Source organism: Podarcis tiliguerta, assembly GCF_965153285.1.
Source record: "Podarcis tiliguerta genome assembly, chromosome: 1".
Lineage (NCBI taxonomy): Eukaryota > Metazoa > Chordata > Lepidosauria > Squamata > Lacertidae > Podarcis > Podarcis tiliguerta.
Window position 1 is genome coordinate 106214212 of NC_139534.1, and position 245954 is coordinate 106460165.

At 44.1% G+C, this 245954-nt stretch overlaps 4 protein-coding genes and 3 long non-coding RNA genes across 13 annotated transcripts; 3 read left to right on the plus strand and 4 right to left on the minus strand.

The window, feature by feature from the left end:
• Nucleotides 1-3290: 3290 nt before the first annotated feature.
• ALKBH1 (alkB homolog 1, histone H2A dioxygenase) lies at nt 3291-26693 on the minus strand (the record flags this gene model as incomplete). Of its 4 annotated transcripts, none has more annotated exons than XM_083448723.1 (7): nt 3291-3868; nt 10234-11710; nt 13451-13644; nt 14409-14499; nt 18528-18690; nt 18950-19058; nt 26562-26693. In XM_083448723.1, the coding sequence occupies 6 exons, from the start codon at nt 26691-26693 to the stop codon at nt 11287-11289; spliced, it is 1113 nt and encodes a 370-aa protein (XP_083304849.1). In that variant the 3' UTR covers nt 3291-3868; nt 10234-11286. The 4 variants fall into 4 exon arrangements, with proteins under 4 accessions (XP_083304849.1, XP_083304848.1, XP_083304851.1 ...); XM_083448722.1 differs by having other exon boundaries at nt 9814-11710; XM_083448725.1 differs by having other exon boundaries at nt 26279-26568.
• Nucleotides 22686-26272, minus strand: LOC310681435. The gene is made up of 2 exons (XR_014513276.1): nt 25013-26272; nt 22686-22812 (listed from the first exon to the last, which is right to left on the minus strand). It is a non-coding gene; the product is annotated as an uncharacterized lncRNA (long non-coding RNA).
• Nucleotides 26694-26706: 13 nt separating the features above from the next.
• On the plus strand, nt 26707-33491 carry SLIRP (SRA stem-loop interacting RNA binding protein; the record flags this gene model as incomplete). The annotated part of the gene is made up of 4 exons (XM_083448939.1): nt 26707-26872; nt 27354-27412; nt 31366-31473; nt 33359-33491. 4 exons carry the CDS (start codon nt 26707-26709, stop codon nt 33422-33424), a joined length of 399 nt encoding a protein of 132 aa, XP_083305065.1. The 3' UTR covers nt 33425-33491.
• SNW1 (SNW domain containing 1) lies at nt 33421-51638 on the minus strand. The gene is made up of 14 exons (XM_083448324.1): nt 51492-51638; nt 48249-48402; nt 47603-47764; nt 43788-43883; nt 43600-43706; nt 42888-42992; nt 42727-42796; nt 40922-40987; nt 39296-39412; nt 38856-38997; nt 38253-38349; nt 35942-36059; nt 34201-34367; nt 33421-34122 (listed from the first exon to the last, which is right to left on the minus strand). Exons 1-14 carry the CDS (start codon nt 51503-51505, stop codon nt 33924-33926), a joined length of 1614 nt encoding a protein of 537 aa, XP_083304450.1. The 5' UTR covers nt 51506-51638; the 3' UTR covers nt 33421-33923.
• Nucleotides 51639-60695: 9057 nt separating this feature from the next.
• Nucleotides 60696-168744, plus strand: ADCK1 (aarF domain containing kinase 1). 4 transcript variants are annotated; one of them, XM_083448394.1, is made up of 11 exons: nt 60705-61173; nt 65299-65444; nt 67350-67433; nt 105436-105639; nt 140797-140955; nt 142208-142366; nt 149320-149436; nt 163787-163936; nt 164667-164864; nt 165960-166153; nt 167718-168744. In XM_083448394.1, exons 2-11 carry the CDS (start codon nt 65310-65312, stop codon nt 167884-167886), a joined length of 1569 nt encoding a protein of 522 aa, XP_083304520.1. In that variant the 5' UTR covers nt 60705-61173; nt 65299-65309; the 3' UTR covers nt 167887-168744. The 4 variants fall into 4 exon arrangements, with proteins under 4 accessions (XP_083304522.1, XP_083304520.1, XP_083304521.1 ...); XM_083448395.1 differs by lacking the exon at nt 60705-61173 and adding an exon at nt 61951-62036; XM_083448396.1 differs by lacking the exon at nt 149320-149436 and having other exon boundaries at nt 60696-61173.
• Nucleotides 102413-115022, minus strand: LOC310681457. Its single transcript, XR_014513311.1, has 2 exons — nt 114122-115022; nt 102413-102846 (listed from the first exon to the last, which is right to left on the minus strand). It is a non-coding gene; the product is annotated as an uncharacterized lncRNA (long non-coding RNA).
• Nucleotides 168745-240746: 72002 nt separating the features above from the next.
• On the plus strand, nt 240747-243165 carry LOC310678323. Its single transcript, XR_014511731.1, has 3 exons — nt 240747-240966; nt 241250-241310; nt 242143-243165. It is a non-coding gene; the product is annotated as an uncharacterized lncRNA (long non-coding RNA).
• Nucleotides 243166-245954: the final 2789 nt, after the last annotated feature.

Consider the following 245954-nt stretch of genomic DNA (forward strand, 5'->3'; position numbering starts at 1 on the left):
TGATCAAGAATCATATCAAAATAGTTTAAACCCAGTCAATGCAATGCTTTCATTGCTGACACAGATGGCTTACTCTATATTTGTTATAATTCCTCATAGCAATCCCACCTGATCACTACACCGAGGAACCACTGTATTCTGAATGCTCCCCACAGTGACTAAAGGTAAAGGTAAAGGTACCCCTGCCCGTACGGGCCAGTCTTGACAGACTCTAGGGTTGTGCGCCCATCTCACTCAAGAGGCCGGGGGCCAGTGCTGTCCGAAGACACTTCCGGGTCACATGGCCAGCGTGACATCGCTGCTCTGGTGAGCCAGAGCCGCACACGGAAACACCGTTTACCTTCCCGCTAGTAAGCGCTCCCTATTTATCTACTTGCACCCGAGAGTGCTTTCGAGCTGCTAGGTTGGCAGGCGCTGGGACCGAACAACGGGAGCGCACCCCGCCGCGGGGATTCGAACCGCCGACCTTTCGATCGGCAAGCCCTAGGCGCTGAGGCTTTTACCCACAGTGCCACCCGCGTCCCCCCCACAGTGACTACCTGAGTGAAATTTACAGGCAGTCCCTTTGTGACTCTCTGAGATTTACGTATCAGGTGCAGATCCTCCTTGCTGGCTGGTTCTTCCTTAGGAGAACATTTGGGAGAACCATGACCAACAGTAAACAGTGGCTCTGGCAATTCCAGTTCAGCCTCAGACGATGGCCTGGACATTGCTTGTGTACCTCTCTCAATAACTGTGTCATCTGTACTAGAACTGTCAGTGGTGCTTTCAGTGTCACTCTCAATGTCAGAATCTACATCTGTGTTGGCATTGATGGGGAAACTGTGGAGAACCTCTCTCTCCTGTCATGCAGCGCATTCTATATTCCTAGTAAGAATCAGGCAATAAAACTCTGTGTTGACCTTTCTCATAACCCGTGAAAATGCTCTGTGCACCTTTTGCACCTTGCCAGTGTGCTGTAGTGGTTAAGAGCGGTAGACTCGTAATCAGGGGAACCGGGTTCGCGTCTCTGCTCCTCCACATGCAGCTGCTGGGTGACCTTCGGCTAGTCACACTTCTTTGAAGTCTCTCAGCCCCACTCACCTCACAGAGCGTTTGTTGTGGGGGAGGAAGGGAAAGGAGAATGTTAGCCGCTTTGAGACTCCTTCGGGTAGTGATAAAGTGGGATATCAAATCCAAACTCTTCTTCTTGCGGTTTCTACCCACATGTGAGACCCGAAAAGCTTTAAGTGCTTGACAGAAGGTTTTCTCTGGAACAGTTTCTCAAAAGGAGAACTTTCCATACCAGCTGAAACCTTTCTTACCCACGTGTAAGAAAAAGCGTTCAGCAATTCAGCCCAAAACTCCTGGGGCAAACCTGCACTTAGCAGTTGTGCTTTCATGCCTTGTTCCAACTCTGTGTTCACCTTGACACATACTCTCTTCTTCTATGAAGCTTCTGAGACAGCTCAATCTCCTGTTCAAATCTGAAGGCTGCAAGAGTCAACACTGTTTCCTCAGACCAAAGTCGCTTATCACCGGTCTCTCTGGACTGATGGAGATTTATAGCCAGGGAGGACCATCGGAGATACGCCCCAAAGACTTGGGAAGTTGACGGCCTTGGGAAACAAGATTTCCAGGTGGGAGTTGATCATGGTGAGGGTTTGCCAAGCATGCCTTCCTCTTAGCACGTTTCTCCCTTTCGTCCTGAGTTGGAGCGTTTTCAAAACCCATGACACCTTTGGTAAAGGCTATTCTCCAATTGGAGCGCTCACAGGCCAGTGTTTCCCAGTTGTTGGTGTTTATACTACATTTTAAAAAAAGATTTGCCTTGAGAGAGTATTTGAATCTCTTTTGTTGACCACTAGAATGAGACCACCAATATATCAACTAATATTGGAATTCTAAGGAAGAAAATAAGTTGAAACATTTTGGTCCCCCATCTTGTTTCAAAATGCTATCCAAACGTACAATCTCAGGAACTGTCACACCAAATTGGGTGACAGTACTTTGAGAGGTGTCCAAACTGGTGCAGTTTGGAATGGTGTGATTTGTCATCTTAAAGGTACCATGCGCCATATATTTAATTAAGAATGCATACCGGTACTTGGCAACAATATGGTCGCACAACTACTATCTTAATGAGGCAGATAGCTAACATTGTGGCCGCAGGCATGGATGTACTTTCTCCCTGTGTCTAATGGAGAAAGACTGCTGACCATTGGTTAGAGTGGTGGATGTGGGAGACCTCTGTAAAGACCTTGTGTAGCCATGGCACCATATACTCAAATAAATAATATTGTCTGATAGGTGATTTTCTATTGCAAACCACCTTGTGTATTTTTAATTAGATCATTCAATCAGCACAAGCTTTTCAGCATGCCAGTCAGAATGATTCCCTATCCCCCCTTGCACTGTTCTGGGGTTTCTCCTAACTCCCCCCCTCCAAGCCCATTTTAGAGTGTGTGAGGGGGAGGAGAGGGAGAAAAGCCCCACTGCGAACGTCCTTGCTCAGGCTTCCGCTAGCAGCACTAGTTAGTTGGATCCCCACCCCACCCCGGATGTTTAAAGCCTTGCTAATCCTTTTTATAGCAGCTAAGCAAATAATAGATCAGCTATTGGAGAATAGCTGCCAATCTATCACAGGAGGCATAACTAGAAAGAGTCTGGAACATTGCCCTCATGGAAAAAATGACAAAGCAACTTAAAGCTCTAAAACACAAACAAACAAAATGACCCAAATATTACTCTGAAGGAACTTGGTATGTTTAATACATCAGACAAGGCAGTATCCACCAGCAACACAGAGATGAACACCACCACCAACACATAACCTGTTATTTTATCTTATCTTATCCTCAATGACTGCAATTACTTACAAAACAACACGTGGAGTAGATCATCACTTACCTCACTGATCTTCAACTGCTGGGTCACGGCCTGACTCAAGCTGGGCCATAACAGGAGCACTACCACCATGCCAATATATGGTAAAAGATTGAAAACTGGGTCCCCAAATGCATGTTTGGGTTAAAATTGGATCCTAGGTTGAAGATACCTGACTTGTTTTTTATGGGTTCAGCATGTGCTGTTGTGAGGGGTGGGGGAAGCAACTGGGGATTTATCTTAGATGTTTTTGTTCTTTTGTAACTATGACGAAAATTCAAAAATAAAGGCGTGTTGTTGATTTTTAAGTGCAGCCTTCGGCCCCTGAAACAAAAACCACCCCCAACTTAGCAGTATGCTGCTAGTATGATGAAACATTGACATCACTCCTTAGATGTAGTGTGTATGTACATAAGATTTCTATATGCTTAACAAACCTGTTGAACTTTATTGGTTACACATGAAAACAGGAGCTTTAAACAGTCCCCAATGTAAGGCTCTTACTAACAGCTGTGTGATGAGAGAAAACACATTATCGTCGAGCTTATTTAAATGCTGCTTTTCCAATCTGTGCTCAAAGTGGCTCACTAGAACAATCAACAAATTAATATTGAGATACAACAGAAATACGTTCTTGAATAGATCAAACACATTTCGTAAAAGACCGTATTATCTCCACGGTGGCAAGCTAGCAAAAAAACATTCCCCCAAACGTGTCAGGGAGGAGCCTTAGTAGCTGACGTCAGCCAGGGCACTGCCCTCCCAGGCCAGGTGGAAATGTGTCAGGCAGAGGACCAGTTATTGGGGGAGGACTCATAGCTAGATGGTCTTTCTGCGCCTTGATCTGCAGGATGCAGGATAAGATGCAAGAGCAGCATCTGCTACTGGAGTCAGCTAGAGCCTCACCTTCCCAGACCAGCAGCTTTATCTTTCTCCATCACTGCATCTCCAGGCTGATAGAAGCCCGCATGCCAGGCTGCTGCTAAATAAAGGCACATAAACCCTGCAAGAAAAAAAGGCAGAAACTCCCAAATCGCTCATGATTCTGCCAGAGGATAATTCTCTCTCTCTCTCTTTTTTACTCCCTTTGTTATGCAGTGCGCCAAGTGCTGTGTGAGTCAAGGCACCGGTGGTGGATCGTGCTTCTGAGCACTCGGTCTGGTTCTCAACAGAAATGGCATTGTGTTCGAAGGCTTCTAGCAGCTGTAATCTGCGTGGTGTTTAGCTGTTACGCCAGGAGCAGCCACAAGGGGGAAGGAGCAGATCAGAAATGGCAAAAGGGATCATCCAGAAGGGAGGCTTTTCATAGCACGAGATGGGCCACCTTATGTAGGAATGATCTTTTCCAAACCGGGTTTCATGGCTGCCATATTGGGCCAGGAGATGTGATATGGGCCTATTTCCACCTTGTATCCTATAACAAACATGACTGATACATGCCTCCTCTTTGTTTATCTTGAATGATAGTGACTGACATGCCCAAATAGAACAATATCCTCCTTGCATGATGGCGTTCAAGAAAGGCTACAGGCTTGAGTGGTTCCTGGGCAAAATGCCCCTTTAGGCTTTCCTGGCACTTGTAACATCAGCAACAATTCAAAGGTGGCCAGGTGTGGCCATTTTAATTTCCCATAATGCCCAGAGCACCTGACATGGCACCCCTCCAAGGGAATTATGGGAAAGTTAAATGCAGGCTTAAGACACAATTGTCATAGAGGGGCTGGAACTGGACCCTGGAGTCTAACAGCTGTCCTAGGATGCCAGATGTTGACAGCAGGCTGTGTGTGTGTTTTTTTTAATAGCTGGTTCTCTTGCGTTTCTTCTTTGGAGACCCTGAAACACACAACAGCCCATGTGCTTTTATTCTACTATCTCTGCTGGGGGACCCACCATGCTCCTTCTGGAGTAGTTTGTCTGTCATTGGCCCCCACCATGCACTCAGCTCTCACCTGCGGCTCCTAGTCAACATGCAGCAGTGGCCGCACCCCGGAACTGGCTTTGACTGATCAGTTAAACAAGGTGAGAGTAGCCAATAGGTCTTTAAACCCCTGGTGAGTTAGGGACTTCCCCTGCCCATGAAGACAGGCTCCAGCGGATTGAGCAGGGGACACCAATAGTGGGTGCAATGGTCAAAGAAGCGGTTTCTGCACGTGCTGTTGAGGGAAATGAGGGGCAGATGGGACTCTTCAACTTGGGAAGGTAGCTCATCCAGGAGAAGGAAAACTCTGATCCTAAAACTCCGCTACCTCGCGGGACATCTTTGAGAGAAGAAAAGGCTAAGGAGGAAACCCTACTCAAATCTGGAGTTCCTAAAATGATTGGATTGCACCTTGTATGTCTCCTTCCTGCAACCCCTGCAGCCAAGCTGGTGCTAAATGTATTGCTCTACTTTCCTTTGAAAGGGGCCGAAAAGGGGGGGGGGTCCTTGTCATCTGGGCAGTGCAGAATCTTCCAACACACTGCCCAGGCCTGGACCCCAGGGAGGTCACTTTTGCCACCAGCTTCTTGGGTCTGCTGTGTCTGCAACAAGTGCCCCCACCAGCTGTGTCATCTTTGTTTTGTTTTCATTACTCTGGTAGATGTTCACTCTCATTCCTTGGCTTAAGAGGCCCAATGTGAGGAAGTTTGACTTTTGCCATATTCATAACATACATTTAAAGCACCACAATACGATTTTAAACAGTCACGGCTTTCGCTAAAGAATTCTAGTTTTCGCTTGTTAAAGGGGCTGGGAGTTGTTAGGAGACCCCATTCCCCTCTCAGACCTGTAATTCCTAGAGTCCCCTGGGAAGAGGAATTGACATTAAACCTCACCTATTATCTATTGTGACCTCACTCCCTGCACTACTGCATTTAGAAAGCTGCAGTCAGATGTGACTCAAGTTGGGCAGAGTCAATAGGTAGAGCTTGTTTCCTTTAAGGCTATTTTTCGAGAACTGTGGGGAAAGGATTGGAAATGATAATAGTAGTAATAATAAATACTAATTAGTTGCTTTCCTCACAAAAGTGGCCCAAAGTGACTTAAACACTGAAACAATTACAACAAGCGCAACTGATCAAAACCTAAAAAACACATCTGCATAAATAAAAGAAACGCCCTGCCCCACTAAAAGAGATTGTAAGTTCCTGAAATCCTTCAAACTGAGGACCAAAAGCCTGGCACTTAAAATAGATTATGTTGGTGTCAGGCATGCCTCCCTGGGGACAGAATTCTACAAGTGAGGGACCACCACTGAAAAGGCCCTCTGACCCTTCCTATAGGGAACAGTAGTCCTTGAGGTATTGGGATCTAGAATCTTTATGTTAAAACCAGCGCTTTGAACTGAGTCCAGAAACTAAACTGGCTCTGGGCAGAACCTGTTAAATAGTTTGAGGGGAAAACAACCCAAAGAGGTCAAAAAGACTGGCAAACAGACTTTAATAGAATCTAAGGGCTCATCCAGACTTCTTTTTTGCACCATGCTTTCCAGTCACAGGTCTCCACTTTAATGCCGCATGTCCAAGTTGTGTTTTTACTTTATTTTAGCTCTGGCACTTTCCCTGAAAAAAAACACCAAACCATTTTACCGCTGCATTGGAGCAAACGGCAACCCACAGAAAACCCAATTTGCTTCGTTTGCTCCAATTCAAACAACTTGGATGAAGGAATTGAGGGGATGCTCATCAGATTTGCAGATGGCAACAAACTGGGAGGGGTAGCTTCACCTTCAAAGGTGCACTCCTCCATTGTCTCCCAAGACGGACGGATGCCAAGAACATACTGTACTCCCCTCTCTTTGTACTGTGCTGACTATATGTAACCAAGAAACATGGCATGAAGAATGAGTCTGGCTCCTAGATTCACTTCTGTGTGCTGAATCTTCCATCATTTAAAAATCAATAACCATCTCCAATACTCATCAGCTGGCTCTTCTGAGCCTCATTATGGCTGTAATGTGCCACAGCAAACTATAGTTTGTTTTTCCCTCTTCTGTAATCAACAGGACCTTTCTGTTAATGAGAAAAAAGTTCCTTATCTCTTCCTCAAGCACCTAACAAAGAAAGGAATGGATGCTTAGCAGACTCCCTTGGGAAACCAGACTCCCAGGAGCCCTGCTACAGGACACTACTTCTCTCAATCTCCTTCGGAAAATGCAAAGCAAGAAGGATACTTTTCCCAGGTAATTCAAGGTGCTTAATAAGACAGCACTGAATAGTGGTGTTGAGTAGTTCCACATTTTCTCTGTCACCCAATAGCATTTCTCCGTGTTCCCCATGCAGAGGACCTACCACTTGCTTGTTCTTCTTACATCGGACATAACCAAAGAAACCTTTTATTATTTCTAACCTGTCTTGCAAGCCTGAGCTCATTCTGAGCTTTAGCCAGCCTAACTTTCCCCCTGCAGCTGTTGGCTACTCATGTATACTCCTCCTTTGTGATTTCCTCTTTCTTCCATTTCTTATACATGCCCTTCTAAACTCTCAACTCAACTGTAAGCTCCTTAGGCAGCCACACCGGTTTCCTTACATGCCTCCCACTTTTCTTTCTTGTTGGTATTGTATGCATTTGGGCCTTCAATATTTATCTTTTTTAGAAATTCCCATCCTTTGTGGATTCCCTTCTCATTGAGTATTTCTGACCACGGGATCACACCCAGTAGTTCCTTCAGCTTTTCAAAATTGGCCTTCTTAAAGGCCAGTGTGTGTGTCCGACTACACTCAGTTTTCCCTTGCCCCTGTATCCTGAAACCCAGGATAATATGATCACTTCCTCCCAAGTTTCCAGGCACTTCCACCTCATTAATCAGTTCCTCCCTATTGGTGAGGACCAGGTCAAAGATAGATGATCCCCTTGTTGGTTCTTCCACCTTCTGGGAAATGAAATTGGAGGAATTCGTCAGACCTTACACTCTTGGCAGAGTTTGAGTCCCAACAGCAATCAGGGAAGTTGAAGTTCCCCATGATTACTATTTATCTCCTTTTCAAATGTTTGATAATCTGCTCTAATAAGGCATCATCCAAGGCTTCAGTCTGGCTTGGCAGTCTATAGCAGACACCCATAGTAAGGGCACTGTCGTTTCTCTCTCCTACAATATTTACCCATATTCTCTCAATCTGCTTTTCATGCTCCAATCATGGATTCCTTCACAAGTATACACATCCTTTATATACAGTGCTACTCCTCCTCCCTTCCTGTTTGGTCTATTCCCTTTGAACAGGCTATACCCCACAATTCCTACATTCCAGTCATGAGTCTCATCCCACCAGGTTTCAGTCATGCTTATAAGGTTGTATTTGCCATCCTGTATTAAAAGCTCCAATTCATCTTGTTTCTTTCCCATACTCTGTGCATTTGTGTAGAGACAACTGAAACCATGAGTTGTTCTCTGCAACTACTTCCTTCCTGCAGTTTCTTGCCCTTTAGCAGGTTTCTGGCGCACCACCTCAGTTTCCTGTGTATCAATGAAGCTATTATCCCCAGTGCCAGGTGCTTTTTGTTATTCGTATAGTTTTCTACCTCCCCCTCAAGATCTAGTTTAAAGCTCTTCTGATCAGATTCTCAAGACTCTTGGCAAACACATTCTTGCCAACTGCTGAGGTGCAGCCCATCTCTCGCCAGAGGTGCTACCTCAAGGAAGCAGAGGTATCTCCAGATGCAATACTACCAACAAATAGGTGACTGTACTATTAAAATGTTGGTTTTAAATAACCATGTATTTAATCAAGGAGTAGTAACAAAGCTTAGAACAAATGGCTGGCACATCTTAACTGCTATCAATTAGGATATGCTTATTAATGTATCCAAGGGAAAGTCCCCCCAACCCCAACACAATGGGATAATTATATTGACCTACAACAATTTTTTCTGGGCTAGTGGTACAAAAGATTAATTGGGGATGGAGAAAAACATTTTTGTAAACCACTTAGAGGTTTTCTTACAATTCAGTGGTATATAGGTAAAGGGACCCCTGAACGTTAGGTCCAGTCGCGAATGACTCTGGGTTTGCGGCGCTCATCTCGCTTTACTGGCCGAGGGAGCCGGCGTACAGCTTCCGGGTCATGTGGCCAGCATGACTTAGCCGCTTCTGGCAAACCAGAGCAGCACATGGAAATGCCATTTACCTTCCCACCGGAGTGGTACCTATTTATCTACTTGTACTTTGACGTGCTTTCAAACTGCTAGGTTGGCAGAAGCAGGGACCGAACAACAGGAGCTCACCCCGTTGCGGGGATTCGAACTGCCAAGCTTCTGATCGGCAAGCCCTAGGCTCTGTGGTTTAGACCACAGTGCCACTCACGCTGTGTGTGTGTTTACACACACACACACACACACACACACTGTTTGTTAAATAAAATGATAGGCAGCCACATTGAGCACAATTTAAAATGTCCTGGGATTAGCTGACCTGCACTAATTGACATCAGGCAGCCAGCCTCTCTTAAGGTAAACCTAAACCCCCCTTCTTTCCACAACAAGCAGAAGCAGAAGTGGCCATCTCAGGTACATACTTTATATGGGAGATCTGTGAGCTACTGTACACATTATAGTTTTATAAGTATATACCCCAAACATTTGAACAGTGTAACCCTATGCATGCTTACTCAGAAGAAAGCTTAAGTATTCCCCTGGAAATGCTAAGAGTGAACACAACAAGCATGTCAGAGAGTCATGACTGGATGCAGCTCCCAGCTGCATTTGCTGGCAAATGTGGGCTGTTTCTGAATCTCATTGTGAAAGAGAATTCAGTTCTTCCCTTGTGTACCCTCACATGTTATCTCAGGAAAACTAATTTATTAATATCATTCCATATTGAATGCCTGCACAGAAAATACTTTTCTCTTTGAACCATTAATGAAATGCAAGCCTAACTTCTGAAAACAGGTGCCAGTTGTTTTCTTTTGGAAATCCTGATGCACCACAGGAATGAATAGCCCAGAGAGATATATGGAGGACTATACCAAACCCACACCATGGTCGAGCATTGCAAAGAAATGTCCAACTTCCTCAGAGTTTAGCCATGTAGAGGTGAACAGATACTCCTTGTTCTGCTGGGGGATATCAGGAACAGCAGAGCTAGACACAGCCTGAAGGAAAAGGTGAGAGTTGCTCAAGGCAGCATGAACAATACTGCAGCATGAACAAAATAACTAAGCAAAAAGGAGGCGGGGAGGAGGAAAGAGAGAGAAACAGCCCTCCAAGACAGATAGGGATCTTTAATTTAAAACAGAGTAAGCTTATTCATGGGAAAAGTGCGACAAAACACCCCTGGGACAGAGCGCTGCACTCTGGCAATTAAAATTGCATTAAAAACCAGATAGGGAAGTCGGAATCCTAAAACAGATGGGCACTGAAGACTGTGTTGTCCTTATTTGTTTCAATATATTTACCTTTTGGGCAATAGAGATAGTCGCTGATTAATTTTCTTTCTGGGTGCTTCATCTACAACTTCATTGTTCCTGTTTGTAAAGTCATTCTCTTCTGCTTGCTCCTGAAGGAGGCAGACTGCAAAGATTGCATTATGCAGGCAGCCAAACAGCCTGACGCTGATGGAACAGGGCAGTTTTAGTATTCAGAGACAAGGGGAAGAAAAGGACATATTGAATAGAAAAATCACTACACAGTCCCTAATTATTTTCCTCCGAGAAAGGGAGGTTGTTTTAAATAAAAGCCTCATCCCACCCTCAAAATGAACCCTTGGTATCAGTCAGTAGGTAATAAGCACATTGCAAGGCATACAGCAGGTCTCTCTAGACAACTCAGCGGGACTTCAGGCTAGTAGTATGAAGGGATGTACACTGTGCTGCAAGCAAAATGTCTTTGAATGGCCATTTCAGTCTGAACCAAAGTTAAAATTTGGTTTATTATTTATCTGTAACATTCGCTCCTCTGGGTTCCCCTTATGGCCTCCCACCTAGGCAGGAAACAGACCCATACCTGCTTATTTTAGGCATGACCTAGGGTTGCAAAAATCTGAAACTTAACAGCTGCTCCTTTGGCTGGTGCCTCCCTCCAGTCCTAATACCTCACAGTAATAATAATAATAATAATAATAATTTGTTTATACATACATACATACATACATACATACCCCGCCCATCTGGCTGGGTTTCCCCAGCCACTCTGGGCAGCTTCCAACAAGAAAATAAAAATACAATAAAACATCAGATATTAAAAACTTCCCTAAACAGGGCTGTCTTCAGATGTCTTCTAAAAGATGTCACTTGTAACAGTGAGTAACAAGACAGCTATAAGTCAGGGAATGTATATTATATTCAGATGGTGTTAACCAAAGCACTGGAGTGCCATTCTTTAGTTGTGTGACCTTGGGAGAAAACACAACACAAGTAGTCTTTTGCTCTGAGCCATGTACTTTGCCCACAAAGTTCAAAACGTTTTGTTACACATCCACTTCGTATGTTGCTGCTCCATATGGCCAGGTTTCAGCTGCCCGAATCAGACTTGTGCTTTTTTATTTCACTGTGCTCCTCATGATAAGAGCCTACGGAGGAAGCATCCAGGTCTCTCCCTGTCCTGGCTTCAGTTGGGAAGCTCTGACCTTCAGCAAGCACTTGCCTGACAGTCATGTTGACACGGGATGCTTGCAGATACTTGGCACAGACTTGCCAGTCCTCCTGAGAGCAGGGCTCCATAACAGAGTCTTCGGGAAGGTCAGCAGGGAGAGGCAGCTCCAGGCAAGAAGGCAAAGGCTTCCCCTCCAGGTTGGGCAGAATCCTGGGGACTGCGTGGTACAGCAGGCGGCTGAAGCCGGACATGATCATCATGTCCCCGCTGTGCATGAACATGGCCACAGGGGCTTCATCTCGTTTCAGCCCCCCTAACAAAAATATGGATGACTGTCCAAAACTAAACAGAGGAAAAAGAGGGAAGGCAGTTAGTAAAACTGTAGCTATGGGAAGATTTTACCAGCTCTTCTCTTCTCAATAGCAAGGTGGAAGTTCCGCTGCAACTTGGCACACATAAAGACCACCGGTGTTGTGCTATATTCATTCTTTTTATGTTATAATTTACATAATACATATGCACTTTGTTATCTCATTCAACTCTAAAGCAAACAAACAGCTCCCCACACCCTTCCTCTTATGGTACTTTTAACACGTTTATTAGGGAAAGAGCTGTAGCTCAGTGGCAGAACATCTGCTTTACATTCAGAAGGTCCCAGGTTTGATCGCTGGCATTTCCAGGTTGGTCTGGGAGACACCCCTGCCTGAAATCCTGGATAGCCGCTGCCAGTCAGCACACAATTCTGACCTAGATGGACCTGACTTAATAAATAATAATGTCGCTAATTATACCCCACCCACCTGGCTTTATTTCCCCAGCCGCTCTGGGCGGCTTACAGCATACAGTGGTACCTCAGGTTACATACGCTTCAGGTTACATACGCTTCAGGTTACAGACTCCGCTAACCCAGAAATAGTGCTTCAGGATAAGAACTTTGCTTCAGGATGAGAACAGAAATCACGCGGCGGCAGCGGGAGGCCCCATTAGTAAAGTGGTGCTTCAGGTTAAGAACAGTTTCAGGTTAAGTACGGACCTCCGGAACGAATTAAGTACTTAACCTGAGGTACCGCTGTATATTGAAACATAATAAAACATCAAACATTAAAGGCTTCCCAATACAGGGCAGCCTTCAGATGTCTTCTAAAAGTTATATAGGTCTTTATCTCCTTGACATCTGAAGGGAGGGTGTTTCACAGGTATGGGGCAACTTCCAAAACATATTAGCACCTGAAGCAAATTGCAAAATGGTGTCCCACTCCCTATCATTGAAGAAGGGTTAGTGAAGATCTACATCAGAAACAAGGGTGAGGGGGAGACTAAATATCTACATTGGGATCTGCTGCCGCTGTGGATCCTGCCACCCGAGGCGGTGGCCTCACTTTGTCTCATGGGTGAGCCTGCCCTGTTCTTATGTAATGGTCAAAGTTATTCGTGGGGCCAAACCACACAGGACACCTGACAGCACGTAGCTTGTCCCAGGTGCTATTATTTTCTTTTACAAAACGCAGCCATGAAGGCTTGGTGGGGTGTTTCTCAACTATCTCCCAACTGGTGATTTTTCTGCTAAAACTCCCTCTCTGTTCTAACCCCAATAATAGAAATTATATATTGGCACTTTCCCCAATGTAAACAATAAGGAAAAAGAAGCATTAAGAAGTACTCCTTCCCTGCTTCTTCCACAGAATAGGTCTTCTATTTTGGGTTGTAGCCTTCACAGGCAGTCTGACCTCAAGTTTACAGAGAAGAAACTCAGGAACAGTGCAGAAAGTTGGGATGGACAAAGGTCAATTGACAGGCTAGCCTTCAGGGCTGTTATGGGGGGTGGGGTGGGATACAGAATCAATGTTTATAAATGAAATAAACAATGGCTCCCATAGACTTCAGCAATCCTACTATTCTGGATCAGTAGTCGGTTGCTGCCCATGATCTTGATCTGCCCTATTTCCCTACACTTCATACTTCCAGAGGCAGGAAGTTTGTGGTTGCCACATGAAACCTGTCATTTGTACACTTTAATCAAGATGCATTAGCTAGAAGATGAAAGGTGTACGCTGCCTTTTACAAAATGTTTGGGTAGCCTACCAGAAAGATAGAAGCGGTTGAGAATAGTCCAATTCGGACTCATCCACGTGAATTCCCAGAGATGAATCAAAGTGATAGTAGTTGAGGATTCCTGCTTCCGCTTGGAAACGTGGAAAACCACAAGCTTTAGCCACTTGCTCTGAGAGGAAAGCCAAGTCAGATGGAAAAGGCGTGTAGTGGTTGGCTGAATATTTCTGGTGAAGGAGCAAAAGAACAACAACAAATACGCAAACAGAAGAATTCCAGAGGAACAAAGCCATCCTATGAACACATCCAGTCGTGACTTAAAGTGAGTTTTAGGTCAATGCCTGGCTGTGTTGGAGCCCACTATCTCCTTTTCAAAGCTGAAGTGGGGAGCAGATTAGGCAGCTTCCCCTACAGGAGTTCCAAGTGTAACATCCATTCAAAATGGGCTTTAGAGCCTGAACTGTCACTTCCTCTGCTATTGCCAACAAGAAGCTCAGTTAGTGCTAGCGATTTTGTAGTTCAGACCCAGGAACAAAAATCAAGACACTCAGTATATCAGACATGATGATTAATATTTTTCACACAGGGGTGACATAGTCCAGAATCTTTCCCACAAATTCCTAAATACAAACTTCCCTGAACTAGAAACCTCAATATGGTTTGCTAAATGTTTCTGATGAGAAGACTGGAAATAGGTGGATTTCTTATTAAGGCCAGACAATAAGCAGATAAGGCTGCAGGCTCGTTTGGTTAAGCATGTCTGCAGCATGCTGATAGACAATTCTTTCTCACTCTACCTCAAGTTTTCAATCTGATTAGAATGTTTTGGCTTCAAATATCTTTAAGAAGCCATGGTGTCTTTAGCAGAAAGCTTGCACAGTGACTTTATGCTTACATTTTCTAACCACTGCAAAAATAAAATCAACAAATATTTGCTATCATATTATCTTCCTGTTATACATTGCCAAGAGGCTCTGTTGTCCTTGAATACCTTTGTATTCCAGTTATAATGGTAACCCAAAGTCACCCAGCGAAGCTTTTCCAGTAAAGTTTTTGAGGCCCGTTTGCTGGAACTTTTGTTTCTGGAAAGATACAAAAGAAAATTACAAAAAAAAAAAAAAAAAAATCAATTTCAATTATGAATCTCTGCAAGAGTTTTATACGGAAAGCCAAGTTTTTGATGCAGCTTAATACAATTCTTAACTTTAAAAAAGCCTGCCCATAAAGCTTGATTCTCATTATTACTTGTACAAATGTGAGTCACTTTTGATCTGTGCTACATTTTCAACAATAGGTTCAATGATAAAAATATAAAGCGAAAAAAAATGGACTGTGAGCTGAAGGGTCGATTAAGGCAATTCACAGAAAATATTTTGGAAAAGTGAAATGAAACTATGGAAGGGTGAAGAAAAGCTGGATGAGTATTTCCAAGACTGGGAAAGATGTCAATTTGTGTAAGAGGCTTAATGGAAAGCTGAGCTGGTCTGACTGGAGGAATTAAAGTTCCATCTTGAAATATCTTTGATGACTGAAATCCATTCCATTTTTCTCTTGCAACAATATAGCAGATTGCCTATCAGAATTCATGTAGGATTGCATGTGATAATGATAAAAAGATCATGTTTCCCAATCCACAGATAATTGCATGTTCCTGTAACGTCATTTCAAATCAATGAAATACTAAGACACGCAACTTGGGGCCCTCTTTTCAGAGCATTTTGATAAATGATAGTGCCAAGTGGCTCAAATTCTTTATTATTATTTATCACTTGTGAAGAACCTAAAATTTTCTAAGCAGTGTACAGATATATTTTTAAAGGGTAGTAGCTGCTGGCAGGCTTAATATCCAATAGATACAATACAAAAGGAAAACAAGACGGGTAGGGTAGAAAAAAGCACACAAATTCAGGCTACCAATTCTTGAAGTTACATAATCTCAATAGCAGTATCTGATCTGGAAAGCTGGGCCTCCCTATCTTTAAGTGCACAGGAAGAAATCCAACTTGCACCCACTACTACTATCCTTTTTTAACAGAATAAATTATCCTATTTTCTTCCTTTATCTCACCAAAAAGAAATCCAGTTACTTTTGTGCAATAACTTTTAGCACTGCCTGTGACACTGAGATCCACAAGCAGCCCCAAGCTTCCAAGACACAGACAAATTGCACTGAATTTGGCACTTGCAAATTAATTTTCTAAGTGCCTAGAGAAACTATGTTGTAGTTGACCGAGAGACACAAAGTTCATGACATATTTTTAGTAAGCTCCTCGGGTCTTCATATTTTCATGTAGCTTCACAAGCAATTGCTGTCGTGCCTAATATGATATTCCACGCTGCTGAGAACAAAGCAGCAGGGAGAACTGCAGGTCAGGATTAAAGAGCACTGGAAGAGCTGGGTGAGTGGGAGGAGAAACAGCAAGTGAGTTTGGAGATCTGGTTGAAGAACAGTGACACATCTTGGCAGGGTGCTCCTAATTAAGATGGCAGACAGTGCTGCACAGCAGAACTGAGATGCATCTGCAAAACTTTGAAAACTACAGAAGCTCCAGAGTAGCAAAGAAATGGCTGTAGGTCACAGATCTATGCGTGGAAAGGTGCAGGGAAGCCTCCAGGTCTCCCGAGTCCACCTACATTGAGTATTGTGTTGTTGTTTTTGTGTGTGTATGCAATTCAATTTGGTATAATCAAGTTTATAATGCTTTCTTTCTTTTTTTCTTTCCCTCTGTATTTTTTTGGAAAGCTGTCCCGCATGGCTGGGGCAGCCTAGTCGGTTGGGCAGGGTTTAAGAAATATATTATTGTTGTTATTACTAATTATTATTATTATTATTATTATTATTATTATTATTATTATTATTATGGCATCACTGTCTTCGGTCACTATGAAATTAGCTCTAAAACGAAAGAGAAAGGATATTAAAAGTTTGTCAGTGGGATCTGCTTGCAACAACCAGGTCAAGGAAGACACCCAACATCTCTGACCATGGAAAGAGGTCTACACCACATTACCCTAAAAGCAGAAATACACTACAGTGGTACCTCTGGTTGTGAACGGGATCTGTTCCGAAGCTCCGTTCGCAACCTGAAAGGAACGCAACCCACGTCTGCGCAAGCGCAGGTCGCCGCTTCTGCGCATGGCACCATTTTGTGCGTCTGCGCATGCGGCGAAACCCGGAAGTAACCCTTTCCGGTACTTCCAGGTCGCCACGGGATGCAACCTGAAAAGACATAACCTGAGCCGAACGTAACAAGAGGTATGACTGTAGCTTCCAAATATTTATTTATTGGGGTATTTCTAAACCATCAACTTGTTATAAGTCAGTTCAGACATCAAAATCAGAGAACACACCCAAAAGCCCATATCTGGGCAATAAAAAGCACAAATCACCTGACTTTACCATTTAAGACAATTACAGGGCAATTACAGAGTCGCTATTGAAATCCTTTATCCTGGTGCTGGAGGAAAGTTTTATAGAGGTAAAACTTCAGCATTTAAATTTCATTGCCGGGTCAAATAGAACCGGCAGCCTTTACAAATAACTGGCTCCATGTGCAGATAATGACAAGTTTTAATTACATTACTCTGCAAGTGCATTTCAGCCTCATTTAATCCTTTGGCCCCTTTGCTTGACTGGATGCCCAACTGTAATGTCAAAAACTCAGGTCAAACAACTACAAATAAGGTTAATTCACTGCCATGCTGCAAAAATTGTATCTCCAAAACTGCTTGAGCAGCGCAGCTTCCTCTACTGCTCACAGAAAAATCAAAGACAAAAAAATCCTCAGAGATAGAAGTTGAGGTAGAAGAAATGCTCAAGGGAAAAAGCCTTTCACTTTCTTGGCTAAGTCCAAGCTTTCAACTGCTTACATGATTTTTCTTACCACTCTCCCCATCGCTAGAAGTAGCTAAAGGTAAAAGGTAAAGGACCCCTGGATTGTTAAGTTCAGTCAAAGGTGACTATGGGGTGTGGCGCTCATCTTGCTTTTCAGGCCGAGGGAGCTGGCATTTGTCCCCTGCTCTGACTTACAGCAGGAATTGTTCTAAAGTTGTCTGGTAATAGGGAAGCATATTATTATTATTATTATTATTATTATTATTATTATTACTACTATTACTATTATTACTATTATTATTATATCCTTATACAACCCTAATTTTGACACAGTCACATGTAATAGGGTGAATGAACAGCACAGAGCAGCACAGAGGGCCTCTAAGTTCATGAATCCAGCACTGAGAATAGTTAGCAACCAAGACAAAGCTGTCTCTTGAAATTAGTACACTATGGATAAACATCAATGGGTTATTTTCCGTGTATTTTTTTTTAAAAAAATAGTAAATACCTAGCTTGTTTCAAAGAACAAGTTGGTTACTGTTAAATAATCTGAATAGAAATACGTTAGCTCCTTGGTTATTCTTAAATAGAACCAAAGACAATACCAGACACTTAAAACACAGTTAAGAGACTTTATTACTTATAAACATATTTATATATAACTATTCATTAAAAAATCAGAGCAGTTAAAACAATACAAAATACAATAAAAAAATAAAAAAGTTGAAATCAGAAATTATTGTGGATATGCTCTCAACTGTCTGAATAACCCTGACAGAATAGAAGCTTTCAGCAGGCATTTGAAATCTGGAACAGCAGGTGCCTGCAGTATCTACTGGCAGAGTATTCCACAATACTGGGCTGATGACACTAAAGGCTTGAATTCATGATGTTGTTGAATGAGCCAACTCTGGGAGTGACCAATGGCACTCATACAGATGGGGTCAGTGATTACTGAACTGGGATATAAAGGAGATACAGTGGTACCTTGGGTTAAGTACTTAATTCATTCTGGAGGTCCGTACTTAACCTGAAACTGTTCTTAACCTGAAGCACTTTAGCTAATGGGGCCTCCTGCTGCTGCTGCGCCGCTGGAGCATGATTTCTGTTCTTATTCTGAAGCAAAGTTCTTAACCTGAAGCACTATTTCTGGGTTAGCGGAGTCTGTAACCTGAAGCGTATGTAACCTGAAGCATATGTAACCCGAGGTACCACTGTATGTAAATGACCTTTTATCAAATGGCCTTGGGATTATTTGGAACCAGGACATACCGCAACTGATGCTGACTCTTCCCCCACAGATCAGTGGTTTCCGAAGAAGACATGTGCATATCCAAATTGCACACATTAGGCTTCTGGGTATATGTCTTCAGGCACTGCTTCACCCAGTGACGCTGGCAGCCAGGAAGGAAGGGATCTGGGATAAATATAAACCCTAGACAAAAACGAAGGTGGATGGGGAAGAGATTGTTAGGGCCTCTATACATGTGAGCACTGAAAAGAACATTGAGAAACAGCAGGAACACAGAGCGTACAAGTTTACAACCTATGTCCTTCAGAAACAATACAGGTTGCTACAAACTGTTCTCCCAACTAAATTTGGATCATATAACATTTATATCATAAATAATGAGAGATGCAAACACATCAAAAAAGTCCCCCCCGCCCCTCGCCTGTCATATAAACACACTCACCTGGATAGTTTTTGAGGCCATAGGCTTTCCATTGATTAACTGGACGCAGTCCTGCTCTGTAAGCATCGTGATCACTTACTGAGGAAAAACTCAGGGGAGAGCTGATAATCTGGTGGCGGAAAATTGAATATGAGACACCTGAAACGTGACCCACAAAACCTGGCTGAATTTTATTCGCCAGTAGGAGTTCTGCCCATCACCAACCCTACTCTGCCCCTTGAAAGGAACTGAGTCTTAAATGTGATGTCAATACGTTTCAGAGAGGCTAAGTTCATCTACAAAAATAAGCCCCAAACTTCCTCCTTAGCTCAGAGTTGAGGGTGCCTTGTCCCTTACTAAGCTGCCTGACGGATCTCTACAGGGCCTTTTCCCAACAAGAGCAGAGAAACCAGCTAGATCTTGTGCTGAGTTTGGACATGCTCAGAAAACACCTTGATATTTCTCAAAGTCAGCCTTCAAAAAGAGCAGCTGAGGGGAGGAAGAACCTTGGCAGTTTAACTATTCTGTGGAGAAGGCAAGTTTATACTAAAAGTTCATTAAAATATTTTAATTACCAGCAGAGTTCATTGGATAGTGTTACCTTTAAATTCAATGGGTTATCGAGGTAAGTCAATGAAGCAAAATTTATAGTGTTTTTCTGAAATAAGTGGGCCTGATGTTAGTTGTACTGGGGCTGATTGCTGGACTGTGCCTATCTTTTAGAGTCAGTTACTATGGCTTTAAAATGGAAATAATAGTAAACCCAGGAAATTGAACTTACACTCAAATTTTCCCATTGATGCATACCTATCGCACTGATTCGCGATGCTCCCTGAAATCTACCAGGTTGTAAAATACCTGAGTCAGAGGCATGTGCTATATTTAGAATTTCAGCTCTTCAAAGCAATATAGTATTTGTTTTCATTACAGGGGAACTGTCAAATAGACAATAAAGCAGCAGTTGCTTCTCTGGACCTGTGATGGTTTTTGTGGCACATTTTATTTCTTGATTCAGTAGGTTGTGAAACCTGAAGTCACGGCGTTCTGACAAACAGCTCACTTTTCTGTCTGCACCATAACATTATGTACTATTATGGCTATTAACACAGGGACTGCTAGTGCTAGAAAGCCACAACATTTTATAGCCTGTGGCAGAGTAGAATCCCAATTTCAATTGGGATAATGCATTAGTTTCCAACTCTGGTGGATATGTGATTTTAATTGAAATTACAAACGATGCTGAAGAAATAAGAGGGTAATCATAATTATGCAATCTTGAGGTCTGAAGAGGTTCTTTCTGTGACAGAAATTCTCCTTGGGAGGGCTGTAATTATACAGCACTCATTACAGTATTAACTGAGGACCAGTAAACCTGTCTAAGCACTGGTGCTAGTCGGAAATTGTTAATACCTAGTAGTCACTTTTAATATGTTATTCTTAATGAAATAAAAAGGGATCTTTTGTTACTGAAGACAGTGTTAATCCTCTGTCACCCTGAAAATGTCACCTTTATTGTTAATTTTCTCTTCAGTAGTTAATTTCCTGCAACAGTCAGAAGATAATGGGATGAGGTGGGTAAGAAGCAATAGGCAAGACAGAATCTTCCTTTCTGAAACATGTCTGATAATAATGCAAAGAGGCTTTTAAAAAAAGACAGGGAAGAGACAGAACACACAGTGGAGAACTAACTAGTAAAATGCATAACACAGTGAGCACTCCTATGCAGTTTCCTTACAAGGTTACACTGAACTTTTGTGACTTGTCACCAGTGTTTAAAGCCCATTGAAGCACAGAGAAGAACAAATGTAATTCGTATACTTGCCACAGACAAGGATGATGATAATCAGAGGCACTATGGATGTACCAAACAAGTGAGTGGGCCATGATACAGGTCTCTCCTTTCAGCTTTAAAGAGCAATCAAAGGGATACGAAATCTACCAGGTCCCAGGGCACAGAGAAGTTAGGCTGGCCTCAACTAGAGCCAGGGCTTTTTTGGCCGTGGCTCCGATCTGGTGGAACACTCTGTCACAAGAGACCAGGGCCCTGCGGGACTTGACATCTTTCCGCAGGGCCTGCAAGACAGAACTGTTCCACCAGGCCTTTGGCCAGGGCACAGCCTGACTCCCTCCCTCGGCAATCTTCGCAGAGCTCTGGCCCAATGGTTGCCAGTGGCTTGAATTAATTAATTTTATAATGAATGATTTTAGAGTGTTGTTTGTGCTGTACTTTTGTACTGTTTTATTGTTGTTAGCTGCCCTGAGCCCGGCTTCGGCTGGGGAGGGCGGGATATAAATAAAATTTATTATTATTATTATTATTATTATTATTATTATTATTACATTAAAAACGTTCAACAGCAATATTCCAAAATTAGGACAATTGTCTATGCATTCTTACACAGTCTATTAGGGTGACCTCCAAATATTTGCAAAAGCAAATTCAACAACAGGAGACATTAACAGAGAACAACGATCACAACATCTAGGCTTCTGGCAACTGAGTCTGCTCTAGAACACCAAAGAGGATGATGGGGGCAATGAGTTCCAAAGAAATTTTTGTCTATATCAGAGGTTGTCAACCTGGTCCCTGTCGAGTGGGCGTTTCAGGATTCTAGGTGGGTGGTAGGGGGTTCTCCGGCACAAGCCGAATCCTCCTTCCATCGAGCACTGGTGGGCGGTCAGAAAATTTTACCATCAAGCAAGATGCATTAGTGGGTGGTAGGTATAAAAAGGTTGACTACCCCTGGTCTATATAAAGAGTTTTTAATATGTTTCATGTTGTTTTCAATAAGCACTGTATAAATCTAGCATTAAAAAAGAGTTAATCATTTCAGATTCCTCTTTTTATGCAGTTTCATACAATTTATATCACATTCCCCTTAACCACTTTTATCAAACTTTAACTCCATTGCCCTGATCCAATGAGGAAAGTCCTTGTGAAAAAGCAAGCTTCCATTCATAAACCAGCTGATATGGATGCAGAAATGTTTTTGGATGTGCACTCTATTTGCAGGGTAATGCTCATCAGGGCACCACTAAATTTGGCTGAATCTTTTAGTATGCACAGAAATTTGCATATTCATCTAGATTTCCAACTCCTACAGCCAACTAGTTGCCCATAATTATCACCGGGTCATCTTTTTAAACTACTTCTCCATTGTCATGTGTATAGACTGCCAATTATTTTTCAAGACAATGGCTAAGGCACCATGACCAGTAAAAAGATTACCCTATTATTTATTTCATAAAATATATATGCCACTTGACTGTTAAAAAAATATGAAGCGGCCCCTTAAGTACCAAGTAGGTGATTGTAACTTTAGTTTTCAGAGGCAAGAACCTAAGCTCAGATAAGATGCATATTAAAATTGCCTTGAGGCTCATACAAAAGACAAATCACATATTTAAACAAATAAAGAGTCTTTAAAGGATTTAGACTTAAGAACCCAAAGCAGAATTAGCTAAAGGGAGAGATATTCAGAGAAAAACCAGAATGCCCTCCCCACCCCACTAGTTTTCTACCTAATTGCAGCAAGTCATATAAAAAAAATCTCGACATCGTACTGTATGTAACATATAGTTTTGACCCAGATGATTAACAAGTAGAAAAATGTTCAAACATGGATATGATTTCATTTATTATGTGGTGCCATAGTGGTAGAACATTTGTTACACATCTTCAGGCTGCTTCTCAAATGAGGCGTTCACAAAGTAAAGGAAGGATTGAACTCTGATTAATAAGAATACACACAGAGGCTTGAACCAGCAAGACTCTGGGAAGGGTGCGTATAATAATCTCTCTCTGTCTGCCTCCAGCCCCTAGCCCAGGTCGTTTTATTCACAAAAGAACTTTTACAGAGTGTTTGTAAGAACCAATCAGATTTCTTCTGAGCATTTCAACAAACCCACATGGGGACAAAGTTAAACTACTAAAACTAATTAAGCATGGGGTAAACAAAGAACAGAACTACAAAGGAGAGCATTTGGCAACCCCAGGAGGTGATAAACAAGCAATATACATGATAAGGAGGATGGTCAGGAGGACAGCGATCCCTTTCCTTTTAGTATTACTGTCCATGGGATCTCACCCAGCACTTCCCTAAATTTTATGAAGTCAGCTTTCTTAAAGTCAAGAAATTGAGTCCTAGTATGCTTGGCTGCTCCTTTCCGCTGTATAGTAAACTTCAGAAGAGCATGATCACTCGCGCCTAATGATCCTTCCACTTCTACCCCACTAACCAGGTCATCAACATTGGTTAGGACCAGATCTAAAATGGCTGTTCCTCTTGTTGCTTCTCCCAACATGCTTCTTCTGAGCTTTTCAACAAACCCTCGTGGGAACAAGTTAAACCACCAAAACTAATTAACAGAACTACAAAGGAGTCCATTTGGCAACCCCGGAGGTGATAAACAAGCAATACACATGATAAGGAGGATGGCCAGGAGGACAGCAATCATTATCCCCTTCATGTGAGATCTGTTTCCTGGCCCTAATATTAATATCCTAAGATTAACATACAGTGGTGCCCCGCAAGATGAAATTAATTCGTTCTGCGAGTTTTTTCGTTCTACGAGTTTTTTCGTCTTGTGAAGCACCAATGCATATTGACGGTTTCCCATAGGAATGCATTGGCGGTTTAAAAAAAAAAGGCGCAAGACGTTTCGTCTTGCAAAGCAAGCCCATAGGGAAATCCGTCTTGCGAAGCACCTCAGAAAACGGAAAACTCTTTCGTCTTGCGAGTTTTTCGTCTTCCGAGGCATTCGTCTTGCGGGGCACTACTGTATCAGAAAGCTACATCAAAGAAACTTGCCCACTATCTTTGATGACCCAGGATGCCTGCCTGGTGAAGCAACTGGCAGTGTACGTGACTTGTCAGGCAAGAGAGATGGACAGTAGAGGAAATGGCCAGAGATGCAGAGGGTTGTGGGATTTGGTCAGAAATTATTGTCAATGTATCAAACCCAGTCAACACAATGCATTCATCGTGGACACAATGGCTTGATGCATATTTTATAATTCCTCATAGTAATCCCACCTGCCCTCACACTCTGGATATTTGCACTCCTACATCTCACCGTTTTTTATTTATTTACATTTTATTTTTTAATTTTTTTATTTGTTTTGGTTTTTTTGTAAGAAAAGTTTAAGATAGTAGAGGTTAAGGTAGGAGGAGTACAGTGTTATCTTCATGTTCATGTAAAAAGGTAAAGGTACCCCTGCCCGTACGGGCCAGTCTTGCCAGACTCTAGGGTTGTGCGCCCATCTCACTCAAGAGGCCGGGGGCCAGCGCTGTCCGGAGACACTTCTGGGTCACATGGCCAGCGTGACAAGCTGCATCTGGCGAGCCAGAGCTGCACACGGAAACGCCGTTTACCTTCCCGCTAGTAAGCGGTCCCTATTTATCTACTTGCCCCCGGGGGTGCTTTCGAACTGCTAGGTTGGCAGGCGCTGGGACCGAGCAACGGGAGCGCACCCCGCCGCGGGGATTCGAACCGCCGACCTTTCGATCAGCAAGCCCTAGGAGCTGAGGCTTTTACCCACAGCGCCACCCGCATCCCTTCATGTTCATGTATGTGTTTTTATATCACAGAAAGATGTCTAGCACATTCCTAAAGGAGAGCTCAACAACCTTTGCCTATTCTTTTCTAAAACTGAGCAACTAGGCAGGACCCGTGTCAGTCTGTTGAGGCAGCATTGAGCATCAGATAAATTTGCAGGAATGTAATTATAACTTCTTTGATTACACATGAAAAACCAGCTATCTGGTAAGCGCACATGAGCATAATTAAAAGTAATCTGCTGAACACGTGAACAATTCCAAGTTGGCCTTCCTGTGTCCAGACAGCGAGTTGCTTCCTTACTGCAATTCACAATCTGAGCACAAGAGGTGTCTGGCGGTGCTGCAACTCTAGGTGTGTATAATGATATTGTATCCAGAGTTAATTTTCTCAAAGAGCTTTATGAAATTAACAGGCTGAAAGTCTAACCCCATTTACCTGGGAGTAAGCCTCACTGAACTCAATGGGACATACTGTGGTACCTCGGATTAAGAACTTAATTCATTACGGAGGTCTGTTCTTAACCTGAAACTGTTCTTAACCTGAGTCACCACTTTAGCTCATGGGGCCTCCCACTGCTGCCGCGACGCCACCGCACAATTTCTGTTCTCATCCTGAAGCAAAGTTCTTAACCCGAGGTACTATTTCTGGATTAGCAGAGTCTGTAACCTGAAGTGTCTGTAACCTGAGGTACCACTGTACTTCTGACTGTAACCATTTCCCTTCAGTGGAAAAGATTAGAATGCTGGTGACAGATCAGTAAACTGTAGCAGCTGTAAGATGCTAATCTTTTGAAAATGCCATGAAGATCAATAAATGTATCCTTGGTTGTGCAGCAAAAAAAAGATATCCTAAAGACAACTAGCCTACACTTAGGCCCAGGTTATCCAAAGAACCATTTTCTCTCAAATGAACCTGGCTGGGCTCCAAGATTTTCATGAGATGCCCTTCTTTCAATTCTGCCACCCTCACAGGCATATATGGTGGGGACATGGGGGAGGCCTTCTTGGTGACTGTTCCCAGGCCGGAACTCCCTTACAAGAGAGGCTAGACTGGCTCCCTCATTATCCTTCTGCCAAGAAGTGAAGACTGTAATCTTCTGATGGGTTTGGGGGAGCTAACTGTTCTTAAGGAAAGGGCTTTTAGTAGTGCTGCACTGTTTTTTTCTTTACTAGATTAGTTTTCATATGATTCTAATTCTCTTATAGTTAAAGCAAACATGGATAAAAAACAGAAAGCTAAAAGCATATGAAAGATAATAGTTGAAAAGTAATTGAACTATTAACTTTTATATGCTTTTATCCACGTTTGCTTCAATTTTTATGACCTACTTTTCTGGGAGAAAAGTTGGGATATAAACGAACAAACAAATCATCAGTATTTGTAAACTATTACAATAAAAGACATTCATTTCTCTAGCTGCCCACAACCGTTCATGAGGATTCAGTTTACTACTCTCCTTCACCCCTTTCACCAACAATCCCAAAAGCACACACCAATCAGAAACGAAGGGTCATTTTGTGGAAAAGCCACACTTTGGTAATACTGCGCACTGCCTTGAAGACTAAACGTTCCAGATTTAACCGCTGGCATCTCTCTTATGGCTGGTTAAAAGGCTAACAGTTTAGATTTTTCATATGCGCCTTATACAAAAAAAAAGCAGAATCCTGTATTGCTTCAGACTGCACGTGTGTGAATTATATTTTTGAAAGCTTGTGGCTGCTTGCATGCAGCGATATGATGTACTAGTCTCTTTTTAAAATTAAAATTAAAAATCGACACTCTCCCTACCTGAGGAATTCCACACCTGAGTGCACATGTTGTGGGTGGCTGGCCTAAACCCGCCCCCCCAATAACTTCAGTTCTGACAGAAGAGGAGCCTTCCCACCTCCATCCACCCGGCATTCCTGCTCAGCTGCAAATACAGAGGCAAAATCTGTTCGGGGGATGGAGGAGAGAAGGTTCCCCCCCGGGGGGGGCTGCGGCACGTGCAAGAACCCGGAAGCGGCAGATGTCACCATGGAGACAAGAGCGTGCGTTGGCGCTGCGGTTAGGGCACTACCGTCCGGTTTACCTGCCGCGCCGCTGGCTTCGAGAAATCAATGGCCCCAGAAGGGTCCGAGCCCTCCCACCGCCGGTAGAAGCGAAAGAGCCGGCGGAAGGCGTCCTCGCCTCCCTCCCGCGCCGAGACGGCGCCCGCCGCCATCTTAGCGCCGGGAATGACCTTGCTCGCGCTCAGCGGAAAGGGCAACAGCGCGCCTCCCCATTGGCTGGCCGGCGAGAGCCCGCCTTACTTCCTCCTGGCTTTCAAGATGGCGGCGGCAGGTCCTTCCCGGCGGCTCTTCGAGGTCTTCGTTGCCCGCGTGCCTTGGACGGCGGGGCCAAGTGAGTGGGGTGCGGGGTTAGGGGAGGGAAGGGGTATCAGAGAGTCCTAAGGGGTGCTGTAAGTCGGCCCCTTTGGCGTTTTAAAAGAAGGCTAGCCGGGGTTATAGCGTGGGTCCCTGGCGCTTCCCGCTCCTGAGGTTTTAAGCCCTTTTCTCCATCCCTGCATCAGATGCTTGGGAAGCCCGAGGCATGAGTCGAACCCACCTTCTTTCTTGTGCTGAGGGCTTTGTACCCCGGCTAAAGGGCTACAGAGGAAGGGATTTCGGCTGATGCCATGCAAGCAGCACCTACAGAAACCCCCTCTCCTCTGCAACGGTGCAGCGCTCTGAATTCTTTTGCATCGGTCCATCTTCCATGTTTGCAGCCCTAAGAGGATCTCCACTATTCTCGCCCTAATTTAAAAATCACGTCGTCGTCATGCACAGAAACGCCCCAAGACAACCTGGTTTGATAAATGACTCTCTCTCTTTCTCTTTTGCAGATGAAGTAAAACAATATTTTGCTCAGTTTGGCTCTGTGAGAAAATGCTTGGTGCCATTTGTGAGTATCATTGCTGTTAACTGAACCTAAACTCAACAAAATATTTCTTCTCCACCGCGTTTTAGTTTTATACAATTGCAATTTACATATAACAGTAAAATTCAGGTCTGGCACAAAGCCACCTAACAAATATTAATATCCAGTTGGTATCATCACCTGCATTTGGATTTTAAAATGCATCTGAAAATTATAAAAGAAAAATTCAAATGCAGACAATGCAAAAGACAATGCAGTATTCCTTGCTGGCACCTTTAGAACTGTATTTGAACACACTTAGCAGAGGCCACCAATGGTTCTTTTTCTTCCCATGCATTTTACAAACTTTATTTTCAGATGGACTTTCAGCTAGTTTCTGCCCTCTGTGATATCTGCATCTAAGGGCTGCTTGTGCTCAGATGCTGATATCTCAGGGTTAAAGAAAAGCATGCACTATCCACTTAATATGAAGGGCATACAGTTCCCACTTTACGATAGATTGCTTCCTATCTTTGCTGTTCACTGCTTGTGTATTTAAATCAGGGATACAGGGACACACACACACACAGCTTTTGCTGTGCTAACACAACGACAGGACATCAAAAGATGAGCACTTTGCTTTTTACAGAGTGTTCATAAGAGCTTTTTACAGAGTGTTTGTAAGGACCAATCAGATTTCATAGAATCATAGAATCCTAGAATCATCGAGTTGGAAGAGACCACAAGGGCCATCGAGTCCAACCCCCTGCCAAGCAGGAAACACCATCTGAGCACTCCTGACATATGGTTGTCAAGCAGGAAACACCATCAGAGCACTCCTGACATATGGTTGTCAAGCAGGAAACACCATCAGAGCACTCCTGACATATGGTTGTCAAGCCTCTGCTTAAAGACCTCCAAAGAAGGAGACTCCACCACACTCCTTGGCAGCAAATTGCACTGACGAACAGCTCTTACTGTCAGGAAGTTCTTCCTAATGTTTAGGTGGAATCTTCTTTCTTGTAGTTTGGATCCATTGCTCCGTGTCCGCTTCTCTGGAGCAGCAGAAAACAACCTTTCTCCCTCCTCTATGTGACATCCTTTTATATATTTGAACATGGCTATCATATCACCCCTTAACCTCCTCTTCTCCAGGCTAAACATGCCTAGCTCCCTTAGCCGTTCCTCATAAGGCATCGTTTCCAGGCCTTTGACCATTTTAGTTGCCCTCCTCTGGACACGTTCCAGTTTGTCAGTGTCCTTCTTGAACTGTGGTGCCCAGAACTGGACATAGTACTCCAGGTGAGGTCTGACCAGAGCAGAATACAATGCCACTATTACTTCCCTTGATCTAGATGCTATACTCCTATTGATGCAGCCCAGAATTGCATTGGCTTTTTTAGCTGCCGCGTCACACTGTTGGCTCATGTCAAGTTTGTGGTCAACCAAGACTCCTAGATCCTTTTCACATGTACTGCTCTCAAGCCAGGTGTCACCCATCTTGTATTTGTGCCTCTCTCTTTTTTTTTTGCCCAAGTGCAATACTTTACATTTCTCCCTGTTAAAATTCTTCTTGTTTGTTTTGGCCCAGTTCTCTAATCTGTCAAGGTCGTTTTGAAGTGTGATCCTGTCCTCTGGGGTGTTAGCCACCCCTCCCAGTTTGGTGTCATCTGCAAATTTGATCAGGATGCCCTTGAGTCCATCATCGAAGTCGTTGATAAAGATGTTGAATAAGACCGGGCCCAAGACAGAACCCTGTGGCACCCCACTAGTCACTCTTCTCCAGGATGAAGAGGAACCATTGATGAGCACCCTTTGGGTTCGGTCAGTCAGCCAGTTACAAATCCACTGAGTGGTAGCATAGTCAAGACCGCATTTTACCAGCTTCTTTACAAGAATATCATGGGGCACCTTGTCAAATGCCTTGCTGAAATCAAGGTAGGCTACATCCACTGCGTTCCCTTATCTACCAGGCTTGTAATTCTGTCAAAAAACGAGATCAGGTTAGTCTGACATGACTTATTTTTCAGAAATCCATGCTGACTATTGGTGATCACAGCATTCCTTTCTAGGTGCTCACAGACTGTTTGCTTAATGATCTGCTCCAGAACCTTCCCTGGTATTGAAGTCAGACTGACTGGGCGGTAATTATTTGGGTCCTCTCTTTTCTCCTTTTTGAAAATAGGGATGACAATTGCCCTCCTCCAGTCTGCCGGGACTTCGCCTGTTCTCCAGGAATTCTCAAAAATGACTACCAGTGGTTCTGAGATCACATCTGCCAGTTCTTTTAATACTCTTGGATGCAGTTCATCTGGCCCTGGAGACTTGAATACATCTAAACTAGCCAAGTATTCTTGTACTATCTCCTTAGTTATTCTGGGCTATGTTTCCTCTGCTGAATCATTTGCTCCAAATTCTCCAGGTCGGGCACTGTTTTCTTTATCGGAGAAGACTGAGGCAAAGAAGGCATTGAGGAGTTCAGCCCTTTCTGTGTCCCCTGTTTGCATTTCACCATCTTCTCCTCTGAATGACCCCACTGTTTCTTTGTTCTTCCTTTTGCTACAAACATACCCATAAAAGCCTTTTTTGTTGCTTTTAACCTCTCTAGCAAGCCTGAGTTCATTCTGTGCTTTTGCTTTTCTGACTTTGTGTCTACACGTGCTGGCTATTTGTTTGAATTCCTCTTTGGTGGTTTCCCCCCTTTTCCATTTTTTGTACACATCCTTTTTTAATCTTAACTCAGTTAAAAGTTCTTTAGATAGCCACCCTGGCTTCTTTGGGCACCTTCCATGTTTCTGTCTCATTGGTATTGCCTGAAGTTGTGCTTTTACTATCTCCCTCTTAACAAACTCCCAGCCATCATGAACTCCCTTTCCTTTTAGTATTACTGTCCATGGGATCTCACCCAGCACTTCCCTAAGTTTTATGAAGTCGGCTTTCTTAAAGTCAAGAAATTGAGTCCTAGTATGCTTGGCTGCTCCTTTCCGCTGTATAGTAAACTTCAGAAGAGCATGATCACTCGCGCCTAATGATCCTTCCACTTCTACCCCACTAACCAGGTCATCAACATTGGTTAGGACCAGATCTAAAATGGCTGTTCCTCTTGTTGCTTCTCCCAACACGCTTCTTCTGAGCATTTCAACAAACCCTCATGGGAACAAGTTAAACCACCAAAACTAATTAACAGAACTACAAAGGAGTCCATTTGGCAACCCCGGAGGTGATAAACAAGCAATACACATGATGAGGAGGATGGCCAGGAGGACAGCAATCATTATCCCCTTCATGTGAAATCTGTTTCCTGGCCCTAAGATTAACACCCTAAGATTACCATTCCAGAAAGCTACATCAAAGAAGCTTGCCCACTACCTTTATGGCCCAAGAGCCTGTCTGACAAAGCAACTGGGCTGTGTACTGTGTACGTGACTTTTGAAGCAAGAGAGATGGAACAGGGATGCAGAGGTGTGGATTGATCAAGAATCCTATCAAAATAGTTTAAACCCAGTCAACGCAATGCTTTCATTGCTGACACAGATGGCTTACTCTATATTTGTTATAATTCCTCATAGCAATCCCACCTGATCACCACCCCAGTAACCCCACTAACTATGGAGGAACCATTCAAGGGTCGCCTTTGTGCATGATGCCTGGTGTTGATGGAAGTTTGAATCAAACAACATGTGGAGGGTACCACATTGGCTACTCCTGAGGCAACTGGTTAGCTTCCAGCAAATTCATTCTTGTCATCCCACATAAACCAGTGAAATAAGTGGCTAGGAAACTTCCTAGTCTGCTGGGAAGAGAATATAATTTGCCAGTTGTTTAACATTTATGATTGGTAATGACTTTCTGCATGACGCTGTTGTTCACCAGGTTTCTGTTGAAGGTGAAAAGGGCACATGTAGTCCATACTGAAGTAGCATTTAAGCAGTGGTTGATTAAGTACATAGGATCCATCAAATCTAAATCAATTCAATGTACTTGTTTTGGATGATTAGGATAAAGAAACGGGATTCCACAAAGGTTTTGGCTGGGTTGGATTTTCTACAGAAGAAGGTCTTAAAAATACTTTGCAGAAAGACACTCATATTCTAGAAGGAGCTAAGGTAAGAGGCTATGGTACTTGCATACTGAATTTCTTATCCTAGAAGAGAATTGCTATTTTATATTTAAAGGTGAACACTGAGAATGGCCTGGTTAGCTTGTTTGTTGCACATTTCAGACCTTTCACAAGTTCATACCTAATAAGTGACTTGAGACTTGCATAAATACAACAGATTTATAAGCAGGGAAGTGAATAGTTTTCAGTCCAAGGGGCATAAACCCTCGTGGACAACCTTCTAGGCCTACACCCCAGTGGTGGATGGGGTCCAGAAAGTGGGCAGAGCAATGGATGTGACTTATAGTAGGCTACCTAAGAGCCATGCAAAACCAGAGGCTTTATCCATCCACCTGTCCATATAGAAAAGCAAGAGGCGGCACCACAGTTAAAGAACATGTTCCAGATTGGTAAAAGAGAAAGATGTGGGCTGGGGAGTCTTGAGAGCCAGCATTTGGTGGCATGTCTTTGTTTTACCCACTCCTGATCTACAGGGTGGAATATATCATCATGGTCTGAGCAAGGAGAGGGTAAGTTGGCGCTCTCCTAACATGGTCTCATTGCTTGACTGCGTGGAGGAGGAAGAGAATTGTTTCCTACTGTGTTATAGTAATTTCCCCCTCCTACAGGCAGCACTGAGTAGGGGGCAATGCTAGTGTTAAGCCTCAACCCACCACTTTCCCAAGCTGAGCTGACCACAGAGAACAGGGCAAGGAGAAAACAACTGACACAGCCGATTTGTACATACAGTGGTACCTCCGGTTACATACTTAATTTGTTCCGGAGGTCCGTTCTTAACCTGAAACAGTTCTTAACCTGAAGCACCACTTTAGCTCATGGGCTCTCCTGCTGCTGCGCCGCCGCCACACAATTTCTATTCTCATCCTGAAGGAAAGTTCTTAACCCGAGGTACTATTTCTGGGTTAGCAGAGTCTGTAACCTGAAGCATATGTAACCCGAGGTACTACTGTACTCTGTTGTGGTACTTGAGAGGCACCTTAGTTAGCATTGTCATCCACAAACATTTATTCACAACGGATAGCTACATTTTATCTCTACTGCTTCCAGTTGCAGCAGAGGTGGTGAGCTGGAGTTGAAATACTCAGGGGCATGTTCTTAAGCATGCTTCTTGGGTCTTTGCAGCTCAGCTTCAATGCAAGCCAGGCTGTAAAGCCATGCCTTGCAAACCTAACTTTCAGCAGGGATCAGTTGTACTAGGGAAATTCCATAAAAAGCTCCTGAGTGCAACCAGTTCCAGTGGGTTTTGCATTTGGTGCCAATTAAAAGGAGCCTAATGCAAAGTCTGCTTGCCAAGGAACATTTCAGAGACCTTATACCACTTATTTTTTTCTCAGCTAACCCTCCTCATAGGATTGTTACAAGGATGAAACAGAGGAAAATTATGCACCCCACTTTCAGGTCCTTACAGGAAAGAAGAGAAATAAATAAAATGGCTCTCATGTTCTATCCTTCATCGTTCAATTCATACCTGAAACAAGTTCAGTCTAATAGTTCTAAATGTGAAAAGGCATATATTGAATAAAGGAAAGTTGGTTGATCATTAGTCAGTGCATTTACAGTTGAAAGTTGGCATAATTAAATGTTGAAAGCCATTTATGAAACTGTATCTGAAACACACACTGTAGTAATCCTAGGTAATTTTAATTAAGAAGCTGATCTGGTAGTTCTTTCAGCCAAAAACATATTTCATTAGGGGTTCATAACAGACCTTGATTCGTTGAAACTTACACAAATGTTTTATGAAAAGTGGTTTCAACTTATGTGGAACATCACCTCAAAAATGAATATATTAAGTATATCAACATTGATATGGATATTAAGATTGTTTCTTGTGCTGCCTTACTAGCAATTGTGTTTGTTCAATCTTTCAGCTTGATGTGAAACGTCAGAAAAGCAAAGGCCACTTTTCAAACAGAAGAACTGCTGACATCAGTTAAAGGAAGGAGACTTTATTTCACTGCTGTATAAAGAAACTAAAATAAACTTGGATATGTATTCATCTCAGTTAAATGAATCCAGCTGTTTCTCATAAGCTTAAGATGAATGAACTATACAATCACAGCAGAGCAAATGAACCACAATACACTTTCTTCCCCCTCTCACATACGTTACAGCAGAAGCAGGGCAAACTATGTACAAGGGGGAGTATTATCAGATGGAATAAGCAGCTTTAACTAAGAACTCCATATACACCAGGCAGCTTATTCGGACCTTAAGAGAACAGAGCTCCACCTGTGTAAAAACAAAGGGGCAGCACAAAGCCAGAGCCCCAAACACAAAACCTATAATTCAGTGGTCCAGTTTTTCCTTACTTCCTCTGTTCTTTGGGCAAAAGTGTCCCTTTAGCTGGGTGCCTATATCCACTATACAGGAACTGTCAGGTGGTTTAGTAGACAATCCCCTGCAGTCTTGTTTAAAATGCTTGAAACCAATTCCTTACTCTTTCCTTCTCTTCTTGCCTTCATGCTCATGTTCTTTAGGACGGCTACTATCAGAAGGCCTTTTTGAGCCCCCATGCTGTTTGGCTTCCTCCAAGAATTTGTCTAGACCGAAAGGATCCTCCTCAAACTGAACTGGTCCTTCTCGACCTCTTTGCCTGCGGTCTGAGCCAGAAAATTCCTTATCGGGAACAAACCTGCGAGACCAAAAGAGAGTAGTAAATCAAGTGTTCTAGTAGTAAAAATACAATTGGAAATACTTGAAATTTCCATACCTGTTAGTAGTTTTTATTCGTGCCTCCAAATCATCACCATACACATCCTTATCCACATTTTTACTAGGTCTGTAGATGTTCTGGGCCATGTCTTTACCACTTCTCCAGGGCTGGTCATAGACATTGTAAATTTCATCTTCTCCTCCAGCAAAGCCACTGTCCATACCCTAGCAGAACACCAAAACCATCTATATTAGTTGGATACTAACAAGCACAATGTCCAAAAACAGGTTCCCTTAGAAGTCATCAATACTACTCCAAAAACCTACCTAACCGAATTAGGTAGATTGCTATTCAGAGTCAGAATACAGCATTCTCTGGGAGAACAGAAATTACTCACAAAACCAACAAGTCCCAACTCTGTTGCATACTAGCGTAAGAGAAAAGGATAGAAATATTCAGATGAAAGGAGAAACTTGGTTCTCAATGGCTTGGGATACCAGGTTCAGGTTTAGCCTCCAACCACAGTGGTGTCAGAGGGCACTCTTCTCCGCTAAACAGAAGTGCTGCATGCTTTGAAACACTATTATAGTGAATGCTAAATTTACCCACAATGAAGGCAATATTGCAGGATAGTGCAATGCATTTTACTTTTAACCTACCCATAGTTTTCTAACCACTGCTCATTGAGGGGCTTTGATAATATATTAAGTTATATTTAGAGGTGGCTTATTTTGTATTAAATTATACTGGAGTGGGCACCCATTTTTCCAGTTGAGGGCCACATTACCTCCTTTCGGGGTAATTTGGTAGGAGGCACATGATGAAGGGTCAGAGCCAAAGGGGGGACTCTTCATCTTTTTCTGCTGCCTCCTCCTCAGCCTAGCAGGTTGTGGGGGTGGGCAGATTATTGTTTGCCAGAGGTTTGAACTGATCACTTGCAGATGGTTTTTAAAATCAGTACTGCATAAAATTTTCCTGAGGGCCAAAGGTTACCTACCCCTAATTTACATGTTGAATTCTTAACAACTGAAAGGCATGGGTTGGTGTTAGAATCTAGTGCTGTAGAGGAAATGAAGCTGTTTAATTGTATCATCCAGAGGAAGTGCTGAGTTTGCTTTCCTTCACTCAATGTGTTCTAGGATAGGGCTATCCCCATTCTGGGATGTGGCACTTGCTTTAATAGGCCCTTTCCTGTGGCCTCCCTAGGTCTGGAACGCAACAGTATAGAGTGCTTGGTAGCTGACCCTTCATTACAAAAATAATCTTGAGGACATGTGTCTTCAGAGTTCAATTCCTTTCCTACCCACTCCCCACCAGCCTAATATTTTCCACAACAAATGTATAACCTGCAACGCACACTAGTTACAGGTTCCTAGTTGTTGTCATCTGAGTACTTTTAAATTGGAATTGCTAAAAATTATGAACATAGGCTCAAATAACTGTTTTCAGATCTGCTACACAGTGAGCTATTTGGAAAACGAGCAGATAAAATATGGCTTGTTCAATCTATTGGCTGACATGTCATAGCTTAGGGCAGGCACGCCCAACCTTTGGCCCTCCAGATGTTTTAGACTACAATTCCCATCATCCCTGACCACTGGTCCTGTTAGCTAGAGATCATGGGAGTTGTAGGCCAAAACATGTGGAGGGCCGCAGGTTGGGGATGCCTGGCGGCTTAGGGTATTTTTATTTTATGATGTATATATCTTTTTAATGCTGTACATCTGGCCATACACATGACAATTGTCTCCTTCAAACGTAGTGATAACTTTCCAGAGCAATGGATGGCATTACTTACCTTACTCTGGTTGAAGAGCCTTTGGTCATACTGGATCTCACTGGATGTCCGAGGGTTAGGAACACCCAAGGCAATGACTTCACTAATATCTCTGTTCTCATTCCTTTGCAACTTCGACCTGAGTTAACAACATTGTATACTGGTTATGTTGAAAGAATATCAACAATTAAAACTTCTGCCTATTCAGAATAAAGATGCTGGAAGTCAGACTAAGAGTTTTGCAGTTGGGGAGGGGGGGCGGGGGCTAGACATACTTTGAGGAAGCAGTGCTGATTTGCTTGAACACAGGAATAACTTAGTCATGAATGACATTTGAACTACCCAGTGGTTCCTTTGCATTTTTCCATCTTCAGAAAGCTGACTTCATACCATGACAAACTGTTTTTGAAACTCTCAACTTCAAAAAATAGCCTGCCATACAAGCCTGGACAACAGCAAGGAGAGTGCTCTTTGAGAACAAACAAACCTAAAGTCCTTAGGTCGTTAGGAACAAGTTTTAAGCGTCTTTGGATTCTGGTATTCAACTTCAAGGAAGTTGAATCTTGCTTGTAATACAGAATACAGAAAGATAATACGGGTAATACAGAAAGGGCCAAACAGAAACAGACTGTAAAATTAAACTGTTCCCCTTGTCTCCAAAGCAGGTATAATTCTGTTGCGCAAAAGAACTGGGCTGCATAGAAGTTGTGGAATATATTGTATAAGGTTCTTATTAATTGCTACTTAACACAATTAATTGTGTGTTAATTATTCTAGCAGCTAGTTCGAATGTATACTTGCTCAGGAAGTGCATAAATTAAAACAAGGGAAATGATTTGAAACAATTTAAATCTTCAGATGCAAATTTAATCCATTAATGTTTTTTCTGGGTGATTTAAAAATCAATCCACCCTACAAAGAAATGGTTCTCAAAATACAATAGACAGCTAGTCCGGCTGGCACAAAGTGTGCAGCCTAAGAGTAAACTAGGTGGGGGGAAATCTACATGATGGGCACAGGAGAACCTGGCACATTCAAGCCTTTATCCAAGCATCATTCCTGCTTAAGGGTAAATACTGCATTCTACAGTGTCACTCTCCTGTCTGACCATCAAAAACAAGATCATGGTGGTATTATTATTTATTAAATTTATATACCTCTCTTCCTCCAAGGATTACTGTGTGATTTACAGTATAAAAACAACAATAAATATCTTAATAATAAACAAAACCATAACCCCTCCCCACATTTTAAAAGGCCATAGATTATCTAACTGTTTAATGTTCTCCATGCTAATCTTCAAAGTTAACTTGTTCCCATCAAAATATTTTAAAAAATAAAAAAAATTGTTCAATAGCACCTTAGAGACCAACTAAGTTTGTTCTTGGTCTCTATGGTGCCACTGGACAATTTTTAAATTTTTAAAAATATATTTCAACTGCATCAGACCAACACAGCTACCTACCTGAATCTTGTTCCCATCAGATGCAGATCCCATCATAATACATGCTTGGTCCCTCCTTTGGGACTGATAGAGAAACTAAGGAACTACAGTGGTGCCTCGCAAGACGAAAAGAATCCGTTCCGCGAGTCTCTTCGTCTTGCGGTTTTTTTCGTCTTGCGAAGCAAGCCCATTAGCGGATTAGCGCTATTAGCGGCTATTAAAGGCTTAAGGGATTAGCGGATTAGCTGCTAAAAGGCTATTAGCGGCTATTAAAGGCTTAAGGGACTAGCGGATTAGCTGCGAAAAGGCTATTAGCGGCTTAGATCAGCTGTTAAGCGGCTTAGATCAGCTGTTCAGCGGCTTAGCGAACAGCTGTTAAGCGGCTTAGGGGCTTGGGAAAAAGGCTGGGAGGGGAAAAAAACCCCCAGGAATCGCAAGACATTTTCGTCTTGCGAAGCAAGCCCATAGCAAATTCGTTTTGCGAAGCACCTCCAAAACGGAAAACCCTTTCGTCTAGCGGGTTTTCCGTCTTGCGAGGCATTTGTCTTGCGGGGCACCACTGTAGTGCTATACAGAGCCTCAACTAATGCTATGCAGAAGAACACACAAGCACTAAATACACAGAAGCACAAAAATCGACACACACTTCTTTAAACATAATAGTGTGCCATAGCACACCAGAAATCACTGCACTACAGGTATGTACATTTCCAAATCTTGTAAATTGCTTTGAAGTTTTCTCCAATGAAGTATATAAATTTTATATAAACAGTAACTTAATACAAGAGAACCAAAGGAATGCTAATTTGTTAGGTTAGAATCAAACGTTTTACATTTACCTTGATCAAGTAGTATACTGCCCAGTTATTATTAGCTGAACAACTTTACCTTTTGTCAGGGGCTGCTCTGGAAAGATTCCGGTCATGCTGTCTCTCTTTTCGTCTGTCATGTCTGATTTCATCACGTTCTCTAGCTTCTCCATCCTCTGCACAGATACATTTGAAATTCAAAATTACATGCAGCCATCTCTTATGTGAGTTAACAGCAACATAGTGGAAGCTGAACTTGCAGCTATGAAGAACACAGTGGATGGTGGACTAAGTACTCAGAAGTTGAAGGGTCCCCTAGCATTTGTACACTTGTTCACAAAATACTTAATTTTTTTCTGGCCCAACAACTTTAGTGCTTTCCCCAGTTTTCATCTGAAGGTTACATGCCATTAACAAGAAGCCACTTAAACTACAATTCTATGCACACCTACTTGGAAGTGAACACCACTCAACGAAGAAGAACATACTTCCACATAAACATGTATAGAAATGAGCTGCATTCTTTTTGCATGAGGAACGCTATGCATGTAGAGGCCTCCAGAATGAAGCCATCCTTCTATAACTGCATATAGTGCAGTCTTCCTGAGAAGGTCAGTACACTTGTCATGTGCAGAACCCTCTTTGGAATATTTTATGAAAACGGCAGGAGGATGGGATGTACCTTTCTCCACATGGGTTTTGATCCCCGCCCTTCGCTCCCTGGCCTTCTGAGCCATTTCCCGGAGTTTCTCCTCATGCTTCTCTTTTTCCTTCTGGGCCATCTTCCGCTCCACCTGGGCTCGCATCTCCACAGCCTCACGAGCCTGCACAAGATTCAGAGCACAGCCAGATGGTAAGGAGAGAACAAGAAGACCTAGTTTTTATGCTTTTGAGTGGCAATATAAAATAGGATGTACAGTCCAGAACTGGAAGCAGCCGGCTGCATTGGGCCAATCAAGAAACTAGACGAGGGCTAGAAGAACAGTGTAGAAGCCATGCCACACTACTGACACAAAGCCGTTTCCAAGCAACCGGCTAAAAGTTGCAATGCTGCTCAAATTTATTCTGTGGAAAGAAATTACTCAAAAAAGGTGCACTGCGGAGAAGCAACTATAGCCTGACCTTCCTGTCAGCAATGTAGAGAGCCTCAGCCAACTTGGCAAAGTTTTCATTAATGTGGACAGTCTGTAGTCCTCTGCCATCCGCGGCCAGACGCTTGTCTAATGGAATGGTGTAACCCTGGAGGAAAAACAGACAAGACAGTTGATCATGAAGGAAAAGACATGGCATGCCAAGAAGCTGCCCAAAATCCTTACTTGTAATTCAATATCAATTAATTAATTAATTAATTTCTTTACCGCCCTATACCTGAAGGTCTGAGGGCAGTTCATGTGCTCTAGGTGGAAGTAGTTGCATTGTTTGGTTCCTACTTTTGTAATCCTCCATACACCAAGCCCCTGTTTATGGCATTAGTTATAGTAATACAATTCCCTCAGTTGCAAGATTTAAAAATCTTTAAAACTTCCTTGATTCTATCTATGCAACACATTTTCCCTTTTCACTATTTGTTGTATACTGAAGAATCCCAACAAATGCAGGAGTGATTAGTACCACCACCACCACCAAGTATCTGACTGAAGCTGCAATCCTGAGGAGGTTTATTTAACAATGGGAATAACATTCCAAATGAAAGTAGCACCAAAGTAGCACCAAACATGTTTAAGTTGCTGGGAAAATTAATCATGTTTCTACAAACTAAAGTTTTATTTAAAAAATCAAGGAAACCCCTGCACCTATGACATATTCAGTGGCCTCGATGTGATATTCTCTTAGTAAGATCTGCCACACAAGTTTTAATAACAAGGAGGATTATCCTAAACACCACAGGAATTCATCACTACTCCCTCTTCCTGCAAGCACTGAACTGTCAATGTCATTGTTCTCAGAATAGGACAACAAAGGGCCTTTACAAAAGAGAAAAATAGCTCAGAGTATAGGAGAGACACAAAGGCAGCTGAGGCAACTGAAGAATAGCCAATTTGTTGTGGCACAAGCTTTCTCTAGCAACATCATAGACCTTAGTTGGTAGACAGAGGTGGTACATATACACACTTACTGCAACAGACATTAGTTACCATAAATAGCATAAATGTGAACCAGTAAATAATTTTATATAATTCCTCCCATTTGTATCCTGCGCCAACTCCATTCTGTATATATGATTTCCCCAGTCTACAGCAACAGTCCTGTGAAGTATGTTAGCCTGAGTGTACACAACAGGCCCAAGGTAATCATATAGGGTTAATGACTAAGTGGGAAATTGAATTTAATTCTTTCTGATTCAAGTCCAACATTTCCAATGACTTGGATAAATAGATGCTACTGCAAGAATATATCTTTTTTTTTTTTTTTTTTTGTAAAGGCTTGAGAGCATCAGGGCAAATTGGTTTCATACCCTGCAAACAGCAGTATGAGGGAATTTTAAATACTTTCCTTTGCCTAACCACAGCTGATCACTGCAAAACGGCAATTTACTATCTAGCAAATTCTTTGCCCTTGTCATCTTGGCAGTTTTAAAATAAAAGGCAGAGAAGAGTCAAGCCCTATCACTGCAACCTCCTTTCTGAACACAGCTGGTTTACTCAGCTCTGGTTGCTTTAAAGTATCATTCAGACTGCAGATCATTTTTTGAGGAGTTTCCCCAGCAGGATGCAACATTACAGTTTGACGTTATGACAAGTTAATTACCTTAGCATTTTTCCAGTTTGAAATGCAGGGAGGAATTTTCCATTCTTGTTGCTCCTTCACGGTCATCTGAACAAAGAAGAGGTAAAGAGATTTTAGATTTCCCCCCATTTTTACCAATGAGAGGCGGGGATTCATTCCCATTCTGAAACACAGTAGCTGAGTAGCCATGAACCGTCAAATAGGAAGTGTCAACAAAACGCAGTGAAATGCTCCCCCCACCCCCAAGCAATTGTCATGTTCATTTAAGCTGCATCGCCTGGAAAGCTAAAACGAAAAGAGAAGCTATCAGCAATTCTGGCAACAGTAGCTGAATGTTTAAACCTCAGATACCAAACCTTTTGGGAAGACCTAGGTCAGTTTATCCAGTCCAACTCCCCAAAATGGGAACTTCCATCCGTATCCAATGAGTTAAATTCACATAATCCTCATTGGTAGCACCGAAAGTTTCTTCAACAAATAGTAGCCCAAAGAACATTCGTGGCTTTTACAAACATCGCCACATTGCTCAAGTAGCTATCAGGAATGAACGAACAAGGTTTACCATGCCAAGGCGCCTACTGAATAGATGGCTCCAGACTTCTCAAGCAAGCAAGTCTAGCCACAAGCTATAGGGAAAAGAAAAACAAAAAATCTGGAACGTCACTAGACAATCTAACCAGGGGGAACATAGCTCAGTTGGTAGAACATGACTCTTTAATCTCAGGGTTGTGGATTCGCACCCCACATTGGGCGAAAGATCCCTGCACTGCAGGGGGTTAGACTAGATGCCCCTGTAGTCCTTTCCAACTCTACAATTCCATGATCCTAGCTCAGGTCAAAGATCCATCTAGCCCAACAACCTGTTTCTCCGAGTGACTACCTTTATTGAATGACCCTGGCTTCTAGTATTATGAGACAAGGAGACAAAACAACTTTCTATCCTCTTTCCCCATGCTGTGCATAATTTTATGGCCCTGAAACTTATTTCCCCCTGCTTACGTTTTTTATAAACTATGAATCCCCAGACACTGTACTCTTCCTTGCGGGGGAGCTGCTGCAGCCTCTGATCCCTTTAGCTGTCCCTTTCTGCACCTATTTTCAGAATTTCAATATCATTTTTCAGATATGACAAATATGACTACACACGATATTCCAAGTGTGGTTGCAGGCATTACAGTAGCAGCAATTATATTTTTGATTGAGAAGTCCTAAGGTTTCCTAAAATGGAATTTATCTTTTTCACAGCTGCTGCAGAGCAAGTAGCTATTTCATTGAGCTGTCCACCACAAACCCGATCTTTCTTTTCTGCTTAGTCACTGCTCTCAGATCTTCTTGGCGTAATATGTGAAATTAGGATCTTTCCCCTCAATTTCCATTGAACCACTTTTGCTATTCTTTTGTACATTTACCTAGTTTGTAGAGATACTTTTGGAGCTCTTCACAATCTTGGGTTTCACCAAACTGAATAATTTGGTGTCAATCTCAACTTGGCCACCACACTGCTTGCTCCCAACTCCAGTCCATTTATCAACAAGTTAAAAAGCAGTGGTACCAATACAGTTACTTAGAAGAACTTACATCCATCCATTTTAAAAACTGTCTGAACTGACACCTCAAAATTACATTTTATTGTAATCCATGTCCATCCCACTCTCCATCATGTCTCATGCTGGGACAGCTTGTTAACTTCCCTGAGGCTGGAGAAAAACAGTCCCTGCCCAATGGCCCCCAACGGATTGTCTGCTGATACGTACACTTAAATCCTCCATACTCCATCCTCAGATGTTTAAAAATGTTACATAAGAGTTGTCACAGTTGTCCATTACCTTTCTGCTGGGAGAGTGCATTACAGGAGCTGGAGGTGATGGTGGTCCACGAGGAATTTTCTTGTTAATCCTAATGAGTTGAAAAATATAGTAACCTTAGTATGTCAATCTCCGTCCCTGGAACCTCTATGGCACAATAGCTGTACATTTCTGATGCTTACTTGAATCTTGGTGGCTCCATGGGGTCTTTTTGCATCTCCACCATTCTAATAACTCTCTGTTTTGCACCAGAGTTGAAGGCCACACCTTGCTGTGATGGTGTGTATCTGAAAAAACAAGGAAGAAATTCAGTTATCAGTACAGAGCCTCTAATGAGCCTCTTATTTACTTTGCCAGAATTTTAGTTTTGCTCACAGACATTGGATTGCCAAGCATACACACTTGAGTAGAAGTGCAGAAGTAGATGATGTGTCACTGTTCTTTCAAACTGAGCACACATTTAACTACAGAGCTCTGTTTCAATCACACAGCAGAGCCCGATGTTCTAATTCCTATCCAATTTTACTGGTAGGATAGTAAAAATCTTTCCTACTGGATACCCTGTATATATTTGAAGGTAGCTTCACAGCCCTCATTGTGCTATTCACCATTTATGGGCCATAAAAACCATCATATATTTATTGCAAGAAAGTTCATTATCAGAAACAAACCAAGAAGAGAACACATAGCCACACAGTTTCCTATGCATAGCTAAGTACATCACGTTCTCTGTAACAGGACTAATATCACATTTCATTAAACAGCAATAATTTCTTAACACTCATGTAACTGCTTGTGGCCTGAGATAATGGTTATGTTTCACACTCACAAAAAAGGCCTTACATTAAACTTTGCATGCAAAGAAATTTCAACAATCCAAAAATTGTCCAGTACCGAATGTATTGAGCTGGAGCTAGTTTATCAGCTGCTCGGACTGGCATGGCTGCTGCAATTTTCTGGGAGACAGACTTTTCCAGTGCTGCTCGAGTCTTTTCTGTAAGCTGCAATCAGAAATGTTACATTAAACACTTGGACGAGATGCAAGTGGCTTCAATAGTTAGGTGCATCACTGACCACAATACCTCTCTGACAGCTTCTTCATCAGGTCTTTGAAGATCAGGGTCATCCACATTCATAACTTCCTTTGGAACCAGGTCTGTGTATTTGCTGTAAATGACCTGAAACATTGAAAACAGCATTATGAAAAGGGAATACTGTAAATGAACAAAAAATCCTGCATACTCGTGGAGCTTCGTTTCCCTCCTCATTTATAGAGATTTTTTTAATTTAAAAAAACAACAATAAACTAGATTAGCTTTCCAAAATAGAATTGTCCATATAAGGGCCAAACACTAAGAATATATTTAGAATTCCAAATCATAAGCCTTTTTATCATGACCATAGAATCAAAGTTGAGTTGATCAAAAACCTGGAATTCTTTCATACCCTATTTAGAGCTACTGGGATATTTTGCTTATGTCCTTTCCACCAAATGGTACTCAAGGTGGCTAACGTTAAAATACAAAACATAAAAACAGAAGATAAAAGATAAATAAAATAATAATTGCAAGGAAATAGCTCATCCTCTTGTGCAATGGCTGTCTGAAACTTTAAAAGTTGCACAAATTGCAAGCATTATGGAGTTTGGTTGGTTAAGAAAAAGCAGACAACACAGAGTGCTTTGTAAAGCTGTCATATTTATTAATTTTTGAGACCAGAACAAGTGAAACACATTTGTGTCAATAAGCTTGAATTATTGAGGGCTTATTTGTGAGAAGTTCATTTTATAGGCAACTCCCTGTTTGTGAGGGGGTTGCATGAAATTGCATATAATTTGAACACCCATTGAAAAAACCTGCAAACACCCTGTTCTGCCCCCACCCATTTTTGAGAGATTTTCAGGTCACATCCGGGTTTGGCATGATGCATGCGTGTGAGGTTGCACACATACCAGACGCGCCTAAAATGGTTGCTTCATGTACTGCATTTGCTATCAACATCACTGCATTTTTGTGGCAGATTTCTTCTTTAAAGAATAAGGTAACGTTTTAAGAGCTTCTGGGCAATGTTCCTCAGGTTCAAGAACTAGGGCCCCTTTGCCATCTAGAAATGGGATAAGGCAATTATGTCTACCAAACTAATATATATACCTATATACCATTTACTATAGACTATGCCAGGAGCCAAGAGAAATGGTAACACGTGTTATTTTTTGTGGTGCTACCAGGTAATTTCTCTCAAGCTACTGTGACATGCTTTTGTGATTGCTTAATCTTTTGCCTGTGTGGGAGGCAGTAATACCACAGAGTTTTCTCAAAGCATGTGTATAATTACACAACTGTGAAAGCTAAAAATTGTATAATAAACTCTAATATCCAAAACACAACATATACAAGAAAAGATGATGGTAAAAAATAAAGAAATAGAGAACTAAGTCCTAGCAAACCAGGAATTAAGTTGTTCTATATATCCATAAACGAGCCTAATTGCTCAACATTACTCAAGGAGGCAAGTATTCACCCCAAAAGAGATTGCTCTAAGCAGCACCTCTCCATCTTTTATGGCATTTGCCTAACTATAAAAACAGACCTGTAGCTCAACTAATAATTAAGCACAGGAACGATTTTCCAATTCTCATCCAAGTATTCCAGAATTAACAACCCTTTAAATGAGTATCAATGGAAACACATCTCACAAAGCCAAATGAAGGACATTTGAATAGCAATATTTCTTCATGGTAATTAACTATAAAATCCCCAAGAATCTCAAAGCATGAAGAACCAAGCTCACTTTAAGAGCTCAAAATATCCCAGAGAATGAAAGAAGATGATGTTCTATCCACATTAAAACGAGTAAGCTCTGAATATGATAAAGCCACGATTCATTATCCACTGTTTATGAGAAAATGATAGTAAACCGAGTACCATGTGGTAGCCTTACTGGTAATAACAGGCTTGCAATTACCCACTTGCCCATTCATGTATGGAGAACAAACATTTCCTCAAAGCAGTAAGGTGAGTCCTGCCTACTGGGAGGACAGACCCACATGACTCTTTGGTTCTTTCCCAACACAAGGCTACATGATGGAGGTTCTTCAAAATGCTCTTCGCCCTCTCTTATCCACATGTTTAGCATTTATATGCATGGAGGCTGAGCATTGGGTACACTGCCTCTTCCCTTGATCCTGGAGAAATAGCCCACACTACTGAAGGAAAAACAGCAGAATATGTCTGTGTGGGGACGATCACACTCTGAGGAACTATTAGGAATACTAGGTAGAAACACATTTCCACTTCACATGCCACAAACATCATTTTTGTCAGGACTGGTCGTTGTCCTCTTCAGATCACCACACAAATGCTTCTTGTTCTTTATAAAACTTTTTATTGTGTATTAACAAAACAATCTTATAAACAGTTCTTAAATGTTATTCCTCAGAGTCACTTATTTCAGATACCTTCTGAGCTCTGCTTCTCCATGACCAGCCACCCTCAAAATGGCAAAGGCGCCTCTCCCTTCGTTTTCCCGCTCTTTTTTCTAACCTCCTGGCTAGAGCTGGCCTGTATCTCCTCTCCTCTGAATCTGAGCTAGAACTTAACCCTTGCCTTTCCTGTGAACAGCCAGTCCCTCCCTGTTGTTCTTCTTGCTCCCTTCTATTAGATTCACTGCTCTCCCTCCCCCCTTGGGGAATGCTTTCTCCCTCTGATAAACTGAAAACTCCTAACTCTTCCCTGACAATTTTACTTCAAAATAATTAACACAGATTCATCATAGTCTCACACTCACTTCTAAAGCTCACAGTAATTAAGACAGGCTCGATTCCCTATTTGGTTAATAAGAATGCACTGAGAAGAGGCTTTGCCATTCACCTTGGCTGGGTAAAGAATGAGCCAGGTAAGTATCCATGCAGAGTATGCATGGTGTGTTCTAGCCTCAAAAGGCAATTTGCTCTTTAAAGAAGAAGCCGAGCTGCATAACCGAAGAGGCAGTGCTGGTGTGGTCACTTTCATATTTAGCTGTATGTGCAGTTTTGTCTCCCTTTCACTTTAAAGGCTACTGGATCTTTAAGGCAGTGTTCAAGCACCTATCCCTTTGTTTGGCTTCCCATTCTTGGGTGAAGCTAAGTAGATTCCCCAATCTCTACTTTCCTTGGTCCCAGAAACATGACACGTAGACTGGGTAGGCAACCATAGTAGTGGAGTGGGCACCAACACCCTCAGCAACTAACTGTGAGAATAGCCAAATCACCTACTCCTTAGTCAATTAAGGACAGGCATCCCCAAACTCGGCCCTCCAGCTGTTTTGGGACTACAATTCCCATCATTCATAGCTAACAGGACCAGTGGTCAGGGATGATGGGAACTGTAGTCCCAAAACAGCTGGAGGGCCAAGTTTGAGAATGCCGGCTTAAGGATAATACTCTAGGTCCTGGATTTATATATGTAGCAGAATGAGGTGGAAATATTCTAAGATGGTAGAATTGGCTGTAGTACTTCAAACTGAGGGTGGAAGGTTGTGTTTATGAATGTTGCCCTGCAGCCTGAAGTGGTACAGTCCACTCTATTACATACTTTTGCTGCATATGGAGACTAGGCCTCAGTGCTGTTGACTATGTGACCACATAAAGACTCACAGCCTTATACTAGGCAGATGCTATGAAATGTGTTCCTGTATTATTTCTTAAGAGTGTAGCAATTCAGAAAAGTGTCTTCACATGTTATACTTTCAAGATATAAATCTCATGTTCTGCCACTGTACTGTTGGACTTGTGAGAAACTCATCTAGACTTCATAACAAAACTTTTCCAGGTTGCATTAGAATTAGTAAGCCAAGTAAAACAATATCCATAAACAATAAAACTATATATCTATATACAAGCATCTGGAAAGTCTATTACCTTGTCTTTTGACTGTCCCTGCCGAGCTATAGCATCGTATTTTATTTTTCCTTCTGCATCCACTTGAACAGCTAATGCATTGGACATTTTCTTTTTTCGGCCCATATCCAGAGGATATTGGGCAACATGAATTTCTGGAAAAGCACCTCCATCTCCAAAATCCTATACAGTAAAATAAATTGGAAATGATTACAAAATGGGCAAAAGAAACAAGAAGGTATTGTTAGTACTAGACGAGTCATTCAAAAAGTAACAGCAAAGACTAGGATTTTCATTTCATTTCACTTTTAATTTGTATACTGCCTTTTTATATTACTATACACAAGGCAGTTTACAAGCTGAAGAAACAACAAAATATACAACAAAGTTCAGGAACAGTAAACCTTTGGCTCTGCAGATGTTGTCACACTCCAAATCCCATCAGCCTCAGGCAGCATGAGCAATGGTCAGGAGTGACGTAATTCAACATCTGGCAGGCCCCAAGTTTCTCACCACTGAACTAGATGTTAGGATGGGTATCTATGTAAGCAGCAGAGTTACAGAAATAGACATATTATAGGCCCTTACATTCAAAAGCCAAGATCTCACTTCTCTAAAGTAACTAAAATAATTATTCATGTCAGCAACTGTGCGCACCACTCTTTACCTCCAACATTCGTGGTATCCATCCTTTCCGATAACCGTAAGGGGGTGGCTCCCTTCGTGATGACACCAATGCAGTCTGTCTCACCCTTTGAGATCTTGCCCTCTCTTCTAATTCCAGCTGGTCTTGAGATAGCTGAGTTGGTGCTGGCAAAAAACTAAGCAAACAGAAAGAAGGAACTTAATATTTGGACTATATCTGTATACATTAGACAACACATGAAATATTGTTCTTATTCCATTAAACCGTTTTACAAAGAAACTGCAGTTCTGCACTTTTGATTTATTTCCTCTCATTTGCCTCTAAAGAGCTCTTTTCCTTCTTGAACTTCAGGTTCCTGCTTCTACAGTTCTGATTCAAAATCCAAGGTGGTTTAGGTAGAGTCCATACTGAGTTCTTGTGACAAAATCATTCTTCCTTTCCACTGGTTTGCAATGCTGATGCTACAATAAACATTTGGTTGAAAGCATGAGCATATCTGAACATTACTCCAACTAGACATAAAGACAGTGGGCTGTATCCAACATTGCAGCTCCACTGGCACAACAGATTTCCATGTGTGCAAAATAACTTTATTTCCCTTGCCTGTCCCCTCCAGCCTCTAAAGGTAAAGGTAAAGGGACCCCTGACCATTATGTCCAGTCGCAAACGACTTTGGAGTTGTGGCGCTCATCTCACTTTACTGGCCGAGGGAGCCGGTTTACAGCATGACTAAGCTGCTTCTGGTGAACCAGAGCGGCACACAGAAACGCCATTTACCTTCCTGCCAGAGCGGTACCTATTTATCTACAGTGGAACCTCAGGTTGCGAACGTGATCTGTGCGGGAGGCACATTCGCAACCCGCAGTGCCGTGTCTGCGCAAGCGTGTGATGCTTTTCCGCGCTTCTGCGCATAGCACGATTTAGCGCTTCTGTGCATGTGCGAGCACCAAAATCTAAGTAACCTGTTCCGGTAGTTCCGGGTTTCAGAGCATCCGTAACCTGAAAATGCATAACCCGAAGTGTCTGTAACCCAAGGTACCACTGTACTTGCACTTTGACGTGCTTTCAAACTGCTAGGTTGGCAGGAGCAGGGACCGAGCCCATGCCCTCAAAATCAGCTCTTGAGGATTAGGGGAGAGTTCAAAGCAGATGGGTGGGGTGCTGGGGAGGAAGAAGAAACTTAACAAGTCCCATTGTGCCAGAATTACATGTGTGTAGTATTGGATACAACCCACTATCACCAATAAAATACCACGTTAGAAACTAATATATATAAGCTAACCCCCAAATGGCACCTTAAACCTAGGTTATGGTTGCCAAAACAGAATGTCTAGGTGCAATTTCCCCCTCAATGAAATTTATTATTATTATTAATTTAATTTCTATACCGATTTATATTTTAAAGAAAAAAATCTCAAAGTGGTTAGCAACACATTAAAACATCAAATAATACAATCTAGAATAAAACCAATTCAAGCTTCAAGGAAAATATTTCAGATCTTTCTGTAAGAAACACTTTGCCTTCCCCATATTTATTTATTTACCTACTTAATCTGTGACCCTTGGGCGGCAAGGTTCTAGCCTTTCAATATCAAACCACTTAACACCACGTTCACACTTATGGTCCTTCAGTTTGCTGTTGCAGCATGATGAGGCAAAGCCTTCCCCAGAGCCTTCATTGGATGCCCCTGAGGTCTAGTATTTCACAGAATCTTAGAATTGGAAGGGATCCTGAGGATCATCTAGTCCAACCCCCTGCAATGCAGGAATATGCAGCTGTCCCATATGGGGATCAAACTTGCAACTTTGGCATTATCAGCAGCATGCTAAGTCTAAGCAACTGAGCTGGTATGCATAAAGAGGAAAACAAATAAATTTGGGAATGTATAACACAGGATTAATCAAATCACATCCAAGATAACTCCACATATGATCTTCTGATGTCAGAAAAAATCCTGAAGCCTGCACATGGTTTGACAAAGCTGAATACAGTGGTACCTGTAAGTTAAGAACTTAATTTGTTCTGGAGGTCCATTCTTAACCTGAAACTGTTCTTAACCTGAAGCACCACTTTAGCCAATGGGGCCTCCTGCCGCCGCCGCTTGATTTCTGTTCTCATCCTGAAGCAAAGTTCTTAACGCGAGGTACTATTTCTGGGTTAGCGGAGTCTGTAACTTGAAGCGTATGTAATCTGAAGCGTCTGTAACCCGAGGTAGCACTGTATGTTAAGTATTTTCACCGTGCATGCATGTGATTAACATGTAACAATGGCACATGAAAATGTAAACATGGCTTTCACACTGTCTTGCTTATTTCATACATGCACTCCATCAGTTGACTACTGCTGATAAGCTGCAACTGAAGGTGAAAACAGAACATACTGAGAAACATTTTGTTTGAGGCAACACAAACTGCAATGGTCCATTTAGCTCAGTATTACATATGTTAACTGGCAGAAGATTTTAGGCGTAAGTATTCCCCAGCCCAACCTGGAGCAGCCAGTGACTCAATCTAGAACCTTCTCCATGCGAAGCAAGTGTTCTACTACGGAGCTACAGCCCACTTCATGCCACAGTCCCCAAAGCCTTGTTCACACATTACACTGAACAGAGGTACAAACCGTCTCTACAAATGAGCACGTGCGTTCCATAGAGCTCAACTGTCGTAGCGTGTGAATAACGCTACAAGTGCACAGCTCAAATTCTGTGTATAGATTGTACACTAATTGAACGTAACGTGTGAAAATCCCGCTTGGACATAAAACATGCGAAGAAGCCCTTTCCCAACACAACAGGACATCCCGTATGAAAACCGAGCGGGGTACAAAAACAGCTTCCAGGCTTAGGTTAAATCCTTGCCCAGGTGCGGCCGACAGCGAGAGCACGTCTGAATCAGTGTACCCGTATCCGGCAACCCAGATCATCGCCCCGCCCCCATCGCGGTCTATTCGCACCAGCCGTGGATGGGAACCCACCACCATCACCGGCGAAACCGAAATTCCGTTGCCGTTACTAGACATGCCGGAGGGAGAGAGGCCTCCTCACCCTCACGAAAACAGCGAGGCCTTCGGATCAACCTCTCAGGAAAATGCCCGGATCGGTCCAGGCCTCACTGGCGAAACTGCGCCGCCATCGAAACCTCCTCACAACCGACTACCATAAACAAAAACCTGGGACTCCGGTTCAAAAGAAAACGAGTTCCGGAAAAGAGAGGGGAATCTGCTCCCACCGCCTCGCAGGGTGCCGCTTCAGGCCCTCAACCAACCTGGTCAGCGCCATCTTGCCGTTCTTCCTCTTCTCCCGGCCTCGCCAGCGGTTCCTGACAGCGTCGATAAAGCAAGGCTCGCTTGGGAGCCAAGGGCATTCTGGGAATTGTAGTGCCCGCGCTTCCTTCGTTTGCCGACGCGAGGTCGCGCGGCGGCTTTCGGCGCATGCGCGTCAGTGGCCTCTCATGCTTCTGAGATGGATGCGTGGGAATAGTATGCCGTGGGGATGGCGGCTCCCCCACCCCACCCGCCTGGCGGTATTCCCTACCACTCCCTCCACTACGGGGAGAAAAGGAGAAACTTGAAAACGAGACAGGTCAAGGAAAATGCTGTTTCGGCTTTGGACTACATGTAACTCAAGGGGAGCATATAGAAACTAATTCTGCAGTCTCTTGATAGAAAATCCACATTCCCTTCAAGCTGGATGCAAAGTCCATTCGAGGAGAGCGGGGTTGCATCCTCAGAACAAAATAAAAAAAAATCCTTCCAGTAGCACCTTAGAGACCAACTAAGATAATTAATTGTAGGAGCTTTCATGTGCATGCACACTTCTTCAGATACAGTGTGCATGCACATGAAAGCTTATGTTGTTGTTGTTTAGTCGTTCAGTCGTGTCCGACTCTTCGTGACCCCATGGACCAGAGCACGCCAGGCACTCCTGTCTTCCACTGCCACCCGCAGTTTGGTCAGATTCATGTTTGTAGCTTCGAGAACACTGTCTAACCATCTCATCCTCTGTCGTCCCCTTCTCCTTGTGCCCTCCATCTTTCCCAACATCAGGGTCTTTTCCAGTGAGTCTTCTCTTCTCATGAGATGGCCAAAGTATTGGAGCCTCAGCTTCACGATCTGTCCTTCCAGTGAGCACTCAGGGCTGATTTCCTTAAGAATGGATGCATTTGATCTTCTTGCAGTCCATGGGACTCTCAAGAGTCTCCTCCAGCACCATAATTCAAAAGCGTCAATTCTTTGGCGATCAGCCTTCTTTATGGTCCAGCTCTCACTTCCATACATCACTACTGGGAAAACCATAGCTTTTACTATACGGACCTTTGTTGGCAAGGTGATGTCTCTACTTTTTAAAATGCTGTCTAGGTTTGTCATTGCTTTCCTCCCAAGAAGCAGGCGTCTCTTAATTTCGTGGCTGCTGTCACCATCTGCAGTGATCATGGAGCCCAAGAAAGTAAAATCTCTCACTGCCTCCATTTCCTCCCCTTCTATTTGCCAGGAGGTGATGGGACCAGTGGCCATGATCTTCGTTTTTTTGATGTTGAGCTTCAGACCATATTTTGCGCTCTCCTCTTTCACCCTCAATAAAAGGTTTTTTAATTCCTCCTCACTTTCTGCCATCAAGGTTGTGTCATCTGCATATCTGAGGTTGTTGATATTTCTTCCAGCAATCTTAATTCCGGCTAGGGATTCATCCAGCCCAGCCTTTCGCATGATGAATTCTGCATATAAGTTAAATAAGCAGGGAGACAAAATACAGCCTTGTCGTACTCCTTTCCCAATTTTGAACCAATCAGTTGTTCCATATCCAGTTCTAACTGTAGCTTCTTGTCCCACATAGAGATTTCTCAGGAGACAGATGAGGTGATCAGGCACTCCCATTTCTTTAAGAACTTGCCATAGTTTGCTGTGGTTGACACAGTCAAAGGCTTTTGCATAGTCAATGAAGCAGAAGTAGATGTCTTTCTGGAACTCTCTAGCTTTCTCCATAATCCAGCGCATGTTTGCAATTTGGTCTCTGGTTCCTCTGCCTCTTCTAAATCCAGCTTGCACTTCTGGGAGTTCTCGGTCCACATACTGCTTGAGCCTTCCTTGAAGAATTTGAAGCATAACCTTGCTAGCGTGTGAAATGAGTGCAATTGTGCGGTAGTTGGAGCATTCTTTAGCACTGCCCTTCTTTGGGATTGGGATGTAGACTGACCTTCTCCAATCCTCTGGCCATTGCTGAGTTTTCCAAACTTGCTGGCATATTGAGTGTAGCACCTTAACAGCATCATCTTTTAAAATTTTAAATAGATCAGCTATGAAAGCTTATACCAATAACTAATTTAGTTGGTCTCTAAGGTGCTACTGGAAGGATTTTGTTTGTTTGTTTGTTTTGACTATGGCAGACCAACACGGCTACCTACCTGTAACTATCCTCTGAACAGTCTGTGCAATAAAGGAGCCCCGATGATAGCACACACACACACAAGATAGGGTTGTGGTAGATATGCAGTGCAATCCTATGAGACCCTCCAGACATCTTTTTTGTTGTGCCTTCCTTATGGAATTTTAATACTGCGTCATGTCCATTCAGGGCTTGCCTTGTAACTTTCTGCAAAAATCCTGTAGCTTCTATACCACCAGTGTTTGGGGGTTGGTTGGTTTGTTGCACACTAGTACAACAGTTCCCCTTACACAGACAGCAATAATACGAACAATGGGGAGTCATCACAGAATGATTAATAAAATGGACCAATGTGTGGACGGTCTAGTATCAATCCACCACTAATGCACTACAGCAGACATAGGCAAACTCGGCCCTCCAGATGTTTTGGGGCTAGAACTCCCATCATCCCTAGCTAACAGGACCAGTGGTCAAGGATGATGGGAATTGTATTCCCAAAACAGCTGGAGGGCCGAGTTTGCCTATGGCTGCACTACAGTATTATTGCATCAATGACATGTTGCAGAATACATCTACGGAAAAATAACACCAGGCTGGAGGGGCTCTATTCCAAAGTAAATTTACTTATGTAACCTGAATCTTGATTTTTGGAATTGTTTTTATACGTTGGAATGAACCGTTGAATAATTCAGTTAAGCCCCACCCTGCCGTCCCATAAAAGACCAAAAAGCAAAGGGAGTTTTAATATTTATATATCAGTAAAGGGCTCAACTTTCATATACATTAATATTCACTTAGTACTACTTGGGCTGTAATTACAGTTGGTTTCTTTTATGCCATGTTTGCCTGGTGTGTACTTTTCACACTAATCTTGTTTAGCACTTTCCTGGTTAGCTGGCAGTTGTACAAAGTGCACTACACCTCAAAAAAGGCTTGATGTAGGATTCCACACACCCCTTTTGCTGCACCTAATGTACTGCATTCAGCCCAAACCTGTGTGTATTTACATGGAAGCCCCACTGAGGCTGCCTGCATTCCTGCAAAGTTTGTATTATAAAGTGTAGTTTGCACTTTGACATTTTTATTGCCAATTGTATTTATTCCTTGTAAGCCACCTTGCATGGCAAAAAGTGAAAAAGAGATATGAGTAAGTAATATGTGCATTTGCGTGGAAGCCTTATTGAATCTAGTGGCATTTACTTCTCAGTAAATATGTTTATGACAGAGCTAAATGTTCCGTACTAAAGATGCAATTGTAGGAAGTGGGCTGACTCAGCAATTTAAGAATTGAATGATGCCTTTTAAGCCTTGCTTTCCACTACTTATTATTTTCAATATAGAATATCACTTTCCTATTTGCAGAAAATGCTGTGATCCTAATGGCAAGTGTGATATCAATTTTGATGTTCATGCTGTCTTTGATTTGCCTCCTGTGAATATTTAATGGCATCACATGTCTGGAAAAATATAAATATCAGGAAGAACTTTCTGACCATAAGAACTGTTCAACAGTGGAACGGTCTCCCTCGGGAGGTTGTGGACCCTTCTTCCTTGGAGGTTTTTAAGCAGAGGTTGGATGGCCACCTGTCATGGATGCTTTAGCTAAGATTCCTGCATTGCAGGGGGTTGGACTAGATGGCCCTTGGGTCCCTTCCAGCTCTACAATTCTGCAATTCTATGATTATATACAATGCAAAAAGTTACTTCCAACCAACCAATCATTTTATTTGTATGTCGCCTTTCAAAAGTCAAAACTGTGCTCAAAGCAGCTTACAAATATATTAAAAATTACATAACTACAAACACAACAAAAGTAATCGTAAACAGCAGACAACACACCTGGTAGTAAAGGTTTCCCTGGACTGCACTCCTTGAGGCTGCCAGTGGGATTGCATGGTTGAATACTTCCCCTTGGGAAGTAAAGGTGATTTTTGCATTAAAAATGAGCAAAAAGAGAAGACACGAGGAGTGGTTTTTTTTGTACGCAGGGAGTATTCAGACATGTAGTCCTTTACTTGCATCATGAAGTGGTAGATAATCGTTTATCCTTTTCTTTTTCAGGACAATCTTTCTCCATTTTCTTCTGTTGATTGAATCAATTGGTCTTTAGTGTTTTGCGTGAGCAAGCTGTGAGCTTATGCAGGATATTTGAAATTGGTTATTTGTTTATCAAGAAGATAAAAGCATTCTTCCTTGGCAGTTTTGGATAATCTCTACATATTTTTGTACTTAAAAAAAACCCTGAGCTATTTCTTCAGGCACCGTCACACAAAGAGGAAATCCAATCACTCTAAGTAGGTGCACATTCTAATAATAGAATAGTTTGGCTTTGATTATAGAATTACCTCGTGTTCTGGGGCACATGGTATTATACAATTGGGGTATTCTTCCTTTGTCGCAGCCTCAGATTTTGATTATTTAGTTAAGAGCCACAAGAAGCAGATTATTTTGAATCAAGAGAACAAATGCAGATAGAAGGCAGATATAGACACATATTTCCCTTTTGGACAAGACTTGTGATCCAGTGATTAAAAGAAAAAGTAGGTTGGAAGTCAAGGCAAATCATGTTCAACATCTGTTTCGACAGATAGCGGAGCACTGGAATTAAAAGTGATTACATCAGTGAAACAAATCCTAAGCAACAGAGTAAGCCATTAAAACCATCAAATGCTCAGTGTAACATTGGAACATTGTGTATGGGTGGGAAGAACAATGAAAAATGAAAAGTAAATGGGACTTCTAGAGAACTTCATTCAGAATTAGTTTTGATAGACTCAGTATGGTTAATTGTGCAAAAGTACGACAGACCCTTGCGCAGGTTGTATGAGTTATATATTCCAACATTCCAACATTAGTGCTCCTGTTATGATTATCCCAGCTTAGTGGGAAATGATAAGTTTTCAGGCTGCTGTAGTACCACAATATGGTAAAACGTCACATTTACACAACTGCTATGCATACAAAAGTCCTAATGTTGAACAACTGGCCAATTAATGTACTTATAGTTGTAGCAACACCCTAGAGGTCCCAGGCCCTAAGAAAGGATTAGCCTCAACCAGAGCCAGGGCCTTTTCAACACTGGCTCCAGCTTGGTGGAACACTCTGTCTCATGAGACCAGGGCCCTGCAGGATCTGATTTCTTTCTGCAGGGCCTGTAAAACAGAGTGGGCTTGGAATCAACTTGATCCCCTCCCCCTTTCCTTTTTTCCTTTCTCCTTCTGTGATGGCTTTTTTCTGGCCCACATAAGACCAGTCTGGATAGTTGGCCCAAAAAGTTTTTGATTTGAGTTTCTACTGAAATGAGGCTGCATTTTAATGTTGTATTTTAACCTTGTTTTTAAGTTGTATTTTAATCAATTGTTTTTATACCTGGTGTTAGCCACCCTGAGCCCGGTCTTGGCTGGGGAGGGTGGGGTATAAATAAAATTATTATTATTATTACTATTATTATTATTACTATTATTATTATTATTATTAGATATTGTGGGAGTAACTTAAGGATTTACATTAAATCGGAATGCCACAGGGTTCAGCAGCCTGCAAGGCACATGAACATTGGTGGTTACTATTTACTGGACATTCCTCCCTATCTGCTTGGCTGGAGGCTGAAAGGAACTGTTGGACAGGTCTCCTGCATGGCGTCTCCTGATTTGGATGTTTCAGAGAAACAGAGCTGGGCATCAGCCCGTCTCCACTGAACCACTGATGGCACTGCCTCTGTGGCTGGTAACAAGGGGTGCTGAAGGGATCCTGGTGGCTACATTCTCCCTGCAAATTTCAAAATCTCCATAAGCCTCCAGTACTCTCTTCTCCCTAGGAAACTGGCCCTATAGAAAGTCTGCCCCTGAAACTTCCTGCCAAGTCAGGGAAGTGCAAAACAAGCTTATTGGTGTTCCAGAAAGAGCATCTCTATATTGACAATGCTACGGCTCAGTAAAAGATGCTCTGTTCTCTTTCTTGATTCTCCTAGAAAATGTATTTTAAACTTTTTTTAAAAAAAAATCTGTTTAGCATCATCATAATTATTCTAGCACAGCTTTAGAAAAGAAATCAGCTCCATCTTCCTGGAAATGGTGATGTTCATCATTATTCTCCTTTCTGGTGGTAGGGAGGCCCGAGTTAAAAGCCAGCTGTACAGGAAGCTTCATCCCTCACACCTGCAAATGTTTTCCCTTGTCATCAACACTTCCATTGTTCCTAATGAGCACATTTATCCTTGATTATTGTCAGTGGTGGCAGTGGAGAGATGTTTGGGGGGGGGGATCCATCTTATGGAGGATTTTGATTCTTGATAAAGATATTGAATGTGAGCTGGGGTATGGGAGGAACTACTGGAGGTTTTGCCTATTATACGGGAAAGGGAAGCAAACATGTCATAAAACAGCATTTTTGTCAAAGTGGGCTGATGGGCAGAGTCTAAGTCCTACGTCTTCCACTGTGTAAAGTGTTTTGCAGATACAATGAAGCCACTTATCTTCCTTTCTCTATGGCTCGGTTGCATTTGACGTTTAATGGACAGTAAATTAGCCCAATACAAAGGAGGCCAGCCCCTCTTGCACCTTTTAATAATTTTGCATGAGAGGGAAATTCAGCAAGGGTAGCTCGTCACTCAAATTCCCTCTTGTTGTCATCCATCTGTCTTTGGCGATAGTGGAAATGTGCACCTTTGGGGGTAAAGTCAAACCATTGGAGAGTTACAGTGCCTGCTGTGGCTGTACAGAAGGATATGGGAGAGACATGTTTTATTACAGGTGGGGCAGATGAAGGTGTCCTGTTTTGCTGCTGCAGGTACACTATGGCATTTCTTCTGTCTGCACTCCTCCCAGTGGTAATAATAATAATAATAATAATAATAATAATAATAATAATAATAATATTATTATTATTATTAATACCCCGCCCATCTGGCTGGGTTTCCCCAGCCATTCCAACAAAATGGCTTCCAACAAAATATTAAAATACAGTGTTCTGTTAAACATTAAAAGTTTCCCTAAACAGGGCTGCCTTCAGATGCCTTCTAAAAGTCTGATAGTTGCTTTTCTCTTTGACATCTGGTGGGAGGGTGTTCCACAGGGTGAGTGCCACTACCGAGAAGGCCCTCTGCCTGGTTCCCTGTAACATGGCTTCTCGCAGTGAGGGAACCACCAGAAGGCCCTCGGTGCTGGACCTCAGTGTCCGGGCAGAATGATGGGGGTGGAGACGCTCCTTCAGATATACTGGACCGAGGCTGTTTAGGGCTTTAAAGGTCAGCACCAACATTTTGAATTGTGCTTGGAAACGTACTGGGAGCCAATTTAGATCTTTCAAGACCAGTGTTATGTGGTCTCGGAGGCCGCTCCCAGTCACCAGTCTAGCTGCCGCATTCTGGATTAGTTGTAGTTTCCGGGTCACCTTCAAAGGTAGCCCCACATAGAGCACATTGCAGTAATCCAAGCGAGAGATAACTAGAGCATGTACCACCCTGGCGAGAGAGTCTGGGGGGAGGTAGGGTCTCAGCCTGCATACCAGATGGAGCTGGAAAACAGCTGCCCTGGACACAGAACTGACCTGCGCCTCCATGGACAGCTGTAAGTCCAAAATCACTCCCAGGCTGCGCACCTGGTCCTTCAGGGAGACAGTTACCCCCATTCAGGACCAGGGAGTCCTCCACACTTGCCTGCCTCCTGTCCCCCCCAGAACAGTACTTCTGTCTTGTCAGGATTCAACCTCAATCTGTAAGCCGCCATCCATCCTCTACCAGCCTCCAGACACGGTTATTCCTTTGCTGGTCATTGTTGTGGATACACAACCTGTCTGTCTTCAGGCACTGTGGTCGTCTGCAAGGGATTCACAGAAAACAGGGTTAATGTCAGCCTTCATGCCATGTTTGCAGACATCTTTGTGATGCAGTTTTTCTGCCAAGAGGCCTAGTGCCTGAAGTTAGCGCCACATAGAACCCATTGGAGTTTCTGCTGTCTTCCATTCTAGCCTTCCTACCCGCATCTGGGTCCTTGTTCCTAGTGCAATCCTTGAGCAGGTCAGCACAAGCATAAGGCTGATGATGACCCCCTCCTTGACTATTGGCATCCTCTTAGGGGAATTTCAAAAACCTTGTCTCATTCTGACCTCACTTAAGGCCTCACTGAAGGCTACCAATGTAGCAGAATAGTACTGCTACCCGCCTGCCCTGCCAGGGCCAATAACAAAGACCTATGTTATGGTTTTGTTATTGGCCCTGGCAGGATTCAGATGTGAGCATCTGGGATCTGTAGAAAAAGATTTCCAGTGAAGGTTTGATACTAAATTGATACTTTAATGCTAAACTGTCTTTCACCTCCTAAGGTGCACTCCTCCATTGTTTCCTGAGACAGATGGATGCCAACAACACATATATGATACTGTCAGTGCAAATCTGGTTATAATTTTGCCACCCAGTTGGTTGTATTCCCCTGCATTGTGAGTAACCTCAATAGGGATGCATCAGTGCAAACCCTAACGTAGAACACCAAACCAACAACAACAACTTTTTTACATGCTGCCCATCTGACTGGGTTACCCAGGCCACTCTGGGCAGCTTCCAACAAATTAAAATACAACTCTGTTGCACCCACTTAATGTATCTATTAATTATAGGTTTTCTACCCCACCCTTCAAGCAAATTATCAGACTGGCTTCCACCAAATATTATACTGGTATATTAACAAATTACTATAATATACTGGTGGGCCCTGGGGTGGGGCAGGCGGGTAGCAGTACAATCCTAAATGCGTTTACTCAGAAGTAGCCTCTGATGTAAACACAACACAGTCTAAGGCACTGCTTTCAGTTTATGCAACCAGATATTTTAGAAGACAGCAAAAGCCACCTCAAACCTAGGCAGCATTGATATGCAATAATTGTTTAGGATGGCAACTGCCTTGAGGACTATGAGGATTGGGAAATTGTACTTCTAAAACAGGAGTGGGTGATGGGGTTTTAAAAATAGTTTTTAAATCATTATTTCATTCTATATGTATACGCAACAGAGATGACAATGAGACAAAACTTTATAAATGAGAAACAAAATTATATAATAGGTAGAATGAACAGTTTACACATGGCTTAAAACAAGTACAGACTATCAACTGTATCAAATCATTAATTATATCTCCAGATTTGCCAGGCTTGTCTTGCAAGCAGGAGCCGTTTGTCCTGTTTTCCCCACTAGCTTTCACAGCGCACGACATGCTTGCCTACTGCAAAACTACCAGCTTTGTTGCTGATACAGGTGAACACATGTAAATAGGCGGACCTACAAACAGGTGTCAGCGTAGGCGGCCTCTCCGGCTGACAGCAAAACGCGCGGACGCTTCACCCACCCCCCTCTTCCCTTTCAATGAGCTCGCCCGGGGGCTCCAGCCTTGTAGTTCTTCGAAGCGCAGGAGCCCCTACAGATCCCGAGGCTTTGGAATCCGCGAGAAAACTACAAGTCCCAGCATTCCCGGCAGGGGAAAGCCTGTACTACGTGCGGGAAGCAGGGGGTGAGAAAGAGAGGGGAGGAACCTTGGATTCCGCCGAATAAAAGCGTCCCTGTGCCCAGAAAGCCGGTAAGTGTGGAGAGCGGCGCTGTCCTTGTTAGCTGTGGCTGGACAGCCAGACCAGGGGGACGGGGACGGGGCGGGCAGAGGGTCCCCTTTGGAGCCATTCCGGCGGAGGGACAAACCTTTGTGGAATCTAGAACGTCGAGTAATGAATGAGAAGACAGCAGGGGGTTCGAAGGGGCCGAAATAGGACCTCCCCCGCACGTCCCCGTAGCCCGGTCACGAAAATAAATTTAGGGTCCTTCCGTATCAAATGTTTCCACTTCACCTATGCGCTGCATTCCTTCCTAGCCCCACTTATGGGACCGGCTTCTTTCAACGCTCATTTCAGTGTGTCGATTTTTCCAGAAGTGCTCTCAGTTCCCCTTGATCTTCGTGTCCCCTTTTTACTACCGTATTTAGTCCCCGGCTCGCTTTACGTAAGAGCTCGGCCGTTCATTCACCTGCCACCCACTCTCGCCCCACCCACAACAGTCCACCTGAAATTTTCTTGCTTGTAGGTTGGGGGAAGCAAGATTGGGTGATTTGTCAACAGCTTCAAGTACTGCTGGCCATGCTCCTCCCATCGTGTCTCCGTCGGAAGGATCTCACAGACCTATCTTTGGGGAAAAGAAAGTTTTGCACTGAAGGCAGAGGCCATGAAACATGAAATTTATTACTGTCAGAGACCAGCTTGAGAAACACAAATGGAACTACAATCCCAATAGCAAAACAAACATTTAAAATGCAGAGGCCAATTTAGTGAGCGCTGTTTGCTTAACTGGAAAATGTTGATCTTCCTTAAGGATGAACACATTTAGGCTGCAGTCCTGTGCTCACTTACCTGGAAGTAAGCCCCACTGAACTCAATGAAACTTATTTCTGAGTAGGTATGTATTTTGTTGACTATATCTCTTAACCAACGTTCATAGCATAGCGTAGCCAATGGCCAGAGATTATGGGAATTGTAATTCAACACCTGGTGGACCACAGGTTAGCCACCCCTTTGTTAGATGAAATGAGGCACAAAATTCTTCTTGCGTGCCTTTAGATGGGCTTGCCACTTGGGCATCCAGCCAGTTGAAAAGTGTATATGGAAAGCCTGTGTTGATGTCTCTATGCCCTTTTTGAAAACTAACTTTTGGCCTTTTTTATTAACACAAGTTGGCCCAATTCTCCTCCTCAAGATTTGTGTTTTTACTTAAAAAAGTATTTCTATACAGCCATATCAGAAAATATCAGGGTGTTGTGCAACAATAAAACATAAAACGCCATTAAAAACATTGCAAATAATAATTAAAGTGACTGGCTGCAAAGGCCAGTCAGCACAGAAACAGCTTCAAGAGACCCCTAAAAGTCAAAACTCTATCTGTTGATGGATGGCCAACCTGACTCAGCCCCAGACACACTGATCAGATGTTTGGAAGTTGTGGCTGGATGGTTACGTGGGAGCCAGTTGAAGTTAAATCCTTCTAAGACAGGTCCTTTGGCTGGGTCGGGACGATATGGGATTGGGGGGGGGGGCAACTCCCATCACTTGCGGGGGCGCAATTAGTGCCAGCACCGTCCGTTAAGAGTTTGGGTGTAATCTTCGACACCTCCCTTTCCATGGAGGCACAGATTGCAGCTATAACAAAGGCAGCATTTTTTCATCTCCGCCAAGCTAAGCAGTTGGCCCCTTACCTCACTTGCCCTGACCTGGCCACTGTGATCAATGCGACGGTCACCTCCAGACTGGATTATTGTAACTCACTCTACGTGGGGCTGCCCTTGAGACTGAACTGACCCAGAAACTCCAGCGGGTGCAGAGTGCTGCGGCAAGACTCCTTATGGGGTCCTCACTGTGGGGTCACATTCACCCAGTGCTATAGCAGCTGCACTGGCACCCGGTGGAGTACAGGATCAGGTTTAAGGTGCTGGTTTTAACCCTTAAAGCCTTATACGACCTAGGACCCTCATACCTACAGGACTGCCTCTCCTGGTATGTCCCACGGAGGACCTTACGGTCTTCAAACAAAAACATCTTGGAGGGCCTGGGCCACAGGGAGGTTAGGCTGGCCTCAACCAGAGCCACGGCTTTTTTGGCTGTGGCTCCGATCTGCTGGAACGCTTTGTCACAAGAGACTAGGGCCCTGCGGGACTTGACATCTTTCAGCAGGGCCTGCAAGACAGAGCTGTTCCACCAGGCCTTTGGCCAAGGCACAGCCTGACCCCCTCCTTTGGTAATCCTCACAGAACTCTAGCCCAATGGTTGCCATTAATTTGATTTGAACTGATTTTATAATGAATTGATTTTAGAATGCTGTATTATTTTATTGTTGTTAGCTGATCTTAGCCCGGCTTCGGCTGGGGAGGGCGGGATATAAATAAAATTTTATTATTATTAAAAGTGAGGATAACTGTGTACCTTTGCTGGAAGAGTGTTCTGCAGCATGGGAACAGCAGTGCTAAATGCCTTACTTGTAGCGGAGGCCTGTTGGGTGCCCTTAGTGAACACATTTAAATGGTAAGGATTTTGATCATGCTGATATCGTTGCAGGATGGATCTCTGTTATTTTCGCTTCCTACAATTACATGATTTAAATGGTAGAGATAGGTTGCATCATCGTGACTACAATTGAAACATCTATGCTAGATTTATAGGAGCCCCTTGCTATTTGTCTTTCCTTGCCTTTACCGGAAATTGAAGGACCACCAACATGGATGGTTTAAAAAGAGGATTGGACAAATGCATGGAGGACACAGCTGTCAACAGCTACACACCACAGTTTGTCTCTGAAGACCGGTTGCTGGGAGTTGCAGGTGGGCAGAGTGCAGTTGTGCACATGTCCAGCTTGCAGGCCTTCCAAGGTCATCTGGCTGATGACTGTGATAACAGGATGCTGGAATAAATGGGCCACTGGCAGGATCCAGCAGGCTCTTTTTATGTTCTTATGACTCAACAACATTGAACCTGCTTTCTAAAAGTGTTTTGCTGCAGGTGCTATACAGCATCATATGTGAGACTGTGGAAACAAGGACTGGAACAATCCTAAACACCTAGCAGAAAAATTCTAGCGCACAGACAAAGTGACTAATTGACACCAACAGTTTTAATAATGAAATGAGCTTACACTGGCACTCTGGTTCTCACATCTTTTGCAATAGCAAAGCTTCAGTAGGATTTCTGCTGTTGAGAATCGGGGTGTTAAAAACATACATACATTTACGATTCCCTCCAGGGATGTCATAGTCGCTCGTTTACATGCGAGAAGCACACCGATGCCTTGTGGAAAATTTCCAAAGCAATTTATTCTAACTGTTGTTTTCACCTTATATATTTTTAATAACTCCATTTTTATTGCAAAGAGAAATTAGCACAAAACCAGGTGTCTTTGTTGCTTAAAAGCTCAGCTGCCACTCTGCACCCCCCCTTGAAGCCGCCATCCTGTGGTAGGTGTTGCAATTAGTGGAGATGGCAATAGTCGTGATGACACAAATGGCACAATATGGCTTCAGGTGAGAATAAACAATGGTAGCAGATGGAGTTTTCAGGCACAGGTTCTTAAAAAATAATAAAATGAAGGAGGTGGGGGAAAGAGCTGAAAAGGAAGGTGGATTTCTTTAAAAGCAATTGCTGCCAAAAAGAACTAGGCCTCAACAGCTACTATAAAAGGAAAGCAATAGGAATCAAAATGTTATTCGTTAAAGAAAAATATGGTTTTGAAGGTCCCCACCCACTGAGTACAAACCTAAAATGGAAGATTCTGTGACCATCCTGGCTAATTTACTTGGTGGTTGCTATAGTTAAGAAAGACTGCTGTAAAGTTTAGCCTAGATATGAACAGAGGAGGTTGTCTCGTACTCACTGAGCCTGAGATCATTGATTCATCAAACACAGAACTGCTTCCTTTGATTTGTAGTGACTCTCCAAGTTCTCAAGCGGAGATCTGCTACATGAAATCACTTTAACTGGAGATGCAAGGTCTTTAACCTGGTTCCTTCTGCACACGAAGGAAAATTTGACATTGTAATGGGAATGTCTGGGATTCCCAATCTCCATAGCTAGGCCCATGCACCCTCCATTTGTCTTGTAATTCTCATTCTGCCAACTCATTTGAGAATCTCACATCTACCCCATCGAGTCATGACTCCTGCTTTATTTCTCCTCAGTGTTTGCTGCCATGGCCAGAAGGGCTTTAAAACTCGCATCGTTGGCCACTGCAGCAGCAGCTACCACTGGGTTTTACCTGTATGGCAACAAGCACCTGGATCCCAACGACTTTGGAGTTGTTCGAGTAGGCAGAGCATTTGCCACAGTAAGTTTCAATCTGGCATCTTGTGTGAGGGAAAGCATAAAGTCATCTTGAAATCCACAGGACTTATATGTCGCCATGTAATAAACCTGATTTGAGTATTTCTGGCTTACAGCGGGCGTTTTTCATCAGGAACCCATATTTTAGAGCACTTGTGTTGCGACATTTGATGAAAAAGGGAAACTCGTAAAAGGAATATAGAAAGAATCTAGGGAAAAGCTGATCTAAAATATGACAGAAATTGTGCAGGAGGTGGGTATCAACATTATTTTAATTGAAAGTACAAAAATCAGTACCCTGGGACCTAGAGATTTCTATTAAAGGAATGCTGTTACCCATTTACTGAGCACATCTGTCATTCCCTACCCAGGCCCCTGCAATAGAGCAGGGATGGGGAGCCTGTGGGTTTCCAGATGTTTCTAAACTACAACACCCATCGTTCCTGACCGTTGGTAATGCTGACTGGGGTTGATGGGAACTGGAGTCCAACAACATCTGGAGGGCCACAGGCTCCCTAACTCTGATAGGATATGAGTATTCTTGCTTCTTGAGACGATTGGATGGATTGGTTTAGGTCCACCGTTCTCAAGGTGGAGGGCAATCTTAAGCAAATGTTACAGGTACGTTGTGAACACCATCCCTTCTGCTTCCACTCTCTCACAACCCGCCTCTCTAAGTACAGTCTCAGATTTGCATCAGATCCCTCCCCGCCAGCTCATTGGATCCCCACTAGTCTGGTGCTGCTCTAATTTACGTTTGCCACCTTTCTGTTTTCTGAGAGATGGTAGTATGTGCCTTCAAAAGCTGTCAGAGATACATCAGCTGCAGTTTTCCTTGTCTCTGCAGCTCTGTAGGAGAAACATCACCTGTTGCCCATTGTAAAGTTGTTAAAGGCGCAAAACCTGTGTCAGGAATAGGGTGGAAAAGCAACCTTAATTAGATTGCATAATCTTACAGAGACAAAGTAGTGAAATGATCTAGCAAAGGGGACAATTCAGAAAAGACAGTTTTCTGTCTCCTGAACCATCTGGACCTATGCTTTTGGTGTGTGATAGGATCATTATTTGTTGTCTTGGTATCCAAGCAGTATCCATGCTAAGGCCTAATATTTAATCACTATGACAACAGGTATGATGTCACTATAGTAGATTATGATGCCACCAGCTTTAGGCTGCTTTCTGTCAGGACTTCAGACTGTTGAGTCCCTTGTTGATGAACATCCGACAGGCCAGGGTAGACCATTGTTTCCACTGAGTTCCTGACTTCATGTTCTGCATGTCTGAATTAGAAAAACCCTGATCTATTTGTCAGAAAGGTTGTACTATTGAGATTATTCCCTAAAATGTAGTCCATAATTCTTGTAATTTTTTTTTACACTTGCCCTATATATTTTTAGGTATTGCTGGGCAGAAAGTAGATAGGGATCTACTTGTAGATCTCTGGATGGCTTGCAGGAGATCAGCAAGGGTTTTTGACTCACAACTCTTTGATAAAATTACATTTTCATTTCAGCTGCTGTAATGGAGAAAAGGCTGAAACTTGGAAGGGACTTTTTGGTAAAGTCATTTTGAGTTCAGTGAAAAAAAATTCCCAGGATGAGAATGTGCTCAGAGACAATCTGACCATTCTGAAGCCTGCCCACTCATGTTTTAGGGTAAACTTGAATTTGGAAATGAGTTCTAAACAAAGTGCCAAAGGTTTTAGGAGGAAGGTGAGGACCCAGTGTGCTTGGCGTCCGCTGATAGCTTTCTGAGCTGAGGATGCATTTCTAGACGGGTAGAAGTGGGAGCAGTGAAGCCCAATGGCTTAAGAAAAGACCAAACTTCTAGATCAACCACAAACTCATTTTAGTAAAACAAGAGCCATAGGATACTTTGCTTATGCTGTTGTTTCTGACTTGTTTTGCAGACAGCAGTTATTACCTTTGACTACCTCACTTCTCTCCGGAGTGTTTCACGTGGGACAGAAGAATATGAGTCTGTCAAATCACAGGTAAAGGGCCAACAGGAGGGGGAGAATACCTTACCAAAAGCCATTTTCAAAGCAAGCCCACCTGATTGCTGACTTTGCAGTCTTAAGGGCTGGAGAAGAAATGGATTTGACTTCCCACAGCCTGGAATGATGCGTAGAGTTGGTAATTCAGCTAGTGCAGATGTGAAAACACAGATTACTTGATCAGGTTAGCAGGAATCCTTGGGTAGAAGGCAGTGGCTACAAGGAAAATCAAATGTGTGTGTGAGAGAGTTGGATTGGGGCATGGGTAGGCAAACTCAGGCCTGGGGGCCGGATCTGGCCAAATCGCTTTCTAAATCCGGACCGTGGACGGTCCAGGAATCAGCGTGTTTTTACATGAGTAGAATGTGTGCTTTTATTTAAAATGCATCTCTGGGTTATTTGTGCAGCATAGGAATTTGTTCATCCCCCCCCCCAAAAAAAAATATAGTCCAGCCCCCCACAAGGTCTGAGGGACAGTGGACTGGCCCCCTGCTGAAAAAGTATGCTGACCCCTGGTCATTGGGAGAATGAAAATTATGTGGATCCAGCTTCCTGAAGAAATGAGAAACGACTAAGCAAACGAAGGACAGCTTCTGATGGAGTTGTTTGGATGTTCCTGAGAAGTGTGATTTAAAAGCAGAACCTGACACATTATCCTTTAAGGATAAAAATTATGATATTTCTCCTGATGCCTTACATTTCTTATCTGGAGTTGCTTCTGTTCCGGGAGCCTCTTGCTGAAGACTGAATGGTGGCAGCTTTGTTCTTTTGTTTGTTAGTTTTCATGCCTGCCCTTCACCACAAGATTCCCGGGTGGGTTGCAACCATATTGAAATATACTCAGAGTCGCAAAGTGATTTCATGCTCTTTATTCAGCTCATAGTGGTGAGGAGGAATGGATGAATGTCCCCTCAAAGTATCTGCTTATATACATTATTTACACAATGGGCTGCACATGATTGGCTAATTCTGGAATTCTACTGTAAGCCAATCAGGTTGTGGATTCACTTATATCTGGAGCATGATTGGGTGGTTCCTGCCAACCAATCAGACTGCTGCATTGTTCTAGGACCAATCAGACTGATGCATTCTGAATCCTATTGTTCTAGGACCAATCAGACTGCTGTGATTTGGATCCTATTGTTCTAGGACCAATCAGACTGCTGCAGTTTCGATCCTATTCAACTCAGTACATAACACCCCTCCCCTCTAAGTTCCAGTCCTGCCCGGGAGGTCACATTCATAGTCCTCGAGGTACGCCGGCGGCCTACGTGTGCGTTGCGGCCTGTGGTGTTCCCTGGTCCGGGGTTCAGGTTCTGGCTCGTGTTCCAAGGATGCTGGTTGTGATGGGCCTGTTTGGTCTGGCGCAACCGGCTCGCTCAGTCGTGGTTCTGGTTCCGGTGTCCTTTCGGCCTCGCGGGTCCTCTCTGTATTTACTGATTCTGCCTCTCCTGCTGGCCCCTCCTGCTCTATGGGCCTCACTGCCGCTCTGTTCCCTTGGGACTCCTCTGACCTTTCCTCCTCCTGGTTTTCTCCTGGGAATCGTCGCCGTATCTGGTCGCAGTGGCGGCGCCAGCATTGCCCCCCATCCGTTAGCACCTCATATGACACGGGGCCAGTGACCCTGGTGACTGTGGCGGGTACCCATGCTGGGCCTGCCCCAAAATTCTTTGCGTACACTGGGTCCTGGGCCTCGAAGGTCCGGGGGTTCCTGCCGTCCCCCACCACTACCTCATCCTGAGCTCTATCGGGGTGAAGGCGGTCCAATCTGATTGCAAGGCGCCGACCCATTAGTAGTTCAGCGGGGCTCCGTCCAGTCGTTGAGCTGGGGGTGCTGTGCTGTGCTAGGAGGAATGTGGCAAGGCGGTACTCCCAATCCCCTTGCGTCATGCGGCGAAGGTTGTCCTTGGTGGTCCGCACCATGCGTTCTGCTTGGCCATTGGTGGCAGGGTGGAATGGCGCCGAACGGATGTGGCGGATTGCGTTCTGCGCTGTGAAGGTTTGGAATTCTCCTGACGTGAATGCAGTCCCGTTGTCTGAGACGAGAGTGTCAGGGAGCCCGTGGGTTGCAAACAGCCTGCGTAGTATCCGGATGGCTGCGGATGTAGAAGTGGACGGTACCAGTGCGACTTCCAGCCATTTGGTGTAGGAGTCCACCACTATGAAGAATGTTTTCCCCTGAAAGGGGCCAGCAAAGTCCACATGCAGGCGTGACCATGGTGCTCGGGCGGACTCCCAGGACTGGACTGGGGCCCTTGGGGGATCTGGGCGGGATTCTTGGCAGGCCTGGCAGTGTTTGACCCAGGCCTCTATCTCTCCGTCGATCCCCGGCCACCACACATAACTCCTGGCCAGGGCCTTCATTTTTACTACCCCTGGGTGTGTCTCGTGTAGGGCTGTGAGGACCCTTTTGCGGAGGGGCTGGGGAACAACGACCCTGCTTCCCCATAACAGGCACCCCTTGTGGGCCGACAGTTCATGTTTGCGGGTTGTGTAGCCAGCGAATTCTGGCCCAGGGCTGTTGCTGGGCCATCCCCTCCACACCCAGTCCAGGACCCGGGAGATGACCCTGTCTTTCTTGGAATGGTGTGCAACTTCTTGTGCCTGAATGGGGCGGTCGGGAAGCAGCTCCAGGCTCATAACCTCTTGTGCAGGTGCTGGGTCGGGGCCTGTTTCCGGTAGTGGTAGCCTGCTGAGGGCGTCCGCATGGCCCATCGCCTTCCCAGGTCGGTGAATCAGTGCATACTGGTAGCTGGCAAGGAAAATTGACCACCTGAGGACGCGAGGAGACAGCACTTGGGGGGTCTGCTTTTCGGGGGCAAACAAGCCAAGCAACGGCTTGTGGTCAGTCACCACGGTGAAGGGCCGCCCGTACAAGAAATCATGGAATTTTTTTACTCCCTTCACAATTGCCAGCCCCTCCTTGTCTATTTGTGAGTAGTTCCGTTCGGTTGCGCTGAGTGTCTGGGAAAAGTATGCTACTGGTACCTCTCTTCCATCCGGGAGTTGGTGTCCCAGGACAGCGCCAATGCCATAGGGTGAGGCGTCGCATGCTAGCACCACCGGCAGCCTCTCGTCGAAGTGTGCCAAGACCGAGTTTGAGACAAGCAAGTCCTTGACTGCCTGGAATGCAGCCTCCTGGCGCTGGCCCCACACCCAAGGGGCCCGCTTGTCCAGAAGTCTGTGTAGGGGCTCTGCTACCGCCGCTTTGTGGGGAAGGAAGGAATGGTAAAAGTTCAATAGTCCCAAGAAGGCCTGAAGTTCAGTCTTGTTCTTGGGCGCTGGGGCATCACAAATGGCCCGTACCTTGTCCCCAGTCGGGTGGACCCCTTCTGCGTCCACCATAAATCCCAGAAAGTCCACCTGAGGCACTCCTAGTAGACATTTTTCCCGCTTCACCTTGAGACCCGCCGTCTGGAAACGGTGCAGAACGGTGCGGAGGCGGTCCTCAAACTCCTCTGGTGTGGGCCCGGCAATCAACACATCATCGAAGAAGGGGGTGACGCCAGGAATTCCTTTAAGGAGAGAGTCCATTAGGTTCTGGAATATGCCTGGTGCCACGCTGACGCCGAATTGCAGCCGCTTTACCCTGAACGCTCCTCTGTGCGTCACAATCGTCTGTGCCTCTGCTGTGGCCTCATCTACTGGTAGCTGTTGATATGCTTGCGCCAAGTCCAGCTTGCCAAAAATTTTTGACCCAGCCAGGGTGGCAAGGACATGGCTGACCACTGGCACTGGGTATGCATGGGCCGTGAGGGCCTTGTTTATGGTACATTTGTAGTCTGCGCAGATGCGGACCGAACCATTAGGCTTGACGGGTGTGACGATTGGGGTTTCCCAGGGGGCATTAGGCACCGGCTCCAGCACTCCTTGCTCCACGAGCCGGTCCAATTCCTCGTCTATACGGGGTTTCAGGGCGAACGGGACCCGGCGGGCCTTGAGCCTGACTGGTCGTACTGCGGGGTCAAGCTGTAGAGCAATGGGGGGGCCCGTATACTGTCCCAATTTCCCATCAAAAACCCCCGGAAATTCCTTGCATATGGCGTCCACGTCCACTTGTAAGCTCGTGTTGTTCACCCCGGTGACGGCTAGCCCCAGTGGTCCAAACCATGCCAATCCCAGTAAGCTAATGTAGGGGCCCTTGACCACAAGCAAGTCCAGTTGCCGCGTCTGCCCTCGGTATTGCACCCTGAAGGTCCCTACCCCCATTGTGGGGACCTTACGTTTCTGGAAGTCCCGGAGGGTGAATGGGGCCGGCCTGAGTTTGGGACCCCCAGTAGGACACAGTTTCCTTAAGGTCCTTGCCGAGATTATGGATAGATTTGAACCCGTGTCAAGCTCCATGCGGCATGGGGCCCCCTCTATCTGTACCTCTACATAAATTTTCTCTACGTTGGGGTGGGGCAACTGGTATACCTGGAAGTCCGTGAGCTCCGTTGAGTTGCCTTGGTGCGTTGGGCCCCGGGACCTGGGGCTCTTGGATTGGTCATCTGATGCCTGGCGTCGGGTGGGCCGAGCCCGACACACCCGGGCGATGTGTCCCGATTTTCTGCACTGCCTGCACTCTGCGTTGCGGAAACGGCAGGTCCTCCTCTCGTGACTTTCTCCACAGCTTGCGCAGTTCCCTCCTTCTCGTCGAGGCAGCTGTGGTATGTGGGCTGCTTGAGTGCGCTGCTGTACTCGGTGCACCTCCTCCCTGTTGGATCCTGAGTCGTCGGTGAGGACTTCATGGTGGACCCTCGGTTGGGACGGCTGGCTCGGCCGTGCCTCTTGCGTCGACTTCTCAGCAGCTTCCGTTGCCAGGGCCTCCTCCAGAGCGACCTGGAACGTTAGGTTCTTCTTAGCGTAGAGGCGTCGTTGCAGCTTCTCATCCCTCAGGCCACCGACGAGGCGGTCACGAAGCATGTTCTCCAGCTCTGAGAAGTTGCAGAACCGGGCGGCTTGGCGGAGAGAGGTCACAAACCCAGTTATGGTTTCCCCAGGGGCTTGCCGCTTTGCGTAGAAGGCATTTCGACGAGCCACCACTGAGGGCTGTGGCGAAAAGTGCCCCTTCAGCTGTTCCATTATTGTTTTGTATGGAACTGTAGCGACGTCTTCAGGCGCAAGGAGAGCCCGGGCGATTTCAAACGTCTCCTCTCCGCAGACGCTGAAGAATATTGCCCTCTTCTTGGCGTCTTCTTCATCGGTGACCCCTTTGGCTTCTAGGAGGAAGGTGAAACGAGAGGCGTACGCTTCCCAGTCTCCAGATGCTGGGTTGAACGGCGAGAAGCTGCTGTTGGTTGCCATTCTGAGTTCCTTGTGTCCCGGAGCTGAAGCCTGGATACACGGTGCGAGGCAGCGGTGCGGCAGGTGGCGGTGCTGCGGTGCGGTGTGTGGCAGTCAGCTCAGCGGGATCCCATCCTCGTCGCCAGTGAAATATACTCAGAGTCGCAAAGTGATTTCATGCTCTTTATTCAGCTCATAGTGGTGAGGAGGAATGGATGAATGTCCCCTCAAAGTATCTGCTTATATACATTATTTACACAATGGGCTGCACATGATTGGCTAATTCTGGAATTCTACTGTAAGCCAATCAGGTTGTGGATTCACTTATATCTGGAGCATGATTGGGTGGTTCCTGCCAACCAATCAGACTGCTGCATTGTTCTAGGACCAATCAGACTGATGCATTCTGAATCCTATTGTTCTAGGACCAATCAGACTGCTGTGATTTGGATCCTATTGTTCTAGGACCAATCAGACTGCTGCAGTTTCGATCCTATTCAACTCAGTACATAACACATATAATCGTACAATGTTAACATTGAATAAAATTATTTAGCAAAGCAACCAATACATCTCAAAAAAAGGTGTGCTTACATAAATCTTAACTGTCAAGGGCCAAGGTTAGGAGGTGTGTCTTCAGCAAAACTCCAGAAGCTACATAATGGAGATGCTTAATACACTTGCAGGGGGAGAGAGTTCAATTGTTTGGATGCTGCTGGGGCCACCATCTCTCTGGGGCCACCATACCCCCCATGTTTTTGAGTGTGGGGGAACTTCCAAGAGGGCACCTTGGAACATCAGAGAGGATCTGTGGGAAGACTTTAAATATTTATTTTAAAGGGTTTTTTAGCCTCCTTTTAGGGTAGCTACTCCCCTGAGGTGGCTTCCATTCAATATAAAAATACAAACCCAAAATAACAATTGCTGAAGCCATCGTACAATGTTAAAAAATAAAACCGCAAGTTAAACCATGGGGAGATATCCAATGAAGTAATAATCAAGAGTAGACCTATTAACATTGGTGGCTCTACTCTGAGTATGACCTTCTTAATGGGTGGGGAAACTGCCTCTGGCCAGTGGTCTTGATCCTTTGATTAGTGGCTGGGGCTGGCCACCTGACATCACAATGATGTTTTGTGAGAAGAGACTTTGGACTTCAAAGTACAGTGCAGGGCTCTTTGCATGTCTAGGATTGTGGCAGGCAGGGGGTTAATGCTGTCCTCCTCTTTTGTGGACCTGATGCACAATAGCTTAGCTGATGGTGCTATTTGCCCTGGGAAAAAGGTCCCATTGATGCTAATTGGAGCTTTCTTCCTAAAGCAAATAGTAGCTTTAGAGAAGCAAATTCTATTCGGAATCCCAGTAGTGATGTACTGGACCATAAAGAAGGCTGATAGCTGAAGAATTGATGCTTTTGAATTATGGTACTGGAGGAGACTCTTGAGAGTCCCATGGACTGCAAGAAGATCAAACCTATCCATTCTTAAGGAAATCAGCCCTGAGTGCTCACTGGAAGGACAGATCCTGAAGCTGAGGTTCCAATACTTTGGCCATCTCATGAGAAGAGACGACTCCCTGGAAAAAACCCTGATATTGGGAAAGATTGAGGGCACAAGGAGAAGGGGACAACAGAGGACGAGATGGTTGGACAGTGTTCTTAAAGCTACCAACATGAGTCTGACCAAACTGCGGGAGGCAGTGGAAGACAGGAGTGCCTGGCATGCTCTGGTCCATGGGGTCATGAAGAGTCGGACATGACTAAACAAAACAAGCAGGGGAGGAAAGTGTTAACCCCCGCCACCTGCGTGCAATGCTGCCAAGAATTATCTGTTCCCACCCTTTCTCCATGGTGGCTGCTACTTGCATCATTTAAAAAGTGCATGGTGAATGCAAAGATGCATTTAATGCCATGTCTACTTTGTGCCTGAGAAGATGCTAAGGTGATGTACATATTTATATATTGCCACCTAAGCAACTGGAAAGTTAAACTGAGAGCATCCCAAAAGAGTGATGAAAAAGAAAGAAATGATGGTCAGATTTAGTTATGCTGTATGCAGTTCAGAAGACGCCAGGGGGACGTTGGCTGGACAACTGCTGCCCATCTCACACTGCAGAAAGAAGTGGAAAATCAGTAGAAGTAGCAGCAACAGCAACTAGAGAGTTTTGCAGTAATACACGACTTGCACCCAGATTCATTGGAAACATGACCTGTGTGTGTTTTTCTTTCTGGAGGCAGGGGGAGGCAGAGGGTGTGGTGCCCACAGCTCTTGCTCCAAAATTCAAATGTGCACACAGTCCTGAGAAGGCTGGTGGCCCTTGCTGTTAAGGGATGCAGATTTCTGAAATATCTGAAGCTTCTAGATTGCAGTCCTGCCATTCTGGAATCTTCCTTGGCCCTAGTGCAATTGATTAGGAGTGATAATGACCTTGACACCTTTACCTACAGAAGAGTTGATTGTGGTTTCCTTCTGTGCTGCAGGCAGCTTGTGGTTGGATGGTTGTTGCCAATAGCCCCCCCCCCGAAGCTTTGACCCTTGGCCTTGTGTCTCCATGGCCTCATTAACCTCTGTCAGGCGCTGGCTGATGTTTTTTTGGTTAATGTATGGGGGAAAGGCTCAGTTCATCTCAGCTGCATCCTTCTTACTTGGCAGCCTAGTTGTCCATGATTCAGCATTCAAGCCTTGCCAAGGTTAGTGGTTAGTTAGTGCAATGCGTTTCAATAAGATTTTTACCGTGCGCTCTCTGTGTGTGCCTTGAAACCTGTAGCTTTGAAGCCCCCAGGCCGGCAGTGCTCTCTGTAAAAAATAAAAATACTTAATTGAAATCCACTTCACTCTCTGGTGGACAGTGTTCAATCAAACCTGTAATCACTACTGGACTTCCTTAAGAAGCTGAACTCTCTTTTTAACCGTAGCAGTATGGCTTCCAAGTCATGGTGAAGGAGAAAAAAAAGGCTGTGCAGAGTTGGAGTATTTGCTCTGTTCCACTTCCTGTGTGGAAAGCCTTAAACCAGCTTCCTGGTTTTCTTTTCTTTTGTTCTGCCCTGATAATTCCCTCCCCCCAGCCCCCCGTTTGTACTGACTGCTTGTTTCTCCTTAGTGTTCCCTTAGTTTAGCAATGCTGCCCAAACCCTTTTCTTTTCCTCTTGAATTGAAATAAAATAGTCCCAAGAAACTGGTTCTATGAATCTTCTAATACAGTGGTACCTCAGGTTACAGACGCTTCAGGTTACAGACTCTGCTAACCCAAAAATATTTCCTTGGGTTAAGAACTTTGCTTCAGGATGAGAACAGAAATCGTGCTCTGGCGGTGCGGCGGGAACAGTGGGAGGCCCCATTAGCTAAAGTGGTACCTCAGGTAAAGAACAGTTTCAGGTTAAGAACGGACCTCCGGAACGAATTAAGTTCTTAATCCGAGGTACCACTGTACAGTGGTGCCTTGCAAGACGAAATTAATTCGTTCTGTGAGTTTTTCGTCTTGTGAATTTTTCGTCTTGCGAAGCACGGTTTCCCATAGGAAATGCATTGACGGTTTCCCATATCCCATAGGAATGCATTGACGGTTTTAAGAAAAAGGCGCAAGACGTTTTCGTCTTGCGAAGCAAGCCCATAGGGAAATTCGTCTTGCGAAGCAACTCAAAAAACAAAAAACTCTTTCGTCTTGCGAGGCATTCGTCTTGCGAGGTACCACTGTACTGGAGTTTCGTATAGCGCTGTAATACGTCTAGGATTTCCTGGGCACATCTGGGAATCAGGCAGCAAAATGGCGTCCAGGCTGATTTTCGCTAAATCGGCAAAATGTCTGGGAAATTTTTTCTTCCAAAAAATGCTTTTAAAAAATCAAAGAAAAGCCCCCAAATGTTTTTGGGGGAGATGTTCCCAAAAGAAGTTCAACAACCTTGACCCAAAAACAAAGGAAAAAAGGGGAAAAAACAACTTTGTCCTGATTTTCACTTTTGGGAATATGGCAACCCTAGTTTCGTATGTGCTTCCTTCCAAAACTTGTTTTGTAGTACAGAATATTATTTCGGTGTGTGCGAGAGATGGAAATCTCTGAGTCGCCATATGAGAGACTTTGCTCTCATGCTTTTAACTAGTACAGGTACACTCTGTTTTTCACTTCTCACCTTGTAGCTGTTGCTTTACCCCTGGAGATGGTGTCTGCTGTGATTGTGGACAATGCCCTGTAATTAATAGTCTGTGCTGCTTAATAGAACAGGCATAAATGGTGGTTGGGAGATAGGAAACCTCAGTGCCAGGCCCAGTCCCTGAGCCTGCTGGGGCCAAACAAGGACATCGTCATTAGGAAACAATTACACAGAAAGAAGATTAAGCAGGGAATGGGCTCCCCATGGGCACCTAGCAGGCTCCTATTTAGCTTCAAGGAAACATCATCAGTTCCTCTCTGTTTTCCTTTCACATGTGAGCTGCTCTTGCTGCTAATTCTCACAGCCGGGCAGTTCCTAGCATCGCTTTATGGGCAGCAAATTGGGGGACTATTTACTTCTTTCTGTAGGGAAATGAAACCAAACCTGCTTGCTTGGATTCTCCAGAAATATTAAGCAAGCATCTTTCTCCCAGTTAACTCTTTTGGCTTCAGAACTGCTGTGTCAGGGCCATTTGGGAAGGTTAATTATCTCTTTTATTTTGGCGAGCAGAACTGGGATATTCTGTACTTCTGAGGTACTGGGTTTTTTTGAGCTGAAGTTATCTGAGCAATTTGTTCCGATGCTGTGTGAGGAGCTGCAGTGGAGATTTTTTTATGATGTCAGGAGAATGCTAGGCTGATCCTGCTGAGTTTTTTTGTCTCCTCAACTCAAACTAGGATTTGACTGCTAACAGTACAAATGTACTAAGAATTGGAAGAGACTGAACCTCAGCCAGTCCCTAAAACTGGGAGCACTGCTAACACCACTAAACCTTTTGATTATTTCTTAGGCAAAACCTGAAGTTTATACAGTGGTGCCCCGCAAGATGAATGCCTCGCAAGACGGAAAACCCGCAAGACGAAAGGGTTTTCCGTTTGCAGAGGCGCTTCGCAGGACGAATTTCCCTATGGGCTTGCTTCGCAAGACGAAAAATGACGAAAAAATTTGAATTTTTTTTTTGCTCCAAAACCCCTTATTTTGAATCGCTAAGCTGCTAAAAGCATTTTAGCAGCAAAACCGCTAATCCCCCACCCCTTAAAAAGCCGTTTTTAGCCCTTAAATCGCCAATAGCGCTAATAGCGCTACTCCATCAATGGGCTTGCTTCGCAAGACGAAAAAACGCAAGACAAAAAGACCCGCGGAATGGATTCTTTTCGTCTTGCGAGGCACCACTGTATATTTATTCATTTGTATGCCGCCCATCTGACTGGGTTGCCCCTGCCACTCTGGGGCAAAGTGGGTCACAACAACCATATATACGTGTAAAAAGCACATAGAAATTTAAAATTGGATCACCAACTATCATAGAAAGATGTTTTCTTGATTACCTGAATAAGCTTGGTAGCACAGAAAAGTTTCCAGCAGACGTTTAAAGGTTAAAACAGAGCATCCCAGAGCACTGGGCTGAGGACTCTGAAGGCTCGGTTTTGTGTCACTGTCAGATGAGCCTCACCAACTTGGGGGATGACCCTCAGATAATTTCAGTGATTGAGCTGGAATATAAAGGTTCATTCAGTCCTAAGGTACCCTGAACGTAAGCTGTGTGGGGCTTTGTAAAAGAATACAATGTCTCCAATAACTTCAACAACCATTCCTCCATATTAAACAATAATAAGTTTTTCCATCTTTGTCCACACAAGAGTTTCTCAGCTATGATAATTCATTAAAATAATATTCCATAGTTCTTTACTTATTATGTATTTATTAGTTTGTACCTGGTTCCGTATCTTCTGTTCCCATTTCCTGTTGTATTTGCCATAGTTTTCCATTTTGATTTTTTAAAAATAGTCCACCCATTTACGCTTCTTCTATTCCCCCGCCCCAAGAAAAGTGACAGAGGTTTGATAGCTTTATCATCTGAATTGATTCCAAGTTGTACACAGAGACCTTTCGCTCTCAACTCTCTCACTGCCAGCTCAGGATGTCTCTTCATCTCTTCATCCATGACTCCATTCCACTCCTCCAACTTCCCAACTCTGCCATTTGGTTGTTTCATTTCTCTAGTCTGGGCACTTATATGAAGGACTTCTCCATTTCACCATCTGTTGCCTCCAATTTTACCATCTCACCCTCCTGTTCTGGCAATCCTTCATCCATTTTGTTCTCTGAAGTCTCTGTGTCCTTCCATACTGTTAGTAGAACAGTTATTTAAACCATGGCTAATTTAATTCCCAAGATAGGATTGAGCTATATGCCACTCACAAAGAAGATACTTCTCTCTGGCTTGCAGGCCTGCACTTGGTTCTATTTATTTATTTATTTCACTTTATCTAAATAAATAAATAAAATTCTGCTTTCCCTGATTTATTCCCATATGTCACCTCCAGGTGGGGCTGTTCCTTTGTTGTTGGATCAAAGATAGGCCTAATAGATTTATCACCTTAAAGGACTTCGGCCCTTTCCATGACAATTAAAAACAAAGCAAAACTGGTTTTCCATCCTTGGGGCTCTTTTCATGTTTGTCCCAGTTCGCTGCCAGCATTGTGATGTCCCCTTCTCTTGTACTGGATTGTGAAGTGCCAGTGGTGGGGATATATCTTTGCCGTGGTGACAGGCTGTACTTGAGTCTCTCTCTCTTGTTTTTAATCTGGAGAGTTTTGGGGACACGTGGCTTTCAAAGAGGTGTACAAAAATTAATAGCCAACAACAATGCCATATAGTTTTCTATTCAATAAAGATTTCACTGATAATGAGTGCCATGTGTACATTAAAAGAGGTGCAAAGACATATTTGCAATTTGCCAGTCAGGAGAACATCAGTTAATCATCTGCCCTATTAATTCTAGTTTCCTCAATTTCCCCCCAATGGAAAACTTTCCATTGTAGGGTGACTCTGGGAAAGTGGTTTTGCCTTGCCTTGAAATCTACCCTAAATGTAAACTGCTCTTTTGCAAAAGGAAGCCATTCGAATGAAGGCCCCAGATCTACCCAACCCTATAGTTTGATAATACTCTCCCAAATAATAGGGTCTTTGTTCAATAAATGCAGAGATATTACTCATTTGCAGTATAGGATCCAGATTATTGCCTCCACTCCCACTCAACACTTTTTGTGAGATACCAGCACTCAAACCCTGGTATGCTGTCGCTAGAAAAATGTGATTCCGCTCCCAAGCCAGTTAAGGTTATATTAAGCCCAAGTTGCACATAATGGTAAGACAAAGTCCAAACAAGCAATGGCAGACCATTCATGAGCAGTGCACCCACCCTGCTTCTCCCTCTTATGTGCCAAGAGGAAACCAATCACAGTGCTGGCTTAGCGAACCAGCACTCATGGTTTGTTTCTCTCCAAGCAAACCATGACAAGTAAACCAACAACAAAGCAATGGCTTCCACCAGTTCTAACCCAGTGCTGTGGTTTCTTGCCTCCCTGCACAGCAAAAGCTGGGGTGGGCACAGTATGAGCAGCACTCACCAACGTGCTGCTCATCCCCAGTAAACCATGGTTTGTTTGGACTATGTTAACAAGCGAATTGCACCACTTTGTGGGCTCATCTGCATTACCAAAGGCAGGAGTACAGATCCATTTCTGTACTGTTGGATGCCTCTGCACGGCAGGCTTCCGCTCAGCTTCCCTCCGTGGTTGTGTATCCCCTTCTGTGCTGAAGGCACAAATGGTTATTAAAAGGGCTCTGTGTGTGTGTGTGTGTGTGTGTGTGTGTGTGTGTGCTAAAAACAGTGTTTTTAGCTGTCTGAGTACCAAATGGATTTTTCAGGCCACAGGAAACATCTCAGCTTGCAAAGCAAAGGTCACTGTGCTCTTGTTAGGTGACATTGTACGGATTGTTGTTGATATCAGGACCTCTTATAGGAGAAAAACTGGTCTGGGACCGTAATAAATTTCTATCTACCTTGTAGGAGAAGTTGTCCTAGATTCTGAACATCACTTGGGGAGGGGTGAAAGAAGAAAACAATTCTTAACCCAAAGGAATGGCTCCTAGTGTGTGTGTGTTTTAAAAGGCAGTGCAAATTATTTAAGAAAATGTATCATGTAGCCCTCCCTACCACTGTAGTCACAGTGACTCTAACTTCTTTAACTGTCTGTATGGTTTCTGACAGAAATCTTCGTTTCCAAATAACGATCATAACTTTACTTGGAAAAATAAAACTTCGCAAAAATGAGCAGCTCAGGGGGACGCTCATGCAGCAGTTAGTGTGGCCAGATACAACATAGGACAGGGCTCCTAGGCCTCTAATAGTTGTGTAGAACTGGGAATTTCAGCATGTGTAGACTTCATGCCATGCCTGCTGAAATTCCCTCTTCTCCACAGCTGCTAAAAGGGTAAGATCCTTGTACCCATTTGTATTGGGCCACCATAGCAGCTGATAAGGGTGTCCATTCAAACATGGGGGTGTGCCATAGCTCATATGCTGTTTGCCAATGCCTTGAACTATAACTCAGTACCTGGGGTCCTTTAGACATGGTACAAAACCAGCCAGACTAACTTTCTAAGAAAGCAAAAGTGATAAGTTGTTCTATTTATTATTAGCTATAAAAAAGGTAATATAAGCTCTCCATCTGTAAACAAAAGTCACTCGCTTTGTAGCCTTGCTTTGAGGAAGGACGAAGGAAGGCTTGTATTTTTTAATTAAAAAATTTCAATATGCTAAAATGAAAATCACCATTTCATTTTGAGATATTTGCACATGCTCAGTGAGTTGTTGGGTCAGGAAAGCATTGATGAATTTATACACAGACTATGAGAGAAGAAGAGGAACAGGACTAAATTGTTTCCCCCTGGTATGCTTACCATATAGAAAAGACGTTGGACTGCTGGTATTAGACCTGTTGTAGCAAGTTAGCCACTGGATCATGTAAAGGATTTTTGCAAGGATTGAATAGCAGACTTAGCATAAATTCTTTGGGCTTCTTCTGCTAAACCAGTGACCTTATCAAAATCTCCCTAAAGTGTATCAGATGAAGGAAGGTGCTTCAGGCTAACACACAATTAGCTTACCTGTCAAGCCAACGTCTTCATTTCACCCTGCTCCGTCAGTGCCAAGGGGATAACTGAAATTGGTATTGGCTTGTAGATGCTTCTCCAAATTAGGGAAGGATCTTAAGGGTGATTCGCACAACCATTGGGTTGATTCATATGTTCGCTGCTTTGAAGCCCTTCTGGTGGAAAGGCTTGACATAGTAAGCTAAATAAATAAATTTAAAAATCGGATGCCCACTCCTTGCCCGTTGCCAGCTGCTTGTGTGCAGCTGCTGCCACATGCAGGATTAAGCTTTGTATGAGTTACTGCAAATGCTGGGAAACTCAGTTTTCAAGTGTTGTGCAAAAGGCTTCGTTTCACACATGGCAGCAGTTGCATGTGGTTGGCTGACAACTAGGGGTGAGCTGACATGGGCAGCTTTTGGAGTGGCTACCCTTCCTGGTTGTGTGAATCAGCCTTCAAGGGTCCACCTAAATGTTGGCAGTTAATCTAAGACCTTGGTTAACCTGCTTAGATGAAAGGTGCACCCTACCCCCCACCCCCAAGCTGCAGCAACTGCTGATTTAATTTGGAAACAATAAAATGGAACTCTGTGTCTGTAGCCTTTGCCTGAATAACTGAATTGTCCGGGTGATTGATCCAGTAAGATGGGCAAGAATGAGTGTGTTTGCTTCTGTGAATCTAGGCAATCATCTTTGAACAAGGCTATCTTGAGCTATACTTGGGAGCATCCCAAAGTCTGGAGATGGTTACAGGATCATAGCTGCAGCATACAGTACTCTTGAAGGGCACATATGTTAAAAGAGTGGGTAGGTGAGCTAGGCAGTGGCATAAAAATCTGAAAACTGACATTTCCCACTTTCTTCTCCTTCTCCTTCTCCTCCTTCTCCTCCTTCTGTCACTTGTAGCTGAGTAAGATTGTCTTTCATGAATGCGGTCCTAACAGTGAGTCCGTAAGTGACTGTTCTCCAATTGGAGTGCTCGCAGGCCAGTGTTCTCCAGTTCCCAGTATTTATATTACATTTTTAAAGATTTGCCTTGAGAGAGTCTTTAAACCTCTTTTGTTGACCACCAGCATCACACTTTTCATGCATTATATAGCCAACGTGTTTAAAGTACGTTTCCGAGCACAATTCAAAGTGTTGGTGCTGACCTTTAAAGCCCTAAACGGCCTTGGTCCTGTATACCTGAAGGAGCGTCTCCACCCCCATCATTATGCCCGGACACTGAGGTCCAGCTCCAAGGGCCTTCTGGCGATTCCCTCACTGTGAGAAGTGAGGTTACAGGGAACCAGGCAGAAGGCCTTCTCGGTAGTGGTGCCCGCTCTGTGGAACGCCCTCCCATCAGATGTCAAGGAAATAAGCAGCTATCCTATTTTTAAAAGGCATCTGAAGGCAGCCCTGTTTAGAGAAGTTTTTAATATTTAATGCTGTATTGTTTTTAACAGTCGATTGGGAGCCGCCCAGAGTGGCTGGGGAAACTCAGCCAGATGGGCAGGGTATAAATAATAAATTATTATTATTATTATTATTAAAGTCAAAGCTAGATATAGCCCTGTGTCTGCATAGAGCAGGGATGGGGGGACTTTTTCAGCCTGAGAGCTCATCCCCTCATCTTATGGAGGCCGTGCGCCATTGGTGGACAAAGCTAGAGGTAAAAATGGATGAAGCAATGGATGTGACCCTAAACTTTGTGCAGTAAGGCTACATTCCATCCATGCAAATGCCACAGGTTTCTACACATATACACACGCTCTTACACTCATTTTGCTTCCTAGGCAAACAGGAAACAGTTGTTGAGGGAGTACACGGAGCGTGTCCAGTGAGGGACACCTTTCCTCAAGGTGTAGCTTGAGGAAAGTCCCAGGGTGGGATAGTGAGGCACGGAGGGCCACATTTAACCCTTAGAGCTGAGGCTTCTTGCACTGGTGTACAGTAGATGGATAACTTAATATATTACATACACTGATGACAACAGAAAGCAGTTGTTGTTGTTGTTGTTAAAAAACAGAGTCCAGGACAAACTGGGATCTTTACTTTAAAATAATTATGTGACAGCAATGTTTTTTAGCTGCTCCTTACAATTTACCAGGCTTCAGACAGCAGTTGCTGTTTCTTCATCGCACGCCAGAAGGAGAGTGAATCTGTTCCCTGTTTGGGGGAACGTTGAAATGGTGATAACATGCTCATAATGAAGACCAGAATGGCTGTACTCTCCTCTTTGTGTCACTGCAGATTTTTTTTAAAAGTGTGGAGTTAGCAACTCAAAGGGGAGGCTTTGGGAAGTCTGCTGCTGTATTCCGCAAGAGTTAAATCTTCCAAACTGTCGCCAAAGCAGCCCTGCAAAGTTACATTTTATTTCAGAATGTACCCTTAGCTTTGTTTGCTGGGTTCTGGAAGGCTTTGCACAATACAGATGGTCAAGCTATGGCATGGCTTCAGCGGCAGTCATTTGCAAAATCCATGTATGATGATTTGTGGGATTTTAAATAAATCCAAACCTACAATCTCGCCTTGTAGCAAGTGTGTGCCCCCCTCTTTCTCGCTCTGTGTTTTATCTTATCTAGCCCACCTTAACTTGCTTGAGATTGAGTAATTGTGGAACATATGTGCAATTAATGGATGTTTCTTAAATATATAAATAAACTGTTGACTGCTTGTAAATTGTGGGACATATGTGTAGTTAATTAAAGAAGAAGAGAGGCATAGATTAGGCCACTACTGCACCAACCTGCCCCCTCCTGCCATTCCCCAGTGACAGATGCCCCCCCCCCCCAACCTGGAATGCTTTTAAAAAAATGTTTATATTCAGTTGGAAAATGTCGTTTCAATCACAACATGCCCCGTAATTAATTGCATAGCAATTCCAGTGTGCAGCTCTGTCACCCATGATAGGGACAGGGGAATGGGGGGAAGGTGTTGATATTTTTGTTGATGGTTGAACATTTGTTTTCCTCATCATTTTGACATCAGAGGTAATTGCCATCCCTGAAATATTTCTCTTGCCGCTATTACAAGGGAACTGTTAGGGACAAATTAATTATGAAGTCTCTTGCTATGGCAGATTAATAGGCCGATGGAAGAGATTTCTTCCTGTCTTCTACAACTTTTGGCTGGCAGGGAGTTGGGCATTGATGTACTAAAACATCAGGCTTTTCTCAGACACATGATATAAAGCATGTTATCTATATACAGCAGCAAACTAGCATATCAGTTTGTTGCCGAGGGCAAATTGAGAAATTAAGAATAACAATCATAATGGGCCCAACCTGACAGTAAACAGAACCTTTCCACTGCAAGCCAATTCTGTTCTTTTTAAAAGCGCTTGTGTCTACCAGGTTCTTTTTGCAGAAATAGGTTCTATAAGCCACCACCATTGTGCATGGTGCTTTACAGAGTACAAAGGGATTGATCCCTGCCCTGAGGGGCTTACAAACCAAAATTTGAGATGGGGAGGGAGGGAACTGGAGTCATGGTGCTAAACTAGGGAAGAATATGCAGGCATTCCTGTTACCTGTACTTAGGCTTAATTTTGGAGAGGGAGGATGAGTTAAAGGACCACTTTTTCCCCAGAATAGGGTTGATCTTCTCAAAATGTTCCTGTTGCATGTTCAAATTCGGTAGGGAAGGCTCTGTCAAGAGAGGAGGTTGATTATGTGATGGAGAAGACAGATACTTTCTGTACCACCAAGGCCTTTCTGATCTGATATTGCCCACACATTTCTTAAAGATCCCCCTCCGCCCATATTTACAAGAGTTAGAAACCTGCCCTGTTGAAGGAAAACATTATTTAGGCTTCCATGGCAACTGCCAGATTTGGAATCAGGTGCCGCCATGGAGACCAGGCTAGCGTATTCGGTAATATTTCAGGTACAGATCAGACTGTGACTTATAAATGGTATTGAGAAGCAAATTGGCTATTAGCACCAATTTTGCTATTGTTAAACGGAATAGGTTACATCCCCCCCCAATTGCTAGATCTTTAATGCAGACAAGTGGGCTGCAACATGAGCCAGGGCATAGTTAAGCTGCTATTCTCCATGCCAGCTTTCCCTAACCTGGTGCCATTTGGGTGTTTTGCACTAGAAATCGCATCCGCCTCAGCCAGTGCACCCAGTGGGAATTGTAGTCCAAAACACCTGGGGGGCATTGGGATTGAGGAAGGCCGCTCCGTGTCAACACTTGACATAATTACATTTTACCCCATTAACCTGATACCTAACCATAGAAGCAAACTTGGAACATACAGTCTTATTTTTAATTAACCCACGGTAGAACTTATGTATGCTTAAACAGCAGAAGCAGGATTGGGTTAGCAATTAAGGATTTGATAGCTTATTGATTGCTAAAGGAAAGAAACCCTAATAAGCTTTAGTAAACATGCAGATTAGTCTGGCAATCTGCCTTTTCACTGATGCAGCAAGCATAGCAGAACAGAGACATGATTTGAATGTGGCCAAACCCTTGGCCAAGCAGGGTATTGAGAAATAACAAATTAAATAGTTCATTTAAATAAAGAACAGCAAATTTAGGAATGCTGGAAGCTGCCTTATATTCAATTGGACCATTGGTTTGTCTAACCCAGTATCGTCTCTGCTGACTGGCAATGACTCTCTGGGGTTAAAGTGGGATCAAAATGCTTTAAATATATAGTGTGGATAAGCCCATGCTCCCATGGGGCTGCCCTACTCATTCTGTACTATACTATCATTTACTTGGTTCTGGAAAGCAGAATGAGCCATGCAATCAATTAATGCTACAGCCTGACAAGAACTGCTGAATATTTAGTGGTGGTCTTTGCATCTGGGGGTTTTCCTGTTGTTATTCTGTCTCTCACAGCTATAATAAACCTACCATTAAAATTATGGACTGGTCATTTCTTCGTCAGAGGGCAAACGGGCAAATTTAGCAGGGGATCAAATACTTCCCCCCCCCTCACTGTACCTGACTTTTTACCATAAGTGGAGCTTTAGGTCAAAGCAGAAGCCCTTTAAAGGAAGTCTGTTTTCTCACACGCCGAAAAGAAGTCGTGTAGAGTCTTTAAAAATAGCCAGCTGCCCAAGAGTTATTCAGAGTTCTAGGTAAAGCCAGTTTTTTTGGTGATTAGACATCTGTGTTCATTGATGCACCACAATCCATCCCATTTCTCCCTCTTACTTCATTAGCATATTAAATGCCACCAAAATACTGACAAATCTGAGGACATTCAAAGGAGAGCAACATAAAATGATCAGGCAGCTGGAGGGATTGATCAGTAGAAAATGGAGTTTAAAACATGGAGGGGAATAGGACAGGGGCGGCTAACCTGCGGCTAGCGATGAATGAATCTGTCAGTTACAGTTTTTCTCAGTTATTCATTTCCCCCCCCAATCTTCAGGTCAGTTCCTTACATTGACTTGTGATCTTGTTAAAAGCCCACATGAATATTCACCTTTATTTTAGTGTGAATTTCTCCTACTTTACACATTTTTGCCCAGTGTGCACATTTCTCCCCTGAAGTAATTTCTTCTCATATAATATATGCGTTTTAATGCACCCTTTTGGTATACATTACCTGGTTGGAGAGTTGCATTGCAAAATTCAGAGAAGTATGAACTTCAAAGGATTTCTGTGTTTCACAGTTTGCTTATTGTTTCCGATAGTGCAAATTAAGTTGGCACACCTTTAAATGTGAACCAGACTGCATGTCTCCTTCCTACCTGCAACCCCCCGGATATTGCTGGCCTCTCAAATCCTGTCAGCCTGAACCTGCATCGCCAGTAGCAAGGGATGATGGGCTTTGTAGTCAAACAACGTATGAGGAGCCACAGGTGTCCCCCCCCCGGTGTAGGTCTTGTTTAATGCAGCGTGTGTGTATTTTATTAAAGCTAGTGAACTTACGAATGCAAAGCAGGGTCAGGGCAATGCTCTACTCAGCTTTCCGTCGAAGGGTCAGAGCTTGAACTCCTTGCCTGATTTTTACTGAGGCCCAACTCCCACTGACTCTGACTGAATTTGCACACAAGTACGGTCTGTTGTGTCTGTTTCTGAATAAGCAGCTGCCTTAAGGAGAGAAAGTAAAAAGCCATTGAGGTGAAGGTAGTTGGTGAGGTTGTTTCTTTGTGTTTTCATGAAAAAGGATTGTGCCAGCAGTTCTCTTCAAAATCTCTGAAGAAGCAAAAGGTCACCTTCAGCCTCAGTATTTTGCGTGTACTGAAAATTTAGGTTTGCACAATTAAGTGGATTAAAGTGTACTATTGCCCTCGTAACAAATCTACTTAAACAAAACAACAACATGCATTTTGCAGTTAGGAAAGTGATGAGGAAATGCACTAAAAAGTGTGGAATGAATATGCAGTTTGGGATGAATATGCAGTTTGGGATGAATATGCAGTTTGGGATGAATATGCAGTTTGGGATGAATATGCAGTTTGCATTTCTTCCTGCGTGTGATAAACTTGACTTTGTTGGGTGCCCAGTTTTAGGAATTACTTTTGCTAGTGTTCTTGGTTTTGCGTGTTCCTTATTCCTTGTTTTCATGGCCATGATTTAAGGAGAACTGTGTCTAATGTATTATTGTTTACAACTGCCTTGAACTGAAAGCTACAGTCACACAGGATCCAGTTGCCTGAAATGCTTTGTATGGTTTTGCTGCGGCTCTTCTGCCTTTCCATATCATCTGTGATGTACACTTGTTCACATTTTAATTTGGCAAAGCAGCACGCACACATTCAAATAAAAAGTTTTCACAGCCATGAGGCGGTTGGAGAACCAAACTCCGTCCTCAGGACACTTCATTGCTAGACTCGTCAATCAGCATTATTGGCTTCCTTCCTAATATGAGGTAATGTCATCCCATTTTTGGAAATCCATTTTGGTTCATGGGTTGCCCTTAATTGGAGAGATTGTGCAAATGACCCTCTGTTCTGTCCTCTAACCTTTCAGCCCCATTAATTTTAGCTGAGCTTGGACCAGTTGGTGGTTTCATGACGACAGATCCTCTGTCTAGAGAACAGGGGAGGTCAAATGTTCCCACCCTTTATGCCTTTCTGAGAGGAGGACGGCAATAAAAATAATAGGCTTTGAAGGCAAGTCCCATGCATGCCAGCTGAAGTATGGTAGGTAGGCTAAGCTTTGGAAGATTCAGGGTTGCCAGAGGTCAGAATATTTGAAAGGTTACCATAAAAGAGAGGGAGAGAACAAATGTCCTCAATTGCCAATGCAGGCAAGACCTGAGAAGTAACTGCTGGTGGATTTGCAGGAGTCTGGTGCATCAAAATATGTGGGGTCTGCTTTCACAGGCAACTCTTCCCACCAGGGATCTACAGACCTGGGGCAGTGGCAGCACTCTTTGCTCCATGGATATAACCAAGCCTTTCCCTTTCTTTGCACGCTGAACACTTAGGTCACATCTACATCATATGTTTAAAGTACATGGCTCCCTGCAAGGAACTGTAGTTTACCCACCACAGAGCTCTGAGCACCCTTAAACTACAGTTCCCACAATGCTTTGTGTGTGTGTGTGGGAGCCATGTTCATTAAATGTGCTTGAAATGTTGGGTATGGATGGGATCTAGATTGGAGTGCAGGCGAGCTGCAGTGAGATTTAGAAGGTGGTGGTTTTTAATTCAGAAGCTTATCAGTCAGCTTCCCATGTGGTGGCCATTATGTAAAAAAGACAAGACAATCACATTGCAAGAATGATTGAGGGCTGAGTAAGATGTGATGTAGAGAGAAGAGACCCATGATTAGGATTTCTTGCAGTTTTTGTTTTGCTAATTAGCAGTGCCACTTTGATGGCAGGAGACGTGTGTCTTTGGGAGAGGGTGCTCAAGCTTTCCTGTGCCCTTTCTGCAATGTATATCTCTCACACTCTTGAAATGCTGTTACCTCCGCAGGAGAAAAGGAAGAGAGGAAGAGCATTGCCAACCTCCTGCATCATATCTGGCTTGACCCTAGTAGAAGGGAAATGATGTTATGCAACAGGCATCTCCAACCTTCGGCCCTCCAGATGTTTTGGACCTACAATTCCCATCATCCCTGACCACTGGTCCTGTTAGCTAGGGATCATGGGAGTTGTAGGCCAAAACGTCTGGAGGGCCGCAGGTTGGGGATGCCTGTTATAAAAATTCAGTTTTAGAGACACAACAGAGACCATAATTCTAAACAAATGTGTTTTATAAATGAGAAAGTTTTACTTGATGGTTTCTCTGCATAGGAAAAACGAACTGTTCAAGACCAGGATTTAATCCAAACTCTCTAAGCCCAAATCTAGAGTTCTAGTGCAGAGGTGGCTATCCTGTTGCTGCCAAGATGTTGCTGGGCTCCAATGCCTTTCATAGTTGACTTTGGCCATGCTGCCTGGGGGCTGATGGGAGATGAAATCCAACATGATCTGGACAGCCACAGGCCAGCCACCCCTGTTCTGAAGACTGGGATACACTGATAGATGCAGAGATGTTAGGTGGGCTGAAGTCACATGGCTTCCCCAAGGAATCTTGGGAAATGTGGTTTGTCAAGGGTTCGGGGAATCATATCTCTGTGAAGAGGTAAACCATAATTTCCAGAATTCTTTGAGGGAAGCCTTGTGCCCTGAATATGTAGAAGTGACCTTTAGCTTGGGTAACCCTAGAATTGGTTTACAATCTCTGTCTTCACCCAGTCCGTGTGTCTGAGAATACCATGGGCCAGATAATTGTGAAATAGGCAGGAGCAGCTCAAGAGCACAGTGGTGGACCATGACTTGGTGTCCTGCTTTGCTCTTGAGCAGTTCCCATTTGTTTCACTGCGTCTTGCGCGGGTGAACTGCCCAGTGTGTTATGTTCTTGGGTATGATTTTTTTTAATTTTTTTTAATTAGGCCTGGCTTCCAAGCTTTTCTAAAGAGGCCTTGTAAGAAGGGTTCCATTGTTGCCTCATTGGGATGTAGATGGGGAACAGCTGCTCCCTATACACATTTCGCTCCTCCCCCTTAACAACCCCTATTGATAACTAATCGCAGCCCAGACGCTTCTATTAGCTATTTACCCAAAATCGAGTTGGCTAATGAAAATGTTTCTAATTAATACAAGGCAGATTAAAACTCATTACAGCAAGGTCGTTGGTAATGAGAGATAATCAGAGCGCAAATGACCGAGCTTGGAGCAAAATGAAGATGGAGCGCGAGCCAGGAAATCGGCACCAGCTGTGTGTGCCTCCAACGGCAAGGGAGGAAGGGAACAGGGCAAGGGGGCCGGAGGATTTGTGCAAGCATTGCTGCAGGCTCGGACGGGCGGTGGCTTAGTCTCTCTCTCCAGGTTCCATGGCCCATTTGGGTTGGGCATGTGCCTGAGGTGCTGTGGGAGTGCAAAGGTTTGCAATAGCAGTGGTGACTTTGGAGAGTCAGGATGGGCTTTTCTCTCCCTCACATCCCACCTGAAGGTGACCTGAAGTCCCTCTTAAAAGGCCTCCTTTCTAAGTGAATGGGGGGTGACCACTGCAGGAGTTCCATTGCTACATGTTCCCCATCTGAGGTTGGCTAGATAACAAGCTGCTTTAAGAGCAAAGAAAAGGATTGCTAGAGTGAAACGGCTATGAGTTAGCTGTGCAACCTTTTCCCTACATGAAGATAAATCTCAATATAAAAAACCCAAAACGAAACAAAATCCATGAGCAGTTTGAAGACAATGCCAAAATTTATTTTGTCACCATCAAGTGTTTTGCTGTGGAGTTACTTCCATAGACGTGGCAGTTTTTCAATATAAATAGGAACACTTTTTTCCAGACATGGTGATGTATGAGGTTTTCTACGGGGAGCTTATTTTGTGTAGGAAAAAGAAATCACATTTAAAGCAATTCTTGGGACACATTTATACTACAGAGAAACTTGTCTTATAGTCATTACCTTTCCACAGAGAACTGTGGCTGTATTTGGGGATCTAGGGATTTCTAACAGAATCTGCAGTGTCCTTGCCAAACTACAGTTCCCAAGATCATTTGAGGGAAGCCATTACAGGTAGATTGGTGTAAAGCCAATATAAGCTTGAAGCTTATATGACACTAGGCACAAGATTCTTGCACAATCTTAGACCAGTAGTTCAGAAATGTATAGCCCCATCTCCTGTTTTGAGACAGAAACCTTTCTATTTATACTCCCTGAGGTTAGCCAACCCATATAATCACAATTACATTGTGCTTCATAGAATCATAGAATTGTAGAGTTGGAAGGGACCATGAGGGTCATCTAGTCCAACCCCCTGCAATTCAGAAATCTTTTTGGCTAATGTGGTACTTGAATCCATGACCCTGAAATTAAGAGTTTCGTGCTCTACCAACTGAGCTATCCCACAGGCTCAAAGATGTGCTCTGCCAACACTTAAGTGCCGACTTCAGTGCCTTGTCAGAGGTGCTTATAGTAGGGTTGCTGAGTTGAACAACTTTGAACAATGAGGGTTTTTTTTTTGGTATTTTAAAGGAAATTTACCAAAAATTCAACACTTCTGTCATGATTTCCATACGCCTGGGTTTCCCCAGACAATTTTAACAATTTTCGTAAATTTGTCCGGACGCTGTTTCCGATGGACAGATCCCAGATATGTCTGGGAAATCCTGGATGTACGTCAGCCCTAGCTTATGGGGCAAAAAGGTGTAAACTTATTTGACTTTTTTGGGTTTTATTTTGTGTGCTTGTGCGCTCGCATTCGCACACCCACACCCACACCCCCCATATAAAGCAGTGGCTCCTTCAGTGATGTAATTTACTTCTTTTAAACCAAACATTTATTTTTAAAAATACAATTTGTGGGGGAAAGCTTAATAACTCAAGCCCAGTAAATCCTCAGAGCCCAGAAACCAGAAGGCAAACAAAAGCAACCCAATCCAACATACACCTTGCCTTTTTTGTTGTACCACAAAAGTTACAATTCGTATGTCAATCATGTGATTTCTTGGGCTTGACTAATGCTTTCTATTATTTTGACTCTGACACGGGTGGCACAGTTTCATTTTTCAGTGTCATTGTCCTCGTAATCTATTCTACGTTTTCATTTCTGTCCTTTTGTTTTAATGCACCCAAGCACCCTGTTGCTGCTCCAGCGGCTGCTGTGTTATAAAGAAACATCTTTACTGATCTGAATTCCATCTGCCATGGGGCTGCCAGCTCTCCTAGTGTGTTTGACTCCATCTGGAATTTGCCATAATCTTTTCAAAGTCCAATGTAATGCAGATATATAGGCTCACATTCCGGCTTTAACCAGCCACAGCCATGTTGTACTACCTAGTTCTGAGGGCAGAACCACATGTTACCAAAAAAACCCCCCATCCGTTCCCAAACCTTATACTACTGTAACAATATTATGATGGAATAACAGACTACAAAAACATGTGGAACTTGAGATGATGCTCAGATCTGTTGATGTGAAGGCTATAAGGTAGAGGAGAAGACCCTTAATTTATTTTGTGTTGAAGCCAAGATAAAACTGCATTATCTAGACCAGGAATGGCTCACCTTGTTTGGCCTGAGGGTATTTCCCTTAAAAACAAAAAAGCCTTTCCCAGCCTGGTGCCTTTTGCAGGTTGTTGAACACCAGCCACAGCCAATATAGCCAATGGTCAGGGATTTTGGGACTTGTAGTCCATTAACACTTGTAGAGCACCAAGTTGGGATGGATGTTTCAGATAATGCACAGGTGTTGGTGGGTTGCAGGCATGGTTTTAGAAGAGTCATTCCTCCCAGTGTGAGAGAAACGGGAATACCTCGTTTAAAAATAATCAGGGGTCACCAGCCTCTTTTGGCTGGTGGGCACATTTGGAATTTTGAGAAAATGCCGTGGTTGCCAGTCACAAAATGGCTGCCGCGGCATGTTTAACATAATGCAAAATGGCTACCTCATTTAAAAAAGCAGAGAGAGAGAGAGAGAGAGAGAGAGAGAGAGGACCATCAGATCTCCTGTCAGTGGGTAAAACCACCAACCGGCACACTTCCGTGGAAAAGCTCTTCAAATATTTGCTCTGTTCAGAAAGGAAAGGAGGTTGGGTGTCCAATCCTGGCATCTAGTAAAATGTGACTGTTCAGTGTAGGAGAGGCCGAGCCAGTTTAAGCAGGAACTGAGCAGGAAGCGTGAACAGTTTCTCCTGCAGAATGGATGCAGAAGGTTATTTACTGAGAACTTTTGCAAGTACCATAGGAGGTACCGGTGGGCATTCTGGAGCTTGCCAGTGCCTTGTTGGTGACTGCTTTGTATTAAAGAATAATCTGTTGTCTGTTGAATTGAGGGTAACGGCTGCCATGGAAGTGCAATTCCCCTGCCATTGTGAGTGTTGTTCCAGAACTTTGACTCAAAGAAAATGGAGTTCTGTTGGTGCCCTGGCAGTTTCAGAAGGGCTTTAGATCTGGATGGAAGAGGAGGGGAAACAGTTTTTGCTGACTTTCCCTCCCAGGGCTTTTTTTTCAGCCAGAACTCACCAAAACTCAGTTCCGGCACCTCTCAGGTGGGCACCATTGCCATTATAAAAGAACAAGGGAGGCATTCATGGTGAGTTTCAGCACCTCTTTTTCTAGAAAAACAGCACTGCCTACACCTTTCCTGTAGTGTTCCCCAACTCCCCTGGATCTGTTTTTTTTTTGGGGGGGGAGTGGGGGTGTTGCTGAGGGCTGCAGGGCAGAAAGAATCCTGCCCCACTCCAAGCACTTGTAGAATTGACCAAATAATTGTCACTCCAATTTTAATACTGCCCATGTACTGCCCATATCTATGTAATAAACTGCACATTCAGGCATGACTCTTAAGGTTAATGATCCCAACATCTGTTCAGGTATATGTGCGTATCACTGCACATATGGAGATGAGGACATGTGGTCTTTAATTAGTTAATATAACCAATTAATTGATTAACCGCTGCAGTCGTAGTCTAATATGTATTATTTGTATTATTTTTTATTTGTTTTCTACATTACCCCTTGTTCAACTCTACAGTTGAAGTCAGCTCAAAGTATTTTGCTGATTATGAGAAAGGGGAAAGAAAAATGAAACTCTGTGAATGGCTGCCATCATTTTATTTAATTAAAATTTGTATAGCCTACCCTAATTCAATTTTGTCTCCAGGGAGGGTACAATGCTGTTTCTAAAACAACAATATATAAAACAGGAGTAATTACAGTAATTAGTGATTACAGATGTAAGTCGGTTTTGGCATAGACATTGGGTATATATCCTGAATCAGTCAACCCCACTGTTGGCTGATAATTCCGTGTGCATGCACACGAAAGCTTATACAGTGGTACCTCGGGTTAAGTACTTAATTCGTTCCGGAGGTCCGTTCTTAACCTGAAACTGTTCTTAACCTGAAGCACCACTTTAGCTAATGGGGCTTCCCTCTGCCGCCATGCCACCAGAGCACGATTTCTGTTCTTATCCTGAAGCAAAGTTCTTAACCTGAAGCACTATTTCTGGTTAGTGGAGTCTGTAACCTGAAGCGTATGTAACCTGAAGCGTATGTAACCTGAGGTACCTAAAACTACTCTGTTGGTCTCTAAGGTGCTACATTATAATTTTTTTATTCTTTTGGAATGATTCTTTTAAAGACCTTCTTAGATCATATAGCTTTTTTAAAGACTTGATTCTTTTAAGGGAGTTTATAGGTTTTAAAAGAGAGTCTGTTTAACTATCTTTTAAAAGAATAGTTTTAATTTATTTTGATTACGGCAGACCAACACGGCTACCTACTTGAATTCCGTCAGGGTTGATCCTGGGATTAAGGATCCCCACATGATGCAGATCACGTCATAGGGTGATCATACCAGATTTCCATTTGGGGTGTTCTGTGGCCCGTAAGCTATTGGAAAGAGCCCTACAGGGCTACCCTAAATTTTGATCCAGAATCTGGGGGTGGGGCATGCACTCACCCCTTAGCATTCGACTGAAGAATCCAACCCAATGGCTTTACCTGCCAAAGTTGTGACAGTTGCTATGAGGAAACCCCCATTTATCGGCAAGCAAATTCCTCCGTGGCCCTGAGTAATCCCATAGCAAGGCCATATAAGTGCACTGCCCACTTACCTCCAGGCAGAGCCACAGTATACCAGGTGGGACGACTGACCAGGTACGTCACAGCACAGCCGGCTTTATGCCCTGGCAACGGACATGACAGAAGAACATCCCTGCCACGTCCATCGCCGAAGCACCCCCCCCCCACTAGGGCCATGTTGAATTTAAATTTTGGCGGGCAATTCTGCCAATCCTTGTGGTCAGCTGAGATGAACTGTGACATAAGCCAGTAATGCAGGCTAAGGGCTGTTTGGCTGTGGGGGGCTGCAACTGCTGCTGCTGCCGCCGCCGTCTGGATACGGTAGGTGGTTCAAGAGAATTTGGTGAGTACCAGGTTGGAAAAAGCTGTAGTAGAGCATTAGTTGAATAGAGGGAGGAAGTACAGTAGCCCTGCTTTGAATTTGTGAAGAGAGGGTGCTTAGACTTTTCTCAGTGTTCCCATACCACTAAGGCTGCAGTCCTATTCACATGGACCTGGAAGTAAGCCCCCTTGAACTTGATGAGACTTATTTCTGAGTAGACATGGATAGGCTTATGCCATGGGTTGGCAAACAAAGGCCCGAGGGCCGGATCAGGCCCAATTGCCTTCTAAATCCGGCCCGCGGACGGTCTGGGAATCGCCGCGTGGATCGCCAGCGTGTGTGTTCTTTCCCTCTCCCTCCCTCTCCCTCCCACGGCGCCACTGCCGGCACCGCCTCCTCCCTCCCTCCTCCTGGCTTCTCTCTGCCCTGCCTAGAGGAGGAAGGGGGCTGGGCTTTGTTGCTGCCAGCCCCTCTCCAGGGCCCTTTTCTGCGCCGCTCATCGTCCTACTACTGCTGCCACCCCCTGCCGCTCACAGGACACAGGAGCTGTGGTTGGCTGAGCACCCCTCTCGAGTCGCCGCCATTTAAAGCAGCCCCTCTCTGGAGCCCTTTCGTGCGCCTCTCATTGTCCCTCCTCTGCCTTTCAACCCCCCATACAGCCCGGCCCCCCACAAGGTCTGAGGGACAGTGGACCGGCCCCCTGCTAAAAAAGTTTGAGGACCCCTGGTTTATGCTGTAGTCTGGCCTGCTGGGAGCCTGAGGGCCCCGTTCCTGCCTCTCTCTACCTGGCCCAGGGCAGGGCCTGGCAGGCTTCATAAGAACTGCTGTTGCTGCTGCCACTGCCCAGCAAGGACTGGGGTATTTGGGAGGAAGTTTTGTCGGGAGTTTTTGCTGTTATTGATATTAATTTTTTTGTATCTTTATTTTTATAGGAAACTGTTCAGTTTGGTTATGTAGTTTTTGTTGTGTTTTATTTATTTTTATGACTACTCTGCTATGTTTGTAACTATGTAAATCTTTTCATATTGTAAGCTGCCTGGAGCATTGTTTTAACTGTGGAAAGGCGACATACAAATAAAATGATGATGATGATGATGTAGAGTTTATTTGATATACCACTTGATTGTAAAAAAAAAAATCCATTGAAACGGTTTACAAGAGGAATAAAACAATAAAATTACAAGCAATCTCAGTTAAAAACAGCTATTTAAAACATCCAAAAATGATGAAAATCAGCAATAAGTTACAAAGAGATCAAAACACATGTAAACATTCTACTTATCTGGGTAGGTTTATGTTAACATAAATGTTTTTAGCAGGTACTGAAAAGAACAAAGTGAAGGCAAAATTATTATTATTATGATGTCACTAGGCAGGGAGTTCCTAAGAGTGGGAGCTGCCACACTAAAAGAACTCATATCATCCCTGGGAGTCCAGCAACAGCTGGAGGGTCACAGATTCCTCATCCCTGGCATAAGGCAGTGTAATATTTTGAACTTAGAGCTAGTTTAAAGTAGGGCTGGCAAACCCCCAAGACTGGGACATCTTGCCACAACTTCTAAGCTAAAACACATCAAGTCTGAATGTGGCAAACATATTTTTGCAAGCAGATGTATCAGATAGGTATACCCCCCCGGGCCAGCTGGGATTGGTTACATCTCCCTTTTAAGGAGAGACTGGTTCATGCTGAGACTAACTACAGACACGTTTGCTGTTCTTATAAACCACATTTCTGCATCCTTCTAAGCACGCATGAGTATCTGTGCTACTATTTGATTGATTGACTGATTTTGACTGATTGATTTCTACACCACCCTTCACAGAAAAAGATTTGCCAGGGCACGGTGACTCAGGCAGGTTCGCAGTGCTCTGTGCAGAAATGCTTACAATGAAATTGGCTTTTGTGAATTTCATTCAATGAAAAGGTCAACTTGTATTAAGAGTGAAAGTCAAGAAAATCCCCTGGGCTAAATGCGGTTGGAGATCTAGTGAAGTGCAGGGCTGGCTTTGGATATGAGGGACTCTGGTTCAAATACAATCGTACCTTGGAAGTCGAATGCCTTGCGACTCAAATGTTTTGGCTCCCGAACGCCACAAACCCCAAAGTGAGAGTTCCGGTTTGTGAACGTTTTTGGGACCCGAATGGCTGACAGAGGTTCCCTGGCTTCCGATTGGCTGCAGGAACTTCCCACAGCCAGTTGGAAGCCGTGCCTTGGTTTCAAAATGTTTTGGAAGTCAAATGGACTTCCGGAATGGATTCCATTTGATTTCTGAGGTCCGGCTGTACTTGTTTGAGTGCTGTATGGTTCCTCCTCTTTTTCTAAATAAAATAGCTCCTCTTTTTCTAAATAAAATAGCTTGTTTCAGTATCTCTTCCTTTGCTAACCTTTATTCCTGGCCTGTTTTCTATTGCTTTTCCTCGAGGCAGGATAGCCAGAAGTGACTGCAAATATACCATCAATTTAGGTGACGACACTGATGGTATTTCTTGTGATAGCAGTCATATCTCAGAGGGGAGGGAACTTCATAATTGAGGTGTCACCACTGAGAAGGCTCTCCTGTTACAGCATAGCATGTATCAGAATGTTGCAAGGCCTCTCTCATAGATCTTAACAGGGACAGGCCTGGGCAACTCACTGTCTCTCACCCTCACAAGTAAAATGGGAAAGTAAAAGGCCTACAGGTTTGATGCAAGAATAAACAGGGTTATGTTTACAAAATAATTTTTTTAAATTAAAACAAGCTATATCAGACAATTAATAGTAATGATAGTTCAATCACCACTACTTATTTTATTCCGCCGCTATATTGTGTCAGTCAGGGCATGACAAATGTTTTCCAATATGTTGGGTTTTGACGCTAGTGTAGGCTTCTCATTTCTCAGTGTCACTCCAATTTTAATAAAGCAACTGGCATTATATCATTGGTGCTGTCTGGTGCCTTTCATAAGGGCTCACAGTGCCAGAATAAACTGCAATATGGCTTCAGAAATCTTGTTACCCCCTAGAAGTTCCACATCTGCTTTCTGAGCTGAATCTGAATCTAGTGCATTGGCAGATGGTTGGGTGTGGCATTGTTAAGATGAACCTGGTCATGCCTACATGCCGAGCTGGCACAATGAAATCCCATTAATCCTCTATAGCTCATCCAGCTCAGGAATCCAATCGAGCCCCCAAGACCACCCAGCAGACCTGGGCAGCCCACCTCAACTCCTCTGTTTTACAGCATCAGGAATCAATTCAGGCATTTTGGACCCTGCCCAGTCTGTACATGGAAGGAGTAATGGCACCTCCTTCCTCTTCAGACCTCAGTTCCAGGCCCTTTTTAGTGTGTAGGGCATAGGAGCCAACCTCTAGGGGCTGAGGGGTCTTTGCCCCCCAATAAAATATTTGAGGGAGCTGCAGCTCCCCAAAGTTGATGGGCATCGTCATTCAAATGGTGTGTGTACATTGCGTCATATGATTGATTACGTGGGGCAGGTCTTACCTGGGCCCCCCAATAATTTATCACCCTTGGGGTGATAAGCAGAGTTCTTTCCATTTCTTTCTCGTCATGCTGATGACATCTCAATTCACTCTAGTTCTAGTAATAACTATTGGGCATTTGAGTGGAATTCAACTTGGAAGTCAAGTACAGTGGAAGCTTGGTTCCCAAATGTCTCCGTTGATGAATGTTTCAGAACCCAAATGCCAAAAGCCTGGAAGTAAATGTTTCCTTTTTTGAACATGCCTTGGAAGTTGAACGGCTTCCGCTGCATGTTTTTCGATTTTCACCGCTGAAATTGGGATTCTCCCTTCGCGCCTGGGTTGTCAAATGTTTCAGAAGTCGAATGGTCTTCCGGAACAGATTACGTTCGACAACTGAGGTTCCACTGTACTGGAAAAGTTTAGGCAGTGTCTGATCATTGGTCATGTTTTTGCATCTCATGCATTGATTATTTTCTAACTGTGTGTAGGGGACTTTACCAAAGTCCACTTGAAAATATTCTGCTTAAAAAATCTTCTCTTTTCTCACTGTCTCTGTTCTTTGCTAGAATGTTCACAAACTAATAAATTGGAGAGGAAATGGTTTTCCCCTCTCCTTTGGCAAAAGCTATGCTGGTTTGTCACGTATCATATTCAGTGAGGTGATTTATAGCTCTGTCATTAATTATTGTTTCGGCTTGTTTATTTGCTGCTGAAGTAACTGAGAGCCCTGGGATGGTTCTGTAGCTAAAGGATAAAAGAAAAAAAATGGAAAAGAGGAAACCAAAGTAAAGCATAAAACAGTTCAGGGTCAGGAGACCTAGGTTCAACAACAGATCAACTATCAACTTACAGTGTGACTTTATGGACAGAAATACAGCGTTCAATACTGGTGACTGGGAGTTGCCACTGAGACCATATAACACCGGTCCTGAAAGACCTACATTGGCTCCCAGTACATTTCTGAGCACAATTCAAAGTGTTGGTGCTGACCTTTAAAGCCCTAAATGGCCTCGGCCCAGTATACCTGAAGGAGCATCTCCACCCCCATCGTTAAGCCTGGACACTGAGATCTAGCTCCGAGGGCCTTCTGGCAGTTCCCTCATTGTGAGAAGTGAGGTTACAGGGAACCAGACAGAGGGCTTTCTCAGTAGTGCCACCCACCCTGTGGAAAGCCCGCCCATCAGATGTCAAGGAAATAAGGAGCTATCCTATTTTTAAAAGACATCTGAAGGCAGCCCTTTAGGGAAGTTTTTAATGTTTGCTGTTTTATCAGGTTTTTAATACAGTGGAACCTCAGGTTGCGAACATGATCCGTGTGGGAGGCGCATTCGCAACCTGCAGTACCACGTCTGCGCACGCGTGCGACGCGATTCAGTGCTTTTGCACATGTGCGAGTGCCGAAACCCGGAAGTAACCTGTTCCGGTACTTCCGGGTTTGGTGTGTCCGTAACCCGAAAATGCGCAACCCGCAGCGTTTGCAACCCGATGTATGACTGTATTCTGTTGGGAGCCGCCCAGAGTGGCTGGGGAAACCCAGCCAGATGGGCAGGGTATAAATAAGAAATTATTATTATTATTATTATTATTATTATTATTATTATTACCACTTGGTTTGACTGGGCTGATGAACAGTAGTGTCCTCTGTGTCTATTATCTAGGTGGTTTTGCTGCTCAGCAGAGATCAAGCAAATAATTCCTTCAGACTGTGAGCTGCCCTTGATGGTGTTTTAACTCTACTGCCAGAGTCCCTAGTCTGAGTCCCTTGGCATCTTAGATTGTGTTGTTTTAAATCCATCCCAATTTGATGACTTGTTACATTTTAATTGGTCAATTTACCCTAGGCAGTTCTGTGCTCTTGCAGCTTAAACTCTATTATATTTTTTAAGTTGTTGGAGTGAACAGTTCATCTTCTTTATCCCCATCCTTTCAGATATTTCAAGGCTATCATCCCTTCATATTGGTTTCTCTAAACAAGGCATGGCTGGTTTTTTCTGTCTTTTCGTTAATATGATTCATTACAGAAGCTAAAAGTAACTTGAGCAGTAGGAGCAACTTCCTGGGCATTTTCAGAATGAATTGTTTGAATGTCATTTCAGTGCGCTGGACACTTGCATGCTACGTAGGATAGAACTGTGTTAATCTCATTGCTGAATGTTCCTAGTATAACCTACAGGCTGGGAATCAGTAGGATCAGCAGAGTAAACAGCTGGAATTCCTATGCCAATTGCCACCTTTATCCTGCTTTTTCTTAGAAGATTCATTGAGGATTCCTTAACTTACGTCACTCTTGAACTACCATTCTCCGTATTTCCAGTTTAGGACTACACCAATGCATAAGTTGTACAAGGAAACTCTAGTTAGAACACAGCCTTAGGGTTGAAGTAGACAAGATGCCATACACACAATTAGAAATTACATTAATGCCTTAAAAAAAATGAGGCATGGTGGTCCATTTGGGAATCTGGTAGGGGTTATAGTCGATAAGGAGGCTTTAAACCTTTGCTCTCCACTGTACATAATATAAATTCCCTCCATTGCAAAGAAGAGGTGAAGCAGGCCTTGATTTGAATTGGGACCACCATGAGGGGCAGAAAGCTTAGAGCTCTTCCATCCTCCTCCTGCCCCCGCCAGGATTTCAGTCTGGATTGGGGCCCCTGCTGTGACCACTCTTTACTGTTTTAAAAGCCATGCATGCAATAGATAATTGTATGAATGGCATCTTGTTGAGCTTGACCTTTAGTCTCTCTTTAATTCAGTCATAATAATAATAATAATAAAGTGCATAATGCAATCAGTGAATAATGTGCAGGATGTTTGTTTTGTCAAGTAGCATTAAATATTATCTGTTCAGTAAATGCTTTGGAAATGGCAAGAAACAAACTTTTCCCCTCAAGTTATTTATTGCATTACTTGCTGGACAGGTTGAAAAAAAGCTAGTAGCTTGAATTGTATTTTGCAGCGTCATGGCCAGGGATTGTTAATTACCACGTCAAGTACACACAATGAACTGCAAATGGCGTTCAAAATCTTCTTTTTCTTGTTTGGCTGGAGTACCTGGCCTTACAATGTCTTTTGTCGACATGGCTGCCATCTGTTCTGTGGCCTGTTCTTCAACCCGAACATTTAAAGGAGGGAAAATGCTCTTTCAGTACCTATTTCCACGTTGGTGACCAGTGTTATAAATCCGCAGGAATCCCAGTGGGACTTGCTCGCGTGAACTTCCTCGTCTCTGGATTGAGGCAGAATCGCCATATGGCAGAACCATGCTTCCTTTGCAGTGACACTTTGGCTGCAAGGCAATCACTTGCTAGTAACTGGCAGTTAAAAAAGATTTTGAGCTTACATTTTAGGAGGTGAATCAACATTGGGGTCAGATGTCTCTTTTGCTCCTTTGGCTCAATGCGGGCCTAATTGTGTGTTTGCTTTGTGTGTGGAGTGTGGGTGGGTGTTCCCAGTAGCCCTGACACTCTGTACAGTTCCTGAAATTTTGTTGTTGTTGCTGCTGCTTTCTCACCACGAGCAATATCTGGGTTGAAGTGGCGTTTTTTCCCTCAAGTGTGCCCAGCCTGCCCTTCCTTTCTCTGAAATGCAAGTTAATTCCGGACAGCTATAGATAGCCCCTCCCTGTTTTTTCGGCTGATCCCCCTCCCTCCGCTTTCTCCTCTGTTGGAGACAGTGTCGAGGACAATTATCCAAGCTGCATAAAAGCTGTTTCCCTGTAATGGGCTGAACTCCCTGTACTGTGACAAACTGCCCAGCTGCTCTGGCTCCATCCCTCTCTTTCCCCCCCTCTCTTCTCTCCTCCCGCCCTGTCTGCACCCTTTCATTTCCAATCCATTCCAAGCTTTCTCTCTCTCTTGATATCTCTGTCACTCCAAACAACCACATCAAGGGAGCAATGTAAGGCATGCTGCATATAGCTACTGCACTCATGACCACACATTTCCATGGCAGAAGCTTCCTGCTCCTTGCAAGAGTATTATTTTTGAGTCTAGAGCTGAAAGCTGCCTTTTTGCACACCGTCGCCCAACTGCTGCAAGGGGGTTTGCAGAGGCAGGTGGAATGGCAGCTTCTGCTTTCAGCAGCCCAGTGTAAGGAAGTGGTGAGCACCAGGCTTTCGAGGGACTGGAATCCAAATATCTTGCCTGCATGTTTGTGTACCTCTTTAAGGCGGGGGTACTCAACTTTCTTCAACCTGAGGTCCACATGCCCTTCTGGGGACCACATGACGGTGGTGGGTGGAGTCAGAGTCAGAGTCAAAAGTAGGTGGAGCAAATTGGGGGCATCAGAGAATTGTAGAATTGGAAGAGACTACGAGGGTCTTCTAGCCAATATGGGGCTCAAACCCACGACCTTGAGATTAAGAGTCTCATGCTCTACTGACTGAACTATCCCAAGTCAATTCTTTTTCCTTTGTACAGTAGGCTAGCTTCTGCACACACTCACAACCCCTCTCTGTCCCCCATCAGGGTTCAAGGACACATTCCAGTAAGGCAAAAACATTCGGGGGGGGGGATTGAAGCAAGACCACTGAGAGGGGAGGGCGTCTGGCCTGGGGAAGTCTCAAGGGATAGATAGGCCCAGAGAGCTGCATTCAGACCCTGGACCTGAGGTTCCCCACCCTACCTTAAAGCACTGTCTGCTTGGTGCTTATTGAGGAGACAAGATGTGGACATGTAGAACTTCTAATGCCTGCAGTCTGCATACGCGTGTAGGTACTGGCCCACATCAAGCCCTGGTCTGCAATTGTGGGGGCATCCTGGAGAAAACAGTGTCTGTTTTCCCCAAAGATGTGTCCTGTTCTAATGGTAAACACAGGGAGCCTTATGGTAACGCACACCCAGAACAAGCAAAATGGCAGCCTGGGAAGACAAGATACGGAAATAGGTAGCGTATGGTTGGAAGAAAGGGATTCAGTCAAAGTTGGAATATTTATATCTCCATGTATCCACTAAATCAAAAATCCTTACCATTTCCACAAAGCTTTTTGGCAGCTTCCCTTCACCCCCCCCTCTTTTCTTCTGCGATCTATCCAATTCTGGTTCCATTACTCCATTTAAATCCCCTAACACATTAATTCTCATATCTATATATTCCATTAATAACGATCATACTTTAACATAGAATTCTGATTTTCTTTCATTTGATCCATAGATTCCCGCTACTACAATTTGCTCCCCCTCTAGTGATATTTTGACTATTACAATCCTCCCCTCTTTATCTTCATATAACAATTCTGGTTCATATTTGCTTTTAACATACATTACAACCCCCCTCTTTATTGTTACATCAGATGCGATGAATTCTTCCCCTAACTTTGGTTTTACCAATAATCTTTTATGCTTAGTATTGATGTGGGTTTCTTGTAAACAAACAAGGTCCCACTTCTGCCTCTCTAAGATACGTTCAACTTTCTGCCTCTTCCTCCTATTGTTTAAACCATTTACGTTCCAAGATAACGATTTAAATTTCATTCTTTATTAGTTAAAAAATTATAGAGTTAGTAGAAAGAGTTTAAATTATCTGCAGTGGTAAAGGAGAAGGGTTTTGTAATAGTTATTAGTCTGATTATTTACCACTGGTGTAGTTCTTTATCCTTCCACCCTTTGCTGAGCTCTTTCTTCTTCTTCCTCCTCATCTGATAGCTCTCCCTTTCTTCCTTCCTCATTTCTTCCTTCACATTTCCCTCCTCCTAATTCTCCTCGATACTTCCTCCAAAACATATCTACTTTCTCAAATGTCTCAAATCGTCTTCTTTTTCCTTTGAAACTGAAGGAAATCCCCACTGGGTATTCCCATCTGAAGGATATTGATTCAGTCAAAGTTTTGGATGTTTCTGAGTCTTTCAACCTCCCTCCCTCTCTCTCCCCCTCTTCAGGTGCATCTGCGCTCTGCAGAACGTCTACGAGACCTGTGTTGTGCCAATCGGGGCACCTTCATCAAAGTGGGGCAGCACCTGGGGGCTCTCGACTATCTCTTGCCTGAGGAATACACTCGCACACTCAAGGTGCTGCACAGCCAAGCCCCTCAGAGCAGCAGGCAGGAGATTGAGCAAGTGATCTTGGAGGACCTGGGCAAAGGGGTATGTGTGACAATAGGCATGTATTGACTTGTCTGCCAAGCACGAGCAATAAGAATATAAGTATAGCCCTGCCGAATCAGGCAAATGGCACGTCTAGTCCAGCATCCCACAGGGCTCATCCACGCTGCTCCATGCTTTTGAGCCACAGGTCTGGGCTCTCCAGGTGTGTGCCTGAGCAGTTTTGCCGCTTGCTACATTTCAGCAGTAAAACATGGGTTTTCCTGAAAAAGTCCTGGGACAAAAAAAGACCTGCTTGGATGCTGATCTGGAAAGCCCGGACTTGCGCCTAGAAACATGGCACAAAAGGAAGTGTGAACGAACCCACAGTGTGTAACCAGATGCCTTTGGAAAACCTGACAGCTGGGCAGGGGAAGAAACCAAGAATTCAATATAAGTTATTAACAGATGTTAAAGAAAGAGGGGGCTTTGCCCTGCCAGACTTGAAACTGTACTATGAAGCATCTTGACTTTGTTGGTTAAAGGAATGGATGTTGTTAGAAAATACAGATTTGTTGGATTTGGAAGGTTATGATAGATTTGGTTGGCACGCATATTTATGGTATAATAAGACAAAAGTCCATAAAGGATTTGGAAACCATATATTCCGAAGATCTCTATTTGAAATATGGGATAGGTATAAAAACCTATTTGAACGTAAAGCACCACAGTGGCTGTCTCCATTAGAAGTGATGAGTGTGAAAAAGACAAATATGAGTAAAAATTGGGTTACATATGAAAAATTAATACAAAAGGAAGTAAATGGAAAATGAAATCTTATGAAGAGGTTAAAGGATATGTGAATGACTGGCTGCATTATCACCAAGTCAATGAAATGTTTAAACAGGATTTGAGAGAAAAAGGATTTGATGATAATAAATCAAAATTTGAAATAGGGGTATTGAATAATAAGTGTAAAATTTTGTCTAAAATGTATAAATTGCTGCTTGAATGGCATTTGAAAGATGCGGAGGTAAAGTTGGTGATGATACACTGGGCCAAAGATTTTGGGTATAATATACAGTTAAAAGACTGGGAAAAACTGTGGAAAGAAGGATTAAATGTATAAAACAAGTAACAAATGTTGGAAATGTAAAGAAAAGGAAGGAACTTTTTATCACATGTGGTGGGAATGTAAAAAAGTGAAAAACCTCTGGGAAATGATATATAATGAGATGAAAAAGATGTTGAAATATACATTTATTAAGAAACCAGAAGCATTTTTACTTGGCATTGTAGGAGATGATATTAAAAGACAGGATTGTAAGTTGTTTTTATATGCAATGACGGCGTCAATAATATTATTGCACAAAAATGGAAGCAAGAAGAATTACCGACGAAAGAAGAATGGCGGATGAAATTGATGGACTAATCAGAACTAGATAAATTAACAGAAAGGATTTGAAACCTGCGGGATCAGAGATTCTTAGAAGACAGGGGTAAATATACGAACTATTTGAAAAGTAATTGTAATGAACAGATTATGCTAGTAGGACTGCAAGAGGTTTTGTAAGGATTATCTGAAATATTGCAAGAAAGACTATGAGGAGAATTATTAGTTAATGACAATTAAGAGTAATAGATAAATTAAGAAATGCAGAATAAGTGATAATGAAAAATCATCAGAGGTGTTGATGGAAGTCTAAAACATTGTATAAGAAGTTACTGTATTTTTCGCCCTATAGGACGCACTTATTCCCCTCCAAGAATGAAGGTGAAATGTGTATGCGTCCTATGGGGCGAATGCAGGCTTTTGCTGAAGCCTGGAGAGCGAGAGGGGTTGGTGCGCACTGACCCCTCTCGCTCTCCAGGCTTCAGGAAGCTCTCCGTAAGCCTTGGAAGCTCCGCGGGAGTGCAGATATCGGGCAGCCCCACAAGCTCGGGGGACAGCGGGGAGGCGGAGTGCCGCCATCCCGCTGTTCCCCGACCTGGTTTGGATTCCCTGACCTGGTTTTGGGGGGGAAATAAAGGAATTTTTTCCCCTTTATCCCCCCCCCCAAAAAAAAACTAGGTGCGCCCTATGGGCCGGTGTGCCCTATGGGGCGAAAAATACGGTATGTTATATGACTGTTGGAAATGATATGTTAAAAAAACCAATAAAAATGTATATATATAAAAAAGGAAAACCTGCTAGCTGAACAAGCGTGCAGCAGCTACTCGCAATTCCCAGCCACTTGTATTCAGATGCAAAATGCCTCTGACTAGGGAGATAGCACATAGCCATCATGCCTAGTAGCCATTGATAGCCTTGCCTTCTATGAATTTGTCTAATTTTGGGTAGTAGAGTGAACTGAAAGCACTAAACAGTGGTTTGTTGCTGCTTTCAGGTAATAAATGCATGTCCGCTTGTTGCTAAGGATACAGGCATTGTTTTCTCAGCGTAGTGCTTCTGTTGCAGAAATATTGCATTTTTTGCAGTGCTGAAACTGGAGTATTTTGTCACTGCGAAAATGCAGATTCTTTCCCCTAGCTCTCACAGCTGGTACTGTTGAGATTGCTGTGTGCTATGTGCAGCATAATGTTATTGTCACAGACCTCTGTTGGTTATTGAGTGCACCATTGCTAGCAGTGAGTTATACCTGCCTCTGCTGTAAATGTGCATCACACTTTATAACAGAGGTGGCTAATCTGTGATTCTTTAGGTGTTACTGAACACCTAACCTTCCCTGACCATAGGCCAAGCTCGGCCTATCGCTTAACATCCAAAAAACCAAAGTGCTGCACCAACAAGTACAAAATAACCCCTCTGCAGCGCCATAAATCTAACTCAATGGTGTAACGTTGGAAAATGTCGATCACTTCTCCTACCTGGCAGTTATCTTTCCACAAGGGCCGACATTGGTGCCGAAATCCAGCATTGCCTGAGCTCTGCGAGTGTGGCTTTCTCCCGATTGAAATGCAGAGTATTTGAGAACCGGGACATTCACAGGGAAACCAAAATGCTTGTTTACAAAGCTATTGTACTACTAACCTTACTGTATGCTTGTGAAACATGGACCAATTATAAATGCCACCTCCAACTCCTTGAAAGGTTCCATCAACGGTGTCTCCGAAAAATTTTACACATCACTTGGGAAGACAGATGAACTAATACCAATGTACTGGAAGAAGCAAAGATCACCAGTGTTGAAGCAAAGATTCTTCAGCATCAACTTCGTTGGACTGGTCATGTTGTGCAGATGCCTGTTTATCGTCTTCCAAAACAACTGCTCTATTCCGAACTTAAAAATGGAAAGCGTAATGCTGGTGGTCAACAAAATAGGTTTAAAGACTGTCTCAAGGCAAATTTTAAAATATGTAGTATAGACATCAACAATTGGGAAACACTTGCCTGTGAGCTCTCCAGTTGGAGAACAGCCTTTACCCAAGGTGTCATGGGCTTTGAAGACACTCAAACTCAGGACGCAAGGGAGAAACGTGCTAAGAGGAAGGCATGCTTGGCAAATCCACCCTGTGATCAGAAGCCAATGTCCCCACTGTGGAAGGACGTGTGGATCCAGAATTGGCCTCCACAGTCACTTATGGACTCAGTGTGAAAACCTTGCTGCAAGATAGACCCAAAAGAGAAAACAATAGAACACCACTAGTAATCACATACATCTCTCAAGTTAAAACAGTTCAACACATCATCAGAAATTTGCAACAGCTGTTAGATTAATGACAGCTCTTTTTCTGAAGCTCTGGAAGGAAAACCTTTCATTCCCTACAGAAAGCCACCCAATCTTAAACAGCTCCTCACACACAATAATACAACAACCAGACCTAATATGGACACTGACACAAGAGCCTGAAATAAATCTAGATGCCAACTTTGCTGCCATATGCACCTGGACAGCATCATTATTGGCCCCAATAACATCAAACATACCATCTCAGGCCTATTTAATAGTTCATCTTCCAACATTATATATGCTACCAAATGCCAACAGTGCCCTTCAGCTCTCTATATTGAACAAACAGGACAAACTTTACGCCAAAGGGTAAAGGTAAAGGTAAAGGGACCCCTGACTATTAGGTCCAGTTGTGACCGACTCTGGGGTTGCGGCGCTCATCTCGCTTTATTGGCCGAGGGAGCCAGTGTACAGCTTCCGGGTCATGTGGCCAGCGTGACAAAGCCGCTTCTGGTAAACCAGAGCATCACACCGAAACACCATTTACCTTCCCGCTGGAGCAGTACTATTTATCTACTTGCACTTTGACGTGCTTTCGAACTGCAAGGTTGGCAGCAGCAGGGACCGAGCAATGGGAGCTCACCCCGTTGTGGGGATTCGAACCGCCGACCTTCTGATCGGCAAGCCCTAGGCTCTGTGGTTTAACCCACAGCGCCACCCGCGTCCCTACGCCAAAGGATAAATGGACATAAATCTGACATCAGGAATCATAAAACAGAGAAACCAATAGGAGAGCACTTCAGTCTCCCAGGACATTCTGTGCAGGATCTTAGAGTGGCTGTCTTCATTGGTGGAGCTTCATGCTCTGGCACTGGGAGTGGAGAGCAGGCGGAGGCATGGCTGGCGTGCATCCCAGGGGCGTGGCGTGCTGCCCACAGGGGCATGGCGTATGTCCCAGGGGCGTGGCGCTTGTCCTGGGGGCGTGGTGCCCAGCACGGCCGGGGGGGCAACCTCGATAGCACCCCACCAGGGTCATGGTGCCGGGGGTGGTGCATTCCCCTGCCCCCCTCTTCCTCCGCCAGTGGCTGTCTTCTTACAAAAGAATTTTAGAAATACACTTGAAAGAGAAGTTGCTGAATTACAACTCATTACCAAACTAAAAACTAGAGCCCTGGTCTGAATAGATATATTGGATTCATGTCCCATTATACATACTAAAGCTAATTTTGGTCATCTATCTCTTTCAAAATCCCTTGCCCTTCCCTGTGGAACCAACTGCCATAACAGTCATCAACAGTTATAAGGTTGAAGCGATCTCTGCTTCAGAGTATCTGACGAAGTGTGTATTACACACGAAAGCTCATACCTTGAAAGCTTATATTTAGTTGATCTTTAAGGTGCCACTGGAATTACTAAAAAAGATTTTTTCATCTTTCATCTTGTTATTTATTATTTCATTTTGTTATTATCAACACGGCTATCCACCTGAATCTGTTAAAACTGTGTTTATGGAAGACAATCTTACTCGGCTACAAGTGATCGCCAAAGAAGGGAAGAAGAAGAAGAAGAAGAAGAAGAAGAAGAAGAAGAAGAAGACGACGACGATGACTAGCTAGGACTGATGGGAGATAGAGCCCAACAAAATCTGGAGAGCCCATAGGTTAACCTGCTTTGTTTTAACATCTAATACAGGGATAGCTCTTGGGAGTGTAGCTTGTAAGATGCAGCTGTGGGAGTCTGCTGTTCTTAGCAACTGGAGACAGACAATACTTGCTGCACAGAGTTTCAGAGTGTCTTCATGTCTTCTACCTTATTGAGAACACCCAGTTAGCGAAAAACAGGCCAGGTGTGAATTGTTGAGCCTGGGCCACAGAACAGATACGAGTGGCACAAGTAGAACAAAAATGGAAACCCCCCTTGGGAGCCCATTCACTGGACAAGAATAATGGGGGTCAGTTAAATCTACAGTATTCATCTGATTGCCAGCAAACTCAGCAGCTGCACCACCAATGTATCAGTGGGGCTGAGCAGTGTTCATGAGCTAAGGAGTTTGTCTAAAGTGGGTACAGAACAGTTAAATGGGTCGGGTCAGATACAGAGGCATAGATGGGGCAGTGAGAGACAGTTGCTTAGATGATTTCAGACAGGAGATAGAAGACAATTTGGCAGGCTGCATTGCAGTAAAAATGTCTGAGACAGTATTGATCCAAACCAGCAAATCACAGACGGCCTTTTACCTTATTACCATATGAATGTTTGTGGGCCAGAGTTCATTGACATGTTACCACTGAGCTGCTGAGCCCTGTTTTGCTAGAGTGGGTCCCTTTAAAAATTGTTGCCTTGTAGCTAAAGCTTGGCCACTCCATAGGTGTGCCAGTTTTGCTCAGGCCATTGTCAAAGCAACACCTGTCTTTTGTGGGCGATCTTTTGAGTCTTGCAGATCCTTCCTTTGGTACCTGGAACCTGATATCTGCTTTGTGCTGCTAGAGTGTCTCCTCCAGGCCTTGGTCATCACCCTATAGGTCAGGAAACAAGACCCCATGGCTGCCTCTACATAGTGCCCTTGTGAAATAGCCACAGGGTGTTCACTCACCTTTTAATGGGCATCTGCATGATGTCATGTAATGAACAAAAATGTTTATGCTTTCCCTGTTCAGCTTCTGTTTCATGCCTCCCACCGACCTCAGGTGATCCAGCTCCCCCCTCCCAAAATAATTACCCCCCCCCCCAGTTATGGTCTTTATAATTTTCCTTCTCTGTGGTCCAACTCTAGGAGTTAACACTATCACTTTAATCCTTCTCTTTCCAGAGAACATATATCAGTTTTATCCCATCCTTCCCTGCAGTGAGGGAGAGGAAGCAATAATAATTAGCAGTGTAGTGAAGGGAAAAGGAAGTATTTAACGCTTTGTAACATATTATTTGGATTCCAGAAGTCTGGAAGCAGGGCTGCTATTCTCCTTCCAGCTGAATAGCAGTGACTGGGTTCTGCAGAATTTCCACATCTGGAAGCACCCATTGAAAATGGAAATTGTTGGTTCTAAGTATGCTGTAGAGAGCAAAGTAGGGATGGGCAGATCTGTCAATTTCTATTTCACCCAGTTTCTCTTTTTTCTGTCTTAAGTTTGGTTCTCCAGATTTCCACCTCATTTATCAGTATCTTAGTGCAAATTTATCCTAGTATACACATTTTGGTATGCAATTTCACCTAATAAGCACATTTAAAACAAAAAACAATCTTTTTTTTTAAATGTTGTTTTCACAAACATATGCACACTTTACCCTAGCATAGACACTTCTGTACACAGTGTTTGGCTAAGAGAAGTGCAACTTTTGGAAGATGCCTTTGCTTCAGTTTGCACCTTGTTTCAGAAAGTGCGAATTAGGTAAGTTCGCATTCAAAGGTGAACTGAATTGAATTTCTCTCTCATCCCTAGAGCAACGGTAGGTATAGGAATAGAACATCAGAGGCAATGAAGATGACCTGTGCCAGATCCATGGAACAAGGGCCACTCTTAACATTAGATGGCTGCCTTAGGCGGAAGATGCAGAGAGGCTGGGAGGGACAGCAAGGTGCTGGAGGACAAAGCCTGTCCTGCCCTGCTAAGCTAGGCTGCAGCCCTCACATGTGGTGGAGGATGCTGTCCCACTGACAGTTTTGAACTGAGGTAAAAAGGTAAAGGTACCCCTGCCCGTATGGGCCAGTCTTGCCAGACTCTAGGGTTGTGCGCTCATCTCACTCTAAAGGCCGGGAGCCAGTGCTGTCCGCAGACACTTCCGGGTCACGTGGCCAGCGTGACAAGCTGCATCTGGTGAGCCAGCGCAGCACACGGAACACCGTTTACCTTCCCGCTGGTAAGCGGTCCCTATTTATCTACTTGCACCCGAGGGTGCTTTCGAACTGCTAGGTTGGCAGGCGCTGGGACCGAACGACAGGAGCGCACCCCGCCGCAGGGATTCGAACCGCCAACCTTTCGATTGGCAAGTCCTAGGTGCTGAGGCTTTAACCCACAGCGCCACCCGCGTCCCTTGAACTGAGGTACCATACATTTAAAGCTGTATCCTACCACTCTAAAACAGTCATGGTTTTCCCCAAAGAATCCTGGGAACTGTAGTTTGCTAAGGTTGCAAAGAGATCCCTATTCACACTGACAGAGCTACAGTTCCCACAGTAGTTTAATAATCAATTCCTCTTTCCAGGGCAGTGTGGGAATTATAGTTCTGTCAGGGGAATAGGGGGTCTCCTATCAAGTTACAGCACCCTTAGCAAACTACACTTCCCAAGATTCTTTGGGGGAAGCCATGATTGTTCAAAGTGGTAGGAGGCAGCTTTAAGTGTATAGTGCAGATGGGGTCTAAGACTCACCTGCCAGTCCAGTCAGCTTCTGTATATGGAATGGACAGAGAGGCCATTTTGTCTTTTCCCTCAGTTAGCAACATGTCTTGAGGCCGCCCTACATGGAGCTCTCCCCCAGTAGAATGGCAGGCGCTGTTAAAATGAACTGCAAGCTTGCTCTTGGTAAAATGCTACACATGGGCAAGTTGTGCTGGCCTTTTGCTGCACTATAACCATTTCCAGACAGCACTGTCAGCCCTTCCTTTTCGAAAGCCCCCTAATTAACCCTGAATGAAAAACAAATAAATCCCCATAATAACCACATAAATAGCTGTTGCCGTTTACACCAAGGCCATGTGGTGGCAAGGAAGGCTATGTCAACCATGAGCGCTTTATGGCTGGTAAATCAGATTACTTTTCCCCAACTTCATTTGTGATCATGCTTCAAGTCTCTAGGGTGGATTGAGAAGGGTCGGCGATGAAGAATGGGGCTGCAGGGTGTGTTGGCATTTGGAGGTGGTGAGTGGGGTAGACCTACCTGTAATGCCATGGGGCAGGGTGAAATGCAGTCGGTGCAGCAGGATTGGAACATCTAGTAAATCTAGGGTTGTTTGTTTGTGGTGCAGGAGTGCATATAAAGGAACATGCTGTCATGGGTTCACCTTGTGGAGAGTGAATGATGTTTCCATAGATTGTGTAGTTCAGATAGGCAAGGGCACATCTGAGTAGGTGGGCAAGCCCCCAAATAGCCTTTTGTTGCTAATGTGAGTAGAGATGGGGGAATTGCGGGGTTGTCGGGTATAGGGAGATAGCCCTTTTCCCAGCCAAGGCCACATTATTCTGCCCAAGCTGTAGCCTGACCCTTGCTGAACTGTGACATCATAATGCAATTTATGACCACTACTGACACTTGCTGTTCAAATAATCCTGCCTGCTTACTGAACAGTGTTGTGTATGAAGCTGCCTGGTGCTGAGTCAGACCATTGGTACATCAATCTTGTCCTTACTGAATTGACTAGCAATGGCTCTCCAGAGTTTCACAGGGGAAATTCACAGCCGGGATTGACTTTGGAACCTTTTGCCTTCGAAGGAGATGCTCTTCCACTGAGCCACACCCTTCTACCATTTTAATCAGAGATACTGTAGATTGAGCTTGGAAATTATTGTCTTCAAGCTGTGTGCTTTGTCATGAAGCCCAGCTGGCAAATATTTGTGCTTTTTAAGTGTCTGGTTTGGCTGTGGGTGGGAAGCAACAATAAGTTTTAGAAAGAATGACTAATATCCCAGTTAAAACCATACAAACCAGATAACTCTGCTAAGACCTTTGCCTGCTACCACCTCAGTTCCAGCTGCCGGTAGCTAACACAAATGAAATGTGATTACAGTGGTACCTCAGGTTAAGTACTTAATTTGTTCCGGAGGTCCGTTCTTAACCTGAAACTGTTAGAATCATAGAATCATAGTGTTGGAAGAGACCACAAGGGCCATCGAGTCCAACCCCCTGCCAAGCAGGAAACACCATCAGAGCACTCCTGACATATGGTTGTCAAGCCTCTGCTTAAAGACCTCCAAAGAAGGAGACTCCACCACACTCCTTGGCAGCAAATTCCACTGTCGAACAGCTCTTACTGTCAGGAAGTTCTTCCTCATGTTTAGGTGGAATCTTCTTTCTTGTAGTCTGGATCGATTGCTCCGTGTCCGCTTCTATGGAGCAGCAGAAAACAACCTTTCTCCCCAAAATTGTTCCCCCCCCTCACTCAGAACTCTGGGGAGAGATAGAAAGGCAATATATTAAAATACGGCACATGATTTTCTCTCGCTCTGCTTTGGCTGTGTGCGGCTTCTGCGACGGGCCTTTTCTTCTCTCTTGAATACGTTTTCAGCCGCTACTGATCTGCCCCGGTTCCTTTCAGCATTTCAGGCGCTAGACAGAGCCTTCTATGCCTCATTGATTCCCAGCGAGGCAGCTCGAATCCCCTCTCAGCTGCAGACTTTCCTTTCAGCGTTGCTTTGCCCGCATGGGCAGAGCCAGGGTGATATTTAATTTTAAAGAGACAGCAAGAAAATGACAAGTGTGTGTGTGTGTGTGTGTGTGAGAGAGAGAGAGAGAGAGGGGGGGGGAGATAAATAATAAATGAGAATAGTTAGAAAGATATAATGCCGGAGGGGTATGGGTTATGGTACTGAGTAAGTGGTGTGGGCTGTTAGCTTTGAGGAGTAATTTATACTGGAATGTGGAAACGGTGCTGGGAACCTCCTCTCTGTTGATGGTTTAGGATGGGATCTTATTCAGCCAAAGGGCCACTTTCCTCTCTGGACAACTTTCTTGGGGCCACATATCAGGGGTGGGCAGGGCCAGAGGCAAACACATGCACCACCAGAGGCAGAAGTGGGCCAAATAACGAATGTGAATTCTACCTTTGTACAATAAGGCTCATTTCTACACCCGTCCGCACAGTTCTCTCTGGCAATCAAGTGGCATTATTAGAACTGAAGGCACCTTCTAGTCAGGCAAGAACACTCACAGAGTGAATGAAGCTGAGTCTGTGAGGTGCCTGGGCCGGTGAGGGTTTTGTGGCCTGGGGAGAGTCCCAAGGGCCAGATACAGAGGATTGGAAGGCCACATTTGGCCCTCAGGTCTGAGGTTCCCTACCCCTACCTCAGGAGCTCTTAGCGGTTTTCAATATTTATTTAACAGTGCCATTATATTGCCTGCTATTGGAAAGAAATATTGAAAGCAGCTTCCAGAGATAAAATATACATTAAAACAAGTTTAAACAGAAAAACAACAACACAATTTCACGGATATTAGAGAAATTCAGGGCAGAAAGATCCAGTGGTGGTAGCAGATGTTTTTTTAAAATCAGCATTGGAAGCTCCCAACAGTCAGTTTTGATATTATTTATTTCTTAAATTTGTAGTACTTCATGTATTATTAAAGCCCTATTTGCTCAAGCTCCCAGTTCCTGGTCTTCACAAGCCGCAACTATTGGACCTAGATGAGGATGCACACCACCCCCAGAAGCCCTTGATTTCCAGAAGGTGCTTCCAGCAGGCCCAGTAGGGCTTGGATGAGCACCACAGAGCACATGACGAATCTAGAAAAATCTAGAGCCTCATTCCTCTCATTTTAGTTGTGCATCACACGGATCACTCTTATTAGATGAAGCCAACAATCTTGGGTGGAAGTCCATTCGATTACTGCTGGGATAAATTTAGCCCATGCACACATTTGCTTGGCTATTATTTATGGTTTTATATTTCAGAGACATAGTTTTAGATCTTTGAGCGATTGTAATATTGTTTTTTCATGGTGCTGGGATCCTATGTGTAATGGTTCTAGGGGTTGCTCGTGCGTAAACTGGTGCCAACACCTGGCTGGGTTGCCTGAGTGAACCTTTTCTGTCTGGACAGCCACTCACCCGTGGCTGTCTCAATCGCTTGCAGAATCTGTCAGTGGGCGTTTCTTGAACTTCTTCCAGCATAAAAGTTCTTTGACGCCTAGTCGCCGCCTACTCTCCCTGCGCAGAAGCCTTCTGCGCAGGGAGGGTGTGGGCATCGGAGGACCCGTGCTCTCCCCGTTGGTCCCCGGCGAGGAGTCTTGGAGCCACCTCGCCGATTCCCCCATCTGCCCCCCTCCTCTACTGGTGCTACACTGATTTCCTTCCCCAGAAGATGTGCTGCTTCTCTCCCTCCCGGGACGCTCTCCGGAATCTCTCTGGAGCCCTCCCTCTCCTTCTGGCTCCAATGGCAGTTCACTGACACTATGGGAGGAAGAGAAGGGAAGAAATACACATAACAACAACAACAGCAATATTTCATACTAATATTCAGCACTGTGCTATGGTGAATGTTCCATCTGCACAAGCATTATAGCTTGCCAGAAGGAATGACCCTTCTCTTCTCCCCTTGTGCACTGTGCTGGGGGTTCTCCCAACCCCCTGAGCCGTGTTGTATATGCAGAAATCCTTGCATAGTGCTTCTTCTGACAGGCCTGCCTAGGAGAATCCCACCCTCTATTTCTAAAATTAATACTCTTATTAATGGGGGGGGGGGAGAGTTCTACAAACGTAGAGGATTAAATGCTTTGCTACATCAACATTTAAAAGCTAAGATGCACTCTAAGGGACACTGATTATGTTTTGTAGTCCTTTAATGATCTGGAGTTAGAGACATCTGGCAATTCAAAAACCAAGGATTTTAAAATACTTATTATCCTGCTGTTCTGAGAAGCTAGCGTGGATGCCTGGTGGTGCCCAACAACTATGAAAATCACTATATCTGGAGAATATAATTGATCCTGTAGGAGGTCAAAGAAGCAATAAACAATGGCCGGTCCATTGCCTTTTCTGTTCCTGTTGCTTTGACCTGCTGTAAAAATTAGTGTCCAAACTTTTGGCTGTTCTTTAAAATAATATATTTACAAATGTCCTTTTTATAGTATATTTTAGAATATATTTACTTAAGTGAAAGTTTTACAAGGTCAAATTTGACAATGGGTAGTGAAAATATAAGAAATGCTGTTGTTTTGTGCTGGATAAATAAATTTTGGTAATACTCAAAAGACAGTACAAAAGTGTGTGATTAAATTTTAGAGGCCATTTACAAAAAGTCTTCAGGTTGAGTGTTTCAGGGTTGACCTCACTTTCAAAGAGTGAAGATTTTATCCCTTATCTGTAGCCCAGCTGTGATGCAAACTGGCCAGCTGAGCCAGAGATCCACAGGATCCTAACTCACTGGTGGAACTTGAATTTGGACTGTCCCTTTAGATACCAAGGTGACCTTGCTGATGGCAGAAGAAAGTATCACATGTGAAAAAAAACAGAAGCAAGATGACTGTTTGAAAAGAGACCTGTTGTACAGTGCAGTGTGAGCTAAATCAGTCTTCTCCAACATGGTGCCCTCCAAATACTTTGGGTTTCAACCCTGATCCATCCAAGCCAGCATGGCCAATGGTCAGAGCTATAGTGCAAAATATTCAAAGGGTACCAGATTAGAGACGACAGGGCTAGGTGTTACAGAGCCTTAAGATTTCTAGTCTTATCAACATACTTTTTATTCTACAGAAGAAATGAGATAGCTGTGGAATTAGCCCAGGTAGTGGAAGCCACGCAACAGAAAGATGTATAGATAACCTTGGCAGAGGGCCTTCTCGGTAGTGGCACCTACCCTGTGGAATACCCTGCCATCAGATGTCAAGGAGATAAGTAACTATAGAACCTTTAGAACACATCTGAAGGCCTTAAACATCTGTTTAATGTTTGGTTATGTTTTTATATATGTTGGGAAGCCACCCAGAGTTGCTGGGGCAACCCAGTCAGATGGGTGAGCTACAAGTAATAAAACGATGATGATGATGATGATGATGTCACTGAACACATGGGCCTCTCCTTCCCACCAGTGCTCAGGGCAGCTCTGGCTTCAGGATTGTGCAAGAGACTTTCCAATGGGTCCTGCTGAACTATGGCCCCTCAATGAGGCCTACCCCTCCTTCAACAAGAGTTCTTGGCTCATTCATCCACAAACTACTGGTCTCCCAAGTAATGGAAGGAGAGAGAATAATGAGGATGAGGGCTTGTCCTGGGTGGAGAGTTTAGCTCAATGGGCCTTGCTTTCCATGGTTTCCGGCAGCTGCCCACCTTGGCAGTGAGTGCTAGTGTGCTAAGGCGCTGAACTGTGGACATGAGGTATATGGAGGTAGAAGCAACATGATTTAGGGCTACGCTCACTGTAGCATTGTGTTGTTCTGAAGAGTGGTTTGTTGTCCCTGGATAACCTCGCAGAGAGCCTGCTCAGAATATATTGCCGAAACCTCGTGACCCTCAGAAATGTGAACATTTTTCAAAGAGCAGCGCAGCTGACAAGGTTCTCAGCGGAGTGACTTTTGAGAAGCGGTATAAAGAATTTAAAACTAGGTACTAGGCACCGCGATAAATTCTTCATTTAACCTCATTTTATCTATGCATGGGCTAATGTGAAATGTAGGTTAGGGGGCACATCTTGCCAGAGGGTTGAAATTCCTACCATTCACTACCTATGACACCCAAACGAAATAATAAATCTAATGGCAGTTGAAAGTATCTCTTGTGCAGGTGGGGGTTCTTCTGCACATTTGCGATTTCACAATACAAGTATTTCACTAGTGATCATACTGAGTCAAACAATTGGCCCATCTCACTCAGTATTAGGGGTCTTGTGGAAAACTGCATAAGGGTGCATTAGAATTCAGAGAATGATAGAGCTGGAAGGAGCCTTGGAGGTCATCTAGAAAAGCCCTCTGCTCAGTACAGCACAGTCTATTTTGAATGACTCCTGATTCTGCTTGTTCATCCCTAGTGCCGTGTAAAAACTAAAGTTTACTAATTAAGTAGGTGGTGATGCCAGCAAGAGCTCCTTGAACGAAAGGGGAATGTCTGGCTTGCTTCTTTCTTTCTTTCTTTCTTTCTTTCTTTCTTTCTTTCTTTCTTTCTTTCTTCTCTCCTCCCTCCCCACCTCCCTCCTTTTTTAAAGCAAAATGAGTAATTGCTAGTGCTTTGACCCTGCAGCATTCCTTTCTGTTTGGCATCTTGGGAGTTGAACTACAGGCCTCACAATCTTTCACAGGAAATGCTAAACTGGTCAGGAGAGAGTCCCTGGAATCAGTGTCTTAAAGTTTTGATGTTGGATGTTTGCAGGCTGAGCAGCCCTACTCGATACTGTCTCTTTGCTGGTGACCTGCTTTCTGAGGCCATTTTATTTGGATCATATCCTACTGGCTGGGTACTGCTGGACAGGTGGGGAACAAACCTCCTCTTCACTTGGGGATTGTGCAAACACAAATGGCTGCTTCTCTATCATTTACTTCTTTGGTATGTTTCCCTAATGACATAAACAAGTTCCTTTTCTTTATGTATGCATTCGGGATAATATGTACAGTGATACTATGCTTGACCATATCTCAACTGCTCTGGCAAAATCTGGACAGTTGGCAGCGCAGGACACCTCCATATTTTGCGGGAAAGATTCAAGTGCATACCAGGAAATTTAGGTTTAGGAAAGTGACGGGGATAGTGCATTGAAAAGTGTGGAAAAGTGCATTGAAAAGTGTGGAACGAACCAGTGATTAATGGGATGACATAAAATCCTGCAAGCAAATCAGGGTGATTGCAGGATGACGACGCATTGTCACAAAAGCTGCCAGTAAGCAAATCAGAACAGATGCTCAGTGAGGACTGGACAATGTGCAAGCAGATCAGGATGAAGTCTCAATAAACAGGTGCTCTGGGGGAGTCCTCGGTGACTAGGGCAGTCTCTTTGCATGACTCCCCTGCAAGTCCTGCTCCACAGTGACCAGTAGATGGCCAGCTAGATCCACCCTGAACGGGACCGGTTACGGAAGTTGCAGGACCAGCATGCAGAAATCTGGATGTAAATAAACTCCCCACTTATTTTTGTTTTCCTTTATTTAAAATAGTCCTCTTCTAGTAGAAATCTCCTGGTGAGATCCTTCTTCTTCCTCTTCCCTGACAGATATCAATTGTTGCCAGATGCTGGTGTTTTTGGAGAAATTCCATAAGAACATATGCTGAATTAGACCGTTTTGCCATTGAACTCAGTGCGGTCAGCAGCAGCTCTCCACCCTCTCAAGCAGAGATATATTCCCATTACTTGGTACCAGAGGTCTTTCTTTGGGGGGGGGGTTCAGTCTGGAAAATTCAGGAACTGAACCCAGGATTTTGAGTATGCAAAGCATATGTTCTAGTCACTTCGTCACTAAGTCCAAACTGAGATAATCAAATATTTGTATGCCCCTTTTCCAAGCCATGCTAAGCCAAGGCATTTTGTACATTTTTCTGACATTGTTGAACATCAGAAAAATATACATAATGAAACAGAGCATTTCAAGATAATGCACTCTAAAATTACAATGCGTAACAAAATAGTCATTCGCATTTTAACAGGCTAGTCAAAACACCTTATCTTAGTAAAGATGAAATCACCTACTAATATTTCATAATGAGGCCTGAGAACAGAAATACAAGAAAATGGCAGCAAAAATAATGTGTCTTCTCAAAAAACTACAGGTCTCATAATCATAATTCCACAGCAGCAATCTCTAAACAAGATTGTACACTGATAGCTTCTAGGTCACCTTTCTCTAACCTGGTGACCTCCAGCAGAGGCATAGGAAGGTCAGGTGGTACCTGGTGTGGAAAATTTCTTGTCACCCCCCCAACTGATTTTTATTTTTTTGCCTAAAAAATTGGTTTTACGTTATTTCATATTTTCTTGCAAAGGAATGTGGATTCTGGGCCTCTGATAACAAATAGGCGACAATGGACAGATACTTAAATCTACAGGATGGATTGTGTTTTGGCTTGTGTTATTTTATTTATATTTATTGTTTATTTATTTCATAAAATTTATTTTAAAAAACTTGCAAAGTGGTTTACCAAAAAAAAAAAACAACACCCCAAAAAACCACAGCAGTAAAATCAAGAAAAAGTAACGATCCTCCCTTAAAACATACAAAAGCTAAAATATTAAAATTAAAATTACTTCAACTTCCTAAGCATCTAGGTATGCTTGCCTAAAGAAGAATGGTTTTAGCAGGTGCCCGAAGAGAGTCTAGCAAAGGCACGTGCTTTGTTGCAATAGGTGGGGAGTTCCAAACTGCAGGTGCTGTCACAGTAAACAATGCAGTACAGATATTATGTGGAACCTGTAGTAGTGCTTGAAACTACTGAAGGGGAGGTTTTATTTATTGAGATTTCACCATGCACTGTATTATCTGAAAAGGAAAACATTTAAAAACAGGACTGCACAGCAGCAATCTAGTCTCATCATGATCAGTGGGACTTATTCCCGAGCCAACGGTGCATAAGATGGGCTGCAATCCTATTCACCCCTTACATCCAACTTGTACCTAAAACTCTGCACAAGCCTGCACCAGAGAATTGTAGAGTTGGAAGGGACCCCTGAGGGTCATCTAGCCAAACCCCTGGGGCAATGCAGGAATCTCAAATAGACCATCCCTGACCGATGGCCATCCGTCTTCTGCTTTTCCCCTCAGCCAGGACACACAACAGATAAAGACACAACAACGGAGACTGGAGGTGTGGGAGGGAAGCCCAGCAGAGGGTAGGGCAGTAGGGCGGTTCATAATTATTATTATTTTTTAAAAATGCCTGCTCCAAAGGTCTTATCTTACTACACTAGGGATTATATAGCTATATCTGAAAATTCATGCATATCAATGAATATCTTGACCCTGCTCCACTGAATTGAAATTTCAGCCTTCACAACATAGGAAAACGGCCAAGTAAACAGCTATTTTTGTGGAGGAGGGTGAAGATATTAACCGATATGCATGAAATTTCATATATAGCTCTATAATCCTTGGTGTAGTAAGATAAGACCTTTGGAGCAGGCATTAAAAAAAAAGTTTTTTATGAAGCACCCTAGTAGGGCAGTAAGTGTTCCTTGATAATAATTTGTCACCCCCTCCATGATGGCCCCTGGGGCGGACCGCCCCCCGCCCCCCTTCCTACACCCCTGACCTCCAGATTTTTGGTACTCCAGTTCTCATCGACCTCTACCAGGGATGTTCAGGGGTTAGGGATCATGCGAATATTAGTTGCTGGAAACCACAGGAGGGGAGGGTGCCCTTGTGCTTGGGTCTTGCTTACAGGTTTCCCACAGGCATCTGGTTGGCTCCTGTCAGAACAGGATGCTGGACTAAATGGGCTGTTGGTCTGATCAAGCAGGCTCTTCTTATCATCTTAAGAAGAGAGCCAGTGTGGTGTAGTGGTTAAGAGCGGTAGTCTCGTAATCTGGGGAACTGGGTTCGCGTCTCCGCTCCTCCACATGCAGCTGCTGGGTGACCTTGGGCCAGTCACACTTCTCTGAAGTCTCTCAGCCCCACTCACCTCACAGAGTGTTTGTTGTGGGGGAGGAAGGGAAAGGAGATTGTTAGCCACTTTGAGACTCCTTAAAGGGAGTGAAAGGCGGGATATCAAATCCAAACTCTTCTTCTTCTTCTTCTTACATTGGAAAGGCACCAGTAGAACTTTAGTTTTCGCACCCATTTTCACCATAGATTGGGAATGCTTTTTGAGCTGAACTTTGCAGCCTGTTAGTGTGTCAGTGCAGCCTTTTAGGGCAAGCCCCCTCTACTGCATGACTCATAATGTAAAATACAACTGAAATGTATGTGGCTCATAACAGCATTTCCTTGGGCTGCATTGGGACTACTGCCTGCTATTCAGAGTGTCTGTGTAGCACTGTAAAATTGCTTTCTCTCTCTCTCTCTCGGCAGTCTTTTCAGCATTACTCGCAAAAAACGTTTGCTTGCTTATTTGTTTAACTGTCCTCACTTTCAGTTGCCCTTAATGATGTCATCAGGTTCGATTAGCAACATTGTGTTGTGATGTCACCACTATGTGGCTAATCCAGGATGGAGGAAGTAGAAGAAACTGGAAGAGAAAATAATAACCTAGTAGTGAGCAGAACAGTGTGTCGGGGAGAGAGAGAGACTGAGTGTTAGAGATCGTGTGTATAGATAAGGTTGCTGCTAAGAGCAGCTGCAGGCACTCAGTGCAGTTCAGCATTTGAGTTTAGACCTCATTTAGCTCTGTATATAGTTGTGTATTATAGTTGTAGATAGAATAAAGAAGATATTCTACAGAGCTGCTCTCCGAGTCGTTTATACTCTGCTATACTCTGCTGTGCGACGACTGTCTTGTGGAAGTGAATCCGGTGCTCACAACTCTAAGCTGTGAGTCCACAGCACTTTGACCTGTTCCTGTGCATAATAAGGTGGTCTCTGGAAGTGCTACCCAGCTCGCCCAGCCCAGTCGGGGCTGAAGTGGATGAGTCCAGTTGGTGGCACTGGCTCAAGGGCGATGCTGACAAGTAGCAGCTGGGGAAAACAATGGCACTGCATAGAGCTGCAGTGGGTTAGATGGGGAAATCGGTATAAGTGGTTTTCAGGAGAAATTTCCATCCCACAGACATAGCTGCTTTCAACCCCTAAATCAAAACTGGTAAATATTCATTGCAGCCCTAGTATTTTCCCACATCAAATATGGAAGATTTTGCATTCTAATCTCAACTTTTGGGACTTTGGGATGGAGTCTTTTTGTTTTTTGCTTGCCGCCTCAGCTTATGAAACTGAGAACCTCCATCCTTTGACATTTGAAACTTTCAGTGTTTGCAGTAGAATATTTGAAAGTGCAGCTGTATTATGGCCTATTAGCTCAAACGCCACAAGGCATTCAAAAATAGAATATTACTGTTTAAAATCTCATTCCTTTCAAAACAGTTTTGATTTTAGGTGCCTGGCTCATGTTTTCAAACCGTTCAGGATTCACAGTCCTTAAGGAGTCAGGTTAGCCGTTATTGCAGTCAGGTTTCCAGTCAGAGGAAAAACGATGGGAAATAGATTATTCGGGAAGGCATGTGTAATGTTTTTGGAGCAGTGAGGCGGGTCTGGTAGTAGCCTAACAGCATTTATTTTGAATATTACTGTCCCCTCCTCAGTATTGACCTCTGAGAGGAAATAGCAAACAAACCACCGTTCTGCAACTTCTTAGCAACAACCTGCTGTCAGTGGCATCAATTGGCTAGATATTATGATGTCACAAACCCATATCCTATAAGCCAGGAGGGAGGGACCTTTTCCAGGCTGAGGGCCACGTGACCTCATTGACAGTGTTCCTGGGGCCACATTCTAGTGATGTGTAGGGCAAGAGGGAAAAATAAGCAGAGCAATGTGACTTCAACTTTTGTACTGTGGGATGCAGTTCAGCCACACAAAAGGCAGAGGGGATCTGTGTACAGGGGGTCCTTGAGATATTTCACTACACACTATTATGCTATAGAGTTACTTGCTTAGTAAATACCCTTTCCTCATTGAGTTCTAGAATAGCTGACTCATTTCAGCCTCTGCTTCCATTTTGGTGGCTTTTCCTTAGAACTGGTTTTTCATTTAAAAGTCCATGCATTCCATTTCATCACTCTTCTGCCCCAAAGTGAGGACTCGAAGCTATTGGAGTGGGTGGGGCCGCTTTCCCCACCTCCTTTATTAGCGTCTCCCAGTGGGTTTGTTGAGCTGTCCAAGCATATATCAATAAAAACCACATTTATATTAAAACTAAAATGATGAATAAAAAGGGAGGGGGCGAACCCTTCACATTTCTCCATAATAATGTGGGATATAAAAAGGGAGATTTTTATCAATTATGAAAAAAAAGGATTTCAGCCATAAAAAGGTAATTTAAAGAGTCAGAGATAGATGGGAAGGAGCATTAATGTCAGCCAGAACAAATGGGACCACATTAGTCAACTGAAAGGTGGCATCACCAATGCTGCGCTTTCAAGCGAAGCGCCTACTTTCTGGAGCTCGCAGAGGCCTGCCCCACCCTAAAAAGAAGAGAGGTCTTTTGAGGGCAATCTCGGGCAAGCTGCTCATTTAGGGCACAAGTCCTACCTGGTGCTGATGCGGGCGTTTGAGGTCAAGCCTGATCTGTATCTCAAGCCAGGCGTGGGGAACCCGTGGCCTTCAATTGTTGCTGGACTCCAACTCCCATCAGCCCCTGCCACCATGTCCAATAGTTAGGGATGAGGGGAGTTGTAGTCTATCTACATCAGGTGTGGGTGTGTGTGGGTGTGTGCTACAGCTCTTTTGGCCCTGTCCTAGGACAGAGAAGTCAGCACATAGAGAAAAGGTTCCGCAGGGGTTCTAATGCTTTAAAAGGTAAAGGTAAAGGGACCCCTGACCATTAGGTCCAGTCGTGGCTGACTCTGGGGTTGCGGCGCTCATCTCGCTTTATCGGCCGAGGGAGCCGGTGTACAGCTTCCGGGTCATGTGGCCAGCATGACTAAGCCGCTTCTGGCGAACCACAGCAGCGCACGGAAACGACGTTTACCTTCCCGCCGGAGCGGTACCTATTTATCTACTTGCACTTTTACATGCTTTCGAACTGCTAGGTTGGCAGGAGCAGGGACCGAGCAACAGGAGCTCACCCAGTCGCGGAGATTCGAACCGCCGACCTTCGGATCGGCAAGTCCTAGGCTCTGTGGTTTAACCCAGAGCGCCACCCACGTCCCATGCACCGCGTCTAATGCTTTAGGGGTTCCCAAAGTGGGCAATGCTACTACCTGAGGGGCAGTGTGATAATCTGGGGCGGGGTGCTAAGAGGCAAGGAGGTGGCAGGAGGGTCCTGGAGGTGTAAATGACTATCAGACTTTGAAAAGTTGGTATAGCTGGATCCAATTCATCAATGTTGCTGCCTTAATTAAACTGAGAAGACCATGATGTGTGGCTAAGTGGACAGATATCCTGTCCTTGTATGTATAAGGTAGCTTTCTTTCTCTGCATGTAAGGTTAGTGGCTGAATTTGCACAAATCGTAGTCTCCCTGACCATCCGGAAAAACATATAACACCCATCAGCCGTGCATCCTTCTCTTTTCCTTTGCAAATTATGCCCCCGGGGAGCAGCGCCAGTGCTGGGCCCATAAGTGCAGATGATTTATGTTAACCGTTGGAACGATAATGTTTAATCTGTAAAGTGCTAATCTATTTTTATGTTGATTATGAATAGGCCAGCTGTGCCTACTTCCCTATTCATAGAGTTTAGCGAACAAGCCCATTTTACAGGCTGGGCTTGGAGGATGATTTACATGCGTGCAGATGCTGCTTTCAGGGGAGTAAATCAGCTGCGCTGTGCTCCCGAAGTGGCGCACAGGCAACTCGGCGAGGATAAAGGTGGGAAGGGAAGGGAAAGAAAGAGAAGGAAAGCATGGAGTGAGAAAGGAGGAAAGGGGAAAAGTGAGTGCAAATGGAGTGGAGATGTCAAGGAAGATATAGTTGTACCTCAGAAGTCAAACAGAATCGGTTCCAGAAGTCCGTTTGACTTCTGAAACATTCAACTACCAAAGTACGGTTTCTGTTGGCTGCAAGAAGCTCTTGCAGCCAATCAGAAGCTGTGGAAGCCCCGTCGGATGTTTGGCTTCCAAAAGAACGTTCCAAAACCGGAACACTCACTTCCAGTTTCCAATTGTCCGGGAGCCGAAATGTTCAGGAGCCGAGGTACGGCTGTACATTGCACAGATAAAATTTGTTGCACTAGCCTAACCGTTTAGTTGAAGACCACTCGCTGAATTGGATGCAGATTCTGTGAACAAAAGAGGTTGCTCTGTTCCTGGAAGGGACTGAGATCCAGTGGGTCTAATTTTCACACTGTCAAGGAGAGCTCACTTCAGGGGTTCGGATGAGCAGGCAAATATCCACTTCCTGCAGCACCCTGTGAGCAGAGTTCTGCTCCTGGGAACTCTGGATCGAACCCCTAAAGCAACAGTTTCAATAAACAGGTTTTAAAAAGAAGCCCTACACACAGTGTTTATTTAGCTTATTGGCACACACCTAAGTAAGATTAATTAACACAAGCTGCTCTGATGGACTGAAAATAAAACTGCCAATATCATAATGCCTTTATTCAAATCTGTGGTTGCAGCTTCCCTTGGAATACAGTGTATAGTTCTGGCCACCACATCTTAAAAAGTATGTGGTACAGCTGGGGACATGTTCTGAAAATGTGTGTGGCAAGAGGAATGAGTGATCACGGTTCAAACATCAGAGGACTGGTCTTTCCTACCAGCTCTTCTCGCTTCAAAGTGCAGTACTTTTTAATAGAGGTAGTTTAATGGAGCTGTGGAAGATTATGTTTTTAGTAATTCAGTTATGACACATATGGTGATTATACATGCTTTTGTGAAACGGACCTATCCAAATGTAACTCTGCGGCAGCCTGCAGCAGGCTGTGTTACAAATGTAAGAAATAAAAATTATTCCCTTCTACATTGCCCAGTGACTTGAATGCTGATCCTTAGGTCTGATGATTTTCTGCTTTGCTGCTTACATACATGACTATTGCTGTCTTAAGCATATGTGGTGCCAGGGTGCAAAGATCCGCCCGGCGCCCCCCCTCCCAGGTTGTCCAGTCCCAGGCAGAGGGCGGAGCTGGCCAGCTGCCTCAGCGTCTTGCTGGCTCGGTCGCCCCCGAACTTGCGGCGCACAGCCACCCACAGCAGAAGAGCCCGCCGTGGCGCTCCGATGGGCGGGCTCTTCCCTGGACTCAACTCTCGGCCCTGAGAGCCCAGCGCCCGGGTGCCCTGCACCCCTAGCGCCTATGGGTAAGACAGCCCTGTTGATACATCATTCATTTCTGTTGACTTATAGCAAAAACAAATGAGCAGAGAGCCTATGTATTGTATGTTGCTAGAGTATACCATTTCTTACTACTAGTGAGGAAATGACTGAATGTTCCCTTACTAGACGGATCTGTTAGTTTTGCTTCTCTGTTTATCATTTTTCCAGTCTTAAATTCAGGTCTCCACATTTCTTTAGTAGTCAGCAATTTTTAGTAAAAAAAAACAAAAAACCTCATGAAAATTCAGTAGCATTTTACTGTGACTTTCTCCTAACCAACCCATTGTTATATGGAGTTTTGATTAATATGCACATTTTTGCAAAAGCAATTTCCCCATATATAATGCATTTTTGGTGTGATTTTTATGTATGTGCATTTTTACACAAACTTTCCCCTATAAATTTAATAAATAATAATAATAATAGAGGGTTTTTTTGGAACGCATTTTAAAATTTGAACTGCATTGCAAAATTCAGAAAAGTGTAAATTTTAAAGTATGGCTATATTTTGGTTTTCATCTTGTTTCAGAAAGTGCAAACTGACTTTCTCCTCCATCTCTACTAATAGCAACATAGGAAGCTGCTTCATTCCGTGTCATACTGTACATCTAGCCTAATATTGTTTGCTGTGGCTGGCAGTGGCTTTCCAGGATCTTGGGCAGAGGGGTGTGTGTGTGTGTGTGTGTGTGTGTGTGTGTGTGTGTGTATACATATATAGCTATATCCTAAACTCTATCAAAGCTGTTTACAATAAAAGTATGTAAAAAACATACAGCAGAAACTATATAAAAATAGATTCTATTAAGAAAAAATAGTTTCTTAAATGACGAAAGTACAAAGAATGTATAATATACATGGCATTGCAGTGCTATTTTTCTAGAAAAAGAGGTGCAAGAACTCACTCTTTTTTCTCTTATAATGGCAATAGCGCCTACCTGAGAAGTGCCGGAACTGAGTTCTGGTGAGTTCCAGCTGGAAAAAAAGCCCTGCATGGCAGAAAGATCACAGAGAGCTGAATACTGGATAGTTCTACAACATTTGGGTAACAAAACACGTGGTTCTGCTGAAGTTCTTGCTTTGGTAGAAAGTGCAAATAAAGTGTAAGTCAGGAGTGAGGAACAGACATTGCTGAACTACAACTGCCATCAGCTTAATAGCTATGGTCATTGGCCAGGAATAATGGGAGTTTTAGTTCAGTAACATCCAGACAGCTTAATAGTCCCCACACCTGGTGTAAGGTTGTATTCCTTTCCTTCTCCATTTGTGGTATAAAAGAGATTATTTGTCGGAGTGACAAGGTAAGTCATAGCCAGGTAAGTCATACTCAGAGTAGGTCTATGTATTTCAGTAGGTCTGCTCTGAGTATGGCTGACATTGGAGATCATGTCCCATTTCCCACTGGCAATCAGGAAATCAAGGCCAGAATCTTGCTTCAGAAATTAAAAGAGAGACTATCTGCTGCTGCTTGCTCTTGCTTTTAAAGCACATTTGTTTTAATTGCTGCTGCTGTGAAACTGCACCTTCTGAAAGAGCTACAGTTCCAATCTATCTTTGAGATTGGCAGACACAACTCCATCCTGACAGACAGGCTAGCGCAAGAAGTGCATAAGATAATATTTCTCCAAAGAGAGAGAAGACCGTGGATTTAATGAGCATTGTTCAGTTCAGGTGGGAGACAGCTGGAGACAGAAGAGCAAATTAGGCAGAGGCAGACTTGACATGGAGGGGGGGACCTACCCCCCACCCCAGATCTAAAAATGCCTTGACTTTTGGCAAAGGCAGAGTCAGAAGGGCATTGGTGACATCACAGGTCACCAGGTTTTTTATACATGGAATACTGAGGAATTTACTCGGTGCTATATATCATCTACATAATATTTTCACACAATTTTCTCTTAAACCGTAACATGCTGTAAATTTTATATTCACATTCCACAATCGTTGCCATGCTTCCACATATACATTATAATCAATATCTATTGCCCAATGCATCATTGAAGATTTTAACTGCTCATCCTTTGTCTCTTATTCCAGTAATACACATTTTAGACAGCACTTTAACATTACATTCCAACAGATCTCTCTCCAGTTATGATATTTGTTCTCTAAACCCTCATTTCCTATCTCTCTTAAAGGCTTCATTCTAATGATAATATTGTATCCATCATGTTAACTTTCTTGATAAGTCCTTAAATTATTTTAATTTAAACTCTCCTCCCTCCTGTTTTAATAAATTTCTATAAGTTGTCCAACATTCCATCATATTCTTTTTCTTTACCGCTATGGCTTCTAGCGGTGAGAGCCAAAGTGGTATTTTTATCTCCAATAATTTCTTTATATTTATCCCATACTCTATACATCCCCCCCAATTATATAATTTGTAAATCCTTTGTGTACTTTCACCTTTTCATACCACAAATAGGCGAGCCAACCAAAAATATTATCATGACCTTCTTAATGTCAGATACGTGGATTCTCCAATGTCATCCATTCCTTCAACCAACAAAGACAAGATGCTTCATAATATAATCACATATCTGACAGGGAGAAACCTCTCTCTTTTGCATCTATCAATATTTTATATTTTATTCTCAGTTTTACCCCTTGCCAGATATATTTAGAGATATATTTTTGCCATGCATGGAAACAATCTGTTTTGCCAATCACTGTAAGTGATTGAAACAAAAATAACATTCTTGGTAAAACATTCATTTTTATAGTCAACACTCTACTTAACAGTGAAAGTTTGCAAATTTCTTTTGATATCTTCCCAGGTTTTAAAATAATTATCTTTATATTATTTGCTGTTAACCATACACCTAGATACTTAATCTTTCTTTCAATTTTTAAACCTGACACATCTTGTAAATTATTTTTACTCTCATCATTCATATTTTTTATCAAGAGTTTGGTTTTGTCTTTATTAATCTTAACACCTGCTACATCTCCATTTTTTTTTATCTCTTGTAATACTTTCGAGATTGACTCTATTGGTTCTTCAACAGATATCACCACGTCATCTGCAAATCCTTTTAGTTTCTATTGTCTCTGTCCCACATACCTTTAATTTATTGATTACATCTTATTCTTTGTGACAGTACTTCTAAAACTAATATAAACAACAAGGGTGACAATGGGCAGCCTTGTCTCATTCTGTTAGTTATTTTGCAATTCTCAGTCAGGACATTGTTTGCTATCGGTTTAGCTGACTGTTCAGTATATATTGCTTTGACTCCTTTTATAAAAGTGTATTCACAGATCATATATTCCAAAACTTTAAACATAAAATCCCAGGAAACATTGTCAAATGCTTTCTCTGCGCCTAAAAACATTAAGGCTGCTTATTTCTCATTTCTCACTTGTAAATATTCTATTATATTGATTATATTCCTAATATTCCTAATATTGTCCTTTATTTGACTTCTTGGCAAGAATCTGGCCTGGTCATAATGAATTACCTCTTTTAATATCATTTCAGCCTATTTGTTAATATATCTGCAAAAAGTTTATAATCGTTATTCAACAAAAATATAGGTTGATAATTTTTGAGCTGCTCAGGATCTCTATCTTGTTTAGGACTTAAAGTTATATAGGCATTCTTCCATGATTCTGGCAGCTCACCTGTCATATTTAAAGTCATATTCATAATATCTTTTAATAGTTGTATTAGGTAATCTCGTAACTTCTTATAATATATTGCTGATAAACCAACAGGTCTGGGTGCCTTCCCAATTTTTGCCTGTGAGATTGCTTGCTGGAATTCCATCATTGTCACTGGTCCATTCAAAATTATGAGTGAACTGCGTGCATTATTAATTAATACACCTTCAGGATATTCCCAACAATAAGGAATTTTGTTGTATCTCAGTGCATCTGTCAGGTATTTATAATTTGCTCTTTTCTTTGGGGAGCCAGTGTGGTGTAGTGGTTAAGAGTGGTGGACTTGTAATCTGGTGAACCGGGTTCACATCTCCGCTCCTCCACATGTAGCTGCTGGGTGACCTTGGGCTAGTCACACTTCTCTGAAGTCTCTCAGCCTCACTCACCTCACAGAGTGTTTGTTGTGGGGGAGGAAGGGAAAGGAGATTGTTAGCCGCTTTGAAACTCCTTAGGGTAGTGATAAAGTGGGATATCAAATCCAAACTCTCCTCCTCCTCCTCCTTTAACAATCTCATCAGGATTTCTTTCAAAATTATTATTTTTTGTTCCTCACTCCTGTTTAGAACCTGCATGTAGTTCTATTTTTCTGCTGGGATGCAGGGGTACACATACCCCTAAACATTTTGTGAATCTAAGTTTGGCCTCATTGAGGGGCAGTATTTCAATGAGTCGGAAAATGAGAGTACCCTTTAAACATTTTTTAATAGAAAAAAAGCACTGCCTGCATGGACTGGTAGCTGCCTGCTGGAAGAAGAGATGATCTACGCTAACTACCTCATACTTCTGGGTGGATCCGCATGGCATCTCAATAGGGTTTCAAGATTCCACAGTGCAAATGAGCAGACCCTGCAACAAGCACTGGTCCGCCTTAAATTTTCCCAAGTGAAGGCTATTGCCTGTGCATTAACTTTTGCTGCCCATGTGGGCAGAATTCTAAGCGTTGCCATACAGTTGCCATGAGAAGATGTATTTACCTGTGTCTTCCCAGGATGTGTGACAGTCTTCCTGCTAAAAGCTATCGGTGGTTTTAAATTAGGTGTTGCTCGGAGTAAACACATTGAAATTAATGGCCCTATTTTAGTTATTTTCATTTATCTCATAGGGCCTACTCTGCGTAAAACATAGTTGAATACCGTCCTAGGGCCTCAAATGTTCGAAAATGACACGGACAAGCTAAATTAAAATTAATAATGCATGTGGTTCACCCGTAATTTTGTATTGTTTTATATCAAGCAGTAATCATCACAATTTTTTTTTAAAAAATGTCACCACTGTAAGCCTCTCAGGAAAGAACAGGAGACATAATGTTGAATTGTGGAGAAATTCAGTATCTGGAGAGATAGTAAACAGGCCTTGATAGATAAGAAGGTAGCGTGACACAATGTTGGTTTATTTGTCTGGATTTTCTCAACAGTCTAATGGGTGAGCTAGGATTAGTATTCAGGCCAGTCTTTTTAGTGTACCATGGTATACATGCTGTATGTGCACTCCAGCTAGGTATCACTGCTGCTCCCGTCTCCTGCCTCTTCCCTCATGGCATCATCACATTAGGGCATTGTTATCAGCCCAGGATTACTGATTTTTATTGCTAGCTTTGCATTTTATTAAGTATCTGGCCTTAATCAAGGTTATTCTGTGTGTTTGCCTGAGCACAGATGATAAGCAAGAGTAAATTGAGATGGAATAAAGAGCATGTTCCCTGAAGCATCAATTTGTAAGGGGGGGGGGGTCAAAACAAAACAGGGTAACTGCCAGCACTATGTTGTATGCCAAAGCTGTGGAAAGCAAGACTGTGTAGTCTTTGCTCGTTAAAAAAAAAGAATAATTTTTATCACAAAAAGCTAAATTTATAAATGATACAGGTACAGAAAATATGCATACCTTTATTTGTTTTGCACAGTTTTTTTCTGCTTCTGCTCAGCACAACAATCAGGGGGTTATGCTGACCACTAAAGTCCTGCCTTCTGACCACCGGAAAAACAGGCTGTCTTCTGACCTCTTGAGATTTTTTCAGGCATTGCCAACACAGTTTCAAGACAATCTATCCAGCCCTAGTTTGAAGTTTCTCTTCTTTTGTTTGCTGTTATGCACAGTTACTAGGGAGCCTTGTATTTAAGCAGTAGCCTGGTAGCCAGATCTGACTAGGAATTCAGTGTAGATGAGTGAGGTGTGTCTTGCAGATAGTTCACTGCACCACAGCAGGTGTTAATTCAACAGCCTTTTACTGTAAAAGGTCAAAGGTGTGCCCATTTAACGTGTATTTTAGCTCTAATCATTACTGACCATAATTTATTAATTTTATATTTTAAATTTAGAAAAGAGCCCAGGTTGGCAAACAGCAAGAAACAAAGCATCTTAAGAACAATCTTAAACATCTTAAGAACAATCCCAGCACAGATACAGAGTGGGAAAGATCTCAGCTTAAAAGGCTTGCTGAGGGAGGAAGGTCTTCAATAGGTGTTGAAAAGAAAACAGAATGCCTGTCTAGTATTCAAGGGGAGGACATCGCAAAGGATAGGCCCCCAAACACACAAGGCTCGATTTCTACATTGGGCAGAACGGACCTCCTGATAAGATTGTTTCTGCAGAAGGCCCTCACTCCAGCATGCAGTGATCAGTTTGTTATTTAAGGGGTCAGATAACCTTTCAGATACCCTGGTCCCAAGCAGGAGAAGCAGGAGAAAAAGAAGAGTTTGGATTTTATATCCCGCCTTTCACTCCCTTTAAGGAGTCTCAAAGCGGCTAACATTCTCCTTTCCCTCCCTCCCCCACAACAAACACTCTGTGAGGTGAGTGGGGCTGAGAGACTTCAAAGAAGTGTGACTGGCCCAAGGTCACCCAGCAGCTGCATGTGGAGGAGCGGAGACGCGAACCCGGTTCCCCAGATTACAAGACTACCGCTCTTAACCACTACACCACACTGAAGGTACCAGGGTGTCAGAGTATGCCTCTGTATACCATTTTCCAGGAATCACAAGCAGAGAAAGTGCTATTGCACTCAGTCCCTACTTAAGGGTTGCCCATAGGCTTCTGACTTGTCCACCCTGAGAACAGCATATTGAACTAAATGGTATTCGTCTCATCCAGCTGGGCTGTTATTTAGAGAGACGTTCTGTACAGCGTCTCAGTTTGGGGTGAGAAGCAGCTGTATCACCCACATGTTAGAAAATTATTATTTTAAAATACCTAATAGATATGCACTTTTGACAGCCAGGTTAGGGTCTCATCAATTAAGCTCTGCATTCATTAGTCAAGAAGAAGTCCAATCAGATTTCACAGGCTCAGGCCGGCTTCTATAAATTGTGGGCTGTTTGTTCTGACGTATGATGAATTATTCTTCATAATCCACTATCGGCTGCGATAAATCTAATCTTTCAACTTCTGCTGTCTTAATAACTCCTAGGGTAACAATGCAACACTTGATTTCTGAGCACAGAATGCACAAATTGATGGGGGAACTAGAGGATTTCATTTACTGCCCAGGTTTAAAGTTTAGAGTGGCTGTAGCTTGACATTTGCTGCCACAACAAGCCTAGGTCTTCAAAAGCCCGTGGAATAATAAATCTTTAATTTCAAGTGCTGAGTACAATATATAGTTTGGAATAGGGTCAGGGTCGGTACATTCTGGCAGTGATCCTTCACGGGAGGATTTTAGGAAACTCCAGAAGCTCCCTGAGACCTGGTGTAGTAACAGAGGAAGCTGCTTTATAGCATCTTACAGTATTTGTCCATCAAGCTCAGGGGGTGGGGAATCTTTTTCAGCCCGAGGCCCACGTCCCGCCACTGGCAACCTCACAAGAGCTGCATGCCAGTGGTGTTTAGGTCCAGGGGCAGAAGTGAGCGGAGCATGTGACAGTGGATTACATTCCGGCCATGCAGAAGTCAAAAGTTTGCATCCTTCACTCCATGTTCCATCCAGGCTACCAAGAGGTGTTACCACATATTCCATATAGGGCATATTCCAGCCAGGCAAAAGCACTCAAGCAAGGTGTAGAACAGGAGGTACTGATTGGTGTGGCCTGGGGAGAATCCTGCAGCCTGAATAAAGAGGCTTGGACGACCAGATCTGAGCCCCCACACTCCAGATATAGTCCAATATTGTCTATTCCGTTCATCAGCCGCTCTCCAGGGTCTTAGGCTCTGTGTCACAGGGCAGAAGCGTTGCCCCTGATTTAGGGGGAGGTGGGCTTTATACATTCCTCCTCCTCCCTGTTGTGTTGGAGCTGTGGCTTCTGGTGGAGCAATATACAGTTTTAAAGAGTTTGAGACCATGCTTTCCAGGCTATCTCAAGTACTTCTGCGTTGCAGAAATGGGGTGAGGGCAAGGATATGGAAGGAAGCCCATACTGTGGCAAAGAAAAAAGCAGTGGCCCGCATTATGAAGCTGGTGCACTGGGGAGTGTTGGAATATATAGACAGTATATGAGAGTGAGAGAGAATGATTTGCTCTGCTGGGGTCTTGCAGCTCACACTGCTGTGTTATCTCAGCAGCACACCTGTTCATGTAGCTTCTATATCTTCCCCTTCCCCACCATTCTTCAGTTCCTGGAGACTCCACCAATCCTGTTTGGTGCCTGAGCTCTTTCCTTTCCTGGCTTTCCTATGCTTACTTTCCTTATGGTCTATCACTGTAGTGAAGTTGTCACTACTGGCTCCGTTTACACGTAATGCTGAGGCAAACCATGACATTATGTCCAAACTTGGGCTCGTGGTTTGTTTGCCTCAAACAAGCAACACGTTTTAAGCCAAGGACAAATAGTGGTAACAGCTCATGGTTTGTTTGGAGAGAAATAAACCCAGGCTCAGGTGTGACAAGGGTGGCATGTCCTGTTTTGCCACTTGAAGCCACCGCCTGGGCCACCCTGCCTGCTGCCTCTGCTGCCAGTGGAGAAGTGATGCCAGCATTGGCATCAGTTTCAGGTGAGACCTCACCGGTTTCAGGTGAGATATTACACACTCTGTGAGGCTGATGATGCTTTTCTGCTGGTGGTGGAGGTGGCAGGGCAGGTGGAGACCCTCTGGGGCCCCACCTCAGGGACATCCGCTGCCTGAGGCCATGGCTTCACCCCACTTAATGGCCGTGCGGGCTTAGTTCACAGCAAGAGCAGGGAGGACTAAAGCGCCTGTGATTTTACCTAGCATGCTCTGCTTTCACCTCTAGACCATATGTTTAACTTTGGTTTAAAGTGAAATGCAAACAAGCCCAATGTGTTGCTTTGATTAGATTAGGAACTGGAAGAAGACCGAGCGCCAGCAATCGTAATGGAGGGTTTTGGCGGGAAACTTCATCTGGCCTTAGCTTGCTAGATCTCTCCACTCATCACTTCCAGACAAAATGGAAGCTGTTGTGCCAAAGTAATATTGAGGAGAATGCACAGTGGAGGCAGCTAGTGTTCTCTGGTAGTACAGACATTCAAAAAGATTTCTGTGTGTGCTGAATGCCCTATGCAAATTGAGTATATAATTTAGGAGTTATGGGGAGGTAGAAGAAGCCATGGAAGTACCTACATTCCATTTATCCATGCCCGGTGGATGCTCTGTTCACCATTTTGTTTTACTTCATTACAGCCTGTATGCTTTTCAAATTCACCTCTGTAAACCTATGGGCTAGAGGCTTAGTTTAAAAAGAAAAGGAAGCAAGCTGAGATTTTCAGAGTGTTGTACCCAAGTGTTGGGTTGTAGCCAACTAATTTCTACTCATAGTAAACCCGCTGAAATTGATATACCTAAGTTAGGCAGGTCCATTCATTTCACTGGGTTGTATCCAATGCTAGAGTAGACCCATTGACATTAAGGGGCATGACTAACTTAGGTTCATTAATTTCAGTGGTCTATGAGTAGAACTTAGCTGGATATCATCCAAAGTGTCTACTCTGAGTAGGACTAACATTGGATACAGCCCAGTGTGACAACAAATGTGTGGAATACTCTCTGCTTTACATTTGAGGCAGGACCCTTTACTCAAGTGTAGGGGTTTCAGGTGTAGGTAAAAGTCATTTGTGGCTTTTACCCGCCTAAACAGCACCCTGCCCACGTGAGTAGTTCCCTCAAGCCACGATCTGACTCTCTGCAGAATCAATCATTTGCTTTGGCGGTGTTGGTGAGGAAATGAATAAATCTGAAAGTGAAAAAGAAGGAGAAGGAGAAGAAACAACATCTAGTAAACTGTTTGAGGGGAAAGAAATTCCTTTCTGAAGGCAAGAATGTCAAAAGGTTTGAATCATGGATCTGCTGTAATTAAAAAACACATAACTAGTCGTTTTCAAATGTGGTTGTTCTACTTAATTGATTTTGCCGCCGGAGGAATAAAATAAATAAATAAAAGGCGCCTTGCCTGTGAATTACTGGAGGCGGTTGAGACTCCGTTTGAATCTAATTGCTGCAAATGTGCCAGTTTGTTGCTGGTAATAGTTATTGTAAAAGAAGCAGGGGTGGGGGTGGGGGCGATGGGGAAAGAGAGGCAGCGGTGTGTGAGGGGAGGGGAAGTCGCTGTCAGCAGCTGCATGTAGGCATGTAGGCCTCCTTCAGAGATGGTGTTTCTCTCTCCCCTCCCCCCGCAGCTTCATCAACACAAAAGATTTCTGTTGAATGCTTTGCATGTAGGCTCTGCTTAAAAGTGTTTTATTCATATTTAATTGCCGGCTTGCCGCAGCTCCCGTCTTTAATTACTGTGTAAAAAAGTGGGATATAAAAATGCACCAGCATTCCACTTGTTTTCTTTTTTTCCCCATTTCTGCATAAATTATGTGTTCCTTGACTGCTGGCCCTGGTGAGATTTGTGTCTTGTGTAAGCAGGGAGCAGGCGGTCTTCTTCTAAGCCAACTCTATTGGCCATTTTTGCTTTAACATTGGGTTGGCCTTGTGGAGGGGAGGCAAGATGACCCTGGAAGGTTTCCCCAGCTATACAATAATATCTCTGAAGGGCAGCTTCTGCACTGGAACCCCACTGGTGTCTGATAAGCCTCCATTCACACCTGCAAACTTTATCTGACTGATCCAGTTTTGCTTCCTTCCTATGCAGCCTTGTATTTAACAGTTCACCTGGTAGCCACAGATGGCCAGGGATTCCATGCAGGCCAGAGGGGTAGTGGGGGAGAGACAGATTCCCTTCTCTGTCAGCTTACACGCAGTGTTTCTGAAAGCTGGGCCCCTGTTGCTTTTGGACTACAACTCCCATCATCCCTACGTAGTAGGACCAGTGATCAGGGATGATGGGACTTGTAGTCCAACAGCAGCTGGGGACCCAAATTTGAGGAACATTGGCTTGGAGGAAAATCAGAAGGTGCCTTGTACCAAGTCAGTTGCAGCCATGATGAGATGAGAGCCAGTGTGGTGTAGTGGTTCAAGTGTTAGACAGGGGGAGACAAGGGTTCAGACCCCCCACTCGGCCATAATGCTCACTGGGTGGACTTGGGCCACTCAATGCCTCCGCCCCATCTACTTCACAGGGTTGTTGCAAAGACAAAATTGGGGGAGTGTATGTCACCAGAAGTTTCCTGGAGGAAAGGTAGAATTAGTATAGAATAAATTATAGTAATTAGGAAGTTGCCATGTATCAAATCATACCTGTGGTCCCCCTCCTCTGTACTGCCTACCTTGACTAGCAGTGGCTCTACAGGGTTTCAGACTCAGGAGATTCCCACTTTTACTTGGACATGCTGAGGATTGAACCAGGATCTTTCTGCATGCAAAGTTCATGCTCCACCGCTGAGCTTCTCCAAGAAGCTGGCTTGGGTTTTGTGCTGGCTGTGAAGAAAGGAGACCCCCCCCCCACCTCACAAACAGCATGGAAATGCAGAGGGCTGTCAGAAGAGAGATGGTGTGCTCTGTTCCTCCGTTGCCAGCCCCCTTCTTTCGCTAGCCTAACAAGAGGCTAGAAGGCAAGAGGATGGGGCTTCCCCTCTTCAGTAACTTTTGTGGACCTCTTCACATGGCTACTCTAAATGCAGTGTAGCTTCTGCCTGTTAAATCATTCCCTGTGATTTTACCTGCTACCTGTCAGGAAGGAATTCAGTAGTTACACCTTACCCCATTATGAAGCTGCTGTGACAGGAAAAGCTTCGCGTACTATCGTTCTTTTCCTGGCATGCAGCTGCTGAAAGCGCAGGAGCACTGCCAGAGCAAAAAGCTGACAACCCTACCCAGACTGACTTCCCACTTTCGCGGAGGAGCTTGCCTGTTGAAAAGGCACACACCTTTTCTGGCTGAAATATACTGAGAGAACAGGAAGCTTGGGTTGCAGTCCCCAGGCTGTCAGGGCTCTCCGTCTGTCTATGGTAATTAATGTCTCTCTGCATCCGAAGCATACCTGCGGGCTGTTTCTTAGGAGGCTGACAGCTTCCCTTCTTTCTTCCCCTTGCAGATTAATGAGTTGTTTATAAGTTTTGAAGATGCTCCATTGGGGGCGGCATCCCTGGCCCAAGTCCACAAGGCTGTGCTGCACGATGGGAGGACCGTTGCAGTGAAAGTCCAGCACCCGAAGGTTCAAACACAGAGTTCAAAGGATATTCTGCTGATGGAGGTAAATGGCTACATTCATGTATTTGCCTCCATTACAAAACGGATGTGTGTCACCTTTGGCACAGGCAGGCTCAAAAGCTGGGCTGGATCTTCAGAACTCTGCCAGCACCATGCTTCCTTTTGCTTCACTGAGGGTTGTCTTTAGTTTGTTACATGCATGAGAATCATGGAAGCACAGTCAGAAGGGACCACAAGGGTCATCTAGTCCAGCCCCCGGCAATGCAGGAATCTTTTGCCCAGCATGGGGCTTGAACCCATGGCCCTGAGATTAAGAGTCTCATGCTCTACTGACTAAGCTAAGCTAGGCTCCAGATTTTTTTCCAGATTCTGCGGAAAGAGAAATAACATGGGTAGAAGTTAGCACTTGGCTAACATTTCTCAGAAAATAATTTTATTGATTGATTTCATTCACGTATAAATCATTTCCCACAAGACATCCCAAAGCGATTAACAGTAAAAACATCAACAAACACATCAACAATAAAAACAATTCCAAAGCCAATACAGATACAGGGTCCTGTTTGGTCCTGATGGTCCTGTTCCGCTAGCTGAAAAGATGCATGCTAGCAGAACAGAACTTTCCCCCATCTCCTCTGCCCTGTAGACCCTTATAATCGGCTCTAGAGGGTAGGGAAAACCTTTGGAGAAGATTAGGGGTGGAGGGAAGAGGAAACAGAAGTGGAGCAATGAATATAAATGTTTCCTTTGAACAGAAGGCTAGTTTCTACACACATTCGACACATGTCTCCATGTCTTCCATCCAGTTAAGGAAGGGGCATTATCAGAGTTTTCATCCAGGTGAAAACACTCAGGGTGTGGTGCAGGGCCAGCGAGGGCTATGGCCTGGAGAAACTTTCAAGGGTCAAACATAGCAGCCTTGAAGGCCACATTTGGGCCCTGGGCCTGAAATTCCCCAACTGTGCATTAAAACACAATAGTAAATCCACATACCTGTTTTTTTATCCACCTTTACTCCATCAATCATCATTTTTATTAGATGGGCTGTTTCCAAACTAGAGCTTTTTGCACAGCTTAGGCACCACGTTTCCAGTCACCTGAAGCCACTTCTGTCATTGGAGCTCACCGGAGAGGAGAATAGTGCTCAGGGAGGTAAACTGTGGCTTAAGCCCCCTTCACATGCACACCCCTGTCGCTGAGAGAATCATCACCTAGCTTGGCCTTCAGTGTTGGCTTCTACTGCAATGTAGTTTAGGAACCTTTCGGAAACTTACGATGTGACTACTTGGTTCCAGGTCCTTGTCTCGGCCGTGAAGCAGATCTTCCCAGACTTTGAATTCATGTGGCTAGTTGAAGAATCTAAAAAGAACTTGCCTCTTGAGCTGGACTTCCTGAACGAAGGGAGGAATGCTGAGAAGGTGGCCCACATGCTCAGAAAGTTTGATTTTCTAAAGGTAATGTGTGCACATGCAATCTGCATGCAATCTTATGAGCGTCCAAGTGAGCGTAAGACTGGCATTCAGCAGGGGCAGTGTTGTTATTAAATTGCTATTGGGGGTGTGTGGGTGGGGTATCGAAAGTGAATGTAATTCTGCTGATGCTGCTGAATTGGATCTTGTAGGGATATCATTGGCCCTCACCAGAATAGCAGGGAAGGGTGTGTGTGTGTGTGTGTTACATTGGTCCTGCAGGCACTGCCTGGAGGAAGAAAGAGGTAGTAATTTTTAATGACTAGTTTTGGGCGCCTCAGCAGAAATGGCAAAGAACACAGCTGGGACACTATACTTTGCACAGCTCAGTAATTTCTGTGCTGAACGATTATTTCAGCCTTGGCACAACAGCTCCACGTAAACTCTGTCCTCCAGGAAAACGGAGTTCTAGAGCACTGGGTGGCCTCTTGATGCACAGAACATTCTCTTGAATTGCCTGACTGTTGCCTAAATATTCAGGCTGAGAGCATTCTGGGGTGGCAGCCAGCAATTCAGAATCAGTGTCAGGACCTGACGTTATAAGCCTGGCAGTGTGGATACTAGGAAGGAACATCATAACCATTTTGTTAGAACTCAGAATGAGTTTAAAACAACAACAACAACAACCTGCAGCACTGCTTGGAAAATGGAGACACCCCTATCCTGCTGCTGCTGCTTTGCTGAGGCTACCGCTTGGCACTGTAATGAAATAATGTCTGATGCCACAGTTGGTCATGTGGCTAAGGGCATGCTTCCTTGGAAGTTTCCTGAACCCTTGGTTTAGTACTACTTTTATTTTTATAGTTCTAAACCAGAGGGGGAAGGAGGTCCTACGAGAAGCAAATATCCTTTTTGCTCTTTTCAGCAGAAAGCTAGTTGCATGGCTGGCATTGACAGTGGCCTGATCTGCTTTGGTGTGCATTGCCAGGATCAGCTGGGGGTGAGGGTGGGGATCCACCATTCTGAACAGTTCAAGATTTCTTTGCAGGGTTGAAAGGTAGGGAATCGAACCTAATAATCATCTTAGGGGTTGTTGTTGCTCCTTAGGACAGATTTCAAGTCCCGCTTCCCCCACTCTGAATTTATTCTTATCAACTACAGTGGTACCTCTGGTTACGAACTTAATTTGTTCCGGAGGTCCGTTCTTAAGCTAAAACTGTTCTTATCCTGAGGCACACTTTCGCTAATGGGGCCTCCTGCTGAGAACGCGCCTCTGCCGCGCAATTTCCATTCGCATCCTGGGGCAAAGTTCACAACCAGGAGCAGCTACTTCCAGATTAGCAGAGCTCGTAACCTGAAGCGTTCATAACCAGAGGTACTACTGTACTAAGCCGTCAGAAGTCCCCTTTCATTATTTCCTCACAACAATGGAAAGGGACTGAAATAAAAGTAAGAGCAGGGGTTGTATTCCTTAATAATTTCTCATGAGGTAGGCATTTGAATAGCAGTTGCTGGAAATTGCAAGTTGGGAGAGTGCTGTCCCATTCATGTTCTGGTTTTGGGCCTGCCATTTTGGCATCCTAGTTTTATTGTTGCAAATGGCTTAGAAGCCATTTTGGCATGTCAGGGGTATAGAGATTAAATCATCCACATCATCAGCCTTTGGCTGACTGCTGTGAGACTAAATGGGCCTTTGCTCTGACCCACTGGGACTCTTCTTATCTGTGTGCATATATATATATATATATATAAACACTCACTCCCCTATAGCAATCTAGGTGCAATCACACAGGTTGCCATGTGCACACTAATACTGCTACCATAGGTATAAGCCAATACATAGATTTGTATGTGTGAAGATAGGGGCTGAATTCCTCAGCTGCCATTGCTGAGAAATGGCCAACTTTGTAGAGTGCTCATATACTGATGCTGCCACATTGCTCCTGCACATAGACCTATAGTGGTCTGTGCACTTGCCAGGTTCATGCCTTCATAAACGATTGTAGGCCCCTGCACAGGAGCAATGTTGCAGCTCCTACGTCACATGAGCCAGGCTGCTCCCTCTGTGCTGTGTGTGTGCCCCCTCTGCTTTTGTGTACATTCATTGACACATGTACACATACCTGGATATTGCATACAGGCACACTTATGCAGGTATGTCTTTGCCTACATAAGCACTTGTGCAATTTGCTGCTACCCATTTGTTTCTCTCAAAAAACATTAGGCAAAAGCCTTGCTCATGCATTCAGAGCCCCATGAATGTAAGAGGAGCCTGATGAATCAGGTTGCTGGCCCATCTAGTCCAACGTTCTGTTCTCATGGTGGCCAAACAGATGCCAGCTCTTTCAAAATTTGATTGCAACGCAGCAACACTCTGCAATGATTCTTCCATGTGTAATGCTAAGCAAACAGGCCTTAAAAGGGCACAAAAGGCCAAAGGCTGATGCCTTGTTCTAAGCGAATGTTTATCAAGAGTGTTGCGCCTTGGAGAGCAGCTCTGCTGCTGCTGTAACAAGTAAGAGAGTGTGGAGCAAATCCCCATGGAGACAGCCAATCACATCCTCTCTGGGTTAAAGAGCCACTGCAATATCGATTCAGGGAATAATAACAAATTGCTGCAAAAATGGCTAAATAATAGATTTCCCCTGTCCAACCCGTCGATTCCAAGACGTTTTCATCAACCCCAAAGGCAACAAGGGAGTTGTTTCCTGGTAATTCCCCCTACCCCCAGAGTTAAAGAAAACCAACAGCAACACCCATAGCACAGCAGGGAAGTGGATTTCTTTCCATGAACCCAGTTGAGCTTGTAAAGCCAGAGATAAATTGTTTCCATGTGCAAGCATTAGGGCCAAATGTCTGTGCATCATTTAAGCTTGCCAAGGACTATGACTTTGTGCGAGTGAGACTTATGCGCAGCTTAATAAGGACCATTGACTGCTGCTGTAAATTTTGGAATGGGGATAAATGTTGACGCAGGGTTAAAATAAGCTACAGGCTTTGGGATCAGTGGGTTTAAGAGCCAGTGCATGGTAACAGCAGGGGCTGGGGAAGCTGGGAATCAGTGTGCTATCAATGGCAACTAGCCACAATTGCTATGCTCTGCCTCCACAGTTGGAGGCAGCAATGCTGCTGAATACCAGTTGCCGGAAACCACAGAGAGGCCAGTTCTCTTGTGCTCAAATCCTGCTTGCTTGTTAACCATGGGCATCTGGGAGGACAGATGGGGCATTGGCCTGATCCAGCAGGCTCTTCTTCTGAACAGGGCTACAGCTTTAGGTACCTCCCTTTCATTTTGAATGCATGGCTTCAGCAAGTATTCTGCAATGTGCTATAGTCTGAGAGAAGGTGAAAAGTGCTGTAGTTCTGTAGCCCTTGAGAAAGTGAGTTTGCAAACCCAGAATAAGGAGCAGTGGCACAGAAATGGAAATTTCTGTAATTTTGGAGCTATGTTTTTTTCCAGGGCAGAGGCTCCCCACTCTGCATGAAAAAGAAGTTGGAGTGGGGCATTGAAATATAGTTCTCTCAATCCCAAACGTACCTGATTATTTTAACAGGCAAGTGTATGTGTATAGTTGGAGTAACTAACCTTTGGCTCACCTGATGTTGTTAGAGTCTAGCTCCCACCAGCCTCAGGCAGCATGACTGATGGTGAGGGATGATTGGAGTTGTAGTCCTAAACTTCTGGAGAGCTATAGGTAGCCAACCCTGGTGTATAGGATTCAGCCTACAATCTTGTACACATTTACCTGGGAGTAAGGAGCATTAAATTCACTAAGATTTTGTTCATTCATTCTTTCACTTCATAAATAAGTTCCAGGAAGCAGAGCAAAGCAGTTGAGACATCTCTCTCTCTCTCAATGTTCTACTTCCTGTTCTTTACCCAACTGGTGCTGTGATTGGAAAACCACAGTAAAAAGATGAAAAACACCAGGGGGAGGCAATCAGTAATTGGCCAACACTGGTTGGGAGACAGCTCTTAGATGCACCTGATAGAAAGACCAGGAATGAAGATCAGTTAACACATAGGTTTATGGAAGGCAGTGTAAGACTCAAAGAAAGGGATTCTGGCATCTAGGCCCAGGTGCCTTATGCTCTGTGCCAATCTAAACTCACCTTGCCATGCCTTTTCTTCTCCTGCATTGCTGGAACTTTGCTTCTTGCTTGCTTTTATCAGATTACATTGCATGGCTCAGGGCCTTCAGACATGTGGTTGTTCCCTTTGGGCTTTGTCCACTTGCCTGCCTCAGACTATCTTGCTTACCTCTGGCCCCTTCAGCTGCCGTCTCCAGGAGTCTCTGGCCTATGAATTGGCCTGCTTGCAGGTCTGATCTCACTTGAGTCCTGACAAGCAGATGAAATGGAAGATGCTGCGACTGAAAATGGTGCTCTGTATGCAGGAAGGGACTTAATGATCTCTCAGGATTTTTGCAAGGATCCTCCTATTTATGAGGCACTACTCCCCCTGCCAATAGCTGATGTGATAGCCTGGAGGCCTGTGCATGGGTCTTGTCAGCCTGGTTGCATCTGTGCTCAGAGGGACGCTGCTGAAATACAGATTAGGATTATTTATTACTGACAGAACAATGCTATGTGTGCACTGTGCATAACAAACAAGAGATGTGGGCTCTCCCCTGGACGGGGAGCAATTCAGACATATGCAACAGGTTGTTGTTGTTAAGTCATATAAAGGTAAAGGGACCCCTGACCATTAGGTCCAGTCGCAGATGACTCTGGGGTTGCAGTGCTCATCTCGGTTTATTGTCTGAGGGAGCCGGTGTACAGCATGTAGCCAGCATAACTAAGCCACTTCTGGCGAACCAGAGCAGCACATGGAAACGCCGTTTACCTGGAGCGATACCTATTTATCTACTTGCACTTTGACATGCTTTCGAACTCCTAGGCTGGCAGGAGCTGGGACCGAGCAACGGGAGCTCACCCTGTTGCGGGGATTCGAACTGCCGACCTTCTGATCGGCAAGACCCGCGTCCCTCTGTTTAGTCATGTCCAACTCTTCGTGATCCCATGGACCAGAGCATGCCAGGCACTCCTGTCTTCTGCTGCCTCCCACAGTTTGGTCAAACAACTTGAAAAGGGTTACACATTCACCATGCTAGGTGCACAGGTTGCTGCAGATTCATGACATGTTCAGACACACATTTGCAGGTCTTTGATAATGCCATGTCCTCAGGTGAATCCAGACACACTTGTATAATAAGTATGTGAACATATAAAAATGCCTTAAATTGAATGAAACCATTGGTCAGTCAGTATTGTTTACATTGACTAGCCGTGGCTCTTCAGGGTTTCAGATAGGATTTTCCCTGTGACTTACTTGGAAGTTACAGGGATTGATTTCCTGTGACTTACTTGGAAGTTACAGGGATTGAACCAGGGATCTTTTGCACACAAAGCATTTGCTCTACTACCAAGCTCTGACTTATGCATAAGGACATAGAAGAAGAACCTGCTGGATCAGGCCATTGTCCATCTGGTCCAGCATCCTGTTCTCACGGTGGCCAACTAGATGCCTATCAGAAGCTCACAAGCAGGACCTGAACACAGCAGGACTCTCCCCTCCTGCAACCTCCAGCAACTGGTATTCAGAAGCATACTGCCTCCAGCTGTGGAAGTAGGACATAAGTAGCCACTGGTAGCTTTCTCCTCCATGAATGAGTCTCATCTTAATAAAACCATCCAAGGTTGTGGCCATCACAGCCTCTTGTTAGTGGCGAATTTAGGGGAGCACAGCCAGTTTGGTTGCACTGGGTGCAGAGCCTTGGGGGCACCACTTGGGATGCCATAATTGTTACTTAGAACAGGGTGCGAGAGGCACGGGGGCACTGAATTTTGGCATCACACAGGGCGCCGCTGAAATTTGAGACCCCAAGGTCTGCCACTGCTCTTGTGGGAGCGGATTCCATAGTTTAGCTGTGTGCTGTGTGAAATACTTCCTTAGCGCTCAAAGGCTTATAACCAATGTCAACACTACTTGAGATCAGTGGACTTTAGCCAGCTATTTTCAGTGGATTTACTTACCATTATACTTAGCTGGATTTCACCCAGCTAAGTTTGGAGAGAGGTGCATCTGTCTGTTAAGCAAGCAGAATGTTATGTTTACCGAAGGTTAGTTCAGCTAGCATAGCATTGAGGAAAAGTTAGGCAAGTTTGCTCCATTTGAAAACCATTAAGATCCAGCTTGCTTGAACTGGCATAGAAATCACTGACTCTGCTTCTGGGCTGCTTAAAGAAAAAACGCAATATTCTCTGCTTTTCCTCTAAAGCATGAGTCTGCAGAATTCTGGGACCTTTCCACTGTGTCTCTTATTCATCATTCAGGTTTGGGTCTGTAAGGTTGCTGGCTGGCTCCTACAAGAAACAGAATGCTGGCCTTTATTTTACAGGGCCGATACATTAAGGAAACCTCATTCACAGAGACTAAAAGGACACCCCAAGATTTCAACTCTTTCCTCACACTTTGGCTTTCACAGTCATTCCAACCATATGCTTTCTGACACATTCAAACACACACACACTGAAATGATGGTGCCAGGACCAAGATGGAGAACTTACAAAGGTGGCCTAAGACATTTTGCTGCTTGAGGCAAAGGACAATATGGCACCCCTCCTTTCCATGCATACAAGCTGCCTAGCTGTTGATTCTTGTTTCAATGTGGGTGATGAGACAGTGTCCTCAACTACTTTTGAGGGCAGCAGGCTAGTTTAAGGTATGCAGGGCAGGTTGCTTGGAAGGAACATGGAATTCTGTCCACCATTACTTTCCTATCTCCCTCTGTATCAGCTGCCTGAGGTAGCAGCCTCCCTCTGCTAAATGGTAGGCCCTGCCCTGAGCGCTTACTTATGTCAAGAGTTTTGTGTGTTCTTCCTTCAAGGACTTGGATGAGCTCATTTCTCCTACTTCTTGGCACTTCATGCATATACACTTTCTCTTCTGTTCCCCTTAATCACACGGTGTTCAGAGAGATGTATTCTTTTTTCAGATCCCTAAGATTTATTGGGAGCTCTCAACAAAGCGTGTTCTTTTCATGGAGTTCATGGAAGGTGGGCAGGTGAATGACAAGGCCTACATGGAGAGGAATTGCATCAATGTCAATGAGGTAATGTTCCCTCTGTCCAGATCTGTCCGTCTTTCTATCTACCCATCCATCCATCTGGTATTTATAGGCCATGCCTTAAACATTTTACATTAAACAATTTAGAATGTGATAGCAATAAAAACAAAAGATGTAGGAACCCTTTCTGCATTCCACAAAAGCACTATTTTTGGCCCACAAAATGAAATGAGTGAAGTTTCAGCACAGCTTTACATATAGTTCCATTCTTTGTTAATAAGTCCCAGTTCTTTCTTTTAATTTATTTCCTAAAGGAAAGATGTGTGCTTAGAGATGTCATAGTCTGTTCCAGATGTGGTCATATTTCATCGCCTGGTGAAATGATTCCTGTGTGCTGGGTGCACATAGCTGGCTTTTGGGGGATTAAAGTGTTTGTGTCCGATGGGAAAGGAACCTAGTCTTTATTTGCAAGAACCGGGCAGGTTCAGCCTGCCATCCTTGCCTTCCTCCAAGTCAGTGAATTCTGATTGAATCACTGCTGCCTACTTTCCCCCCTGTGTGCTATTGATGAGTGTCGAAATGCCATTTGGTTGACTAGCTATCAAAGAGCTCCGGCACAAAATCAATTGTACTTAATCTGTCTGTCCGCCTGTCTCTGGAGTCTGGACGCTCCCTCCTCTCATCTTTTTTTTATTCTGTGGCAGAGTTCACTCCGCGTCAATTATAGACATTCCAAAATATATCCCGGGGGGGGGGGGATATAGTCATGTGTTCATTGCCCTCCAAGAGGTTATGTCTTTATTCTCCTACTTCCCACTAGAAGGAATTGCTCACAGATGTAAGTAAGCTCACACAAATCACATTAATGCACTAATTGCCAGTAGCATGAAGGGAAATTAGTACTTAGAACCATTGCCTCATTGCCTTCCTATGCTTCCAAAGCTATCATTTAGATGCACTGTATATAACAGTTCCTAGCATTCCTGTCACATTCTGGTGTGACCAAGAAACCCTACCATGTGAACTGTTTGATGGGGCCATGCAAATGAAGGGGCAGGACTGTGCAGAGAAGAGTAGACTTGGGTCTCTGTGTCTGCTGTCATTGAGTTCACCAAGGGCCAGGGAGCAGATCCAGCGCCAACCTTTGTGTTGACCCTGAGTGCGGCACTTTCCATTCCAAATACACATTTGCTGTTCATTCCTGTGCAGTCAAGGAGAGCCATTCACTTGGGGACACTGTTGCAGGGAAGGCAAAAGCTCTCATTGACAACATGGGAGAACATATTGTCTCACAGTATTCAGAGGTCCTTGATATTTACCTGGCTATTTTATCTGAGAGAGTAAAGTTAGATTTATTCCATCTTCTCTGGTCTTTGTTGCTTTGTCGCTGGAGAGGCTTGCAATTTTGGAGGTATAATTTGTTAAGGTTACTGGTTATTTGTACCCCCAAGTATCTGAATTTTGTATGGCAGAGTTTTAGCTTTGTGATGTTAGCGAATCCTTTTTGGATATGAGAGGGAGTGTTGAAGCACATTGCCTCAGATTTAGCAAAGTTCATCTGAAGGTCTGATACCATTGCAAAAGTACTGAATTCTTTTATCAGGGTGGTTGCTTTTATAATGGGTTCTGGTGTTGTGATCATCAGGTCGTCTGCAAAGAGCCCTAATTTATTTGTTTCAATTTTAATTCCACACCCTTAATATTAGGGGCTGCCCGGAGTCAAATTGCTAAGGCTTCCAGGGCCAGGATGAATAGAAAGGGAGACAGTGGTTTTGTTTTGTGTCTTTTTGGATTGTGATGGTGGTGGAGTCCATATTGTTGATTCTGCATTTAGCTGAGGCTTGGGAGTAAATTTGTTTGAGGGGTTGTAGTACAGAGTGATAGAAATTCATACTGGTTAATACTGCTAGTAGGTATTTCCATTCTAAGCAATCAAAGGCTTTCAGTGTATCGAGGGATATAATTGTCAGGGAGCTTTTAGTTGTTTTGCTATGTTTGATCAGATTATGTAAGTTCCTGATGGGATCCGTTATGTTGTGGCCAGGGACAAAGCCAGCTTGGTCTGGGGCTATTAGTTTGTAAAAGAAGGCTTTTAGGTGATTAGCCAGGATGGGTGTGAATATCTTGCAGTCCTGATTTATCAGTGAGTTTGGGCGATATGGTTCTACTATGAGGCTATCTTTGAATGGTTTTGGGATAGAGACTATTTTGGAGGAGGGCCAGGTTTTGGGGATGATGTCATGTCATTAAATAGGCAGGTCATGTAGGGCAACAGGGTTCCCTTGAATTTTTTTAATAGAATTCTGCTTTGAAAAGCATCTGGGCCTGGGACTATGTGAGGTTTCAGATTTTTGAGTACCATCTCTAATTCCTCTGGGGTGATAGGACTGTCCATGAATTCTCATTCCTCTGCAGTTAAAATTGGCACAGATAGTCCTGCTAAAACGGTTTTGATTTCTTCCTCAGATGGGTTCAGGGAGGGGTATAGATTAGAGTAAAATTCCGCAAATGATTAATTTATTTCTTTGGAGGAGAATGTTGTGTTTCCATCTTTTTTTAGTAATGCAGTGTATTCTTGTTTTAAGTGATTTTTTCCCTGCACCTGTTTGCTAATAGTCTGGAGTTTCCCCCTTCATACTCGTAAAATTGTTCTTTTGAGTATAGGATGTTGATCATTGTTTTATTAATTTCTAGGGAGTCAATCTCCCTCCAGCAGGGATATTCTTACATTCTTTAGGAAATATTTGTGGGGAATGTTCGTCTGTGAACGGCATAGCCTACCTGTGTGTATTTATGTGTGTACTGTTTTTCCACACATGCACACCCACACCCTTAAAAAAGCTTAATATATAAATATATAGAGGGGAGAGAGCGAGAGTTAGTGGTGTGGCCAATCGATAAAAGTGGGCCTCAGCCATCACTCAGTGGTAGATTGCATGCTTTGTCTATAGCATTTATTTTTAAGACACCTCAATTGAGTCCATCACCAAAAAACCAAAGAGATCTCAGCCTGGGGGAAAACTCTTCCTGGGGTCTTGGAGAGCTACTGCCAATCAGAGTGGGGTGTGCTGTGCTTGTCTCTGTGTAAAGCGATTTCATATGCTTTCAGAGATCTCAGTTTTTCTCAGCTTTGCTACCTCATATAAATATATGAAAGTCCCTTTTACTGGCTCAGAACATTGTCCCTTCCACCCAGCAATGCCTACTTTGCCTTGCAGTTAGTCTCTTAAGTCTTTCTCAGCCCTGCTGAGTGCTATTTTGTTCTCTTTTTTTAAAGAACAAAAACAGACACTGAGTGTGCTGGGGATTAAACACGGAGCCTCCTCTATGTTCTAGCATTGATCTGCAGTCTCTCTGTGGACCCACAATGGCAAGCATGCCACCTCACTCTCCCCTGAAAGAAGCCTTGCCATATTTTTTTTTGCTGGGAGGGGCTCAGAGGAATCTGTGCTAAGCAGGCTTTCTTTTGTAGAGCAACACAGCCTTGAAAAAAGCAGGCTGAGCCTCTCTCCTCTAAATGGAAAGGATCCCTGAGGTGAAAGCTCCCTTCAAACCAGGTTACTGACATTTACTTAATGCCGTCTGTAGCGGGATTATCATTAAAGCTGCCCAAAAGCACATTAATCTCCCTGGATCCATCCGAGCGCCGGACTGTAATGGCATTTAATCAGAGAAGCCTTTGATTTCTAAAGACAAGTGCAAACACTGAGATATCTGCCTGTGGAACAGTTACTTATTCATGTGCGAGTGCGGCCTAGAATGAGAACATAGCTGGAGGACTAAGGAAAGGCGGGGAAAGAACCAGAGAAGACGCATCATGAATGTAGAGGGCAAGGCAAAGGGAAGGAGCAGGGACGTGTGTTTGGGAACGGAGATCTTTAGGCAAAGGGGCTTTCCCTGGATCAGGCAGCCGGATAGCGTTGCATAATATAGAGTCAAGCGCATGACAGCTGATTGAATGTATTAAGATCAGAGAGTAGCCAAGTATTCTCACTCTGATCTCCAGCCCCTGTGGTCCAGGGGCTAGAAGGATATTTTTGCATATAATTCATCAGGCTCCATCACAAAAACGATGTTACAGAGCTGCAAGACTTTGTAGTTACAGAGTGCATGAACTCAGCTGTAGTGGTCATATTACGTCCCGAGAAAGGAGATACATGGGGGGGAAATTTGCAGACCAAGGACAATATTTCCCTCTAGACGACCTTCCAAGGGCCACATGCTGCTGGTGGGCAGAGCAATAAATTTTAACGTTGCCTTAGTACACTAGGCTAGCTTCTTTCTGGTTCCTCCATCCAGGCAAGCAACAGGCATTTGCAGAGTTCAAGGACACATTCAGCCAGGTTGGGGGTGTGAAATAGAGCAGTGACAATAGAACAGAGATGAAAGCCGCCCTCAAAAGTAATGATGATGATGATGATGATGATGATGAAGTGTAGGTGGGTTCCCACGAGTCAAGACACAGTGATAACAGCAAGAACCTTTAAAAAACCAAACTGCATTGAATTCTTTAAGAGACCCCCAGTAACCAAAATCACATGCAGTTTTATTAAGAATAAAAGAGAAAGGAGGATGTGAGTGGACAAATCAAAACTCTGAAGCAAAAGGAGCTCTGTGGCTCAAATCTGATTGATCCCAAGCTGTTTATTTACAATACAACATTCTGGACTCTTTACTCTCTAAGAGTAAAGCAGCAAGGACAATGAGCTGCACATTTCCTGATGGTCAGTGATAAATAGGGGACCCAGAGGCTAGCAGCGAGACCAGTGGGCCAAAGGCTTGCATCCCACAGTTCACTTTTAAGGACTCTCTCACCCACGTTGGTTTGAGTGACAGCTGCCATTGCAGTCACCAGTCAGAACCCAAGTCGCATTCGGCAGGTAACTCTTGTGTTACCTGTTGAGATGTGAGGGGATGCTCAATGCCTCCTGAGATCAGTGGGAGATGGCGACCTTAGTGTTAACTGACAACCTGGATTTCCCCCAGATTTCTGCAAGACAGGCAGGCTCAATAATTGATCTATGGATTTGGAGGCTTGGTGGGAATTAGATGCTGGCCTTGCTTCAGGAAAATGGAGGACCAAGTAAACAGGGTTTTGTCAGTACATGTGATTTTCTGCTACCACCCCAGAAACAGAAATAATATTTTATGTTCTGTGATGTGTTAGAGAGATGGTTCATGTCAAGCAAAAATTCTGATTCAAGTAATAAAAATGTAAGTGCATCATCACAGGTATATGTGCTCTGTATCGCAACTATTCTCTTCCCCTCCTGCGTGACGACTGTGAATTCAAGCTTTTCACAGCAGAGTTTTGAAGCCCTTTTGTTCCCTCTGTAAATAAACACTCAACAGCCTGTTGTCCTTCCTTAAGCCTTCTTTTCTCAAGATCTCAAAGCACCCCTTCAAACATCAGTGGACTTTGTCAGGAAATGGCAAGATTCTGGAACTGGCTTATAAGATTCTACCAGCTAAGAACATAACAATAGCTTGCTGTATCAGGCCAAAGGCCCATCTATTCCAGCATCCCGTTCTCACAGTGGCCAGCCAGATGCCTGTGGGAAACCAGGGAGCAGAACCTGAGCACAAGAGCCCTCTCCCCTCCTGTGGTTTCCAGCAACTGGTATTTAGAAGCATTGCTGCCTCCAGCTGTTCAGGCAGAGCATAGCCATCATGGCTAGTAGCCATCAATAGCCCTCTTCTCCATGAATCTGTCTAATCCTCTTTTAAACCCATCTAAATTGGCCATCATTCCTGGGAGAGTGAGTTCCATCATTTGATTATGCTCTGCATAATCTGTCCTAAACCTTCCAACATTTGACTTCATTCGATGCCTACAAATTTTAGTATTATGAGAGATGGAGAAAAACTTTTCTCTATCTACTTTCCCCATGCCTTGTATCATTTTTTTTAATAAACGTCTATCATGTCACCTCTAAGGGCTCATTCACACTTCTGCTTGTCCTGTGCCTGAAAAGCACAGGGCTGAGCAGTTTTGCCTTTGACCCACTGCTTTGCCCCCCTGGAAAACCTGCTCTTTAGTGCTAAATCAGAACAAACAGCAATCCATGGAAGACCTGATTGCTGTTTGATCCAACTTGGCTTGGTGGGTGTTCGCAGGGGAAAGTGACAGGGCAAATGGAAGTGTGGATACGTCCAAACTTGCCTTTTTAGTTTAGAAAAAGGCAAGTAAGGGCTTATCCACACCCCAAATGCTGCAACCATTCTTCATAGGGAAGTCACTCCATCCCCTTGATCATTTTGGTGGCCCTTTTCTGAACCTCTTCTAACTCTGCAGTTAGGAACTGGGAGCACTGAAGAAGCAGAGTTTGTTCACAGACCTGAAAGCAAACTGGGCCACATCGCGAGATTCGAAGCTAGGAAATCCTACTGCCACTCCCTTTACCATCAGTATATTCTTTCATGTCATATGCCATCTCAAGTGGGCTGATCTGGGCTGTCCAAGTGGTACTGGTAAATCACTGTTGCAGCATGCCAAAAGACAGGCCTAAGTTGGCCAGAGACAACAGATCAGAATCATGCGAAAATGAAACCACTGCTTTGACCCATATCATAATGACACTTTAGGAGGCACATGTTGAGAGTGTGGAAACTCAACTCCTGCCTTGAGAATCAAAGTCTTGATCTGCAGCATGATGTGGTAGTACAGATCTGACATCAGGTAGTAGAATGGATTCTGACATGTGCCGTAAATCAGATATCAAAGACTGGCTTGTTGTTTTTTACGCTTTTCTAGCTAAGTATCACACCAGGGAGAAAGGTTTAATTTTATTTGGAGTTCATTTTACCTGAGGTAAAATGGCACCTTCCCCTCCTGCAATCTGAAGTTGAACAATTCATTCTTCCGCATCATTTGGTTACAAGTATAGACCAAGTTGAAAATGCTGGTTCTCTGATTGTTTTTTTTTTTAAAAAACGGGCCTTTCTCCCCATTACTGATGAACCAGGGTTGTGGTTGCCTAGTTGTACACATTGCTTCTTTGCCTTAGCCAAACTTTGCAACTGCAGTGCAAATCTACCTCCATAATTTCTCACCAAAATATTGTTCCTTCTATGCGTTGATCTACTGTCCTGTTTTCTGATGGTGCTTTCTGTGTGGTTCCATGAACAAGGGATAGTGCAGATGAGCAAGCAAGTAGTGTCAGGGCCCCTAGATGTCACACCACCTTGGCTAATTTCACACCAATGTGACTGGGGACCTGCAATGGCAGGGTGTTCGTTTTTTTAACCATGCTCGCTAATCCTATTAACCTTCGATTAAAGTTCCAAAATCAATGCTATTCTTTTGGCCTGAGGAGGTAATATTGAGCCCTGAGAAATGAGCTACCTCACGACCTTTACTTTTAATGAGATCAATAGAAGTTAGTGTCGCCGTCTCTTAAAATAATTGGCAAATATTAGGGCTGAATTCGGGCCAACAGCTAGTATCTGTTCTAAATTGAAAGAGACAGGAATAAATAGAGGAAAGACACAAACAGATCTGGTCTTGAGCTCCTTGTTCCATTTAGGATTTTCGAGTGCTCAATGTAGATGATATGGTCAACACAGGCGCAATTCCAGACATAGGTAACGGTGAAACACCCACAAGACACAATTGTGCACTGGTTCACATATTGCCAGGTTAGAATTTTGTTGTTGTTTAGTTGTTTAGTCGTGTCCGACTCTTTGTGACCCCATGGACCAGAGCACGCCAGGCACTCCTGTCTTCCACTGCCTCTCGCAGTTTGGTCAAACTCATGTTTGTAGCTTTGAGAACACTGTCCAACCATCTCGTCCTCTGTCGTCCCCTTCTCCTTGTGCCCTCCATCTTTCCCAACATCAGGGTCTTTTCCAGGGAGTCTTCTCTTCTCATGAGGTGGCCGAAGTATTGGAGCCTCAGCTTCACAATCTGTCCTTCCAGTGAGCACTCAGGGCTGATTTCCTTCAGAATGGATAGGTTTGATCTTCTTGCAGTCCATGGGACTCTCAAGAGTCTCCTCCAGCACCATAATTCAAAAGCATCAATTCTTCGGCAATCAGCCTTCTTTATGGTCCAGTTAGAATTTTACTCTTAACTATAAATCAGTTTCTGGCCCTCAGTGGTTTGAGTTAAGCAATGGGATACCCAACACATACCTTACTCAGCTTAATGATTGGTGTCCTAGAAATCAGCAGAGCATTGTATTTTCTTCAAGGGCCCTTCCTGTGCCCTTTAGAAATTGTGTTCTCTGGGAACTGCAGGATACCTGAGCTGCCACAGGTCTGGGATTCCTGAAGGGGTGCAGATTCTTTCTCAGTGACATCTTGTTGGGAGTTGTCGGTGGCAGAATCTGGTAACCGAGGGCCACTAAGTTGCTTCCGGTCAAGCTGGCAGCCAACCAGCGCCCCCAAGGCCACTGGGCACCTGTCCTCAGGTGGGAAGGCTTTCCTACCCTGGGCAGCCTCCCCACATGACACAGGGCAGCTTCCAAGGTGCAGATGGAGCCGTCTTAACAGCTGCAGTTATCCCTTTCCTGCAAACTGCTCTGGCTTTGCTTCACTTTGTTCTTTCCTATTTCCTGGATTTGCACAGCCCAACATACAAATTCCTGGCTTGGATATCATTCTCCCCATGTCAACTGATGGCATTTTGCTGCAGTTGCACGTACCGTATTTAATGTTATTTCTTTTGTCTGGAACAGCAGCTATTGGAGATTGGTTCCTTGAAACATTGCCTGGTCCAACAGTCACTGTCCCAAGCACCAAAGTTGAAATAGGCTGGAGTTTTATTTGACAAGGCATCAATCCTACAGATTTATTCGGATGTAGTAGGCTGTGTTTTCCCCAAGGAACCTTGGGAGCTGTAGTCCTGTGTGTTGGGAGATGGGATTGCTGACAGACAATTCTGTAGTGTAGATATACCCACTGGAGCTGTGAGGAAAAAAGATAAAAAGTCAGGTTCTCCAATTAATTTTTTTTTACTGGCTTGTCCCCAGTTTGCAGCATCCTCAGCTTCTGCTTTGATCCCAATACACATGAAATTCAAGCTTTTTTTGCTTCGCACTGATTGGCCGATTGGTCCAGAGAATTAAATGTTGCAGCTGCTGTTCCCTAATTAAATGAGCATTCATCCTGTCATTAATACAGTGTAATATTTTGACATTTATCTTATCTTTTCTTTTTTTAACCATTGGCTTTTTTTCATGCCTGAAGGCAAACTCAAAAAGAGGCAAATACAGCCAGAGTAAAGCTTTGAGTGATATTTCACTGGAAATTGTTATTCTCCAGTCTCTTGACAGGCACAGATTCACAACTGGCGTCAGATTTATTAGCACTTTAGGCTAAATATGTACCTAACTGCCCATTTAAGATCTTCAAGGGCAGATCTCCTACGGGTGCCTCCACCATCTAAGATGCCAGAGAGGGGTCCTTCCCAGTGGTGGCACCCCAGTTCTCCCCAGAAAGGTTAGCTTGACACCCACTTTATGGTTCTACTGATGCCAGGCAAAGACCTTTTATATCTTGCCAGTCTTATTAGATGCACTTTTAAACCTGCCAACCATTTTACATTTATTACCTTGTAATTGCATCTTAATTGTTTTATCCGGTTTGTAAACCATCCATGGGACTATGATCAAAGAGCGGTATGAAGCCACCAAGAGTAAATAAATGCAGACTCTCCTGCAAATTCACAGTTGCATGTGCACAGTCATAAAGCAGCATATCTGAGCAAGCATATTTGGATACACTGGCATGCACAGAAGCTTGACCATACCTGCTTTCTCACAAGCGCACCCAGAGCCTCCTCACCTTGAACAGGGAAACCCACAGGGAGAGCTGGGCTTCATAGCTGGGTGACATTTGTATGCTGCCTCTCCCCACAGACTGGGCCCGGATAGTGCCTCTTATTACTGCAGCCTTGTGATTAATGTTGATGAACGAATTTAAATTTCTGCCCTTGCTGTCGCTGCTGCCTGGCCCTGATGTGCTCAGAATTGCAGCAAGCTGTCTGCTTTCTGGGATGCAGCACAGGCAGGAGGAGCATGTGTCTCTCTGCCTCCTGCCACCTCCTTGAATAATAAGCAGTGCACCTCATAGCCAAAGGCACAGTCCACCCCACTTTGCACAGAAGGTGTCCACGAGGTCTCAGATGATCAGTGTGGTGTAGTGGTTAAGAGCAGTAGTCTCGTAATCTGGGTAACCGGGTTCGCGTCTCCGCTCCTCCACCTGCAGCTGCTGGGTGACCTTGGGCCAGTCACACTTCTCTGAAGTCTCTCAACCCCACTCACCTCACAGAGTGTTTGTTGTGGGGGAGGAAGGGAAAGGAGATTGTTAGCCCCTTTGAGACTCCTTAAAGGGAGTGAAAGGCGGGATATCAAATCCAAACTCTTCTTCTTCTTCTTCTTTGGCTGCTGAAACTGATTCCAACAATGAATCCCAGTGACTGCCAGCCTATCCTAGGTTTTTAAAGCTTGCATTAGTTCGCATACCTCTAAGCCCTGGGGAGTAAACATTGACATTATGACCCACGCCCGAGCTGTCATCAGTCACCACGGCTTTTTTATTATGCAACTTATAAAGAACCAGAGCCTAAATTTGCTTGTTTTCCAAGTCCTTCCCAGTTCCTTTTCTCTTTTGCATTGTGTATGTTAGACTGTAGCTTGTGTTGTCAATCTCTGCATGACACATAGTAATAATGACAACATTAATAAATTGTTAATAATTATGGAGTATAGCACCTCTCAGGCCCATCATGAATTTGATCATAGGAGTTTAAGAAGATGCTTCTAGCTTTTCTGATTTTACACTTTAATTTTGAGTACAGTGGTACCTCGGGTTACACACGCTTCAGGTTATGTGTTTTCGGGTTGCGCACTGCGCCAAACCTGGAAGTACCAGAACGGGTTACTTCCAGGTTTCGGTGCTCGTGCATGCGCAAAAATACCAAATCACGACCCACGCCTGCGCAGACGCGCCGCTGCAGGTTGCGAACGTGCCTCCTGCACGGATCATGTTCACAAACCGAGGTTCCACTGTATTTATAACATGAAGTTTTTCAATATATCTAATCACTTTATGTCTGCCATCCCGGTAAAAGACCAATTGGGAGTTTCTAGAGATATGTTTTGATCTGCTAGTTCAGTGAAGGGGACTGTTTCAAATGATATGGTAAAGATACACCTGCATGTCAGGTTAGGAAGTGAAATAGAAGAATTTGGCATTGAGCACAAGATGCTCTGCAGTGGAATGTCTGCTGTGGAATCCCAATGGGTTTCAAAGAGTTCTGCAACATGTTCTAGGTGCATAGAACCCTTCCAAATGGCTGCTGTAACAATGACCTAGAACACAACCAACACTCTCCTGCAGCTGTCTGCTGCAGAGGAAAATCAGTTTTTTTGGGGAAAGCTCTCCTTCCATGAAGATGCCATTATTGAGGAGTCTTTGATGAGGATCCAAAACACACCAGGATTTCCTGGACCCCCATTTGAAAAACCATGGACTGATATAATTGTTTCTTTTTACTCTGACTCTGTCCAGAACTTTCAAAGATGAGGTCAAGGTTTCTTTCTTTCTTTCATTCTTTCTTTCTTTTTTACATTTGTGGGAAGTAAATTCTACAACAAAATATTGTGTCAACATATGGTCTGGATTACTGGAGTTTGAAACACGATTCCTTGCTCACGGCTCACGGCTCACGGCTCACCTCACCCACCCTTCTATTATTTTTTTGTTCTTTCTGTTTCTCTGTATTTGCGTGTAAGCACCTGGATATGGGGCTACCTGGAGGAAAGAGGTCAAGAGTCGATGACGGGTTGTTTGATATTTCGTATGAAAATAGTGAACTTTAAACCAAAAAGCAGAATATTACAGGATTAAGTGATGATGGTGCTGAGGAATGGCAGCAACAGGTCCAGCAGATTTAGTTTGTTTGCAACCTTCTGTGATGAAATAAATAAATATGCAAAATTAGCTGCAGCCCTCCAGCTCATGCTACCTTCCTGACCCCAGTGCCATCCCATCAGTGTGCATGAAGCTTGTGCATGCTTGGTGTGGCAATCCATGCAATGTGCTCCAGAATCCTTCTCCTACCCAGAAGTATTGGGTCTGAGGTTTGTTGCGGGTGCCTGTGCAGACTCTCCCTCCCTACCCCGAAACACTTTGAAAGTTGGTTGCTTATACTATGTGCTTGTTGATGTGTTAAGGATGTTTTGTAATAATTGTCTTTTAATTGCCTCTTGGGCAACCTGCTGCGGGGCTGTTTGTGTCTTGCTGGGGGAAGAGGTTGTAAGGCAATGGCTAATGTGTGTGTGCTGTTTGTGTGTGCTCTTTTGACGCATAAGGGAGGGAATGTATTCGCCCTCCCCAGTTAAAGTGAGATGCAGAGCTCTGGGACCCTTCCCTGCCTCTGAGCATAGCTGTCAACTTTTCCCTTTTCTTGCAAGGAATCCTATTCGGAATAAGGGAATTTCCCTTAAAAAAAGGGAAACGTCGACAGCTATTCCCCTGAGCTAGCTTTTAACTTTAATAAAATGGTGTGGCGATAAGGGGATGATTGGGGAGAAGGGTTGATGAAGGGGGATCACATGCAGTGACAGAATGATTTAAACAGCCTCATTGTGCTGCTTCATCTTTGCAAACATCACAAATCAGACTAACATCTGACTGAGCAAGGAGGTGTGGCAGTAACAGGGGCAGAGACAAACAAATGCTAACGGGCTGTGAGAGTGGAACCAAATATTATGATGAATGTGGGGCTTCCACTGAAACGGGCAGCCTTGTGTCAAGTTCTTGCTCCCTCTTCTTAGTAATGTCCTGCAATACCATTGTGTGTTTTCTTGCCCTACTGCTGTTTTCACTGGCAGTTCTACTCTGATTTCCCATGACAAACAGGAGACCAGCAAACACTAATGGGTATCTTTAAAATTATGAGTGTTTGCTATACTGGGGCGGGGGGATTATACCCACCAGATCTTTTGGTCACAATAAGCATATTTGTTGAAACTATAGTGTCTGTTAGAAACAACAATTTCCTGGGGGGGCCACCAGGGGGCGCATTGGAAGATGGCCGACAATAACATCTCTCCGACCCACACGACGTAATTAAGAGGCTGCTATGGGAGTATGTAGCCTCCCTTGCCCCCACAAGGGGGGGACTGCCTTGCCAGCTGTGTCCATAATTCACCCCTGGATTCGAAAGAAGGGGGTTATATAGATTGGCAAGCCTGTGGAAACCAACGGACAGACTGTGTGAATGTTCTTAACGGAGGTGTGGAAATGGCGTCTGTCCTTTATGTGATATGACTCTTGGAGAGTGTAAAACCCACACAGGAGATGTTTGTTTTTAACCCGCTTGTGAAGATTATCAGAGATCACAAAGAAAGGAATACATGATAACAACAAGAAGATGAGGAAAATAACAAAGAGACTATCTGGACAGAACTGGATAGAACTGTTTAATTAAAGCAGCAGCAAGAGTGATGTTTGGACCCCTTTCGGAGCTTGAAGTATGGGTACCCCCAACAAAATTTTAAAAATCTGGCTGTATAATTTGGAACTAATGTGATTTGGAATTAATGTGATTTCATTGGCCTGTTAATAAAAATTATATTTTTTTAAAAAAGAAGAAACAATTTCCTACATTATGTGTCATATTAATTATGCTCACCTATGTTAAAGACAGTGTTCTTGCATCACTTATGAATGCAACCTGTGTCTATCTCACTGAAACTCATGCGAAAAGGTCGATACACTTTGTCTGCACTGGGGCAACTTCTTGTACTTCTTTATCATTTTTAGGCATGCACATAATATATTTTAAGTGTAAATGCATGAACATATTCACAAGGACACTGCATCTCTCTGTTGAGTGACCGTTCAGTTTTATATCTCTGTACTGTAATATATGAAGTTGCACTCAGCTGGGCATTTCAATTCTGCTTTTCATGATTCCCCTTTCCACCTTCTTGGCTTCCTGCTAATTCCTGCACTCTCACCCATGTTAAATCTTTAGGTAGATGCGCACACATTTGCCCCCTCTTTGGGGAGCCATAAGAATGTGAGGAGGATGCCTGCATTTGCTACCTACCTACCATAGATATTGGGAGCAATTCAACATGGTGCTAAAGTGATGGTCCTGTCAGGTCAAACATTTCATCTGGCAGATGGAATGGTCCCCTCTCTCCTCCTACTGCACACTGTTCTGAGGCTTTTCCTCACCCCCTCCTAGTAAATTTCAGGCATACATGGGGGAGGAGAGGAGGGAACGTCCCATTACACAAATATAACTTCTTGCACAGGGCTTCTGCTGACACCGAGACTCATTAGTTGAATCCTGCCCTTTGTTCCCTGGCACGTGGGCTCCCCTGCCCATAGCCCGGTTGCTTCTCAGTCTTATATGGTGCCCCCTTTTTTTGTTCAGATATCTTACAACTTGGGGAAGATGTACAGTGAAATGATATTTGTCAATGGCTTTGTGCACTGTGACCCACACCCTGGCAACGTGTTGGTGAAGAAGTGCCCAAGCACAGGCAAGACACACATTATACTTCTGGACCATGGGCTCTATCAGGTAAGCAGAGAGCGGTGAGACGACATGGGGAGAGAAGGAGGGCTGTCCATACTGAGGTCAGAACTTTGCCAGGAAGAATTCTTTTGCCACGGTAGCAAATGGCAATCTTTGTCTTTCCCAGTGAGGTTTTTGTATCTGAATGGATGAAGAGGAGACGGGTGCTGTGATGATGCAGGGAACAGGCAGGCGGTAGGAGAGGCATGGGAAGGAGTCCACAACCTGCTGCCTTCCAGATGCTGTTGGACTACAACTCTCATCAGTTGTAGGCAGCATGGTCAGTGGTCAAGGATGATGGGAGTTGTAGTGCCACAATATCAGGGGAGGGTACCAGGCTGCAGAAGGCAGATCTAAAGTGAGGGTGCCTGGGTAGCACCAACTCGTAGCCTGTGGGCTGTGGCTCATGGAGAGGAGGTGGGCAGCTGTCTCATTCGGAAAGATAAGCTACGGGGCCAAGCAGAATGAGTGAGTAAGACTGTCAAGAATATGAGCTGCTGGACCCACAGCAAGGAGGGCATCATATCCACATTCCACCTGGGGTGCAGCTTAGAGCTATGCTGGAGTAGTAGCCAATTGCCTGTGTGAATTAAATGAGTGACACAGGCCAACCTATTTCTTATTCATAGTTGCCACTTAATCCCAGCTGTTTTCTTCTCTTATAGAATTTTGTATTTTCTGTCCATAATGTTATTTAACGGTGCTTTGTGGGAAATTCCTCTTCCTCCTCCTCCAGGTCCTGTCAGAGAACTTCCGCTTGGACTATTGCCGGCTTTGGCAGGCCTTGATCAAATCTGACATGAAGCGTGTCCAGAAATACAGTCGCCGGCTGGGAGCGGGCGACCTGTATCCCCTCTTTGCCTGCATGCTCACTGCCAGGTCTTGGGAGTCAGTCAACAGGGGCATCGACCGGCTGCCAGTCACTAAACAAGAGGTACATCTTTTATTATAGCTGTCTAGTAGGTTAATGTAAGTAATAAACAAGGAGACTGCCCTAAGAACACTCTAGTGAACAGTCATTGATACCTCAACTAAAGAAGGTCTGCATAGGAGTGCAGGAACCTGCCTTATAGTGAATTAGTCCATGTATCTCAGTATAGACATACACAGCAACAGCTCCTCTGGTCCTTCAATTGGGGGGGGGGGGGGAGCAATATCTGCGAAGCGCAATAAAACAAAACTGTATTGACTGCACTGACTGGCAGGAGCTCTCCAGGGTACCCGACTGTCCTAACCTGGAGATGCCAGAGAATGTGTGCCCTGCCACTGAGTTATGACCCTTACTCAGTTCTTGTGCTATATCTTATGTAGAGGCCCATGTAGGAGAGCCCAGGTTTCTCAAGAGGGAAGGACTGTCCCTCAGTCTTAGAATATATTTGCTGCATGCAAAAGGTTCCAGGTTCAGTTCCTGGCATGTCCCATTAAATGAATGCTCAGTTTGGGAATGATCTCTGATTGAGACTGTGGAGAGCTGCTGCTGCCTGGAATAGACTGCACTGGACTTGATGGACCACTGGTGTTGTTCTGTATAGGGCAGCTTCATGTGCTCAGTCATTTAGATTCTCCTTTGACTCTCTTCTGGATTTTACTAATTAGCATGCTAGCTGCTAGAGGACGTGGAGATAGTTTCTGTGTTTGTGAGATGTGCACCAGTGCTCTGGATTCATTGAAATGCTTGCAGAGTGTGATGGGCAGTTGTCTCCAGCAACAGACCACAGAGGGTGGGTTTACACTGGCCATACTTCCTATTCGTTGGACCTGGGCTTCTATTTGTTGAGCTCTGGATTGGCCTTCCCCAACCTGCTGCACTTAAATTGTTTCAGACTGTGTCTTCCATCTGGCCCAGGCACCACGGCCAGTGCTCAGAGATGATAGGAATTGTAGGCCCAAACATCTGAAGGTTCAGAAAGGCTGTTCTACAGATCAAGCCCTCTTTGCAAAATCTGTGGTAGCTGCTTCTAGATTACGGATCAGCTCTCCATTGTGAACCTTTCTCATCCCTATCTCACCTACCGTCTGACTGTGCCAGGATGTGGAAATCCGGACGAACGCTGCCATGTACCTACCTCAGATCACCAAGCTGCTGAACAGCGTCCCTCGTCAGATGTTGCTGCTGTTGAAGACCAATGATTTGTTGAGGGGCATCGAATCGGCTTTACAGACACGGGCCAGTGCCAGCTCCTTCCTCAACATGTCTCGCTGCTGCATTCGAGCTGTCTCCACGTGAGTTCCCTTTGCCCCATGAGGCACGGTCCTCAGCTCTTGTTTGGCTAGTGATTCCTACTTCCTGGTTCCCTGCAGAGGAGCTAAAGAACACATGTAGGCCAGAATTCAGATGTGTCTGGATGTGGAAGATTTAGCTGGACCCAAACACTGCTGTTCTGTTTTAAGATGGAAGTGGAATGGCATCTCCCTTTTGAATCTTCTAACGCTTTGTAGCCAAATGGGTAGTCCCCCTTTCCTCAACACCATTATTACATTTTTTTGAGGGGTGGCAGAGTTAATTGGGATCATTATTTGGGGGTAAGCACTCCCTCCACACCTCACTGCACTTCAGATCATGATTGTCACCTGTGATTTGGAGGCGGGGTGAGCAGGGAGGAGGAAAGAAAAAGATATAAGGTAATTCTATTTGGAAAGGGGCAACGTGATAGAGCTGACTCCTAGAGGGGAGGAGAGATGGACCATAGAAAATGAAATGGCTAGAGCACAATCTCTACAAGCTATTACCAGCCTACAGGATAGAGGCCAGAACAGCTGTGAGATGGGCCATCTCATCTAGGCCATAGGAATCTGAGCAGCTGTTGCATTGTGTAAAAAAACAAACAAACAAATTTCTGAGCTCAATAAAACTGAAGCTGAATAGGGGAAACATGAGAAGAGGATGTTTTGATCGCTATGTTGTGCAAAAAGTGAGTGGCAGAACGTGGCTGTTCTACAATACATGTCCAGAGTGTGGAAATAACATTGAAACGTTTAACATCCTGAGGTGTCTTCAACCATCTTTATAAATCTCCTTTAAGGTGGCAAAAGCAGAGGAGAAGGGTTGAGAAGTTGCCAGTTTGGGGTGCAGTTCTTTATTTGAGTAATGAATTTCTACCCCCTTCCTCCCCTTGTTAAGAGTGGGCAGTTGGTTTGCCTTCGTTGCTGCCATATGGTACCCACTGTAGAATTGTCCAAAGTTGGCAAAGGCTACTAGTAACACAGGTGGAGGTGGCAGGTGGAATGAAAAGGTAGAGGCCTGCCTGGTGTTTGTGAAATACTTCCCCAAGGGAGGCTCACCTAGCACTTTCATATCATAACTTTAGGTACCAGGCAAAAACATTTCACTTTAACCAGCCCTTTGGCTGATCAACATTCGATATCCTTTTAAATGTATTTGTGGGAGGACAGGGGGTTATTGGTTAGTTCTTGTTCTTGCTTTTAATATTTATTTTGTGTTCTCATTTTGCATTTTTATGTTGTGAACTGTGATCTTTGGATGAAGGGTGGTATATCAATTTAAGAAATAATAATTTAGGCCCAAATGGGGTCCAAATGTAAGCCAGCAGAGACTGGGGCAGTGTATTTCACTTAACCCAAATTTATGAATTGGTTCACACAGTAAACTCCACCAGGATTGCTCTTTCACTGGCTCCCTGTTGCTGGGCTTCGTCCCTGTAAGAGGGGTGGGGAACGTTTCCCTCCCTGGCTGGCCAGATCTTTATCTGCCCTACCCCTCATGGACTAATTTCGAGATCTCAAAACTGCTGCAAGATCTCACGTTCCTTTTCTGTGTTTTCTCCAGGCACCAGAGGAGCAAGAGTGACTCACTGTACAGGAAGGCACAGATATCCATCTCTGAGGCCCTGAGCTTGTGGCAGATCAACTTGTACGAACTTTTCCTGCGGCTGAAGGGGTCCCAGCTGGGGAACTGGGTCATTGCTTTCCTGAGCTGGATGCACCATTCCTCGTAGTGACATGAACTGGTGGCAGAAGCTGGGCCTGATTATATCCTTGCCTTTCTCAGCTGTGGCATTTTGTATCTATTTATTCTGCTGGAGTTTTCTGGGTCTGTTTTCATGTAACACACGGTGCTGTCCTTGTTGCCTTTTGCAGGGTCACTTTCTTTCTGAGGCAGAGAAGGCGAAATCACAAAACAGCATCTAGAGCTCAAGGGAGCCAGAAGTCTCATGCTTCCAGATATAGTTCAGGATGGTGGCAGCTTAGGGAGAAGGTTGCAAATTTCTCTGTCCGCAGATCTCCAGCTGAAGTCCTAAAGAACTGCACAGGACAAACGAGCTTCTAACAATACCATACAGGTTTCCTGACCAGATACTGCAGAATTGTTGCATTAATTCCCCTTCAGTTCTGCTGAAATGTTCCAAAACAAAATGGATATCAGGTAGGCAAAGAACTGAAAGCCAGAATGTCTAAACAGTGCTCCCACTTCTGGGAGATTTTGAATGCAAAGGCTGGGAGTGAAACCAGTGAGAATTTCTTTTCTAATTGTCACCCTACCCCTCTCCAGGTGACAGTTTTTAAAAAACAACCACAGACATGTCTACTAGCCATGGAATTCAAGTAACCTGTTTTGGGCCTCTCTGGTTGTGAGGTTTGGGAAATTTGGGGACATTTTAATTGCCTTAATTGCCTGAAATGTAAACTAGAGGCAGCAACACCAACCTGCATTGGAAGTGTTCAGAGAGAGACACTGTTGAATGGCAACACATTATTGTCTGAGAACTCATTCACAAGTCAGTGCTGGTCATGTTTTGTGTATTTGCAAGGGGAAATAAACAAGAGCGTCCTCCGTTTGGGAGGTAAAAAGAGAACATGTGTCTATTTGGTTTTTTTTTTTTTTTAAACCACCTTTCTCTCAAGAGTAACCTGTCACTCTCTCTTGTGTTGGCAGTGAAATTGGATCTATTCACCAGCTCCACAGATGGAAGCAACTATCCTGAAATCCTATAAATATGGACCTACTTTGCATAAAAGGGTTTTCACTAATGCATCTTTCTTGAGTCTATAAAGACAGTTTGATAAAGGAGGAACAATAGACTTGTTCCCATAATAAAAAATATTAGCCTTTGCGACCATTAATTAATCACCATTTGGAAATCATTATCCTCCAACTGCTGTAAATAGCTGAAGAGCACTCACATATAGAGAATCTGCAAGAATTCTCTATTTAGAGATTTGCTCCAAATGTAATATGACTGCACCCCCTTTTTACTTGTTTAAAAAAGCAACCCAAAAAACCACAAAACCTTTAACATGTACAAAACGTCTGTGAAATTTCTCATGATACCACTGATAACCAGACATCAGATTATAAATTAGTTTCAGTTTGTTTTTTTGCGTTGTGAAGAACCATTCATGATAGACATTTTAAAGATTCTCTTTCCAGTTCATTGATATAAATCTTTTAGGTATATTATACCACAGCCATTGCCAGACTTTTGTTGTTATTGCTACCCCTAAATCTTCCCACCATTTTATTTGACAAGCCATAGGTCTTATCAGCTAAGAGATTTAACACTGAATAAATTCTACCAATTTTACAGTCTTCTACTGCACCCGGTACACGAAAGAGAATACTTTCAAACTTATGTTAGATCTCTCTGATTGAGAACTGCATTTGACTGAGGGTCAAAACAAAATATCTGATTGGAAGGTATTGGGGGAGCTGTTGAATTCGTCCTAGCTTTTGATTGCTCAACAATGCCACTATCAAGAAAGTCCTTCAAGAACGTTCATCCTTTGGTCCCCCTCCAAGCAGACACAAGGCCACTTGTGTCTTTTCTGTTCATATGTTACAGAAACATGAGGAATGCTGAAAGTGCTCAACGGGATTTTGTATACTTGCCAAACTGAAAAAAACTGCTGTTGCATATGTCCTCATGTCTTAGTGAATATTGTATTATAGCATCTGGTTCGTGAAAGGGCTAGAGGGCTGGTTTATACCAAGGCACGCTGTTTTGTCTACCAAGCCCAGTATTGTCTTCTTTGGATGGTAGTGGCTGCTCAAGGTCCCAGGCAGAGAAAGCTTTTCCCCATCACACCCTTCCCAGTCTTTTCAAATGAGAGTGCCAGCGATCGAAACAGTGACCTTCTGCGTGCTCCTCTGATAGTGAGCAGGGTCTAGAAACAAAAATTAGGCGGGGCAACAGATGTACCACTGACCTGTGTATAGTAGGCTACACACCATGTAAAAAGTCAGTGGTCCTAAGTATACACATGCCCCTCTCCATCCAGGTATGCAAGAAGCATTGTGACAGTTCTAGCAAGTTCTAACAGTTCTAACACTTTGTGAAGGGGATGCAGAGTAAGGCCAGTGATGAATATTCACTAAGACATGAGGACATGTGCAACAGCAGTTTTTTAAGTTTGGCAAGTGTAAGAGGGGGAATTGATGAACACCTCTTCCCTCCCCATTATGCCAAAGAAGCATTAATGTCAGCTGAGCGACACTGCCAGATATATCCCTCTTATTTTGTGTGTGTTTCCTCCCCTGGGTTTTAATGTTTTATGCCTGAAACTAGCTGTAGGATGCCTTCCTGGTAATGAAGGGAAGGCTTTAAATATTTTTCAGAAGCGAACCCATTTTTTCCATCAGTGCTCACACCTTCCTGCAACCTGGCATTTCAGCTAGAGCTCTGAGGGCTTCCAAGTGCCCCAAAGTTCCCTTTTTCTCATTTATGTGTCATGTTCTTTCCCAGCAGGAAAAGAGAGATAAATGGGAACTTCCACTCTCTTCTTGTGTTTGAAGGAGGAACAGAGAGGAGGGGGAGTGTGTAAGTTCAAAGCTCATAATCACATTTTAGATCAGACTTAGGCGGTTACCTGAATTGGGCCTAAGAGCTGAAATCTGTTATTCATCTCTTGCTTTTGCCAATAAACTAGGTGGTCTTAAGAAAGCCACAGTCTCTTAGCCTTTGCCCTCCCCCTGAAATCTTCTCTATGAAAATTTTGGCTCAATCAAACAAGTTGTTAGAAGGATTGCAACAACGTAAGAGCAATGCTTTGAACATTCAAAAGCACAGAATAGATTATTATGGTTAGTCGTTCAACCCACATTTCACGCATGCCAATTTGGTTGTGTGAACTGGCCCAGACTGTAATCCTAACAGATTTCTGTTTAAACGTCATACATTTCTTTTCGGCAAATCCAGATTCCTGCCTTGTTACAGTCAATGTGTCATAACTGGAACTGCTTAAGGATCTCACTAACTAAGCTGGTTTCCTTTTGTGGTAATAGCAGAAATGCAAAAAAGGACTTAGCCTTTTGTGTTATCAAATGGCAGCTTTCAGGGTTAGCATAATAAAGGGTCTCCCTAATTCATTTTGTCTCCATTTTGGATTCTGGAACTGGCTATTCGAGATCAACTCTTCCGTGTTCCATATTTTGGAATAAGTTCTTACTGCTCGCTGAGAACATCTTTCTAGATGCCTGCTGTTTGCACAACAAAGTCTAACCTTTCAGGGGCTACTTTTCAAGGAAAATGACATTTTATTTGGACTGCTCCTTCTGTCTCCACTGACTCCCTCTGCTGGTCAACAACATAATATCAATCAAAGTCCAGGGCATAAAAATGTCTGCAAATCCTGCTGGCATTAAAGCATATTCCAGATGCCAGTGTTGCTTTAGAAAGAAATTCTAAGCACATGTCTGCTTCCTTCAACTCCCTCTTCAGAAATAATGTTTTCCCAGAAACTCTTTAGAACAGCCCCTGGTCCTAATAGGCCCCATGGCAACTAAATCAGTGTATATGTAATTGAAGTCATCACATTTTCTCCCCCTGCCTTCACTCCCCTGCCTTCCTCTGTTGTTTCTCTGTGTCTATTTTAAGATGTTAAGCCCCTTGGGGCAAGGACCTGTCAAACCTGTACTTTGGAAAGTGCCATGTCTAGAGATTGTACCATAATAGCAATAATTTCCAATTTATACAAAATGTAAAGGTAGCCAAGCTGACACGTTAGAAAAAAATATCCAAAATGCATACTGGGACAATAACTTTATTAGGCATACCAGAATACCATAAAATAACATGTGAGCTTTTGAGTTCCTCGGAATGGCTGATCTCGTGTTTTCTCCTTTCCCAGTGGCCTGGGTGCAGCCTGAAACTTGCAAAGCACTCAAAGGCGCCTCATTTGAATGCCTGCTATCTCTTCACACACTTTGCCCAAAGACTCCAAACAGATGCCGACAAGGATAGCTTGAACAACAAGACTGCACACCCACCCTGCTCAGCTTCTGCTTTTTGGCATCTAGCCTGACAGGAGTTCTGGGGCAGGCAAACGCTTGCTCACTAGTTTCTGACATTTTGGTTGGCTCAATAAAAGTATCGCCCTAATGTGGATTTTGGCTTAAGCATGGATGAAGTGCAAAATATGGCAGAAGTGCAAAATAGCCAAAGAGTGGAGTAAAAGTGCTTTAAATAAATAATATAGACGTTCTTAGTTCTTGTACATGTATAGGAACTCTTGCACATCCAAGCAACAGATGTGAATGATAACCATGGGTTACCGTATTTCTCGCTCTATAAGACGCACCAGACCACAAGACGCACCTAGTTTTTGGAGGAGGAAAACAAGAAAAAAAATATCATGAATCTCAGAACCCAGAACAGCAAGAGGGATCGCTGTGCAGTGAAATCAGCAATCCCTCTTGCTGTTCTGGCTTCCGGGATAGCTGTACAGCCTGCATTCACTCCATAAGACGCACACACATTTCCCCTTACTTTTTAGGAGGGAAAAAGTGAGTCTTATAGAGCAAAAAATACGGTAATATGGGAGAAACTAAAGGAGTGCTGCCAGAGACAACACTGCAGTGGAACTAAACTTACCCCCTGCTCAGTGAACCCAGTGCCTGGGATAAGGGGCAATTTTATTCCCTGTATAGTTACAGTGTTTATATGCATGGAATTGTAGAGTTGGAAGGGACCCCGAGGACTGTCTATTCTAGTTCAACACCCTGCAATAAAAAGATAAAAACAGAAGTATTGTGGGTGAGCATAACATGCGTGACGGGACTCACAGAAAATAGGGGAAACAGCAAATAATATACCTTATCCAGAAGCCCTGGGCTCAGTGTCAGAATCAATACTTATATGCTTGCAAGAGTTAAGCTCTCCCCTCTCACTTTTTCAGGAAACAGATGTAGCTTACCTTTCCCCAATCTGCTATCTCATAGGGAGCTTCAGCTGAGAGCAACGTGGAGTGTAAGAGAAATTGCTGGAGCCTCACACTGCTGATTTGACCCATGCAAAACCTTTACCTTAAATAAGTGTCTGGGTCTCATTGACTTCTATGTGAAATGGGAGTGCATGATGTGCAAAAGAGATACACACATGAAATGATCCCTTTGAAATGTACAATTTAATGTTTTTTCCTTAATACTATTGCATGAGGTGAATAGAGCAAATTCCCACTTTTTTTGGGGGGGGGGGAAACCAACCTTTATCCACTACAAATTGCATAGTGTCATAAATTAAGTCATAGTGGGCATCAGTGTTTTTTTTTCTGGAGTCAAACTCATCCCTGAACAAACTGATTAACAGGATTTCCTGGTGGCTAAATTGTTTACCAATGAAATCCTCCTTGCACTCTCTGGAGCCAGGAAGTCCGATGTTGCACTCTTATGTCACAAGCAGGTTAAGGATTGAAGAGAGGTTGAGTCTACAATGCAAGCAAGGTCGGTGCCGTGATCCATTTAACTGAGCCAGAGAAAAGTCAGGGCAAGCAAACCTCCGTTTCATCCTGAACCAGCAAGAATTACCAAGAGAACAATTAGGACTTAGATCTCAGTGCAGGGCTTCTATTTTACAACTCCTCAGCCTGATCTTAAAAAGGTTTTTGTTTTTTTTCAAACCCAGGAACAAGTGCTAATGTTCTCTGTTCCACATCAAAGAGCCATGATCTCATTTGATGTCTGCAAGGCCTGCCTTAGGGCATGGCATTGCCACTTCAGGACTATAGAGCTACTTGCTTGTGGATCTTGCAAAAATTACAATGTTGCTTTCTAAAAAAGAACTTGAGGGCCTTTGTATTCCAAATGAGGAAACATTGCTTGTAAGAGAATGGCACTCATTGCCTGGGAAAAACAGAAGCACGAGGATCTGCTGGGTCAGAATAACAGAAGCATGAGGACGTGTGAGTTAGATGGATCAGGCCAGAGGTTTACATGGGTCTTACATTCGTCTGTTTTATCTAGTCCAGTATCCAGTTTCCCATGATGGCCAATCAGATGCCCATCAGAAACCTGCAAGCAGGATAAGGTAAAGGTAAAGGTAAAGGTACCCCTGCCCGTACGGGCCAGTCTTGACAGACTCTAGGGTTGTGCGCTCATCTCACTCTAGAGGCCGGGAGCCAGCGCTGTCCGCAGACACTTCCGGGTCACGTGGCCAGCGTGACATCGCTGCTCTGGCGAGCCAGAGCCGCACACGGAAACGCCGTTTACCTTCCCGCTAGTAAGCGGTCCCTATTTATCTACTTGCACCCGAGAGTGCTTTCGAACTGCTAGGTTGGCAGGCGCTGGGACCGAACAATGGGAGCGCACCCCACCGCGGGGATTCGAACCGCCGACCTTTCGATCGGCAAGCCCTAGGTGCTGAGGCTTTAACCCACAGTGCCACCCGCGTCCCGCAAGCAGGATAGGAGGTGATAAATGAATGAATGACTATTAGGCAACCTAAATACTTATTCACGGAGTGTGGATCCTTATGCAGTTTAAACGACAGCATCCACATATAAGAGGGAGGTTATCAGTGGAGTCTCAGTGTTTCCGGAAACACAGAAATCTTTAAGTGGAAAACTCTAGAGAGATGAGAACTGAGCATGCTTAGCATCTACAGAAGCTGGAGTGTTGCTGGGATCTGGGAAAGAATGGAAAACCAGAGGTGAGAGTTGAATGGAATGGAAAATCTTGGAAAAGGGCACAGCTGGCCGGCTGGCCCTGTGAGCAGGAGGACTCTACATTGCAGCCCACTTGCAGTAGCTGTAACTGGAATCTTCATGTTCAAAGGCTTTATCACTCTGGTTATCATTTGCTGGCAAGCAAATACCAGGGGATGGCTATCATCATCATGCTCTGTCCCCTGAGCTTCTAGGGGCATCTGGCTTAGACAGCTTTGGGGGAAGACAGTGATCCTGATGTATTTATTGAATTTGTTTATTTATTTATTTATGAATTTATTTATTTCTTAACAGTCAGAGCTATCCTCCAGGAGTTCTTGGCCTATCCCTGAAACTGGCAAGGAATACTGGCAGCAGAAGAACAAAAACTGCAGTGACTTTACTCAGAGGCCTGTTGCAGAGAGTTTATCCAGTCATTGCACAAGACAGCCGAGGCTGGTGCCCCGATGCATGCAATGGGAAGCGGCACTTCACAGAATTAATTTGCGGAGTACATTGCCGCACGTCGTGGTTAAGGCCACCGGCCAGATGAGTTTAAAAATGGCTACTGACACACGTGGCACAAATGGCTTATTATCCAATAAACAAGGGTCTTATGTATTTCAAGTAGAGCTGTACGTGCAGCAATGAAGTCCGTAACTTAATTATGTGAAGTACTACTACTTTCGTCCTGAACCGACTGCCAGTCAATTTCATCGCATGACCCAGAGTTCTAACGTTTGGAAATGGAGAGAGGATAATTCTCTCTACTCAATCTCTTATGGTTAATAATTTTAATAAACATGTATCATGTCCACCCTGCCTTAGGGCCAAAATTGATAGAACACAAGGGAAGCACGAACAGCCTCCGTGTGTGTGTGTGTGTGTGTGTGTGTGTGCACGTTTAAATGCAATGCAGCTTCAGGCTGCTGCATATTTAATTAGAACAGTGGGGTGGAAAGCTTAATTCTTTGTCTATGTGGGCTGTTTCCTCAATCAAACTTCACTCAGCTGGTTTTCCACTTGCAAGGTCTCCATATGTTTCCCCCTGCAGGGAGAAAAGCAACACGAGGGAGTGGTTTTGATGGGAAAGGGCTCCGCAATATCTCCCTACAATCAAATTCACAGCCCCCTCGCCACCTGCATCTTAAATCCAGAAGACTGTCATGACATTTCCTGGTCCAGTCTAGCTCGGTCCAATTCATCTTTTATTTTTTACTAAATTAGGAAGTTCCATCTTATGGCAGGGCGATGCTCTGCTTGCTTGATCATTGTAGATGCTCTTTTTGGTATTTTCTCTGGCTCAACAGTATTTTTGTGGGCCATCACATGCATGGCTCAGAGGCAAACCTGGCCTTACCACTGAGCGCACACTTAGCAGCGAGCTGCTGCCAGTCACAACTCCATGATGAGTATGCCTGTGTATAATGCATCTGCTTGCATATTTGTTGCATTCATACACATGCTTATTACGCTTGTTCATTTGGCAAGGCTGGCCAAGCTCCGGCCCTCCAGATGTTGCTGAACTACAACTCCCATCCTCCCTTGCCATTGGCCGTACTGGCTGGAGCTAATGGGAGTTGCACCTTGGCAATATCTGCTACAATGCAAGAGGTGGCATTTGACCTTTTACACTAAAGGAATGTGTGTGGGGAAGGGCAGTGCAAAGCCACAGCCTCCTTGTGCTCTGCTTCCTTCCACAGATGCATTTTTTCTTTCGAAGTTGGCATTTCCAGACTTGCATTTGAGAATGAGGGCCAACTAGATGTGGTGTTAAATGTTCCTTTGCATTTAACGAACACTTTCTGAAAAAAGAACTGCAAAGAGCTGCTGCTTAGGCTTGTGTGATAGCCCTTTCCCCCTGTCTTTTTGGTCCTGGGCTAAGCTGCTATTTGCATTGCGTGGAAATCCCCCAGCAGCTGCTATTTTCATATATTTTTTTAAATGTGCACATCAAATCACAGAATCACAGAGTTGGAAGGGACCCCGGGTGTCATTTGGTCCAACCCCCTGCAGTGCAGGAATCTCAACATGTGGTCTAATTTGAAACAGTCCCAGACCCTGCTTAGCTTTGCAAATGTGCTAGCAGTTTTATTGCTGCATGGAAGGACACCTTCAGCGCCACATCTAGTTAGGCCCCCGAGCAACAAGCTGACTCGGGGAAGAGCCATGGCTCAGTGGCAGAGCACATGCTTTGCATACAGAAAGTCTCATGTTCAACCCTGACAGCTCTCATTTAAAAAATAGCAGGGTACAAGTGATGTGGAAAACCTTTACCTAAGATTCTAGATTGCTGCTCATAGTAAGGGATACTGGGCTAAACAGATGGCCAGAGCGATTGCCAGTGGCTTTAGAGTGGGTGACTCAGAGCGATGTGGTGGCATGGGAGGTGAAAAGGTGGTGTGGTTTCTTCATAGTTTTTCACTACATCAGCTCTAAGAGGCCCAAGGAACGCTGCCGCCTCCTCCATAAAACACCCTGTTTCAGGGTTTTCTAGTTAAAAGGTAAAGGGACCCCTGACCATTAGGTCCAGTCGCAGATGACTCTGGGGTTGCAGCGCTTATCTCGCTTTACTGGCCGAGGGAGCCGGCATACAGCTTCCGGGGTCATGTGGCCAGCATGACTAAGAGGCTTCTGGCGAACCAGAGCAGCACACGGAAACGCCGTTTACCTTCCCGCCGGAGCTGTACCTATTTAACTACTTGCACCTACGTGCTTTTGAACTGCTAGGTTGGCAGGTGCAGGGACTGAGCAATGGGAGCTCACCCCGTCGCGGGGATGTGAACGGCCGACCTTCTGATCAGCATGCCCTAGGCTCTGTGGTTTAACCCACAGCACCACCCGCGTTGCCATTACTCAAATACAGTGCTATTTTTCCAGAAGAAGAGGTGCCAGAACTCACCATGAATGCCTCCCTTGTTCTCTTATAATGGCAGTGGTGCCCACCTGAGAAGTGCCAAAACTGAGTTCTGGCAAATTCCGGCTTAAAAAACCACCCCTTGCTCAAACAAGTGGTGCTGCAGGTAGCTTTCTACCTGCCTGGCTGAAGGCAGGGGCTTCCTGTGACACAGCCCACCTGTCAGGGACTGTGCAGAGGAGGAATGGTGGAGACCGCTTCCCCAGCCTGACTCTTCCAGAGAAGAAGGAGACAGTTCAGAATTACAACAGGGGTTTGAGAGAGGTCACAGCTCAGAGGCAGATGAGGGGAAAAGCTGGAAAATAATGGGAGAGGAAGAGGAGGAAGCACCACCAGGAGAGAGGCAGCTGATGGACTCATTGTCTTTAGAAAGCATTCCAGACCCCCCCAAGAACCCAGCAGGCATTGAAAGTAGGAGAGCAGAGAGCTCAGAGGCAGAAGGCACAGCTCAGCCACCCTTGTGATGACGTACATAATGGGAGAGATGGAGGGGGCAGGATTTCACTTGGAGCAACACCATTCTTCCAAGAGGCTGCATTTCTATGCCTCTCTCTGTGAATATTGAATAAAAAGCGTAGGTAAGAACTTTCCTTTTCTTATCCATTCCTGGCAACCTACTGGGGGGGGGGGTTTGATCCTCTGACATCTGACACCACCCACTGGTGGTGCCACTGTAAGAGAGGCACCTATACACCATCTTATCCCCCAGCTGTCTGCATCAGGACCAGTGGTGGTAGGATTGTGCTCAAATAATCTGGTGGTATAAATTCCTCTACTCCTTACTGGCTTCTGATGGGTGTAAAGTGGCAGTCTTGTAATAAATACCTCCCGTCTCACATTTCCAGCCTCCTCATAGTAGTTTTTTGGAGGGGAAAGGGCATCATTCCCCAGCAACTTATTTCTTGCAAGCCCCATTAACATGAACAAGAGTTACGCAGAAGCACAGCTGTTCATTTTTCAGCGGGGTGCCTGCAGTTCACGTAAGACTGAGCCCTAAGCTGCGATGGCATACGGAGCCACTATCACCTTCCATGCTTCTTTGGAGAGACCTCACCGGAGCCAGGATACACGACGAGCCTCGTACAGCAGTAGACAAAATAAACCTGAAAGGGCCAAATGCTGTTTGCTTCGTCTAATCCCTAATCCTTCTGCGTTAGCCGCTTGAGGTGGTAATTACCATTCCACTTCTGTCCACGGCTCGGGGAATTATCTTTGGCTGATTTGCTGCAATGTTGCAATGTCCAAAGCAATAATAACTTTGTTGGCATTCCAAACATGAAGCGAAGTCTATTTGAAAAGCAGCACGAGGACTCGCATGGGTCTCTACGCGGCAGCTGATATTAGTACTCCAGTTGGGAGAAGTGAAAAGGGCATCTGGGAAGGAGAACAGAAAAACAGAAGTGCTCTTTGGAGTAAATAATATCAAGCAGAGAGTTTGATTTACATGTGTTAAACCTTTCTGCACTAGATTTATCCGTTTGCGCTCTAGCTTAGATGTTCTAACAGACAAAATAGATCTGATAACTCAAGAGATTCCCCACCTTGTAGGCTAACATGCTTTCACTTTGAATGTGATTTTTCTGAGGTTTTCCTTCCTCTGTGGAGTTTCAAAACCTTGGCTGCTTTGTTTCTCCCTTCCTTTCATGCAACTTCTTCATCTCCCTCCCCCGCCCCCTGTGCATACTTGTAGACAGTAGGAGTTGTCAGTTGTGTCAGAATGATGAGATGTCAGATAAAAAATAAAAAAAAGCATGCTGGTTTTGCAGTCTGGGAGAGGAAGAGCAGAGCTTGCCTCTCCTCCCAGGCTCCTCAGAGGCAAGGATCTCCGGGAGGTGGGATAATCTGGGAATGTCTGGCCTTGCAAGGCATTTGCCAGGCTGCTGTATAATAATCAAGGTCAAGGAGGTTGCCCTTTTAGGGTAATTGTATGCAAATTTCTCTTTGGTGCACATGGCAATAGTGGGAGGAGGCGCAATGTGTGCACTGGGTGATGAGGATAACCCACCTGTGTGAACCCACCTGTTGCTCTCCTTAATAAAGGTAAAGGTAAAGGTACCCCTGCCTGTACGGGCCAGTCTTGCCAGACTCTAGGGTTGTGCGCTCATCTCACTCTATAGGCCGGGAGCCAGCGCTGTCTGCAGACACTTCCGGGTCACGTGGCCAGCGTGACAAGCTGCATCTGGCGAGCCAGCACAGCACACGGAAATGCCGTTTACCTTCCCGCTAGTAAGCGGTCCCTATTTATCTACTTGCACCCGGAGGTGCTTTCGAACTGCTAGCTTGACAGGCGCTGGGACCGAACGACGGGAGCGCACCCCGCCGCGGGGATTCAAACCGCCGACCATGCGATCGGCAAGTCCTAGGTGCTGAGGTTTTACCCACAGCGCCACCCGCGTCCCACCCACCTGTTGCTCTCCTTAATAGGAGGTGACAAAATGGGTCATATGCAGATGTCTTCTTCTTTGGTGATCACTTGTAGACGAGTAAGATTGTCTTCCATGAACATGATCTTATGAACACAGTCCGTAAGTGACTGTAGAGGCCAATTCTGGATCCACAAGTCCTTCCACAGTGGGGACATAGGTTTTTGGGTGGGAGCTGACCACAGTGAGGGTTTGCCAAGCATGCCTTCCTCTTAGCATGTTTCTCCATTTCGTCCTGAGTTCGAGTGTCTCAAAGTCCACGACAACTTTGGTAAAGGCTGTTCTCCAATGTGCACAAGCAGGCAGGAGATACACTCACCACTCCAAGCTTCCTTATCGAAGTTCACTGCCTGGCCCTGGAGGCAAAGGCTCCAGCATGCGGAATAGCCCGCAAGGAATTTAAGAAACATTATACTGATGCCTTTCCGTAAGCCTCCCCTGTAGACACCACAAAATGCCGGGGATGTTTAAGTTACATGGCTTGGAAGTTGTGCCTCAGTGAGTTGCTTCCTTGGCTTCTCAGTGTAGCTTCTCAAGGAGAGGGAAGGGCCATTGGAGGCAGGGAGGTTTGTGTGGGGTGCGGGAACAGCAGTGGAGCCAGTCCAGTGCCCCCACCACTTGCACCCACATCACGCTGACTTCCCCTTCACTTGGCTACCAGGAACCTCTGCACTGGGAAATCAGGTAAGCAATGCTGCCTCCCTCTGCTCAGCTCAGTGGCTGCTTCTGCAATTAACCACCAACTTGATCAATGGTTCCTGATGTAGCATTCCACGTTGTTGGACAGCAACTCCCTTCAGCCACAGCCACCTTGGCCAGTACCATCTGGAGGGCACCACACTGACTTTCCTCCAATGGGCAGAACCCTTTTAGCCAGAAGTCTGGTGATCAGGAAGAACCAGCTCCCTCAAAGCTCCTCCTATATAAATCTTAAGACCGATGACTACTGTTTGGTTTGAGTGCATTCTCATCTAGTGAAGTTGATCCGCCAGTGGCTTCTCAGGGCTTCACTCCAAAATCAAGATGGCGCCTGAGATGAGGGATACAGCTTTGGTTTAGCCTCATCAGATCGCCCCAATTTAGGGCCTGCTTTAGTAACATGTGTATGGATTTTGGTGTAAGCTGTGGAATCCCTCTCAAGACCATCCTGTTGTTGGCATTCAGCACTTAACTATTCCATAGGGCCTATGTATTTCTTTAAGCTGTATGGATACAAGGCTTTCTTACATGAAGGAGGATGTATGTATGAAAATGGGGATCAGTCCATATGATGGCTACAGCTGTGAAACTAGCATTCAGTGTCCCATCACTCCGCCCCCGGCAACCTCTCTGGCAGCTAAAAGGAACCTTTGAACGAGAGCTTATTGTTTTCAAATTTGCTCGAAATGACTTGCTATTGTTGCTAGTTGGACTAAGGGGGCCTTCGTATACGGATGAGTGTGTCAGAGCACATTTTGCTTGCAAAATGTGTATTAAATGTTTCTTGTTCATGTACCTGCAGTTCTCAAGATTGTGATCGGCTGGAATAATTGCTTTTTTCCCGAGGATGGGTGCCCATTGGAACTGCTTGCTGCGAGGCGTTAAGTCCTGCAGAGAGACTAACCTCATGTCAGCTGACACCCTAATAGTGTCTCCAACTTTAATAAAAGGAGGGTTGAAGCAATTGCTAAGTGGTTTCTGAGAGATAAAGCTATATGCCAGGAGCACAATAATATATTACTGCCATTAAAGAAATTATGGAAAATAGTAATTGTACCCATTGTTATCACTATCTTGTCCTTCAACGTGCTTTAAAAACAATCCATCACATTGATAAGGCTGAACGAAACTCCTGGCACTTAATAAATAGAGGGAAGGATCTTTCTCTCTCTCTCTTGAGGCTTTTAGTTTTCAACACAGGGTAGGCAACTTCATTTCCCACTTCCATCCTGTAGGAGAATCATGCCTTGTGGATGCCAGATCTGTCTTTGCAGCAGGATTCCACTTCTTTAGCCTTTGCTGAAAAACTTGGGGGGGGGGGGGGAGGAATACCCTTTGCCTGAACAAAAGGAATTCTGAGCAAGATTATGCCAACCCTCCGTAGGCTGGGGAATTTATTTTGGTGTATCAATGCATCTTTGATACACTTTAACAAGCCAGATGGGCCTGGAAGAAGGTGGTATCCAGTTTTAGCTTAGCCTTGGGTGGTAAAAGTCAGCACAGAAAGCTTTGTGTTTCTGCTAGCTGTGGGCAAGATGCAAATGTTCAATAAAACAGTCGTGTAACCTTGCTAAGAAGGAATTATTGTCTTCTTTAGCATGTATTTTCCAGAGAATGAGTGCTGGAAAAAAGGTACTAAAAGGCCTATTAGTGATTGCTGCTCAACACCTAGTCCAGAGATAGTCAATGTCAGCATTTGTTATTTTGGCTTAGCGTTTCTGTTTCAAAGAGGAACTTGGCTAGCTACTCTGTGGGCATAAACAGAAGAAGCCAATATGGAAGTATTTATTTGTTTGTTTGTTTGTTTGTTTGTTAATTATTTCATAAAATTTATATACCACTTGATTGAAAACAAACAAACTCTTGAAGCAGTTTACAAAATGATAAATTTATAGATCAGCTAGGAACCAATAATCCACTAGAGGGAAGTTAGGGTGAGGCAATAGAGGCAATGGGAGAACAATATCACCTCTTACACCTCTCCATTAATCTTCAGCATAGGGCCTATGACTTACCTCAGGCTCAGCAGTTGGAGTCAAGTTAGGAGTCATTACTGTCCCAGAAAGTGCAATAAGCCCATCAGCTATGGTCACAGTAGGCAACTACCACATCTACAGTATGTCAGGGATGAGGGGGCTGGAGTCCAATAATATCTTGGGGGCCACAGTTCCCCTATCCCTGGCTTTGATAATTCCTGACCTGGCAAACCTGTTGTCCTCCAAATGTTGCTGAACTCCCAGCAGTAAACCTTGGGTGTTGACCATGCTGGCTGTGGCTTATGAGAGTTGGAGTCCAACAACAGTTGGAGGCCACCATGTTGGCTACCCCTTTCATGGATTATTGGATCCAGCAGGGCTCTTATTATGTTCATAAGAAGCTCAACCTCCCTTTCCCCCAAATGATGGTGAAGGAAGGCAATGCCCATGAAAGGCCACAAACAGCTCCGTGGGGTGGAGTTTGAGGAGAAGGTAGAAACATTTCAGCCTTCCTGAAAGCATACCTTTCACCTTGAAAACATTCACAGGCCCCACTTAAGATCTGCAGCTTAGGCCACATTTATATGTATTGTATTTGTAAACATCCTCAGGGGTTATTGGTCTTTAGGATTGATGTTGACCATGACCATGAATTCTGCCAGTTGTTGCTAATATCCCAGCAGCTGAGAACTTCTGTTCTCTTCAACTCCAGCCAAGCACCACGGGCTATTGGACTCCCCACTTTTCTGCGTGTTTCCTAGGCCCCATCTAGCCCATTCTTCTCAGATGGCAACAGTAAATGGCAAAGACAAAAATTACCTTGCCACCAAGTTAAATCAGTGCAGCTGAGCTCTCTCCCTCCCTCCCTCCCTCCCCCCATAGCACTTACCTGAAATTAGCTGTGGTCGGCGTTTTTCAGAGGTGAACCTGGTTGCGATTATGAATGCACTTCTTGTTTGTCTTTTCACTGCTGAAATCCTGTCAGTGAGGAGAAGTGATAATAGCATGCTATTAAGTTCTTTCTGTATAATGTAATTCAGGAGTCAGGAGGCTGTTTGGTCATTTATGCCTTTGAAAAGCTCAGAATAATTTTCAGTTATTATCTTCCATTTTAAAGAGCCTGTTTCAAATATCAATATACAGACCACCACCCCTCTACCTGCTGCTTCATGCTCTGTTTTGTGATTTCCTTGCATCTATTATTCTTATGTGCTCTGAATTTCCAGGGATGTCAATTTAAAAAAAAACCACACACACAAAAAAATCCTGCACCACCTTTTCCCTTAGTCACTTTTTTATATTGACTGTAGTAAGGGACTAATATTTATTTAGTGCCTGTAAACTGAACTCAGAGTTTCATGCATCCTGGAAATCAAATAAACACCCATTGGCTGTAGTAGCCCTGAATGCTGGCTCATGCCTTTTTAACAAAAGAAAGGCCTAGCTCCTTGTCAATTCCTGTCAAACCGAGCAGCCAGGCTTATAACCAATTTAATGGGAAGTTTATTTTTCCCCAGTGCCATCTGATAGCCATTAAAATAGTTGGTTGAGTATTTAGTGCCATTTCTGTTAGGTTATTTATTGAAAGTAGAAATGCTAGAGGGGCTGGGTAAAGCCATGGGGCTAATTCAGAAGCAAGATCAGCTCTGGAGAATGTAGGGCTATATTCTGTTTAGATTACAGGTGTAATGAATTTAGGTACCTGAGCTTAGTCCTAGGGACCCATCAATCCATATCAATGGATTGTCGTGATTTGTCATTTCTCCACGTTCTACAGTGGCACAGTCACAATTAGTCCAGCAAAGGCAATGGAAGGATGAGGAGCAACAGTTTCAAAATGCAACATTTTTGGTCTTTTGTGGCATCTGGGAGCAGAGTGCCGAGTTCTGGGTACCACATTTTTACGAGTGGCATTGACAGACTAGAAGAAAGGACAGAAAGCACAGCAGAGGATGGAAATAAGCGCAGAGCAAGATAAGTCTCTCTCTCTCCAGGTTCCAGCATCAGCCAACACATTATCACACACCCCCCCGCTTGGCCTATTGTTAAACTTCACTGGATATAGGATCACAGGCCTGGAAGGGAGCAGGGATATCATCCAGACAGACCCCTCAAACCTATAACAATAAGAAGAGCCCTGCTGCGTCAGAACAAAGGCCCATCTCAACCATAATTCGTTTCTTGCAGTGGCCAGGCAGATTCCTATGGGAAGCCAGCAAACAAGACATGAATACACAGCACTCTCTTTGGAGTCTTTGGGGAGGGCCTTCACCAAGAACTTTTTGACAGTTTAAGTACACAAGGTCTACTGAACTGCTCCTACGCATATGCTTATTGACATTCTGAATGAACTAAAAGTTTAGCCAGGCAGGACTTAGCCTTGCAGAAGTCGTGCTGGTTCTTCTTCAGCAAGACTTCTTCGCCTCTATGCCTGGTAATTCTGTCTTTAATCATGCTTTCAACCTGTCTTCCTACAAAAGATATAAAGCTAACCACCTGCAGTTTTCCAGATCCCTTCCCAGTCGCTAGGTATGGAGGCTGATAGTAGGGAAAAGTTACATATTTTTTTTTAGGTTCAGCAGTTTTACATTTGAGTTATTTAAGAACTCTTCAGGTAGATGCCATCTGGACCCAGTGATTTATTTGTTTTTAATTCATTGTTAATAATAACAACAACAACAACAATAATAAATTATTTATACCCCGCCCATCTGGTTTCCCCAGTCACTCTGGGCGGCTCCCAACAGAATATTAAAAACACGATAAAACATCAGACATTAAAAACTTCCCTAAACAGGGCTGCCTTCAGATGTCTTCTAAAAGTCAGGTAGTTGTTTATTTCTTTGCTATCTCTTGGGAGGGCATTCCACAGGGTAGGTGCCACTACCGAGAAGGCTCCTCTGCCTGGTTTTAAGGCATAGAACCATCTCTTGTCACCACTACTTGCCCGGTTCCTCAGACTCCCCTCCCGAAAAAGCGATTTCCAGTACAGGGATCTGTGCTATACCTTCTGCTGCAAAGACAGATGCATAGAATTCATGCAGGTTCTTTGTAATCTTCTCTTCCTCCTTTAGTACACCTTTGACTCCTTTGCCACTCAGAGATCTAACCTCATCTGTAGGCAGCTTCCTGCCTTTAATGAATTTAAATGCATACATTTTTATGGTCGGTCTTAATGATTTTCATAGAATCATAGAATTGTAGAGTCTGACCCCTTGCAATACAATATGCTCCTCAATTTTTTGTTTGTTTGTTATGCACCCTTTGTTGTCTGCTTGCGCCTTTTGTTGTTGTTGCCAGAGTTTGTGTTCCTCTTCATTCTTCTCATTTGGGCAGATCTTCTGTTTTCTGAAAGATACTTTCTTGCCTCTAACAGTTTCCTTGTCTCAACACACATTTTGCCTCTGTCTTCACCCAAAAGGAAAGCAGTGCCCAATCTGGTGACAAATGATGCAAGGAGGGAGCTGCAGCCGAAGATAAGAAAAGAGGTCGTAAGAGAACACCTAACTACTGTTTTTTAAAGCAGAGGTAGGATGGCCGTCTGTCATGGATGCTTTAGTCAAGATTCCTACATTTGCAGGGGGTTGGACTAGATGACCCTTTTATTGTTCCAACTCTACAATTCCATTATTTTATGATACTCCATTAACCACACCTTCAGCCTCTTGACCTTGGTGATACCCTCTTGATTTGTGGTATACACTGCAGATGAGCTTCTTTTATTGTGGTTACTGGCATTTCCAAGATCCATCTTTTCAAAAAGGAAGCTTTTGTGGACAGCAACAGCTAGACCCTACTTTCATTTTTAAATGGGTCAATGAGCCACCTGGGAGATCTCAGCACTTTTGAATTGCTGAAGCTAAGCAAATGTGGCCCCAGTTCCCGGATGAGAGACCCTGAGAGCCTCATGTAAGGCCCTATAAATGTTCTGAGGAATAGTGTGATGAAATTAAAGTACACAGCATTCCTGCCAGTATTGTCTGGTGCTAGTAGAAAGAGAATGAATTCCTCATTTCATAGCCTGTGTTTATCCCTCTGAAGAGTCTTCAGTGCACACAGCCAGATGCTTATAAATAAGCCTGTCCGGTCCAGTGTCCATTGCAGCAAAGCAGGAGACACACATAGATACCAATATGTGCTGAAGGATGATCTGACTCAGAAATGGGGGACTAGTGTGTCCTTTGACTCACTCTGAAAACCATGCAGGTATCAAAGGATGCTTGTGAAGAAGGACCATAGCTACTGTAGAGCATCTACTTTGCATGCAGAAGGTCCCAGGTTCAACCCCAGGTGGAGAAGGGGAGGCGAAGGCAGTCAAATCCTACCACACTGGACTTAGTGGGCCAATGCTATCTGGAACAGGGACACCCCATATGGTGCTCTCCAGATGTCGTTGAACACCAACTCCCATCAGTCTCAGCAAGCATGGCTATGGTAGAGCAACTGAGGGGGGACAAAAGGGAACTGCATCAAAGACAGCATTTTTGCTCTATCCAAGAAAAGCTGCCCTTGCCAGATTCTAGAGTTGCTAAAGGTCATAGAGTCTGGTGTCCTTTGCATCCAATCACCCTCAGAAGAAGAGAATGGGTGGAAATGGACGTTATAGGACATGCGAGTGGGCCCCATGCTGTGGGGATAAGTTGGGTTGCCAGGTATGAAAGAAGCTCATGTCACAATAGACTTATGAGCTATTCAAAGTATAAAATAAATGATGTGAACATTAAAATAGAAATAGCCATAATTACATAGTAGTATGTTGTTGTAAACTGTTTTGGGGAGGGGGCTGCAGCTCAGTGGTGCTGAGCCCCTCTTTTGCATGCAGAAGGTCTTGGTATCAATACACGGTATCTTTAGGTAGAACTGGGAAAGACTCCTGAGGTGGCATGGAGGAGCCTCAGGTCCTGCCTGGCTCTCAGAAGTGTCTCCAAGGCTGACTTGGCTTGACAACCTGAGCATTTTTGCCTGGCTGGAATCTGTCCTTAAACCCTGATCATACTTCTTACTTGTCTAGGGGTGTGTGAGTCTCTGTAGAAACTAGCCTACAGTGCACAGGTAAGATTCACATTAGTTGCTCCACCCACTTTTGCATCTGGCCCCGCCCACCACTGGCATGTGGCCCTTGAAAAGTTTCTCAGAAGGGCATGTGGCCCCAGGCTGACAAAGTTCCCCACCCCTACTGTAGAGACAATACTGAGAGGCAATAGAAGACAACTTTCTCTGTGGAGAAAGCAAAGTCACGGCAACTAGTCCCTTGTTCTGGAAGGGTTCCTTCTGCCCCTCTGATCGCAGCCTTTGTCAAGTGGGTGCTTCGGTGTATGTGGTTAATGGATATTTTTGCTCTGAAATAGCCCCCAGGAAAGAAAACAGGAAGGCTCCTTAGCAGATGCAACTACAACACCAGCCTACACTGTAGGCGTGAAAACAGATAGATGTCTCCAAGAGAATGCAGCAAAATTACCATCCCAAACTGATGTACTTAACCCCCCCCCAAAAAAAAACCAGTCTCTTCTCTGCTGTGTACATGCATAGGGCAAAACTAGAAAAAGGAGAGTTTTATTTCATTAAGTTAATTGGAAATGGGCGATGAACTATCAGACTAAAGATTGCCTCTGGGTCCTGGAAAATGCTTTGCTATCCCTGCGTAAAGAGGTGGTGGTGGGGGAGGAGAGACACAAAAGCTAAACACTGATTTGGTTCTTTGCACACCAAGTCTGAGGTTGCTTTTTTGGAAATGTCCTTGCCTTCACTCTTGTGTTTGTGTGCTCTCCTCCCCCAGCCCTTTTTCAAGCGAATTTCCACAGCTGAGCAAAAACTTTGTTCTGGGCAAAATTAAGATTAACTCCTCAGGCAAAGTAAAGCTTTCGGAAGGCGTGGCTGGCAGTATGGACACACCCAAGACTGCTTGCCCTGAAGCAAGATGGGCAAGATGACACCCTTTTCCTAGTCCATGTGCACAAATTGCCCAGATTGTCAGCGGAATCCTGTTTTAACATTGGTGATGAGACACCATCTTCTACCACACCTGAGGGCAACAGATTGGTTAGGAGGCACAGGGCAGGCTCTGTGGCACACATAGAGCCTCCAAGACGTATTGCTGCTCACCTCCCCCTTCCTCCATCCGCCCCCTGAGGCAGTTGCCTCACTTTGCCTAATGGTAGGGCCTGCTCTGGACACACAATTGCTTATACCGTATTGGTAATTTTCTACACCAGGATTGGGGAACCTTAACCATTGGCAGACCATGGGATTTCAAATTTCTCTGCGATGCCAAAATTCATTGCCCCTCCGCCTCTCACCTCCTGTTGTTCATCATCGATGACAGTCCCCTAAATCTGCCTCTGCCTCAGCTCTCCAAAGAGCCAGAGAAGCACCAGTGTCACATGGCAGCAGTGGTGTCCTCACAGTGGTGGTGCTTTTGCTTTCCAGAATGAAGATGGGGCAAGGCAGTGGCAAGGTCAGGAGAGCCACAGCCCTGCAGTGTGATTAATTTGGATTGCTCAGTGAGTAAGGGACAGAGGCCAGAATGACCACTCAGCACTGCCCTTGGATTGACTCTGAGTCCCAGCAGGGTAGCCTAGAGGTGACACTAAGCACAGTTCCCACGTCTACTCCCCAGTTCCGCCCCCACCTCCAATGCATGCATACTAGGGGCATTATAATTAACCTGATGGCACACTGTGTGGGCCCAGCCATTGGTCCAATGCCACCAGCTGGGCCACAACCTTACCATGCCCTGCCAGGGCTTTGGCAGTTACCTCTGCATGCCACAAACTGGCATCAGGCCAGGAGAAGGATTTGCCTTTTAAATTCATTTCAGTCCTCTTTTTATTCTCTGCTTTTCAACTTTATGCTGCATCATATTTTGCTACTTTTTATGCCACAGTGATTGAATTATAACTTTTTTATGTTGTAAGGTGCCCTGAGAACTTTGTCTGCAGGGCAGTCTATAAATTCTGTTAATAAAAATATAAAATATTACACTGGATCTGTGCACTGCATCAGAACCCCACTACTATGTGCCCCAATGCAAGTGTGTGTGTGTGTGTGTATTGCATGCTCTACCCTGAGCATTTTTACTCTGCCTCCAGATGCTCTTGCTTGCAGTCAACCTCTTGTTAAGGTGCTTACCAAGCCGTAGCTCTTCCATGCGGAAAGGAACACCAAGGTGCTTTTCCAAAACTGGTGCCCTTTGAGATGAGAGAAAGACTCACTGTCTCTGTACAAGCTGAATTCCCTAAAACACAAGGCTGGGGAGAGACAGCTGTTTCTAAGAGAGCTAGAATGATTTGCAAGAGGCATCATTTCCCCTGTGTACACACACATTTCTTTTGTCCCACCGTCAGCTCCTGTCAAACAGTTTTTACAGGTTTTTGAAACAGCGCAAGAAAAACCCTGCCAAATTGGTTTACCAGTTAAAACTGGGATGTGTTTACACATCACAAGCAGCGATCCCTCTTCCAATTCTCTCACAAAAAAACCCCTCTTCAATTTTTCACCTGTTACACTTTTCATCTAGTCATAGAAAACCGAAATAGAGTTTATTGCATGTACTGAAAGCATTTGGGTAAGGACAGTGGGAAATGGATCTGTTATATAGCAAGATGAATTATCTGTGTGGGTCTATCCTACACAGGATTCTATACTGCTGATATCACCATTACCTTCCTGCATGCTAGCCTGCAGTTGGGGTTGCTGTGTCACACGGAGGATGGAGCAAGTTTCTTTTCTCCTGCTCTGGAGGCTAGGACCTGAACCAATGGCTTCAAGTTACAATAAAGGAGATTCCGACTAAACATCACTAAGAGCTTTCTGAAAGCAAGAGCTGTTCAACAATGGAAAAGAATCCCACAAGAGGTGGTGGACTCACCTTCCTTGGAGGTTTTTAAGAACACGTTGGATGGCCATGGACACTTTCGCCATGGATGGCCATGGACAGCTAAAAAAGCCAATGCAATTCTGGGCTGCATCAATAGGAGTATAGCATCTAGATCAAGGGAAGTAATAGTGCCACTGTATTCTGCCCTGGTCAGACCTCACCTGGAGTACTGTGTCCAGTTCTGGGCACCACAGTTCAAGGAGGACACTGACAAACTGGAACGTGTCCAGAGGAGGGCAACCAAAAGGGTCAAAGGCCTGGAAACGATGCCTTAGGAGGAATGGCTAAGGGAGCTGGGCATGTTTAGCCTGGAGAAGAGGAGGTTACGGGGTGATATGATAGCCATGTTCAAATATATAAAAGGATGTCACATAGAGGAGGGAGAAAGGTTGTTTTCTGCTGCTCCAGAGAAGCGGACACGGAGCAATGGATCCAAACTACAAGAAAGAAGATTCCACCTAAACATTAGGAAGAACTTCCTGACAGTAAGAGCTGTTCGCCAGTGGAATTTGCTGCCAAGGAGTGTGGTGCAGTCTCCTTCTTTGGAGGTCTTTAAGCAGAGGCTTGACAACCATATGTCAGGAGTGCTCTGATGGTGTTTCCTGCTTGGCAGGGGGTTGGACTCGATGGCCCTTGTGGTCTCTTCCAACTCTATGATTCTATGATTCTAGTTGAGATTTCTGCATTGCAGGGGGCTGGACTAGATGACCCTCAGTGTCTCTTCCAACTCTACGATTCTCTGCAACCCCAAATTAAAGGGCTATCTTGTAACCATACTGGCTTGCAATAGGTTTCCTGAACACCAGGGGGCAAAGAGCCACACCTCCGCTTGACACACCGTGATGGTGTTAAATTTGCATGCCCAATTTTTCCTCGAAATCTTCCTTGATGTCTGTTTTGTTAACATTCAAAATAACCACTGCCGCCTATGACTTCATCCCTCTATATCCTCAGCCAATCAAATGGCAAGAGTCGGAATGAGAAGTTGGAGCATGTGAGAGTGCCAGAGGATTTTAATCAGTCCTGTTTGTGGCAGTTGGCCAGTTGGTTGATGGGATTATCTGTCCCTCGCATGAAATGATAATCTTCAGAGGAACAGACTAGGAGGAGGTGGCAGTGGAGTTAATCTCTCTTAAGCAAGGACAGCACCATAGAGGGAAGCCAAGGAGAGCAGGAATCTAAGAAACAGAACTGCACTCAAGAGGAGATGATATGTAGGAAAAACTAAAGCAAATGGGCACATAGGACACCTAAGGACTGTTGGCTGTTTGTGAAAGAGAGCTTTTACCATTTCTTTAACACTTATAATTGCCTTCCCAAACATCTCCATATGAAACAACTGTCAAGGATCTGGCCTCTTTGAGCCCACAACCAAGTGCCCAGTGGCGTAGCGTGGGTTGTCAGCACCCGGGGCAAGGCAAGTAATTTGCACCCCCTAACCCGTGGATTTGCGCCCCCTAACCCTAACCCCCGGTGTTGCGCCCGGTGCGGCCGGCCCCCCCTGCACCCCCCACGCTACGCCACTGCAAGTGCCTGCTGTTAAATTTGTGACCTTTTGCTAATGAGAAGGAAATAGCATTCAGTACATCCCATAGAATAAGGTAGCTGCTGTGGCCCTCCAGGTGTTGTGCAACTTCAGCTCCCAGCATCCCCAGCCAGCATAGCCAATGGTCAGGGGTGATGGGAGATGTAGTCCAGCAACTTCTGATGAACCACAGGATCTCCATTCCTGGCCTTGAGTCAGCTGTTTCTGCCTCTGCTAGAAAAAACGAATAAGAAACCCCTGAACTGCCAAAAGCTGATGGAGACCCTTCAAGAGTGCAAATGGCAGAGATGTTAACAGAAATAGATTTTCCAACCCCTAAAGCTAGGCCAAAATTTGCACTTTTGGCCATGTACCTTGGAGAGGAAGGGTGTTGGGAAATTATTGGCTTTGTTGTACATGCTTAGTGAAGCTGCTAGCCCTTCATTTTTGGGGTGAATTCTTAAGGCACATAGAAAAGCAAAACCTCTCAAATAGAGGGTCTGCAGTCTCCCATTTGCAGCCACACAGGCCTTTCCCCAAACGAAAATGACTTCAGAATATATGGGTCTCTTTTTGTGCTTGGTCAATTATCTGATACTGCCAGCAAAAGGGATCATTTCCACCAGCTGTGGTGGTGCTATTTATGATATGGATGCCTGCCCACTAGACTAAAAGCCCATTAGCTCGTTTTACAAGCCAATTCTGATTATAGGATTTATTTTTTTTAAACACTTCATATTGTAATTTCCAATTTGACACAGATACGTGCTTCTTCTTACTATCATCTTTGCCTTTCCCACGTTTCAAAAAAGGTGAGGCCTACTATTTTTTACTTCTCAGTGTTTACAGGCACACCTGAGGAATGTGGAGGTGACACCTCTCTTCTTCTGCCACTCCTTGGTGCAGAATCCTAGAGGCAGCAGTCCGCAGATGTACTGAGCAAAACATGAAAAACCAGGATTAACTGAGAAGAGAAATCATGGGAGAAATATGGACATTTGTATGTCTCACACAAAAGCCCAATGGGGAAAAAGGGGGAGGGGGACACATTGTCTTGGCAAGCCTTTGGTGGAATTCAAGATGGATCCTCGAACAATAGAACTATGTCTGAGGCGGAATGTGTGGGAAAGGCAAATACCTATTTAATTAACCTGAGACTGCGAGGGGCATGTAGATAATGGCAGTAGAAAAGTCCCTCCTTCTAGGACTGCAAAGAACCGGAAGAAAAGGGATTCTAGAAACCATCCTGCCATTGCTTACAGATGGGACAAAATGGGAGCCAGGCCAGCCTGCTCCTATAATAATCAGGAGCTCGTTAAGAATTCTAATCGGGCAGAAATATTTTCCCGTCAGCTCATTACAAACTATAACAAGGTCACAGCTCTGGGTTGTGGATGGCTTTTTCTCCTGCTAGAGATAATGAGTGTGTCTGCTGTGAGAGCCTTTGCTGGGTTGTTTGTTATAATATGCATGGAAGTTGGCATCCAGACGGCAGCTTCCTTGCCTGGCTGATTTAGGGCTTTAGCACTAAACTAGAGGTGTGCGTTTTTGTGCTTGTGTGTGTGAAGTTGCCTCAAGGCAACAGTCCCAAGCAGGGCAGGGGTTTTCTATATCTTTTACTCTTTGGGCCATGCCACTTAAACTGGTCATTATGAGACCCCCAGTTTGCCACTTGGGCTAGCAATGATTAGCACAGGAATCGATGCGGTCCCTAGTTGATACTATATCAGCTCATCTAGCATTTGAAAATGAACAAAAAATAAAACAACCCCCCACTTCTGTTTAGAAATGCAAAAAAGAAAGATGGGTGGGGCAGGCAATAAATAGGGAAAGGCTGCCAGAACAGTTATTTTGCAATGGCTATGACAAAACCAGCGGCCCAATCCTAATCGTCTCTGTTCAGAAGTAAGTCCTATTTAACAACGCAGGGCTTATCTTCAGAGGTTAGGACTGCAGAGTCGGTGCAAAGAAGACATGGTGTGCCATGGGGAAAAAAGGACATCTTCATCTTCGGGGCTGGCCCACCCATGAGGCAAGGGAAGGCAACTGCTTTAAATTCAAAGTGTGTGTGTTGACCTTTAAAGCCCTAAACGGCCTCAGCCCAGTATACCTGCCCGGACGCTGAGGTCCAGCGCCGAGGGCCTTCTGGCAGTTCCCTCACTGTGAGAAGCAAAGCTACAGGGAACCAGGCAGAGGGCCTTCTTGGTAGTGGCGCCCACCCTGTGGAACGCCCTCCCATCAGATGTCAAAGAGATAAACAACTACCTGACATTTAGAAGACAACTGAAGGCAGCCCTGTTCAGGGAAGTTTTTAATGTGTGACTTTTTAATGTATTTTTAATCTTTGTTGGAACTGCTGAGAGTGGCTGGGGAAACCCAGCCAGATGGGCGGGGTACAAATAATAAATTATTATTATTATTATTATTATTATTATTATTATTATTATTATTACAGCAGGACCCATAGGGGCAGCAGTTCCAGCCTCCAAGGAATGCATTGCCTGCTGCCGCCACCGCCATTTGCTCCTTGGAGGTTGGCTCTGCTAACTCCTTGGCAGCCCCTCCCCCACTATTGCTTCTACAGCGGCCTCTCAGTGAATATGAGATGCTGCTGGTATCCTCTCACCCCAAGGAAGGAAATGGCAGGGGTTTCCCTCTGGGGTCTCCTGAGCTCTATGCCCATCCAGTGTGATTCAGAACAGGCTTTCGCCCCTTGCAGCAGCCTTTGATTCCCACTTCAGCTGTTGAGTAAGGTTGATTTGATTGCTTCCCTTGTTCCTGCAGTATATCGTCACTCACCCCTTCTTTCCTGGCAGGGAGGCACGCCACTCTGTAGTTTGCCTCAGGTGGCATAATGTCTTGAGCAAACCTTGTGTGAACAACCCCATTGCTGAATACATATGACCAGAGCCAATGAACTGGACTTGTTCAGATCAGTAAGGTAAAGGTAAAGGTACCCCTGCCCGTACGGGCCAGTCGTGACCGACTCTGGGGTTGTGTGCTCATCTCGCTTAAGAGGCCGGGAGCCAGCGCTGTCCGAAGACACTTCCGGGTCACGTGGCCAGCGTGACGAAGCTGCTCTGGCGAACCGGCACCAGCGCAGCGCACAGAAACACCGTTACCTTCCCGCTATAAAGCGGTACCTATTTATCTACTTGCACTTAAGGGTGCTTTCGAACTGTTAGGTGGGCAGGAGCTGGGACCGAACGGCAGGAGCTCACCCCGCCGCGGGGATTCGAACCGCCAACCATACGATCGGCAAGTCCTAGGCACTGAGGTTTTACCCACAGCGCCACCCGCGTCCCTGTTCAGACAGTAGCACATGAAAATTAGGGCTTCCTTCCCTCTGTGTGGTCCCAAGTTTTGTTGTTTATAGCGTGGAGTTGGGGGTGGGATTGTACATTTGGAAAGCTGATAATATAGAATTGGAAAAATGAGGGTGGGGGACTAAAAGCTTGATGTGTTACGTACGTATTTAGAAAGCACTTAAATGCTGTATTGTTTTAAAAACTCGATTGGGAGCCGCCCAGAGTGGCTGGGGAAACTCAGCCAGATGGGTGGGGTATAAATAATAATAATAATAATAATAATAATAATAATAATAATAATAATAATTTATTATTAAATGACAGGCAATGTGAGGGACAGAATGTCCACAAATTATATAAGGGTAGAATGCATTCAGTTTCCATACTTAAACTAACCTTGTTCTTTTTGGCCAGAATCTCCTCTTCTTCACCTTCACCTTTAGGCAGGTAACACTTTGTCATACCCTTGTAAATGCCCTCAAAGTACTCCTGTTTTTGCACCTGATACTTCTCTTGCTCTCTGTGTTACTGCAGCCAATGCAAAATAGCTGGTCTGGAGATCTGCTTAGCCCACGGTGGCATAGTATAATGGAAGTAAAATTAGGAGTTTTCTGCTTCCACAAATAGTTGGTTCTACTTTTGAACTCATCACTTGCACTAAAAACATATTTAAAAATTGATTGGTATATATTTGCCGTAATATATGGCTAAAACCGTATAAAAATAATTTTTTTTTTAAAATTAAATGTTAATAAAATTAAATCAATCTATCCATCTATTAAAAATACAGATAATCACAACAAAAACAGCATGGTGCCAGCTTCCTCATTAAAAGCAGCCAGTTTATAACAGAAGAATAATTTCGCTTTCTGTGAAAAAAATCATTTTTTATTTTAGTACAAAACTGGGATAAATTGGCAAAACCAGGTGAATAAAAGGTAGTATTTTGACACTTTAGGTGTATATTTTTAGGACCCCTCTTATTTTATGATTGTAAGTTGTTTTAAACTCTTTATAATATTATGTTTTAAAGTTGTAACTTGCTCTGAGACCTAGGCGAGAAGGGTGGGTAATAATAATAATAATTGTAATAAAGACTACATCCACAACAAAATATGAAGAAGCTTTTAAAGTTCCTGTTGCATTCTCTAACACTGGTACAAGTTCAGAGTTTGTGTGCCTTGGCCATATTATCTGAAGCAGCTATTTGAGATTTTCTTGCTGCTTTTCTTGCTAGCCGAGTACAAGTTCCACTGCCATCTACTGGCAGGGAATTCAAAACTCTGCATAATCAGCCCTACCCTGGAAAGAAAAATGCCTGTTTTATCCTTCAAGGGTGAGGCCAAATTAAATTTGGGGTGGAGGCAAGAGAGCTGCATTTGCCTTTTCACGTGTCTCCTCTGATTGTGTGTAAAGTGAGTGCTGGGGGTGTCTAATTCTTGGAACCAAAGGTCTGCTCAGGTGAGGGGAGCTGCCTCCGGCCTTCTCCTCCTCCACATTACCTTGCTGTTCTCCAAAGTTTTAAACCGTACGACCCCAACTTGCACTCCCAAGGCATTTTGGTATTGGAACTGAACTGGAAGAAAACTGCCTGCAACAATAAGTATAGGGAAGCTAGGCAGGGGAGAGAGAAGGATTCTGCTCCCCTCTTCCATATGCAATTTTTGGTACTTGTAAGAATTAGACACCCCTAGTACGGTAACTGGTTCAGGAATGTAGGAAGCCACCTTATACTATAGCAGACCACCGGTCTATCTAACTTACTCCGGGCACTTTCTCAGCCTGAAATAGACAGTGAGCATGAGCAGAGTATCTCATCTTTTATCATTCAGTAAGCAGAACTAGCCCACAGGAATTTGGATATGTGGGGGAATAGCTTCCACGTATGAGGATGTGATGTTCGGACAGAACTGGGCATCAACAATTATTTTTCTTTTAAAAGGATTGCCTAAATTTTTAAAGCTGCACATATATATAAAGGTGCATTAGATACCATCCTCTAAACACTGTCAAACACTAAAGCGCAGCATTTTCATTATGTGACCAAGCACTCAGAAAGATGCCCGCCATTCTGCATGTTTGAGCCCACATTTATGCAGCAACCACCATCCGATTCCTTGGCGGTTGGTACCTGTTTAAAGTTACTCTGCAAAGTTGCAGCAGGCAAGGATATTTTTATTTCTAGAGCACTCCCTCACCCCCCACAGCTGATCCTAGACTAGAGCATGCCACATACATATGAAATCATTTCACAAGATCTGAGTCTTCCCCGCTCTCTTGCGTTTATGAAGTGCTGCTCTCAGAATTCTCCCCTCGCCTTGGTACCTGTGCTTTCCACCCACTTGGCAGAGACCGAGATGCCTGCAGAAGCTGGCCACCCGTTCCTTAATGAGCCTTCAGCAACCTGATTCTAGAAATCTCATTTATGTTGTCTCTGGCTTGCACCCACTTCGGGTTACTCACACAGAATGTTTTCAGGGAGCATTTATGTGAAGTTGGTTGCTGATTTCAGGGAGATATATGAATTCCTAGATTACCGTGACTCACAGTGCTCCAAAAGCCACTAGTGTGCAGTGAATTCATTTCTAGGTTTTTATTATTCTCTGCATGTAGAAATAAATCACCCAGCCAAGGATGCCGCAGATTTTCAAGTGGAATGTAGGGAACGGCTTTCAACCAAGTCAGGCCCTTGGTCCATCAAGCTCATTGTCTTATGCTGACTGGCAGTAGCTGTGCAGGATTTCAGAGAGGGGGCGCATTTGGAGAAGCTGCGAGTGGAACCTGCGATTCCCCCCCCCATGCAAAATATGTGTGCTGCCTCTGAGCTACAGCCCTTCCAAAGGTGGAAGTATTTATGTGAAAGGGAAATGTATACATGTGAGAACCATGGGCGTAGCCATGGGCAGCAAGGAGGCGGGGAGCGGGCAGACCAAGTAAATAAAGAAAAATACTTAACTAAAAGTAGAAATCGTAGAAAGGTTTTGACAGATTTTTCTGAGCACTTGGGGTGACAATAAAGTAATTTGAAGCAACTGTTGTTGAGACATTTCTTTCTGAATCTGCTAGAGAGGATAGGGACAGGTGGGTGTCCTGCACCCTTCCTCCCAATAAATAAATCCTGGCTACGCCCATGGTGAGAGCCGACATACTCAATTCACTAAAATAGGCTTTGGCAGCTTTAGAATAGTGTTGATTGTTTATAAAAGGAAAATTAAGAACCTGCATTTTACAAAGTCAAAAATACCTGATATGCAAAAGCACCATACCTGGAGGAATAAAATTTATTCCATTTCCGCAGTTTGAAGCTGCAGTTTTAACAAATCGACGTGAGTGTTAAAATATTGAGTAAATGTGAGAGTGCAAATGTGCTTCCACTCTTTGCCTAAAACCTAAAGTCAGAGGCCATTTCTCATTGGTGTGTGTTCCCAAGTTACCACCTTTCCTGCACCTTTAAGAGCAGGGGAACAATGCAGTTTCCCAAAGGCAAGCCTTCCCCATCATATTGCCTCCCATGCCAGGAAAGGGGGGAAAAACACATGTTGCAATTCTGTATATAAAATGTTAGCAACCTTTGTGGCAAAATTTTGAAAAATTCAGATTTGGGTTAGGAACTGGAAGATTCAGGGAGTGGAATTATTTGGCCTAGCCACTAGGTGGTGGCGTAACTCTGAATGTGACAGAAGTGGATGGCAAGTATGTGGAGCAGCAAAATGGATGGTTTTTTCCCCCAAACAACCAACCTTCCAGCCCAAGACCTCATCATAATTAAAGCAGAACAGTAGCCACCCCTCCTCTTCAAATACATAACCCAATACCATAGTTTCCGTGTGCACACAAAAAGTGCAAGGCCCCTGATGGCGTAGTGGTTATGGTTGCCATATGCAAATAAGAAAGCCTGAGCAGAAATAATAATAATAATAATAATAATAATAATAATAATAATAATAGCCTCTTTGCTGCTATTGCTCTGCATTAGCATAGTGGGGATAATATTATGTTCAACTTTCACACACTGAAGGCCGAATATAAACCTGCTGTAACTCTCTCTCTCTCTCTCTCTCTCTCTCTCTCTCTCTCTCTGTCTCTCTGAGTGTCCATAATATTTCAAATTCTTCAGGACCAAGTTGACAGAAGGCTATGAAGAGTCTTTGCTTTCTTGTCAGCAAAAAGTACCTCAGGGTGGCTCACTGTGTTCTTTCAGGAGGTGAGAAGGAGATTGTGTGCCCTCATTTATAGAGGTTGGTCCTCTATTTGAATGAATTTTTGGGTCCACATTCAGTTTAATGATAAGAAACGTATAAAAAAGGAACATGGGGTCCTTATCACCTGGACAGCAGACTGAGCAGATGCAAAAGCCACCTGGTCAGTCTATGATGCATTTATAGTTAATTATCATAATTATTTCCAGATCTGTATGGGAACATGCCTACTCGGAAGTAAGTAGGCAGAATCCCACTCTCCCTGCATTTGCTCTAGACACAGAGTGACTTTGTGAAAGGGGTTCATGGGCCAGGCCAATCAAACAAGAACACTCCCCACCAAATTATAGGACCCAGTAAACTTGGCAGCCAGCCGTTAAGAAAGCTACAGCTATATTTTGAAGCTCCTGGCAGGATAACCGAGGGCCCTGTATACCTGAAGGAGCATCACCACCCCCATCGTTCAGTCCAGACACTGAGGTCCAGCTCCGAGGGCCTTCTGGTGGTTCCCGCACTGCAAGAAGTGATGTTGCAGGGAACCAGGCAGAGGGCCTTCTTGGTAGTTGTGCCCCCCTTGTGAAATGCCCCACCCATCAGATATCAACAAGATAAATAATTATGTGACCTTCCATAGACATCTGAAGGCAGTCCTGTATTGGGACACTTTTAATGTGTGATGTTCTGTTGCGTTGTTGCTGTTGTGTTTTTGTGTATTCCGTTGGAAGTTGCCCATACTTTTGGGATACAAAAATACCCCCCCCTCCTCCTCCTCCTCCTCTTCTTCTTCTTCTTCTTCTTCTTCTTCTTCTTCTTCTTCTTCTTCTCTTTAATGAAATAAAAGCTTCAGATAGCCACATTCCTCATGTGCCACAGTACCAGACTTGCAATGAAATATTTATCCTCCTGGACAAGAATCAAGTTTATCATTCCTGAGATTTCCCCCCCATAACTGACAGTTAAAAGATGTCATTAACAGATAGAATAACTGAAGATCAGAATAATGTTACCCTCTATTGACGCTATTCAAAATTAAATGTAGGTTTGTTTATTTGCTTTCTGATACACTGAGGTTTAGAAAACTTGGATGAAAAGCCCAGAGACTGTAAATTGAGTTGTCATCTGAACATTCCTCTCCTCCAAGGATCCAATCACTTGTTCAGATTCCATTCACTTAGAAGTGAGGATGTTAAAATCTGAACACAGCTCAAGAAATGATTTGTTGCTGTTGTTTTGGGCAGGTGATTCTGCTCCCTGCTTTAGGACTGACCCCAAACACCTTTCCTCTTAGGCACAGTGGGGGAGTTCACAACCCCAAAAGAAATTAGGACTTAACCCAAATTACCCACGAATTTGTGGCCTTGTCTCAGGTGGCATATAGAAAGGGACATTTCCTTGAGATTTTCAGAAGAGGGAATGAAATTCATCAGCTTGCTATTAGCTGTAGTGACAAGTATTCCTTTTTTCTTTCTTTCTTGCTGTAACAAGTAGCAGTAGTAATAGAACACATCTTTTACATCCCACCGTGTTGCTTCCCCCAGAACCCACCAGATGTAACATTCTTTTAAGGCATTTGGGGTGGGCAGAAAAGGTGTCTGCCATCAAACCATTGACTCTTACTGGTGGCTGCCATTTTCCTACCCATGATGCCACACTGAGGACATGACAGGGAAAATAAAATGGTGGCCAGGCTGTTGAACAAACTGTTCAGCAGCAAAGGAAAAGGGAATGCACCTATTGCTGGTTTTTTCTCTCTCTGCTGCATTGTTTTTATGTTATGGCTATTTATTTTCCCTGTTCAACACGGCTGGTTAGTTTGGTTTTTTTTGTTATTAACTGAAGATTGATTTTGTTGTTGTAACTTCATTTTGATCTCCTTTGTAACCCACTATGATTTCTATTTGAAGAACATACTTTTTTAAAAAACAACAACCAAGAAGCAATAGCTGGAGATGCTGGGGTCTGAAGATGCAAAATAATACTTTTACTGCTACTGCTATTACTACTAATAATAGATCACAGAATTTGCGTTTTCTTGATGCAGTATTTGCACTGTCTTCTTGAGCATAGAATAATACATACAGTTCTGGTCAGTATTGATGCTGAAGGTCAGGGTAGCCAACATGGTACCTTCCAGGTGTTGTTGGATGCCATCAGCACCTAGAGCAGGCATAGGCAAACTCAGCCCTCCAGATGTTTTGGGTCTACAGCTCCCATCATGCCTGACCACTGGTCCTGTTAGCTAGGGATGATGGGAGATGTAGTCCCAAAACAACTGGAGGGCCGAATTTGCCTATGCCTGACCTAGATGGTGCTATGTTGACTTCCCCAATCTATGGCATGAGTCTTGACCAGGATTCCCAACATGGGAGCTGTAGTTGAGCAACATCTGGAGGGCACTTCATGGGCTAGCCCTGTTACAGATAGACAGTATCCAGCTGGGGTCCAGGACAGCAGAGTGGCAGCAGAAATAGCCCAGCGACAAACTACTACCATTTGAAAGACTGCCTTAAAGAAGGCACCTGCAGCACATGAGATTGTCCGGAGTCACCTGTCTCCAGGAACTCTTCTCATTGGAAGACTTTTGTGGGTGACCTGAGAGACTGTTTGGAACCTGGAGGTTGAGAGGAAGGGTGTGTCAGAAGGAAAATGAATTTCTATAGATTTATATATATTAGTAACTTTGCATTGTTGTTGATGTCAGCATACTTCGGTCTTGAGAGACAATGGCTCCAGGGGTGAAGTCAAACTGCTGGAGAATCACAGCGCCTGCTGTGGCCGCAGAGATTGGCAACTTGTAACTGCTGACTCCCTTGTTGTTTTTGCTGTGTCAGCAGCACCAAAGTGACCTCTCTGTGGCGCAAGACCTGGGCAGTGTGTATGGAGGTCCTGGGCTGCCCAGGCAACCAGACTGCCCCCTCCCCTGCCCTTGCTGGTGTGTACACTTGGCACCAGTTTGGCTGCAGGAGTTGCCGGAAGGAATGTAACGTATGTAACTGTGTGGTTTTTTTGTAATATTTTGATTAAATTGTCTGTTGCTTCTTTTTTGTACACCACTTAGATATCTATTTTTATATATTAAGCAGTATAGAAATTAAATAACCAACCAACCAACCAATCAATCAATCCTTAAGGCTTCATGGCTATGAATGCAGCATCTCTCTATATGAAGTGGTGCCAAATTACCACATGAGTGAAATACTGTGGCTGCCACCCTAAGCAACCTTGCTAGGATTGCTCTGTAAGACTTGCAGGTGCTAATTTTCCATGTTTGGACATGGAAAATTTTCCATGTTTGGACATACAGTGTCTGAAGGCTAGCAAGGCTCCAAATGGTGCATGTGCTGTGGGTATAACAAAACACTACATGTTCCTTGGACAGCATCCCCCTTCTCAGCCTTTTCATTTACGTGTCCTGTTCTATTTCCAAGGAGGTCAGACGATAAAAGGCTTTCCTTTCTTTTTCGGTCATGCTGCTGGGGGCCTATTAGAGGTCTCCCCATCAGTAAATAGGTGGCAGTAGAATTGGGGAGGGGGTGGGAAGGATGAGGCGCAAGCACCTGTCACTGCTTGAAAGCTTCTTGATTACTGGGGCTTTGCTGCTTTGAAAATTGCCAATTTTGATCCCCTTTTCTCTCCCATCCCACTCGGAGCTCCTCTCTCTCTCTCTCTCCTTTTAAAAAAATGTCACTGAGCGATTAGATTTGCAAATAAGCAGGCAGGAAAACAGCAACAAAAGGGAGCTGGAGCTGAGGAGCAAGCAGGTATAATTACTGTAATTAACTCGAGCAGCAGGGGCACAGCCAGAGTCAGTAGCAAGCAAGGCAGTTGCTGCTGAGAGAGAGATAGCACAGGCCAGTGACTGGAGAGGAGACAGTGGCAGACAGGCAAATGTAGGCATCCCATTCGCACCAGTCTCCCTTATCTGACTCAACGCCTCTGGGAAGGAGCAGCTTCAAATGGCCACAAGCAAGGTCCCGGGACTACAGAGTTGGTCGAAGCGTAATCCACATGTCTGGACTCACCTGATTCTGTACAGCAGCTTTTGCCAATTTGAAATATTTTTAGAAATGTGGCTTATGACTTAAAATAGTTGCACAATTTTGCTTTCAGCATGGTGTAAGGTGTTGGACGGCAGGGCAAGACCCAAATGTGCTCCTTTGGGTTTTTCGAACTGGCACAATCCACTGGAAAATTCACTTGCCCAAGGCGTATGGAAACAAGCAGGTAATGTGCAAGATCAAAGTTTACAGCGTCATTTTTCTTGTGTTTAGTTTTGCAGAATCAGACAGAGAAATATTTTGGCAGCGTCTGGAAAAACAAGCAAATCTTAGTAGTATGCACTCCCCTAATGTAGTCAACAAAGCCCTTCAGATAACTATGTGAACCGTGTGTGTGTATGTGTGTCTGTAATAAATATGAATAAATATGTCTCTGGAATTTTATTGCACCTCTTTGAATTCACCAAACTTACTTAGTTGGATGGATTTGCATTTGCAACCAATTTAACTGTGTTGGGAATAAAACAACATTCTCGTGTTTCCACTTAAGCAACACGTCAGCAACACAGAGAGATACAAATATCGCTGCCTAACTTGCTGAGCTGTACAATGACAATGACTAGTACAACTATGGCTGTGTAGTTAGCCACCTGATGAGAAAGACATGAGCACACAACTTGTTAAGTCACACTGTCAACAACAGTGGTTGGCAGGCGTTTGCTTGCCTTACGATGGCACTGCATGTGGTACCCAGAATCCAAAATGAGTTTGCCAGCAATTTTTCTGTCTTCATTCTGGATTTGTGGAGGATATGACGCTCTGTGATTTGAGACTGTTACCACATGGCCTTGTCTACAGATGCTGTTACACATGGCCACCCAAGGAAAACATGCACCAAATGCACCATGGCAAGAACCGGGTTTTCTAAAAGGGGGAATTAGCAACATATAAAGCCAGAGTTTAGAGTAATAAAAGTTGTGCCTTATTTCCTTGTTACCTTTATTTTCAGATAATGGAGGTCAAGCATCGCTTAGAGAAATAGTCATCTTCAAGCTTGCAGAAACAAGTATGGAGATGGCAAAAAATGGGAAGTCAGTAATACCAAACCAAGTTGATAGATAGGTGTTCTTTGTCACAGAGGTTACCATTAATGACAGAGGTGCATCTAGGCACACACCCTGAAATATGTACCTGTTTCTTAAATATATTTCAGTTAGTGAAACATGCCCACAAAGGGAATACAGAACTTAACAGTTCTCCAGGAAAGAAAGGAAAATATCAGCTGATGGTTGTGGTCTTAAACATTCCAATATAGGCAGTCAAATGAAAATGTAACTTTCTCTCCACAGGTTTCCATGTGTCAGTGGAGGGGGAATACAGTGGTACCTTGGTTTACAAGCTTAATCTGTTCCGGAAGTCCATTCTTAAACCAAAGCGTTCTTAAACCAAGGCGTGCTTTCCCATAGAAAGTAATGGAAAATAGATTAATCTGTTCCAGACGATGAAAAACAACCCCTAAAACAGCAATTTCACGTGAATTTTACTATCTAACAAGGCCATTGATCCATAAAATGAAAGCAATAATCAATGTACTGTACTGTAAAATCAATAAAACAGCATTGATGATTTCTTAAAAAATGAAAATGTGATTTTTTTCTTACTTGCACTGATGATAGTCATTGTTTGGAGCGAGGGGTCAGGGTCCTCTTCCAGATTCACAATTGGAGACTCCTCTCCTGCGATTCCTTCCCTTGCTTTTTTTTACACCACACCACTGCCACCTGTTTCAGACACACTGGATCTTTTCCTTACCTTACCTTTAAAGAGTGTAAACCTGTGGTAAGGTCAGCCCTTATGCTGCGCATCTCAGAAGTGTATCCGGAGTGAGTCAGTCGATGGGAAACAGGTGAGGTGGCTTCTGCCAGAAAGCATGATCTAGCTGGGAGTTGGACCTGCCCATAATAAAAGGATCTCTGGCCATCCAGGTATTGTTGGATTCCAACCCCCATCACCTCTGGCCTGGGTGTGGGGTGGGGCCTAGCTCTCCCAAGGCCTCTTGCGGCCGGAGCCTGCATATTCGCATTCCCCCAAAAATTTGCAAACCAGAACACTCATTTCCGGGTTTGAAGTGTTCATAATCCAAATAGTTCATAAAGTAGGCTGTTCATAAACTGAGGTACCACTGTACAGTGGTACCTCGGGTTACAGACGCTTCAGGTTACAGACTCCTCTAACCCAGAAGTAGTACCTCGGGTTAAGAACTTTGCTTCAGGATGAGAAATCGTGCTTCGGCGGCGCGGCGGCAGTGGGAGGCCCCATTAGCTAAAGTGGTGCTTCAGGTTAAGAACAGTTTCAGGTTAAGAATGGACCACCAGAACCAATTAAGTTCTTAACCCGAGGTACCACTGTACTATGCTCAGTTGTCTTAAGTCAGTAAAATGATACCATGTTGTATAGAAGGCATGAACAGATCAGTGTTCCTTTTGTGAGATGGTTAATTTGTTGAAAAGCATGTCCATACCATATGCAAAGAATATTTGAACCAGGCACCGTGAAATAACTTCTTGAGGGGGACAGTTTCCCAGTGGCAGGGGAGTATGATTTGAAGTAACATAAAGCACCCCAAACGGAAACTTCCAGTTACTTATTCATGGGTTTATTGCCAAGGAAATGATATAAATGGCGTGGAGGGATCATGCTTGAAAATAGTTTGTGTGGAGTGGAGAAGCCTTAGACTGGATATTATGTTTGGGTGGCTTTCTCCAACCTCTCCAGGTGTTTTGGACAACATTTCCCGTTTAGCCAAAGCCAGCATCAGGAGGGCATCAGGTTGAGTAAGGTTGTACCAGTGCATTTCAAACCAGTGCATCTCAAACATAGTGATCAAGCACCTGGGTGCTGCTGTTGCAGCAGCCCCAAATCATGTTCTATGAGCTGGTTCTGCAAGGTTGAGTAAGGTTGCACCAGTGCATCTCAAAGGGGCCTTGATTCTCTGGGTGGAAGTAGTGTACCAGATTGCTCAAGGCTTATCTTGCATTGCAAAGCCCTCTCTAATAAAACTTCAGTCTAACGGGTTATCCAGTGAAGCTGAATGGTGGGAGATGTGGGACAAAAACCTCCAGCGTATCCAGGTAGGGTTGTGTATACTTCCTGCCTGAAACCCAGGAGAGCTTCTGCTAGTCGGTGAAAAATACACTGCTGAGTAGGGCCTTGGACTTCTGCCCCAAACCCTACCCTGATACTGCCACTGCTAGAGATATTGTGTGGAAGCCAAAATGAAGGTTTGGGCATGAAATGATGCTAGTGTGTCTAATGAAGGATGGATTTGGGGCGTGCTGGTAATAATTTTGGTGATCGGAGGCATGCAAGCTGGGAACCAGGAACTAATATACAGTAGTTGGTTCTGTTCCACTTGCTATGGAAACCCCATTATTTCCTCTCTATTGCAGAATCTTGTAGGGACAGCACCAATGTTTTATAGCAGCTGTGGGGGCTCTCTGGATCCTTTGCATGGTTTGACATTGGGGTGAAGTTGGATCCCATGCCCAGGAAACAGCGAAAGGTTTCCTTGTGCTGCTGGACCCTGTCCCTTACTCATGGTCGTATCAATGCAGCAGAAGATCGGATTGGGCTGTTAGGCTCCTTTCTGCATGTCTCTCCCCCCCAGCCAGTGCTGAAAATAAAGCCAATCAAACTAGGTCAGGTATTCAAATATTTGGATTAATTTGGTATTCAGCCCAGGTGATCTGCCTCATGTCTTTTTTTTGCTGTGCTAGCTGTGAGAAAGAGTACTTTCCTTCCCACTGATTTAACCCGTCTGGTTGTTTGACTCTTTATCTGTTGTGCTTTTTTGCTTCTTCTTCTTCTTCTTCTTCTTCTTTTTTTATAATTCAACAGACGCAGAAACTTAAGAGCTTAACACTTTGCAGGGAACTGTCAAGGAACCTCAAATTGCAATTTTCTGCTTTTCTCGTCACCAGGATAATCGGATGATAAAAGGCAGAAATGCTGATTTTCCTCCTTTACATTAAAATAAGTAGTGCATTTAGGTATTTTTAGAATGTACATGCGACAAAATGCAGAAGCTGCTAAATATAGCCACCCCGATTCTCCCCCCCCTTCAATCGCATCAGTGAAAAAATGCCCCCCATGTCTCTGTGAAGGAAATGGAACAACCCAGGAGTATTTGATGGGATGGGGGCGGGGGAAATCAGAGAACCACTTCTGTACCATTATCTCAGAATTATAGTGCAATGTTATGCTGGGCAAGACTCTTCTGGAAATCTGATGGCACATTTGTTATCTTTGCCAATAGGACAAACTCCACTAATATCAGAATGGGAACCTTGGGGAAGGGTTCATTTGCATGAAGGAGATCCCAGATTCAACCCCAGCCATATCCTTGATGTAGGGCTAGAGAGTCCTCTGCCTGAACTCCTGGAGAGCCGCCAGTAGCCAGTGCTTACCTGTCAACTGTCCTGGAAAAAACAGGGCATCCCTTCCCCCCCCCCCCGCACGAGGACAGCAGCCAAAATGGCTGCCGCAATCTTGTGTGATTTTGGGTTGCACTTTTTTCATGCATGCGCACGTGTTTTGGTGCACTGTGCATGTCATGTAACTCACACAGGAGTGCGGACCTAGAAGATGGCATCCCAGATATGGGCTGCCTTGTGTTGGAAGGTATGGCCAGTGTAGTCCATTGGTAGCAAACATGGTGGTCTCCAGCTCTTGGATTACAACACCTACTTTCCCTGACCATTGGCCACAGTAGCAGGAGATGATGGGAGCTGGGGTAGGCAATACTGAGCTTGATGGATCAATGGTCCACCCTGGTATGAGGCAACTTCCTGTGCTCATGTAAGTGAGGAAAAAATGTGACCATAGTGTACAGTATTTGTGGTAACAGCATGACATTACACTAATTTCACCTCAGGGTCTTTTCATGTTCCCCAAGCATACATTCCCTGAGAGGCATGGCCTAGCATCCTGGCCTACTAAATGCAGGTGGCAGTGAAGAAAGGGGTTAGAAGCTTGACCAATGGTAGAAGCCATCTTGGTTTCCCTGTGTATATCATGTGGGTTAAGCTCAAGTGCACAAAGCAAGAAAGACCCAAATTTGTGAAAGGGTAGCTCAGTCCTAGTGGGCCTCTCCTTTCCCCCTGTTTCTTTTCTGAAGGCAGAGGCTGACTCCAGCTGTTCTCACTGCCGGATAGGCTTGTCACACTCCATTAAGTCAGTCATGTCTCACAGCCTGGGCTTGCCACTCCCCGCACCCCCATTTGGTTTGTGATGTACAACAGGGAAACACAAAGGCTTTGCTAGGCCACAGCCTTTTCTTCATCCTCTCTGCCTTGCAAAACTGACAGGAGTAGGAGCAATGTCAGATTTCAGTGTGTTTAAAAAAGAAGAAGAAAGGAAGGAAAGAGAGAAGGGGAAGAAGAAGCCAGAGTAGCTTATTTTTGGTGTTGAAGTAGCATTCTCCAGCAATCGGTCCTGGTGCAACGGGGCTGAGGCGCTCCAATGAGAGGTCCCTTAAATTGTTCACTTCTCTCACACTGGGCTGTGCATTGGGGCCCACTTGCAATTCATGGCAGGAGGCACAGTAGAAGTCATGTAATGTTTGCTTTACAAATGTGACCACCATTGTAATTGCTAGCTCTGCTGGACACTAGCTGCTTTGACTGTGTAAATGACACTTAGGTGTGTTGGGCTCCCCCTTATCTGGCTCCCCACCACCCCATTTTAGCCAAGTAATCCCCTCTGTACTCTTCTAGAAACAGTAGTTGCAGAAGGAATCACAGAAGGTAAGAGGGCCAAACCCCTTCTGCTTCCCCAGCTTCATACCCTCCAACATTTCTCCGATGAAAATAGGGACGTCCCATCCCATAATGATAATTTTACTATTTATACCCCACACATTTTACTGGCTTGCCCCAGCCACTCTGGGCAGCTTTCAACATATATAAAAACATAATAAAACATTAAACATTAAAAAAAGCTCTTCCCTATACAGGATTACCTTCAGATGGCTCGGGGGTTGGATAACTCCATACCCTCCAATGAAAATAGGGGTGTCCTAAGGAAAAGTGGGACTGCACTGGAAAAATTAGAAACTGGGACGGCTTCTCTAAATCAGGGACGTCCCTGGAAAAAGGGACTGCACTGGAAGTGAAAGATGGTGACAGTGATATACAGCCATACCTCGGGTTGCGCGTTTTTGGGTTGCGGACCGTGCCGAACCCGGAAGTACTGGAACGGGTTACTTCTGGGTTTTGGTGCTCGCACATGCGCAGAATCACAAAATGTCACCATGCGCATGCGCAGAAACGCCTAATTGTGTCACACACGTGTGCAGATGTGGCACTGCGGGTTGCAAACGTGCCTCCCGCATGGATCACGTTCGCAACCCAAGGCATGACTGTACTATAAGTTTTAACTGAGCACCATTTCACATAGCACAGAAATGTGAGACATGTTTCGGTGGGAAGTGAAGTGGTTTTATTTATTTATTTGGAACTCCCTCCCTAGGGAAGTTTGCCTAGAACAGCCACTCCACATTCCTGAGCTATTATCTAACAACACGGTTTTAAATGTCATCTTACGATCTGCTCAAGGGATGAAAAATCCTTTGATCCTAAAAGAAATATTTACTTAAATTAACTTATAGCACATTTATGCTTCTCATTAACAGTATGTTTTGGGGAGCAGCGTATGAAAACAACCTCCCTCCATTAACTATAAACCTACAACATAAAATTGCAGCTATAAAAATACAACAAGACAAACAAATTATTACATATACCTTGCTCTCTATTTAGAAAGTGAAGAGTTATATCTGACTTATATGTTCACATTAGTGTCATTGCTGTGTTTTCAAAGCCACTTTCTTCCACTGTTGTGCACACCAGAGCAGCAGAGTTAGTTTGGGGCTAATTTGGGAAGGGGTGTCAGAGAAAGAAGGGGCTTGGAAACCTGTGAATCCAGGACCCACAGACACGTCCCCCCAATGTCCTGTTTCTGGGCAATTTCCTCTTCCAGTGTCCTCTGACACACTGAGGAGGCCTCTTTCTCCATCCAGGGACATTCCTTGCCACCAGTAGAGAGGGAGTTCTACAGCATCTTATCCCTCCATCCACACCTGCCTCTACCTGCTCTCCCAATTAACCCAATATTGCTCCCTAATTCTTGTTTGTCCTTAGGGACTGTTTCTCGAGTGTGTCCCTAATATTCCACTATCTGCACTTTCAAGAAATAATACAAGACATTTTTGTTCCATTTTGTGTTCTGTATTGTTTGAAACTGGGACTTTTTTTTTTTTTAGCAATTCTAGTGCATCTTTATTTTTGCCTTGAGATGTGTATATGAAAAAATAAATAAGCAAAAGCCCAAAAAACATCTTAGTGGTGTGTACTGTTATCACATACCTGGTAAGTTTTATTTTTCAAAATAACTTCCACAATTTCTTTCTAACATAGTTGTGCTTTTTGCTCATTCCTGCCACCTGTAAAAATTGTCTGCTCACAGAGAAGTGCATCTCCAAGATAAACTTTGCTTCATTTTAAGGCTTTCAAATACCTATGATAAAAAAGTTGACATGGGTTTCCCTTAGCAGAGAAGAGGTTGATATTTCAAGTACTTTACTTTTTAAAAAAACCCAACAGTGCTCCCATTTCCTCCTAATTTATCTGTACTCTGCAACAATTACTCCATTTAACTTCCGGTGCTTAACAATTTTGATTCTCCTTTATTTTTGTCCATCATTAACAGAACTTTAAGCTCTGCCCTCATGCAACGTTCATTGTCTTTTGATTTCAAGAGTTGGCAGCCGTTTGGGATGAGACATCTGCTTTCTTAGACTTGCTCCCTCTTCCCTACATAAAGTGTTGTCTGCTGGTTTGTTTTGCAGTGTGTGTGTGTGTGGGGGGGCACTAGGCAACAAAATGGCTGATATGAGCTGTGTGGACTGTGGGCTGTGTGGCAGAATATATTACCCCACCTAAAAAAGCAGGAAAAGAGACAGGAATACAAAATAGTGCAGGTATCCCCCCCCCCTTCGCCAATCAATAACAAAAGGACACCACACTAATAATAATTTTATTTATTTATTTATATCCTGCCCTCCACAGCCGAAGCCAGGCTCAGAGCGGCTAACAACAATAAAAGTAACACAGTTTACATAAAATCACAATCAATTAATTGAAATGCATTCTAAAATCAATTCATTCTAAAATCAATTCAAAATCTAATTAATGGCAACCATTGGGCTAGAGTTCTGTGAGAATTGCCGAAGGAGGGGGTCAGACTGTGCCTTGGCCAAAGGCCTGCTGGAACAGCTCTGTCTTGCAAGCCCTGCGGAAAGATGTTAAGTCCCGCAGGGCCCTAGTCTCATGTGACAGAGCATTCCACCAGATCGGGGGCCATGGCCGAAAAATCCCTGGCTCTGGTTGAGGCCAGCCTAACCTCCCTGTGGCCCGGGACCTCCAATATGTTTTTATTTGAAGACTGTAAGGTCCTCCGTGGGACATACCAGGAGAGGCGGTCCCGTAGGAATGAGGGTCCTAGGCCGTATAGGGCTTTAAAGGTTAAAACCAGCACCTTGAACGTGATCCTGTACTCCACCAGGAGCCAGTGCAGCTGGTATAGCACTGGGTGAATGTGATTCCGCAGTGAGAACCCCATAAGGAGTCTTGCACCCGCTGGAGTTTCTGGGTCAGTCTCAAGAAAATCTCTTTGCAACTCTCCTCTGCCCAGAACAGAAGGGAAGGAGGGTGTTCTCTGTTGACAGTCAATGAATATGAGCTTGTTTAAAGGGGTGTCTTCAATGTAGGAGAGGCTGAGCAGATGCAAAAAGCGACTGAGCAGCAAGAGTATACAGTCACGAGTATTGTGGCTTCCTGAGGGGATATTTACCGAGACCTTCCACTGGTGCCATAGGAGGTATTGGTGACTTCTGCCTTACACAAAGCCAACTTAGTACCGTAAATAAATGGTGCTTGCCTCGCCTTAAAGAGTTCTGCCTTGGCACTCTGAAGCCCTGGGATTGTAGCTGCAAAAACTCCTGGCCTCCACCTCCCTTTCTTCTTCCTCCAGAATGAGGTTCCTTGACCCCTGCGCATTAAGTGTTTCACTAAATGATGACGAAGTGCGTTGCTGGAGTTCACTTCAAGTGCCTGGGGATCTAAAATAAATACCACCATGTAATAGATTTTTATCCACTGCCTTGCTGTAATCCCTGTCTGAATCCCTTCCAAATAGCAGTCGGGCGGCTGCTCGTACAAGTCAAACATTGATTCAGCTGCCTTTCGGAAGGTATTCAGGAAAGGAGTCGGGATAATGGGATTTCTTGGCTGCATGGAGAAGGGTTAAATTCTTTTTGTGGGGCTCCATACAAGAGTCTCTTGGCCCATTACATGCACGAGGAAGAGGAGGAGGAGGAGGTATTTATAGAAAGGAAAATTGCTTAAGCAGTGAAAGTGGCAACTTAAGGAGCTCTCCTGCTTTTCAAGGAGGATGCGAAGACCAGGTAGCTCAGTGCCTGGGCTGGGGAAAGCATGCAGAAAGGCATGCAAAAGAAGGTTGTAGCAAATGGGGCTACCAGATGGGTCTTAAAAGGGCGGCTCTCCCTCCCCACATATGATTCTATGGCACATCTGTTTAGAAATTAGCCATTTTGCTGCAAAGAAATATGCATAGGCATGGATATGAATGCCCAATGTACTTTACAAGCACTCAGAAGTAAGCGCCAATGAATTCAATGATGCTTACTCCCAGGGCATAGGATTGCAGTCATTGTGGTACTCATAAATTGGGTATTATGATACATACTGCTGCTCTTTTGTGTGTTTGTGTCTGTTGGTCTGCCCGTCTGATTATCAGTCTATCTGTCTATCTACTTATCTACCAACCTACCTACCTACCATCAACCATGGATAAACACAGCTGCTTGCATCTTTGGACTCTCCTTGGGGTGTGGCTATGGGGCTCCTTAATTTCAAAATTTCCCACTACAACACTGACCTCCCTTATTGCCTGCAGCATCATTCTGTGCCATACTGTGTGGCTGTCCTCGCACATTAGCCTGGGATGGACTTCTACAGATGTAATCACATTGATAAAATAAGATGAGGCTGAACATGAGACTGGTGGATCCATCGTTTTGCAGGTTGCACCAGCCTTTTCAGATGGGCAGAGGTTCTACATGAGCAATGTGATGGCAGACTTCATTCAGCAAAAGGAGGGAACAACCCCCTCACCGTCACCTGCATGTTGCATTAGAACTCTGGGAGTGTGTGATGATTGCTAATGATTTTGAATGTGAGTTCAGCAGGGCAGGAACATTTGCGCTAGATTTTGTTCAGCTATGAATACAATATTGATGATTCAAATAACACCCCATTCTCCTGCCTACAGTATCAGCCCTATAACACAGCCCAATGCACCTTTGACCATGACCGGACTTGGACCTCGCCTCTTGGGTAACCCATGGGACCAGCACACCATGGGAAAATTATGGTGGCTGCCATTTCCCACCAAGGAATTCCCTCCCCATGATACTATGCTATCACATAGCGTCTTGCTGAGGGGATGTTTGGGTGTTGCCATCAGCCACTGGGAAGCGTGTTTCATTCCCAAACATACCCCCGGTGACCCAGCTTAGCTGACTGCAAAATGGGTAGTGAAATTATGGGGGAGCATTCCAGATCAACTTTAAGCAATTCTAATCTACGGCTTCCATGATGCCACAACTCCTCTCAGCTCTGCTTGAAAAGGGCCCTCTTCCTTACTGTTCTTCCTAGGGTGAGGTTGTTTCTGAGTTGATGGTTTTTCACATAAATTTCATGAAATGTACAGTAGCGACACTACTCCTTTGTAATACTTAAGGTGTGATCAGTCCAGCACAGCTACCTTAAGTGCAGTGTAGGTAGAATGATGCGATTTGTCCCTAATTCGGATTTGACTGCTTGTGATGACTCTTTTAAAGCTCTTCTTCGTAAAAGGAAGACATCTTTGTGGGCTTTTTTTTACACCGTTAACTAAATATACTGTATTTTTCATTACAGATGCCTTTTACTTGGTGTACACACGTCAGCTTTGCTTGACACTCTTGAGAGTGTTAACTGTTTTGAGGTGGCTGAGAAATTATGTGAAAACTCTGAATTATGTGTGGCTGTTCCTGCCTTGTGGCAGGGAGATGGTACTAGAAGGATGGGTACTCTGATTCTGATACATGATCATCAGATCTTAAGCATCCATGGGCACCTGGTTATTAGTGTGAAAACCATCCTGGCCTTTCCCCACACTATAAATACATCACTGAGGTGAACTATAAATAAAACCAGCTGAATAAGATCTGATTCATGAAGAAGCTATGAAGCGCAATGTGGTCCATGAGCTCAAGCGCAGGAAACCTAAATCCTAATGCATATTTCCTAAAAGAGAAGTGTGCAGAACCAGTGCTGTAACTAACCATTGCTGCATCCGGTACAAACCATATATTGTGTGCCCCCGCCCACTATGGATGACTGTTTAAATTTGAACCATAGCTTTTGAATTAGAATGAACTAAGAAATGTCACAATAAGTGGCGCCTGGTAACATGTTGACTTGGTAAGGCTGCAATTTTTGACTTTGCTGTTTTCATCACAATAGGACTTGCACAGCACTTATTGAGGAAAGTGTGCCAGTACTCATGCGCAGAGTGCCACTTTCACCTCACTTTAAAGAAAAACACCCTCCATCCTTCTATGCACATCTATGGATAAAGAAAGAAGTTCCATGCAAGAGGGCCCAACTTTGATTTTCAGGCAAGATTGACTCCATTTCTCTTATTTAGAAATTAAGCCATATCATGTGACATGGGTTTTCCAATTCATGTATTGATTACACCTACACATGCATTGCCAAAAATCTAAACAAGGACACAAACTTTTAAGATATGAGTTGCACTGGCATGGAGTCGCACAAGCTTTCCTTACCTAAGAAGCTGCTTCCTCCTCCCTCAGCCTCCCCTGCTGGAGGCAGATTCTCTCTCCTTCTCCATCTTCTGAGCTAGTTTGAGTCAGGGGGGAAGTTTAACTATTGTTATATATTTATTTACACTCCGCCTTTCCCCCCCAACAGAGACTCAAGGCGGCTTGCAGATAAAAATGACCTTGGGCCAGTCACACTTCTCTGAAGTCTCTCAGCCCCACTCACCTCACAGAGTGTTTGTTGTGGGGGAGGAAGGGAAAGGAGATTGTTAGCCACTTTGAGACTCCTTAAAGGGAGTGAAAGATGGGGTATCAAATCCAAACTCCTCCTCCTCTTCTTCTTCTTCTTCTTCTTCTTCTTCTTCTTCTTCTTCTTCTATGGTGACCTTTGTTCACACACGCGTTAGTGCAGGCTTGGTAACAAAGAATGATTAAGTACACACATTGCCCACTTTACAGAAGAAATGTAGAAGTCACTATTTGTTTTCAAAGGAGTTCCCCCTTGTGACATGCCTCATTTTCTATTGGTGAGAATTTGGAGAGTATCACAGAGGCAAAGAGTGAGCTTTGAGTAGATGGTGCATCTCTCCAAAGGACGGAGAGTACGTACCAGGGATTGTTAACGGAACTGAGCTTGCTGGAGGAGACCAAAATGAAACCAACAGGGTGATAATGCACACACGTCTGGCTTCCTTAAGAATCATGGTCGGGACTGAGCCAATGAAAGCTCTGGGGTCATCTCAGGAGCACGGAGGGGAAGGAACAGAGCTGTCCACTCACAGAGAGAATGAGAGGCTTTTGGCTGTTCAGCACTGGAGAAAGAAACTGACTCGCCTGGAGCTTGCAGCCTTGCTTGAAAATGATGGAGGCTGACAGATCTGGGATTAATCTAAAAGTTTCAGCTCTTTGCACACCAAATGGAAATTTGCCTGGAAACCATCGTGTGTGAGCCGAGAGTCTCATCAGAGACTCTGCTGGGAAGTGGGACTTCGTGTTGGGGCTTCCTTGCACCCCCATTTTCCGTACCCTAATGCTTCAGTTGCCAGCATGCAGAGCTAGAAATCAAATAGCTTCCCTTTCTATACAAGTTTGCCGACATCATTTCCTTAGCTAAATGACTTTTAAAAAGGGGGGAAAAAAGAAAAACCCTCTGTAATTAGATGTGAGGGGCTATGCTGCACAGACCATTCTTAGCATCTGCAACAGTACCTAGTTACCAGATTGCGCACAGTCCCAGCAGATGGAGGATTAAAAGGGACAATTACGATGGCAAATAATTGTGCCTGTGATGGTGATCCTGCATTTAAGGGAAAACACAAAAGTGCACCTGCAGCATCAAAAGCAGGGTTGTAATGAATCTTGCTGAGGCAGACCTGGATGTTACCCCTCTCCCTCCGACCCCCCCTGCCAAGCCAGCCCCCATTAAAACATTTTGGCCACTGTCCAAAGTCGTTGTGTGCAATTAATACCCATTAATATCAATGGGACCGAAGGAGGCATAATCATGGCTAATTTCTCGAAAGCAAGGTGCAGAATTTGAGTCTGTTTCGTGACCAGCGATGGGTGATTTGATTCAGCTCAATTTAAAACTGGCTGGGGAAGCATTCATGAAAAGCTTATCTGTTGTCCATTTAATTCTTTCCCGGCACATAATGTTAGCGCATGCACTCTGATGGGACCAAGTGCAAGCTCTATTGAGCATCAGTTGGCTTTGGGGTGCCTGGTCTGCCGGATGCTGCTTTCATCCTTAGAATCTTGTTTAGCAATCTGAGCTGGAGAAAAGTTTTGCAAAGAGACGGGTATTTATATTATGAGATTGGCATTAGGAGCTTGACAAAGTCATATGCCATATCAAAGAATAACTACAGACTTTTGCAACACCAGTCCTTCTTTCCCCTCTGTACTTTTTTTAAAAAAAATGAGTTTATTGACAGCGGACGAAGGTAAGAGGATCACAAAAGAAAGCAATGTATCAACATAAAGTGACACAGAGGCTTTGAAACAAGCTTAAAGATCAATTTATTTTATGTTGCTTTTCGTAGAATCATAGTATTGTAGAGTTGGAAAGGACTCTCTTAAGACAGATGGCCATCCAACCTCTGCTTAAATACATCCAATGAAGAAAGGTCCACCACCTTCCGATATAGACTAGTCCACTGTCGAACAGTTATTTACTCAGAAAGATCTTCCTGCTGTTTAGTCAGAATCTTCTTTCTTGTAACTTGAAGCCATGGTTTCGAGTCCTACTCTACAGAGCAGGAGAAAAAACATGCTTGTTTCATCCTTGAAGATGACTATCATATCTCCTCTAAGCTACACTGCAGACAGTGGGACTTGAACTAGCATGTTTAGGATTGCACTGGATTAAATTGCTCACCCCCTAGCTGTTTCTGGTGGTGCTGCCCCCCTCCACTTATGGAATCAAGGGAATTCTCTATTGACTTGCATGGGGTGAGAAAAGCTATATCCTCACAATTGTTGGGGGACAGAAGTAGTAGAATTGGACAATCTCACTTACCTTTTAAGAATCATTTTACCCTAAGGGTAAATGGGCTACCAGCCATTTTTTTGGGGGGGGGGGGGAAGGCCCTGCAGTTTGTTCTTTCCCCGTATGCAAGTTAATGGAGAGAGATCTCTAGTCATTACACTACACGAGTAAGGGGGGAAACTGGCTGCTATCCTAAGTGTTTCTAGTGATGAGAAGACACCTCCCCCAAATAGACATGTTTGGGTCTGCAGCCTCTCTCCACCACAAGCAAATGGAGCAACTTTTACAGAGGAGCAGACAAAAGTGGAGGGAGGAGAAAGCAAGCCATGGATAACAGGGAATGACTATGATCAAGTGGTTACATCTTCATCTTCTTTGTTGATCGCTCTATAGCAGGCTTCCTCAACCTCGGCCCTCCAGATGTTTTGAGACTACAGTTCCCATCATCCCTGACCACTGGTCCTGCTAGCTAGGGATCATGGGAGTTGTAGGCCAAAAACATCTGGAGGGCCGAGGCTGAGGAAGCCTGCTCTGTAGTGAGTGCCCTTCTATGCATTCTTCTTATTGTACTTTCATGAATATTTGTGCTCAAGACAGTATTAAGGTTGTTATCCACAATTCTGCTTCCTATACTGTTTACATCTGCAATGGTTCAAGGTAGACATACTGTTTCATTTGTTGCACTAGAAGAACAATAATGTGGTGAAATTGGGAAAGCATTGCAAAACAACAAATACAGCAGAATGTGTGGATGGTCCAGTATAAATCCATCACAAATGCCCTATTATTGTGTCAATGACATGTTGCAGAAAACACCCTCAAGCAAACAGGAGCCTGGAGGGAGCCTATGTTAGGAAAAGGCCATGATTTGTATATGCACATTTCTTTGATCATTGACCTAGTGAGCATGAAACTGTCACTATTTGGAATCTGAGTATTATTATTTATTATGTAGTACCATTTACCTGGCATATTGCAGAGTAACGTATGCAAAAAATAAAAATAAAAAAGGCAGGTCCTAATGTCATGAAAGAAGCAGCCTTTGGAATGCTGATAGATCCCACATATGATTAAAAAGAGAGAGAAAAAAACCCCTACTAAATGCCAACAACGCCATCAGCCGCACCCACCACAGTGCCAAAGATTAGCAAACCAGCAGAAATAACTATCATTACCATCAACCGCTCCAAGACACAGACAGCCCAGAATATTCTGTTCCAATTCAACAATACCAACACAGTCAATGTAAACATAAAAGGACTGAAAAAATCACATTGTAGTGAAGAGCCCAATCTTTTAATTTACTGTGTCATTATGGGATGTATTATTTATATGCATACAAAATATGTTTGGGCATGATTTTGTTTAGCAATGTATACCATGTAGCTGATCTGATTATTTTAAAGACAAAGGGCCACAAATAAGCTGGTGGAAAGTACCCCAGTTGTGTTGATTGGTGTGGAGCGAAGCCCGTTTACGCCAGTGGAAGAGCTGGCCCACTTATGTCAATCTCTAATAGAAGCTTGTTTGTATTTCTAATAAGCCAAGACATTTTGATTGTGTAATCAGCTCTGCATTCTTCTCTCTGCCTGCGCAGGGTATAATTGTAGCTCTTGGATGATAATTGTTATTAAATTATTAAATAATGGAGGATTGGAAGGTCACTTTAAGGTTGTGCTTTGCAGACTTCTTTGGTCTCAAGCGATGAGGGAGAAAGTACCATTGAATCGAAATGGGAGTGCGTTGGTCTGCTGAGCACAAATTGCACACACAAGCAATTGTGAGTGTACCAGAGTGCCATTTCAAAGAAATACAGTCTGCCTCTGGAAAATGCACCCCCTTTTGACACTAGCAGCTCAGTCATTCTCGCTTCACTAATCTATAGACTGAGTCATGCTTTTGGGAGGACACCATGATAGTTTCATCCCAGTTCCCAGGAATATTTAGAAGGCCCTGACTGCAAAACATTAGCAATCTTGCTCTGTGGTCTGGAACAAGGGACATTGCACTGTTCACTAGGCTTTATGGTCAGTCCCACAAGTGACACAAAGAACATCTTTGAATTGCTAACATCTGAAGGAAATGAATGAAACTCATGAGCATCTTTGATGTAGTATGAAAAATAGCCACCCCTCACGCCCTCCATTAGAATGGGACCATTCTAAAAACAGTTCTTTGAATGCTGGTGACAACTAGTTTTACAAGCAGGACAAACAGAAGATGGGGGTAGAAATTGGTGGCCCACAGACTCATTCCCTCCCAATCCTGCAAAGTGGACTGGCAAGAAATCATCCACATATCTGGCAGCTCCTCTGCATCTAATATATAGAATGAAAGAACATCCATTAAATCCCTCAACCCCCTTGAAAATAAGGCAAACATAACAGGAAATGCTGTACCTCCCTCATGAGCAGTTGACTGGATTTTTCTTTCTCCTTTTTTACAATTTTCAAATGAAGTTCATTTTATCATTAGTTGATGGAGAATAGTAGGAAAACACACTGGATAATTTTTTTGGCACAGCACTATCTTGGAGCAACACAGAACTCTGACCGAGGGAAAGTCTCAGCAGGGTATATATGTAAGTTCCATTTTGAACTGTATTTTGCATCTTAAACGTCCTCAATCAAAAGTATCCCAGTAAGCCTTTGTCCCCCTGGAACAGGTGCCTAGGCTTGCTGGCCCCTTGTTCTGCTCATCTGTGTCTTCATATGTCTGTTTCCATAAAGCTTGAATCTTGAAAGGCTTATTCACGAGCCTATTCCCCGAAGGAAGGCCAGTCAACCCTCTCATTCCCAACATGTACTGTAGTAATGCTTGATTAGATCCAGACCCAGTAAGAGGAGGTCAGCACTGCTGCTTCATGCCAAGGAGAAGAAAGGAGGGAAGCAGCTCCCCCTCAGTGTGGATCCCTTTCCTCAAATTTAATGAATGGATCCCTCTATAAACAAGTTGAAATTAAACCAATCAAATTCAGTTGCTCAGTTACTTTACAGCAGTTCATTATTTGGTACAAACGTAAGGATCTATACAGCTGTACAGAACGATTACTTGAGTGACACCCTTATCTTTTATGTAAATACCCTGTAGGTCACTGGTCTGTAGGAGAGCTTCTTCTTCAAGTTCTCTAGATATCAGAAGACTGTTCCACCATAATTGAGAGCAGGGCTTTCAATGTGGCTGCCCCTGTTCTGTGGAACAGCATTCCTGTTGAGATACGAACAGGCATCCACTATCTGTGCTTCTCAGAGACACTTGAATATATTATTGTTCTGACAAGCTTTGCCAGTTTGAGTGAATATGTCTCTGCCATGGCTGTCCACTTTTTCTTGTTTTAAAGTTCACCTTCTGTTGATTTTTGTGCCGTTTGTAACTGTTTTTTTTTTAGCATTTAAAAAAATATTTTGCAGCTTCCACAAAATAGTTCCATGATTCTAATCTATGTCAACTCAGCACAATCCTAAGCATGTAAGACAGACTGAATTCAATTGGGCTTTCTCTCCAGCACACGAGTGGGAAATCTCTGGCCAACAGAATGAATTAGGCCCCCAACTGGCTCACCAGCTCATATTGGGCAAGCCATGCTCTCCTGCCTACACCTGACATCATATAGGACATCAGGCATGGGGCGAATGAAGCCACGGCTCAGCCAAAGGGGTTTGCAACCACCTTGTTTTGCAAGCACCGACAATCAGCTGATTGCTGGGGCTTGAATAGTTCAGGACTTGCCCTGCCCACCTACCCAGCTTGACACACTGGTTGTGTGGGAAATCAGGATTAGCCCGCCAATCCACATAGAATTGCAGCCTTGTTTCCTTGTCAGTGCCCAATTCTGTACATGTTTACTTAAACATAAGGCCCACTGAATGCAGTGGAGCATGTTTCAAAGTAAGTATGCATCAGACTGCAGCCTTAGAAGAATAAAACAAGCCAAAGTTATTTTTCCTGTTTTACCATCTCTGACTCACCTGCAAATAACCTGGGTCAAATGGAACCCCTTCAAACAAATGACGTGTGTGCTTGACACACTCCAGAGTTTTATGTTTATATTCATCTCCACCAGAAGTTGTGTTTCAACTCAGGTCAGCTGGATCTAAGTCACTCACCAAAGCTAATCTTTAATTTGTCTCACAATGATGAAACATCCCCTGATAAGATTCCGCTGCCTTGATGTTATTTCCATTGCACTGCATTCCCTGCTTGAACAAGCCTCCTCTGTGGAATATATATATCCTTCCCCCTAAGCAACTATCTTGCCCCCTCTTAGTTTGTCTTTTAATTATTATTTAAATTATTAATTGCTATTAATCCTGAATGAGTTCATGACGGGGTCTACCTTTAAACTCCTGGACCCCTGCCAAGCTGTGTATATATAATATTCCTTTCGTCATAAACCAGTCCTTGTAGCCCTTCCATAATTTATGGCTGCTTTTCTCTGAAGTACCTCAAAGTTATCTGAATAAATTCTGAGGCTGAAAAACCACAAAAGATTCAGCAAAGGAAGGTGAGCGACTTCAGAGTCTCTGGGTAGAAGGAGGGGATTCTTTAGGAATGTCAAGAAAGCGATCAGAGGCCATTGGCTTCTTTGAACAATCAACATTACTGCAAGGCTACATTCAGACATGGGGATTGCTGTGTTTAATTTCCCTGGATGTAATACTTTCCCAGTTGCTAACGTTCCTTTTACACTGCAGTACCTGCTGCATTATGGAACTGTGGTTTTCTGATCAATATGCTGCCATGTCATGCTAAATCGTAAAACTATGGGAAACAAATGTATGCAGAGATACTGCCCCAAATTTTGTTTGGTGATTTTCTAGATCAGCAGGTTTGCAAACAGACTTTTTTTTTCCTTCCTGGAAGCAGTTAACATGAAAATGAGCCACTAAACTTCCAGTAGTTTCCGCTGGATTTCCAGAAGTGACTTCTGCATCGTGTGAAAGATTGCATAAAAGGCAAAACAAAACAATTAGGTGAGGAAATGTCAAGAAAGTGGAATAAAGTGCTTTCTGAACATAGCCTGTGTTTTGGCGGAGGCAGGAATGGATAAGCATATTGAGTCCATATATTAAGATCATCTTCAGAGTCTGTCCTCCATGTGCCCCCACCATCCATGATATAGTGACCAGTGACCAAAAAGAGAGTCCTTCATTCACAGTACTCCATTTGTGTACTTCCCTCACCTACCTGGTACCCACATCTTTTCAGCTCTAAGCCAAAACCTGTCTAGTTTAAATTAGAGCTGAGAAGATGTGGTTCTTCCCCCATCCCATTTGATCCTCACCACAATTCTGTGAGGTAGGCTAGGCTGAGAGACAGTGACTAGCTCAGTGGTTCAAGAACACTCAGTCAGTTTCACGACCGAGTTGGCATTTGAACCCTGGTCTCTCAGGTCAAAGTCCAGGACTTTCACATTTCTTGGTATGAGGTGTTTGAGCTGTTGTTCTGTTCAGTGCCTATTTGAATTCTTACTCTCCCTCTCTCCCTTGTATTCTTTGTAATTTGCTGGATTTTATGTAAACAACCCTGGAGGCATGTCTGAAGGATAATATATAAATTTAGTAAGTGAGTAAATCAATGCAAATGTAGGACCATTCTGACTTCATTGTGTAGACAGACAAGCCGTGTCTCATCTTTCCTCTAGCTTTGTGGTAGCTCTCATCAAATAGCTGTGGAAGAAACCCCCTGTCAGTGGAAGTGTGCTGTCATGGCTATTCCCAGATCCACCTGTGGGATTTTGGGGTCACCATCTTGCACATCTCTCCTGTTTTAATGGCACTGGTATGCTAATAGGGCATCACTATCTCCTCTGAAACAGCAAGTCTGCCCATCCTCACCCCACTACTACCAGTGAGGATGTGAGAGACATCTGGGAAGAAGCGATGGGACCTGTCTAGGGCCATTTGGAGGTGGTTCGGCTATCTAGTTTGCTTACTCAAAGGAGAGGATGCTTGGCACTCTTTGTTTATAAGAATGGGGGTGGTGGAGCTGCTTTGATATCCTGTGTGAGCTGTATGAGCTGATCTGGTATTGAGCATATGGTTACATGCCTAGGACTGATAGGTAGAGAGAGTGAGCAGTGTGTTTCTGTGTAGTGCAATTTATGGAATCTGCGTCTGCAGGGACAAATGAACTATTATTGAAATCTTGGGTTCAGAGAAGCCTGGCATCCCCCCCCCCCATGTTAACAAATACAGTAACATTTAGTCTATAACTATGCAGGGGAAATAATAAAAATAGGATTCTCCTGATTCACCTTGCATCTACACTGAAGAGTCATTGGCCTTGTTAAAGGGGGGGGGGGACCTAACAGCAATTCTTTACTCCAATGCCTTTCAAGTGCCCTCCCCTACATAATGAATTGCTTGAAAATTGCTGCACATCAGGATCAACACCATTTTTAATTTGAATTTGCAACACTGCTCATGATCTTTCTGCAAATCTTTAGGTTGAGGAAGGCTCTAAAAGTTCAGCAATATCTGTGGTTCAGGACAGCCAGTGTGGTTGTGGTAGGTTTAAATTTCCACACAGCTGTGAAGCTCACTAGATGACCTCAAGTTAGCATCACAGTTTCTCAGCCTAATCTACTTCACAGGGCTGTTGTGAGAATAAAGTGAGAGAGGACCCTGTGGAGAAAGCCCTGAGCTCCTTGGATGAATGCAAAGGCAGGAGACAAATGTGACAAACACCCTGCTGCAAAATGATTGCTTTCAGAGCCCTTCGCTTTGCACCCTTGGTGCTTCCTCTATCCTGCCTGCATCAGAGTGAACCTGCATTGGAGGTTTTTGCTGATTGATAGGAGGTGAGATAAAATGCTTTAGCCTGGCTGTGCGGGCGCAGAAGAGTGTCTGCCTGTCACCAGGTGTTTAGACAATAAATCACTTGGATTTACTCTCCTCAGGACACTATAAGGCTGGAAGTGTAAACAATGTGGCTGTGGCAGTGATGGAACATCACAACGACATCACAATGGGGGCAGCATGTCATGTGCTGACTCTGTGAGATGCATCCAAGTTGCACAGGAGTCTCCAGGTAGGGTATCAATTAGCAGGATGCTGGGGGAACTTGGAGAGGGAGGAGAAACTACCCATTCATGGGGCCACATTTTATTTCAGTTTTCACCTGCTCCAGAACGAATGCAAGGGCTTCTGATCCAATTTTGTTTTGTGCTCCTCTAAGCTCGCAAAAGTTGATAAATATTGTAGAGGCTCAAGCAAATGCATAGCATGCGTATGTTGAGAGCCTTCCTTTCCCTGGAGCCGCTGTTACTGAAGCAAATGAAACAAGAACTGTGTTAATAATCCTACTTGGCACTTTTAATCTTCAAAGAACTTTGCAGATTTTAATGAAATCACTTGCCTTTCAACAAACTCAACAAGAGAGGTGGGGAAAATATAGAGAACATGCAGAGACCCCCCTAGAATGAATCTGAAAGTGGAATTCGAGAGACACTGGGTCTCTTCCTTTTCTTTTTTTTTACCCATAATGTTTTATTGATTTTCATACAGTTCAACACATTCAATTCAGTTTTAATACAACATTCCCTTAGCATTTTGACTTCCCATCCTTACTTCCACGATGCTTTTGTTCAGATCCTTTATCTGCTACCTTAAATACAGTAAGGAAAGGTAAAGGTACCCCTGCCCGTACGGGCCAGTCTTGACAGACTCTAGGGTTGTGCGCTCATCTCACTCTATAGGCCGGGAGCCAGCGCTGTCCGAAGACACTTCCGGGTCACGTGGCCAACGTGACAAGCTGCATCTGGCGAGCCAGCGCAGCACACGGAACGCCGTTTACCTTCCCGCTGGTAAGCGGTCCCTATTTATCTACTTGCACCCGGGGGTGCTTTCGAACTGCTAGGTTGGCAGGCGCTGGGACCGAACAATGGGAGCGCACCCCACCGCGGGGATTCGAACCGCCGACCTTTCGATTGGCAAGTCCTAGGTGCTGAGGCTTTAACCCACAGCACCACCCGCGTGGTGCCTTTTTCTAAAACATATATCCTACATTCCTTAGTCCCACTCATTCTTTTGCTTATAGGCACTAGGTCTCTTCCAAGGGGTCCAAAGACAAGACTTCCTTGCCAAATGCTAGTTGCATTCCCTTCTCTTGGGCTACGTTCGCACTACATGTTTAAAGCAGTATGATAGCACTTTAAACACTATGGCTTCCCCAAAGAATTCTAGCAGCTGTAGTTTGTTAAGGGTGCTGAGAGTTGTTAGAAGACCTCCTAGAGCTATATTTCTCAGAGTGGTTTAACAATCATTCCCTGTTCACAGTGAACTCAAGGAAACCAGCAGTTTCATGAAGATGTTCAAAAACTGTTGGAGGTAAGTTGGGTCATTGCAGGACTCCATAAGCCAAAAAGATCAGCTGAAGTTGGAGTCTACCAACATTCCCATTCTTGGACCAATTCTCCAGGCATGATGGGAACTGCTGCACAATAACATCCTTTCATCCCGTCCCAGATAAGTGGAACCTGAGCAGGTGCACTACACACTACAAGAGTCCACTAAATATGTTAAAAGAAGTATGAGTAGATGATTTATTTATTTATTTATTTATTTATTTGCTTGCTTGCTTGTTGCAGGGCCCACTACTAGTAGTAGCAGCCGTCATAGCCATGGCTGTGTCTGTTCATATGGCCGCTCTGTTTTTGTGCTGAGTCAGCTGAGGACATTCCAACATTTGTTTTTCCCACTTACGTGCAGTTCACACATCCTTCTTTGCTTCCCATAGCTCTGGCTGTGAAGGCGCAATTGTGGCCTCATTGATTCTTCACCTCCTGGAATTGTCCCACATGTGCCAGTGCAGTGTCAGAATCAATATCACAGGCTTCGTGCAGAGACTGTGCTGGGGCCAAAAGAAGCAATTTGCTTACTGGGCAGGTTGCAGTGAGATAATATTGTGTCAGGAGGTGAGGTTGCAGTAAGAGTGGCAATAAATGTTTCTTTTCCTCAACAAGGAGAAAGAGGGGATTGATCAGCTTCAGCTTCAGATCCTTCTAGAGATAAAATGTAACTGGAAGAACAATAATTCCAATGTACTAATGCTCCTTTAAGGGGAAGCCCTTGCAGAGCTTCACATCCCTCACTCACTGCAGGGGTGGCAGTGGGGCAGCATTTCGCCTCAGGCGGAAAAACTTCTTGGGCTGCTTCTGCTCTCTGGCAAATCAATCTGAGCTTTACTCGCAAGTGGCTGTTCGCAGGCAGGAAGTGTAGAGTGCTATCTGGCCTCTTTCTGTGTTGTCCAGCTGCCCATCTCAACCCGTCGATTATGCTGATCCAACACTGCTGAAGGAAAGATCCAGCTACGTATGAGCAATATTCTACTCCAAGGGCTGCAAAGCTGTGCACCCCTCTACTCATTGCTCACTCAACCACAGCATGGTGCCACTGCACAGCTGTTCTGGGTGTTCACTGGGTAATACTCTGGCAGTGCCAGCCGGGCTGAACTGAGACAAAGATCAACATGGGAAACAAACTACGGTGGGTATCACCAACTGGAACAACTGCTTCAAAGTAATGAAGCACATTATTACTGCAATGCACAAATACAGCACAGAGGAGAAATGGTGAGGAGGACTTCCACTCAGGCTTGGCTCAGCATACCTCTCCACATCAATCAATCAATCAATCATTTTCATGGGATTGTATATTTTAATTATATTTCAATGCTTGTGTAGTAGGCTTCTAAGTTATTTGCAAGTACAAAAACCAATTTTGGCATTAAGCCATCTATAATGTATTATTTCTTTATATACCGTATTTTTCGCTCTATAACACGCACCTGACCATAACACGCACTTAGTTTTTAGAGGAGGAAAACAAGGGGGGGAAAGTTCTAAATGAAACAGTGGATGTATGATTTTTGTGGTTCATGCTGTGGCCACAGACATGTGATCTGACGGTGAGTTTGGGGTAGCCCAATGCAAAAATCCTGAGGATCCATGTGGATCTGTGCTTTGTAACCACATTTTAAGTGGGGAGAGAAGGAAAAGCACTCAAGGGACAAGGAGCATGCGTCGGGTGTGTGGAGAAGGATGCTGCTAATAATGCAGAAGAGGGGTATAAGGGGAGAAGGCTCCTCTCCTCTCCCGCTTTGCTCCTTTAAAACAAGCAGGCTCTGCTTCTCTCCCTCCTCCCTGGCTTAGAGAGCTGAAAAGCTTTTCTGCTATTTAGTGACCTGAGTGGGGAGAGAGAGGGACAAAGAGCACGGTTTAAAGCAGCCAACCAGACAGGAGCTGCTTACACCTGTGTAAGCGGCTCCTCTCCCGCTTTGCTGTTTCAAAGCGAGCCACGGAGGAGGGAAGTAAGGGGAACCATGGATCCTCTGCTCACGACTGCAGCAGATCCCCCCGCCACCCATAGGCTTTCGCTCCATAACACGCATAGGCATTTCCCCTTACTTTCTAGAAGGAAAAAAGTGAGTGTTATGGTGCAAAAAATACGGTATTTTCTAATTGCAATGTGGTGTTGGAAACAGGAAGTCAAATGCATATAATAAACACATGTACATGCATCTTTCAATATGCAGCCCCATTTATAGCTGAGAGACACCAGGGCACACCAAAATGTATGTATCCTTGCTGAATGGGGACATCTGGAATACATGCTTTCATTCATATAGCACTGGCATATGATGGCCCTTTAGCATAAGATAAAAGCTAAGATTTTTGCATTTGTTACACTCTTGGAAAGTTTGCCCAAAATATCTGGAAGCCATGCAGCAATCAGGGATGGGGGAGAAATTTGGTCCAGTTCACATTTTAATGCAAATCTATCTAATTCACAGTTCCCAAAACAGTAAGCAAAATAAAATAAGCTTTGCTTTAGTACTTACACACAGCAAAGGATACCCTCCATTGAGGAACTGTTAACACTTCACTGGTATCTTTGCATATTCCTGGGAAAACTCCCATTCATGCAAGTTTTGCCTGTCTCCGCTATGTGCTTCTCCAGTGAGCATTTAGCTATATAGGAATCATGGCTACAGATTTTGTTCTATTTTTGGGCCATGTCTTTGAATGCCTTGCATTGTGGTGTACAGGAAAACAAGGGAGGCGCACACATGCTTCACATGCTGGAAATAGAAATTCCACATTTATAGGCTGCTTGTTGCTTTCTCACAGCTTCTGGCATGCTTCAGTCTGCCAGTCACAGTGAACACAGTGTCCTGGGAGGGATGATCATTGTGAACAGATGGTCCCACGAGGGACAGACAGATGGCCCAGAGACTGGAAGCTTCTAGGGATTTTGATGGAACAGAGAAATCAGGCCCTATTTCTCACTCCAGGGTTCCATGCTAGGGACAGGCTAGAGCCCACCTTCCCCACCTTGTCACCTCCAGCAACTTCTTGTCATTTGTGCTATTTAGTAGGCGCTAGTTAGTGCTGGTGCACTAGATCCCAGTAGTAAAGCAGTGCTCACCCTTCTGCTCTGCCTGTATCTTCAGAGCAGAAGACATTTAGCCCAGGAAACAATGCAATAAGCAAGGAAAGCACTTTGACTAGGGGGGAAAAACCATTTCTTTGGGTTTCCCAGGTAGTTCACAACATTGTTTCAGACTACCGCCTTAGCAGTGCAAGCCACTTAGTATTGAGACCAGAACCCCAAATCTTTCTGTTAGTCACTCCTCAGAATTTCATCTCAAGCTACTTGTTCTCTTCCTAGGAGATTGCATGATCCACATAACTCACCAGACTTGGCATCAGATGTTGAATTCCTCATATCTCTTTGAAAAGGGGGAACATGTTTCTGGCTTTGAAAACAAGCTGGGTGGGTCAGAGCTTCTGGGATCTTAACTGGGGCATTCAACCCATGGCAATTTAATCTCTAAGGGGTCTCCAGGGGAGAAAAGAATCAAATGGCTCTTAGGTCATGCAGCTGCAGCGCAATGCAGTACTTTTGGACACCTGATGCTTTGATTGAGAATTTGGGCTCTGGCAGTCCTCACTAGGGATGGAAGGTTCTCTCAGCTTTGGTTCTTTCCATTTCTCTTTTCCCTAATCTCAAATTCAGTTCACATTTGTGTAGCAACTAGTGTTAAAAAACACCACACCCCTTGTGTAAATTCTTTAACGTTTTAGTGCAATTCAGCAATTAGTATCTTGCGGAGCAGTCAGGGGGGTTGTCAAGTGAAGTAAGCAGTCGGGCAGAGCCCCCACAGTACCTAATGAATGCTTTTAGACACACATTGGTTGGAGAGCTGTATCACAACGTTCAGGTAGGTGCAAATTTCAAAGGATGGCTGTGTTTCAATTCTCATATGGTTTCAGAAAGTGAAGATTTGATCGTTCTGTGAACAGAGTCAGATTTCTTCCCCATCTCTAGTCCTCAACTTCTGCTGGAGGTTATAAGATCTAAGTTAAGCTATTGCAGGGACTCCGACATGTTGGAAGAGCATTGGCTATGCCTGGGAGCTGTCCCAGGTCCTGAACTTCTGGGTCCCCTGCTGGTCCCAATCTTGTTCTCCAACTCTGTTAAGTGCAATGCAGAAGTTGCTTCTGAGTGACTCTAGCTGATAGGCCAGGGGTCTGCAACCTTTAAGACAAAAAGAGCCACTTGGACCCGTTTCCGAAGGAAAAAAAACTGGGAGCCGCAAAACTCGTCATTATAAAAATAACTTTTTTGTCACTTTTTTATTCTTTCTTTGTTTGACCCCTCAGAATTACTCCTCCTCATAGAAATAAACGTTAAATTAACAAGTTACCTTTTTGTGTGTGTGTTCTTCACTCCCCTTCAAAACAGTGACCAGCGTACATTCCCCTTTCAATGTAGCGGGCGGGCGGGCGGGAAGGTAACGTCAGGACGCTGTGTGACTAACGCACGCACCGCCCCCATGCGACGTCACAGCCAGTACAGCGCCCGCCACAGTGGGGAGTGTCGGGGTGCACAATGCGCCTCCTCCCCTCGCTAGTATCCGCCCTGGAGCCGCGGCAAAGGTGTAAAAGAGCCACATGCGGCTCCGGAGCCGTGGGTTGCAGACCCCTGTGATAGGCAGTACCCATGAGTTCTAGCTTACTGTTCTGGAGGCATATAGCCTAGCCAGAAGAGGACATAGGGCACAGCAAATATGCACAACAGGTCTGCTGCTTCATGGCTGATGGCAGCTCTCTTTCATCTTTGTTTGCCTCCCTTCTATGTCCAGCAAGAAAAGAAAAAAGAGGCAGGCCTCTGGTAGACAAAAGCAGGAAATGAAACAGAAAACCAATTGCAAGTGTACACAAAGAATATATAATAGAAATAAATCACAAATAACAACAAACAAGAATAGCACGTACATCATGCGCTGGTGCAAATTGATGTAACACACAGTAGGACACAAACAAAGCAAATGCTCAATATGCATGTACAATAATTATGAATTCACTAGTTAATATAGTGATTTTACAGAGTAATTATAAATTCACATGCCGGATATAATTGTTTGATGGATAGCCTGCAAAGATCCATTTTGAGAAAGTCTTCAGCATAAACCATCCATGTATTATGAGAAGAACGACAATCGGAATCAAATATGAGGCATACATTTATTTATTTTTTGTTAAATGTGGAATTTATTCCCCCAACAATGCCAGCCACACAGCATTGTGAGTTGAGTGGTAGACCTCAATTTTAGTGTCTCCCAAGACCTCAAGCCAGGAATATCTGCTCAGACACATGGGCACCCTTACTAGTCAATCTCTTTATAAGGTGATTTTTCTTATTTCATCAGTAACTTTTTTTGGAACGATTGTTGATCTTATATTCACCATCTTCAAGATTCAGGCATTTTAAAAAAATGTTCATTAGGGCAGCACTTAATGTTTACAATCAACCCGTCAATCAATCAATCAATTTATATTGTATTACTGTGAGGCAAAACACAAGCCTGGTCACTGGTCTTTGTTGGGGTCAGTTTATAATAATCGGGCAGTTGTGCCATGACTGCTTCTGCCTTCCTTGAAGCAGACTAGAGTGCCCTGCCGCACTGTTTGGTAATTGCTGGTGTGTGTAGTGTGAATATGCAGAGCCAAACTACCAGCTAACTCAGAGTGTCCCATTGCAAGGCACAACTGCCCAGAGGGTATGGCTTGTGGAGGATGCTTACTGTGGCCACAAGTGTGAATTCCACAGGATCTTAAATTTCTTTGACACTCAGATTACATTTGTAGTTTTCTTGCTTGTTCACTTGGCAAAAGAGACCTGCATACTCCTTCTGGCATGTATATATGCAGACATTCTTTAATCACATAGTTGTGTTTTGTAAATCTGGCAAACATTCTCACCTTGCAGCATAAAAGAACTCAGACATAAAATTTAGACTAAAAGCTGTTCTAAACCCAGTCTTCTTTCCTTTCCTTTGTCAATCCAAAGTGCATTAAAATTAAACTCCTGTGCTTCTCGAAGCTGCCTCTGTTATTATTGGAACTGATGCACATTTACTATAGCCAATCTATTTTTATTTGAACCACTTATGCTGTATGAAACCGAGCATAATAATTCGAGTCAATACAGATATATTTGTTTTTATTTAAACTTATAAGTGTGCTAAAAGCAACAAATGTTTTCCCCACTGAAAACCAATACAGATATATAATACATAGAGAAGATATGCAGCAATCAAAACAGTGGTGTCCAGTTGCTCCAGGGGCTGATTTAAGAAACCATTGCATCTTATTTTGGACAAGTTTAGGAAACCAAAGTTAGCAGAAGCTGCATCCTGAGTGCAGTGAGTGGTATCTGGAGTTGGTCCCTTTTAGTAAAGCTGCTATGAGTAAGCAGGGAACTACTCATTACTAGGAGAACTAAAACCAGCAGGGGCAATTTCATGAGATCAGCTTGAGTCTGAAGTGGGAATTCAGTCTATTACACCTTGGCAGAGAAAGACCTTCTAGAATTCGTGGAAACTGTTGTGCAGTTCACCTTATGTTCACATGAATATCCTTCCATTTAGTTAGGCCATGCATAGTAATCAGTGGTGCACATGTGAGCACACTTCCCCCCACAGCAAGTGATCCTAGATACACTGTGCAACATTCACTTTTGATAAGAAAAATACTAGTTCACTAGTTGCATATTGTTTCCTAGATGCATTGCATAGATCCCACCCCTTCTGAAGAGAGTTGAAGGTGTGCTCAACTTCCACTTCAAAAAGACTGTTCTAGAATGGGGATGGAGACATGACTTAATTGTGCATGGTTCCTCAGATATTATTTCATTTATTTATTATATGCATTAATATTCCATCCTGAAGGTGTGGACCAAATAAATAAAACCAAAAAGAGACCATACAAAAACTAAAACAAAAAATTGACAATAGAATTTAGACCTTGACCAGTCTGTTCATTTGGTTCTCCATTTAAAATCCTCTTTTACCTTTTACCTATAGCTATTATGCTGCTCAGAGTGGAGGTCGATAACATGAGGGCCACCTCCAGATATTGTTGAAGTTCAACTCCCATTAGCTAGCATAACCAATGGTCAGAGATTATGGGAACTCCATACCTTGTGCTTAGAGAGACGCTTAATAAAACCATAAAACTGTAGAGTTGGAAGGAACCTTGGTTATCATCTAGTCCAGTGGTTCCCAATTGGTTGACCATGGACCCCAGGGGGTCTGCGTAACCCATCCATGGGGTCTGTGGCACCATTCACATAACAAAATACCACAGAGATATCAAAAATTTCAAAATAGGGGGTCCATGGCTTGACTTTTGCAAAACAGGGGTGCTCAGTACTTAGCTATTTGGGAACCACTGATAAAGCCCAACTCCCTGCGATGCAGGAATCTTACATGGTCCCCTTACATGGTCCCCCATACTGGATCCCGTGGAACTCCCTTCCATTAGAGGCTAGACTGGTCCTCTCTCTACTGCCTGTTGTGAGAGGGTCTGCTGTTGTTCTGTTCTGTTTTGTGTGTGCCTTTAAATGGCTTTTTCAGTGCTGATTTTTAATAGGGGGAGGGAAGATGTTTATGCGTATGCATGTGTGAGGAAGTGTCAGTGAGGAAAGGCATGGTTTGCGCCTCTGGATCAATCCACATTACCCTCAGTTTATAAAGATTCAGCAGCAGATTAAGTTCTGATGTTTCCACGTCTCATTTGGCCTGAACCCAACAATTGACACTGATCTCATGTGATTTTTTTTCTCAGCCCTTTAGAAGTCTGATTTCCAAGCCGTCTCCCACCCAGGTGGTGGTGGGAATGCCTACTTTAGAAAGGCAGTGGAGTTTCCTAATGTGTTTTCACAGCAGCTGCTCATGGGTCCCTCCTGCTGTGAGTCAAGAGGTTGCCCTGCAAAGTTGGATGGTGTAAAGGCTTCCATTGCTGTGAATCTTTGCCTCTCATCTCTGCTGCTTTCACACCTCAGTGGATCTCATTCTTCCTCATGCCTTCACCACTTATATTAGCATTTCTTTCTCAACTGAGGAGCCTGGCATTCAGATAACGCCATATTCCTTTGTCCCAAATCATTCTCCCTCTCCTTCCCTCCATGTTGCAGTGAGCAAGGAATACTCCTGTGTCATGTTAACCATGAGAGACCAGGTCTGAGCAGTACAACACGAGGAAAAGAAGGGAGACAGTGTCTGAGTTCTGGCATTAATAACACCCAAACCTCCACCAATACAAATACAGTGAGCTGCAATTAATCCTGTGGCTAGCAGGGATCCGTGCCAACACAGAGTCTCTTGGTGTCAAACTAAATCTGAATCTCACATTGACCGTATTGGGCATTGTTCTTCTTACACAGTAGCTAAGTGCTGGTGGTAGAGGATTGGGTAATGCTGGAATGGGGAAGCTGTGGCCCTCCAAATGCCATCAGATTCCAAACCCTGTCTGTCTCCATCAGCAGGGCCTATAGCTGAGGATGAGCCACAGGCTCCCCATCTCTGATGTAGCAGATGATGGGAATGACATCTGCATGAGACCCTGGAGGGCAGCTGCCAGTCAGAGCAGACAATGCTGGGTGGATGGACAAATAGTCTGGGTGGACAATGCTGGGTGGATGGACAAATAGTCTGACCTGGTATGAAGTCATTTCCCATGTAATCCAAGCTATTCATAACAGGAGAGCAGAACAACCAAAACTGTAGGAAAACAGCATAATTTATGTCAGGGTAAGTTATTTTGAAGTCACATACACCTATGACACACTCCATTTGGCAGTGAGGCTACGACCAGCTGAACTGAGCATGGCAGAGGGAAAGCAAGCCTTTAAAATAGGGGTTGATTTACACCACCCCTTTTGCCAGTGTAGCTTCTACTAGGTTGCTAGATTATGTGACCAAGCTCAACAGAATATGGAAGAGGGGAAACAAGGGGGGGGGCAGGGCCCCTACAATATTTTCATGGAGGGGGATGGGCCCCCACAAAATTCCATGGTGATCCTCAAAAGGATGCGTCAGGACAAAGATGCTTGGCCCTGCGGCATCATTTGGAGTCTTGCGCTCTGGTGCTCTCTACCTGGGATGCATGCGAAGAAGCATCTTCACTCTGTGCATCCCTTTGACTTCCACACAAAGGTAAGGCAGCTGGCAGTGAGTGAGGGATGGTGGGCTGAGTTGGCCTGGCATGGTTGTGGGGAGCATGATGTCATGCTGCACCACCATGATGTTGTGGGGTGGGGTGCATTGGTGCCACAGAGGGGTAAGTCTCCTCCTGCGCTGTCGCTCCCCCCATTTTTGAGACTTCCCACAGCCTAGGCTTAGCGAGCTTTAACTGGCCTATGCTGACATATCTCTGGCTGAGTTTGGACAGCACAGCCCTTGTTGGTCCAGACCCAGTCAGAGATCTATCTATTCCAAACTCCACTCTTCCTGCTGGATCTTGGGTCTGGATTGCTCCCTGATCTCCACCATGTCTTCTCTTTCCCTCTGTGTTGCAGTGACCAAACAATGCTTCTTTGTCAAATTATATGGCTCTCCCCTTGAATCTTTAGGGGCAACTTTATGCTGAGTTTTCCATTACAAAAGGAGGAATATTATGGCAAATATTTACTAAAATACGAGCTTCAGCAAAGGGCATATTTTGTTTCTATACCCCCGCGCTCATTCTTCCTTTGTAAAGTCTCCTGCCCATTCTTTTCGTTTCCTGCTTCCTTAAGGGAAACAATGGTATTCCCTACAGTGCAAAAAAATCTGCTAAGTTTACCCAAGAGAGATTCTATACCAGGGCGGGATAATGTCATCAATACTGAAAACTAAAGCTTCCTCTTCCTGTTCATGCCTGACTTTTTAGCTCACTTTGGCTTACCCATTTGCTCCCATTTTTGCAGTCCTCCCCTCCTTGCAAAAAGAAAAAAAGAAGAAGAAGAGAGGATCTTTATGAAGGAGAGTATTTATTTGAAATGATGAGAGGAAGCAAACAAGATAAAAATGGAGAGATAAGTGACAAGACGGGATTTCAGTCCTGGCCTAGGTTTCAAGTGAACGATTGTCAATACTAATAACATAAACCTAACTGTGAAGGGGACCCAATACACAGTGGCTTGGGAATGCTTACAGACATCTGAAAATTTAATCAGAGGGTGCCATCAGAAATGTAGCCAGTGTGTCTGGAATTTGGGTTTAATGCATTTGTTTGAAATATTTTACATTGGCGAGGGGGGAAAGTGCAGGAGATATTTGCATGAGATGCAGTTGCTTTGCTGTGTGGGGAGAAAAAATGTGTCTTCTGTACAACCATAGAAACAAAGGAGAGATAACTCACCTTGCGTTCTACGATAGTTGTGCATGGTCCATGTGATGAAACTTGGCCACATCTGTAAAATGGGCACCCCCCCAATAAGATGAGCACTTCAGCTCAAGCGTAGCCAAGAACCACTCGCTTTGACCTTGAAGCCCTACAAGTTGTGTATTACCTCCAAGTTTAGAAGCTGCATACCACTGAACACTAGATAGAGGGAGCCACAACAGGGCAAGGCTCTTGTTTTCATGTCTTGCATGTGGGATTTCCTGGGGCATGTGGCTAGCCACAATGTGGTAGGATCCAGATCAGGGTGAAAGGTCTTTAACCCTTTCCCACTTCAGTGGGTGGGCAAAGGGTTCAACCTTCTAGCCCTGGGCCACCTGGGCCAGCAATCCAATTTTAAAAATCATTCATGTGCTTGCTAACCCTTGGCTCTGAGGTCACACCATGGAAATGCATAGCTCCTGGCTGATGAAGTGTGTCTGGTGGGGCTGCTACTGACATCTGCATAGTGCTGACCCAGATGCTCCTCAGACTCAAGTACTGTCATGGAATGTCAGGGCTCAGAGGAACAGGTGGAAGAAGTGTTTGTATCTGATATGAGATACAAAGGCAGTGGAATTTGCTCCCAGCACCAGTCACCACATGGAAGCAGCTTAAGGGCCAAATAGTTTCCTGTTGCAGAAGATAAGGCTTAGTAAAACAGTTCCAGACATAGATATATGCAGCTTGTAGGCTTTTGCATGCAGATACTTGCAAGTACAAAGAATCTCAATTGTTCTAAATACACTCCAGCAATTCAGGACATGACACTGGACATGTAACACCAACAGACTGATAACTCAAAGAGTAACTGCAGACTAACAGACACTACTGAACTGACAGGGATTAATCACAGATATAGTTAGGGCACTGGGCCGTTACCATAGCAACTTGCTTAGCTGACCTTTCACCTATGATTAGCTCATCCATGGGATGATTTACGTTCGTGAAGGAAATTAACCCCTTCTTATGTCAAGTTCATCCAGCAAAAGGTAGTGGGGGCAGAGCAATTTATGGGGTTTTATACCTCCCGTGAGGCAGGAGCCAGAGCTTGAGGATGGGGAGCAGTCTGAGCAGTCAGAGATGAGGGAAGAGGGCAGGATGTGCCAGGAGCAGAGGGAGAGACAGTGTCTGAAGGGAGGGGGGTCAGCCGAACCCACTTGGCCCCCTCCCCTAGTGTCTCCCAGGACCAGGAGGGACTAGAAGAGGCAGGCACAGCAACAACTTTAGTATAGGAGAAGTCACAGGGTGCTTTCACTCACTGTCCCAATAAATAACTAAACTACCTGTTCTTTGTCCTGCTTGGACTGTGGCTCAGGGCAGGAACATCTTCATAGTGCCAGTTTGCATTTCTTAGTGCAGAAAGTATTGATCTCATGTGTAAAGATTCTTTTCTATTTGGATTAATACAGGAGGATTCTCGAAACTACTAGAGGCTTCTCTGTGTGAGAGAAACAGAGGCAGAAGGGTTAATGATTATTTGGGTTATACCTTCTGGGAAGCTGCTTTGTAGTAGTTCTCTTATCTCTATTCTGCAGAGTCATGCTGACTATAAATATAGGCCAGAAGGAGCCTGGACCTTTTCTCTTTCTCTCTCTTCCTTCTGGTGTGGTGTTTCTGTTTCTGTATAGTGTTAAGGTTTAGTCTTGTAAGTTTTGTAAGTGCTGCAACTCTGTATGGACTGAGTCAATCCTGATTGTATTGGATTTGATAAGCATTATGCTACATTTGCCTTCAGCACACGTAAAAGCTCTGCTGGATGAAATATTGCCTCTGGTCTATTTTTTTTGGAAACCCTGCTAAACTCTGCAACGTGTTTAAGTTTTTTCCTCCACACATATGACACATAGTGCTAAACTGGGTGTTCATCTACTATCTGGTGCGCCTTGTACTGCACAATGATAAGTGTGGGATTTCCCACTCAGACATTGGTGTGGTCCTTCCTTGACCCTCCATGAGAAGGTACTATCCATCCATTTAACCCCTCAGCTCTGGATGGTGAAGAAAGAAAACTACTCTGAAATCTAAATGTAAACTTTGCAGCTCTAAGAATAAATAGATAGATAAAATCCTCAGAAACCTAGTAGATTTCTAGGCCTGCACCCGTGAAAAAGTGTTGTTGACATTAAAGGCTCATTACCTCAAAGAGGAATAAACAGAAGTCATTTATCATCATCATTATGATGATCATCGCCATCATCATTAGCGCTGCCATCTTAAAGTCAATCTCACACTTGTCGTTGGACGGAAGCAGATTTTAATGTGTGCTTATCACAATTGTACATAGTGAGGTTTTGCATGCAACAGATTACTTTGTGACATTGAAAATAAGTACATTTCATAAACAGTAATGGAGCTGAAACACAGCTTGATCCCAGCAAGGTACACAAAAATGATTAGAGCCTGAAATGAGAAATTAAGTTTCTTTTAAAACAAAGGACACAAAAGTTATTCACTGTGGTAAAGCTAAATGAGAATGTGCTTATAAAAAAATATCTCCTTCAGTGACTTTCCCCCATAATGTCTCATTGTGGCTCAGTGCATAAAGTATATGGATTGGGGGGGGGGGGGGAGGTTGTCCGTGAAGCTCAATCAGTGGCAAGGGCCAAGACACAATCACTCAGAACTAGCCTACCTCATGCAAGCTGGCTGTGGGGTTAGGTGAAAACTTTAAAATGTACTATACAAAGAAGGGATAGTAACATGAGGAAGACATTAGCTGCAGGTGTGATTACTTTTTTTGCCTTATGAGTATTTAGAGGGCTTGTCCTATTATTAGACAATGTGAGGCAAATGCCTCAGGCAGCAGATGCTGGGGTGCACAGTGGAAGGCAGAACTGCATTTGCTACATAGCATCTCCTGACCCGCCCTCCAAACTAGCCTGCTGCTTCAAGTGTGGCGGAAGACACAACACCTTCATCAGTGTCAAATAAAGATTCAGCTGCCAGTCCAGTCAGCTTCTCTGTGTGGAAAAACAAGAGTTAAAACCAACAGTGCACAGAAAAGAATTTCATTGCAATGTTGTGAATGAAAGCTTTGATGCATGAAGGAAGTATCAACAATAATTGCACCTTCCTGAGTTTGCAGGCAGCCTGAAGTGGAGACAATTTGTGAGTTTGGAAAGCATATGAGGCGAAAGGGTATTGTTCCTGAATGTGCAGCCATTAGATCCATTTTAAATATTTGTTTATTTTTATTTAACAGGATTTATACACTGCTTAATCATCAAAAGCTCTAGGTGGTCCATCGCTGCTTTTGTAGGCAGTGAGGGGGGCGGGACAGGGATAAGGAGGCAATTATGTACTCCTATTCGTGTGGCATTGTGGTCAGAAGAGGTTCATAAGTCCTTGTTTGCTAATGTGTCCAACTGCATGCCAGGGTATAATTCTCGACAGGGGCAACATGTCCTGTTCTACTGATTAAGGCGATGCGCCCCCCCCATCACTGCCCAGCACTGCTCTACCCCGCTGCTGCCTCCCTTGCCTGAGAAGTGTTGCAGTGCCTGTGAAGCAGTGATGCTACTGCCAACGGTTTCTAGTGATATCTCATGAGATCTCGCCGAAATCTCATGAGGTCTCATGCACTCAAGGTCTCGTGATATTTTGTCAAGATCTCATGAGATCTTACCAGAAGCCAGCATCGCTGCCAGTGCCACTTTTCTGCCCATGATGGAAGAGGCTGGAAGGGTGGGGGCACTGCTTCATGGGCAGGCCAGCCCTGTTTCTTGGACATATGTCAACTAGAGAGATGAGACGTGAGCACTGAAGATGGGTGGAAATATTTGCACCAGTATTTCAACCCACTTATGACTATTTCTTAGGAGTACTTTGACTTTCTGGTTATCACAAGATATAAAAATGAAAATAATAGATGCTCTCAAAATACACTGCCTTGTTGAAAAAATTGTTAGTTTGGGACATTCGTAAGTTAGCCTTTGAATCTTCTTAAGTGAATCTCCCCTTGCAGATCCAAAACTCTCTTTATGCTTTCCTTCTAAAACCTGAATCAACATGTTTGGAAGCAGAGCCATGGGAGGATGCAAAGCTCTGTTTTGTGCAAGTCTGGTAGCAGGTAAATTTGGATTCCCCTCTAACTTCCTTTCACTTTTTGTTACGGCTGCTATGCTGCTAGATCTTTAGTTTGAGGTATGCTGGTTCACTTCCTTATCTTACTATCTTGACAGCACTACTTCCTGGTTTTTTGGTCTCTTCTCATTTCCTGCAGATTAGCAGAAGAATTAGAAGAAAAAGATGAAGTGAAGCAAGTCAGAAAGCAAGTGACAGGATAGAAGTAGCTGTTTCAAGAGACACAAACGTGCTACCACTTTTCTCTCTCTTCACACTGTTATCTATAGAGTGCAATGAAGCCCCATCAGAGACAGGAGAGACACAACTGTTAGAACAACTGCAGAGCAGGTAAAACATTTGCCATCTCTTAGAAACATTGAGTCATAAAGTTAGGAGGGACCCAAGGGTCATCTAGTCCAAGCCCCTGCAATGCAGGAATCTCAACTAAAGCATCCATGACAGGTGGCCATCCAATCTCTGCTTAAAAACCTCCGAGGAAGGAAAGTTGACAATGTTCCACTGTCAAGCACTTTTTAATGTCGGAAAGTTCTCCCTGATGTTCCATCAGAATCCCCTTTCTTGGACCTTGAATCCACTGGTCTGAGTCCTACCCTCCAGGGCAGGAGAAAACAAGCTTGCTCCATCTTCATGTGACAACCCTTAAGATATTTGAAGATGGCTATCATATCTCCTCTCAGTCTTCTCTTTTCCAGGCTAAACATACCCAGCTCCTTCAACCATTACTCATAAGGCTTCGTTTCCAGACCCTTGATCATCTTGGTTGCCTTCCTTGGCACACGTTCCAGCTTGTCAACATCCTTCTTAAATTGCGGTGCCCGGAACTGGACGCAGTATTCCAAGTGTGGTCTGACTAAGGCAGAATAGAGTGGTACTATTACTTCCCTTGATCTGGACACTATACTTCTGTTGATGCAGCCTAGAATAGGGTTAGCTTTTTTTTTGCTGCTGTATCACACTGTTGACTCATGTCAAGCTTGTGGTCCACCAAGACTTCACATGTACTACTAGTAAGCCAGGTGTCTCTCATCTTATATTTGGGCTTCTGGGTCTTCCTGCTTAAGTGCAGAACCTTACGTTTGTCTCTATTGAAATTTATTTTGTTGGTTCACTTTTCCAATATGTTTAGGTCATATTGAATCCCAATTTTTCTATTCTGCAGCTTTAGTTACCCCCTCCCAATCTGGCATCATCTGCAAACTTTATGAGCATCCCCTCAATTCCTTCATCCAGGCCCTTCATGAAGACTTTGAACAACAACGGGCCCAGGACAGAACCCTGCGGCACCTCACTTGTCACTTTTTCTCGGGAGGGTGAGAAACCATTAATGAGCACTTTTTGGGTTCAGTCAGTCAACCAACTACAAATCCACCTAACAGTTACCTCATCCAACCCAGAGGCAACATGCCTCTTATATCAGTTGCTGGGGATCTCAAGTGGAGAGGGTGCTGTTGTGCTCATGTCTTGCTTGTGAGCTTCTCAATGACATCTGGTTGGCCATGGTGGAAATGAAATGCTGGACTAAATGGGCCATTGGTTAAATCCAGCAGGGTTCTTTTTATGTTCTCATGAGCAAGCAGGCTACTGCAGCCAATACTTTTTTTAAAAAAAAAGAAAGAAAGATAGTTTAAGGTTTGAGCAGCAGCGAAAATAAAGGAAAGGTCAGGATGGTGCTGGATGGTAGTGCCAGAGTTGCAGAAGTGGAAGAGCAGCTGAACGCCTAGTATCCCTCAGGGAAACAGCAGTGATTGAAAAAGGCAACAGCAGGCAGCTCAATACGGGTGGGTTTGTTTTCATTAGCAACAATCATGATAATATTTCTCTCCATGCTCCACTGCTTTTGTCCTTTTTTCTTCTTTTTTTTCCCTAGAGTGAGCATTTGGAGTCAGTGTTTCTGCTATAACTAGGTCAGGGAGCCTAAGTAGGTCACGTTGTCTTTCTAAACGTGGTAAATCTGGAAGTGAAGCGAGGAGGAATGGCCTGTAAACAAAAGACAAAGGGCTGGGCTCATGCGTATATGTGCAGGCAGGAGGGCAAACCCAGAGAGATGTGTCATTGGAGCCTGCCATCATCTACAGCTTGGGATGTTATGGAGAGAATATGGAAGATGGGAGAGGAGACAGAACATGGAAGGTGCTAAGGTGCCACGTGAGCGAATCAAGGGTAGTCGGGGCAGGAACAGCATTTGCAAAGTCTGGGCCGCCTACATTGCAAAGTCTGGGCTCTACATTGAACAGCATTTGCAAAGTCTGGGCTCTACATTGAACAGCATTTGCAAAGTCTGGACTCTACATTGAGCCATCAAACGGAGATTCAGTTTCCATGCCCAAACTAGTCAGTAAGTCAAAGCCAATGGGAAATTGGGATCCAGACGCTGGTCATTGTCCATGGGGCAGTTGTAGAGATTGGGAAGGTACAGGGGGAAGACTGGTACTACTGACACCCAGGTGAATAATTCACATTCGGGTCAGTGTATTGGAGAGATAAAGCAGATGTCCAAAAAGGAAGGATCATGGCTCAGTGGTAGAGAGCCTCTGCTTTGCATGCAGAAGGTCCCAGGTCCAGTTACCTGCATTTCCAGGTGGGCTGTGAGAAACCCCAGCCTGAAAATGGGCTGCTAATTAGTGTGGACAATACTGCGCTGTATAGGCCAGTGGTCTGAATTGGTATAAGAAAGCTTCCTATGCATATAAAAGAGCCATTGTAATGCTGGAATAAAAACAAAAGGACAGCAGTAGGAGCTTCAGGAGGAACAATGAGAGGAAACCTCAAAATTATTATTCTGCAGTATTTATACTGGGAGCAGCCAATCAGTGCCCAGACTGCAGCCAATTCTATAGTGCTTTCTGTTCTCGCATCATATGCCTGTAAAGTATGAGTAACATACCCCTTCATGCAACACTGCATCTGACATGGACAAAGAGCTGGTAACCAACCAAACTTTCTTTAAGGGTTTCATCAGGCAATCTCTAATGCTCCCAAAACATTGGAAAACATTTAAAAACAACAGAAACGAGAAGCATTTCAGAACGCAATGTTGTAAATGACTCTGAAAATATCCAGTCCAAGGGCTTCTGCTTGTCCCATGCTTTCTAGACATGGCTCCGAGTGCTTTTCTGTTCCTCCTGCCACATTCCCTGGGAAAACCTGCTCTTTAGTGCTGATTTGGAGCAAACATCAGTCTGTGAAAAACCCGACTGACATTTGCTACAATTCAGCAGTAGTAAGTGGGTTTTCCCTTGGGAAAGTGGTGGGACAAGTGGAAGTCTGGATAAGTCCGAAGTTACTGAAGTCCTGGCAACAATTGGCCTCACTGGGAAACAGGTGTGGGTAGGTGGGAGTATCTAAGGAGAGACCCAGCACTGGACTGTTCATTATACAGTATACAGCGTATTGCCATTCTTAACTAGGGAAAGGGGGAAAAGTTAATTCATATTTAAAGCTGGATCTATCTCATCTGCACTCATAGCTGCCAACGTTTTCCTTTTTGTAAGGGAAATTCCATTATTCCGAATAGGATTCCTCATAAGGAAAGGGAAAAGTTGACAGCTGTGTCTCCACTTTCAGAAACAATAAGCAATTTATTTATTTTTTTGCAATGCAGTTTTCCAGCCACGTAATGTGTACAAAATATGTATATTAAAGTAAAGCGGGCGAGGGGGGGGGGGACTTTGGCTCCATGAGATAGATTATTATCAGGATTGGCCTTGCAGGACAAATTTGACAGGTGAGTGGGACCACTCAGTCTCTCAATGATATGATTTCATGTGATTGACAGAGGAATGGGGCTGCCCACCTGGCAAATGCACAGTATTCCAAATTTTCCTCTCCCCCTTTAAGCTCCCAATTGCAACATTTTAAAAGGGAATGTGGGGAAACTTGTAAAGGCTTTATGACAGCCCCCATGCTCACATTTCAGCCTGAAATATGAGTGCAGGGGCTGCCTTAAAATTTTGCAAACATAATTGTGAAGGAAGTGGTTGAGTCAAATAGTGTTTTTGAGAAGTACATTATGGTAGCAACCCCACTGCCCTTTCAGCTGAAATGGAGTTCTGGGGATGCCTTAAAGAACTTCTCAAAAGCGATTCTCAAAAGAGGATGAGGCCAATCTTCCTTTGAGTGAGTAGGTGGCAGTGGGTGGGGTGGTCAAGATTCCCCAACCCCACTGCTGCTGCCTACTCACTTAAAGGGAAGGTGCTGTCTGAAGCAGCTACTCACTTCTCCTTGGGAAGTAGAGTGGGATGGATGCTTCAAAAAGCACGCCTGAGAACTGCTTTTAGGCAGCCCCAGTTCTTCTGTTTCAGCTGCAGCAGGATCATGGGCACTGCCTTACACCACTTCTCAAAAGCACTGTTTGAAACAGCTTGTGTGCTTCTTCCACCCACTTGGTGAAGTGCACGGGCTGCTTTAAACAGTGATTCTGAGAAGCACTTTAATCCGCTCTCATCAAATGATGAGTGAGGATTGAATCCTGCTGCCTTGACTGTGTGATCCTGCTTGCTGCTGGGAACAGGTCATATAGCCAAGGCAGGATGAAACTGTGTTCTCCTGTTCATGGGCTCGTATGTGGGTGGATGTAGTTTGGGGAACATGGCCCAAGCAGGTCAAGATAGGATAACATTGCATATAATACTGAAAATAACATTCAAAAATGTATTATATTAGAGTAAACATAAATATTAGGCAAAATAAGCTTTGCAAAAATGTGTAAGACAAAAATTGCATGCAACATTTGTATATTAGGACAAATTCACACTAAAAGGCTGATAAATTTTCATGTGGAATTTTTAAAAAAATCACAAACTGATGAGGAAATGTGGAGAACTGAACTTAAAATTGGAAAAATGACAAACTGAGAGAAAGTGAAATTGATAAGTTTGCCCATTCCTATTCTCAGCTATAAAAAATTCTTTATTTAGAGCACACACATATCCCAGTTTGCATGGCATGTGCACAATGTAGGCATGAACGGTA

Coding starts and splice junctions, on each gene's coding strand:
- ADCK1 (XM_083448394.1), top strand. CDS start 65,310: ATGGCCAGAAGGGCTTTAAAACTCGCATCGTTGGCCACTGCAGCAGCA. Junction 67,434..105,435: donor ATGAGTCTGTCAAATCACAG/GTAAAGGGCCAA, acceptor CCCCCTCTTCAG/GTGCATCTGCGCTCTGCAGA. Junction 163,937..164,666: donor TGGACCATGGGCTCTATCAG/GTAAGCAGAGAG, acceptor CTCCTCCTCCAG/GTCCTGTCAGAGAACTTCCG.
- SNW1 (XM_083448324.1), bottom strand. Junction 42,797..42,887: donor ATGGAGCCACCAAGATTCAA/GTAAGCATCAGA, acceptor TCAACTCATTAG/GATTAACAAGAAAATTCCTC. Junction 40,988..42,726: donor TGCACTCTCCCAGCAGAAAG/GTAATGGACAAC, acceptor TTCTTTGTTCAG/ATGACCGTGAAGGAGCAACA.